Consider the following 288,358-nt stretch of genomic DNA (forward strand, 5'->3'; position numbering starts at 1 on the left):
GGAAGTGTAATTTATAGCGTCAATTTATCTGAGAATTATGAGAGTATATATAAAAAAAATTGTATATATACATATATAAACCACTATATTTATTTGAATTAATTTTACAATTAAATAAAATGAAGTAAATAGCAACGATAACTCATATATTTAGTAAAATTAACTTACTTAGTGGGTTTAAAATTTAACTAAGAATAAATAAATAAAATATTACTGGTGTAGACAAACAATGCCATTTTTAGATTTTATCCTGGACTAGCTTTTGCACGCGTCTTCGCTCGCATCTTCGCTCGCGTTAATTTATCCCCTTAGGGGTGGAATTTATCAAAATCCTTTCTTAGGGGATGCCTACGTCATAGTAGCTTTATGCATGCAAAGTGTCAGTCCGATAGGTTTAAAATTGACAAAGTTTCATCCCCTATTTTATCCCCTTGGGGGTAGAATTAATCAAAATCCTTTCTTAGCGGATGCCTACGTCATAACATGTACCTGCATGCCAAATTTCAGCCCGATCCGTCCAGTAGTTTGGGCTGTTCGTTGATAGATCACTATGTCAGTCACCTTTGAGTTTTATATATTTAGATAGTGTCTAGCAGAATATATCGTGTTTTAAGATTATTAAGATATCTAAATCTTGTTATTTCAAGAAATAGAAATAATCTTTATTCAAATAAACTCAATACAAGCACTTTTGAATAGTCATATTTTTTATTCTACCACTCATTCGGAACGCAGATTCATCACAAGAAGTATGAGCAAGAAACTTGTGTGTTGCTCTTTTGAATAAATGTTTTTTTTTTAATATAAATAATTACATAATAACAAGTAAATGGCATGCGATAATGAACACAGAAACTGCTACGCACTCATTCTTTAAGCAATCAGATATTATTGTCAGCACTATGAATTTTAACAAAAACATTAAGAATAGAAAATCATTTATTCAAATAAACTTACATTGAAGCACTTTTGAATAGTCATTACATAAAAGAACGAAGAACGAGCAAGAAACTTGCGTGTTGCTCTTTTAATCATCTTTCAATCATTATTATCGTTAACGAATTCTTCAATTTTGTAATATGATTTTTTACAAAGGTATTGCTTTATATGACATTTAAATCTTTTTTCAGGCAGTTTAGAACAGACTCTGGTTGTTTATTGTAAAACCTTACGCAATTACCATAAAACGAATTACTTTATATAATATGATGTTCAACGGCATATATTGACCTTGTAATTTTCGTGGTCAATCCGTGATGAATCGCCTTGACAAATGGTATGTCATCAGATTTCTTACACATGTATTCATCTACAAGCCCCTTAAACCACACCACTGTCGCAAGATTAATGTCAACCAAAAACACTAAGTTACATAACGAAGGGAAATTACCCAGTTATTCATACCCGTTGAGCGGATATGAAATCCTTGTTTACATGTAACTCGACACTGACAAGTCCACTTTCTCCGGCGCCGCGTGCGTTGAGTGCCCGGCGTACCACCCACCGGTACACTCGGCCGCAGCCGCGTTTGAACCGACAATCTTGCGCAAGCGCAGCATTAGGCTACTCGCTCATTTACAACTATATTTATTTTTTTGTAATAGCACGGATATGACTATAAATTAAGTTTAGTAACTATCAAAGCAAAGTTAGTAAAATTACGGAAATTACTTTCCGAGATCCATAATGGATTTTAACATATTTATTGATTTACTTATAAATAGATTTATATGTGATTGAAAACATTGTTATGTGTTTTAAACATTTTAACAACCACGAACAATTCCAATGATACAAATGACGCCCTCTATCGGTTTTATGGAATGGTGCCTCACGAGTAATAAATAAAACTGAAAACTGAAAAATGTTTTACTTCTTAAAAGGCCCACAACGCACTTACAATTCTCCTGATGTTGAGGGTGCTCAGATGCAGAGTGACCGACATAGCCCGAAGAATTGCGACTTTGAAGTGGCAATGGGCAGGACACATAGCTCGTAGGACAGATGGCCGTTGGGGCAGTAAAGTCCTCGAGTGGCGACCACGGACCGGAAGACGCAGCGTGGGAAGGGCTCCAGCAAGGTGGACCGACGATCTGGTCAAGATCGCTGGAAGGCATTGGATGCGAGCAGCGCAGGACCGATCGTCGTGGAGATCTTTGTGGAAGGCCTTTGTTCAGCAGTGGACGTCTTCCGGGCTGCGATGATGATGATGATGATGATGAGGGTGCTCATGGGCGGCGGTAATCACTTACTATCATGTGAACTGCATGCTAGTGTCCCCTATGCTATAAAAAAAATTAATTACAAAAATGGTTAATCAACACAGCCCTCAGTTGCTAAGTCTAAGGGCTATGCCTCAGACTAAAGTCGTATCCGCCAAGCGGGAGTTAGCCTTTAGCCGCTCTATAAGTTCTTCCGCAAGTTTGGAGCGCCGGCGCTGTCTGCACTCGCACCCTATCGTCCGGTTGCGGCTAACAGCATTAGAGTAATCCGGAAAAAAAAATCAGTTGCTAAGTGTGTGTGGAGCCTGCCGGGGTCAATGGTGCATGACGTCACCGCCCGTTGACTGCGACGTAACTCACGTAACATCAGCACCCGAGTCGAATACTGATGACTCAGGTGTTTTGAAACATTTCACTATAACTAGGTCCGCTCCGATCGATCCCCCGTCCAATTCAAACGGGGATCGAAATTACGACGGCCTGAGCTGAGGTTCTAACCCCTAGCTTTGCTCTTAGACTAAAGTCATATCCGTCAGGCGGGAGCTGACCTTCAGCCGCTCCATAAGTCATTTCGCGGGTTTGCAGTGCCATCTGCAGTCCCCTCCTATCGCCCAGTGAAGCTGTAAAGGCCAGCTGCGGCCAACATTAGAGTAGTCCGGAAAAAAATCAGTTGCTAAGTGTGCGTGGAGCCTGCCGGCGGTCAATGGTGCATGACGTCACCGCCCGTTGACCTGCGACGTAACTCGCGTAATATCGGCACCCGAGTCGAATACTGATGACTCAGCTGTTTTGAAACATTAACTGTAAGTAGGCAACTAAGTACACCGAGCAGGATCTACGATACTACTCTATCTACGTAAGAGTCGACACGTGGCACGCATAAGAATGTCACTCGTTGTATAGAAAGTTTGTTACATAATTATGGTATAAAACTATGATATGGAGTTCTTTACCAAATTTAAATAGTTTACGATGTGTACATAATGATCCTCGTTGTATTGTTTATTGTGTATGGGCCTAGTCTAAATATATATACCTAACTCAAAGGTGTCTGACATAGTGATCTATCAATGCACAGCCCAAACCACTGGACGGATCGGGCTGAAATTTGGCATGAGGTAGATGTTATGACGTAGGCATCCGCTAAGAAAGGATTTTGATTAATTCTACCCCCAAAGGGATAAAGCAGGGGGATGATGCAGGATGTAAATGTATTAGTTTGAACCTATCAGTACCTAATGGAACGAATAAATTAAGACGAACAAAATAACGTTTAGTTCTTTAGGCTACTTTTATTTTAGAGAAATAAAGTTAAATTCCACGCGGACGAAGTCGCGGGAACAGCTAGTGTGCCTATATATAACGGTTGGTAACAATTTGCTGAATAATTCCCAGTTAGGTAGTATCAAAAATACATTTTTTTTTATAACACGGGACAAACGAGCATGCGGCTCACCTGATGGTAAGTGATTCAGCCGCCCATGAGCACCCGCAATACCAGGGGAATTGCAAGTACGTTGTCGGCCTTTTAAAAAGGAATAAGCTCTTTTCTTGAAGGTTTCAATATCGTATTAAAACCTATATACGACGAAAAACTATATATGTATGTGTATATAAGTGAAGGTTACGTCCTTTTATCTAGTCGGCCAATAGCTTGCTTGCCATATTACATCAACAAACTCCAAAATCATTATTCTGTCATCCAATTTTGTTTTGCGGAAAATTGGAAGTCTCGTATTATCTGTGGTATTATGTTGTTAATAGATATACAAAGTTATATATTATAGTGTAAAATAATTAAGAATGAAGGGCATAACAAATTAGTATGTCTGCAGAAGAAGTCTTTTTTATTTTCCCGCGCAAGCGTAATGCACCACAGATACATTATATTGCACGGCGCGCAGCCATTGTTGCAGCGCAAGTTCATTAATCTATTTCTATTAATATTCCAGATGAATCAAGTATTCTACATAACACTTGCCCTGTTGGTCCTCGGGCATGCCAACACTGAGGACACGTCAGCAGACACGTGTGAGGCAGCATCAGGACCGTGGGGCATTCTGCTTGAGGAATGGGCTACTCAGCCAACCAGTGATGTTTCTTCGAGACACGGTGAGTTCGTTACACCTATTGACAAATAATTTTAAACTGCATTTGTTCTAAATTCAAAATAAGTGTTATATTCTGTTTGACAGACTTGGTGGTTTAGTGATTTCGCAGACCGCCTTATTTCTGTACGTTGCGGGTTCGATTTCTCGCTCGATATTAATATTTGTATTCATGATTATGATTGTTTGTATTAGTCTGGGTGTATTCTATGTAGATATATTTTATCTCTCTCTTTTCCTCTCTATTTAACTTATCCTCTGCCTCATACATGGGTAATTTTCCTGCATCTAAATATCTAATGCAAGCATGTACATATATGTGTATATATATATATATCCAATATTATGTCTTATTGTTAAGTTACTACGTAAGTGTTTGTATTATAATGCGTCACTTACCAACTTCTCAGTTTGCCTTATGGCTGACTGGTAGAGAACGCCCTTACGTGTTAAGTTCGCCATATGTACATTTATATATTGTATTTGTGTATTAAAGTTTAAATAAATCAATAGAATAGTAAATCATTTATTCAAGCACTTAATTTAAGCACTTTTGAATAGTGCTAACATTTTTTTTATCTACCGCTCGTTCGGAATAGCTGTCTCATCACAAGACTATTTTCTATTCTATCTAATAAATATATTATGTATGTATTTAAAAATATATTCACGTAGATATTTCTATCAATTGTGTTGTACCCATAATATAAGCTCTGCCTAGGCTGGGACTAGATGGCGCTGTGTGAATTGTCCAGCTACAAACATTTATACACATCAATGTTTATTAGTACTTTGAACCTTATCGCCAAGCTCCTACTTCGTTTTAGCAGAGCAGAATAGACATGAACTGGTATATATTATTGTTAAAGAAACTTATAACTTCCACAGGTCGAGTAATGTCTCTACCATCCACAAAAGGCTACTACGTGATAGACCGCATCGACAACCAGCTGATACCTCCTCCACCCCCACCGCAGCCCCACCACAAGTACCACCCCGGGGCACCACAACCGTCCTCGCCGCAGTACTATGAAGAGTGGCAGGCCACCCCGCCGCCGTCGCCCGCCGGTGGAAAAATACTGAACCGACCACCGAACCCTCATAAGGACATGTTCAAGCCTAGTTATGAGTATGTGAGTACATTAACATCTTTTCTGTTCTGTTCTATGAACACTCTTCATTATTAGTTGACTTTACACCAGCGATGTTATGGATATGTAATTTCGGATACGGATAGGTTTCGTATATAGGAATGATTATTATACCGGATACGAATACGCATGCAGATATAAGATTATTTCGGATTAACCGTTAGTTTCGGATAATGTCGATTACGATTTTAAATTTTTTAAGGAATGTCAAAAGTAAAATACAAATATTTAATAAAATGGTTACATATCGTGTCTCAATTAGGCTCCGCTCCTACCCGATATTATCCAAAACTTTTATTTCGGATTCGGTTACGGTTACGAATATTTTTTTATATCGGATATCCGATAGTGTCGGTTACGGTTACGGATCTCCCTAACATCCCTGCTTTACACGACACGTTGATCCTCGGAACGGAGAGGTCGCTCCGTGAAGCCTGGGAAATTTCTTCGCTTTTGGGAGAAGCTTGGCTGGCTACTCTAGTAGTCTCGGCTCTACACACACAACGGCACAGATGTGAGGCTGATTGCAGAAAATGGAGTCCAATTTACATTTACACGACACGTTCTATTACGAAGAAGAAGAGAAGCTCCTTCTCTTCGTCCGAGATTTAGCGCGGGAAAACCAGAGCGCGGAATCGAGACTGATTGTTTTTATTCACTTTTTGTCTTCTCTCTTTCATGCGCGATTTCTTGTTTCATTTAATTTCGTTTACTTTTAAAATCTAATTTCTTTTTGCCATACATTTTTTCGAAAGACTATTTTTTTTTAGTCAGGTGTCCGCCATTTTGCAATACTATTTGATTATTACAAAAAGGCGCGAAAGCACGCACGTTTGACGGCAATGAAATTCTTTCTTGTTCTCTTTATCTGACTTTACTAATGCACACTCTTTCTAGCGTGAAAGCCGAATTTGAAGATGTGCATGACGTCAGGTCAGTTAGCCTACAATTTAGGCTAATTCGCCAAGAATTTATCATGATGTTTTCCAGAGGAAAGCGGAGGTCAACCTGCTAGCAATGTAATGTACCATCGTACCGTATCGTAATTGCCAGCATTGGGGTATTTAGGGAGCTGTGAGTAATGTGGACTAGTTTATTCACAATCCCCTTCTCCCTGATGATCCCCCTCCTGATTAGTAGATCAGGTTACTACAATATTGTAATTGATCATTACACAGCCGCCACCGTCCATCAACCAGCCGATTCCAGTCCACCCCCAGCAGCATCCGCAGGCGCCGTCCCGACCGCACCGTCCGGCCGCTGACCGACTGGACGAGCAGCCGTCACAACCTCACAAGCACGTCACGGAGACGGACCTGTACCTACTGACAGCTATAGAGAAATTGGTATTCCGAGTAGATATCATGGAGAAGAGGCTCAGGAAGATGGAGGAGACGATGCATTATATGGTCGCGGGGAAGGACACAATACCAGGTACCAATTTCATGTAGAGAAGTATGAAGTAATTTGAATTAAAATATAAATTAACACAAATTTTAGACCTGATTTTCACTCATCGTGAGTTGGAAGAGTTGGGATCGGTATAGAATAAAGTAGAGTAGACTAATTCATTAGAGTTAAAATATGAAATACACAATCAACAGGTTAAGTAACTAAACTAATTCTAAGACGCAGAATTGGAGCAGACTCTACAAGAACGTTCACGTGTATAACGGATGCTATAAAAAGGCTATACACTCTTATAAGTTGGTCCCATCCGATCGATCTCCCGTCCAATTCAAGCGGGGATTGAAAGACGACGGCCTGAACCAAGGTTCCAACCCCTAGCGGTGTCCTCAAACTAAAGTCGTATCCGTCAGGCGGGAGTTGGCCTTCAGCCGCTCCATAAGTCCTTCCTTTGTTTGGAGTGCCATCTGCACTCGCCGTCTATCGTCCTGTGAAGCTGTAAAGGCCAGCTGCAGGTAAAAGTATTAGAGTAATCCGTAAAAAAATATGTGTAGTATATGCATACTATATTTTCCAGAACCGTGTAAGGCGAATTTCACACGAGTGGGCGGAACGTGTTACTATTTCTCATCGGACGCCGCAGACTGGAAGAGAGCCAAGTTGCACTGCGGGAAACTGCGCGGCAACCTGCTGGAGTTCGACACCGACGCTGAACGAAAGCAGCTGCTGTCCGCTATGTTATCTGATAAGCGGCTCAGAGGTATCAACTTCTTTCATATAATTTAATTGGAATGTGATTTGCCAGCTCCGCTCATGTCATGTATATAGGATAGCAGAGATCACAATTTTTAAACTATTGCATAGCTTTTATCGCGTGCTTTGAATGTGGCGACCGAATCAAGAAATTCTGTAACGAAAATAAACCTAACACTCTGAAATCGGACGAATACGTAAGCAGCTGTTTGTAAGAAAGTATATTATTTTATTACCGTATAATAAATTGTTTTCTTATCGGTCACCACGCGCAAAAAGTGTAACTTGAATTAATATTAAAGAAAAATATGTAAAAATACTGCTTAAATAAATAATTATAATTGCATAAGTTGATAAAAAATGCTATGCAATAGCTTTACCGCGGCAGTCCCCGAGTGCCACTTATTTTTTTTTTATGATGTGGTTGCATATACGACGGCCATAAGATGGTAAACGGTTACGGTAGCCTATGAACGCCTGAAGCACCATGGGTGTCACGTGCTTGTGGCCAATCCTTAACCTAACCTTTGAGCGTTGAAACCTTAATACCTTATGCCCTTTTAGAAAAATCCCATACTGTAGTCTCTAGAGAAAATCTCGGCAAGTAGTTCATTCAGAAATCTAAGTGGACCTCTCACGCAGGAGGAAGCACCTTTGAAACCGCACTGTCCGAGACCACTGTTGTTTGTATCGAGGAACCGACGTTACCCTTCTATCCAGAACACAGTTTACAAAGCATATAGCTTGCAGCAAATATTGAGGAGAGGTCAGAAACGACTTTATTCAGTCTCCCTCTAGCCTGATCAATTGATTTCCGCAGGTGACGACTGGTGGACCGGTGGCCTCAACCCTGGCCTTCTCTGGATCTGGTCGCACTCTGTACAAGGAGTCCTTGGCAATATTACCACTACCACCAACTCTTCCCAAACACCCACCATAGTAGGCGACGGTCGGTGTCTGGCGCTGACTTACGACCCTGCAGCCGTCACCTACAAGTACAGGGGACTCGACTGCGCGGAGAGACGTAGATTCGTGTGCGAGAGAGAAGAGGACAAGGAAAGACTTAGCAATGAGATAGAGAGAGTCGCCAGACAGTTGAAGTTTACTGCCCACGGGCTGCGGAAAGCGAGGACTTCGTGGAACGATAATGGTGGAAGTGATTAATTTAGATAAAAACTATATTTATGAAGTATTGATTACATTAGACGACCTCGGTGGTCTAGCGGTCGAGCACACCTCTTTACGACCGATGATCGCGGGTTCGATTCCTCGCAAACATTTGTATTTATGAGTATGATTGTTAGTATCGATCTGGGTGTTTTCTATGTATAATATGTATGTATTTACAAAAAGAAATCTATGTATTTGTATCAGTTATGTAGTACCCATAACACAAGCTTTAGCTAGCTTAACTTGGGTCTAGATGACGCTGTGTGAATTGTCCTGAGATTATTATTATTATGATGATTATATTATATTAGTATTTTTTCAATGGATGATAATGGTATGGTGCACCCGCTTGCGGTAACGGTAAACGCTGGCGGGGCACCAGTGGAGGATAAGATAAGTACGAGGTCAGGTCAGTTAGCACATCATGGCAAATTTACCAGAAATAAGGCGAGCCAAGTCAAATAGCCCATAGTGCCAAATGTAATAGGAATTTATCACGGTTTCCAGGGGGAACCAGCATGGTGGTCAACATGACATAGACATAGCAATGAGGTCATTAGTACCCATTATACAATACCTTTCCTCCACTTTACAAGTACATCACATTCCTACACATCACTTTAGAATGCCTATTGGAGAAATCTCTTGTGTATATATCTCTTATGATAATATTTGTATGGGAGAATGTTTGGAAAATTGTAAGGGTAATTATAGGATAAATAAATGAACGAATAAATCTATACATATAAATGAAATTGGGGTATCTGTACACACTACCAACAAGTTTTGTGGTAGTTTTTAATATCCTAAAAAGTGGTTATAATAAAAGAGTCACATTATAATAATATCTTATATTATACTACAATATTTACAGTTTTATGAATCACAACATAATAAATAACTTATTAAAAATAAACATTTATTATGACTGCAAGGCGCTTAATGCAATACGATGTAATTCGTTAACTACAGTTCAATTTAACTACTCCGATAGAAAACGTTCTTATATTACTACCAGTCGGTGAACAGCCACCATCATTTGCCACTATTACAATATAAAATAACTACAATATTATATTACACTAGCTTTTGCCCGCGGCTTCGCTCGCTTTAATTTATCCCCTTAGGGGATAGTAGCTTTATGCATGCAATTCTCAGACCGATAGGTCTAAAATTAACAAAGTTTCATACAAACTTTCATCCTCTATTTTACCCCCTTGGGGGTGGAATTAATCAAAATCCTTTCTTAGCGGATGCCTACGTCATAACATCTATCTGCATGCCAAATTTCAGCCCGATCCGTCCAGTGGTTTGGGCTGTGCGTTGATAGATCACTATGTCAGTCAGTCACCTTTGAGTTATATATATTTAGATTAATATTCTGCCAACATTGACAAATGATGTAACCGTCCAGCACATTAGCTAACAATTTACAAATGCTATTTCATACAGTTCATTCTATACTAAATTACATATATTATTATATTATTCTTATGTTCATTTTAAAAGTGGAAGCTTCTTATATATTATTATTAAAGCATTTTTAATAATATATTTAAATACATTAGTACAGAACAAACTATATTTAGCTTAAAGATCATAATTTGTTACATTTTCGTGATATTTACAGTCTGGCAACACTGACTGTACCTTTTTTAACTTTAGTAGAGTTTTATTGTTTTTAATTTTACGGCTCTGGATATAATACAATTCAGCCCAACTTAAACAGGTAAACTCTAAGTTTTACAATACAAATTATAAAAATTAAAAACAACAATAGTGTGTCGTGTCTGTTGTTTGTAAACAGAGAAATTGTTATCAATAATTAAACTTAATTTATTCACTTACGTTTCGAAAATTAAGTATTTATTTATTAATAAATTGTGTACACTGGACCCTGTGTTTTATTTTTATTACAGATAAGCATCAGAACTGAACAATTAGAATTTTAGTGACATTTTTCGATATTATTTTACAGAGACATCATTAATTGTTTACGTTATTTTACAAAATATATACAAGAAATTCGATGAAATATAATTAATCTATACATATAAATAAAATTGTAGTGTCTGTTTGTAATAATGAAATAACCGTTTTTTACTACATGCATATGAATGTAAATACGGTACATAAACCAAAATAACATTCTTTACAATTTTTGTCTGTCTGTCTGTGTGTTCCGGCTAATCTCTGAAATGGCTGGACCGATTTTGACGGGATTTTTTGGCAGATAGCTGCTGTAATTAGGAGTAACTTAGGCTACATTTATTTTAGAAAAATAAAGTTAAATTCCACGCAGACGATGTCGCGGGAAAAGCTAGTTGATTATAAAAATAGCGACCATTCATTTGTGCTTTGTAATAATATTTATTCACCAGCTAAGTAACTGCATAGCTGTATTTTTTTTATATTTGACTTTTTAATTTTTTAAAAAATGACAAGATCTTAGTTCATTTTATTTTTATCGAGTTCCCAATATTTCGGCAGTTTTCAACCGCCATGATCACGGATAAACTAAAAGCAGTGGGTAGATGGTAAACAAAAAATCTTTTTTATGTTATAGGTATTTAAAATCTTCATTACATAGTATAAAACAAACTTGCTGTCGCTGTGTGTCCGTCCCTATGTATGCTTAAATCTTTAAAACTACGCGACGGATTTTGAAGCGGTTTTTTAAGAGATAGAGTGATTCAAGAGGAAGGTTGATATGTAAAAAGCCGGGGTGGGTAGCTAGTATATAATGAAAGTGGTAAGATCCCGTTATTTTTAATAATTATAATAGGTACATACAAGTATTGTGTTTCAAATGCAGTTTGTACTTTTGTTATTATTGAAACGCATTATTTTTTCTTTCTTTCTTTTTCTTTCTTTCATTACTCCCTTTATTCATAACATCCAGAAATCCATAACTATTGGAGTTCTACCACTTATTGAACTTTCAACTGTTAGCTGTCAAAATTACATTAACGCAGACCCGTTACAGGACTTTTCACAAATGGTACTGAAGACAACGGCTGTATGGGCTTAGACTCTTTGCCTTTCATATAATATAAAAAAAAAACAAAAAAAAATAGGGCTATAATGTCCGAGTCCAATAATTGGATCCCTCCCAGACGAGAGGTTAATAAAAAAAATGCTTTAAAGTAAACAACTTCACTTCAATAGTTAAAATGATTTCATTGGATGTTTCGACATTTTTATGTGAAAGGAGTATATTTAGGTTAGTAACAAACAATCCATTTTCAAATTGATATGAAAACAAGCATAAATATTAGAGATGAAACGGATAGCATTTTGGCCGGATACTGGACACCGGATATTCGGCCAACCATGTGACCGAATAGCCGGATATCCGGCGGAACTAACTAACTAATAAATTAATTTTCTTTATATAACAGTCATTTACTATTGAGTGATTAAAAATTTAAAACTAAATAAAGCAAATAATTACTAATACTTAAAAAAAAAAAATTTTACCCAGTTTTTTTCGGCCGGATGCCTATCCGGTTGAATAGTAGTTATCCGGTATTCGGCCGGATAGGCCGGATACCGGATAGTTACCGGATATCCGTTTCATCTCTAATAAATATAATAATCCAATCGAGTATTTAAATTGATAGTTACGAGTTGTATTAGTAACAGAATCACAATTTAGGGCATGCATCCTAGTTTTATAGATACTCATCGCCATAAAAATGTTATTTTATTAATATATATAATATAGACTGCGACTAGCTAGCAACGAATTAAGAAAAATATATTTAGAATACTAAATCAGAATTAGTTCGTTTTCACTACCTGTACTGGAATACATCATTAACTGCCTTTACACTTTTCCTCGCGATTCGGTTCGCGCGCGATTCAGCGCGGGAAAGACAGCGAGCGCAATCGTGAGTGATTGTATTTGACTATTTTCTGTGTTCTTTCGCGTGTGATAGCGCGCGCGTTTCATGTTATTTCACTTAATTTTAAAATGTATTTTATACTAGCCTTTACCCGCGGCTGTGCTCGCATTGAAAGATTATTTTTAGAAGAACGAGAGTCCTATGTTCATTGTAATAACTCCAAGTCAATGTGAACAAAATTCATGATGATCGCTTCAGTAGTTTTTGCGTTGAAGCGTAACAAACATAGCTACTTTCACATTTATAATATTAGTACGGATACCACAGATATTTTCTAATACGTTTTTATCAGTAACTCTATAATTGTCTTTGCTCTATAGTCAGATAATTAATTATTACAAAAAGTCGCTAAAGCAATCCCCATTATTGTTCGAAGGGATGCGCTCACTGTTTACACGCGCCCCTCGTTCTCTTTCTCTACATTTACATACACATTGTATCCTGCGTGAAAGCCGAATCGCGCGCGAAAGAGCAAACATACAAAGGCAACTAACTATAATCAGAACTGTTTGTATGACTGACCACTACAAGAATCACTCAAATTAAACAAATTCAAATTCAGCAGTCAACCTTATTCATAGAACCTCAATAAATTACAATCTTTAGAATCATTCTAGCAACATAAAGGATAATATAGCGTGATAGCTAGTATAGTTTTATTAGACGTTTGACATTTTTATGAATAAGGCTAAACTTCCTTTATAAACGTTTGATTTAATAAAAATATAGCCCGCGAGCCAGGAATATATCAAGGTACCCAATTTGGAATCGTGTATCAAGAATTAAAGAGCATGATGGAAGATCACGGAAAGTGGCAAGAGCTCCACTGACAAGAGCGTAGCTCTTAAATTATGAAGTCATTCAGACCGCATTTTAACCCAGTCCAAAACTTCTAAGATTATTTTCTATATTTGCTGCAATAAAGGGTATAAATAAAAATGGACTTTAAAGTTAGGAAACATAAGTGTTTCTATTATATATGGAAATTGTAATTATTATAATTCAATCCCTTCAGCTGATGATCAAGTTGATGGCTCGCGGCACTTAATATTACATATTTACTGGCATTAAATATTTACATAGTAATACAACATACAATATGTCAATCACAGAAATAGCCAATTTCATATTGGCGATGTTGGGAGTACATCTTTTTGCTGTCATTGTTATATGTTCATATGAAACAGGCAACACTGGCCATGTATGGTCCAAATTTGATACTGCCCTCAGAGCAACAAAAAGAGGGACACTAGGTACTTATTACAATAACATTTCAACTATAAAAATGTTAAAAAAACATTCATAATAACTCAGAACAATTCACACAGCGTCATCTAGTCCCTAGCTTAGTAAAGCTTGTTTTATGGGTACTAGACAACTGATACAAATACATAGATACATAATATATACAGAAAACACACAGACCGATACAAACAATCATACTCATGAATACAAAATGTTTGTACTGTGAGAGGAGGAGTCGAACTCGTGACCATCGGAAATAAAGTGTGCTAAACCGCTAGCCGAGCCCGTCAAATTATGTGATATATGATTTTTAATTCACCAAACATCAAACCTTTAGCAATACACCATTTATATATAAACATCAATTCAAAAGAGCAACACTCAAGTTTCTTGCTCATTCTTCTTGTGATGAATCTGCATTCCGAATGAGTGGTAGAATCAAAATATGACTATTCAAAAGTGCTTGTAATGAGTTTATTTGAATAAAGATTATTTCTATTTCTATAGCTTTACTGTATCATCAAATATTATTTAAATTTCTTTATGTTAGCACCAAATTTTGTCGCTCCGAGGTATATTCATATAATATAGACTTATTGTTGAAATTACTTATTATAACGAAATTAATAAATTAATTACAACTATTTGGTGGACAGAGTAATATAAATATGATTTTGTTTATGACGCAGCAAACACGAGTTTAGACCAGAGACAAAAAACTGTTTAAAAAATTCATAACTCATATACTTATTTATCGAGATAAAAAAAATAATGACATTTATTTCGTACAGTATGTATGTAAAATAAAAAATATCAGGAATTCATATGTTTTGTCCTTATTTGTAAACCTATTTTCTTGATACGAAAGAAAGGGACAAAACATTGTAATACATTTCAATGTGTACAATAAAATGTTTTGTCCTTTTTTTTTAAACTTATTTTCTTGATACGAAAGAAAGGGACAAAACATTGAAATACATTTCAATGTGGACAATATTTTTTTTTGTCCTTATTTGTAAACCTATTTTCTTGATACGAAAGAAAGGGACAAAATATTGTAATATATGTCAATGTGTACAATAAAATTATTCAGAAATAAAATGTTTTGCCCTTATTTATAAACCTATTTTCTTGATATGAAGGAAAGGGACAAAACATTGTTACTTAAATGAGTATGTTGGAAAATATTATGATTAGGGGGAAACACAAAATTCAGATATTGGTCTGTTTTTCCCTTATTATAAACCAATTTTCTTGATATAAAAGAAAGGGACAAAACATTGTTATATATTTTGAATGAGTTTGTTAGAGATTTTAATTTTTATCTATTTATGTATAGTGTTAATTAGTTGTTATAAAAATTGAGGTATTCGCGTCATCTATCTGTATATATGTCTATCCATTTGTAACGACGAAACTCAGCTCTACCGAGTGTCTCGTAATGGGTACTCACAAGCAAAGCCACGTGATAATATTCGTAAAACTAAATACTTCATTCGAAGCACAGGCGAAACGTGAATCAAAATGTGTGTTTTTCTATAACAGTGTTTTTCAATCTTTGATTTCGCGACCCCTTTACAGGTTATAATATTCTGGCGACCCCCTTGGGTCATAGAAAATCAAAGAAATAATTTAATTAAATGCCTACATACGTTAGTTGGGTAAACATCTGTTTTTATTTTGGTACATTTATGTATTATTTATAGGGTAATATATAATAATCTTATATATAAAATTCTCGTGTCACAGTTTTCGTTCCCATACTCCTCCGAAACGGCTTGACCGATTCTCATGAAATTTTGTGAGCGTGTTGAGTAGGTCTGAGAATCGGCCAACATCTATTTTTCATCCACTTAATGTTAGGGGTAGTCCATCCCTAAATTTTTTTTTTTATTTTAAGGCAAAATAACGTTTGCCGGGACAGCTAGTAATGTATAATAATATATACAGTGTATGATATGAATGTGGATGGATGTAAAGGGAGGGGACGCCCTAAGAAAAGATGTATGGATTGTGTGACAGATGATATGAATAAAAGAAGAGTATGCTCAGATATGACGACCGATAGAGAGCAGTGGAAGAGAATGACATACTGCGCCGACCACAACTTATGGGATAAAAGCAAGGCAATGATATGTATTATTTACACGGGCCACACTGTGTCAGCATTATTGACGTTGCCACACGGCGTTGTCGTTGCGTCTACAGTAAAATATCACCAAAATTGGATAAACTTTTAAAAAATATTGTTTATTTTTCAAAAGTTTATCCATCCATCAGTATATTATCCTAAGTTATAAGAAGAAATGATATTTTATAGTAATAAATACATTTCAGGACACCATTCCTTCCCACTAAATTCTGTTTTTGTTGTCAACAATCAAGGCATATATCCTCGGCTATCATTTCACATTTATGTTTTTTATAAACATATCCTCCCACAAAATTCTGTTTTTGTTATACTGTAACTTTTCACCCGACGACCCCCCGAATAAGGTTCGTGATCCCCTTAGGGGTCGTGACCCACAGATTGAAAAACACTGTCCTATAATAAGGGGCCTTCCGACTCCCTGAACGGCGTATTTTCGTTTTGGCACAAAGACATGTATAATAGTCAATCTAGTAGAATTAACGAAAAATTTCTATTGAAAGTATTGCTATCCCGCTTGTGTGAGAGGAGACGCAAGGTCTCTGAATAGAGAGAGACCGAATATCCAACAATATCTAAATTGTAATTATATTATGTGAACACACTCCTCTCAAATAGATGCAACTGAATGGTATGTACAAGCTCATTTGAAAAGAATACGAGCTGAATTTCTTGTCAGTTCTTTTCATCTCGAAATCATTCCGAACTGACGGTAGATTTGACATATCATAACAGTCTGTATTAGACTTACATGAATAAAGATATTGTGATTTGATTTATGGATGAAAAATTTTAAAATTACCTTTACATTTCGGCTATGCTATTTTGGGTAAGTTTAGTTTCTTGAATACTATCGGGCTTTCTTTTTCTTACTAGATATTCCATTACCACTAATCCTTGAACATCTTACTTAGGAGTTGTACATTAATCACGAGATTTTTTTTCTTTTTATATTTTTTAATTCCTTTTACCTCCCAAGAGGTGGGGCTCTTGGGAGGTTTAAGACTAATTTCTTCGCAAATCACGTGTATTTTTGTAACTACAAGGAATCTGAAATAATAACTTAATAATAATAACCCTGGACAATAAACACAGCGCCATCTAGTCCCAAGTTAAGCTTGTGTTATTGGTACTAGGCAACTGATAAAAATACATAGATTTTATTTTAAATACATACATAGAAAACACCCAGAACGATACAATCAATCATATTTGTGAATATAGATGTTTGTATCGTGCGAGGAATCGTACCTGCGACCATTTGAAGTAAAGCGATGTACTAAATGCCTAGAAGACCGTGGGCTTTTGGTTTGAGGCATCTTTGAATATAGGTATAAAGTATAATCTAATTTTATTCTAGAAAAGTGGCACTACACGCCACTTATAGAAAATGCTTGTGTTTGACAGGAAATTTAATACACATATCTTACTTGACTCCCTCTCCTTTTTTCAAATATTTCGTGTCTTTAACCGAACCTTAAAAGGCCTTTTCGTGCCTCACGTGATTAATGTACGAGCTCATCGACCGTGGTAAGGCATGGTGCCGGCAGCGCAGGTCGCCTTAGGTCGTCTAGTTGAAGTGGAACTTGAACTGGAAGGGGCTCCCGTGCTGGAAGTGGTGGAACGGGTTGTGGAAGGGTCCCTGTCCGCCGCGCTGCGACTCAGGGTCCAACGGGTCCGACCCGGCGTCGAACTGGGCGCGCTTCTCGGGGTCCGTCAACACCTGCACAGCAAACATCATCACCATCATCATCATCGCATAGTATAAAATAATGTCGCTGTCGCTGTCTGTCTGTCTCTATGTATGCTTAAATCTTTAGGACTACTGTAGCTGTAGGAATTTTGCAACATTACTATTTTTTTATATGGGAAAACAATGTTAGCTATAGTATTTTATAATCTACACATATAAATAAAATTGGAGTGTCTGTTTGTAATATTGAAATAAAAGTTTTTTACTTCATGTTTATTAATATAATACATACCCTATGTATACCAAAATAACATTTTTTTTTAATTTTTGTCTGTCTGTCTGTTTGTTACGGCTAATCTCTGAAATGACTGGACCGATTTTGATGGGATTTTTTTGGCAACTAGCTGATGTAATAAAGAATAACTTAGGCTACTTTTATTCTAGAAAAATAATGTTAAATTCCACAAGGACGAAGTCGCGGGAACAGCTAGTACATTGTAAAAATATAAAAATAAGTTGTCTGAAATTCCTACCTCTTTAGCGGCGGCGATGTCAATGAACTTCTTCTCCGCCAGCTTCTTCTCATCGCCCTGGAAGTTGTCGGGGTGCCACTTCTGCGCGGCCTTCCGGTACGCCTTTATTATCTCCTGCTTACTCGCCGTTCTGTATAGCAAACCACATGTCAGGACATAGGTTCAAATTCGTTCGTTACACTCGTAAGCCCTAATATCGGGCTACTCGAACAAATACTCCTATAGACTACTGCTATTGAGTAAAAACAACATATGAATGATTACTAGGGCCTTCGCAGTACACTGCAAATTAAACAAGCATATGGCAAAACTAGGCCTATGCACAACAAAAATCTGCAGATTTTACCAAACTGAAGAGGAAACGCCATTACACATCCTATGTGGTTGTAGCCCACTCATGCATAAACGATATATCTCCTTTGGAAAGTTTACACTCTTTCCCGAGGAGATAAAAACCATCGCTCCTAAGAATATCCTTCAATTCTTGTCCCTGACGGGTCTAGGTAGCGAACTTTGAAAAAGGGCAAGCACAATAGATCTATGTAGGTCGCAGTGCTACAGGTGCTACAGGCACTTGACAATAACCCTAACAACCCAATAAAAAAAATACACTCGTGAACTGATGCTGCTTGTAGAGACTGTACTATGGTCTCCTCTAGTAACTATGACTGATTTATTTTGTTGTAACATCTGTTAAATCATATTTACTGAGCAAAGTCTATTACTCACTAAACGATTACTTGAATGACGAGCGCGCATGGCAATAGTTGTTCATGCACGGGATTTTCATTTAATGTTAGACATAGACACCTATATACATATACATTGTAAATAAACTGGCTTTAAAAAAAACTAATTCAATCGAGTTTCTAGCCAGTTTGTCTTAATTGGATATATACCGAACTGGACGGTAGGGAAAAAAATAATTAAATGTAAAGTGACGTTCATAAGCGGCTAAAATGTCCTACATGAATAAATGATTTTTGAATTTGAATTTGAATTATGTATTCGCACAAAATTCCTAATAATGTAATTTTGACCAACGTGTATTTAACACAATGAAGACCACATTGAAAAATCTTATTCCTCACATAGCGACCGGCATTTGGTTTATTATTTTTACATATGTTTTTAGTGTACAATTTGAGGTAGACATTATTTAACCCCTAGATTTACTTCAATTAAGTGCCCACGGGTAATCATCCTGTCCCAACGTGTAAATTTACTTTCGTTGCGTTAGTGACCCACCGGTGGGCATGCAGTCTTTAACGTGTTAAAAGAGCAACACGCAAGTTTCTTGCTCGTTCTTCTTGTGATAAGTCTGTGTTCCGAATAAGTGGTAGAATAAAATAATATGATTTTTTTATAAAAAAATATTTAAGTTTATTTTAATCAATATTATTTCTGTTGTATTTGCACTGGCAATACTAATTCTATGATATATTATGGCAACAATAACTACACCCCTTTGACATTGGTCTACAGTTCCATCTACTACTCGTTCTGTACAATTAATTAATATTTACATAAATAAATTGTTTAGTTCTATGTTCAGTGTGAAGTAATCGTTCCTGACATTAGAAGGCATCCAAAATATAATAATTTCTATTTCTAAACCGAGTCACTACAGTAGCAATAATGCAGTAAACTATATAGTAAATGTAGGTAGCAAAAATTGTTTTTGTTACCTAAAACTTCCTTAACTGTTTTGGTATAAAGGTTTAATGTGTACATACCTTTTAACTCCTAATATCTTATAGTAGTCCCTCTGTTCAGACTGTTTCTGCATCTTCTGTGCTCTGCTCAGTCCATCCTTGGCTCGCTGCAGACCTTCTTCTAACTCTAGAGCTTCTTTGAACGACTGGATTGCTGTGTAAAAAGAACAAATCAAATTAAATTCTGGGCTACAACGTATAACACGAGTGCTGCTTGTAGAGACTGGTCTGCTCTTATCACTACGACTGATTTAATCTTACTGTATATTTTATAAATTCGTTGGTAGTTTGTATTCACACGTTTCGACTTGTAAATGTAAACTTACAAGAATTATTTAAAAGAGCAACACACAAGTTCTTGCTCGTTCTTCTTGTGAAGAGACAGCTTTCCGAAGGAGCGGTATATAAAAAAAAATTGTCTATTCAAAAGTGCTTAAATTAAGTTTATTTGAATAAATGATTTTCTATTCTATTCTATTCTAACAGATGTTTTGTACTAATATGTAACTTTACAAATAATTAAATTAGAGTGGTTCAGTTTACTCAGTTAAGATTTCACTTGTAACTAGGATATATTCTAATAGAGGGATTTCTGCTAGTCAGTTTTGATGAGCATAAACAATCATATACTTCTGTAGTCCTTCGAGCCGGATTTGAACAACTGATTTGTGATAAAATAAAACATGTTGTATGTCAAAATCGGTTTGCAGATCAGCAGTTTATAGTGCGGGATCGAGGAATAGGGGAGGTTTTATTCTCCTAAGAAAGCGAAGGTTGGAGCCAGTTCCTTTGCACCGTCATCAACTCCAGGGCAAAAATCCCCGGGAACTATGTTAAAAGCCTCTTAAAGTGGATTATTTCAGACTAACTTTGTAATTATAGGAATGGGGGGTGGTATGGGGGTGGGGGTTGTATGGAGGGGTGGTGTGTACTGACCGTCGTCGAACATGTCAAGTCCGAGCAGCGCGTCTCCCCGATCGCACAGAATGCGAGCATCTCTCTGCAGCTGCAGCGCCGACCCGCAAGCTGCCACAGCTTCCGAGTACACCTCCTCCTGCAACAAACATCGATCAATCAATCAAATCTTTATTCTTTGTCTATTACAGACTCATATGATATGTCAAATCTACCATCAGTAATGACTGCTAATAAAAGAACTGATAAGTCACTCAGAACTTATTCTTTTCAAAATGTGCTTGTACATGTTTATAAACAACACCACCACTTCACGTCACCTGTATAACTATATAACTCTGTATAACTGTGCCTTTATATGACACGTTCTTTGACGCACGATCACGAGTGCATGCGCAATCGTAACTGATTGCATTTTAATATTTTCGAGACCACTATTTTGCCCCTGACAGTGGATATGATTAAAAAAATAAATTTAAAAAATGAAATATCACTTTTTTTTTAATTTAATTATTTATTCCACAGATTTTATTGTTAAGACATTTTAAAATTTATAAATTATCAATAACTCTGAATTATGTTTTTGCTTTATATATATATACAGATGTTCACCATTTTTCTTGTAAATACATACATATTATACATAGAAGACACCCAGACCAATGCAAACAATCACATACATGAATATAAATATTTGTACTATGCAAGGAATCGAACTCATAACCATCGGAGTAAGGCGGTGTGCCAAACCGCTAGACCATTGAGGCCGTCAAATTATAAATATGTACAGAGCCTATATATATGTACAAAGACACCCAACAAACCTTGACGGAACAGCTACAAAGCCACTTCCTGGCCTCGAAGACGACCAGCGTGACCTCATCTTCCACCTTGAGCACCTTATTAGCGCTGGCAAGGCAGCCGGTGAAGTCTCGAGCCTCACTCAGCTCCTCGCACTCCAGGAGCAGCTTGTCCACTTTCTTGACTTTCTTGTAGAACGGGAAACATTTCTTGTGCTCTGGGTCTAGTTTTAGACACTCTCGAATTTCCTACAAGCAACATACCATTGGTTAACCATAACACTAAATTGCAGGATAGAAAGAAAGAAAATAAATTTATTTTCAGTTATTAACATATCAAGTATTATAAAAGATCAACCATCCATACTCACAAACGCGAAAGTTTGTGAGTATGGATGGAATGTTTGTTACTCTTTCACGCAAAAAGTAATCAACGGATGTTGATGAAACTTTACAGTAATACAGTTTATACATCAGATTAATATATAGGCCGATAGCATTAGAGTAGTCCGAAAAAAAATCCAGAGGTCAGAAGCGAGCGAATACTCGTGTAGGACTTGTCTATGTTCCTTGTGCCAATTACGCTCGGAGTTAATATTAAATTATTATTATTGTAATATAACATTTGATTAAATCGATTTCCATTACAAAGATTATTTGTCGATTACATTTGTATAATTATTGTGATTATATTGTAGTACTAATAGTACTAAAGGTGTATTAATAATACATTCATCCACTGGATAGTAAACAGGACAATGCGACATATGTACCTTGAGTGCGTCGCTGACGTGTCCGAGCTGGTAGAGCAGCGTGGCGAGCCGGTAGTACCCGTCCGTGGAGTCCTGCTGCAGCCGGTTCACCGACCGGATGTCCGACACGGCAGAGAACAGGTCGTTCTGTTGAATGTACATTACACACATATATCTACAGTTAGTTATTTATTTATATAACTTCAATCCAGCAGCCGCGACGCGTAGTGTGTCGAGTGGGGGGTCGGGGGGTCGGGGGGTCGGGGGGTCGGGGGGTCGAGTACCTACCAGTGCGATGTAGGCCTCCGCCCTCAGCTGCCGCACGTGCGCGGCCCACGGTAGTGTGTGTCGTGTGGGGGTCGGGGGGTCGGGGGGTCGGGGGGTCGAGTACCTACCAGTGCGATGTAGGCCTCCGCCCTCAGCTGCCGCACGTGCGCGGCCCACGGTAGTGTGTGTCGTGTCGGGGGGTCGGGGGGTCGGGGGGTCGAGTACCTACCAGTGCGATGTAGGCCTCCGCCCTCAGCTGCCGCACGTGCGCGGCCCACGGTAGTGTGTGTCGAGGGGGGGTCGGGGGGTCGGGGGGTCGGGGGGTCGGGGGGTCGGGGGGTCGAGTACCTACCAGTGCGATGTAGGCCTCCGCCCTCAGCTGCCGCACGTGCGCGGCCCACGGTAGTGTGTGTCGTGTGGGGGGTCGGGGGTCGGGGGTCGGGGGTCGAGTACCTACCAGTGCGATGTAGGCCTCCGCCCTCAGCTGCCGCACGTGCGCGGCCCACGGTAGAGACTGACGAGTGGGGCGTCGCGGGGTCGGGGGGGCACGGGTACAGAGTACCTACCAGTGCGATGTAGGCCTCCGCCCTCAGCTGCCGCACGTGCGCGGCCCACGGTAGTGTGTGTCGTGTGGGGGGTCGGGGGGTCGGGGGGTCGGGGGGTCGAGTACCTACCAGTGCGATGTAGGCCTCCGCCCTCAGCTGGCGCACGTGCGCGGCCCACGGGGACACCTCCAGCAGCCGCGACGCCAGCTCGGCGGCCGCGCGGTGGTCGGCCCCGCGGAAGTACGCCTCCGCTAACCGGAGATCGTCTATGTACTCGTCGATCTTGTGGTACTGCGCCACAGCCTCCTCGTTGTACGGGTCTTCCTGGCTCTGTAATTCAAATTCAAATTCAAATTCAAAATATCTTTACTCATGTAGGTTTATTACAGACTCTTATGATATGTCAAATCTACCGTCAGTTATGATTTCGAGATGAGAAGAACAGACGAGAAACTCAGCTCGTATTTTTTTAAATAAATGTTATAGATATTTACAATAATACGGATTCATTTAAATTCAAATTTGGGAGAATAGAGTGACCACCAGCATATGCTATTGCAAAAAACAAATAATCTAATCAGTGTTTGCAACCTGAACAGACCAGTCCACACAAGCAGCACCCGTTCACGAGTATCACGGATGAGCCAGCCATCATTGCACTCAACCATATTAGAGGGAGCACATCGACCCGTAATACCGTATAGAGAAATATTCTTAATTCAATTACTATACTATTTTTATACTCAATTGTTTTTAATTCTGTTCTGAACAACTGTCAACAGATCCAACAGGTGTTATTTTTTCAATTCAAATCTACATATATAAATAAAATTGTAGTGTCTGTTTGTAATATTGAAATAACCGTTTTTTACTACATGCATACGAATATCAATACGGTACATACACCAAAATGACATTTTTTACAATTTCTGTTTGTCTGTCTGTTTGTTCCGGCTGATCTCTGAAATGGCTGGACCGATTTTAACGGGACCTTTTTTGGCAGTTAGCTGATGTAATAAGGAGTAACTTAGACTACTTTTATTTTACAAAAATAAAGTTAAATTCCATGCGGACGAAGTCGTGGTGCTGCTAGTTTGTTTATAAAAAATCAACAGCCTAAAAAATAAGTTTCAAACTTTCATCTTTAAAAATGACGATACCTCCATAGAACCTTTCGTCCCCCCTTTCAACCTCTAACAACCCTTTATTCGCATTAAAAAGTAACCTAAATCCTTTCTCAGGGTCTAGACTACACAGGGCACCAAATTTCATTTAAATCGGCTCTTGTTTCGCATTAAAAATAGCCCAAGTCCTTTCTCAGGGTCTAGAACCAGGGAATCGGCTCTTATTTCTCATTAAAAATAGCCCAAGTCCTTTCTCAGGGTCTAGAACCAAGGTATCGGCTCTTGTTTCGCATTAAAAATAGCCCAAATCCTTTCTCAGGGTCTAGAACCAGGGTAGGCGAACCAATGGCACGCGACACAATATTTTGTGCACGTCGTCGATCATAAAACTGCTCGAAGAAGCTGGCTCATGCTATTTTAACAATATTTTCACCTACCTATGCCTGCGAGTCATTATTTTCAGAGATGAATAACATTAAAAACTCGGTTAGAAAACGTTTGACAGATGAATTCAGTTCAGCATGCATTTTGCTAAAAGTAACATCGTACAAGCCTGACATAAATTATTTGTCATCTAACCTGCAGCAACAGAAGTCACACTAATTTTACAGTAATTTAATTTATGCGTGTAATGAAAACAATCCAAAATGTACATCTTTTGTTTACTTTATTTCATAGAGAGTTTTGATGGTATTTATTATTATTATTTTCCAAATAATCAGAAAGTCAAAATTATTTGATGGCACGTCAATGAACGCATTAAACATTTTTTGGAAAAAATGGCACGTTGATGCATAAAAGTTCTCCTACCCTGGTCTAGACTATCTGTGTACCAAATTTCATTTAAATCGGTTCAGTAGTTGTGCTGTAAAAGCGTGTCAGACACACAGAGTTATTTTCGCATTTATAATAGTATAAGAATGGCGAGTGAGCGCTTTGATTTGATTTATGTTTAATTTTCTGACAAATTACCGTAACTGTATTTTATAGTGTTATCAGATTTGTGAAGTGAATAAAAAAATTATAATATTAAAGTATGAAACTATAAATTTACGATATTTACTCAGTGTATAATACAATAGATAGTGATCACACAATCAGCCGTTTATAACAGCTGATAATCTATCTACATTGTAATATGTATGACGAATCTTACATACAAATAACTAACTATTGTAAATTATATATCTATAGAAATGGCGCGTTGTTTGGATAAGCTTTATTGTATACAATTATACACATAACTAGCTGTTCATGCGACTTCGTCCGCGTGGAATTTAACTTTATTTTTCTAAAATAAAAGTTACCTAAGTTACTTCTTATTATATCGGCTACCTGCCAATAAAAGTCCCGTCAAAATCCGTCCAGGCATTTCAGAAATTAAACGGAACAAACAGACAGACAGACAAAAATTATAAAAAATGTTATTTTGGTGTATGTACCGTATTTATATTCATATGTATGTAATAAAAAACGACTATTTCAATATTAAAAACAGACACTCCAATTTTATGTATATGTATAGATGTACAGATTTCAACATACATACATAGGTATCTCATAACATTCCTTCACTCAATGTTAACTACTTTCTGATAGAGATATTGAGTGGATTACATATATAGCAGTAAATATAATTTACTTTCGTTCCGATCGCAGTTGCACGTTACATACAAACTGTTACTTAGCAACAACACTTATTTTAAATGTGATGGATTATATTTTTTCTACTTAAAACAATGTGCCTAATATTTTCAACCATATAATATGATTAGTCACGTGTTAGCTTTTGATAAGACCATAGAAATATATTAACTGGTAACTTTTTTTTTTATAACACAGGGGACAAACGAGCATGCGGCTCACCTGATGGTAAGTGATTACCGCCGCCCATGAGCACCCGCAACACCAGGGGAATTGCAAGTACGTTGTCGGCCTTTTAAAAAGGAATAAGCTCTAAGTAACTAATAAGTTTTTACGCAAGCAATATAGAATGTATAATCTATGCTCAAACGTCGAATTAAAAGAGTTTAGCCTTCAACACGTTTGCATAATCTCTGGCTAAATACCGCACACAATCTATACATATAAACAAAATTGGAGTGTCTGTCTGTAATATTGAAATACCCGTTTTTTACTAACATAAACAATGAGACAGCTTTCCAAACGAGCGGTAGATAAAAAAAATTGTTATGACTATTCAAAAGTGCTTAATTTAAGTTTATTTGAATAAATGATTTTCTATTCTATTATAATAAAACTTTATTACTTTGGTAGATAACTGTATATAGGAATAAAAATATACATATATTTATTCTTTCTGTATTCATTATGCTATAGGTACTGAGTGAAATTCAATTATCTATACATATAAATGAAATTGGAGTGTCTGTTTGTAATATTAAAATAACCGTTTTTTACTACATGCATGTGAATATAAATACGGTACATACAACAAAATAACATTTTTTACAATTTTAGTCTGCCTGTGTGTCTGTCTGTTTGTTCCGGCTAATCTCTAAAATGGCTGGACCGATTTTGACGGGACTTTTTTGGCAGGTAGCTGATGTAATAAGGAGTAATTTAGGCTACTTTTATTTTAGAAAAATAAAGTTATATTCCACGCGGTCGAAGTCGCGGGAACAGCTAGTACAAACTAAAGTAACTGTTTAGTTCACATTAATGTAATAACAAAAAAACATTTCTTAAGGAATTCATATTATTTTGCAATTTATTTTGCTTGTGGGGACTGGTCTGTTCGGGTTACAAACACTGATTAGACTATTTGCTTTTGCAACAGCATATGCTGGTGGTCACCCTATTCTCCCAAATTTGAATTTAAATGAATCTGTATTATTGTAAACATATACAACATTTATTTGAAAAGAATACGAGCCGAGTTTCTGGTCAGTTCTCATCTCGAAATCATTTAGAACTGACGGTAGATTTGACATACCATAAGATAATAGACCTATATGAATAAAGATATTTTCAATTTTGTTACATTCCGCTAAAATTAGCATGTGTGAGACTACAAATACTCAGTGGGGAAACTGACAACCTGACTTCCAATGGTCGCGGGTTCGATTCCTCGGAAAATGCAATAATAATAATAATAATCTCAGGACAATTCACACAGCGCCATCTAGACCCAATGTTATGGGTCCTAGACAACTGATACAAATACATAGATAATTTTATTTTTTCCTAAATACATACATATTATACATAGAAAATACCCAGACCGATACAAACAATCATACTCATGAATACAAATGTTTGTGCCGTGCGAGGAATCGAACCCGCGACCATCGGACGTAAAGCGGTATACTAGACCGCTAGACCACCGAGGTCGTCATGCAAGCATTTGTATTTATAAGTATGACTGTTTGTATTAGTCTGAGTGTCTTAATATAATCTTGGATAATTCCTAGAGCGCCACCTAGTCACAAGCTAAGTGGAACTAGACAACTGATATAAATATTTAAATACATACATACATAATACACATAGAAAACATGCAGACCGATACAAACAATCACAAATATATAAAATACAAATATTTGCACCGTGTGGAGAATCGAAGCCGCAGCTATCAGGAAAGTGAAGTTAAACTGCTAGACCACCGAGTCTCTCAAAAAAATAAAACTGTCTTATATTATACTTAAGGATGAGTGAACATACATGTTGTCCCAATTTTTTTTATTTTATACTGCTATAGCAGCAAACAAGCATAGGGCTCATCTGATGCTAAATTGTTACCATAGTCTATGGACGCCTGAAACACCAGGGGTGTCACATGCGTCGACCTTTAAAAAACCTTAATATACCCTTCTTGAAAAACCCCATGCTGCAGTCGAGAAAACCTCGGCAGATAGTTCATTCCACAATCTAAGTGTACGCGGGAGGACTTTCTTTTTTTTTTTTTCGGACTACTCTAAGGCAGTTGGCCGCAGCTGGCCTTTACAGCTTCACCGGACGATAGGGGGCGAGTGCAGATAGCACTTCAAACCAAGGAAGGACTTATAGAGCGGCTGAAGGCCAACTCCTGAGGGCACCACTAGGGGGTTCGAACCTCGGCTCAGGCCGTCGTAATTTCGATCCCCGTTTGAATTGGACGAGGGATCGATCGGAGGGGAGAAGGAAGCTCCTCTGAAACCGCACTGTCCGAGACCACTTAGGTCCCAGCGTGTGGGGATGAATTTCAAGTCCCCTCGACGTGTATGTTTCAGAAACATATTGGAACATGTTGTAACATGTTTACATGTAGTTTATGTAATATTGTACTCACAACTTGTAAATAATCCTCCTTGGCTTCTCTGTACTGGGCCAGTTTGAGGTAGACATTGGCTCTCTGCAGCCTCGCTGATGTAAAGTCAGCTTTTAGCTCCAACACCTATAAAACAACAATAATCATTGTCTATACATATAAATAAAATTGGAGTGTCTGTTTGTAATATTGAAATAACCGTTTCTTACTACATGCATATGAATATATATACAGTGTATACCAAAACATTTTTTTTTATATATTTTGTCTGTCTGTCTGTCGGTCTGTTTGTTCCGGCTAATCTCTAAAATGGCTTGAACGATTTTATCTATACATATAAATAAAATTGGAGTGTCTGTTTGTAATATTGAAATAACCGTTTTTTACTACATGCATGTGAAATATACAGTACATACCAAAATATATTTTTTTATATTTTTTGTCTGTCTGTCTGTTTGTTCCGGCTAATCTCTGAAATGGCTGGACCGATTTTAATGGGACTTTTTTGGCAGGTAGCTGATGTAATAAAGAGGAACTTAGGCTACTTTTATTTTAGAAAAATAAACTTAAATTCCACGCGGACGAAGTCGCGGAAACAGCTACTTTAATCATATAAATTAATATCACTATTAAAAAATAGGGGTTGATAATAGAATGGCGAAAATTATTGAAAATTACTACATCTCTGGATATGTATGTTCGAACAAAAACAAAACTTTTCTGCTTTGTTTAATAATAATAATAACATTTATTTATTCCATTCCATTATAAGTGTTCACAAAATTGTTTTAATAATAAACATCCTGTAAATATAACAGTATAAGAGAATGGAATGGAATTTGTGCTAGGAAAACCTGTTACAGAATTCCGCCCTAGCACTCAGCTCATGAGTAATCAGACAGTACATCTTTTGAGTACAATATCTAAATATATATAACTCAAAGGTGACTGACATAGTGATCTATCAACGCACAGCCCAAACCACTGATTTAGCATGCAGGTAGATGTTATGACGTAGGCATCCGCTAAGAAAGCATTTTGATTAATTCTACCCCCAAGTGGATAAAATAGGGGACGAAACTTTGTACGAAATTTTGTCAATATTAAACCGATCGGGCTGAGACTTTGCATGCATAAAGCTACTATGACGTAGGCATCTCTTAAGAACGGATTTTGATAAATTCCACCTCTAAGGGGATAAATTAACGCGAGTGAAGCCGCGGGCAAAAGCTAGTATACCATATAAAGATTTCTGAAATTAAACTAATGAAGGCATTACCTGTACAATAGGTACATACCTTTGTGAAGTCCTGTAGGGCAAACTTGGCTTTACCAAGTGCATAGTACACTGTACCCCGCTTGAAGTATGTGAGGTAATTGTGTGGGTCCCCCTCTGTTGACAAATAACACAATATAGGTACTAAATATACAGCCTCAGTGGTCTAGCAGTTCACAGATTGCCTTGTTTCCGAAGTTCGCAGGTTCGATTCCTGGCACAAACATTGTATTCATGAGTATGATTGTTTGTATTGGTCTGGGTGTTTTCTATGTAAATAAATATACATAGAAAATTTATAAATATTATAATATATTATATTTATTTATAAATACATTCTTAAAAAAAATATTTAAGAATGTATTGTATGTATAGCCGGAAAGGTGATAGCTGATAGAAAAAAAAATGTATGTATTTGTATCAGTAGTCCAGTCTAGAGATGAAACGGATAGCAGTTTGACTTGGTGTTTTGGATATCGGACAAATTTTTTTTTGTACTCTTTCTATTCTGTTTATGTGTACTTTGTAGGTAGGAGACCAAACCATGCTCATTTAAATTAAACCATGCATTATAAAACCATGTGACCGATAGAAAAAAAAAATATTTGTATCAGTAGTCACATATCTAACTAATAAATTCATTTTCATTCTATAACAGTCATTTACTATTGACTGATTAAAAATTTTAAACTAAAACTAATTTTATTCCTTAAGTAATACTAAGACTAACTAAATAAAGCAAATAATTACTTCAATTTTTTTTTTTTATCATCAGTTTTTATTTTTATTTGCCCGGATAGTATTAAGGCCGCTGGATAGGCCGGATACTGGATAGTTATAGGATATCTGTTTCATCTCCAGTCTAGTCCATAATACAAGCTCTGCTTTAGAACTGTGCTGTGTGAATAGTGTAACCAAATTCTAATTATAATCTATGTATGGACATTTAAAAAAAAAGGAATAATTTAAGTCATAATTATACTTTAGACATTTACAATTTTTTTTATTAAAAAGTTTGATTATTATATATAGTTAATTTTGGGTGTAACAACAAATAATGTCAGAGCAGAAGTAATAGGTTAAATGATCCCAATGGTATCGGTCAGTTGCTTGGAAAACTTTCAATCATTGCACGTAGATATAGAATTGAAAACAAATATCATACGGTGATCATATTTGAAGCTATATCAGAAAGTTCCTTGTCAATTATAAATTGTAACTATTTTTTTTAATTATAAATTATCTATGTAAGAGTAAAATCTTATCCTTCTATAGAATAAGGTCTAAAACAAACAGCTAATACAAGGACAATTCAAGTTTTTCAGGATTCGTGCAGCTTCTGCATTGATCTATTTACCTTGACACCCTGAGAGACATTTTACGGTCTATTTCCGACGGATTACAAATGTTTATACGCACCGACAGCCGCATGATAATGCGTCAAAGCGTCTGATAGTTGACCCCGTGCTAAGAAATCTCGACCAAGCTCCAGGTGCTTGTTAACTTCCGCAGGAGTCGCGCAGTCTGAAACTGTACCACCACAAATATTAATATTATTAATGTATACAAAAATTAATAGAACAAAACAGTATAAAACTGATAAGAAAATAAACTCACATTCTAATACTATTTCTAGCACTAATAAGACAAGGCATGGTGTGATTTTGTTCCAGTTGATATTCACTAGGTAGTCCATTATTAATTAATAATTATATTACAGCAGTCTATTACACATTAAAGATATTCAATTCCAATATAAACTAATTATTTGACATAGCCACAGTACATTTTTCGTTCGTCTCTTTTCGTGGTCTGTTTTGATTGGTCCAAATCAGGCAAAATGTGTAATGAGTACAGATAATTAAAACATCATGACAGTTCCAAAAGCCGAAGATGTCAGACAATAATATAAAATCCAGTTCTCACTGCAACTTTGCACAGTACAGTCTCAGATTTTATTACCATATTGCAGTGTTTAACAAAGTTAAAGAAAACTTTACATTGCACACAGATAACATAATATTAATTGAAGTGTTAATTAGTCAATTATAAGCAGATTAATTAGTTAAGTTAATTAATTTCAAATGCCAAATTGCTTCAAATGCACCAATCGTTTATTACAGAAAAAAAATAATACTGTATAGAATCAATGATGATAAATTGGCATTTACTTTTTATACTTTAGAGGAACAAATGTGAAGGGAGATTTATGAAGGTTTTAATAGCATTCTTCAAAGGAAAGAGGAATTTTTGATTCTACATTAAATATTAATACAGCAAAATTTGATAATATTGTTTTGTATTTAAATAATTGATATATTAGGTTTTATGGTTACAAATATATAATATATGTACCATATTTTTCTTAAACTAAACGTAACTAATAACCACAGCTAAAAACTATTCACATTGTGTCATTCAGTTGTCAATGTCAAATGAAAATATATTAAGTTTTGGCAACACTGGACCAATTCTTTCATTTCCAAAAACTAAACAACGTTCGGTTAGTTTTATCAATTTTACTAAATTTTAATTAAAAATCTTATAAATATTTCTGTTTTCGTTAAGACCTAATGTATTCAAATACATTAGTTCATAACATATCGTAGGATTAACAATTGCCGTATAGATATATTCAGATTACTTTGAGGTTGGATGTCAACATAACCTCTCAGCCGTGTTCTAATTGATGCTGTTATTTTAGGAATGGCTGACGCGCCATCAACAGCACCTAAGGCGAAAGCGCCTAAGACAAAGGCTCCTAAGGAAAAGGCGGCGAAGGCTGCACCGGCAGCACCTGCCGAGCCCCCGAAGGTGGTACGCAAAGTATCATCCAAACCTCGTCACGGCAGACTGTACGCGAAGGCTGTGTTCACAGGTTACAAGCGAGGTCTACGTAACCAACACGAAAACACTGCTCTTCTCAAGGTTCGTTTAAAATATACACAACTTATTTACATATTTTATGGAAGAATATTTTAGAACTTACCCGTTTCCTATAGTTTCATTGTAGTTGTAGATATTTAAAATATAGTAACCCTATATGTGCCTTACCTGCCTAACCTTAAAAATAATATACATTATGCCATATTAATATAAAAAAGTTACTTTTGTATGATTCTATTTTCATGACAAACACTTATGCAGAGAGATTCACTGCCATGAAATTGTCTTTATAATCCCATACAAACAACTTACTGCCTTTATTTTCATAACTTGTCTGATGTTAATATCGAAAAAGAACATTTTTTATAAAGGAGTAAGCTTGAACGGATTTATTTTTAAAATACAGATAATAATTTTTAACTATAATAATAATAAACTCAGGACAATTCACACAGTGCCATCTAGACCCAAGTTAAGCTAGCTAAAGCTTGTGTTATGGGTACTAGATAACTGATACAAATACATAGATATTTTTTTTCATAAATACATATTATACATAGAAAGCACCCAGACAGTCATACTCATGAATACAAATGTTTGTGCCGTGCTAGGAATTGAACCCGCAACCATCATACGTAAAGCGGTATGCTAGACCGCTGGACCATCGAGGTTGTCATTATGATTAGTTACTAAGATATTGTAATTTAAGATAATTAGTATATTATAGTTTGTTGTAATTCTGAACTATATAGTTATTGTTTTTCAAAGTTAAATCTAATAAACTTAACTTAAACAATTGTTTAAATTATGTTTTTGTTTATCTTATAGAATTAATTGTATTTAGGAATATTCTTGATACACTACTTGTAGCTATTTATGGTTTGATGCAAGATGAGTATTTCTCTTGTCTTTAATTGTGAACACAATTTTACAGAAATAGAAATCCCATCAAAAACATAAATGTGAAATGATATAAGTTTAATATTATGATATATGGCTTGATTGTTGACTTCTACGACAAAAGAGATGAGATCTAAATGGGTGCCAAGTTCAATGGTCTGTCCTGAAATGTATTTATAACAATATAAAATATCATTTCTTCTTATAACTTAGGATAATATACTGTAGCCTAAGGTTTAACTTGGCCAGTTCTCATATACCAATTATTACTTTCGATTGCTAGTTACTACTAATAATAAAATAGGAACCGACAAGTAACATGTTTAGAACTTGCGAAGGCTACAGTATATTTCATATATGAAAACTAGCCAAGTTAGACCTTAGGCTACAGTATATTATCCTAAGTTATAAGAAGAAATGATATTTTATATTGTTATAAATACATTTCAGGACAGACCATTGAACTTGGCACCCATTTAGATCTCATCTCTTTTGTCGTAGAAGTCAACAATCAAGCCATATATCATAATATTAAACTCAGCTATCATTTCACATTTATGTTTTTGATGGGATATCATTACTTTTTGTACATAAATTATACGAGGTACTTATTTATAACTAAATTAATACCAAATTATTTTTGATAAATTACTGTATTTTCGTATATTTACGGGGTATAATTGTCTTTTTTTGTGTTATTTTCTATATTTTCTTGTAACTTTTAAAAGTTCAAGTGCAATGCCAATTCAGTATCAGGAATTTTTGGGCAAATCGGGGCGGTATAACGTCCACAGATGGTTGTACTCTACAATAGAGCTCTCGTGACTTGGATCTAAATTGTTAAGACGTACTCCATCTAAGGTTTTAACTCTGAAGAGTCCAACGTAAACCTGCCCTTTATTAAATATAGAGGAGGCTATGTTGAGAAGAGGACTGCCAAAACTAAGGCCTTGTGATTTGTGGATAGTAATAGCATATGTTAAGCAAATACGGAATTGTTCTCTATCAACATATACATTATTTAATGTCTGAAACTTCGTATTGACACGTTATAGTTCGTAAAGACGATTATGTAACAAATTGACTGTTATCTATTGAATTCTCAAGAAAACAATTTGTTACCAATAAGTTCTCATTCTCGAGTTAACTGTACATTCCTACTTATAACTATACTAAAATTGTTATTAATTTTTGGTTTAAACTATTGTCTATACCATACGTATTTACTAAAATAATGTAATAATAATATAATCACAAATATACATATAAGTATAATTTAAGAAAGCTATAAATTTCGTAGCATAAATCGCAACCTTATAGGTTAGATATCCAGAAACAAAACATTGAGTTTTATCGCACCGCTCCCACACGGCGCCACCGCGGCGCCCTATACCGAAATGCCTATTATTTAATAATTATTTATAAAAATAATGATTTTACACTATCGATGTGCGCTAAATATTGAAACAATAATTAATACCAAATCTCAGTTAATAACATAATAAATACGAAATTCGACTATACTCCTAGTTATAAGTACGAGTATATTTTAGACAGAATCTAAATTATAGCAACTAGTGTTTACCGCTCAATGCAATATTTGAAGTTTGCTAGTTATCGACACTGATGTGAAGGGGTCAACGTAAATTGGTATTGATCGACGTTTTCATACAATATTAGTTTCCGTCCAGTACAAGATGAGATATTTCACCAGGGATCAATGTCAATTGGTGGCTATCGACGTTTTCATAGAATTTTAGTATTCGTCCAGTATAAGTTGAAATAGAATCAATTAAAGTGAAAAATTGTAGTAAAATGATAACAATTTACCAGTTTCAGATTTTTTCCTTTATATTCACCTAATTACCTATCTGCATACCAAATTTGAACTTCCTAGGTCATCTGGAAGTGGGTTATAATTTTGATCTATAGTTGATCAGTGATAAAAATGACGATTTTTGGACATTAATATCTAAATAACCGTTTGAGATATGTTTATGAAATTTGGAACACATATTTATCTCGCAAGTCTCAATATATGAACCAAATTTGACAGGTTTGTGTGAAAGAGTTTTTGAGTTATAAGGGGGTCAAAAGTGGCTCCAAATGGTTCGTGTAAATATACACACGGTGCTGCAAGCCAGTTTACTTGAAACTCGGCTTGACACGCTGCCGCGTGTCTATAGAAATAGAAATAATCTTTATCCAAATAAACTTAATAAAATATTTTACACTTTGATTTTTTTTTTTCTGTCAAATTGAGTACAGACTGGGAGTTTGTTGTGCAATTTCCATAAAACGAGTTACTGACTTTCGTCAAACGGCACTTAGGTAAAACTAGTTTGTTGACATTACGTGTAATCACCTACTTTTTTAACACAGATGCTAAAAATAATAATAATAATAATCTCAGGACAATTCACACAGTGCCATCTAGACCCAAGTTAAGCTAGCTAAAGCAAGTGTTATGGGTACTAGATAACTGATACAAATACATAGTTAATTTTTATTTCGTAAATACATATTATACTTAGAAAACACCCAGAATGACACAAACAATTATAAATATGATTACAAATGTTTGTGCCGTGCAGAGGAATCGAGTAAGGTGCTGCTATAAATATGTTCATTATATTTTAAAATGATGCCTAGACATTTGAAACCTGAATTTCATGTGGACAATTATTTATACTGATCAACTAACCTCGGTAATTTCAAAATATGTCTCATAATCATGATACTAATATATAGATGTAACTTTATTTCCAGGTTGAAGGTGCACGAGACCGCACCGATGCGATATTCTACGCTGGCAAGCAATGCGTATTTGTATACAGAGCTAAGAAGAGGACACCCATCGCTGGTGGCCCCAAGGGTAAGAAGACTAAGCTACGCGCAATCTGGGGCAAGGTGACGCGCCCACATGGAAACTCCGGCAGTGTCCGTGCTCGCTTCAAGTCCAACTTGCCTGCACACGCCATGGGGCACAGGATACGAGTGGTAACTATCTAGACTGAATAAATTTTATTGCATTATATGTACAACTTAAAAACCATAGCCAGAGCTCCTTGGTTTATAAAAAACATTGAAGTACATACATATCTAGAAATTCCAACTGTAAAAGAAGAGATACAGAAAGCCTGTGGATGATATAAACACAGATTAGCCAGTCATAAGAACCAGTTAGCTTCAAAACTACTGGATATAAATAACTGTCCATCTAGATTAAAAAGGGCTCGCCTTGCCAACATCTAAAGAAAGTAAATGAGATGGCACCTTACTGGAGGTGCCTCATCTCAAAAAGCCAATAACTTCAAAAAATCTCATTATAGCCGGAAGGGCTGATAGCAGAAAAAAAATATACAACTTTATACTTCACTTTATAAATTTATCATATTTTGTTTAATTCTACTACCATTAGAAATATTCAATGCTTCTGCACTGAATGTTTAATAATAATAATCTCAGGACAATTCACACAGCGCCATCTAGACCCAAGTTAAGCTAGATAAAGCTTGTGTTATGGGTACTAGATTACTGATACAAATACATAATATTTTCGTAAATACATACATATACATAGGAAACACCCAGACTGACATAAACAATAATACTTATGAATACAAATAAATACTTTTAAGCAATGTTTCATTTGCTTGAAAATTGTAGTATATGTGTTATTCAAATTTCTAAGCTATATTACTGAAAAGTTTAATCAAAATCTGTTCAGTAGTTTTGTGTGAAAGAGTAACAAATATCCATCCATAGGTACAAACTTTCGTGTTTATGATATTAATAAGACTAGCTGTGACCACGGTTTCGGCCACAAAAAAAATTACAGCCTATGTGTTATTTAGATGTATGAGGTATATTTCTGTAAAGTTTCATCAAAATCTGTTCTGTACCTTTTGCAAAAAACAGAAGCAAATATTCATTCATTCATCTGTCCATTTATTCATACTCACAAAGTTTTGCATTTATAATATTTATTTATTTATACCTTTTATACTGATAGTTAAGTTAATGTTGTTTATGTTCATTGTTATTTCACAGCCTCGGTTATTTGGCTTGTCCTAAGAGTCCTCCTCAAATAGACTTCATGTTCCTCTGTCTAATGCTTTCCTTCTCCATGTTGGTTCTACCACTGCCCTTTTTTTCGTATAGTTACCTACTATGCAAAGAATGGAACCCTTTTTATTCACGAATATGATAGTTTGTATTGGTCGTGGTTTTTCTATATATTTGTTAAGTATGTATTTAAAAAAAGAAAAATTAAGTATTTATATCAGTCGTCTAGTATCCATAACACAAGCTCTGCTTATCTTGGGACTATCATCCTCCAACATCTTTTTCTGTCGCCCTCGTCCATCCTTGGTCCATTTTCCTTTCTTCTTATTGCATGTCCTGTCCACTTCCATTTCAGTTTCTTGGTTGTTCTGACTGCATCTAGTTTTTTCTCTAATATTAGTAGTTTTAAAATGATGCTTATGACATTTGAAACCTGAATTAAATGTGGTCAATATGTTACTGATAAATTATTTCATTAATTAGGATTGCTCCTATTGTGTATAGACATAAATTATAAACTGATTTATCTTCTCTTTCAGATGCTGTATCCATCCAGGATCTAAGAACCTGACCAGTAATATAAGTCTAAATAAAAACCCAAAAAAATTCAACATTGTTTCTTTTTTCTTTATTTTTTTTTACTATCTACACCAAAAATTGTGTCAGGGATGGGTAAAAAAATACTGACACGGATCTTCTGTAACCTTACAGGGAATGAAGGTTGGGCTCGCGAGCCCTTTTGCTCCGGCATCATCTTCAGGTTGAAAGTCTCTTGGGATGGGTTCCTGAAATATGTAATATAATCTTATTTGTGCTAAAACTATCAGTATAAAATTCATATAAGCAAGTATTTTATACATAAAAATGCCTACAGGAAAAACTGCTCTGTAGAGGTCGCTTTTAGATATGTCCATTTTTGTTTATATTGTTTCTAATCAACAATTACAAACTATTATGTTATAAAAACAGACGAAAAAATCATCGCCGTTATTAATATATTTAAACAGGTCTTAAAACGAATAATCTTATGGTAAATAAAGATAGCTTAGTGAAGGTACCTCTTGACGTTTCAACTGGGTTGCGAGGTCACGAGCTGGCACCTTATGGTATATAACTAAAAACTTACCTTTCGGCGTTTAGGCTAGGTTGCACTAGCTGTGATCACGATTGACATCTTATTTACCATATAATTTTTCGTGTTGAAATACGTTCTCACACGTTCTCATTAATGTAAAAAAAAATAGAAATTACACATGTACAGCGCAAAATCCGTAATTTTTTTTTTTATATATGAATAAAAAAAATACAAATCACATCTGCCCTATGTCTATATCTGTAATATGTATTTTTTATAGAATTGTAATGACAAACTAATGGTAAACAGTAACATTTGCAATCGTGAAACGACTTCGTCCGCGTGGAATTAAGTTTTATTTTAAATCTAATATGAGTAGGCTAAGTTACTCCTTATAACATTAGTTATGTACAAGTGTAAGGCATGACAGAATCGGTCCAGGTGTTTCAGAGATCAACAAGAAAAAACAATGTATTTAAATACATTTTAATGGATCTTTAATTGGGAATTACTAAGAGACGCTTCAATTGTATTTATTTATATAGATATTTAATTGATAACGTAGAATTTTTTTATTAATGATAATGGAATGTTGCACCCGCCTGCGCTAACAGTTTACGCTAGCGGGGCACCAGTGGAAGATGATGAGTACGAGGTCAGGTCAGTTGCCATCATGACAAATTCACCAGGAATTTGTCATGATGGTTTCCTGGGGATACCACGTGGAGTTCAACCTGACATGGTACATTGTTAGCAATGGAGTCTTCAGGCCATAGTACTAACAATGCCCTTTCCCTCCCGATAATGTAGTTTTGTGGATTGAACTGCAACTTGATATGTCCAGTAAACCGCTGGTAATGATACCTACTGCGGATAGTACAATTGTAATAAGTGGCTTTACACGTGAATTGAAAATAATATCCTGGTAGATATGTTTTTTCATACTAGAGTAGTAGTAGGCCAGAAGTCTTAACCACTGTTATAAATATCAATTTCAAACTTCCTTGCCATTCCTGTAAAAAAATAGTTTATGCCAGAACCTTCATTTGCACAAATAATAAATAAATAAACGAACTTTACTGTGATATTCGATTATTATTATATTATGAAGTGCTTCGTTCGAAGATATAATAACCATGTAGTTTCTTCAAGTCAACGAACGTAATTTTAGAGCTAGATTCCAAAGCCTAAAATAAAAAACATTTCTGTCTTCGCTTCTCATACTGTAACTGTACAGATTACAGACTGTCATTTGTCATTCTTTTAGAGACTTAAAGGGACAAAAAGCTGTATATTATTACTGTATTTGCTGTGGGTGAGTTTCACGCCAGTTCTCGATTCAATTTGGATACCGAACTGGACTGTAAGAATATAAAAAAATAATAAATTCATAAGTGAACAGATCCTGATGACCAATTTCCTCTTGTATGAAAACTGAACTGGTTGAAACATTACAAAACCTTAGTTTGACACAGCGACATCTAGTGAGCATCATACAAAGTACACATATCCGTCAAATTGACAACACTGCCAACCCACAGAAAGTATTTACGGGAATTCCGAAGGTATCACTTTCGAATTTCTCTCAACTGAGTTGCCATGATAAAATGTTGCAACCTGTCATATTTATTTTGAAAGTGGAAGAAATTTTAAAAAGTTCAGTATGATCGAGATTTTCTGGTAAGGATTCGAGGGCCCCCTCAGCTTGAGGGCCCCGGGGCACTGCCCCGCCTAGCCCTGCTATCTATATGTTACTGTACATTTTTTTTTTATTTTATCGAATTAAATATTATTTTACGAAAGTCCATTTCATTACTTCGTCATCATTTAAATTAAATATTAATTAATATTTAATTTTGTATAAGTTTATGCTTTTAGTTCTCATGTTCACTTAACATGAGAATTATTTGTAATTCTTAATGAGAATAAATATCTAATAAAATAATATCTAAAACCTAATTTATGTATTTTGTTTATATACTCTTTATTGCATCAGATATATACACCGGCACCCCGGGCACCCCTTCGATCGATCCCCCGTCCAATTCAAACGGGGAGCGGAATTAGCCGAGGTTCGAACCCCTAGTGGTGCCCTCAGACTAAAGTCGTATCCGTCAGGCAGGAGTTGGCCTTCAGCCGCTCCATAAGTCCTTCCTTGGTTTGGAGTGCCATCTGCACTCGCCCCCTATCGTCCGGTGAAGCTGTAAAGGCCAACTGCGGCCAACAGCATTAGAGTAGTCCGAAAAAACTCTTGATGGTGGTTGTGGTTTTCATGATGGTATATGATATCTTCGTTGTCTTCCTTGATAACAATTGCAATTTGCCTCCATCTGGTACAGTTTTTGACTACTTACGATTGGATACGTTTGGGTACGGGCCAACAGCATTACAGTAGTCCGAAAAAAAAACCAGATAAATTACTTGAACAATTAACAAAGTAATAGGGTACAATAAGTGGTCTTATTGCTTACGCAATCTCTTCCAGATAACGTTTGCTTAAAGGAGAAATAACATCATCACCAAAATACAGAGGTGGTATCACCATGGTCATTGGCCCACTGCAGTCTACTACCAGACATATGAGCATGAGCAGCAGCGGATTGTTATGGGTGTTTTGCTGCTGACGTGATGAGATGGTGATATTTTAAATAAAATCCAAAATGTGTTCACAGCACTGTATTGTCTCCGATGTAGCGGCGAGAAGAAGGGAAGAATGTTGCCATATTACATAAAATATAAATTTTATTTTAGTGTTGCAATATAAAAAGTTGCAACAACATAGACCTCCCTCTAGCCATCATTACTTGATAGAGTCACATTATTTTGTTTAATTCAGCCACCATTAGCATGTGTGAGACCACAAATATTCAGTGCGGAAACCTGACCACCGCTACTAGAAGCGTTAACTTCTATTGGTGATCAAATTCCGACCGTTACTGCGATCTACATATTCCCATAACTGCTTCGCATCTAAATAAGGTATCATCAAGTAATAAATAGAGTTTGGATATATTTTGCTCAGTGGCCTAAATATTTATTTATTTATAAACCTTTTTTTTAATGGATGACAACGGAATAATGCATCGGCCTACGCTAATGGTTTACTCTGGCGAGGCACCAGTGTAGATAGGATGAACATGAGGACAGGTTACCTCATCGTAACAAATTCACCAAAAAATTATCACGATGGTTTCCAGAAGGAACCGCGTGGAGTTCAACCCAGTTTAATGCACATTACTAAAAATCACCTTCCCGCCAAAAAAAGTATATATTCTATATTCGCTCCACTGCTTATTATGACATAAAAATAGCCCTTTGTCTGTCTGTGTATAAATAGAGATCTTAGTAGGGCATGTAGGTCGCCTGCTGGGGGACAATAGCCATCAAATGGGTTTACATCGACAGCCCGCAAACAATGCTTGTTACCAGCCTACTTTAGTTATTATAGGGCGACACAGTATATAGTATACAGGTACACTGGGTGCACTTGTTATATTTGCCGACTTCAAAACAAGGATGTTCTCAATTTGATGTTTTTTTTTAGTTTGTTACTACAGCACTATAAACATATCTTACCTTTTTTTTATTAGGAAAGATTTATTTGTGCTTTCTGGTTCTTTCTGGCCCTATAGAATAGAATAGCATATCATCCATACCTATCAGTTCAATATTTTGGTTTTTAATACAATAATTATAACATAGAACGTTAAGTAACAAAAAAAAACAGTGTTTGAGAAACATCTCGATTATATCAGATTTAAAAAAGGAGCTACGATCGTAGATTTAGAAAGAAGTCAACATTTAACACCCTGTTTTTCCTTAGTTAAAAATATTAAAAACTGCTGCTTGTAGATATAATTGATGATATTTTTAATTGCAGTCGTTTACGAGTATGACAAATGACTGGTATAAATTGCACTCAAGATTGATGACAATTATCCACGACATTATATAAACATAAATGCTCTTAAGTACGTAAATTCGTTTAACAAGACCGCAAAGACCAGCAGTGGTCACTCTGCAACGAAATTGAAATAAATCTAGGGGTTAAATAATGTCCACCTCAAATGATTGTACACCAAAAACATATTTAAAATTATTTTTTATATACGTAATCATTAGATAGTATAAAACAAAGTCGCTGTCGCTGTCTGTCCGTCCTTGTGTATGCTTAAATCTTTAAAACTAAGCAACGGATTTTGAAGCGGTTTTTTTTAATGAATAGAGTGATTCAAGACGAAGGTTTATATATATATATATAATACATGTACACCCGTGTGTAGCCGGGGCGAGTAGCTAGTTAACAATAAAAAACGCCGGTCTAAAAGTGCTCGTTCTAAGAAATAAGATTCAACGTGTTAACTTTCTGCATTCACGGCCGTGTGGAAGTTTCCTACGTTTGACATATCTGTCGTTTGACATATAATTTACATAATTTTCTATAATACCTATTACGTGTTTGTAAACAATGGAATGTAATAACATAGTTGTCTTGTTGGTAGTTTGGTCTTTCATGTCGTAAAATGCAACGTTGAGTTGCATAAACGATTTCAAAACCGGAACTCTTTATAAATTACACGGTGTAAATACAATATCGTTAATTTGACGTGTAAAAGTAATATGTATGTATTTTTATTACTATTACTTGGTTGTTATGTGATAAGTACTTATATAGACGGCTGCCTCGATAGTCTAGTGGTTTAGCACACAGCTTTACTTCCGATGGTCGCGGGTTCCATTCGTACGATGCAAAGTTTTGTATCCATGAGTATGATCGTTTGTATCAGCTGGGTGGTATGAATTTACAAAAAAAATATCGATGTATTTATATAACTTGTCTAGTACCCATAACATAAGCTCTGCTTACTGTGGGACTAGATGGCGCTGTTAATTGTCTAGGGTTATTTATTTATACCTACATACAGACACATGTTAACTTTCAACATTTCTTAAAACAATATTTATACGAGATTCTTTGATTTGTATAATATTTATTATAATAATGTGTAAGTAAACATAATGTGTTAAGATCCATTCTGAAGATATCTATTTTATGTAACAATCAGTAAACATGCGTAATCCTAAACATTGTTTAAAAAAACCGCAGAGGAATGTAAACAACATACATTTAAAACAATACATTCGAATTTTGCGAACTGAATATCTTCAACTATTCCTATAAAACGTACAGTAAGCTCTTCAGTCAACGGCGGATCCAGTTTTGGCGCCAATAGGGGGTCACATAGTCGTGGTCAAGTAAAGAACTTATAATTTAATTTTGATAATAGATACAAGTAAATAGGTATTTTATTAATGTACGTAATTAGTGTAATTAAAAATATTTATTCTTTATTGTACACTTGAAAAACTTAACACTTATACATTTATATATATTTATAACTTGTACATATAACCGTAGATACATATTGTCATCTTGTCTTGATGTCATCCACAGAAGCACTATTTAAATATTGAAGGTATGTAGTTACATAAAATCTGTATGGTGACAAAATATACAAATAAAATCATTATGTTCAATTAGTGGTCCACCTAAGTATTAAGAACTGGGCTGTTGTTAAGGAAATTTTCATTGACCGTTTTAATAAAACTAATAAGTGGGCCCCACTGTTCAGCAGTGATCCCCATTTTTTGATTTCCCCAGCGCCCTTGGTTATCTAACTACCCCACCGATAGATAAGTAGGCAACCGTTTACCATCAGATGGACTGTATATTCCTTAGCCATCTGAACGGACAACTACACATGCCTGCTTACTGTGCAATACACAATTGCCGACATATGCAATTTCACCTCATTACATTTCCTTTAGCAATAAAATCAATGTTCGAGAAGCATTCAACCAAGACGGTTTTATTTAGCAAAAGCCCCTTATCAATCAATCAAACTTTTCAATCAAAGTTAGGGCATGCGTCAGTCCTTGACGCGAAGGCCATTGTCCATTCAATCTTTGGGTTGCGGTCGTGTATTTGGAGTTGTCTATAGCCGGACGGCAAAAAAACTCGCAGTTTCAAAAACTGAACTGTCAAAACTGGCGGTGTTGCCACCCCACCACCATCTCCACAGAGAATCAAATATGCAACTGTCAAAACTGACGGTGTTGCCACAAATCAATCAATAGGCGTAGTATTAAAAAAATATAATTCCCTGTCGTCTCTGAAAGTTGCTGTGATGTAACAGCTGGACGGTTCTATATTAAATAATTCATATGTTACCGTCAACAGCAACTGTTCGCCAGCATACAGAGCTAAAGCAGTTTTCTGTGACTACAACGCCGCAAACAGCATTAGAGTAGTCCGAAAAAAAAAACATATAAGTAAAGGAAGAAGTTCATAGTCTTCGTGTATCGTGTTGTCGACACCCTGTAATCTAAATACATATATATAACTCAAAGGTGACTGACATAGTGATCTATCAACGCATAGCCCAAACCACTGTATGGATCGGGCTGAAATTTGGCATACAGATAGATGTTATGACGTATACATCCGCTAAGAAAGGATTTTCATTAATTCTACCCCCAAGCGGATAAAATAGATGAAAGTTTGTCAATTTTAAACCGATCGGGCTGAGATTTTGCATGCATAAAGCTACTATGACGTAGGCATCCCCTACGAAAGGATATTCATAAATTCCACCCCTAAGGGGATAAATTAACGCGAACAAAACCGCGGGCAAAAGCTAGTACATAATACAATGCACCGTTTACAATACCTTCGGAGTGCAGTATGTACATAATGGCATCTACGATCACCTTCGACAATCGGTGAATGTTTCATGTGGTACATGATCGATAGCATAACTGGGTATCCGTGTCACGGCTGCCGCCCCATTTCTCCATATAAGTTACTATAAAAACAGAATGTCGTATAATTTATTCAACAATTCTCAACAAGCACTTGTGGACGATGCCGTGATATATTTGTAAACTCTTCGACAATTGAGTTTTTTAAGTATTGCCTCAGAAGTTCTAACTTTATTACATGATAATTCCTATTTTGGAAAGAGAAGTAAAACATGAATGTACAAAAATATTACTTAATTTTATACAAAATCCATGTCTTGTGTCCTCAACATTATCCAAAAAATATTCATTCATTCAAAATCAATGTACTTTTCTCAATGTATATATATATACAAAGAAACTGACGTTCGTTTTTATAATATCAGGCTGGCAACAGATTATAGGATTATTATTGATTTGACGACCTCGGTGGTCTAGCGGTCCAGTCTACCGCTTTACGACCGATGGTCGCGGGTTCGATTCCTCGCACGGCACAAACATTTGTATTCATGAGTATGATTGTTTATATCGGTCTGGGTGTTTTCTATGTATAATATGTATGTATTTACGAAAAAAAAATATCTATGTATTTGTATCAGTTGTCTAGTACCCATAACACAAGCTTTAGCTAGCTTAATTTGAGTCTAGATGGCGCTGTGTGAATTGTCCTGGGATTATTATTATTATTATTATATTAAAATTGCAACACTATTGCAGTAAAACCAAATCTATAGTATAAGTATGTATTATCAATACGTAGTATAAAATAAAGTCACTGTCGCTGTCTGTCCGTCCCTATGTATGCTTAAATCTTTAAAACTACGCAACGGATTTTGAAGCGTGTTTTTTTTAACAGATAAAGTGATGAGAGGAAGTTTTATATAGATAACTAGCTGTCCCGGGAAAAGTTGTTTTGCCTTAAAATAAAAAAAAAATTAGGGGTAGACTACCCTTAACATTTAGGGGGATGAAAAATAGATGTTGGCCGATTCTCAAACCTACTCAATACGCTCACAAAATTTCATGAGAATCGGTCAAGCCGTTTCGGAGGAGTATGGGAACGAAAAGTGTGACACGAGAATTTTATATATAAGATATATGTACACCCGTGCGAAGCAGGGGCGAGTAAGCTATCACTGTATAAATCATATAATGTACATACAAGCAGCAAATATATAAAATAATCTGGAAATTATAACAATTCCAGATATGTGTTATATTGTTATTATGTGTATTCCATTTGTTATCTCTATTTGTCCATCCCCTCCATTTCTTCCTCCCAGATTGCCTGGGAGACTCCGGTAATAACGGTTAGCCTACAATTCTCTGTATGCAATACTTTCTCAGATTTAAAAAAAAAAACTTACATCTGTCTTTCGCCACGAGCGCGTACTCGCTTTGCGGTCATAACACCGTCGCTCCGCATAATGTAAAAACTTTTCTGACAAATATTAGATGTTGCTCGAAAAAAAACATAAATTAAATGTTAAATAATGATTTTACTTTAATAATAATAACTTGATAAAATGATTAAATATAAAATTCTCCCTAGTTGGTCCTTTCGAGAGTTGGCAACCCTACGCATTCCCCAACTCCAAATATCTATTTATTTATTTTTATTATATTTTTTTAATGTGACGCATATATATATAATATACTCCAATATATAAAATATATTTATAGGTGGTTTTAGGTACCTACCTACGTATGATCGGATTGCTTCATCCACAGATTTTTTTTTTTTGTATGTGATAATGGAATGGTGCATCCGCCTGCGCTAACGGTTTACGCTGGCGGGGCACCAGTGGAGGGTGATAATATGAGCATGAGGTCAGGTCAGTTAGCCCATCGTGACAAATTCACCAGGAATTTAACACGATGGTTTCCAGGGGGAACCGCGTGGAGGTCAACCTGATATGGTACATTGCTAGTAATGGGTTCATTAGTCCACATTACTAACAATCCCATTTCCCCCTTCATCCACAGATTATACGTCTACGCAGTTACGTTTTAGGTGTACATAATCTGTGGTATATTAACGTTTAACTACACTAAATAGGTACTTAGCAGTTTATTCTTAGATCACGGTATTAACTATAAATACATTAATGATGTAAATTATTCATTTTAGAATCGCACACACAGTTCGAACATGTGATGTGCTGATGTTACACGTGATACAGTCACGTCATCATTGTCATACACGCGAGTACCGTGACATTGGGCATATATAATAGAGTATATGCATACTGGGTAATATTTAAAGATGTAGTTATAGATAATATTTATTATTTTAGGTGTTCATATTGTTAACTATCGTGTGACGCACCATTAATTAAAAATGGTAAAGTCAATAATCATGTAACCTGAAACGGAACGTCAGAGGCCAGAGCCAAAGTAATCTGTGTGACATTGACATGTGGATGACGGATGATTGAACGTAGGCAGCGGGAGTTTTGGAGCGAAAAAGTTGGAGTGTTTATATTATTATAAAAACAAATAAGAGATAGGTGATTGGGAATATTGTAGGCATTGAGGTGTTTCTCTCCCTGACCAACCGGCATTACGCCTAAGTATAAGATACTAGTGATTTTAAAAATATGAATGTGGATGGTTATAAAGGCAGAGGAAGGCCGGAAAAGAGATGGATGATATCAATAAGTCTTCTATGGGTCCCATAAAAGACCTATTGACTTTTTCTAAACAATACTTTACTCCAGATCTTACTATATCATATGTCACACAGTCTATCCATCTCTTTTTTGGCCTTCCTAAAACGTGTATAAAAATTTACAATAAGATACCAAAGGATATATCCTTTATATAACATGATTTAACAGATGTTTTGAATTTATTTAAGGATAATTCCAATATATTGTAATTACCCTTAAATAAATTCAAAACATCTGTTAAATCATATTTACTGAGCGAAGTCTATTACTCACTAAACGATTACTTGAATGACGAGTGTGCATGGCAATAGTTGTTCATGCACTGGATTTTCATTTAATGTTAGACTATATAAATAGATTGTAAATAAACTGGCTTTTAAAAAAAAAAAGTAATTCAATTGAGTTTCTTGCCAGTTCTTCTCAATTGGATCTATATACCGAACTGATCGGAAAAAAATAAAATTATATTGTAAATACTTGACGTTCATAAGCGGCTAAAATGTCCTACATGAATAAATGATTTTTGAATTTGAATTTGAAGTAACGAGATGACTACGAACTGGGATGAATGGAAGAGAAAAACATATTACGACGGTCGATAAATGGAATATGGAGAAAGGAGACGAATATGCGTACTGGGTAGTTAGTTATCAAATCAAATCAAATCAAGAAATCTTTATTCATGTAGGTCTCTTACAGACTTTTATGATATGTCAAAACTAACGTCAGTTCGGAGTGCTACCGAGTCAAGAAGAACTGAATAGAAACTTAGCCACTATAGAATAGAATAGAAAATCATTTATATAAGTAAACTTAATTTAAGTTCTTTTGAATAGTCATACCTAATCTATACATATAAATAAAATTTGAGTGTCTGTTTGTAATATTGAAATTACCGTTTTTTATTACATGCATATGAATATAAATACGGTACATACACCAAAATAACATATTTTACCATATTTGTATGTCTGTCTGTTTGTTCCGGCTTATCTCTGAAATAGCTGGACGGACTTTAACGGGACTTTTATTGGCAGGTAGCTGATGTAATAAGGCGTAACTTAGTCTACTTTTATTTATATTTAATAGAATTAGTTAGTATTCACACACTTAAACTTAAAAATGTAAAGTAATAATAAAATTATTTAAAAGAGCAACCCGCAAGTTTCTTGCTCGTTCTTCTTGTGATGAGACAGCTTTCCGAACGAGCGGTAGATTAAAAAATGTAATGACTATTCAAAAGTGCTTCAATGTAAGTTTATTTGAATAAATGTACTATTCTTTTAGAAAAATATATAATTTGAGATATAAGTGAACGTATATAATCAGAGTAGAAAAATCTAAATCAGAGTAAAATCTACATATTTCACGTCCCACATAAAGCCGTTCCACAAGTTAATTAAACGAAACAATTAGATCGGTCGCGCCTTGTTTCGCCAGTATTTAGTGACAGAACAGAACATAAAGTTTATACCTCGATAATTGGATTTCACGAGTACCTATAACATAATTAATACAAAAAAATCAATGATCAATGCCACAGTTCATAGACAAAATGCATATTTTTCCATATTCATATACTATCTACTTGTCATGCAACTGCATTTGATGATATGTACTGTGTTTATGGCTTTTTTATGGCTGCAAAATAACTCTTTGTGCATTTCTACATATTTTAAAAGGGGACTGAGCTGTCCCGTCTAACGTTGTTTTGCCTTAAAATAAAAATAAAATTTGGGGTGGACTACCCCTAACATTTAGGGGGATGAAAAATAGATGTTGGCCGATTCTCAGACCTCAATACGCTCAGAAAATTTCATGAGAATCGGTCAAGCCGTTTCGGAGGAGTATGGGAACGAAAACTGTGACACGAGAATATTATATATAAGATAAGCGTCAGAGAAATAAAAAAAAAATACTATGTCGTAACCTGTAAGTATCGAGCAGACAGTGCAGCGGTACAGTGGTGTCATCGAGTACGTGTCCGAAGGTCGCCCTACGGTATGATGCAATTGCACTGCGCAGTACCAACTCCCCTCTGGAACGTTGATGATATAATGGCTCTGGAACTTCATGGGGATTACTACTATACTGTAACTACATCTACATATACACCTAATTATGATTCAATTGTCTGTTTCTGTTGTTTCAATGGATTTTTTTTATACTACTATGATGGCAAACAAGCATACGGCCCATCTGATGGTAAATGGTTACCGTAGCCCAGGGTAGGCGGACCCATGGCACTGTGCCATTGACGACACGGGACACAATATTTTGGGACGTCGTCGATATACTAGCCTCCAACTTCGTCTATGTAGAATAGCGACCATGACCAAATATATCACAAATATTTTGTGATATATACACCCAAAAATGACAAATAAAACAGTTTCATCGGTCCAGTTTAAAAAATGACGAATTTCTATAAAAACTCATCCCTCATTCAAATTTGTATTTATGGGGGAGGGGCGAAGGCTATAAATTTCATGGGGATGAAGCCGTGTGCACAGCTAGTTACATTGTAATTGTGTTACAGTATACCTTCAAACTGTTATGTTGTTGTTCTGAGGCGGAGTTCTGAACTGATACAAATATATAGATATTTTTTTTTTGTAATTATATACATATTATCGCAAGATACAAACAATCAGCTAGTTATATAGTATATAAAAGCGGAACCTAGTTGGATAGATATTATAGTAGTCCCAGGTGTACACTCAAATCAAATGTAAGTACAGAAAATAGTCCACTTTGCATTCCAATAGTTCCCTGTATGATTCTGATCTGACTTGATTGGCAATTAAATAGTTCTAGATCTACACTTACAGTAGTCCAAATGTGGGACTAAATCTATATATTTACATTGCATTATTATACTGCAACCTATTGGTATTGCAAGCTTATTAGCTTGTATAGTTATTATAATAGTCCAGGCTCTATACTCACAATAGTTCCAATATGAGGCTTAACATGTTGAGGACCACATTGAAAAATAGAAAAATAGAGTCTTTGTTTTAGACTGATGTAGCACAATACTATATATTATCTGTGGCAATACTAAGCATATATATAATAACAGCTATATAATAAGAAAGAAAGAAAGAAAGAAAGAAAAATATTTTATTCAGTGCAATGTAAAAAATACAAACGAAAAAAAAAGAGCAAATAAAATGTACATATAATTAAACTTAATTTACCATAATTAAAAATAAACATAAAATAATCATTTTTTTACATCCAAAAAGGCACTGAAATGGCTCCACTCAGCTTTAATGTATGTCCTAGGTGAACATACAGCTGGTTTTCAGTGGCACCAAAAATATATATATAAAAGAGGGGGAGAGAGAGGGCACTATTTAAAATATTAATGATAATAATTAAAACAAAATTACAACTAATAAATACAAACCAATTACATATACTAGAAAGAACAAAATAGAATAAAATTATATGGAAGATGGTAAGATGAGCATGAGGTCAGGTCGGTTAGCCCATCGTGGTAAATTCACCAAGAATTTATCACGTTGGTTTCCAAAGGGAACCGCGTGGAGGTTAACCTGACATGGTTATATATAATATATGTATGTATGTAGCAAGTATATAACTATCACTCTGGGGTGAAGGGGATTGTTTTTTTTTTATACCACTTATGTGGCAGACAAGCATACGGCCCATCTGATGGTAAACGGTTACCGTAGCCTATGGACGCCTGAAACACCAGGGGTGTCACATACGCGTTGCCGACCCTTGAGAAACCTTAATATACCCTTCTTGAAAAACCCCCTTATTAGTAATGTGGAGTGCTGACCCCATTACTAGTAACGTACCATGTCAGGTTGACCTCCACGCGGTTCCGTTTGGAAACCATTGTAGTAAATTGTGAGTGAATTTATCACGATGGGCTAACTGACCTTACCTCATGCTCATCTTACCATCTTCCACTGGTGCCCCGTCAGCGTAAACCGTTACCGCAGGCGGGTGAACGATGCCAGTATCATCAATTAAGAAAAAATAATGTAACCAAAAAATGTCAAGTCAAAAAAACTTCAAAAATGACTTTCCATCCAAACTTTCATCTCCTATTCAAATACCAAATCCGGGGCTGGGTCCCGACCACAAATATAACAATGATGTCCTTTTATTAGGAATGTTGTTGTACCTCCAAATTGGATAATGTGTCCTAACAATAGACGTCGTAGGCCAAATTACTTGGATCCTGTACTTACGTTATTTCTGACGTTTTCAGATATACTCGCGTGGGATAGATCTATTCCTGGATCAGATGATCTAGGCCATTGTGCTGGTCCAACAGTGAATTCCAATTGTAAGTAGTTTTGACGTAGTCTGGAGTTTTGAGTAGTCATGCTCACTAAAATGTCCAGACTTGTGGCGGCGTGGTGGGCTGGGTCATTGGGCTCCCTAAAATATGATCGAGCGCAGTGATAGCTGGCTCATCCGTCATACTCGTGAACGGGTGCTGCTTGTAGGGACTGGTCTGCTCTAATCACTATGACTGATTTCCTCTTATTAATTGTTTGACCAGTTGGTTATATATTCAATATTTTTTCTATGTGAGTATTTAATTGAATTAGTGCTAATTGGTGGTTTGTATTCACACAGTTAAACTTAAAAATGTAAAGTAATAATAAAATTATTTAAAAGTGCAACACGCAAGTTTCTTACTCGTTCTTCTTGTGATGAGACAGCTTTCCGAACGAGCGGTAGAAATAAAAATGTAATGACTATTCAAAAGTGCTTCAATGTAAGTTTATTTGAATAAATGATTTTCTATTCTATTCTATTCTATTCTAAATGGGTCGTTATTTATTAATACCAGCTAAATTTTAAAATGTCATGTCCAATTTAATTTTTAATACAAGATAGTATAATAATCTGTACATACATATAATCTGTCTGTTTGTAATATTAAAATAACCATTTGTTATTACCTGCATATGAATATAAATACGGTACATATATCAAAATAACATTTTGTCTGTCTTGTCTGTCTGTTTGTACCGGCTAATCTCTGAAATGGCTGGACCGATTTTGACGGAACTTTTTTTGGCAGGTAGCTGATGCAATTAGGAGTAACTTTTATTTTAGATTTTTTTCTAATTAACTTTTTTTTGTTAAATTCTACGCGGACGAAGTCGCGAGTAATGCTAGTAATAATATAATATCCTTATACAATATACACAGCGCCATCTACTCTCAAGTTAAGCTGAACTTGTGTTATGAGTACTACATAACTGATACAAATACATTTTTTTCGTAAATACATACATATACATGCACTATCTTCTTCTTCTCCTTGCAGAATTTCTGTATGCTGTTCTAAGAGAAGAAATAGATCAGAGAACCCAGAAGAATGGGGTTAGAAATTACGAGATATTTTTTTGGTCCAGTTTTTCTGCTCCAGAAAAATTGCCATAATACAAGCTCTGCTTACCATAGGACTAGATGGCGCTGTGTTAGTTGTCCAGGGTTATTTATTATTTATAAAAACACCTACCGAATTTGCTAACAACATACGTCGCTTGGGAACGGAACTGATCAATTGACAATTTCAATAACAAAAGGGGCTAATAGACAAAGAATTGCATCACAATTCAACCGTATAGGAGCGTATACGACTGAATTCGAGACGCTATTGAGCTATCTACGCAATATATACAATACTAGCGATGCACCCCGGCTTTATACGAGTGTACATTATATTTTTTTCGGACTTCTCTAATGCTGTTGGACGCAGCTGGCCTTTACAGCTTCACCGGACGATAGGGGGCGAGTGCAGATGGCACTCCAAACCAAGGAAGGACTTATGGAGCGGCTGAAGGCTAACTCCCGCCTGACGGATACGACTTTAGTCTGAGGGCACCGCTAGGGGTACGGACGTCGACTCAGGCCGTCGTAATTTCGACGAACGATCTTCGTTTGAATTGAATGGGGGATCGATCGGACGGGCGATCGGGGGCACCGGTGTGGTTGAGGTCGTCGTCTTCGCCGCCGAGGACGGTGTCGTGTGAATGTGAAAGCGTGGTAGGGACGGAATGGATGGCCCCGAAGAAGATTAACTGCTGTAATGGGGTCATCGGTATCAATAAGAACGAGCCTGTACTGTGTGCACACTATATGTGACCTTAGTTTAGTTCATATCATTCGATGGTTTGTATTAAAACTGAAATTTCGTATAGTTCCACAATCATCGTCCTTGTGTTGGTTTGTCGGTATGAAGTCTATTTGATTTTTATATTTCGTGCCAAATTTACCAGCATTTAACATGATGTGTTTCCAGGTGGAACCGCGTAGACATCAACCTGATTTGGTACATTGCTAGCAATATCCACATCTAATGGCCCATATTATATATAACTTATAGACTAACATACATATGCAATAATAATAAAAATAAATCGTCTCTATGGTCACGGCGTTGACGACGTAAATCTGCCACGATAGCGCCGGTACACCACACCCTTCGGCCAGTAGTCTTCCTTCATGAAGGTGGATAGGTAGATCGGCCGGGCCAAAAACACTTTGAGGAGCTAAATGCCAGCAAACTGGGCAGTACCTGAACTACTGGGTCCCTTAGGCCAGTCACCTTTATTAAGGTGGACAGAACGTTGGTCGGCCGGGCCACAAACGCTTCGAGGAGCTAAGTAGCAACAAAACCGGTGGTGTCAATTAGTTCTTTACACTGTTAGAGAAGATATGTAGTAATCATAACATTGCACGTATAAGCACTTGAAGGAAGTGGACAATTTCTGTAACCACATACTCGTTAGAGGCGTGACACACGCGTTGCGCAAACAACATATACCTACATTTAGTAATCAGACACAAAAAAATATATACGTCTTGTTTTTTTTCTATATTTTGGCAACAGGGGAAGGGGGAGGCCTTTGTCAGGAGTGGAAGTTTTCCGAGCTAAAATGATGATGATGATGATGTTGAATATAGAGAAATGTAGCCCACTCAATGGTGACTGGTAGAGAACGTATTTCATGTTATTATGTGCATTAAAGATTAATGTAGGACAGAGTAGCTCAAGAAAGAGGAGAATGGAAACGTATGGAGGCCTTTGCCGATTAGCAAACAGATGAAATTATTTTGCTTTTAAGTTTTTAAAGTTTAAAACTGTATAATTTAAGTTAATCTGAATAAGAGCTATAATAATATGTATTAAAGCGTAAACAACAATTCATACAGCATCTGACTTAAGCACCTAAAATAGATTTTGAACAAAAGGATTGATAATTTACTAATATATATTTAAATAATACAATATATATTTTAATGAGAAGGAAAGTGTTAATTACTGGATGACGTCTAAACACATTATAGTTATTGTAATAGAAATAGAAAATCATTTATTCAAGTAAACTTACATTGAAGCACTTTTGAATTGTCATCACATTTTGATTTAATCTACCGCTCATTCAGAAAGATGTCTCATCACAAGAAGAACGAGCAAGAAACTTTCTTAAAAGTTTCTTTCTTTCTTAAAAGAAAAAAAGTTTCTTACTCGTTCTTCTTCTTTTAAATAATTTTATTGTTATTTTATATTTTTAAGTTGAAGTATGTGAATACTAACTATAAATTAGCACTAATTAAATTAAAATCTTAAATATAGAAAATATTAAATATACAACCAACTGCTTGAGTAACTAAGTAAGAGTAAATCAGTCGTAGTGATTAGAGCAGACCAGTCGCTACTAGCAGCACTCGTTCACGAGTATGACTGATGAGCCAGCCATCATTGCGCTCGACCATATTTTAGGAGCCCAATAACCCACCACGCCGCCACACGTCTGGCCATTTTAGTGAGCATAGCTACTCAAGACACTTTATCATGCCATACCTGATACTAGTTACGATCACATATTTAGTCTTTGGCATTTGTTCAGATTTACTCAAACACTACTCGTGATACGAACTTCGTTCAAAACTTTCTCTCGGTTCTGTGCTCTTCAAAAAGGGAATTGCTTTTTGGTCGGCAAAGTGTGATGCCTCGGGCGTTACAAGCGATCATATAGGTTAGTTCGAATTCATCCATTCGATCCCTTTAGAACGTTTTCCAATTAGACGCGTTCACTTTAGTGGTTTAAAACAAAAGAGAGTTTTGGCCAACACATAAAAATGTATACACTTTTGTTTCTTAAATTATGGATTGCTGATAGCTGCCGCGCTTTGTCAGCATGTAATGCAGAATTTGGATAGGATTTTTAATTATGGCAATTATTTTACAAATAAGATACATACGTATGTAAGATTAAGTAATGTAACGGGGCACCAGCAGCAACGTGAGTCTGTTAATTTCTTATATCACTTATTTTTATCGCGTTTAAACCGAACTGGTCTGTGCACACTTTTTTTTCAGACTACTGTAATGCTGTTGGCCGTAGCTGGCCTTTACAGCTTCACCGGACGATAGGGGGCGAGTTCTGGTTAACTTGGGATTAGATGACGCTGTGTGAATTTTCCAGGGGTTTATTATTATTACTGTTGTCTTATTTTCACAGCTTTTGCTAGTTGTTTATGCTTTATGGCATATACTACACTAACGTGGCGAACCCAACTAAGTGCAGTATGTGTGTGTGTGTGTATGTGAGGGTGTGTATGTGAATGTGTGTGTACTTATTACTATAAGTAATAATGAATAAATAATCTCAGTCCTATTCACACAGCGCCATCTAGACCCAAGTTAAGCTAGTTAAAACTTGTGTTATGGGTACTAGATAACTGATATAAATACGTCGCCATCTAGACTCAGCTAGCTAAACATTGTTTTATGGGGGGAGAGAGAGGGGGAAGGGGCGGCGGCAGAGGGGGTGTAGATACGTGGGAGGGGGGGGGGGAGGGGGGGGAGGAGGAGGATTGTTATATGTACGCATGATCTCATTGCTAGCAAAGTACCATGTCAGGTTGACCTCCACACGGTTCCCCCTGGAAACCATCGAGATAAATTCTTGGTGAATTTATCACAATGGGCTAACTGACCTGACCTCATACTCATCTTGTCATCCTCCATTGGTGCCCCGCCCGCGTAAACCGTTAGTGCAGGCGAGTGCACCATTCCATTATCATCTATAAAAAAAAACCTTGTTTTATGGGTACTACATAACTAATACAAATACATAGATATCTTTTTCGTAAATACATATATATTATACATAGAAAACACCCAAACCGATACAAACAATCATACTCATGAATACAAATGCTTGTATCGTGCCAGGTATCGAACCCGCGACCATTGCTAGTAAGGCGGTGCCGCGGTGTGTTAAACCGCTCGAGGCCGTCAATTTAAACGAACAATGTTATATGTGGAACTAGTTAATTATTTATGTTATTATTATTATTATAAATACAAGATCCACAAGTAACATTGTTAGTTTCCTGTCTTACAATAACAGGATAAATAACATGACTGTACACGTGGGAGGTGGTGATATTGTTCCTAGAATATATTAGAAGTCACAGACGGGATGACGGTCGAGTAATGAATGCGTATTTTAGCATTTTTATTACTTCGTCTAATCAAACCAATGTTATGTCTAAAAAGAACATAAATGAAGTCATTTTCCTGCAAAATTATGTCTTCGTATTGGTGGCTATTTGGCTGTTTGTGTGAATACACACACACGTTGCGACTTGTAAATGTAAACTTACAAGGATTATTTAAAAGAGTAACACACAAGTTTCTTGCTCGTTCTTCTTGTGATGAGACAGCTTTCCAAATGATTGGTAGTTAAAAAAATGTTATGACTATTCAAACCCGCAACCAACAGAAGAAAAACTGTGTGCTATACCGCTAGACCACCGAGGCTGTCATATCTATACATATAAATAAAATTGGAGTGTCTGTTTGCAATATTGAAATAACCGTTTTTAACGGTACATACACCAAAATAAGATTTATTGTTACAATTCTTGTCTGTCTGTCTTAAGTTTAATGTAATTAAGTTTATTTTCTATTACCCTTTTTTATTTATTTATTTATTTCAGGCTACTAGGCCCATATTATAAATACGAGTACATTATAGACTAACATACATATGAAATAGTATAAAATTAAGATATTGAAATTGTCTGTGTGATCACGGCACTGATGGTGGCAATCTGCCACTGTAGCGCCGGTGCACCACACCCTTCGGCCAGTAGTCCTCCTTCATGAAGGTGGGCAGCATGTTGGTGGGGCGGGCCATGGCCGCCCTGAGGCTCGACTCCAGCTGCGTCACCCTCAATGTCAGGTTACTCTTGGTACGGATATAATCGACAATATCCTGTTCCTTAGTGGCGTAATGTAGACGAGACAGGTACAATGACGTGGTCGGTGTAGCAGCACGCAGCAGGAAGTCGGGTCCAGTGAGTGCAGTGCCGCAATAGTTCCTATTGACCCTGTTTGTGGGCCTCTTCTTTTGTATCACGACGAAGTAGTGGTTGGTAGTTGGAAGTTTTATGTATGAAGATTAAAGAAATGGTTATAGAAACACGATCAAATGTATAATTACTAAATTATATTTCTCTTCTCTAGTACACTCTAGATACCGCCTCCGATTGATCCCGCGTCCAATTCAAAACGGGGATCGAAATTACGACGGCCTGAGCCGAGGTTCGAAACCTAGCGGTGCCCTCAGACTAAAGTCGTATCCGTCAGGCGAGAGTTGGCCTTCAGCCGCTCCATAAGTCCTTCCTTGGTTTGGAGTGCCATCTGCACTCGCCCCCTAACGTCCGGTGAAGCTGTAAAGGCCAACTGCGGCCAACAACATTAGAGTAGTCCGAAAAAACTCTTGATGGTGGTTGTGGTTTTCATGATGGTATATGATATCTTCGTTGTCTTCCTTGATAACAATTGCAATTTGACTCCATCCGGTACAGTTTTTGACTACTTACGATTGGGTACGTTTGGGTACGGTCCGAGAAAATTACGTCTAGTGATTAATAAACATAAAATATTATATTTTTTTATGTAATTGGTAAACAAGCTGGAGATCTACCTGAGTAACTAAATTAACAGATTCTACTAAAATATACGTGATAACGTGATGGATATCACGTTATTACGTATGTTTTTAATTAACTCATAATCATAAATTGATTACTTAAATACTTCTTAAAAAAGAGTCTCAATATTTACATATATAATATGTTATATATAATTTGTTTTGTTATATATTTTATAAATGATTGAATTATGGATATTCCCCTTCATTTGTTCAACAAACTACAGTCTATTTCTGCGCAATTACTAATAGGTTGAAACGTTCAATTTATGTAACCAAACTGCGTCTGTCAGTATATCTCAGTCAAATATTTACATATATTACAAATGTATTTTATAATACGTTATGTATAATTTGTTTTGTTATATATTTTACTAGCTTTTCCCCGCGGCTTCGCTCGTGTTAATTTATCCCCTTAGGGGTGGAATTTAACAAAATCCTTTCTTAGGGAATGCCCATGTCATAGTAGCTTTATGCAAAGTCTCAGCCCGATCGGTTTGAAATTGACAAAGTTTCATACAATCTTTCATCCCCTATTTTATCGCCTTGGGGGTAGAATTAATCAAAATCCTTTCTTAGCAGATGCCTACGTCATAACATCTACCTGCTTGCTAAATTTCAGTCCGATCAGTCCAGTGGTTTGGGCTGTGCGTTGATAGATCACTACGTCAGTCACCTTTCAGTTATATATCTTATATATAAAATTCTCGTGTCACAGTTTTCGTTCCCATACTCCTCCGAAACGGCTTGACCGATTCTCATGAAATTTTGTGAGCGTATTGAGTAGGTCTAAGAATCGGCCAACATCTATTTTTCATCCACCTAAATGTTAGGGGTAGTCCACCCCTAAATTTTTGTTATTATTTTAAGGCAAAACAACGTTTGCCGGGACAGCAAGAATAGATATATGTATAGATAAATGATAAAATTTTAATAGTTTATTTTAAAAGAATAGAATAGAATAGAAAATCATACAGTCACATAATTTTCCATTGAAGCACTTTTGTCATCAATGTAAGTTTATTTATAGTCAACACATTTATTTTTTAATCTACCGCACATTCGGAAAGCTGTCTCATCACAAAAGACAAAAGGAGTACTTAAATTATGGATAAAACAAACAAACTCCAGTCTCTGTCCCTGCGCAAACCTTTTCCATTTATATATGTAATATTATATTATCAGTGATATTACTAAAATATAAATACATTTATATATCCAGCTAATCCTGCATACCACAAACGGAGACCTATACCTAGTCTAAATTCGCAGATACGCGTATATGCGATGACGGCAAAATCCCTCAGTCGTGTGTACTGACCACTAACAGTACATGATACCCACTCATATATACTTACATTTAACCAGTCACATGGGTGAGTGCACGTGATCTCTCGCTGTCCCATATCAGGTGTAACTGCGGTCGTCAGCCACGTGATTCCATGTAACATTTAGTTGAAACAGCATTAAAACAAGGTAGTTACATATTTAGAAGCAAAATTTGTAGATCCAGCAATAGCGCCTGTAGCTACACCACGTATTTATTATTTAGAATCCCACACGTCATTTCGCAGATGGGGGACGGTCTTTTAAAGATTTATATATATACCATACGAAGAAAAAGGAAGTTTTTTTTTCAGAAACCGACTTTTTTTTTATTTGAGCGATCAACAAGAGAGACACTATGAGGTTACAGTTATTATAACTTGCAAAACGTTCAGGTATATAGTATTGACTTAATAACTGGTTGTCACGGCATGTGTAAACGTTTTCAGAAGTTTATATATGTACTAGCTGTCCCGGCAATATGCTTATTATTATTATTTTAATTATTATATAAATATTAAAATTTTCATTTTAATTTTAACTGTGTTAATGAAACAGGTTTGACTTTTGTTTCAATATGTGATTTGAATGCTTGACTTGAATTTGGAGAAACTAGAAACACGTCAATATCCGAACTCATTGCTACAATATTATAGTTAGAAAATAACTCTACTACTACTACTATAGTCTACTTATGCTAGTGAAGTGTCCCAAATTGCTTCTGAATTGCTGTTTTGCAAATAAAGAATACTTTTTACTGCGAGGTAATTTATAAGGTGCGTATATAGTTATTTCTATTACTAAGTAGTGCTTAGCTGTGTTACAGTTTAAAGTTATTAGTCACTTTTACGCACTCCAGGATTACATATATGTGTATGTGTGCATTGAAATTTGATGAAATACCATCCTGATCATCTGGATGAATGGCGGTCCTCCACAGTGCGGTTTTCTCAATACTTTGTGCCACGTACAACCACATTGTGGAATCACCTTCCAGCAATGGTATTGCCGAACCGATACGATATTGAAACCTTCAATAAAAGAGCTTATTCCTTTTTAAAAGACCGGAATATACTTGCAATTCGCCTGGTGTTGCGGGTGCTCATAGGCGGCGGTAATCACTTTCCATCAGGTGAGCCGCATGCTCGTTTGTCCCCGTGTCTCGTGTGTTATAAAAAAAAATCCTTTATGAATATATCTATATTTTTTCTTTCTTTTTCCATCAACCCGAGTTTCATTAATATTCATACTACTCGACTGTGTTCTAAAAAAATTGTTTAGATTTCTGATCTTCAAATAATTATTGTAATATAATTATATGTAGTTATAATAATATAATTGCGGTGTCCTCTACAGGGTACTACATGTCTTATTATCTTTTTTTATTAATAACATCTATAATGTACCATGTGCGAAGCTGTGTCTGTTTGTAATATTGAAATAACTATTATTACTATTATATGTGTCTGTCTGTCGGTCAGTTTGTTCCGGCTAATCTCTGTAATGGCTGGACCGATTTTGACAGGACTTTTTTTGGCAGGTAGCTGATGTAATAGAATAGAATAGAATAGAAAATCATTTATTCAAATAAACTTACATTGAAGCACTTTTGAATAGTCATAACATTTTTTTTTTTAATTTTAATTTAAAATTTTCACGAGAATGACGGATGAGCCAGCCACCACTGCGCTCGACCATATTTTAGGGAGCCCAATGACCCGGCCCACCACGCTGCCACAAGTCTGGACATTTTAGTGAGCATGACTACTCAAAACACCAGACCACGTCATAGCTACTCACAATTGCCATCTGATGTTTATAGTATTCACATTTCACATAAGAATGCATGCGGCAATTAATACAAAACCCGCTACGCTTTCATATTTCTAAATATATAATTAATAAGGTGTAACTTAGGCTTGAGAAACGCGCATGAAGTCGCGGGAACAGCTAGTGATATAATAAGGTAGAACTTTATATCCGTTTTGCTTTTTATCCAGCTGCGGAAAATCTGTATAAATATAAGTCTCCAAGTTACAATCTGGTTAAGACTTCTCGAAAGGTTAATCCGTAGACTATCAATTGTGTCTTTTCAAGGGGACAATGTATTTATAGAAGATCGTTGAGACTTTGAGACATCGGTAACAGATAAAAGTGCACGACCTTCTGCAATATTTAATCGTTGTATACAAGAACATAAACTTGTCAATAAAATTATAGCATCTTTTAAAAAGATCGCTCTTCATGAAATGTCAGCGTACTATGAAATTTTCTTCCTACGTGTATAGAAATATATATAACTCAATGGTGACTGACGTAGTGATCTATCAACGCACAGCCCAAACCACTGGACGGATCGGGCTGAAATTTGGCATGCAAGTAGATGTTATGATGTAGGCATCCGCTAAGAAAGGATTTTGGTTAATTCTACCCCTTAAGGGATAAAATAGGGGACGAAAGTTTATATGAAATTTCGTCAATTTTAAACTGATCTGACTGAGACTTTGCATGCATAAAGCTACTATGACGTAGGCATCCCCTAAGAAAGGATATTGATAAATTCCACCTCTAAGGGGATAAATTAACGCGAGCGAAGCCGCGGGTAAATGCTAGTCCACTTATAATTCAGAGGCTCTTAAACTACATATGCATCATATTTGCTAAGTTAGATGGCTTAAGTTGCCATGTATTCGAACTCTATTTGAATGTCGTACCTTTCCCTTACATTTCAACTACAGCTTTATAATAATAATAATAATAATAATAATAACTTTATTGTGCAAAAAAACAAATACAAAAGGGACTTAACTAAGGTTATATATCTATATTTATACATATATATAATAGTTCTTAACTATTTAATATCAAGTCCAGTGCAGTAGTGTCTAAACTAGGCCTAGCCTGTATCTCAGACACCATTGCCCACCTAAAGATAACGTGCTATACGATTCTTTAGAGGTGAACGAAAAAATAAGACAAATGTAGGGTATACTTAAAAATAAAATAAATCGAATGCGTCACATCGTATGGTCCAACTACAATCGGTGCATAGATACTTGCAAGTGCGACCACTAAATGTAGAAACTTATCTTATAATAAAACATGTTTTTTACAAAAAAAAAAAACGGTTATACATATATTTGAATAGATACATAGCTTTGACAGTCGTATCTCACGGTTACCTTTCAACTAAGCATAGTTTAAAAAGACTGCTTGGTAGCTGAAGTAGATGAGATAGAGATCACACTGTTAAGTTTAGTGTCATCATTGCTTTGCCTTTATCCCATTATTTGTGGTCGGCGCAGTATGTCATTCTCTTCCACTGCTCTCTATCGGTCGTCATATCTAAGCATACTCTTCTTTTATTCATATTATCTTTCACACAATCCATCCAGGTTTTCTTAGGGCGTCCCTTTACATCCATCCATATTCATATAATGATGGTATAGTGATTCTATCCTCATGAATGGCAGTGAAACATGACCCGACAAGAAGAATATACCATCCAAGTTACTGAAATGAAGATGCGTAGGTTTATGTGCGGTATAACCAAACTTGATAAGTATAATTTCAATATGTACATATTGAAATTATGATCAAATTGTTATTTTCCATATTTAACATGTTATTTTCAACACTTAACTAGTTAATTATAAATTATGCGACGTAATAAAATTCAATGTACCTAATAATTCAACACAAATTATTCAAAGCAAATTGTTATTAATAAATTAAGTTAAATTAATGCAATAAAATACGCAACGAGTGCGTACAGGGAAGTGTGGCTGTTTAATATTGCCGAAGATATGCAGGAATGTAGACTATGATTCAATAATTTGGCGCTGCAGCTTTTAGCAGACAGAGACAGACCAAGGAAGGTGTGGAAAGTTGTAATTTTTATTTATTCATTTAATTCAGACTACGTGGCCTATATTATACATATCTTACAGACTAACATACATAAGAAATAATAGCAAAATGTAAATAAAATTGTCACTATGCCTAGGACACTGATGAAGAATTTCTGCCATGGTAGCCTTTCTACCAGTAGTCTTCCTTCATGATTATGGGCAGCATATTTATTTATTCATTTATTTCAGGCAGCTAGGCCCATATTATAAATACCTTATAGACTAACATACATATAATATAATATTTAAAAACTAATACAATGATATTGTCTGTGTGATCACGGCACTGAAGACGGCAATACACCACACGCCGATACACCACACCTTTCGGCCAGTAGTCCTCTTTCATGAAGGTGGGCAGCAAGTCGGTAGGGACCAGGGCTACAAACGCTTTGAAACTCGCGTTGTGACTCGACTTCAGCTGCGTTACCCTCAATGTCAGGTTACTCTTGGTACGAATATAATCGACAATGTCCTGCTCTTTAGTGGCGTAATGTATACGGGACAGGTACATTGTCGTGGTCGGTGTAGCAGCATATTGGTGGGGACCCGGCCACGAACGGTTTGAAGCTCGCGTTGTGACTCCATTCCAGCTGCCATCAATGTCAGGTTACTTTTGGTCTGGATATAGTCGACAATGTCCTGTTTCGTGGTACAGGTACCTTACCGTGGTCGGTGTTGCGGCACGCAACAAGAAGTTACTGTGCTACAATTTTCCTGTCGGTACTGTGCTACAATGTTTCCTGGCATACATAATATTTTCGTAGATGTATTGAGAAGCAACGGTGAGGATATTTGATTCTTTAAAACATTCACGCAAAGACTCCCTGGAACCCATACCGTAAATGGAGCGGATGGCCCTCTTTTGCAAAACAAATACTGTATTTATATCAGCTGCTTTGCCCTATAATAAAATACCGTATGATATAATGCTATGAAAATAGCTAAAGTACACAAGTTTAGCCAATAATTGGATTGTTTTACAGCAATAAGTAATGTTTGAGGAATTCCTATTAAATACATGCGAACAAATGGAGATATCAACATCAATGAAGTACTACTACACACTTTCCTAGCAATATGTATAGAATTTTTTAGTTTTATCCAACTAAAGAATCAAAACAGTAAATGAAGAGAAAGAAAGAAATATTGAAGGAAAGAATGTATGTTTACACATATTACAGACAAACGGACTCCAATAATTTGGAGTATTTATATACAGTATAGAAAGGTTCTAGCAACAAGACGCGTTGGACCTAAAGGCCTGTGTTTAAATTTGTATAGTAAACTTATACTAACTTTTTCAGAAATTTAAAATCATTAGGCCTGCGAGCCTAGTGTAGAACTACAGTAAATTAAAATGTAAATGTGTATCATGAATAATATTATTTATTTATTTAAAACTTTATTGATTTAGTACAACAGGCGGGCTTGATGCTAATAGCATTCTCTACCAGCCAACCTTAGGGAGTGCAGAGATACTCGATTATTATTATTGTTCTTTTTATTTTTTATTATTATACGGGCCGAAACCAAGTAAGTGCAGTGTATGTGTGTGTGTGTGTGTGTACGTGTACTTATTGTATGCCTGGTGTGACTGGTGTTATATCCTTTTCATCTATTTCGATTATTATTATTATTTCTTATTTCTTATTGGGTAGACGACTACTTTTGTATTTGTTTTATTAATAAATATTTTGTTTGACTAACTACATACATAAGAATAGAATAATGCAAAGATTAAATTTTTTTATTTGTGTTTCAGATATTGGAAAGTTATTTGGTTGTTTTAAAAATTCTTTCTCCTATATAGCTATATTATCATTGTATAGAAGAGGCCTTATTCCAAACGGGCAACGCGGTGGAACATACCTAGTGTAATATAAAATGTATAACGTAATATTTCAGGAAATTTTCCGTATTAGATATTGATTCTATAAACAATGGCTAGGATCACATTTGTGAGTAAAAACCCTTATTTCAACCGCTGTCAAATTCAATACAAACTCAATATAACATCTTAAATCAGACTTCGGCTAAAGTATTAATCTTGTCCCTAATTAATCAACCCACTCGTTACGATGAAATTGCAAATTGAGACATTTTGTACAAAATTTTGTCAAGGAAGACAGGTCATGTATCAATTTTTTTTATAACACAGGAGACAAACGAGCATGCGGCTCACCTGATGGTAAGTGATTACCGCCGCCCATGAGCACCCGCAACACCAGGCGAATTGCAAGTACGTTGTCGGCCTTTTAAAAAGGAATAAGCACTTTTCTTGAAGGTTTCAATATCTTATTTATTTATTTAACTTTAATGCACACAATATAGTATATAGTATAGTACATTTGGCGGACTTAACACCATGCGGCATTTTCTACCAGTCAATCATAGGTGGTGCAGAGAATAATTGTTGGCGGTGCAAAATTATAAATGTAAACAAAATACAACAAAATATAAAACAGAACAAAAAAATATATACAATAAATACTTAAGAGATACAATAATATTTAACATAAATATATAAATATATACGTAGGACAGAATACGCAGAGCAAGGTGGACCGACGATCTGGTCAAGATCGCGGGAAGGCATTGGATATATACACATGGAAATATATACAAATATGATACCTATATACACATAAATATATACATATATATGCAATAAACTTAAATATATATCAAATAGTCTGACAGTCACAGAACTAAAGAGAGTTAAATGGAAAAAAATATCGTATCGGTTCGGTAATACCATTGCTGGAAGGTGATTTCACAATGTGGTTGTGCATAGCAAAAAGTTTCTAGAAAACCGTACTGGGGAGGACCGCCATTCATCCAGATGATCAGGATGGTATTTCAGTTTCTGGCGGGTGGTACGGTGGTGATACTACAGTTGGTATTAATCCGAAGAATCCCTCACAAGTTGTTAGATGAACTACATCCGTGATGACGTTTATCTATGAATCAGACCATTTCGCGTCTCATTGTCTCTGACTACACTAATGGGAAACAGGGAAGTTTCAAATTCAAAATATCTTTATTCATGTAGATCTATTACAGACTCTTATGATATGTCGAATCTACCGTCAGTTCGGAATGATATCGAGATGAGAAGAACTGACAAGAAACTCAGCTCGTATTTTTTTCAAATAATAGTGGAACATGTTTATAATAATACACAGTCATTAAAATTCAAAATTGGGAGAATAGAGTGACCACCAGCATATGCTATCGCAAAGAACAAAAAATTTAATCAGTGTTCACAACCTGAACAGTTGATACGTAAGTATGTATTTTAGGTTCATACCTAGACAGTTAGCTGTCACGGCAAATGCTGCGTGGCAGCCATTTTGCCAACCATTGTATATAAAATATATATATATATATATATAATTATAGATGTTTTTTGTAATTGTTCTACGTGTGTATGTATACATATACGTATCTATGTATGTGTGTGTATCTGTGCATACATATCTTCTTCTTCTTCTTTGTCGGTTCCTCAAGACTGATACATATATACATATAAAATGTTAAGTGGACCGCCGACTGTATATTTTGTTTGACTGCTTCTCGTACAGGACCAGTCCAACGTGCAGGTGCCCTGCCTCTGCGCCTTCTACTGTCCGTGGCCTAACATTATATTTTTTTCCAAATTATCTGGTTTTCGGCGGGCCACGTGGCCGAAAAAAGTTAGCAGTGCATACATATATACACATAAAATGTGTAAATGTATAATAATAATAATAATCTCAGGACAATTCACACAGCGCTAGACCCAAGTTAAGCTAGCTAAAGCTTGTGTTATGGGTACTAGATAACTGATACATATACATAGATGTTTTTCTTGTAAATACATACATATTATACATAGAAAACACCTAGATCGATACAAACAATTATACTCATGAATACAAATGTTTGTGCCGTGCGAGGAATCGAACCCGCGACCGTCGGTCGTAAAGCGGTGTGCTAGACCGCTAGACCACCGAGGTTGTCGATAATGGTGATAATATCAATAATGGTTATCAATGTTTTCTTTCTTTCTTTCTTTAATATTCTTTCGTTTTCTTTTTATCTATCTATAAATAAAATTGGAGTTTCTTTCTTTCTTGAAATTTCTTTTTGCTCTTTCATATGAATATAAATGCGATACATCGAAAATAACTTTTTTCAATTTTTTCTTTCTTTCTTTCTGTTTTTCTAATTCTGAAATCTGGACCGATTTTTCTTTCTTTTTTTTTGGCTTTCTTGTCTTTCTTAGATTTCTTTCTTTCATACCAGACGTAAACATGTACGTGTATAGGCGTTTCTTTTAGCTATGTTCTGGCGTAAACAATGATCTGCTGCTTGTATGCTGCAAACAATACACTGAGGTGCTTCCTTTTTGCTATGCACATATATAGGCTATGCACATATTGCGTTACTCACACCGTTTTTTACTTTTTATTATTGCACCTGTATTGTATTTTGTTGACTGACTGCAATTGTGTATCTAGTTTTAATTTTTGTCGCTAATATTACTGTGCCTTGTGCCTTTTATCTATACATATAAATAAAATTGGAGTGTCTGTTTGTAATATTGAAATAACCGGTTTTTGCTACATGCATATGAATATAAATACGATACATACACGAAAATAACTTTTTTTACAATTTTTGTCTGTCTGTCTGTCGGTCTGTTTGTTCCGACTAATCTCTGAAATGGCTGGACCGATTTTGACGGGACTTTTTTTGGCAGGTAGCTGATGTAATAAGGAGTAACTTAGATTACTTTTATTTGTCTGTCTGTCTGCCGGTCTGTTTATTCTGGCTAATCTCTGAGATGGCTGGACCGATTTTGACGGGACTTTTTTTGGCACGTAGCTGATTTAATAATCAGTAACTTAGATTAGAAAAATAAAGTTAAATTCCACGCGGATGAAGTCGCAGGTACAGCTAGTATGAAATACATATATTCCGAGTTATTTGTCAGCCGTAGCCTGTGACACTGGATGCGTTTTGAGTTCGAAGTAATTCGTTTTTCCATCATAAGGCTGTGAAGGGCTTGCGGAACGGGAACACCGCCACTAGAGGCCCGGCCCGTTCAAATATGTACTTCAGCCCAATCTATATAAAGAAAACAAACCGAAATGTCTGTTTGTAAATTCAAATTCAACAGGTTTTCAATAAATGCATGTGAAAATCAACCAAATATATATTATTATTATTAATTTCAAGACAGTTCACACAGCGCCATCTAGACTCAAGTTAAGCAAGCTAAAGCTTGTGTTATGGGTACTAGACAACTGATACAAATACATAGATATATTTTTTTTCGTAAATACATACATATTATACATAGAAAACACCCAGACCGACACAAACAATCATACTCATGAATACAAATGTTTGTGCCGTGCGAGGAATCGAACCCGCGACCTTCGGACGTAAAGCGGTGTACTACACCGCTGGACCACCGAGGTCGTCAAAACCAATACTTACCTTTTACTATATATATGTATAAATTAATACTTTACTGTTAAAATATATTGTTTGTTTGTAGGGTGTATCTATAAGATTCTATGTTACATACCTGTATATCTACTTATTTGGTAATTAAATTGATCCCACCGCTCGTGCGTAGATTGCGACCCCTATGCTGTTATCAGTTCCCTCGCACCGCACGCGAACGCGTCCACCATCCTCACGCTGTATATGCGCAAGCGACACGGACAGCTGTAAACTTCAATCATTGTTTCATTCCTAAGTATTTCACCACTCCACGCTTAACTGTATCGGCTTCAACTCTATCTATTAAATAAAACCGCTTCAAAATTTGCGTAGTTTTAAAGATTTAAGCATACATAGGGACGGACAGTGACAGCGACTTTGTTTTATACTGTGTAATGATAAAGTTAAATTCCACGCGGACGAAGTGGCGGTTCGTGGCTATCTTATTAATATAATAAACGCGAAAGTTTGTGAGTATGGATTAATGTTTGTTATTCTTTCACGCAGCAACTACTGAACTAATTGTGATGAAACTTTACAGTAATATAGCTTATACATCAGAACATATAGGCTATATATTTTAGGCGAGTGTACCCACGGTGTACAGCTGGTCTGTATATATATACATATATAACTCAAAAGTGATCTCTCAACGCACAGCCCAAACCACTGTACTGAAATTTGGCATGCAGGTAGATGTTATAACGTAGGCATCCGCTAAGAAAGGATTTTGATTAATTCTACCCCCAAGGGGATAAAATAGGGAATGAAAGTTTGTATGAAACTATGTCAATTTTAAACCGATCGGGCTGAGACTTTGCATGCATAAAGCTACTATGACGTAGGCATCCCATAAGAAAGGATTTTGATAAATTCGACCCCTAAGGGGATAAATTATTGCGAGCGAAGCCGCGGGCAGAGCTAGTATTATATAAATTGGATTCATTTTTCAATACCCTCCGGTTTCAAAGCGAAACGATAAATTGTTAAATCGACCCATTTTAGGGTTCTGCAATCATATTGCGTAAAATTGAACCCGTTGAGCAGAACTCTTATCTTTCCCTTTTATATCTTTTGTTATTATATAAACTAGTGGACGAGCAGTTCAAATTTAAATTCAAAAACCCGTTGAGCGGAACACTTATCTTTCCCTTTTATATCTTTTGTTATTATATAAACTAGTGGTCGAGCAGTTCAAATTTAAATTCAAAATACCCGTTGAGCGGAACTCTTATCTTTCCCTTTTATATCTTTTGTTATTATATAAACTAGTGGTCGAGCAGTTCAAATTCAAATTCAAAATATCTTAATTCATGTAGGTCTATTACAGACTCTTATGATATATCAAATCTACCGTCAGTTTGAAATGATTTCGAGATGAGAAGAACTGACAAAAAACTCTAGTCTCCCTTTGAATTTAAAAATGAATCTGTATTATTGTAAGCATGTACAACCAAATTTGAAAAGGATACGAGCTGAGTTTCTTGTCAGTTCTCATCTCGAAATCATTCCGAACTGACGGTAGATTTGACATATCATAAGAATCTGTAATGGACCTACATGAATAAACATATTTTTATTTGATTTGATTTGTAAGAAGTCCCTACGTGTGTCATGAAAACAGATAGTAAGGTCGTTGAATATCATTATCATTACATAGTATAAAACAAAGTTGCTGTCGCTATCTATCCGTCCCTATGTATGCTTAAATCTTTAAAACTACACAATGAATTTTGAAGCAGTTTTTTTAATAGATAGAGTGATTTAAGAGAAAGGTTTATATGTTTATATTCAAATTCAAATTCAAATTCTAAAATCATTTATTCATGTAGGATATTTTAGCCGCTTCAAATTTTTACATTATATTTTTTTTTCCCTACTGTCCAGTTCGGTATATAGATCCAATTGAGAAGAACTGACAAGAAACTCAATGGATTTTTTTTAAAAGTCAGTTTATTAACAAAGGAATTTACATTAGAGTAATATACATAAATCTACTTAACACTGTCCTTTATACTTATATATACATACATGCCAGTAAAAAAATCACCGAGTGTTTTATTATAATGAGGTAGAAATCTCATTAATAATGAAATACAAAAAGCTCGGAGCGAAGCTTTCTAGTATCCGTGGCTTGAAAGCTTCAGTTGACGGGCGGGCGCGCGCCAGCCTGAACGCTAGGCGGCAGCTCCCGGCACGTCTACGCGCGTTTCGACCGAGTTACGAATACAAACACCTTAACCGACTTTTATGTAAGTATATATGCATATTTTTTGTTATTTTTCAATTAATATATATAACATATTAAATAAAACTAAATTTGAACACTTCACAATATTTTATATTTAAAAAAAAGCCCTCTTTAACAGTTATTTATATGTTTTGTCGATAAATTTTTATAACTTTTTTATGCTAGACAATATTAATTGTATGAGAAATTTGAGTCTAACTTTTTAACCATACAATTAAAATCATAATATAGTATCATCATTCAATTTTGTCATCACAGAATTATACAATGATTGTAAGTAATATTGTATGAATAGAATACAACAAAAGTTACTTGTATTATGTAATATTATATTATCTGTGCTTGTATTAAACGAAACTTTATTTAACACTTCTCATCATTACATAGTATAAAATAAAGTCGCTGTCGCTGTCCTTATGTATGTTTAAATCTTTAAAACTACCCTAAATTTGGAAGCGGCATTTTTTAAGATAGAGTGATTCAAGAGGTTAGATATAGAGAAGAGAGTTAGAGATATATATAGATTAGAGATTAAAGGAGAGAGTTAGGTATAGAGAGGATAGTAGGATAGGAGAGTAGACTAGATAGAGTGATTCAAGAGGTTGGTTTAATATATATAATACATGTACACCCGTACGAAGCCGGGGCGAGTAGTTAGTTATTTTATATTTTGAAAAACGGCCATTTTACAATATTAATTTTTATTTGTCTTGCCGACTAAAGTTTTGTAACAATTTTAGAGGAAAAATGTATGAGTTTTACTATTACTTTTTGACAGCCTTTTCAACAGTAATTTTTATATGCCATATATTATACAATAACAATATATTATATGCAAATTTTTGTGACTATTTTAGGGAAGAAAATGAATTTGAAATTTTTTGCTTTCTGCTATATTTTTTTCATTTCATTCTTCGGTTTGTAAATCTCACTTTGTGCCTTTTAGACAACTTTTCTACAACAGGTTAATTTTGTTAATTTTGAATAGTAATTAATGAATTATGTACATATTATAGAAAAGAAGTCGACCGCCGCGTCTGTCTGTATGTTAGAGATAATATTGAAAACTATTGAACAGATATTTCTTATTTTATATCTTTATCTTTATATGTAGAGTTCTATTACACATATTATACACCGGGGTGTGTCTTTAGTGAATAATACATTTGAACTAGAGATGAAACGGATATCCGGTAACTATCTGGTATTAGGCCTATCCGGCGACCTTAATACTATCCGGCCAAAATCCGGATAACTACTATTTAGCCGGATAGGCAACTGGCTGAATTAAAAAAAATATCTGGGTAAAAAACATATTTTTTTTAAAGTAATTATTTGCTTTATTTAGTTAGTCTTTGTATTACTTAAGGAATAAAATTAGTTTTAGTTTTACATTTTTAATCACTCAATAATAAATGACTGTTATAGAAAGAAAAGTGTTTCTAAGTTTTTCTATTCTATTCTATTCTAAAATGAATTTATTATTTAGATAAGTTCCGCCGGATATCCAGCGGCCGAATATCCGATATCCGGTCAAACTGCTATCCGTTTCATCTCTAATTTGAACTATACAATTTATAACACATAACTTTACCTAACTTATCAGGTATTATATATATATATATATACCGGTATATACTGGTCGAAATTCGATCCTAATAAATTTAACATTCTGTAATACTATAGACTTTGTCCGCGTGGAATTTAACATTATTTTTCTAAAATAAAAGTAGCCTAAGTTACTCAGCCGTCCCGAGTCAAAATCGGTCCACCCATTTCAGAGCAAGCCGGTACAAACAGTCTGTCTGTTTTGACAGGTAGCTGATGTAAAGAGGAGTAACTTAGGCTACATTTATTTATTAAAAGTCTTTTATTTTAGAAAAATAAATTTAAATTCCACGCGGACAAAGTCGCGGGAACAGCTAGTATTATATATAAATATACAATAATTATCATTTGAAATTGTGTTAAAATTACACTAAAGAATCCTACAGTAATTGGTTATAGTTTTAAAACATTACACTTTATTTCGGTTTGGTAACCATTTTCAACTACACAAGTACATATAATAATAATAATAATAATCTCAGGACAATTCACACAGCGCCATCTAGACCCAAGTTAAGCTAGCTAAAGCTTGTGTTATGGGTACTAGATAACTGATACAAATACATAGACATATATTTTATTCGTAAATACATACATATTATATATAGAAAACACCCAGACCGATACAAACAATCATACTCATGAATATCAATGTTTGTGCCGTGCGAGGAATAGAACCCGCGACCATCGGACGTAAAGCGGTGTGCTAAACCGCTAGACCACCGAGGTCGTCAATATTAGATATATAGTTTAAACATATAAAGATATATTGTTCAAACACATTGTGTACACACCGCCCCTCTTATTATTGTCAGCGCGAGATATGTTACAAACGGACCTACAAATCGCTGTTGTATATATATAGTAGCTACGCGTTGTATAGAGTTGTACTAGTATTGTGTAGTGATATATCCGCTCCCCGACAATGACACCAAATGACATTGTTCTTGATGAAGGCTGATGTTAGGACTTGTATACAACGCTTGGTGAATAATTAACAGCCTCAGAGTTTACGTTTGTTGAGTATCTTAAGGCTGCATATACGTTACTACTTATTAAATAATTTTATTCAATAAGTAACTGTACACGCCACTTAATTTAGAATTTAACTTTATTTTTCTAAATTAAAAGTAGCCTAAGTTACTCCTTATTACATCAGTTATCTGTCAAAAAAGTTCGGTCAAAATCGGTCCAGCCATTTCAGAGGTTAGCCGGAAAAAACAGGCAAACAGACAAAAATTGTAAAAAATGTTATTTTGGTGTATGTACCATATTTATATTCATATGAAAAAAAAATATTTCAATATAACAAACAGACGCTCCAATTTTATTTACATATATGTATAGATATTGATGGCCTCGGTGGTCTAGCGGTTAAGCATACCGCTTTACGTCCGATGGTCGCGGGTTCGACTCCTCGCATGGTGCAAACATTACATCCTAGCAGTTGAAATCAGTTTATGGGTCTTTTCGTATCGAGCTGCTCAGCTGTTGGAATAATCTCTCTTTGCAGGTTCAAAAAACTCCCTCTATTGATTCTTTTAAGAAAAAGTTAAATTCTTACTACCTTTCTACTGCTATGTCAGTAGAAAGGTAGTTTGTAGTATATATTATTTACTTCAGTATATATTTATGTTATTTATTATATATTTATTATAAATATATCTTTGTTTAGGTATACAAGAGTATAGTAGGTATATATATATGTATATGTGCCCGCGACTTCGTTCGCAAGGAATAGAGGACGAGTGAGAAATTTCCATTTCATCCCCTATTTTATTTTACCCCCTTAAGTGTAAAATTCGTACAAACTTTGAATGTCATATTGATAGACAAAAACTTAAAAAAATAAGTTTCAAGTTTCTAGTTTTAAAAATGACGATACTAACATAGAACGTTTCATCAATCAAGAAATCATTCAAGAAAGGGTTGTAACGGGTTGAAAGGGGAGCTTTCAACCCGTTACAACCCTTTCTTCGCATTAAAAAGTAGCCTAAGTCCTTTCTCAGGATTTAGACCAGTGATTCCCAAAGTGGACCTCCTATATCGACCCCCAGGGGTCTATGACAAACCGCAAGGGGTCTACGACAGCAGACATCATGTTGTTTTTACTTTATGTTTTTAACATTAAACTTCACTGCAGTTAGAAATTAACTAAAAATCAATACCAGGTAAGAATGGGAGGTTTACCCAAAACCGAAAAATATGGCAAGGGGTCTACGAAACAAAAAGTTTGGGAACCTCTGATCTAGACTATCTGTATACCAAATTTTATTTAAATCGGTTCAGTAGATTTGGCGCGAAAGCGAGACAGACAGACAGAGTTACTATCGCATTTATATTTTTTTTTTTTTCCACAGACATATTCGTCCGTGCCTTTTTTAATTTACTTTAATATTATAATATTTATTTAATTTCCATTTTTGTACAACTCCAGCCGAGATGTTACAATTTGCCTAACAGTGACACCGAGGCAGACCTTATCCGTCTGGCCCAGAGCCACCGCTGGCCGGCCGGGTGAGTTGACAGCATGCAGTGTCACCCATCTTTATTTGGAGGATTAGATTTATCAATATGCATATACAATTATATAAATCGCATCGCATTTATATTAGTAACGATATATTTTCCAGCACTTGTTATTAGCTTAATTATTTCTTCTTCTTAATCGTTCCCTCACTGCTGAGGATCGTGACTCTATACTATCTTGTCGACGAGCCGGCGCCATCTGCTGCGCTCAGATGCAAGATGTATTGCGGCGCTGACAGTAATGTTCAGTTGACGTGGTATTTGATCTGACCATCGGATGGGACTTCGGCCTCGAGGTCTTTTACCTTCTATTTACCCTGTTACCATCAGTCTCTCCATATTGTCTACATCCCTCGCCATGTGTCCGAAGTATCGCATAATGCGCTGCAGGCAAGTAGAAGACAGCCGCTGTGAATCTTCCAATTTAAATTAATTATATACTAATTAGAATATGTATGTATATAATATTTGTTATACAAACATATAGAAGCGTTGTATGATGTGATTACAGATTATCCGCCTTAATGAATTTAACTGGGGCGATATTGATGTTGTTTGCGGACCACTGGACAGGAAACATGTGTCTGTACTCGTGTTTGTTTACATACAATAAGCGATAATAAGAATAACTTTATTGTTAGAAATATTAATAATAGTTAATAATTAATAATTAATAATTTCAGGACAATTCACGCAGAGCCATCTAGACCCAAGTTAAGTTAGCTAGAGCTTGTGTTATGGGTACTAGATAACTGATACATATACATAGATATTTTTTTTTGTAAATACATACATATTATACATAGAAAACACCCAGACCGATACAAACAATCATACTCATGAATACAAATGTTTGTACCGTGCGAGGAATCGAACCCGCGACCATCGGTCGTAAAGCGGTGTGCTTGACCGCCAAACCACCGAGGTCGTCAACATAACACAACATGTCTTCTATAAAAATTAAACATTAATAAATAATTAATGCAAATTTAATACGATCACTTCTATTACTACAATTAATAAGGCACTTACAACATCCTATGTTGTTCGTAAAGAAGATCCTTTTTTTTTCGGACTACTCTAATGCTGTTGGCCTTAGCTGGCCTTTACAGCTTCATCGGACGATAGGTGAGTGCAGATGGCACTCCAAACCCGCGGATGGACTTATAGAGCGGCTGAAGGCCAACTCCTGCTTGACGGATACGACTTTAACCTGAGGGCACCGCTAGGGTTTCGAGCCTCGGCTCAGGCCGTCGTAATTTCGATCCCCGTTTGAATTGGACGGGGGATCGATCGGAGGGGGAAGTGCCGCGTTTCACATCTATAAGCATTTTAATATTTACTTATGTAGGCCGCGGTCTTTCGGACTTTCGCAAGCATTTCCTGGGCATCCAAAAAAAAATTAACAAACATATATGTCACAACCGTACCCAACGTACACTTTCGAAAACTAAAAATCGCCATGACTCGGCCAAATAATCTACATAAAAACTAATCACTCGTAATTAACCACTAATATTCAACTTATAACAAAAAAATATATCTAAATATATATATAACTCAAAGGTGACTGACATAGTGATCTATCAACGCACAGCCCAAACTACTGGACGGATCGGGCTGAAAATTGGCATGCAGGTAGATGTTATGACGTAGGCATCCACTGAGAAAGGATTTTGATTAATTCTACCCACAAGGGGATAAAACAGGGGATGAAAGTTTATATGAAACTTTGTCAATTTTAAACCGATTGTGCTGAGACTTTGCATGCATAAAGCTACTATGACGTAGGCATCCTGAAAGAAAGGATTTTGATAAATTCCATCCCTAAGGGGATAAAATAGGGGATGAAAGTTTGTATAAATCCAGCCATTTCAGAGTACTCTGAAATGGCTGGACCGATTTTGACGGCACTTTATTTGACAAGTAGTTTATGTAATATGGATTAACTTAGTCTACTTTTATTCTAGAAAATAAAGTTAAATTCCACGCGGACGAAGTCGCGGGTACAGCTAGTAAACTACAAATTTCAAGTGTGTGAAAATTGTAAAATAATAAATATGGTAACTAAATATTACAAGCAGTGTGAACTCAGTACTGCATTCACGTGCAGTTACTGTCCACATGACAATGAGCCGTGTGTCAGCATTCTCATGGTCAATGGCACAGTTCATAGACAAAATGCATATTTTCCATACTTATATACTACCTACTTGTCATGCAACTGCATTTTATGATATGTATATTGTTTATGGCTTTTTTATGGCTGCAAAATAACTCCTAGTGTGTTTATTGTATAAGGAGATATGTATCGTAACTAGATATTTTAATGATAATAATGTTAGAGTTCACATCAATATTGTAGTAAATGTCATTTCTCGCATAGTACTTGTATTCATGAGTATGATTGTTTGTTTTAATCTATACCATATTGTGTATGTATTTATAAAGAATATAAAAGTACTTATAACATTTCTCTAGTACCAATAATTAAAATTCTGCTTAGTTTAAAACTCGATGGCGCTCTATGATCTGTCTATGACTATTATTATTGTAACAAGCACTTGTTATCATGACGACTTAGGCTTTGAAGCCGGCTACCGCAAGGGAAACCCCAAGTAGCGCCCGTGACTTGTGACACGGGTGTAGGTTTAAAAGGTCCCTTTAGAATGCATTAACACTCACCTTCACTGCTTGCAGCTTCCGCCCAGGCCCAACTAAGACCGAGATAAACCAATTTCTAATACAATTCACTTTAGTATCCAAAACACAACCAGTACGCTCTACGCTCGTCGACTAAATGCGAGCAGCGGCTCACTTAATGAAAAAAGCATTATTCAACTACCGACCTCCGTATTTATAGACCGAAGTCAGTGTAGTAGGTCGGTCTATAAATATTAGATGGCGCTATTTACAATATTTATATATAAAAAAAACATATATTAAAAAGAGCAACACACAAGTTTCTTGCTCATTCTTGTGATGAATCTGCATTCCGAATGAGTGGTAGAATCAAAATATGACTATTCAAAAGTGCTTGTAATGAGTTTATTTGAATAAAGATTATTTCTAGTTCTCTTATGGATTTGTTTCGTTATCGATGTTTCCATCAAAGGAAAGTAAGTCATCTGATAGAAACGAGCACAACTACATTTGCAATAAACTAACAGAGTCGTATTAACAACGTAAAAAGCAAACATTTCCTCATTTCTGCAAGCGTATATTTCTGCAATCTGTCGGACGGTAGCCAGTAGCAAATAAAAAATATGACGGTGAGAACTTTATAATAAGAGCATGAACTGACCCAGTTAAAGCACTAGCAGAGTTGTGGACGTTTAAATTCATATATCCAAACTTACAACAAACATTTATTCATGTAGGACATTTTATGTATAGAAATAGAATAAGAAATAATCTTCATTCAAATAAACTCATTACAAGCACTTTTGAATAGTCTTATTTTGATTCTACACTCATTCGGAATGCAGATTCATCACAAGAAGAATGAGCAAGAAACTTGTGTGTTGGTCTTTTAAATAAATATTGATTTACTATGTATATAAACGTTCAGTGTGTATAGGGCTACGGTAACCATTTACCATCAGATGTGCCGTACGCTTGTTTGCCATTATAGTAGTATAAAAAACAAAAAAAAGGCAATTATTTCATTAGTGAGGTTATGGAGTAATTTATAATAATAATAATAATAAAATTAAAATTACTAAGTATACTGATCTAGCAATAGAATTAAAACTGCAATGGCAGGTAGTAACAGTAATAACTCTCCCAATTATTATCTCGTCCACAGGTGTCATTCCAGCATCCTTACACACTAGCCTCAATATATTACAGCTTCACCCACTTACTTCCATCTTCTCCAAAAAGCTGTAATTCTAAACACCTGTAGAATAGTCCGTAATTCTTTGTAATCGTAATCATTTATTTTATAATTGTCATTGTTTGGTGATAGTCACCCGCAATGACAAGTTTAACACCCCATCAAAATAATATATATATATAAAAATAATAATAATCTCAGGACAATTCACACAGCGCCATCTAGACCCAACCTATATAGATATTTGTTTTTTGTAAATATATACATATTATACATAGAAAACACCCAGACCGATACAAACAATCATATTCATATAAATGTTTGTGCCGTGCGAGGAATCGAACCCGCCACCATTGGTTGTAAAGGGGTGTGCTAGACCGCTAGACCACCGAGGTCATCACTTAGTTTTAGGATACAATATGACTGGCATGTACTTTACAATTCTACAAAAAAGTCCCTAATTTAAAAATAAATAAAATAAAAGTATGTAAATGTCAGTATTTATTTTAACTCCACCGTTCAGTCCATAAAATAAAATTAACCTTTATTCAGCTTGCTTGCTTTATTGTGTTCTAGCTGCGACGACTTCGTCCGCGTGGAATTTATACTTATTTTTCTAAAATAAAAGTAGCCTAAGTTACTCTTTATTACGTCAAAAAAAGTCCCGTCAAAATCGATCCACCCATTTCAGAGATTAGCCCGAACAAACAGATAGACTGACAAAAATTGTAAAAATGTTATTTTGGTGTATGTACCGTATTTACATTCATATGCATGTAGTAAAAAACGGTTATTTCAATATTACAAACAGACGCTACAATTTTATTTATATGTATAGATAAGCTCGTCGTGTCGTATCAAGTGCCCCAAACATTTTCCTCGCCTATTCTCAATAATATTTATGATAATAATAATAATAATAATCTCAGGACAATTCACACACCGCCATCTAGACCCAAGTTAAGCTAGCTAAAGCTTGTGTTATGGGTACTAGACAACTGATACAAATACATAGATAATTTTTTTTTCGTAAATACATACATATTATACATAGAAAATACCCAGACCGATACAAACAATCATACTCATGAATACAAATGTTTGTGCCGTGCGAGGAATCGAACCCGCGACCATCGGTCGTAAAGCGGTGTGCTAGACCGCTAGACCACCGAGGTCGTCAAATATGATATATCTTTACTTTAACCCTTTGCAGTACTTCAGGGAACGTTCACGTGTGTTTTAATAAACGTTATCTCAATGTTACATCAAGTTCGATTCCCGCAGGAGTAATCCAATAGATTCCGATAGCACGTAACTTTTCTTCGCACAGCCAAAAGTTTTTATAATAAATTCCCTTAGCGACACTTGGCACCTGTATTTCACTACTGTGGTAACATTCAAGTTAACCAACTTGGTATAGTCAAAGTTACTTTAAACTAATCTCAAGTTCTAAGTTCAATCTGTGTTAGGTACGGAAATCCTTTTGCTTTTATATTTACTTAAGTAATATATTGTGGAAATGAGATTTTATATTATATATATATTATTGACTAACATTCATATGATTTATATTATACTATTAATATAAAAAGTATCGTTTAGTAAAAGTCAATAGGTCTTAAAAAATTACAATAAGATACCAAAGGATATATTGGAATTACCCTTAAATAAATTCAAAACATCTATTAAATCATATTTACTGAGCAAAGCCTATTACTCACTAAACGATTACTTGAATGACGAGCGTGCATGGCAATAGTTGTTCATGCACGGGATTTTCATTTAATATTAGACATAGACACCTCTATAAATATACATTGTAAATAAACTGACTTTTTAAAAAAGTAATTCTATTTAGTTTCTTGCCAGTTCTTCTCAATTGGATCTATACACCGAACTGGATGGTATGAAAAAAAATTATAATGTAAAAACTTGACGTTCATTAGCGGCTGTAATATCCTACATGAATAAATGATTTTTGAATTTGAATTTGAAAAAGTCTGTATGGTCAAGGTACTGACGACGATAATCTGCCACGGTAGCGCCGATACACCACACCTTCGGCCAGTAGTCCTCCTTCATGAAGGTGGGCAGCATGTTGTGGGGGGACCCGGGCCTCAAACGCGTTGAAAATCACCTTAAAATTTTGTATTGTTCTAGAAAATAAAATCATAACTGTTATCTCATAGGGAGTAGGTACAGGCATTGTGGACTGTCGACGTCTCGAACACACTTTTGTTACCGATAATACCATCACCGGAGACTTCGTTAGAAATATTAATTGCCGCACAAATGTGTTAGTTCGATTTAAATTAAATTTGAAACTATTTGGTATTTAAACTTTTATTAATGGATGTAACAAACGACTACTCAGTAAATGATTACTCTCAAATTATTGTTAAAACATTGAAACATACAAATCACGTTTATATCAGTAAATAGATTGTAGTAAGAAACTTCTCGTCGTAGATACAAAAGTAAATAAATGCGAGTACCCTTGTAAAAATGATAACAAATCTCGTAACCTTGAGACGGATCAGTAAGTTAGATAAAAGTAACCCAATAAATTCTGCAACCTCGCCCTTCTTTCACTACAACTTTGAGAAATTAGTCACAACACAGTCTACCGCTAAAACAACGGTGAATTTAGGTTAAATCTGATACCCATCTATACAATAAAATAAACAATAGAATGTATTACATTTGACGACCTTGGTGGTCTAGTGATTTAGCATAGTGCTTTACATCGTAGGGGTTCGATTGCTCACATGATGGAAACATTTGTACTCATATGTTGTATGGGTTTGTATTTTGTAAATTCCTCTCCGATCGATCCCCCGTACAATTCAAATGGGGATCGATATTACGACGGCCTGAGCTGAGGTTCGAACCCCTAGTGGTATCCTCAGACTAAAGTCGTATACGTCAGGCAGAAGTTGGCCTTCAGCCGCTCCATAAGTCCTTCTTTTGGTTTGGAGTGCCATCTGCACTCGCCCCCTATCGTCCGGTGAAGCTGTAAAGGCCATCTGCGGCCAACAGCAGTAGAGAAGTCCGAAAAGGGTTTGTATAATATCTAACACATAAAATTCCTGTAATATTACCAAACTCCTCCAAAACCGATTTACAGATTTTTATGACATTTCACATGCATATTCAGTAGGTCTCAGAATCGATTACTATTTCTCATACCTCTCAATGATAAGTGACCCATCCCTAATTTCTTTTTTATTTTATTTATTTATTAACACTTTATTGTACCAGAAAGACAAACAATTAAACAAGGAACAAAACAAGAGAAGTTTAGTTGGAGAGATAGTAACATTTAACAGAGTTCCTGGAAACGGACAGTGATGGTGCGCTATAGTTCTGGGGGGGGGGGGGGGGGGGGGGGGGGGATAAGAGAACCCATTACAATGTTATAAAAAAAATTAAGTTTTCAATGAACATCCTGAAAGGAAAATAATTACTTATCATTTATTTAGGATTGTATGTATTTTTGTATGTTGTATCATAAAAAAATAGAAACTAAAAATTTTGTCTAAAAAATAAAAATAAAATTTAGGGATGGACTACCCCTAACATTTAGGGGAATGAAAAATAGATGTTGTCCGATTCTCAGACCTACTCAATACGCTCACAAAATTTCATGAGAATCGGTCAAGCCGTTTCGTAGGAGTATGGGAACGAAAACTGTGACACGAGAATTTTATATATAAGATATGTTACTTTATTATCTATATTAGACTACCTTTTACCATAGTACCGCTCGCCATCGACAGGGAATTCATCACCACACGCTGGAACCTAAGCGATCTCTGTACAATGTGGTTTCAGAGGAGTTTCATCCCGTGTGCACTTTGATTGCGAAATGAACTACCTGCCGAGATATAGATATATATAGATAGATAGTCTTTCTCGAGGGGACTACAGCATGGGGTTGTTCATGAAGGGTTTTTAAGCGTACTCAGCGCGCGTTACTCCCGTGGTACGCATGAGAAGACTCAAGAAGAATTTATTATGGTTTCCTAAGGGTCAGCAATGCGTACGTATCACCAGTACCATAGTAGACGACCTCGGTGGTCTAGCGGTCTAGCACACCGCTTTACGTCCGATGGTCGCGGGTTCGATTCCTCGCACGGTACAAATATTTGTATTCATGAGTATAATTGTTTGTATCGGTCTGGGTATTTTCTATGTATAATATGTATGTATTTACGAAAAAAATATATCTATGTATTTGTATCAGTAATCTAGTACCCATAACACAAGCTTTACCTAGCTTAACTTGGGTCTAGATGGCGCTGTGTGAATTGTCCTGAGATTATTATTATTATAGTGTTTCAGGCGTCTATAGGATACGGTAACCGTTTATCGTATGAACCGTATGTTTATTTGTAACCTACAGCGTATAAAAAAATGTCCTAGTAGAGCCTTATTAATATTCTATGTAAAACTTGTAGACTTTTTTTTTCTTTATAACACAGGGGACAAACGAGCATGCGGCTCACCCGATGGTAAGTGATTACCGCCGCCCATGAGCACCCGCAACACCAGGGGAATTGCAAGTACGTTGTCGGCCTTTTAAAAAGGAATAAGCTCTTTTCTTGAAGGTTTCAATATCGTATCGGTTCGGAAATACTATTCCTGGAAGGTGATTCCACAAGGTGGTTGTGCGAGGCAAAAAGACTACTGAGACTGTTGGGTTTGTGTATTAATGCTCCAAATACTGTTACTGTGTGTTCACAGCGAGTAGATACTGGTGTATAACTAGATAAAGTTGCCTCTCAATGCAATGAGCACACTACCTCTGTCGACCTAGTTCCGGGCATAACGTTGTATCGATTTAACTGCATTCACTGTTGTGACCGAAATTTACCTCTAGACCAGCTTCAGCAGTGTTCCACTACTAAATAGTTTGTAATCTGTAATATTAATAATACTTTAGTACATATATTCACCTCAAAATATAACATTGCTATCTACTTGGCTTAGGTCCGTAAATACGAAAATTACCGGCGACAGCCGAGAAAAAAATTAATAAAAAAATTCTTTTAAACTTATAAAGGAAGAGAACGAAAGAGAAAAGACAATAATAATAATAATAATGAGGGCGTCTGTCTGGCATGTCGCCATCCCGGAGAGTCACTCAGACATGTGCTTTCGAGTTGTTCAGCTCTTGCCAACACTGAGTACTTGTACAGACACAACCAGGTAGCCAAAATACTCCATCAAGAGCTAGCTCTGAAGTATGGCCTCGGAGAGGTTGCTAGTACGGCAACCTCTCATACGCGAGGCCGTACTTAATATAAGTACGAGCCCCAGCCGGTCCTCGAAAGCGACAGCATCAGGCTCCACTGGGACCGATCCATCATCACGGACAGGACCGTTCTTGCGAACAAACCTGATATCGTGGTGATGGATCGGGCACTCTCGAAGGTGTTTTTGGTGGACATCACCATAGCGCATGACGGCTGTGCTTCTGCCGGGGGTAAGTTGCCATCTCTCCTTATGCCCCTCATAAGGATGTAGTAGATGAGAATTTTTGCAAAATAATAATAATAATAGTAGCAAATAAATAAAATATAAAGTGTCCGTTTGAAATTCAATTTAACAGTTTTTCATTATGGATTTACCATATGAAACTAGTCTGGCCATAAATACTGTTACATAAAAACTGTTCCTTTTTTTCAACCTTTTAATAATTTTGAATTTGGAACGTGTTCCAAATTCAAATTGATTTGATTATTTTAAAAACTTCTTTCGATTTTGCGCCATTTCACATATTGTTTCGTGTTCATTATCAAATTACAATATGGTATAGAGTGCTAAAGAAAATAGGATTGCAGTGATCGCTTTGCACAAAGTGGGAAGATATTTACAGTAACACTTCGTCTGTCGAAGACCAGAAAAGGTCGGGGCGGCCACATTAGAATTACAAAGGCCGTTAATGCTGTTGAAGTTAGAATACGTTGAAATCCCATTTGGACGTAAAAAATTTAACGCGAGAAATGAAGATTAAGACTCTGTCGCATATTATAAAACAAGACAAAGGAAATTTTGATAAATTCCACCCCTAAGGGGATAAAATAGGGGATGAAACTTTGTCAATTTTAAACCGATCGGGCTGAGACTTTGCATGCATAAAGATGTAGACGTATCCACTAAGAAAGGAAACAAAAGAAAGCCGTAAAAACTATACCTAATTAAAATAATACTTCTATAGCGAGCGAAGCCGCGGGCAAAAGTTAGTTGTTATCATAAAATGCAAACTTTTTCCATATGCATATAGGAGGCTGTCTACGAGCGTGTTTCAGAGAGAAAGCCTAGAGGTTTTTTCTGAATACAGTGCGAAGTAAAAAGTTTCTAATACGTAAAGTTTTACTTATAAACCCTACTAGAGTTTATAATTTAGTTTCTATCTACAGATTTTTAATATATAAGATAAAACAAGACAACTTTTAAAAAGCCATTTGTTTTGGTATTACAATCGCCCAGTATCTCAGTAGCTAGCTTGGCTTGATGTGATTAGGTTGAAAGTTGAAAAAAGGAAAAAAAAAAAAAGAATTTTTGGAAAAAAAAAATGATATTACAGGATAGGCTTTATGTTAAGGTAAGATAAGATAAGACTGAACTTACAAGATATCTTATAAATCTTCTTTTTCCTGAATAACAACGCATGGGAGGAATCTCGTACGTTATATAATAATACTAGCTACTCGCCCCGGCTTCGCACGGGTGTACATGTATTATATACATAAACCTTCCTTTTGAATCACTCTATCTATTAAAAAAACCGCTTCAAAATCCGTAGTTTTAAAGATTTTTAGGATACATAGAGACGGACAGACAGCGACAGTGACTTTGTTTTATACTATGTAACTACTACTCGCCCCTACTTCGCACGGGTGTACTTTTATTATATATATATATATATAAACCTTCCTCTTGAATCACTCTATCTATTAAAAAAATCGCTTCAAAATCCGTTGCGTAGTTTTAAAGATTTAAGCATACATAGGGACGGACAGACAGCGATTTTTTTTATACTATGTAACTACTATTCGCCCCGGCTTCGCACGGGTGTACATGTATTATACATATACACCTTCCTCTTGAATCACTCTATCTATTAAAAAAATCGCTTCAAAATCCGTTGCGTAGTTTTAAAGATTTAAGCACACAGAGGGACAGACAGCGACAGCGACTTTGTTTTATACTATGCAGTGATGAGGATCTCCGTTACCCTCTTTATGTATACTAGGAAGATGAGAACAACTTGTCCGTTCCGTTCGCGAGCTGCTCGTATAATGCCATTTTTGTCTGAGTTCTGTTCATAGGCCGCCATCTTGTGCCCCACTATTCTACCTGAAGTGTTAACATATATTTTATATATCATCGTCATATTCGACGACCTCGGTGGTCTAGCGGTCTAGCACACCGCTTTACGACCGATGGTCGCGGATTCGAATTCTCGCACAGCACAAACATTTATATTCATGAGTATGATTGTTTGTATCGGTCTGGGTGTTTTCTATGTATAATATGTATGTATTTACAAAAAAAAAATCTATGTATATGTATCAGTTATTTAGTACCCATAACACAAGCTTTAGTTAGCTTAACTTGGGTCTAGATGGCGCTGTGTGAATTGTCCTGAGATTATTATTATTATTATTATTATATATAGCATAAATATATGGCGACGGTTGACCCCTCCGATCGATCCCTCGTCCAATTCAAACGGGGATCGAAATTACGACGGCCTGAGTCGAGGTTCGAACTCCTAGCGGTGCCCTCAGACTAAAGTCGTATCCGTCAGGCGAGAGTTGGCCTTCAGCCGCTCCATAAGTCCTTCCTTTGGTTTGGAGCGCCATCTGCACACGCCTCCTATCGTCCGGTGAAGCTGTAAAGGCCAGCTGCGGCCAACAGCAGTAGAGTAGTCCGAAAAAAACGATGTTTGCCACTTACCATCAGGTGGGTCGTCAGTTTGTTTGCCATTTTTTGTTATTTAACAATAAATATATAATAATAATTTTGGACAATTAACATAGTCCCAAGTTAAGCTGAGCATTGATTAAGTAATCACTAATCAGGTGATCCGCAAGCTCGTTTGTCCCCTATACTATAAAAATACATAAATTTGTCCATTAGGCAATTATGCAAAAACTTGTCCCCTGTGTTCAGTAACATCGTTACAGAGATATAACGTTTGTTTGCTGACAACGGAGCTATGTAATCTATACATATAAATAAAATTGGAGTGTCTGTTTGTAATATTGAAATAACCGTTTTTTAATACATGCATATGAATATAAATACACAACGGTGCATACACCAAAATAACATTTTTTACTATTTTTGTCTGTCTGTCTGTTTGTTCTGGCTAATCTCTGAAATGGCTGGACCGATTTTGACCGAACTTTTTTGACAGGTAGCTGATGTAATAAGGAGTAACTCAGGTTAGGAGTGACTAAGTTTGACGCGGTCATTATTTATACGTATAAATAGTAAATCACGGGATGTTACCACGGGTAAACTTTACCGGTTTTCCCGTGATCATGGTGGTTGAAACACTTCCGAAATATCGGGAACTCAATAAAACTAAAACGTGGTCAAATCCCGTGATTTTCTAATTATAATTACTTCATTGCAATGGCAGGTAATAAGGAGTAACTTAGGCTACTTTTATTTTAGAAAAATTCTCTAATTAACTTTTTTGTTAATATCCACGCGGACGAAGTCGCGGGTACAGCTAGTCTATACATATAAATAAAATTGGAGTGTCTGTTTGTAATATTGAAATAATATTTTTTTGTAATGAATATAAATACAGTACATACACCAAAATAACATTTTTTACTATTTTTCTCTGTCTATCTATCTGTTTGTTTGTTCCGGCTAATCTCTGAAATGGCTGGACCGATTTTGACGGAACTTTTATTGGCAGGTAGCTGATGTAATAAGGAGTAACTTGGCTAGTTTTATTTTAGAAAATTCTCTAATTAACTTTTTCTTAATTCCACGCGGGCGAAGTCGCTGGCACAGCTAGTCTAATAATTGTAACTCAATAGCGAGGGCGTACAAATGTTTTCAGAAGTTATTAGTTCCATGATTGATGGCGACGGGGGACCCATATTGAGTGCCGTTTGTTTTGCGGTGCCCTCGTGATAGTATACATATGTTTACTCACTTGTATATATATATTGACGGTCTCGGTGGTCTAGCGGTTTAGCACACCGCCTTACTTCCGATGGTCGCGGGTTCGATTCCTCGCACGGCACAAATATTTGTATTCATGAGTGTGATTGTTTGTATCGGTCCGGGTGTTTTCTATGTATTTACGAAAAAAAAAATCTATGTATTTGTATCAGTTATCTAGTACCCATAACACAACCTTTAGCTAGCTTAACTTGGGTCTAGATGGCGCTGTGTGAATTGTCCTGAGATTATTATTATAGACTAGCCGTACCCGCGAGTTAGTCCGCGTGGAATTTAACTTTATAATTATTTTAAAATAAAGGATTGTTTTTAAATAAAAGTTGCCTAAGCTACTCCTTATTACATCAGCTACCTGCCAATAAAAGTCCCGTCAAAATCGGTCCAGCCATTTCAGAGATCAGCCGGAATAAGCTGATAGACAGACAAAAATTGTAAAAAATGTTATATTAGTGTGTACCGTATTTATATTCATATGCATGTAGTAAAAAACAGTTATTTCAATATTACAAACAGACACTCCAATTTTATTTACATGTATAAATTATTATGTATTTACTACGTGATCATAACTTGGGTTTTTTTTAGTGAATGATAATGGAATGATGCACTCGCCTGCGCTATCGGTTTACGCTGGCGGGGCACCAGTGGAGGATGATAAGATGAACATGAAGTCAGATCAGTTAGCCCATCGTGATAAATTCACCGGGAATTTATCACGATGGTTTCCAGGGGGAACCGCGTGGAGGTCAACCTGACATGATACATTGTTAGCAATAGGATCATCAGTCCACATTCCTAACAATCCCCTCCTAAAAATAACCCAAGTCATGAGGGGCATGACTTGGGTTATTTTTATGAATATTATCTGATTGCTAATATAGATCAGTTCAGCTCATCACTAGATCCCCTCGAGGCGATTGCCCCGGAGGGTTAAATAGAAACAGATACAACACCTAATAGAAAAATCAATAGTGAGGCAGCAGCGTATAAATAACCACTACACGAGGGAACTTAACCGGACCAACAGAGCGTCCTTCCGCAAACGTAATCCTGACGGAGCGGCAACGAATACACATAAAATAACTATCCACTGACCTAAAATTCAATTTATTATTAAAGAACAATACACCGGGTCATGGAAAAGAAGAAAAAAAAAAGAAAAAGAAAAAAAGAGTTACTCAGTTGACTATCCACTCACCTAAAAGTCAATTTATTATTAAACACACCGGGAACAATACACCGGGTCCAGGTAGAAGAGGAAAAATAAGTAATTCAATTGACTTTCTTGCCAGTTCTTCTCAATTGGATCTATGTACTGAACTGGACGGTAATAAATAAAACGTGAAATCTTTTACATTATGTAAAAAATTTGACGTTCATAAGCGGCTAAAATGAAGCGGCGTGAGTTTGAAGTTATAGAAATAGAAATAGAAATAATCTTTATTCAAATAAACTCATTACAAGCACTTCTGAATAGTCATATTTTGATTCTACCACTCATTCGGAATGCAGATTCATCACAAGAAGAATAAGCAAGAAACTTGTGTGTTGCTTTTTTTGGTGTTTATAATGGTGGTTACGCCATATATATACGTACATTTTTATTTAGATAATTATATATATTGTTATTTCGCTGGTCTGTTATATTTGCAGCCAAGGTTTGTATATTTGTAATTTAGCGGGTAAGTATGTACCTGTAAAGTGACGCCTCTGTCGCGTCACTGCGAGTGCAATTGTGCCTCTATACACTTCTATAAAGTAAAAACTGTCTGATTTGTGCAATCAACCAATTGTGCACTCTGCATCTAATCATCTTAATCTTGAATTTCGACAATAATTTTGTGTTTAGTTTATTATATCATTGTGATCTGTGCGCACCCGTTGAGAGGTGGTCTCCAGGAGTACGAGCCCAATATATTGCAGGTAACAAGCCTCGGATGTTTTAATCAGCCGGCGAATTAACATCATATTTCTGAACCAGCGACCGCGCCCTACCGCATGGTGGTGAAATCTTATTTTCTATATTTTTCCGCAATTTCCCACCAAATGGTGTTGGAATCATTTTTGTTTCATTATCCTTAACAGATTTTGGAATCTGTTAAGGATAATGAAACAAAAATGATGTGTGGAAGATAAATTAAATTCTAAGTAGTCTAACCGAACGCGTTCCCGTAGAAATTAACACTATTGTATTTGTCGCAGCTGATCCTCGAAACTTGGTACACAGATCTACTAGATCTTAGGAAAGGATATAGGCTACAAATTAATACGAAAACGGGTTGTAAGGGGTTGAAAGAGGAGATGAATGGTTACATTGTTGTATCGTCATTTTTAAAACTAGAAACTAGAAACGTATTCTTAGATTGTCGATTGAATATAAAGCATTGTAAGGGGTTTTTTTGTATGTGATAATGAAATGGTGCACCCGCCTGCGCTGACGGTTTACGCTGGCGGGGCACCAGTGGAGGATGATAACATGAGCATGAGGTCAGGTCAGTTAGCCCATCGTGACAAATTCATTGCATTATAAGGGGTTGAAAGTGGAGATGAAAGTTTGTATGGAAATTTGTCATTTTTAAAGCTAGAACGATGAAATTTTTTTCTTTCATTTTTTGGGTTAGTTACATTTTGAGTCTGAGGGCATCCTCAGACTAAAGTCGTATCTGTTAGGCGGGAGTTGGCCTTCAGCTGCTCCATAAGTCCTTCCTTTGGTTTGGAGTGCCATCTGCACTCGCCCCCTATCATCCGGTGAAGCTGTAAAGGCCATCTGCGGCCAACAAATATTAAATTCTGAAGGGATTTTTTTTGTAATAGTAAAAATGTTTCAGTTTTTTTTATTTAGTGTATGTTTTATTGATATTAATTTCTTTGTAATTATGAGTGTATTGTGTTTGAATGCCTACCGAATAAGTACCATTTCTTTTCATTTAATTTCACTTCCCGGATGTCCGGCCCGTACCAGCATCACAGTGAGTGCTGGAGGCTGTGTCGTGACCGTAGTTTTGAGAGGGCCACGCCTGGTTTAAATATAGACAGGCCCTTGTCTCACGTTTATTGCCACGTCATGTGTGGAGGTCAGGCGAATATATGCAATTATAGCTCACTAGTTGACATGTCCCGGGTTCGCACGCATTAATAGTAGCTATAGGTAACTTTATAAATAGTTTTTAATTGGTTTGTTAACTTATTAGATATGATGGCCTCGATGTTCTTAAATAAATTCCACCCCTAAGGGGATATATTAACGCGAGCGAAGCCGCGGGCAAAAGCTAGTTTTAGTAGCAGGATTAGAAAGGGTATAGAAACGCTTGGTGTTAGTTCTGGGGTTATTTGGCAGTTTTTTATTTATATTATATGTTGTACTACAATTGCATTTTTTTATATCAATATAAATGAATGGCCAAACGGACAACCTGCCTAATCTATACTAATGTTATAAAACTGAAGAGTTTATTTGTTTTGTTATAATTACTAAGGAAGTGTATGTCAACCATAACTTTGTTTATAATCTGTGGCAATGTAGCATATAATTACTCTGTGCAGGCTACAGATATGTATTACTTTCTCTTTCTTGTTCTCTGTCTCTTGTGTAAAATCCTTGTAGTGTGTGACATGTTTTATTTCGATGATCTACTAAATAAATTCTGTAAGTGAATTACATATATAAAACTGCGTATCTTTTTAACTGCTAACACCAACATGTTTGTTTGAACGCGCTAATCTCAGGAGCTACTGGTTCGAATTGAGAAATTATTTTTGTGTTGGATAGTCCATTTGTCGAAGAAGGCTTTAAGCTAGATAACATTGACGGCCCACCTGACGGTAAATGGTAACAGTCACCTGTACTGTACTGTATACATGAACACCACCACCAGATCCGTAACTTGTAATTTTAATGCAAAAACGAATTTGTTTTTTACAAATCCACGGCTTAACTAGTTGTTTGAAATACGAGTATATCGGACAATTGAAAGGGACATATAAAAATGGTCACTAAACAACTGATGGATATACTTAGATACATAGAATACACCCAGACCGATACAAACAACCATACTCATGAATACAAACATGGTGATGTCCACCAAAAACAACCTCGATAATGCCCGATCCATCACCACGATATCAGGTTTGTTCGCAAGAACGGTCCTGTCCGTGATGATGGATCGGTCCCAGTAGAGCCTGATGCTGTCGCTTTCGAGGACCGGCTGGGGCTTGAACTTAAAGTACGGCAATCTCTCATTCACGAGGCCGTACTTCAGAGCTAGTTCATGATGGAGTATTTTGGCTACCTGGTTGTGTCTGTGCAAGTACTCAGTGTTGGCAAGAGCTGAACAACCCGAAAGCACATGTCTGAGTGACTCGGGATGGCGACATGCTCGACAGATGTCCTCAGTGCCATTAAAATAATGTGTGGGATAATAACGGTCCACTGTCCCTTATGCCCAATTTACACTCAGCCCGAGTGGGCATGGAAGTGAGCAGCGCGAGAGTGTAAACACGAGTGGAAACACTTCTCATGCCATTGGCGCTGCCACTTACGCTGCCCGGCGCTCTCTGGATTGTCGGATTTTCGTGCGCGAGTCAAAGGACTGGCAGCGCGAGTAGCAGCGTGTTTTTACATTCAGCACCCTCGCTCAGTTGTCGCCCGGCAATATTTCCGGCAGCGCGAGTGGCAGGGGAAGCGGCTGAATGTAAACGTAGCATTAAACAAACAGTTGTACACAATCGGTGCTACAGACAGTGCCCTTTGTTGGGGCTGATTTGAAGCTGAATAAACGGCCGATCACGTAATCCTGGAGTGCTTGCAGTGGCCACACAACGAACACAAATCCTCGGAACGGTGAGGTCGCTCCGCGAAGCCTGTGAGGACGGCAGGAGTCTTCTGCGCTTCTGGGAGGAGCTTGGCTGGCTACGTTAGTAGTCTCGGCTCACGCACAACGATCCAAATGATAGGCTAATTGCGGCAAATAGAGTCCACATTACATCACAGAGAAATCGCTCAAATTGACGATTTTCTATACAAACTTTCAACTCCTATTTCATTTTACCCCCTTAAGAGTAAAATTTTTACAAACTCTGAATGTCATATTTATTTATAGTTAATCAACAGCCAACAATATAAGTTTCAAGCTTCTAGCATTAATAACGATATTTCCATACGAACTTTCACCTCCCCTCTCACACTTATATCGCGTTAAAAAGTAGCCTATCCTTCCTCCACGTTTGGACTATCTGTGTACCAAATTTCATTTAAATCGGTCTAGTAGTTTTGGCGTGAAAGCGAGACAGACAGACAGAGGTACTTTCGCATTTATAATATTAGTAAAAATATGTAATCAAGTTAACCACTGGAACTTGTCGCGTTCCATTGACAACGGATTCTTAATTTTAGTATTTGAAATGTGTGTTTCTGATAAATACACTACATGCTTCAGTACTCACTAGTACGCCCTATGAAAGTCGGGAAGTCGGTTTTCTTCAATGGAAAATATTAAACGACGCGTGTGCGAGAAGTAGAGTTCACGGACTGTGCTCAGTCCATGGAACGATGACCAGCAAGTGATCAGCTCATAATACATATGTCATGTTAGTTCGAGCTTGGTGGTCTAGCGTTTTAGCACACCGCCATAATTCCCATGATCGCGAGTTTGATTCCTCGCACGGTACATTTTTTTTGTAATAATCTCAGGACAATTCACACAGCGCCATCTAGACCCAAGTTAAGCTAGCTAAAGCTTGTGTTATGGGTACTAGATAAGTGATACATAAACATCGATATTTATTTTTGTAAATACATACATATTATGACGACCTTGGTGGTATAGCGGTCCAGCACACCGCTTTATGTCCAATGGTCGCGGGTTCGATTCCTCGCACGGCACAAACATTTGCTTTCACGAGTATGATTGTTTGTATCGGTCTGGGTATTTTTTATGTATAATATGTATGTATTTACGAAAAAATAAATATCTATGTATTTGTATCAGTTATCTAGTACCCATAACACAAGCTTTAGCTAGCTTAACTTGGGACTAGATGGCGCTGTGTGAATTGTCCTGAGATTATTATTATTATTATTATATTATACATAGAAAACACCCAGACCGATACAAAGAATACAAATGTATGTGCCGTGCGAGGAATCGAACCCGCGACCATCGGTCGTAAAGCGGTGTGCTAGACCGCGCTATTGGGGTCACCATGAAACTTTCGCACCCTATCTAGAGACTCCACCATCATTTTCATCTCGGTAGTATTGTGTAAGTGTCTCCTTTATTGGCCAACATTCTGCTCCATACATAGCCGGCCTCACCACCGTCTATAGACTTTACCATTCGCTAAGGTATGCGAGGGTCTAAACATATATATGTACATATGTACCATCCTGATCATCTGGATGAATGGCGGTCTTCCACAGTACGGTTTTCTAGAAACTTTTTGCCTCGCACAACCACATTGTAGAATCACCTTCCAGCAATGGTATTTCCGAACCGATACGATATTGAAACCTTCAAGAAAAGAGCTTATTCCTTTTTAAAAGGCCGACAGCGTACTTGCAATTCCCCTGGTGTTGCGGGTGCTCATGGGCGGCGGTAATCACTTACCATCAGGTGAGGCGCATGCTCGTTTGTCCCCTGTGTGATAAATAAAAAAAGATATATATCTAAGTATTTACATCAGTTGTCTAGTACCCATAACACAAGGTCAGCTTAGCTTGGGACTAGATGGCGCTGTGTGAATTGTCCTAATATATTATTATTATTATACTGTACACAAACAATAGGTTATAGTCAAGTAAAAGTAATGCGTACTCGTAAAGCTTATTTTTACAATAATGAGAGGTTAAGGTGCCTAAGACAAATGGACGAAAGCTTTTAAGCTTATGTTTCTACCATTAAATTGCTGTAATAAACAGAAAAATAAAAAATAAGTTCATGTATTATAACTTTCATATATTCGTATACTAGCTACTCGCCCCGGCTTCGCACGGGTATACATGTACTATATACATACAGTGCGAATACTGTAACTACCATATAGTAATTTTAAGTAGCTGTGACGTGGTCGAGTGGAATGAGTAGTCATGCTCGCTAAAATGTCCAGACATGTGGCGGCGTGGTGGGCCGGTTCATTGGGCGCCCTAAAATATGGTCGAGCAGTGATGGCTGGCTCATCCGTCATACTCGTGAACGAATGCTGCTTGTAGGGACTGGTCTGCTCTTATCACTACGACCAAAAAAAATTAGTGCTGGTTGGTAGTTTGTATTCACACGTTTCGACTTGTAAATGTAAACTTACAAGGATTATTTAAAAGAGCAACACACAAGTTTCTTGCTTGTTCTTCTTGTGATGAGACAGCTTTCCGAACGAGCGGTAGATAAAAAAATGTTATGACTATTCGAAAGTGCTTAAATTAAGTTTATTTGAATAAATGATTTTCTATTCTATTCTATTCTATATAAACCTACCTTTTGAATATACTCTATTAAAAAAGTCGCTTCAAAAGCCGTTGCGTAGTTTTAAAGATTTAAGCATACATAGGGACGGACAGACAGCGACAGCGACCTTGTTTTAAACTGTGTAATGAAGTAGAGAGTACATTTATTAACATCTGTATATGTTATGTTATCTATGCACGTATCATATTTTGACGACCTCGGTGGTCTAGCGGTCTAGCAAACCGCTTTACGACCGATGGTCGCGGGTTCGATTCCTCGCACGGCACAAACATTTGTATTCATGAGTATGATTGTTTGTCTCGGTCTGGGTGTTTTCTATGTATAATAGGTATGTATTTACAAAAAAAAAAAACTTTTGATTAATTCTACTCCCAAGGGGATAAAATAGGGGATGAAAGTTTGTATGAAACTTTGTCAATTTTAAACCGATCGGGCTGAAACTTTGCATGCATAAAGCTACTATGACGTAAGCATCCCTTAAGAAATGATTTTGATAAATACCACTACCTAAGGCGATAAATTAACCGGGCAACAGCTAGTATAACATAAGAATCTTTCATGCATTTTTGACAACTTAACAACACCAAGCGTTCAAAACCTCGGGCAAAGACTAGTCAATAATAAAACTAATCAATATTCAATTGTACTTGTATTGTAAGGAAATAGATTGTTAGACAACATGTCGTGCATCCAAGTCGTAACAGTGTTAGAGTATATGTACATCAGGGGAGGCCAACCTGCGGCTCGCGCGCCAAATGGTCTTTGAAAAATTAATCATTCCGAACTGACGGTAGATTTGACATATCATAAGAGTCTGTAATACCTATATGAATAAAGATATTTTGAATTATTTGTGGTCTCGTAAATGTATTCAACCCTTTTTATTTTTGTGATATTATATAAAAAAAAATGTATTCTCGTTCCATATGTTTTAAAATCTCTTTGAAATTACTGACGACAAATATGAAAGATTAGCTGTATCCGCGACTTCGTCTGCGTGGATTTTAAAATTAACTTTCTAAAATAAAAGATTTTTTCTAAAATAAAAATAGCCTAAGTTACTCGTTATTACATCAGCTATCTGCCAATAAAAGTCCCGTCAAAATCGGTCCAGCTATTTCAGAGATTAGCCGGAACAGACAGACAGACAGACAGACAAAAATTGTAAAAAAAATATTTTGGTGTATGTACCGTATTTATATTCATACGCATGTAGTAAAAAACGATTATTTCAATATTACAAACAGACACTCCAATTTTATTTTATTTTAGAAGAAATAACGAAAAGGTTAGTCGACATCACAGAAGACCGAAGAGCTGGCAGCTACCTCGGACAAAGAATTAGTCTAGCTATTCAAAGAGGGGACGCTGCCAGTATCTTCGGAAGGTTGTCTAAAGGGACCCCTTTTAATAATATATTTTAGTCATCGTATTATATTTTTTTAAGCTTTTTAATTTTATTTATATGTATAGATAAATGTATAAATTTTCTGCAACGTTGTAACTAATTTGTTTTCCTTCCAAATTAGGAATAATATGTCCTACTGAAAACTGAACTCAAATGAAAAGCTATAGTGGCGTAATCGGCCGTAATAAATATTTTTTTAATACCTTGTTTATACTTTACATATCTTTTAAATAAATATTTAATTGTGGCATGCGACATTCAGGGTTTTGCAGCGTACATGCAAACGTTATACTCACAGCATCACCTGAGTCAGCCCCCTTTGCTCAGAATATAAAGTGTGAGGTTTTACTGTTTTTGATAATTTATATGTAGTTTAAGAGGCTCATTTCTTTTTTTATTTTTAAGTAAACAGTTTATGCATTCAAGTATCTTTTATCTGGAAATAAATATTATTATTATTTTTAAAATTATTTCAAATTTTGAAAACTGTTCGGAATATCTAGGAGCTTGATAACCCCTGGTATAGATCATTAGGGACATACGGAGGGCACTTTCACATAGATTGATCTATACACTTAGCGATACGTTTTGTATGAACCCCCACAACCTTACGTCGATATAATATGGGCTACATTATATATACACATATATATATATATTGACGTACTTCAATTATATTAAAAGTTTCTGGATGCTACCAATAGAAGTTTATTGCGTAAAAACAACGTGATTGTCCGACAAATAAAATCTTTGACTTGTTTTAGTTGGATTAGTGTTCCTTTAGGTCCTGTAAATCCTTTAGGCGCAATAGCCATCATTTCCTATTTAGTCTACTTTTTATTATATAACCTTATCTAATTATCTAGCGTATATTGAATGCGTCTATATAATTTAGCTCTTACGCGTACATAGTGTTGGATTACAATCCAGTTTTGTACCGAACTACACGATCCTAATTATATTATTATATTGACTGTAATCTGTTTTGTATGCTAATAAATAAATAAATAAATAAATAAATAAATATGTGCTGGACTATTATTTTGTTTTCATAATTTTGATTAAAGAATACAAGAAAAATTTAAATATATTAATATCATTTTTCATTTTTTTTCAAGAGTTTCTCGACATATTCTCCCGTAATCAAAACATATATATATAACAAAATACAACGTAACAAAAACAACAGTATCAAATTATAAAGTAGCAAGAATAGAATAGAATAGAAAATCATTTATTCAAATAAACTTACATTGAAGCATTTTTGAATAGTCGTCACATTTTTTTTAATCTACCGCTCATTCGGGAAGCTGTCGCATCACAAGAAGAACGAGCAAGAAACTTGTGTGTTGCTCTTTTCAATAATCGTAAGTTCAGATTTTCAAGTCGAAACGTGTGAATACAAACTACCAACTAGCACTAATTTATTAGGGTCAAATATAAATACATAATAAGATTAAATCAGTCGTAGTGATAAGAGCAGACCAGTCCCTACAAGCAGCACTCGTACTTAATTATAACTAGCAGTACCCACTGCTTCGTCCGTGTGGAAAAAATAGTTTTCTGTTCTATTCTATACTTTGATTACCATCAATTTATGAAGCATATTAAGTGGATAGACTGAGAAATTTCCAAACAACATAATAATTTAATACCCCACTCCTACAAACAAGAAACAACACAAACGGATAAAATAAACAGATGTTCATTTTCTACTATATTTACTGGTAAACAACAATATAATAGTTTCAGTTTAAATGCCAGTTTATATTGATAATAGGTCACATCTTCATATCTTTCAGGGATTTTTCCTATTATTTGACGACCTCGGTGGTCTAGCGGTTTAGCACACCGCTTTACGACCGATGGTTGCGGGTTCGATTCCTCGCACGGCTCAAACATTTGTATTCCTGAGTATGATTGTTTGTATCGGTCTGGGTATTTTCTATTTTAATATGTATGCATGTATTTACAAAAAAAATATCTATGTATTTGCATCAGTTATCTAGTTTCAATAAGACAAGCTTTAGCTAGCTTAACTTGGGACTAGATGGCGCTGTGTGAACTATTCTGAGATTATTATTATTATTGTACAAACTTTACAAAAATTCTATTATTATTATTATCTTTATGATTACCTCAAACAAACAAACATACAAACCACCTCTTTCTAATATTAGTATAGACTAGCTAAAAGTCCCGTCAAAATCGGTCAAGCCATTTCAGAGATTATCCGGAATAAAGAGAAAGGCATACAAACATTTTAAAAAGAGTTATGTTGTTGTGGGTACCGTATTTATATTCATATGCATGTAGTAAAAAACGGTCATTTTAATATTACAAACAGACACTACAATTTTATTTATATGTATAGAGTTTAGATGTATAAAAGGGTCGGATATTAAAGGGTACCTGGATTTATTAAGTTAGTAACTTTGGGCTTGGTACAGAGTTTTAAATCAATTACTTTGCCTGTAAGAGATTGCTTAGCGATAAGGCCGCCTTTTGTACTCGTCATTGTTATACATATTTTTATAGTAATTAATATTTTCTGTAACTGGTGCAAAAAAGTGTAAAAATAAATAAAATAAAATAATACTTTCCCTGGTGGATTAGGTGTTGTTGCCTCCTATACAACAAACAGGTGATCACATATTGCATTCCTAAGCAGCACACGGTTTATCTAAATATATATAACTCAAAGGTACAGCCCAAACCACTGGACGGATCGGACTGAAATTTGGCATGCAGGTAGATGTTATGACGTAGCATCCGAAAAGAAAGGATTTTGATTAATTCTATCCCCAAGGGGATAAAATAGGGGATGAAAGTTTTGCATGAAACTTTGTCAATTTTAAACCGGACTGAGACTTTGCATGCATAAAGTTACTATGACGTAGGTATCCCCTGAGAAAGGATTTTAATAAATTCCACCCTTAAGGGGATAAATTAATGCGAGCGAAGCCGCGAGCAAAAGCTAGTTCTCAGATATACGTTTAATATTACAAGAAGGTAAAATTCGCGGTACACACGTACATTTAAGCACCAAATACTCTATATTCCAAATCTGTCCGTCTGTTCGCACTGTATCCGTACATTGTATTTGTATCCGGTATCCAAACGATTGCTACCTCTAATAAATTATTTACTATCTCTAGGGAAAGGAACAATTCGCTCAGCAACTACTTTTTAAGGTTTCATATTGTTGTACGTTAGTCACATAATTCACAACTCCAACATAATAATAAAAACTCCAAGAAACATCTAGACCCAAGTTAAGTAGAGTATGTGTTATTGGTACTAGATAACTGATATGAATACTTCACTATTTTCTTGTAAATACATACATAATATACATAGAACAGACAGACCGAAACCAACAATCACACTCACGTTTGTACTGTGCGAGGAATTGAACCCGCGAGTGTCAGATGGTAAGCCACACCTGTAGGTCAGCGAGGCCGTGTATATGTTTAAAATTTTTATAGAAATTTTACATATATCATATCTACATTTAACAAAATCGTCTGCGTGAGAACCTCTGTCTCACCTATTACTACAGTTAAGCAGTGAACTTAAATTCACAGTAATTGAATAACATAAAAAGCAATAACATTTCACAGATGAAAATATTACATACTAGTTGACTCCCGCATTATCTGCATCACACTTACTTGACATTTATCTTTATATTTGTTGTAACTGGCTCATCAGATATGTATTTTATATTCTAAATTTGTATGTGAATTTATAGGTCTTTTATATTACATTCTTGTTTTTGATACTTCAATTCCTTTTTTCTATTCTATTATGTCAGTAGTCTATATTAATATATATTTTTCTCCGTTTACCTAGTCTTTTTTCTTATTACTACATGAATAAACTACAACAATATTTCGCCCAATATACATAATATTTTTTTAAATTATAGCCTATATGTTATTCTGATGTATAAGTTATATTATTGTAGTCTCATCACTATCCGTTCAGTAGTTTTCCGTGAAAGAGCAAAACACCATCTAACTATCTATCTATACATACTTACAAAACTAGCTCGTTTATAATATTAGTAACATGTATTAAGAAATAAACTATAGTTAATAATGTGCAAACTGGTAGTATTAATCAAGTAGTGTGAATCTTATATTAGCGATGGTTAGACGCGAGGCGACGCCGCAGCATTTAATATTCCCATCACGGAATGTTGAATGCGGCACTCGCGAGCATTGTGTAATCTGATGCGCACGCGCATTGTGTCCTCAATACACATACATACAGATAGACGACGTAACTAGCTCAATTTTAAGCCAAACAATAAGCTAATAAAGCGCCGTTGGTCTATTTACGCAAATAATAATATCAGGACAATTCATATAGCGCCATCTAGACCCAAGTTAAGCTAGTTAAAGCTTGTGTTATGGTTACTAGATAACTGATGCAAATACAAAGATATTATACATAGAAAACATCTACACAAACAATCATACTCAGGAATATAAATGTTTGTGTCGTACGAGAAATCGAACCCGCGACCATAGCAAGTTAAGACGGTGTGTTAAATTGCGGGACTACCGAGGCCATCATGATGAATGACAAGCAAGCTGGTGACCCACCTGATGGTAAGTGGTCTCGCCTATATACATACATGATTGGCACTATGGACACGTTATCATGTGACACCCGTTGTACTACTCATGGGTTACCATTCTAAAGGACTTAGACATCATGCCTCTTGCTTCCTATAATGTGCTTGTAAAATCCTTGCTCAGAAACCATTTTTATTTACTAGCTAGTTATAGTCGTCTGTTAAAAGGGACCAAATTTAGAACCCTGAAGTACGACAAAGTACAAAATTTGAAGGCCGTGTATTGATATTGTACTAATAACTATTAATAGTAATATAATAGTAGACCGTGAGAATACAATAGTAATAATAATGGACAATTACAATAATATTAAAGTAACATTAGTCATATCTAAAATAGGTGTGAGTATCGCTTTGACAGGCGGGTGGATAAGTGAGTCAGTTGCATCGTTAAGTTCACAACCATACAATATTATTGTTTTCATGACTTAATTTTCGACAAAATAAATTTTAATGCTGAGACTTTACTTTTGTCAATCCTGCTATTGGAAGAATGTATTCACACAAAATTTTAAGAGTAATATATTATATTTAAATATGGCAATACCTGTAAACTTAATTAATCTACTAAATGACATTTGAAACTGACAAGTTTGACATTGATTTCCAAATTTGAATTTTTAATTTAATAATTTATTTACGTAACTTAATTGTACAAATAAGAACCTAAAATCTTAAGTATGTAATGCTGAACAGCATTCATTTAAAAGAGCAACACGCTTTCTTGCTTTTTCTTCTTCGGATGCTTTCCATATTAGTGTTAGAATAAAAAAATATGACAATGTAAATAAACTGGCTTAAAAAAAGAAATTCAGTTGTGTTACTTGCCAGTTCTTCTAAATTCAATCTATGTACTAAACTGAACGGTAGGGAAAAAATATTAATACAATAATTTTACGTTCATCGGCGGCCAAAATGTCCTACTTGAATAAATTATTTAAAATTTGGCGTTCATAAGCGGCTAAAATATACCTACTTGAATAAATTATTCTAGATTTGATTTGATTAATCCAAATGAGTTTTTCTTTATATTCAAACCACAGCGTGACTATGCAACGCAGTGAGGGCGCACATTTCATTTGCGTATGTATGTAAATATGTTTTACATAAATAAATATCAAATTATATTATAAAATTACTTGAGTTATTAACTAATTATATCATTTACATACAACTACAACCTAAAATTAAAAAGCTTAAAAAATATAATACAATAACTAAAATATATTATTAAAAGGGGTCCCTTTAGGCAACGTTCCGAAGATACTGGCAGCGTCCCCTCTTTGAATAGCTAGACTAATTTTTTTTCCGAGGTAGCTGCCAGCTCTTCGGTCTTCTGTGATGTCGACTAACCTTTTCGTTATTTCTTTGAAAAGTCTTATAGCGCTAGGATCCCACGGACCAAGAGCCTCGACACCGAATGAGACAAAATCATATTCGGATCCTAGACCCCTGTATTTATATGCTTTGGCTTTTTCAGCCGCTTCACATGCCGCACCAGCTCTGTTGTTGGTTCCATGTAGATGGGATGGGGCCAGCGTGTCTGAACAGGTTGCATCCCATACCAGCACTCGGCCCATCTTCCATGGAATCAAATTATTTATTCATGAACAATGTACATTGTATTTGAATGTTGATATGATGGTTGATAAAATTAATAAATTTACATGTTATCATTTTACAGAAAGTCATTAATAACAAAAAAAAAACATCAATAATCGTCAATTGAGTACAGGCATATATTAGTAGTGACTTCAATTTTTTTTATAAAGCAACGCAAATGATTCACCTCCATTTTCATACGATTTATACTCAATACTATAAGGACGCTATAGATGTAATTAATAGTTGATTTGTATTTGTAGAATGTAATTGTTTGGCTGAAAGGTGATTTCCAGGGCCGTAAAATACTTAATAAAAAAAAATCAATAGCTTAAGCTCCTTCGGTACCACCGTAAGTATCACCGCTTGATTTCTTGGGCAGTGTGTTACTACGTTTAGTGTAGGAATTATTACTATTATTATATATACATAGTTATTATTATAGAGTCGCCGAGTAAATATTCACAATGACGTACTCGAGTAGTTTATAACCAGTTTCCTTATAACACAGCTTGACATGTACCTATACATATCTATGAATTATTGAATTATAATTATATTATTTAACTAACTGTACCTGCGACTTCGTCCGCGTGGAATTTAACTTTATTTTTTTAATTAAAGTAGCCTAAATTACTTCTTATTATATCAGCTACCTGCCAATAAAAGTCCCGTCAAAATCGGTCCAGCCATTTCAGAGATTAGCCGGAACAAACAGACAGACAAAAATTGTAAAAAATGTTATTTTGTTGTATGTGCCGTATTTATATTCATATGAATGTAGTTAAAATCGGTAATTTCAATATTACAAACAGACACTCCAATTTTATTTATATGTATAGATTCCGCTGTATAGTCACGCGTGAGGCTGCTAATATTCGGTGTAGACTGACCAGCATCAGAGGCTCAATGATCTTCCGTATTAACTAATCTCAGAATGTCTACATCAATATCGACAAGTATTCACCTAACTTAAAATTCACAGCACTGACAATGTCATCTGATTGAACAAAGATTAAGTGCGTAACGGTTTCTATGTTGATTGTCGCATGTCTAATCCTTGTTAATGTAAATCTAATTAAAACAACATTTATTTAAAAGAGCAACAAAATTTCTTGCTCATTCTTCTTGTGATGTGACTATTCAAAAGTGCTTATATTAAGTTTATTTGAATCAAGATTATTTCTATTTCTCATTTTTGTAATATCACGTGGGTGGCAAACAAGCATACGTTAACACCGTGGGACTAGATGGCGCTGTGTTAATTGTCCAGGGTTATTTATTTATTTATTATTATTTATAATAGTAGAACTTGTGTTATGGGTACTAGATAACTGATACAAATACATAGATTTTTTTTCTAAATTCAGATATAATGTCGATTTCTAAATAATAATTTAATGTCGTAAGGTAAAGTAAGGAGTAAGTTAAACTACTTTTATATTAGAAAAATTATTTATTAAAAAAAAAAATCCACGCGTACGAATTCGCGGGTAATAACTAGTGTTGAATAAAAAAATAGACGTGTTACGTACACTGACGAGATTCAAACCTCGTTACAGTTCTGTTGTGTATAACAAACACAACTGACAACTATATGAAATTTGTGTAGTCGGCGTGTAAAAACGGGCCTCTGTCATAATGACCTCTGTTAATTCTTCTCTAAAAACAAAAACAACTTCCTCGTTTTTGTTGTTCGGTTATGCACCAAAACGATCTCCTTGACATAGATTCTGACCTTTTAATGCGTAAAATTAACTTTTTTACTTATGTACAATTAAGATGAGAAAAAAAATATTATTTTTTTCTCATCTTCTAAATAAACAGAAAAATTTTGAATGACTAAATTCAATATATTGAATTAAAAATATAATGGAGCTATATTAATAAATAATCACATGATCACATGATCACAAACCGAGGCGGCTGCGAAACGGAGATACGTCGACTAATCGCCGTGGCTAAGACAGCAATGACCCAATTGAGCAAAGTATGGAGAAACAGAAACATCACCAACAAAACCAAAATACACCTGATACGATCACTGGTTTTCTCCATCGCGCTATATGGTGCAGAGACATGAACGCTCAAAGCCGCTGATAGGCAAAGAGTTGATGCCTTTGAAATATGGTGCTGGCGTCGACTATTGAGGATACCGTGGACAGCCCACCGTACAAACGTCTCTATACTAAAAAAGCTCAAATTGGAAGAGTCACGGCGTAAAATTACTAAATAAATTATTTCCCACAAATTTAACTCTAAATATCTTTATTCACGTAGGTCTATTACACACTCTTACGATATGTCAATCTACCGTCAGTTCGGAGTGCTTTCGAGATTAGAAGAACTGACAAGAAATTCATCTCCGATTATATTTTAGCTTGTATAATTACAAAAATAATTTTATTCTATTAAGGATAATGTAGTGACCACCAGCATATGCTAGTGCATTTCTGTCAAAAGAATGAATCTGATCAGGAGCCGTAATCCGAACATACCAGTTTTCACAAACAGCACCCTCGAGATTAGAAGAACTGACAAGAAACTTAGTTCAAATGTGCTTGTATAAGTACAAAAATACAGATTCTATTCTATTAAGGACAATGTAGCGACTACTATCATATGCTATTGCATTTTAGTCAAAGTATCTAATCTGTAGCCGTAACCCGAAGAGGCACAAGTATGATGGCTGAGTCAGCCATCACTGCAACCATATTAGCGGGAGCACCCTGTCCTGCCCCACCATGCTTCAAGCTACATACATTGATTACAGATTTGTGAATTTATTTTTATATAATAGTGAATGACGTAAAGTTATTAATTATGCTGAAGACCACGAGCCGTGGTCGTGGCACGTACATAAACATTCATAATGTTACTGTATTGTTTGATTGTTACCTACATCCGTATCCTTACATACTAATACATATAACAAACATACATGTATGTTCGTTACTTTATTTGTATAGAAATTTGGTGTAGATGTACTTATTGTAGAATGCGAAACATCTGTTAAATCTATTTTAGGCATTGATCCTATTTCATCCTTTACAACAATTTTCGTAATTTGGAACAAATTGGCAAAACATTCAAAGGAGTCATTGACTGTACTAGGTTTTTTTCTTATGGATGATAATGGAATGGTGCACCCGCCTGCGCTAACGGTTTACGCTGGCGGGGCACCAGTGGAGGATGACTATACGAGGTTCTTTTTCTTATGGATGATAATGGAATGGTGCACCCGCCTGCGCTAACGGTTTACGCTGGCGGGGCACCAGTGGAGGATGACTATACGAGGTTCTTTTTCTTATGGATGATAATGGAATGGTGCACCCGCTTGCGCTAACGGGTTATGGCGAGGTACCAGTGGAGGATAATAAAATAGTGATGAAGACAGATCAGTTAGCCCATCGTGATAAACTCACCAGGACTTTATCACGATGGTTTCCATGGGGAAACACGTAGAGGTCATATGACATGGTACATTGCTAGCAATGGGGTTATCAGGTTACAGGAAGAAAGGGGATTGTTAGTAATGTGGACTACATTACTAACAATCCCCTTTCTTCCTGTACTAGCGATTTAGTTTAGCAGTGTCCTGAGATTAAAGTCGTATCCATCAGGAGTTGGCCTTCAGCCGCTCCATAAGTCTTTCAGTGGAGTGCCATCTGCACTCGCCCCCTATCGTCCGGTGAAGCTGTAAAGGCCAGCTGCGGCCAACAGCATTAGAGTACTCCGAAAAAAACAGATCGTACAGTACATTTTCTCAAAACTGAGTCGCACGTGTCACGCATTGCATTCCGGCATCAATATTGACGTAACAAATATTTGTCTCGAGTGGTTGTCTAAAATGGATTGTGAAATATTAGGTGGATTTTCCAGTTATAAGTGGGATTATATTACGTTTTAACGTAATATTTATATTACAGCTTATTTTATACATATAGGTTGTATAAAATAGATATATTCATAACTAGCCTTTGCTCGCGGCTTCGCTCGCGTTAATTTATCCCCTTAAGGGTGGAACTTATCAAAATCCTTTCTTAGGGGATGCCTACATCATAGTAGCTTTATGCATGCAAAGTCTCAGCACGATCGGTTTAAAATTGATAAAGTTTCATATAAACTTTCATCCCCTATTTTATCCCCTTGTGGGTAGAATTAATCAAAATCCTTTCTTAACGGATGCCTACGTCATAACATCTACGTGCATGCCAAATTTCAGCCCGATCCGTCCAGTGGTTTGAGCTGTGCGTTGATAGATCACTATGTCAGTCACCTTTGAGTTATATATATTTAGATTAACATCTGAAAATATGAGTACTTAATCAGTCCGGTTTTTTTATACATCTTGTTTTATCTGTTGTATAAGACCATTCTTTGAAATTCTTTTCTCTGCTACAAAAGTTAATCATGTAACGAGAACTGTTGCGGGTTAATGAATACTATATTGTTGGTTGAGACGATGCATATTAGACAGATGATATTTTACTGACAAAATGTACATAAACATATTGATCTTATATACTAAATGACAATAGGAAAATGTAACGTGGAGTGACACAGTTTAGACACAGCAGTGCTTAGTACACAATATTGGATTTGTGATTAGAGATTAGAAATAATCTTTATTCAAATAAACTCATTACAAGCACTTTTGAATAGTCATATTTTGATTCTACCACTCATTTGGAATGCATTCATCACAAGAAGAATGAGCAAGAAACTAGTTTGTTGCTCTTTTTAATAGATGTTTTTTTATATAAATAATTACAATATAACAAGTAAGAGGCATGCGGTAATCAACATAGAAATCGCTTTGTCTTACTAGACATTATTAAATGCAATTATTATTTTGATGTATGTTATGGGACACAGTTACTAGGTAACTGTGTCCCATAAGAACCATTGAAATGATGTCAAAATTATAAAAAATTAAATACATATTTTCAAATTCAAATTCAAAATATCTTTATTCGTGTAGGTCTATTACAGACTCTTATGATATGTCAAATCTACCGTCAGTTCGGAATGATAATAATATTGAGATGAGAAGAACTGAGAAGAAACTCAGCTCGTATTCCATACATATACTTATTATTAACAAATAGTTATACGTATAAAGATATACAAAAAATATATACTTTAATAATAATAAACTAACAAGTAGATACAAAAAAGTAACTGTAATTTACTAACACTATGACTTTGTATTAAAGCAACAAATAAAAAGTCAAGTTAAGTGCAGATAACGCCGCGTTTAAAGTTAATATAACAATATATAATAAAACGACTGGTTGTGTAACAACTTTAATTGTTCTATTCATTGTTTAAATGATATAACTTAAATGCTCTATTATATCATCTAGGTGTACACGGACTTTGTGCTTTAAGGTCACAATCTCGTGAATCATTGCCTGGATACAGATGTATACAGATGTGTACAACGCGTGTTAAGGATAATATATCATATTTTTCCTTATTTTCCAATATACCTGTTCGAGTACATTCGATAAGGTAAAACAAATGAGGTTAATACACCACGGTTGGTTTCCTGTAGCATCACAATTCAAGGTGCAATAAATTTAAAATTGCGCCTCCAAATGCCAGAGGTCTACATGTTCCTCTTTAGGCATGTCATGTAGAACCGGTCGAGATTAATGCTTTCGAAGAAAATAACCTTATTGATTGGTTTATGGATTTTTGTAGTTCGAGCGTGCATCAGTCCTTAGCGAAAGACCCTGTGCCTTACACTTTTGGGTTGAGGTCGTAGATTTTCCAGTTCGATCGATCCCCCGTCCAATTCAAACGGGGATCGATCGTCACGCGGGAGTTGGCTTTCAGCCGCACCATAAGTCCTTGCGCGGGTTTGGAGTGCCATCTGCACTCCCCCCTAACGTCCGGTGAATCTGTAAAGGCCAGATGCGGCCAACAGCATTAGAGTAGTCCGAAAAAAAACTCGTAGTTTTTGAGACGTCAGTAGCCGGCCGGCAGAAGACTCGCAGTTTTGTTCAATATATATTTATAATAATAATTAGTAGTTCTTATAATATTATAGTTAGTAAGCACTTTTATACCTGCCCTGAAACTCCTTGACCAGCATAATTTTTGTCACCGGTCTTTTCGCGGGAACCGCCTGAACTGTCAAAACTGGCGGTATTTCCACAGATTAATAATTAACTTTGAAGATCAGGTCTTCAACTCAAACTTCTCGACCAACATAACTTTTTGTCAACGACCTTTTCGCGGGAACCGACTGATCTGTCAAAACTGGCGGTATTTCTACAGATTAATAATTAACTTTGAAGATCAGGTCTTCAACTCAAACTCCTCGACTAACATAACTTTTTGTCACCGGTCTTTTCGCGGGAACCGCCTGAACTGTCAAAACTGGCGGTCTTTCCACACATTAATAATTAACTTTGAAGATCGGGTCTTCAACCGGATTCCTGCATAGTGGAGAATATTCTTAAACGCTGTTCTTTTAACAACACTTTTTTGTCGTTCGATGAATATGGAATAGTGCATTACCGAGGAACTTTTTATAAACACTTTATTTTAGATGAAGCTTATCATAATAGTGAAAACCGTATACAAAACGGTTAAGTAATTTCTCAGTTACGTTGATAAAATGAGAATAATTATATCTCAGGCCAATTCGTACAGCGCCATCTAGATCCGAGCTAAGCAGAGCTTGTGTTATGGGTACTAGATTAGAAAATTGACCTATAATATTATTTCTCAGATATATTGTTCATAACAATTTTACTACTATATTTTAAAATCCTAAATCCAATAGTATTGTCAATGTGTTAATTATCCTATGCACGCTATAATAATACTTTTTTTTTTTAATAATAAATATAAAGTTTCTCACTAGTTCTCGCTTCAAACAACTTCCTGAACTGGACAAAAAGTAATGAAACAAAAAATCAAGAATCATAATTAACTACATTAATTGATAGAGTTACGATCTGTACGATATTTTTGTTTAAGATCATCCTATTTATATCTGTGCAAATTGTCCTGATTTATTTAAAATAATATTACATATCCATTTCTATTTTAAAAATATTATTCTTACGGTATTTTATTTACATTTATACATTTTACAAAAGGATAAGAAGAATAACTTCTTATCCTGAATCTTTCAAATCGTTACTGCTTATTTACTCTTACATTGTTTACGGTTTACTGCTATATTGTGTTATCTGTGCTGCTACTCATTAAATTATATCTACTATAATGTTGGTAGTACTGTAGTAGTTGTCACTACGTTCTTCCTAATTTAAAAAACGAATCTGTATTTTTGTAATCATATACTCATTTGAAAAGAATAAGAGTTGACTCTCTGGTCAGTTCTTAGATCGAATGCACTCCGAACTGACGGTAGATTTGACATATCATAAGAGTCTGTAATAGACCGACATGAATAAAGACATTTTGAGTAGAGTCAAATATAATCAAAATATCTTTATTCATGGAGTATCAGACTCCATTTTAAAGATTAAATAAAAATGAAGCACAAATTTATAAAGCGACTAATGATGTAAACAGGTTTATAATTAAATATGTTTTTCTAGATTCTAAAATGTGTTACAAATGCGATTCGCTTGTTTCAGTATAAACCGGCTACCGCTGACACCGAGTATTAACGCAATACAAGTTGGATCATTATAATCAAAGCTGGGAACAAGTGAAGTGACCGCCTGCGCCCGCGCAGCCGCGCCGCGCACTCCAACCGCCATTCCGCTGCCGTGAGCCTACCTGGAAGCACGCGTCGCGAATGTTTCTGTCATATCTTTCGAAATAGTGACTTATTTGTTATGGTGTAATTCCAACCTGTTTACCACAATTCAGTTATCGTGAATAAATTCGAATATATGTTCGTATGTGTTAAAGTGAACAATTTATGCGTTAACGAACAAGTGCATTGAGTAAGTGTAGAGAAGGCTACATTCCAAACCGGTGTCGTTCTTTAATGGACGAGGTGTATACTCTGTGTGTGTTTTATTACTTAGCGAGGGAAGTGACTGTGTTCCGCAGCCGCTCTGCGAACTGGACCGAGCTCCTGCTGTCTAATATTTCTCAATCGTCGTTGCAGAATGTAAAAATATAGACTAAATTAAGCCAAAACAAAAGAAAAATGGCTCGTGGTACACTCAGTGAAAATGAACGCCAGTGCTTGGACGGCGAGGCAAAAAACCAATCAGAGCGTCTGTTAGAAACTGAAAAAACACTAAGTGGTGATTGCAAACCGAACGGATTGCGAGTCCGCTTCCTAGATGAGGAAGGAAAGACCGAGAGAACGGTCAGCGCCGACGAGGTCGATTACTCAGTGTCCAAAGTGAAAAAGATACACATACTAAAAAATAGGAGTTCAAGCGAGACAAGTATACTTCTGAGGAATCCATCGCTGATGAAGAGATATTCGAGTGCTGAGCGTCGGTTCAGCGATGGCAACACCGACAACCTCAACAACAATTCAATGAGCGAGAATCTCAATGGAAGAATATCTATTTTGAAAAATTCCAATTCTGATACTGTAGATAAGACTGAGAATGATACAGACCAAACCAAAGACGCAAATGGGCTGAGCTTTAAGAAAAATTGTAACGTTTATAGCGTAAACCAGGCGAAAACTTTGACGCCGGAGCGCAAGAAGTCGATACCACTTACAATGCCTAGATTGATCGGGCATAAACTACAAGAGAATGGTCAGTGTAAATCTATTCTGCCAGCTGAGGTATGCCTTGCTGATGGTGCTTCTGGGAAAGATTTTACCTCGCGAGCTATCGGTCGGCTTTCTAGAGGTTTGGGGAAACTTCTTCGACGCACTAATAGTGTGCGAATCAGCGAGCCTGACCCAGTATACAAGGTGGCGTATCTTGGCAATGTTCTCACCGGCTGGGCAAGAGGTAAGTCAGTTTTAATTGAAACTCATTTGTACTCTATCTGATTTAATACCTTTCCATAAACAATAATATGTGGCATCCAGAACATTAAATTACAGTCTTGCAGCGTTAGAATTATCATTTATAATAATAGAACCTGAATCATTTTTAAATTCATCGAAACATTTCTGATGGAATTAGTACCATTGACAATTTTCTAATTATTTTCCTATTTGTTTTTGGAGATTGTAAATAACTCTACGACAGCTACTGTTTTAATTCTATTAAGTATTTAATATCTAATACTAATAAAAAAGTGCTTGTTGGTGGTTTGTATTCGTACGTTTCGAAATGGAAATGTAAAGTTACAATGATTGTTTAAAAGAGCAACACGCGAGTTTCTTGCTCGTTCTTGTGATGCGACAGCTTTCCGAATAAGCGGTAGATTAAAAGATTGATAACTATGACTATTCAAAAGTGCTTAAATTAAGTTTATTTGATATATTTCTATTATATTCTCTATTGTTAACAAAACTATAGATTACCAGACTCAGTACACTAATACCAAATGTTTAAATCTATACGCTTTAGGCTCTATAATTAATTCGAAAATGTAACAAAACTCTTTGATTAACATATAAATAACTAAAAACATACTAATTTTTTTTTGTATATCATAATGAAATGGTGCACCCGCCTGCGATAACGGTTTACGCTGGCAGGTCACCAGTGGAGGATGATAAGATGAGCATGAGATCAGGTCAGTTAGCCCATCGTGATAAATTCACCTGGAATTTATCACGATGGTTTCCAGGGGCAACCGCGTGGAGGTCAACCTGACATGGTACATTGTTACCAATAGGGTCAAGAGTCCACATTAATAACAATCTCTTTCCCCCTAAACTTACCAACTAGATGTTTATTTATCTAATTACCGACTCAAATTTCATATACAAACACATTTATCGATCAAATTGTCATAGTAAACAATTCAGAACTGATGTAATACTTACATAGCTGTTTGCTTATATTACTCGCAATACATAAAATAGCAGTTATGCAAAAATATATATGAAACTTTGTAGCATGTTTAAGATTTGAAATTAAAATTTGAATTACATTTCAAAGTTTCTAGCATGTTTAAGATTTGAAATTAAAATTTGAATTACATTTCAAAGTTTCTAGCATGTTTAAGATTTGAAATTAAAATTTGAATTACATTTCAAAGTTTCTAGCATGTTTAAGATTTGAAATTAAAATTTGAATTACATTTCAAAGTTTCTAGCATGTTTAAGATTTGAAATTAAAATTTGAATTAGATTTCAAAGTTGCTTAAACGGTCCAAGGTGGAATCAATGGAAACAATGTATATATCGATGATAAAATTCTATTAGTCAGTCTATAATAGCCTCGAGCATGAATTATATAGAACTAGCTGTGCACGCGACTTCGTTCGCGTAGAATTTAACTTTATTTCTAAAACAAAAGTAGCCTAAGTTACTCGTTATTACATCAGCTACCTGCCAAAAGGAGTCCCGTCAAAATCGGTCCAGCCATTTCAGAGATTAGCCACAAAAATTGTAAAAACTGTTATTTTGGTGTATGTACCGTATTTATATTGATATGCATATAGTAAAAACGGTTATTTCAATATTACAAACAGACACTGGAATTTTATTTATATGTATGTTAGATAGTACCTATCTTTTGTAGAGCAGCGTGAATTTACTCGAAATTTGCGTTCTCTATGCGAGTATGGAAGACAAATTTGTAATATTTAGATTCATATGCATGTAGTAAAAACGGTTATTTCAATATTACAAACAGACACTCCAGTTTTATTTATATGTATAGATAACATCAAATGACATAGTATAATTTGCATAGTAATTACCATTTAAATTGCTTGTAATGACATTATCGTTTACAGTTTATTTTTTACTAGCTGTGACCGCGACTTCGTCCGCGTTATATGACCTTGACCAAATGAACATAAAGAAATAATGTAACCCAAAGAAAAATTTCAAAAATAACAAACTTTCTATCATCCTCTGTTTTATTAGAATAGAAAATCATTTATTTAAATAAACTTACATTGAAGCACTTTTGAATAGTCATAACATTTTTTTTTTAATCTACCGCTCATTCGGAATGCTGTCTCATCACAAGAAGAACAAGCAAGAAACTTGTGTGTTGCTCTTTTAAATAATTTATTCTTACTTACAATTTAAGTTTAAGTGTGTGAATACAAACCACCGATTAGCACTAATTCAATGAAATAATAAAATAGAAAAAACATTCAATATACAATAACTGGTTAAACAATTAATAAGAGAAAATAAGTCATAGTGATTAGAGCAGACCAGTCCACACAAGCAGCACCCGTTCATGAGTATGACGGATGAGCCAGCCACCACTGCGCTCGACCATATTTTAGGGAGCCCAACTGATATTGCTATTTATTATTATATTATATTTATTATTACAAAGATATTGTACCCACTTAGGGGGACCATTTTAACAGACTGTGAATGTCATACAAACTTCATCACCAAAAATAAGTTTACAACTTCTAGCTTTAAAAGTAATGATATTTCCATACATCCTTTCATCTCCGTTTTCAACCCTTTACTACCCTTTTTTCGGATTAAAAAGTTAACTTCATGTACCTGCTTGTTAATAACAGGTATTTCATTAGTTATTATTTTGCTATCGTAGTATAAATGAAACGTGAATTTAATGACAATTTTTTCTGTTATTAGTTTAATATTGAAGTCTTAGGGTTCTTTTGCAGTATCGGCAATAAATATTATACAATAACTATAGATATCATAAACGATCAAGGAAAACATATCAGGAAATGATTGTAGCGTTTTAAAATTTCACTTTAAGTTTTTACTCATACTTATTACATTTATATATTACTAGCTTTTGCCCGCGGCTTCGCTCGCGTTAATTTATCCTCTTAGGGGTGGAATTAATCAAAACACTTTCTTAGCGGATGCCTACGTCATAACATCTACCTGCATGCCAAATTTCAGCCCGATCCGTTCAGTGGTTTGGGCTGTCCATTGATAGATCACTATGTCAGTCACCTTTGAGTTATATATACCTATATATAGGTATAGCTGTATCCGCGACTTCGTCCATATGGAAATTACCTTCTTTTTTCTAAAATAAAAATACTTTAGTTTACTCCTTATTCCTTAAAGTCCCGTCAAAATCGGTCCACCCATTTTAGAGATTTGCCGGGAAAAACACCTCCGGAGAGACAGACAAAAATTGAAAAAAGCGTATTTATATTAATATGCATGAACTTATAGTAAAAATTACGAACAGACACTCCAATTTTATTTATATGTATAGATTTAACGTGGTAATTTTCGAGGTAGGAATAACAACTTGTTTAACATTTATTATTTATCCGAAACTTTCATTTATATACCCGAATACGTACTTTATTATATCTAATTGTAAGGAATGCACGTAATTTCTCTTTACACAGTTGTTCAGAGTGTTTCAAACATTATTACAATGTAGATGATTATTTTTTTTATAGTTACATTTGTATGTAAACAAATAATAAGATAATGGCTCATGAACTGTACGAGTGTCTGTTTAATTTATGTATTAGTCATTACATAGTATAAACAAAGTCGCTGTCGCTGTTTGTCGCTATGTATGCTTAAATCTTTAAAACTACGCAACGGATTTTGAAGTGGTTTTTTTAATAAATAGAGTGATTCAAGAGGAAGCTTTATATATATAATACATGTACACCCGTGCGAAACCGGGGCGAGTAGATAGTTAATAATTAATATATTGTTTTATAATTGCTATTAGTAAACATTACACGCACTTAAATACGTGCAAACACGTGTGTCAAGACGAACCTCCCGTGATTTTGGATCAAGTAAAAGTGGCTCGAGAGAACATCAGGGTACCGTCACGGCAGATGCAGATCTCACTTTCACTGTAGCAAAGGCACGTCTGACCTCAGCTCATGACATCAATTGAAAATAAATTGCCTCAACCTTTGTAATAGAAATAGAGGGCGAAATCTTTGTATCTTTATAATTTCATTTTTACCTTAAGCGGTACCTTTTGATTAGTCTGGTAATATTTGAAGGAAGTAGGAAGAATTACAATTTACCATCAGACGGGCCGTATGCATGTTTTTTATTGCTGTAGGACAAAGCATACATAGGGACGGACAGACAGCGACAGCGACTTTGTTTTATACTACGTTGTAATGATAATAATCTAAGGACAATTCACACAGCGCCATCTAGTCCCAAGTTAAGCTAGTTAAAGCTTGTGTTATGGGTACTAGATAACTGATACAAATACATAGATATATATTTTTTGTGAATACATACATATTATATGTAGAAAACACCCAGACTGATACAAAAAATCATACTCATGAATACAAATGTTTTTGCCGTGTGTGGAATCGAACCCACGATAGGAAGTAACGGAGTACTAAACCGCTAGACCAAGGTTGTCGATAAATATGTCATAACGCATGTGAAATACGTTTTAATATTTTTATACAAATTGTTAGAATGAGTACAAATTTCTTTGGTTGTAAAATCTACTTCACTTAAAAGAGCAACACACAAGTTTCTTGCTCGTTCTTCTTGTGATGAGACAACTTTTCGATTAAAAAAAAATATGACTATTCAAAACTGCTTAAATGAAATTTATTTGAATATAGAATATTCTATTTTATTCTATTCTATTCTACGGAATTTGCTTTGTCTGTTGGGAGGTTGCATAAACTTCGTTATTTCATAGAGACGTTGTGCTCTACCTACCGAAACAATGTGTCACAATTGTTTTTTATTGCTATATATATATATACGCTATTATGTATGCCGAATGGCGTGAAATATGTTAAGTTGAATGGATGAGATGTTATTTATTTTTTACTAGCTGTACCCACAATTTCGTCCGCGTGGGAATTTTATTTTATTTTTCTAAAATAAAAGTAGCCTAAGTTACTCCTTACTATATTTGCTACCTGCTAATAAAAGTCTCGTCAAAATCGGTCCAGCCATTTCAGAAATTAGCCGGAACAAACATACAGACAGACACAAAAATTGTAAATAATGTTATTTTAGTGTATCTACCGTATTTACATTCATATGCATGTAGTAAAATACGGTTATTTCAATATTACAAACAGACACTCCAATTTTATTTATATGTATAGATTTATCTTTATATATTTGTCATTTCTCATTTATATTAGTGCACCGCCAACAATCTTTCTCCGCATCACTCATGGTTGCCTGGTAGATAACGCCGCAAGGTGTTAAGTCCGACAAATGTACACATTGGTTTTCTGCATTGAAGTTAAATAAATAAAAGTATTACGGATATGTATTTGACTTAACTGCCTAAAATCACCCACCAAATTTACTATATCGCTTTGTGATCGTTAAATTTATTGACTCTAATTGTGTTACTTTACGGCTCCATTCTAATTATGACACAATTGTCTTTTTTTTTCGGACCACTCTAATGATTAATAGCCGCAGCTGGCCTTTACAGCTTCACCGGACGTTAGAGGGCGAGTGCAGATGGCTCTCCAAACCAAGGAAGGACTTCTGGAGCGGCTGAAGGCCAACTCCTGCCTGACGGATACGACTTTAGTCTGAGGGCACCACTAGGGGTTCGAACCTCGGTTCAAACCGTTGTAATTTCGATCCCCGTTTGAATTGGACGGGGGATCGATCGGGGGGGCGCCCGGGAGCGTCGGTGTGCGCACAGGCGCCCGGTTGAATGTGCGATATTGTGTGTTTGAGGTCGTCGTCTTCGCCGGCGAGGACGGTGTCGGGGTGGATAACGGACACGGTTGTCGACGATAAGAAAAAAAAACTTTAAATTCCATAAAAAATAATAACTTTTAATGTTCGACCAATCATGGAAAAAACCGTCCATAATTTTTGTAATATCCCAATTACGGATTAACTAAATACAAAATTTTATGACTTAGGATTTTTTTCAGTAATCCAATAATCTGAGTGGTTTATGATAATCTTTAACTGCATACACGATAATCCTTGAACTTAACTTTGTAACGTTCTGCGCAATACTGCGCTTGTGTGTTTAACTGCGCGTAGACATTTCGTCTTATCTTGTTTAACTGACTGCCTGTTAAAAATAACTGAAAACACATTGTCATGTGACTGCTTTACGGTCTCTATTATGTGATGGCCTTGGTGGTGTAGCGGTTTAGCACAGCGTGCTAAGGATGGTCGCGGGTTCGATTCCTCGCAGGGTAAAACATTTGTATTTGTGAGTATGATTGTTTGTGTCGGTCTGGGTGTTTTCGATATGTAGCATACATACTATGCTGTGTGAATTGTTCAGGGATATTATCTTTACTAATATTATAGATGCGAAAGTAACTCTGTCTGTCTGTCTCGCTTTCACGCCAAAATTACTGAACCGATCGAAATGAAATTTGGTACACAGGTAGTCTAGACCCTGAGAAAGGAGAAAGGACAAAGGCTAATGTTTAAAAGGGTTGTAAGGGGTTGAAAGGGGAGATGAAAGTTTTTATGGAAGAATCGTCGTTAAAGCTAGAAGATTGAAATTGTATGGAAATTTGTCATTTTTGAAGTTCTAGCTTGATATATGACGAAACATACATACATAATGAAACTTTCTTAAGATTAGATTATTTAATATTTTTTCTTTACTTAACTATAATATGTTATATATACCAGCTATCGCCCGCGGCTTCGCTCGCATTAATTTATCCCCTTAGGGGTGGAATTAATCAAAATCCTTTCTTAGGGGGTGCTTACATCATAGTAGCTTTATGCAATGCAAGTCTTAGCCCGATCGGTTTAAAATTGACAAAGTTTCATACAAACTTTCATCCCCTATTTTATCTCCTTGGGGGTAGAATTAATCAAAATCCTTTCTTAGCGGATGCCTACGTCATAACATCTACCTGCATGCCAAATTTCAGTCCGATCCGTCCAGTGGTTTGGGCTGTGCGTTAATAGATCACTACGTCAGTCACCTTTGAGTTATTTATATTTAGATATATATATTGAGGTACTTGAACACTTTCTTTCCTTTACTTAATACTACAGCTCCCTGATCTGAGACCCTACAACTGACAGCGGAAGCACGCTCGTTGATCAAGATCTCTCATCTCTCTCTATCTTGCTGTCTCACTCGCACATTTTTTTCTACATTCCAATCTTCATTGTTTGTGCCCGCAGTCGCCCGCTCCCACAGACACGCTCCGTGCCTCAGAGTCCCGATATCATCTATCCTGATATCCACTTTATTACCAACTTAAACAGTTCATATTACAATGTCACGATGGATTATATTACTAAATTCTAGTTTGTACAATTATTTCTTATTCAGAACGTGCGACGTGACATTTTCAATCGAATTTCAATGGATGTCCATTGAAATTTGCTTAAAGGAACATACTAGGTTTTTCAATCGATCAATTTGAGTGGATATTTCATTTGTTTTTTTTTAATAGTAATAATACCACAGGACAGGGGGGGAGGGGATTGTTAATAATGGGGACTCATGGCCCCATTGCTATCAATGTACCATGTCAGGTTGACCTCCACGCGGCTCCCCCTGGAAACTATCGTGATATCTTCATCTTCTTCAAGATGGGAGTCGTGTCGTATCAAGAATTAAAGAGCATTATGAAACATCACGGAAAGTGGCAAGAGCTCCACCGACAAGAACATCGCTCTTAAATTATGAATGTATGAATGAGCTAATGTAATGAGGAGTGACTTAGGCTACTTTTATTTTAGAAAAACAAAGTTAAATTCCACACGGACGAAGTCGCGAGAACAGCTAGTTACATATATATAAAAAAAAAAATGTAAATCTTTTCTTTATAATACCGGTTGATATTCATCGTGACAGCTTCATTGACTGAATTCATTCAATAATTCAGTTGCGAGCGAAGACGTTCCTTTAATTGATTCTATCAGCCAGTCCTGGCAATATATTCAGCCGAAAATTGACAATAAACTCGATTTACAAACAAATTTGCATTTAAATAATCTTCATAGATTTTATATAGATTGTGTTTTGTTTTTTAATTATTTAAAGCTTCTCACATGGTACATTATAGCTGTTTTATTAATAAAAAGTTCATAAGACATGTGATACCCCGTATGGGCACTGCAATTACATTATAACTATATAAATAGCTGTCCCGGCAAACGTTGTTTTGCATTAAAATAAAAAAAAAATTGCGGTAGACTACCCCTAACATTTAGGGGGATGAAAAATAGATGTTGGCCGATTCTCAGACCTACTCAATACGCTCACAAAATTTCATGAGAATCGGTCAGGCCGTTTCGGAGGAGTATGGGAACGAAAACTGTGACACGAGAATTTTATATATAAGATTAGTAAATGTAACTGGCTTCTAGGAAAAAAAGACTACATAAGGGCGCCAAATTCAAATCATGAATGTCAATGAATTTTATTTACATACATATAAACCTTCTTTTGAATCACTCTATCTATTAAAAAAAAAGCCGCTTCAAAATCCGTTGCGTAGTTTTTAAGATTTAAGCATACATAGGAACGGACAGACAGCGACAGCGACTTTGTTTTATACTATGTAATGGTTGTGATTTAGAGATACGCGTAAACTATATGTATGTATATATAAAAATAAATAGAAAACAACTAGATCGATACAAACAATCATACTCATGGATACAAATGTTTGTACTGTCCGAGGAATCGAACCCGCGACCATCGGAAGTAAGGCGGTGTACTAAACCGCTAGACCATCGAGGCCGTCACATATACTAGCCGTGCTCGCAGTTTCACCTTTGTAAAATTTATAGCCTACGACTAATGTTTGTGTACTACGAGGAATTGAACCCGCGATCTCATGTATCGGTGTACCAAACCGCCATACCATCGGGGTCGGGATAATAATAAATAGATAGATGAATGACGTGTTTAAAAATGTATCAAAAGAAAGTAAATCTGTATAATCTGTGTACATTTCTAATTTCAAGATAGCTATGACTCAACACAAGATACAGAATCTGTGGCGACACGCGTCGCTGCACCTGGAAAGTGTGGCGTGAAGGTTGCAACAGGGCTGCCAACATCATATAAAAAACTAACTCTTAACCTGTCTATCCTACGCTATCCTATGTTTTTGTAGCCCACTTATGCATAAACGAAATATCTCCTTTGGAAAGTATACACTCCATCCTGAGGAGATAACAACCATCGCTCCTAAGAATATCCTTCAATTCTTGTCCCTGACGGGTCAAAGCAGCGAATTTTGATAAAAACGCCATTTTTTCAAAGTTCACTACCTAGATCCCTAGATAGTGTATCTGCAGACCCCTAAATAGTAGTACACTTATGCATAAACGAAATATCTCCTTTGGAAAGTATACACTATCCTGAGGAGATAACAACCATCGCTCCTAAGAATATCCTTCAATTCTTGTCCCTGACGGGTAGGTAGCGAACTTTGGAAAAGGGCGAGCACAATAGATCTATGCAGGTCGCAGTGCTGTAGGTCTTAGCAATTGATAATAGCCCAAAACCCAAAACCTTTAGGTACACAAAAACTATTTACATCTTTTTCATTACATTAAGTTTACTTACGAGTTTTTAAGAGTACTTTGTATGTACTTTTTTTTGTATGATAATGGAATAATGCACACGCCTGCGCTAGCGGTTTACACTGGGCTCCAGTGGAGGATGATAAGATGAGCATGAGGTCAGGTTAGCTCATCGTGACAAATTCACCAAGAATTTATCGCGATGGTTTCCAGGGGGAACCGTGTGGAGGTCAACCTGACATGGTATTTACGTATCTTACTATCAACACAGATAACATAATATTAGATAGATAGATAGATAATATTTTTTATTTGTATCTTAGTACACACATATAGGCTTAATTATAACATCAAATGACAAGTACCTACAATATAATAATTCAATAAGGGTAAACCTGCAAGTGTGTGCTACAGCAATACAAAACTGGTACACAGCTCAGTGTGGAGAATCACTCAAGGAGCAAAACACTGATTTTCAGCTATGTCCTCGAAGGTAATAAAAAAATAAATAAATTAATAAAAAAATAAAATAAACAAAATAAATAATAAAAAAAATAAAAATAAATTAATGTACCTTGTATATTTTTTTTTAATAAACATAAATGAACTGAACGAAATAATGTGAAATAAATAAGTAATAAAAGAACTTGGAAAGTACGAATTACAGTTAGAGTACCAGAACTTTATAAATACCTAGATACCACAATTTAATTTGATATATAACTATGACCTGGAATACTATGAACAGGAATATAATAAACGTGTAAAAAACAAAAAAATAATTATAGCGATGAAGGAGTGAAAAATGTCTTAATGGAATGAAAAACAATTAGAATGTTACTGCGCTCTGTCACCAGAACAACTTAGTTTTTTGTTGCTGTAATAGGTGTGTTTTTATATGTTTTTTAAATGTATATTGAGATATTACATAATTTTTGGTTCAATCTTAATGGTTCCGATGGACCTTGGTCCAGACTAATGTTCTCAGTTGATTACCACGACATTTCCTACGCGTATAAGAACAAAATTTCGGGTTCATAGTTTCTCACAGCGGTTAAAAATCTCGTATTGTCTCAGCGTAATTGAGCTAGAAGAGATTAACGTTTAGAAAATCCTCTTGCTATCAATCACCTTTCCTATGAGGAAAACAAAGTATTTTCCTTTCAGTTCATAATACTGAATTATTCAAATTCAATGTGCTTAGAAAAGATGGGAATATTTTTTGTGTAATAAAAAAAAACAGGAACCGTTGACAACCATAATCGTCCGGCACAATTATATTTACTTACCAGATAAGCTAAAACCGACTTAATATTTACTGTGTAAGATTTGTTTTGCATTGATACAAGAGCAGTAGTACCATGCAATATCACATTATTCGTAACACGCAAATAAAAGAATGGTCTTGCAAAATTCATCAAGAATGTAATGACATTAGCGGATTTTATACATTGCAATTTATTTGACGGCCCCGGTGGTACAGCGGTTAAGCATAGCGCCTTACTTCCGATGGTCCCGGGTTCGATTCCTCGCACGGCACAAACATTTGTATTCATGAGTATGATTGTTTGTATCGGTCTGGGTATTTTCTATTTATAATATGTATGTATTTGCCAAAATTATCTATGTATTTGTATCAGTTATCTAGTACCCATAACACAAGCTTTAGCTAGCTTAACTCGGGTCTAGATGGCGCTGTGTGAATTGTTCTGAGATTATTATTTGTTGTTTACATTATATTTAACTAGCTATAGCCCCGGCTTCGCATATGTGTATATTATACATATAAACCTTCCTCTGAAATCACTCTATATATTGCTGAAAACTGCATTAAAATCCGTTGAGTAATTAAAAAATAAATAAATAACCCTGTACAATTAACACAACACTATCTAGTCCCACGGTAAGCAGAGCTTGTGTTATGGGTACTAGACAACTGATATAAATATTAGATGATTTTTTTGTAAATACATACATATTATAAACAGAAAATACCCAGATCGATAAAATGTCAGCGGTTTCACAAATCGAAGTCCTACGTTCGAGGTACGCCAACCGGAGCGGATTGCGCCAATTATATTTTTTTTTACTTAAACGGTACCTAATTATAGTTTCGATACATGGTATTACGAAACTACATGTGTTTCGAAATTACATGCAACGGGAAGCAGCAATGTACTTATTACAATATAACAGCATCGCGTTTCGATTTCGAGCGGGTTGAATAATCTTATAAGTATTATAATCGCGAAAGTTTATGAGAGTGTGATTCACGTATAGGCTGAATTCTTATTAAATATGACACATCATATACTCACGCAACTTCGTCTGCATTTCATTTCCCGACCTTTTGCAATATTTTTCATTGCAGCTCCGCTCCTATTGGTCGTAGCGTAATGATATATAGCTTAAAGCATCCTTCGACAAATGGACTATCCAACACAAACAGAATTTTTCAATTCGAACCATTAGTTCCTGAGATTAGCGCGTTCAAACACACAAACAAACAAATTCTTCAGCTTTATAATCCCATTGGTCGTAGCGTAATGTTATATAGCTTCCTCGATAAATGAACTATCCAATACAAAAATATTTTTTCAATTCGAACCAGTAGTTCCTGAGATCAGCGCGTTCAAACACACAAACAAACAAATTCTTCAGCTTTATAATCCCATTGGTCGTAGCGTAATGTTATATAGCTTCCTCGATAAATGAACTATCCAATACAAAAATAATTTTTCAATTCGAATCAGTAGTTCCTGAGATTAGCGCGTTCAAACACACAAACAAAAAAATCCTTTAGTAATAAATAATCCTACTATGGTCTTAGCGTAATGTTATGTAGCTTAAAGCATCCTTCGACAAATGGACTATCCAACACAAATAGAATTTTTCAATTCGAACCATTAGTTCCTGAGATTAGCACGTTCAAACAAACAAACAAACTCTTCAGCTTTATAATATTATTATTATTAGTATAGATTGACACACATAATACTTATTAACCGGATTCAAGCAGACAGTGCCGTGGGAAACAGCTATGTACAAAAAAACAGCACTACAATTGTTTTATAAAAATATACAATGCCAGATATTATTAACTATTAGCTGTACCCGCGATTTCGTCCGCATGGAATTTAACAAAAAAGTTAATTAGAGAATATTTCTAAAATAAAAGTAGTCTAAGTTACTCCTTATTACATCAGCTACCTGCCACTAAAAGTCCCGTCAGAAACGGTCCTGCCATTTCAGACATTATCCGGAACAGACAGACAGAGAAAAATTGAAAAAAATGTTAATTTTGTGTATGTACCGTATTTATATACATATGCATATAGTAAAAAACGGTTATTTCAATATAACAAACAGACACACCAATTTCATTTATATGTTTACTTGGATTACAGATCAGTAAGTAAAGTAGATTTGATATATTATAAAAGTCTGCAAAAGACCTACACGAATGAAGTGGTAAAAATATCTTAATTTGATATATATAACTAACACTTTAATTGAAACAAACCGCTATGACTAATACATAGAGAAACGAAATCGTACCTTGAGCATTTACTTTACTCTTTGGTCAGAACCAAATACAGTGGACCCCCGGTAGTCCGACAATCATTTTGCAGGGCAGTGTCGGACTATCGAATTTGTCGGATTATAGAGTACTGCCTAAGACCCCTTATAGTCCGAATTTTTTTTACAAAAGAGTACCTTGTAATCCGACAAATTATAGATCCAATGATGATTCTTTGTATTATATACATATACAGTGGACCCCCGGTTATCCGACAAACGTTTTGCAGGGCAGTGTCGGACCATCGTATTTGTCGGATTATAGAGTGCTGTTTAAGGGTCCTCTGCTTATAGTCCGGAATTTTTTACAAAAGAGTATCTTGTAATCCGACAAATTACAGATCCAGTGATAAGATTCTATGTTATATATGTATGTATGTATATGCACTCTGAAGTATATAGTCAAAGTATATTCAATAACAAATAATAGACAATGTCGGATTACAAGGGGGGCCGGATTAGACAGGGGCCGGATTACCGCGGGTCCACTGTATCAGTTTTTACTTGCCTACGGAACAAAATGGAGGTAAACCTTTACCTGCTAATTGCTGTCCAATGTCACGGTAGAGCTGGGGTCATAGACATTCCACAGAGACAAATATAACGATACCCTCGTCAATTAGTCTGTGGTTTACAGAGATGTCGACCGCGTCCGCTGGCTGGGATGACCGCTAGAGAAATCCTAAACAAAAAGAGACTAAATGTATGAATTATATAAAGTATTTACTTTACTTTTAACTATAATAACTCAGAAATCTAAATATCTACACATTAATACGTGAATCAATAACTTTGTACCAGTGTAGTTTGACGAGCTCGGTGGTCGAGCGGTCTAGCACATCGCTTTACGACCGATGGTCGCGGGTTCGATTCCTCGCACGGCACAAACATTTGTATTCATGAGTATGATTGTTTGTATCGGTCTGGGTGTTTTCGATGTATAAAATGTATGTATTTACAAATAAAGAAAATATCTATGTATTTGTATCAGTTATCTAGTACCCGTAATACAAGCTTTAGCTAGCTTAACTTGGGTCTAGATGGCGCTGTGTGAACTGTCCTGAGATTATTATTATTACTGTTTACGAAAATTGCGCAAATGGAGAAGTATGACATTTGGCATACTTATAGTTTATATAGAGAAGGGGTTCTTTTTTTTTAAATTATGCATTAAATTCACTTTTCGAACTTATAATTTAAACTTTGTTGTATAGTGGCGTACATTTGTGGAAGTCTTCGAGATAGCAAAATTTTTGAACGACTACTATCGATTGGTACAGGTAGCAGTGCTACAGGTCTAATGAACCTGACAATAGCCCGTCACTAAAAAAATAGCAAGTTTAGTTTTTGGATCTTTTTAGGCGAGCCAATAGATTTACACAGATTTATTGCGCGACCAAAAACTTTCAAAGAGCTATATAGGTCGCAGTGCTATTGGTCTAAAGCACCTGACAATAGCCCTAACCCGTCAATATAAAAATAGCAAGACTAAAGCAGAAAAAATTAGGTTATCGTCAATTGAGTCAATTACACTTTTGGTTTGGTGATCGTATCCGCCACGTCCACCTCGGACCGTCTACACCTGTTCTATTATACAAATCATAATCGTGGCCTGCATCTGCAGAAGTCTCAGAGTTAGCACAATTTTTAGGCGAATACAATAGATCTATTGCGCTCGCCCAAAAACCTACACAGGTAGCAGGGCTACCGGTCTAAAGAACTTGACAATAGCCCGTCAATAAAAAAATAGCTATTTTACAGCAGAAAAAATAATTTGGATATTTTTGCCCAAAAATTTCCAAAAGGCTACATAGGTAGCAGTGCCAGAGGTCTAAAGCACCTGACAATAGCCCTAATCCGTCAATAAAAAAATAGCAAGATTAAAGCAGAAAAAATTAGGTTATCGTCAATTGAGTCAATTACGCTTTTGGTTTGGTGATCGTATCCGCCGCGTCCACCTCGGACCGTCTACACCTGTTCTATTATACAAATCATTATCGTGGCATACGCAGAAGTCTTCGAGTTAGCACAATTTTTAGGCGAGTACAATAGATCTATTGCGCTTTCCCAAAAACCTACACAGGTAGCAGTACTACAGGTCTAAAGAACTTGACAATATCCTGTCAATAAAAAAATAGCAAGTTTAGTTTTTGGATCTTTTTAGGCGAGCCAATAGATTTATATAGATCAATTACGCTCGCCCAAAAACTTCCAAAGACCTATATAAGTTGCAGTGCTATTGGTCTAAAGCACCTGACAATATCCCTAACCCGTCAATAAAAAAAATAGCAAGACTAAAGCAGAAAAAATTAGGTTATCGTCAATTGAGTCAATTACACTTTTGGTTTGGTGATCGTATCCGCCGCGTCCACCTCGGACCGTCTACACCTGTTCTATTATGCAAGTCATAACTTTCTAAAACAACTGCGCGTTTGGTATTTATTTTGGGTAATTCAGTGGAACGCCATAACATTTGTTATACTCAATTTGATTTCAATGTTTTCGTGGAGACTTCCATAGTTGGCTTGAGTTTTCGTAACAATTTATTATCATTTTTTATGTAATACATATAGCAAACTATTATAGGGAACGCCCATTAATTACGTGATGATTTTTTACATTAAAACCCCTATTACCCCTTTACTGATATGTGGTGAGGTTTAAGACTAACCTCCGATCACGTGTATTTTTTAGTATCTACAAAGAATCTTAAATTTTTAAGAGTGTCATCTTTAAATACAGGTATAAAATATAATCTAATTTTATTCTAGAAAAGTCAACGTCATATTACACGTCGCTTTTCGGTTTAGAAATCTTGCGTTTGACGAAAAAATACATACATATGATATCCAACTACACCTTTGTGATATTCTGTAAATTTTTGCCGAACTCTCTTATCACCTTTCAAAACAGGAACACAACTTGCAAAGCAAAGATTTAAGATTGCTGGAAAGAAGTAAGTCAAACAAAATTATCCAAATATCATACAAAGTCACTCTCTGATCTTTACCATGTCTTTCTTTGCTTTGACTGTCTAAATTATGAATCGATGTTATGTCTCACATCGGTGCATTTTTGTTTTGGTTAGGGTTCTTCTGTGTGTACTTCGAATTTGGACTATATGTTCTGCTATTTATGGTCCAAATCCAAGAAGAGATGTCGTTAGTATGCCAATAAAACAGCGCACCGGCGACTGCTCCAGTTCACCAAACCAGATTTTATTACAAGAAATGCAAATTAAAGATATCGCCAAAACTATTATATTTAATGACCTCAGTATGTTTTTTGGGGCGTTACATTATCAAATATATTGGATCAAAGATTTGATCCAGTTGAACTATCGATGAATTTTTGATATATTTACATTTACCTTTATAAATTCAAAAGTGCTTAAATTAGGTCTATTTGAGGAAATGATTTTCGTTATTTAAATTATTAACCGGGTCTTAACACGAATAATTTTATGGCAAATAAAGGTATTTACCTCTCTCGACGTTTCGACTAGGTTGCACTATCCGCGGTCACGAGCTGACTACCGCTTGAGTCAGTACGGTTAATAATTTAAATAATGTATATTAAACACGAAAGTTTAAAAATAACTAAATAATTTTCTATTCTATTCTATTATAACTGATTTAGTATGAGCTGTATATCATTTAATTCTATCTTTTATGAATATACCCATATTCTTTCTTTCTTCTTCAATCAACCCGAGTTTCATTAATATTCATACATACTCGATAGTTCTGAGGACTTAGATCTCCGCCGTTAAACAGCACCATTAATCTGATGGTAGGACCGTCTTTAGCGAAGAAAGCATTTCGTATGAAATAGTGAACAGAATAGAATGTGTGATACAGATAGGCAATCCACTAAAGATGGCTCTGAATACCTCGCAGAGAGGATCGTCGCTACAGCAACCTAGGATACAAAAGTACTTCCAGGAGAATTCTGGCTTTGTGTACCGAGGGTTTTTCAAGAAGGGTATATTAAGGTTTCTTAAGGGTCGGCAACGCACACGTGACACCCCTGGTGCTACAGACGACCATAGGCTACGGTAACCATTTACCATCAGATGGGCCGTATCCTTGTTTGCCACCATAGTAGTATAAAAAAAGAACTAGTGAGTTTTTACCGTGTATGAATCTGAATATCCCATCCATTTCCCTTGGACGGATGGTCTAATCTATAAAGACTTTCTCCATGTTAAAAAAAGGACTATCTTTAGAGGATTGCATATGTGTATCACTTATTCTATTCTCACTTTTACCTGAGATCCTTTCCTCATGCCCGGACGAAGGTGTTCAGCGTGATGCAGTTACAAAGTCAAGATTAATAATAATAATAATAATAACAGGACAATTCACACAGCGCCATCCAGACCCAAGTTAAGCTAGCTAAAGCTTGTGTTATGGGTACTAGATAACTATACATATATACATACATTTTTTTTAAATGCATACTTATTATACTTAGAAAACACCCAGACCGATACAAACATACTCATGAATACAAACGTTTGTGACAACCAAAATCAAAACCGCGATTATCGGTCGTAAAGCGGTGTGCTAGACCGCTAGACCACTGAGGTCGTCTAAGATTAATGTAACTACATTAAATTTTGTTATTCTTTTCTCTGTACGCTTCCAAAATGTAGATACAATCCAGTATATGATAATGTAATACCCACCTTTCGTAGAATAAAAGAAAAAAATAAGAGATCTGAGGATAAACAGATAAACTGACCTGTCCAAACAGGTTGGACCACAAAATATTTACCTTTTACACGTATCTCTAAACAGAATTAAATGAAACCACTCGTCGGCGTCTGTCTGTGTTTTTGCTTAGTTTTTATTTATTTCTTTGCAGAATATAATGTTACAAGTAGGTCTTACAATATGAATATTCGTTCAATGTATTCAGCCTGTTAACAGACGTGCAAAATTTATATACATTATTACTTTTGTAAATTGAATTAATTTTTAAAATATTTCTAATAATTAAATTAAATTGTTTATATATTAAAATATGTCAAAACAGACAATATTTTACATGTCAAAAAAATCCTTAATACTATAAAAACAATTGTCTAATAACCAATTGTAAAGTCTAGATTTATATAGTGTAAAATTTTGCATTTTTATGTCAGTTGGTAATTGATTGTAAATTTTAATCATCATATTGTAAGTATTTTTTTTATAATATTGATATTGATTTAGAATTGGTTATCGGTTTCGTTAGAACTCATGACCTTTGAAATATGAGTATAGGTGTTAAGCTACTGGGTCACAACACGACTTTTAGTCTAATTGGAATTTCAACAAGTCTGCACCTGACGGTAAACGGTAACTGTGGCCTATTGGGAACGGCACTACGGATAATACAATATACACTCATGTGTTACCATTCCGTGGTAAAGAGGTCAAGTCTCTAAATCCTATAATATTTACATTATTTCATCTTTAAACAGAGACTAAGCTTACTATAAAATTGAAGAATTCGTTAACGATAATAATGTTTTTATAGTTAAACTTAAAATCCATAGCAATGACAATATTATCTGATTACACTAATAATGAGTGCGTAGCGATTTCTATGTTGATTATCGCATGCCTCTTACTTGTTATACTGTAATTATTTATAGAAAAAAACATCTATTCAAAATAGCAACACACATGTTTCTTTGTCATTCTTCTCGTGATGAATCTGCGTTCCGAATGAGTGGTAGAATCAAAATAAGATGAGTTTATTTGAATAAAGATTATTTCTATCCCTATCCCTATCCCTATCCCTATCCTTATCCCTATCCCTATTCCTATTCCTATTTTTATTTCTATTTCGTATCTTTTACCGTTCTATATAAGTATGTATTAGTTCATTTCTTAGTAGGGAAATTAAGTCGAAGTTTGAACCCCTATCGCTGCCCTCAGACAAAAGTCGTATGAGGCAGTAGTTGGTCTTCAGCTATGCCATAGGTCTATTCGCGGGTTTGATGTGCCTATTGCACTGATTCCCGTTTTCATATACTGATAATGTAAAATGCCTCTTACTTGTTATACTGTAATTATTATATAAAAAAAACATCTATTCAAAAGAGCAACAAACAAGTTACTTTGTCATTCTTCTCGTGATGAATCTGCGTTCCGAATGAGTGGTAGAATCAAAATATGACTATTCAAAAGTGCTTGTAATGAGTTTATTTGAATAAAGATTATTTCTATTTCTATTTCTAAAAGACACATCTTACAAGTTATTTGACTGAGGTGAGACTGAGGTACTTACAGAAATGACTCTACCTCGGTAAACTTCAGTTTCAAGAGGAGAATAAAAGGTTTTTAAATCCTAAAAGGACAAGAGATAATCTGCTTTATATACTGTTTTAAATTTTACGTGGTCATTATTTATACGTATAACAAAACGCACTCGCAACTTTGTCCGCGTGGAATTTAACTTTATTTTTCAAAAATAAAAGTAGCCTAAGCTACTCCTTATTACATCACCTACCTGCCAATAAAAGTCCCATCAAAATCGGTCCAGCCATTTCTGAGATTAGCCGGAACAAACAGACAGACAAAATTGTAAAAAATGTTATTTTGGTGTATGTACCGTATTTATATTCATATGCACGTAGTAAAAATCGGTTCTTTCAAGCTGTTCCCGCGACACGTCCGCTTGAAATTTAACTATATTTTTCTAAATTAAAGGGTATTCTAAAATAAAAGTAGCCTAAGTTACTCCTTATTACATCACCTACCTGCCAATAAAAGTCCCATCAAAATCGGTCCAGCCATTTCTGAGATTAGCCATAATAAACAGACACAGACAAAAATTGTAAAAAATGTTAAATTGGTGTATGTACCGTATTTATATTCATATGCATGTAGTAAAGAACGGTTATTTCAATGTTACAAACAGACACTCCAATTTTATTTATATGTATAGATTAGAAATATCACGGGATCGTAAACACTGCCGAAATATCGGGAACTCAATCAAAATAAAACGTGGTAAGATCCCGTGATTTCTTCTTAATTATATGTACATCCGCTTTATTTGTATTTAGCTTTGTTTGTTTGCATTACATTGTAAATAAACTGGTTTAAAAACAGTACCAACAGTGTGCTGAAGGCAATTGCTTGTAAAGTAGACTAGACTGTCCCATTCTAAGACACTGGGTGGGACAGGAAATATGTTAATTATTTTATTACTAACATAGGATAAGTTATGTCATTACTAACAAAATGGATCATGTGGAAATAGAATTATTATTATTATTAATATTATTAAAAAAAAAAAGTAATTCAATTGAGTTTCCTGCCAGTTCTTCTCAATTGGATCTATATAGGTACTGAACTGGACGGTAGGGGAAAAAAATAAAAATATAATGTAAAAAAAGTTACATTCATAAAAATGTCCTACATGAATAAATGAGTTTTGAATTTGAATTTATCCATTTTGTATGGCACAAGCTGAATACGCGTAGTGAGTACTATTACTCGTATATACTAGTATTTACGCCTCCAGCGTTTCATTTCAAAGTAAGTTTATATGTAGTAAAGTGCAGGAGAGCTATTCTGTATGCATCACTTACAAATTCGAAAGCGCGGAATCCACGGTGTGATAGATTTTACATTACTATTCTGTAACACTCGTCAGCGACTGCAGCGCCACCCGCTCGAGGGAGGGATGGAAGTAAAATAGGGACTTACAATATATATAACTCAAATGTGACTGACATAGTGATCTATCAACGCACAGCCCAAACCAATGGACGGATCGGGCTGAAATTTGGCATGCAGGTAGATGTTATAACGTAGGCTTCCGAAAAGAAAGGATTTTGATTAATTCAACCCCCAAGGGAATATAATAGGGGACGAAAGTTTATATGAAACTTCGTCAATTTTAAACTGATCGGGGTGAGACTTTGCTTGCATAAAGCTACTGTGACGTAGCCATCCCCTAAGAAAGGATTTTGATAAATTCCACCCTTAAAGGGATAAATTAACGCGAGCGAAGCCGCGAGCAAAAGCTAGTGAGTTGATAAAACGCTTACAGAATACCGATACTGTACTTGAATCGTGCTTATCTCTACAAAATGGCGGAGTTTGGGTGTACAACCGCTATATTATGAATTTACTACTTAAACTGGAACGCGTATCGAATTTAATGTCTTCGGTTACACCACAGAAAGTGTGGACTTGCGACAAATTGTTTTAATATAATATGAATTTCAACGATATACAGTTTAGTGAAAGGAATAATTAATAACGATTTTAATTAAAAAAACCGAAAAAAAACTCAAAAAACACAAAAAATAATGAAAAGATATGATTTTTTATTATTTTTCTTCTCAAAATTCTTTATTTTGAGAAGAAAAATAAATTCTTTATCGCTAACCTCAACATTTATATAGGTACACTATTAATATATAAATATGTATAAACATCCAACATTAACAAAGAAAAGAGGCAACAATAAAAATTAAAATAAACTTTGTATTATGCACATAGAAGAAATACAGTAGACAAATTATAACAAAAGGCGGTATCGCTAAAAGCAATATCTTACAGACAACCTGGAATATAGGACTAACGTACACAGAACAGGTAGATTGCACACACAAGACACTATATATATACTATGACGGAGTTATGAAATAAAAAAAAAATTGAAACCATCTTCTTTTATGAAATCGGTGTAAAGTATAGTAAATGACAATTAATATATACTATATATTTCAGAAACATTTATCAATTTTTATGTTAGTAACGATGACGCGAGTTACATTGATCATATTGCTATAGGGAAAGTCACACTATGTTATTTTTAATATATGCGTGTATGTATTACATTAATAACATCATATTTACTTTGACGACCTCGGTGGTCTAGCGGTCTAACACACCGCTTTACGTCCGATGGTCGCGGGTTCGATTCCTCGCACGGCACAAACATTTGTATTCATGAGTATGATTGTTTTGTGTCGGTCTGGGTGTTTTCTATGTTTATTAAGTATGTATTTATGAAAAAAAAAATATCTATGTATTTGTATCAGTTATCTAGTAACCATAACACAAGCTTTAGCTAGCTTAACTTGGGTCTAGATGGTGCTGTGTGAATTGTCCTGAGATTATTATTATTATTATTTACTGTACCAACATTTCGCATGTAAATGATTTCATTTTCATTTTTTTAAAAACTACCTTTGTCCGCGATTTCATACGCAATTTTAAATTTATAGCCTATATGTTATTTTGATGTATAAGCTATAGAATTGTAAAGTTTCATCAAAATCCGTTCAGTGCTTTTTGCGTCTAAGAGTCACAAATATTTGTCCATCTATTCATCCATACACACAAACTTTCGCGTTTATAATATCACTAAGATTCAGATATTGTGTTACAAGTTGCGAAAAATAACTATTTTTAAAATGTTTTTCTAAAAGTATACCATTTATAGAGTTCTCATTTAAAAGATGGGATGATGATATTAGGAAAATAGCCGCTCTGATATGGATTCATAAAGCAGAGGACGGGATCGGATGAAAATTTTTAAATGTGGCCTATGTGGGAAGACAAGCTGTACCGTTTATTATATCACACTTAGTATGGCAAAGAAGGTTTTTTTATATTATTTTTATTTAATTTATTAATTTAGAAGTCACTTTAACCTAACTTTATGCATGTACCACAATGAACTACAGATATAAATAAGTAAAGTTTTTAGTTTTTTGCAAGCGGTCGATGGCTTAACATATTATTTCACCTTGTAATGATTAAAGTCACTGTGAATTTAAATAAACATCATCTATACGTATAAATAAAATTGGGGTGTCTGTTTGTAATATTGAAATAACCGTTTTTACTACATGCATATGAATATAAATACGGTACATACACCAAAATAACATTTTTTACAATTTTTGTCTGTCTGTCTGTTTGTTCCGCCTAATCTCTGAAATGGCTGGACCGATTTTGACAGGACTCTTTTTGGCAGGTAGCTGATATAATAAGGAGTAACATAGGCTACTTTTATTAAAGTTAAAATCCACGCAAACGAAGACGCGGGAACATCGAGTTTATATATAAATATATACTTTTCTATGCATTGTAACATATTACAAAGGTACACAAGTTTTGTAATATGTAGATGTTTAAGTGTGATTTATTCAATATATCTTATTGAATAAATCACAACAAAGAAAGAAAATATATATTTATACAATACTGTTTGTTCTGATATATTTCTGAAAACAATAAAAAAAATTGTATTTTCGTTGTGTAATTGAAGTAGTACACTAGTTATTCCAATTATTACGGTTACAAGTTACCATTAGATGGGTTTTTTTTATGGGTGATAATGGAATGGAGCACCCGCCTGCGCTAACGGTTTATGCTGGCGGGGCACCAGTGGAGGATGATAAGATGAGCATGAGGTCAGTCCACTTAGCCCATCGTGACAAATTCACCAAGAATTTATCACGATGGTTTCCAGGGGGAACCGCGTGGAGGTCAACCTAACATGGTGCATTGCTAGCAATGGGATCATTAGTCCAACGGTTTACGCTGGCGGGGCACCAATGGAGGATGATAAGATGAGCATGAGGTCAGGCCAGTTAGCCCATCGTGACAAATTCACCAAGAATTTATCACGATCTTTTCCAGGGGGAACCGCGTGGAGGTCAACCTAACATGGTGCATTGCTAGCAATGGGATCATTAGTCCAACGGTTTACGCTGGCGGGGCACCAAAGGAGGATGATAAGATGAGCATGAGGTCAGGCCAGTTAGCCCATCGTAACAAATTCACCAAGAATTTATCACGATGGTTTCCAAGGGAAACCGCGTGGAGGTCAACCTAACATGGTGCATTGCAACAATCCCCTCCCCCCACCCCCCATTAGATGGGTTAGCTGATGGTGAGCGGTAGCCTATATAGGATATCACGTTATCATGTGACGCCCGTGATATCAATCATGCCAGTGGACTAAGATGTTACATTTATTATCTTATTCTGTAATCTCACAGTCTGATCTACCATCGACACAGCTTACGAAGCAAGCTGATTAGCGGCTGAAATAGGTGAGACTGAGGCACCCACACCGACGACTTTTTACAAAGTCTACTCCAGTAAGGTATAAATAGAATAGAATAAAAAATCATTTATTCAAAAAACTTACATTGAAGCACTTTTGAATAGTCATCACATTTTTTTAATCTACCGCTCATTCGGAAAGCTGCTCATCACAAGAAGATCGAGCAAGAAACTTGTGTGTTGCTCTTTTAAATAATTTATTCTTACTTTACAATTTAAGTTTAAGTGTGTGAATACACACTACCGATTAGCACTAATTCAATTAAATAATCAAATAGAAAAAATATTGAATACACAACAACTGGTTAAACAATTAATAAGAGGAAATCAGTTACAGTGATTAGAAAAATCTTTATTCAAGTAAACTTACATTTAAGCACTTTTGAATAGTCATTACTTACTTTTTTAATCTACCGCTCATTCGGGAAGCTGTCTCATCACAAGATGTACGTGCAAGAAACTTGCCTGTTGCTAATTTAAGTAATTTAGTTGCAACTTTACATTTTTAAGCTAAAACGAGTAAATACAAACTACCAACTGTCGCTAATTCATTGCAATCAAAATAATAAATACACAACCAACTGGTTGAGTATAAATACACAACCAACTGGTTAACTAGTTACGGAGTAACTAAATAAGAGTAAACCAGTCGTAGTGATTAGAGCCGACCAGTCCTTATAAGCAGCACTCGTTCACAAGTATGACGGAGGAATACGTAAATTGTCTTAGGTTTGTAGTTTGCTAGGTCAATACGAGTGTCCTTGCGATAGCAGTGGGCGCACATGCCAGACCCCAATCCGCTCCAATATACCAAATAATATGCAACTACTAACACTCGTGTAGGATTTGTAGTGTTTACTTATATTCTGTTTTTTTTTTCAATTTAGACAATTTTTTTTAGCAAAACCATGGGTATAAATTTGTTCTTATGATAATTCAAAACACCTTATTGGACCTAAATATATTTAATGTATAATAAAAACTATATATTATGTACAAGTTCTCCATTTTTACTTTAAATATTATATGTAACTAGCTACTTGCCCCGGTTTTGTACGGTAGTACATTTATTATATATGCAAACCTTCCTCTTGAATCACTCTATCTATTAGAATAAGACCACTTTAAAATCTGTTGCGTCGTTTTAAAGATTTAAGCATACATAGGGACGGCCAGATAGAGACTGTTTTATACTATGTAATGAAGTAAATGTGGAAAAAAAAATTATATAAGGATCCTGGACCATTCACACAGCGACATCTCGAGCTAAGCAGAGCTTGTGTTATGGGTACTAGACAACTGATATATAACTTCAACACATTTTTTTTATAAATACACTCATAATATACATAAAAACTCCCAGACTGATACAAACAATCATACTCATGAATACAATGTTTACATCGTGAAATCGTATCCATGACCATCGTAATTAAAGCGGTGTGCTAAACCGCTAGACCACCAAGGTCATCCAGATATAGATGTAACAAATAGCAACCCTGTTGAATCGTTATTTCCACTTGAAACGAATCTAAAGCATCAGATAATATTCTTGAGGCTCGGCATATTGCCTTCACAGCAACAGGAAGTTAATGAATAAAACATAGTGCATTCAGTACAACTCCATTTTGGTTTCCGTATACACTTCGAAGATGCCTTGAACTAGTTAATTAGTCTGATAATAGTTTTTAGACGATTCAAAATGGTGAATTAACTAATAATCTGCCTGATCGAAGGTATAGTAATTATTAAAATGATGAATTAGCTAATAATCTGCCTGATAGAAGGTATAATAATTATTAAAATGGTGAATTAGCTAATAATCTACCTGATAGAAGGTATAATAATTATTAAAATGGTGAATTAGCTAATAATCTGCCTGATAGAAGGTATAATAATTATTAAAATGATGAATTAGCTAATAATCTGCCTGATAGAAGGTATAATAATTATTAAAATGATGAATTAGCTAATAATCTGCCTGATAGAAGGTATAGTAATTATTAAAATGATGAATTAGCTAATAATCTGCCTGATAGAAGGTATAGTAATTATTAAAATGGTGAATTAGCTAATAATCTGCCTGATCGAAGGTATAATAATTATTAAAATGATGAATTAGCTAATAATATGCCTGATCGAAGGTATAATAATTATTAAAATGATGAATTAGCTAATAATCTGCCTGATAGAAGGTATAATAATTATTAAAATGATGAATTGGGTAATAATATGCCTGATCGAAGGTATAGTAATTATTAAAATTGTGAATTAGCTAATAATCTGCCTGATGGAAGGTATACTGACTGTTTACAAGAAGGAAGATAAATATTTGAGTTTAACAATCTTTAATTAGTATTAAAATAATGCAATTTAATTTAGTTTCCTGCCAATTCTTCTCAATTGGAAATATCATTTCATAGTACAAAACAAAGTTGCTGTCGCTGTCTGTCCGTCTATATGTATGCTTAAAACTACGCAACGGATTTTGAAGCGGTTTTTTTTAATAGATAGTGAGTGATTCAAGAGGAAAGTTTATATACATAATAAATGTACTACCGTACGAAACCGGAGCATACATGTACACCCCCCTGCGAAGCCGGAAATAGCTAGTATATAATATAAATCTGCCTGAAAAAAGCTGTTGGAAGGTATAGTAACTATTTAAAAGAAATAATATAAATAATAGGGTTTAACAATCTAGTTTCTTGCCAGTTCTTCTCAATTGGAAATATATATATTATATAATCTGCCTGTAAAAGATTTAAATGTAGTATAAAACACTTTCTTTGTATAAAATCATACAATTGAAGAGTTCGTTAACTATAATAATGTTTTTGTAGAATAACCTAAAATCCATAGCGCTGACAATATTATCTGATTGCACTAAGAATGAGTGCGTAGCGGTTTCTATATTGACTATCGCATGCTATAAAAAAAAAACATATATTCAAAAGAATAACACAAGTTTCTTGCTCATTCTTCTTGTGATGAATCTGCGTTCCTAATGTGTGGTAGAATTAAAAATATGACTATTCAAAAGTGCTTAGTGCTCAGTTTATTTGAATAAAGATTATTTCTATTTCTATCGGATCTATATATTGAACGGAAAATTATAATATAATAATTTGACTTTATTGAATAGAATTAATAACTAATAAAATTATTTTTCTGTTTCAGGTAAGCTTAACTAGAATACTGTTGGTTTTTACAAGGGTAAGATTTTCTTTTCCCTTTTTATGATTATTTTTTTCTTCATTATGACTACTATTATTAATATTTTTTTCATTACATTTATTCGCAATATATAATAGGAACTTTTTGTTACCCTTATGATTATTTTTTCTGTCTGTTCTTTCATTATGTCTACTAGTATTAATTTTTTTCTTTACATTCATTCGCAATATATAATAGGAACTGTTTGTTACCCGCGATTGAAAAGGGTTCGCTTAGCCCAAATCTCTCAATAAGAAATAGATTTCCGCGACTTTTGTCTGCGGAAAACATTTGCGGAGATTATTTTTTTAAATAAAAGATAAACTACGTCCCTCCTGCAATATCAACTTAAGATCTATTAATCCATTTAGTGGTGAATGGATATCAAATAACATACATACAGAGAGAGATAAACAGTCATACATTAGATAGATAGATACACTTTCGTCTAACTTTAGTATATATATATATATATATATATATATATATATATATATATATATATATATATATATATATATATATATATATATATATAATACGTCGTTTTTATTTGTTTGTTGTTTAATATTATTTGAAAAAAATACTATCGACCCATCTCGGCTCGCATGGATGCATCTAAGCGAACAGACAGCAAATGTATAACCGAAATATCTCCTTTGGAAAGTTACTCTTTCCTGAGGAGATAAAACCATCGCTCCTAAGAAAATTCTTGTCCCTGACGGGTCTAGGTAGCGAACTTTGAAAAGGGCGAGCACAATAGATCTATGTAGGTCGCAGTACTACAGGTCCATTCACCTGACAATAGCCCAAACAACCAACCCAATAAAATTATGATGTTTCTTAAATAACTTTTTGCCACGCACAACCACATTGTGGAATCACCTTCCAGCAATGGTATTTCCGAACCGATACGATATTGAAACCTTCAAGAAAAGAGCTTATTCCTTTTTAAAAGGCCGACAACGTACTTGCAATTCCCCTGGTGTTGCGGGTGCTCATGGGCGGCGGTAATCACTTACCATCAGGTGAGCCGCATGCTCGTTTGTCCCCTTTGTTATAAAAAATAAGATGTAACTAACATTAGTATTTCATATACACGTTACCAATACGTCATTTACGCAATCATCAATATTAGCCTCTATCTGAATTTCTATGTCAATTTGTACGTGGTATGTGACCACACTTTAATGGTTATAATAAACATTACATAATATTGAATCTTTGCACAGTTGTGTCAGTCTGTCCCAATTTTTTTACACAACCTGTTGCGTTAAAGAAAATTATTTCAACTTAAAAATGTAAAGTTAAACTGCCTCGGTGGTCTAGCGGTTTAGCACACCGCTTTACTACCGACGGTCGCGGGTTCGATTCCTCGCTTAGTAGAAACATTTGTATTCATAAGTATGATTTTTTTTATTGGTCTAAGTGTTTTCTATGTGTAATATGTATGTATTTACGAAAAAAATATCTATGTATATGTATCAGTTATCTAGTACCCATAACACAAGCTTTAGCTAGCTTAACTTGGGACTAGATGGCGCTGTGTGAATTGTCCTGAGATTATTATTATTGTTGTAATGTTCACTTTTGATTTGAGAACAAGAAATTCAGTGAAATCCATTTGTCTCTCCGGTGGACTGTTTGATCCGCATAGCACTATCAATGGGCATAACTGTTAGTATATGCTCTGTGTTTATGTGCTCTATATTTATTATTATTATTAAATTTAACTTCCAAACTCACAGCTCTATATGAGATATTCGAGGGCGTCCCCACGCTCAGTTAGAGAATCACTGCTGAGGAAAAGCTATAAACTAACTTTCGTATGATTTATATGGGATACAGTAAATAAAGGAACGAGTAAACAACTCCTTTTATCTTCGGATACAATTGCTATGTAAATTTATCTAATACACTTACCTCTTACTAGCTGACTCGTGCAACTTCGTCTGCGTTTTTTTCCCCACCTTTTGCAATATTTTTCATTGCAGCTCCGCTCCTATTGGTCGTAGCGTAATGTTATATAGCTTAAAGCATCCCTCGACAAATGGACTATCCAACTCAGATAGAATTTTTCAAATCGAACCAGTTGTTCCTGAGATTAGCGCGTTCAAACAAACAAACAGATTCTTCAGCTTTGTAATCCTATTGGTCGTAGTGTAATGTTATATAACTTAAAGCCTTCCTCGACAAATGGACTATCCAATACAAAAGTAATTTTTCAATTTGAATCAGTAGTTCCTGAGATTAGCGCGTTCAAACAAACAAACAAACAAATTCTTCAGCTTTATAACCCTATTGGTCGTAGCGTAATGTTATATAGCTTAAAGCATTCCTCGATAAATGGACTATCCAACTCAGAAAGAATTTTTCAAATCGAACCAGTGGTTATTGAGATTAGCGCGTTCAAACAAATAAACTAACTCTTCAGTTTTATAATGTTAGTATATATGTAATATTATGTTATCTGTGGTATAGATTAAACGTGTGAAACCGCAGGGCTCTGCTAGTTTCAATACACTTGTATAATATTGTATCTGTAATACACTTACCTGTTTTTCTCTCACAACACGGCCTTGCCCTACGAGTTATGTCATCAAACTCGCAGCGGGTAGCCTTGTCACTGTTTATGAGGTTGCAACATAATGTATCGATTACAAATCGATACACAATCGATTCAATGCGAATCGATATAAAAATAGACTCGAGTATAACCGAGAAGTAGAGAAGTGAAAGTTGGATTCTAGAGATACTCTGTTACTTAATGTGTTGGACAACGAATAAAAAACAGTAATCTGTAGAATGGTATTAGATGGCGATGCAATTAGGCATGCTAGCATAGTAATTGTGGGCCTCTACCAGCGCATAAAACCGCAATGTTTCAATTCCACACTGTTTACTTACTTATGTTTAACATTAAATACAATAGAATAGAAAATCATTAATTCAAATAAACTTAATTTAAGCACTTTTGAATAGTCATTCTTTTAATCTACCGCTCATTCGGAAAGCTGTCGCATCACAAGAACGAGCAAGAAACTCACGTGTTGCTCTTTAAAATCAATTCAAAATATATTTATTCATGTAGGTCTATTACAGACTCTTATGATATGTCAAATCTACCGTCAGTTCGGAATGATATCGAGATGAGTAGAACTGACAAGAAACTCAGCTCGTATTTTTTAATCGTAAAATTTAATAATCATTGTAAGTTTATATTTCCAATTTGAAACGTGCGAATACAAACCACCAACTAGCACTAATTTATTCGCTTCAGATGTTAATGTGATGTTACATTATAGGATTAAAACAGTCGTAGTGATTAGAGCAGACCAGTCCCTACAAGCAGCACTCGTTCACGAGTACACTATCCAATATATATAAATAAAAAAAAAATATCGCGTTCAAACAAACAGTGAAACTTTTTCAGGTTCACATATTAGCACAAGTATATGATTAGCTAATATATGTAGATTAGGTACCCAATATATAGAGCTATTCCGAAGCGGCTTATTTTCGTACAAAACTTATTAAGGTAAGTGACTATTACACAAATGATTAAATCTTTGTTTTATGTAATGGATGGATGTAATGTGTAATGGGTACTAACGACTTATGGCACAAAAATAATTACTTGATAACTAAATTAAGTACGTTTTTTTATATTATTAACCGGGTCTTAACACGAACTACATCAACTAAGTTTCGACTAGGTTGCACTAACCGTAGTCGCGAGCTGACTCAGTCAGCTCGTCGAGAGAGGTAAATACCTTTATTTGCCATAAAATTAATTCGTTTTAAGACCCGGTTAATAATATAAATAATGTATATTAAACACGAAAGTTTAAATGTAACTAAATTACATTTATATGCCGATTATTTCAATTGAGTAATGAGTATATTCTATGACTGATTATTATAAATATTACTGCATTAATTTCTTGTACATAAAATAAATAAAATCTTGTATTTACAATATTATATGACGACCTCGGTGGTCTAGTGGTCTAGCACACCGCTTTACGTCCGATGGTCGCGGGTTCGATTCCTCGCACGGCACAAACATTTGTATTCATGAGTATGATTGTTTGTGTCGGTCTGGGTGTTTTCTATGTATAATATGTATATATTTACGAAAAAAAAATATATCTATGTATTTGTATCAGTTGTCTAGTACCCATAACACAAGCTTCAGCTAGCTTAACTGGGTCTAGATGGCGCTGTGTGAATTGTCTTGAGATTATTATTATTATTATTATATATATGTATGTATATTAGCGTTAATTATAGGTTATATATAGGTTTCATTTTATTGACTACTAGTTGACCCGTGACTTCGTCTGCATCACACTAACTTGATATTTATTGTTATATTTCTCCCAATGTACATGATATCGTTTTAAAATATAGAATGTTAGTAAGATAGTACATTCTATTATACGAAAGTTGTAAAGCACAACTATTTTATGCAATTTTTTTTACCCTTTTATTACAAAAATTAAGTGGATTGAGGAGTATGAAATTGCACACTTATAGTTTATATAGAGAAGGAGAGCAGAATGCTAATATTTTCTTTTTGGGTGGATTGTTAGTAATGTGGATTGATAACCCCATTCCTAGCAATGTACTGTCAGGTTGACATGACCTCATGCTCATCTTATCATCCTCCACTGGTGCCCCGCCAGCGTAAACCGTTAGCGCAGGCGGGTACACCATTCCATTATCATCCACAAAAAAAAAAAAATATTATACATAAAAATACATTAAATCAATTTAAAAAAAAAACCTCATTCACCATGTATTTAAAACACACACGCATCTTTGACAATAAAACCTTAACCTTAACTTGACATACACACCAATAGAACCTTAACAATGTTCAAATTTATAATGTAAAGTAATTATGAAAGAAAGATAGAAAGAAAGAAAATTGTTCATTTGGTACTCCGAAAATAATTTTTAAATTTTAATTTACATTTTTATGTTAATAATTTATATATATTTTATTTATATTTATAATTATGGTCAAATTTCTACAATTGGCGGCCATGTCGATTTTATTGAAAAGTTGTTAATTCGAAATTACTGTCTATTTAATGCATTTTGGTTGAGTTAAGTTACTATAACTTTGAATTCAATTCGCATAGCGCTACATTTGATTTAACTCGCAGTCTTCATTGTATAGCACATTTCCTAGTGTACCTACATCACATAGGTACTCTAGGAGTGCCGGTATTCGATCCCGTTACCGTAACGGGCTGTTGCACGCCTACCTATTAACCACTTAATCGTAGCGCAGTTGCTAGGAATGCGTATCACTTTAAAGCTGTATCAAGTAGTTATAATACTGAACTAGGATCTTGTTATTCAAATTCAAAATATCTTTATTCATGTACGTCTATTATTTATATTAGTTTTTGCACAGATAATACAAAGATATTATAATTTAGAGATAATGTGAGCAAAGGTGGACTTACCCCTAGAAAAGATCTCTTCCAGTCAACCTAAAATCTATAACAGACTATTACGATATGTCAAATCTACCGTCAGTCAAAAACAAAATATCTTTATTCATGTAGGTCTATTACAGACTCTTATGATATGTCAAATCTACCAGCAGTCATATTCATATTCTTAATATTTTAATTCATGTAGGTCTATTACAGACTCTTATGATATGTTAAATCTACCGTCAGTTCGGAATGATTTCGATATAATAATATGTACCTTTACGACTGTAACCACGGATGGGGTAGTTAGAGGTATTTGCAAGTGTTATTGTGCATGCACATATTTCGAAGGAATAAGTGCCTAATCACATTATTTAAGATGATTTTTATGTTTATCATATCTTTTATTATCTATACAAATAAATAAAAGTGTCGGTTTGTAATTTCAAATAAAAACTTTATACGACAGAGTATACCTACGACACTTACAAAAAAAATTGTTCGTCTACATTTCTGTTCTTGTTAATGTCTGAAACGGTATGATAGATTTTGATCACTCGCAGATAGCTAATGTATAAGGAGAAACTTAAGCTACTTTAAATTTAGAAATATTATTTTAATAAAAATAAAAGTTAATTAAATACGGACGAAGTTGAGGGTAACAGCTAGTATTTTTGTATATATATACATATAGTTTACGCGTATCTCTAAATCACAACCATTACATAGTATAAAACAAAGTCGCTGTCGCTGTCTGTCCATCCTATGTATGCTTAAATCTTTAAAACTACGCAACGGATTTTGAAGCGGCTTTTTTTTAATAGATAGAGTGCTTCAAAAGAAGGTTTATATGTATGTAAATGAAATTCATTGCCATTCATGATTTGAATTTTTCGCGCTTATGTAGTCTTTTTTTTCCTAGGAGCCAGTTACATTTAGTAATCTTATATATAAAATTCTCGTGTCACAGTTTTCGTTCCCATACTACTCCGAAACGGCTTGACCGATCCTCATGAAATTTTGTGAGCGTATTGAGTAGGTCTGAGAATCGGTCAACATCTATTTTTCATCCCCCTAAATGTTAGGGGTAGTCCACCCCTAATTTTTTTTTTATTTTAGGGCAAAACAACGTTTGCCGGGACAGCTAGTATATATATATATAGCCAGTTACAAATACTAGACTAATTTCACAGTTTACTAGTTTAGTTTACATTACATTGTGTTGTATTGTTACATTATGAATTCTTAAATTGCATATACAATTATATGAAATCTTATTTTAAAACTATTTTCAAATTTCACTATTTGTCACTGTCGTAATTCGGGTTTTTGTTGCATTTATTTTGCATTTTTGTAGTTGAATTTAATTTAAACGTCAGAATGAAGTACGTCATTTGTCGAGGAAGTTTCTAGATGTTTCTAACAGTTTTGCTGAATACGTGTATAATTGTTTATAATATGAGTTGATAATTTTGTGAAGTAATAGCGTAAAATGTAGTTCCTCTTTTCAGGTGAGTTGTTTAAAATTGATACTACGGGGCGAGTGGCGAGTAATAATTATAAAAAAAGGCGTAACTCGGTGTGCAATATCGATCCATACATTATAGATTATCGAATCAAATCAATACTTTGTTCCTGTAGGTATATCATAAGAAAATCTTGTAACGTTTTATATTTAAAACGTTTTGTAAAGGTAATTATTCTCTGAAACTGTTTGTAATCAAACTATCGTGCTTCCAGGGTCGTAAAAATTCCTTTGAAGACTAACAAACACTGAACAAACGGTCTCGCAAATACAATAAACGAATATGGAAAGTGCAATCGGTGTTGCCAGATGTTAATGTTTGGCAGCGGTTCAATTTTATCTTCAAGGCCGTTACGATTCATAACAAACACGGCTAGCGACAGATTAACAATTTTATTACTGTAACACTTGCTCGGATTTACCCGGGTTAATCCGGGCAAGTGTTTTTAAAATTAAACTCATAGAGTTCTTATACCATGCCGCATATCCATATGATAAGTGGGGTTTTACGGGAAGGAACTAGAAATAGAAATAATCTTTAGTCAAACTTAATATAAGTACTGGTGCCATTGAATTTTTTTTTTTTACTTTTTTACTCAACTTTAATAGTAATAATAATAATAATATCTCAGGGCACAGGTAATATCATTTATTTAAAAAAACTTAATATAAGCACTTTTGAATAGACATATTTTTTTATTCTACCACTCATTCGGAAAGGAGACTCATCACAAGAAGAATTAGCAAGAAACTTGCGTGTAGCTCTTTTAGATTAACGTTGAGAATATTGTGTGAATATTCAGAATTTCATTTTTGAAAGTTATTTAAAAAAAAACGTTTAAAAAGTGTTTATTTCTTATAATTCCAAAAATACTAATAAATTAATACTACTTATTTCCATACTATTGTAATCATATAACATATGCTATTTCCTAGTTTTGTCTTTCTACGTATCTGACTCATTCGAAGCCGAGGTACATTAGTCTAAATATATATAACTCAAAGGTGACTGACATAGTGATCTATCAACGCGCAGCCCAAACCACTGGACGGATCGGGCTGAAATTTGGCATGCAGTTAGATGTTAGGACGTAGGCATCCGCTAAGAAAGGATTTTGATTAATTCTACCCCCAAGGGGATAAAATAGGATACAAAAGTTTTTATGAAACTTTGTCAATTTTAAACCGATCGGGCTGAGACTTTGCATTCATAACACTACTATGACGTAGGCATTCCCTAAGAAAGGATTTTGATCAATTCCACCCCTAAGGGGATAAATTAAAGAGAGTGAAGCCGCGGGCAAAAGCTAGTAGCTGTATAAATTTATAACGTTTGCCGGTAAGCTAGTATATATATATATATGTATATATAATTAAATTAAATATATTCAAGCCAGTTACAAATCAATTGACACGGTTTCCTAATGATGTATTGATTACCAAATCATTCTAGTACGTCAATCACTTTAATGTTTATTCATATATATAATATAATATATTAAATGTATTTAAATATATTCATAGGAACTGTGATAATATTGTTGTAATAATTAATTTTATTATCAGGATAAATTAGTATGTACTGGTATATAATACCTATTTGACTGAATTTAGACAAAAACATGTTAAGTAGGAAATAAGTGACTCAATGCTTGTTGCTAAGTCGAAGTTGTTTATAGTTTAGTACTTAACCTAATATTGTTTAATGGATTATAAATTTAATAAGTTATCTAAATATATATAACTCAAAGTTGACTGAAATAGTGATTTATCAACGCACAGCCTAAACCACGGGACGGATAGGGCTGAAATTTGGCATGCAGGTAGATGTTATGACGTAGGCATCTGCTAAGAAGGATTTTGATTAATTCTGCCCCCAAGGGGATAAAATAGGTGATGAAAGTTTGTATGAAACTTTGTCAATTTTAAACCGATCGGGCTGAGACTTTGCATGCATAAAGCTACTATGACGTAGGCATCCCCATGGAATGGATTTTGATAAATTCCACCCCTAAGAGGATAAATTAACGCGAGCGAAAAAGCTAGCCCGTTTGGATTGGACCCGGAATCGATCGAAGGGGTGTTTCTATTTATGATGATGTATTTACAAAAACAATATTTCATTGTTTCTCTCACTTATCAAGTACTCATAACACAAGGTTTACTTAGATCGGCACTACATGGTGTTGTGTAAATGGTCCATGTTTTTTTTGCATGCGGCCCGACTGATGGTAAACGGTTACGGTAACCAATGTATGCCTTAGATATAGTGGGAGTATCATGGGAATGGTACACGTATTTGCCGGTTCTTTTTAGTGGAACTATATAACGAACTGGACGGTAGGGAAAAAAATATAATTATAATGTAAAACTTGACGTTCATAAGCGGCTAAAATGTCCTACATGAATAAATGATTTTTGAATTTGAATTGTATTTTACATTATTATGTATTAAAATCAAAGATTGTTGTCTGTTGATATATATGAGTATTATTCAATAGTTTTATAATGTTTTCTAAATATGTATATATATACAAGAAAAGGTTATAAACACTACGTAAGTCCGCATAAAATATTCTAGTGTCGTTTTAGTAGTAGTTTTAGTAATTAGTGACAAAGTACTTCTTCAATCAATCAGTCACTCACCCGATTGAGAGCGTGTGTAATCAGGTAAACCAAGTACGAACACCTGTTCGTCGTGTTTACAGTTCAGGCACGAATAGGGTTGCCTGTGGTGAAAATGTACATACACTTGTATGATAAGTACTAGTGGTCACCCAGTGGTTGAAATTAGACTATAATTATTGTTCAACACATTGACACACAATAGGTTTAAGTAAGTTTTCTGCTTAAATAAACTCAATTATGACACAACACTATTAAAAAAGTTAAAAAAAAAAACAATAATTTGACATAATTCCAGAAAAAGCACGATCGTGCTACTCCCTCTGCATCAAATAATAATAAACCTAAGGACAATTAACACAGCGCCATCTAGACCCAAGTTAAACTAGCTAAAGCTTGTGTTATGGGTACTAGATAACTGATACAAATACATAGATTTTTTTTCGTAAATACATACATGTTATACATAGAAAACACCCAGACCGATACAAACAATCATATTCATGAATACAAATGTTTGTGCCGTGCGAGGAATCGAACCCGCGACCATCGGACGTAAAGCGGTGTGCTAGACCGCTAGACCACCGAGGTCGTCAAGAAAAACAATATTAATCTATTCTGAATTTTGACCACAGACTTTAACAATAAACAAAAGAGTATATATACGCATGTACGTGACAGATACGCAAATTAATATGTGTGGAATATTTTATATTAGTATTTTGTATGCTTTGTTAAAAATATATGTATAAAATTTAAATTTTTTTGTAAATACTCACATCACATTATATATATAGAAAACATCAAATTCAAATTCAAATTCAACAATCATTTATTTATGTAGGACATTTTAGCCGCTTATGAACGTCAAGTTTTTACATTAGAATTTTTTTCCCTACCGTCCAGTTCGGTATATAGATCCAATTGAGAAGAACTGGCAAGAAACTCAATTGAATTACTTTTTTTTTAATCCAGTTTATTTACAATGCATAGGTATTTATATAGGTGTCTATGTCTAACATTAAATGAAAATCCCGAACATGAAAACTATTGCCATGCACGCTCGTCATTCAAGTAATCGTTTAGTGAGTCCAATCCAATATAAACAATCATACTCTTGAATACAAATGTTTGCACCGCGCGTGGAATCGAACCCGCGACCGAGGCACCGAGGAAATCAGTAGGAGAAATATTCTTTGTAAATAATAAATTTCAGTTGCAAAAAAGTTATCCTACAACGGAATATAAATATTTGTATACATCGTTCTAGTTTAAAAAAGGACGAATTTCCATACAAAGTTCCATCCCCACTTTTAACCCCTAACTATACTTTTTTCGCATTAAAAAGTAGCCTATATCTTTTCTGAGAGTCTAGGCTATCTGTGTACTGTTCAGTAGTTTTGGCGTAAAAGTGACAGACAGACAGATTTACTTACATATTTACAATATTAGTATATTACTAATATTCGTTTATGTCATAAACTACATTCTGAACTGATGATAGTACTACTAACTAACTGACTAAAGAATGTTATATACTTATCATTACATAGTATAAACAAAGTCGCTGTCGCTGTGTGTCCGTCCCTATGTATGCTTAAATCTTTAGAACTACGCAACGGATTTTGAAGCGGTTTGAGTGTCAAGCAAGCTGCTTGGTGTGATAGAATAGAATAGAATAGAATAGAAAATCATTTATTCAAATAAACTTAATTTAAGCACTTTTGAATAGTCATAACAATTTGTTTTTTATCTACCACTCGTTCGGAAAGCTGTCTCATCACAAGAAGAACGAGCAAGAAACTTGTGTGTTGCTCTTTTAAATAATCCTTGTAAGTTTACATTTACAAGTCGAAACGTGTGAATACAAACTACCAACAAGCACTAATTTTTGGGTCAAATATAAATATGCAATAAGATTAAATCAGTCGTAGTGATAAGAGCAGACCAGTCCCTACAAGCAGCACTCGTTCACGAGTATGACGGATGAGCCAGCCATCACTGCGCTCGACCATATTTTAGGGAGCCCATTGACCCGGCCCACCACGCCGCCACATGTCTGGACATTTTAGTGAGCATGACTACTCATTCCACACGACCACGTCACAGCTATAAAAATTACTATATGGTAGTTACAGTATTCGCACTTTACATAAGGATGCATGCGGCAATCAATACAAAAGCCGCTACGCTATCATATATCAAGAAAGCAGTATGAAAATTAAAATTATAATGTTGTCCGCAAATAAACTTATTCTTGCTATATATTGCTATCATCTATAAATTCATCTATCTTATAATAGGCTTTTTTACATAACATTTGTTTAATATAAGATTTGAATTGCCTCTCTGTAAGATTTAGCGTAGACTCTGGCAGTTTATTATAGAATCTTACGCAATTACCATAAAATGAATTACTAACTTTGTGTAGACGGCATTTAGGTAAAATTAGCTTATTTTTATTGCGTAAGTTTCTACTTGTACAGTCTTTAAGTTTCTTGAAACTATCTAAGTTTTTCCTTGTATACATAATATTTTCATAAATGTACTGTGAGGCAACGGTGAGGATATTTGATTGTTTAAAGCATTGACGTAATGACTCTCTAGAACCCATACCATAAATAGAACGTATGGCTCTCTTTTGTAAAATAAATATAGTATTTATATCGGCAGCTTTACCCCATAGCAGTATGCCATATGACATAATGCTATGGAAATAACTAAAATATACAAGTTTTGCCGTCGCCACGTCTGTTAATTGCCTTATCCTTCTAATTGCATAAGCAGCAGAACTAAGTCTACTGGCTAATTTTGAAATATGGGGCCCCCATTGTAACTTCGAGTCCACTGTTATTCCTAAAAAAAGTGTATCATTAACAAAATTTACTATTTCATCATTAAGCAATAGCTGCGTATTTACTTGTTTTACATTAGGCAGCGTGAATTTAATGCACTTAGTTTTGTTGGAGTTCAATAATAGATTATTACATGTGAACCAATTTAGTATAGCAGAGATAGCATAATTTACATCGTCTAATTGATTACATTGGCGACCAATTTTAAACACTAACGAAGTATCATCCGCAAATAACACTATATCTGCAACTTTCTCTACCATGTAGGGAAGGTCATTTATATAAATTAAAAAGAGAAACGGGCCTAATATTGAACCTTGAGGAACGCCCATTTTTATATTAGTTCCCTTAGACTTTACACCATCAATATCTACAGTTTGCACCCTATCCTCTAGATAAGTTTTCATTAGACTTAGGTCATTATCTCTAATACCATAATGTTTGAGCTTGTACAAAAGTGTTTCATGATCTACGCAATCAAACGCCTTCGACAAGTCACAAAAAACGCCGAGAGCATCCTGTGAGTTTTCCCATGATTCGAATATATGTGTAATAAGCGCTACGCCTGCATCAGTAGTAGACTTGCCGGCAGTGAAACCATATTGCTGACTGTGAAGCAGTCCGTTATCCCTGAAGTATTTTAACATTTGGTTAAACATAATCTTTTCAAATACTTTACTTAGAACTGGCAAAATAGAAATTGGTCTATAGTTGCCTAGCTCAAATCTATCTCCAGATTTAAAGAGTGGAATTAATTTGCTAAATTTCATTAATTGAGGAAACACGCCATTATCAACACATTTATTGAAAATAGTAGCTAGATAAGGAGCAACAATATCTATGAATGTACTAACTACTTTAACTGACATGTCCCAGAGATCTTCCGTATTTTTTAAATTTAACTGTTTGAATATTTTTATGACATGAAAAGGGCTGACATGTGAAAATTTAAATGTTAAAGAGCAAGGGCTGACATTAGCCTCCAATAATGTTTTTGCTCGAATTGGAGATGAGTCTAGAGAAGATGTAATATCAATCGGAATATTAGCAAAAAAATCTTGAAAAATATGAACTATATCTTTTGTTGCTGTTATTAACTTATTGTCATAATTTAATGAGAATTGATTGCAGGCTTTTTCAGACCGTCCAGTTTTATTTATTTATTTATCCTTTATTGCACTATTTAAAATAATGTACAATTGGCGAGCTTAATGCCATATGGCATTCTCTACCAGCTAACCATTGGGTAGAAACAGAAAGCGGTTGAAGGGCAGTATTGGGAAAAGGCATACTATTTGTATTTACCTAACTTAGGTATATATATCGATAGTAATAAGCTTACTTACCTATGAATATATATATACAAAAACACAAAAATATATAAATAATAATAATAATAATAAATAAATATATAAATATATATACAAGAAATTACTACTATATATTTTATATGACAACGGAATGCAGTTAACACTCATCTTGTTGCTTCAACATATAATTGTAAAGTTTCCTTTTGAATGTTGCCTTACATTGTGTTTTACGCAGGTCCACAGGCATTCTGTTCCAAAGACCAATAGCGGTGACAGTAAAGGAATTGGATAAAAAACCTGAGTGATGTGAAGGAGTTGTGAGAAGAAGGGATTGGGACGAACGAAGATTAAGGGAATGGGTGTCGGAGATGAACTGAAACCTGTTTTTAAGATATGAAGGAGAGGATGGGTCATTAATGATAGTGAAAAGAGTACATAAGATACGCCAGTTTCTGCGACTACGAATATTTAACCAGTTTAATTGTGAACGAAATTTGGACACGTGGTCATACTTACGCAATCCAAAGATGAACCGGATGCAGTTATTGAGTAAGCGATCTAACTTATTCAACTGTTCCTGGGTAAGATTGGTGAGACACACGTCAGCATAGTCGATATGCGGAAGTATTAGAGACCGTACAAGAAGTAATTTAGTGGAAGAAGGGAGAAAGAATTTAAATCGATAAAGAGCACGCAGAATGCCTGTAACCCTGCGACAAACCTCAGCCATATGGAAATGCCAATTAAGTGTTGAATCAATTGACAGGCCCAGATCCTTAACGCTAGAGCTAAATGGGATGATGCTATTCTCACATTGCAGATGCAAATTATTTGTGTTTAATTTAACAAGCAGTCTTGAGCTGCCTATTATAATAGCCTGACATTTATTAGGATTGATCGAAATACCAAAGCGACGTGACCACTTAGATATACTCTCAAGGTCCGTATTGAGTTTATCTATTGCACTAGAGATCTCATTTGGTTCAGACTGAACATATAGCTGTAAATCATCGGCGTAAAGGTGATAAGAGCATTGAAGATGGCAGATGATAAGGTTAATAAAGAGAGAAAAAAGAAGTGGTGAAAGAATACCGCCTTGCGGAACACCAGTGTTCACATCAAGCCAATCGGACAGATCTTGTCCAACACGAATTGCTTGCTGGCGTCCGCGAAGATATGAAGAAAACCAGTCCAGTACCGACGGAGAGAAGTTAAGATGGGAGAGCAATGTTAAGAGTAAGTCATGGTCAACACAGTTAAATGCATTGGAGAAATCGATCAACACCACAAGGGTGAGACGAGCGTTCTCCATGCCACTACGGCAGTCCTCAGTTATTTTTAGTAATGCCGTAGTGGTACTGTGTCCTGGACGAAAACCAGACTGAAGAGGGCTAATGAAGTTACATTTAGAGATAAAAACGGATACTTGTTGATGAATAATATTCTCGAGAACTTTTGAGAGAAAGGGCAAGATTGAGATGGGTCTGAAGTGACTAGGGAGTGTTGGATTATTTGTTTTGGCAAGTGGAATGACAAATGCTTTAAGCCACAATTTAGGGTAACATCCATTAGATAATGAAAAATTTACAATATGAGTTACTACTGGAAGAATTATGTTTAATAAGAGGGTAATCATTGCTCTGCTCAAACCGTCGTAGCCTGTAGCATTTGATTTGATAGACAGGATAGCTTTGCGAACATTCTCGTCAGTCACTGGAGAAAATATAAAGGCATTAGTAGTATAAGAGGGCATGGATTTAATTTCCTGTAAAGTAGATATTTTAACAGAGGCGTCAAGAGGTTTTGCAGAGGTAAAGTGCTTATTAAGTTCATCCAGTGGGATGTTTGTGTGAGAGGAGGCTGACACTTTACCAAAACCAAGAGAGTTCAGGAATTTCCATATATTAGCCGAAGGAGTATTTAAGACATTTTCGTGAATATGTCGGCGTTTAGCAGCTCTTACCACCTGATTACAACGATTTCTAGCTCGTTTGAAAAGCTGAAAGTTAACTGCACTTCTCTCTTTTCTGTATACGCAAAAAGCCCGATCTCGCTTCGTCATGGCTTTTCTAACGTCTTCTGTAATCCACGGAGCAGGTGGACGTCGCAACTTGATTACGCGAATTGGAGCATGTTTATTAAATAAGTCAATAATCTGCGTATTGAACAGTAAAATTTTATTGTCAACATTGGTGGTTTCCAGTACCGGGTTCCAGTCTATAAGTGCAGCATCACGATGCAGTGAATTGACATCAATTCGGTTAAAGTTACGTACGGAGGCAACGATTGGCTTTGGCTTCTGTGGTTTTACTTTATAAGACAAGAGTAGAAGGTCATGCCGTGAGAAAGCAGGTGCAGGTAACTGATCGTGATCGATAACATAGTCGGTCGAAGATGTACAGATTATGTCTAACCAGGAGTCCTCGGTATCAATATTGTGGTGAGTAGGCTTTAAGGGCAGAATAGACAAATCTGCCGAGTTCAGGATATTTTTCAGTTTACGCGTATGTATCGAATCATTCATGAGATTAGTGTTAAAATCCCCCATTATAATAATTTCATTAAAAGAAGTACTTACTTGATCTAAGACAGCATCAAAATCAGTGAAATAATTTACCTGAGGTGGGCAGTAGACAACTCCAATGGCTATCCTAGAACCCTTAAAGCCAACCTCAATAAAAAGAAACTCTGCAGTGCCCCGATATTCAGGTGCAGAGGACGTAATGACTTTATAAGGAATCTGGCTACGCAAATAAATTGCAACGCCTCCACCACCCTTATTCGTACGATCGTTCCTGATTAGGATAAAACCAGGAAGAGAATATGTTGTAGACGAGAGTGCAGGTTTTAACCACGATTCTGAAACAAGCACTGCGTGGACGTTAGGTTTTGTGAACGTGTCGACTAAATCGGTGTAATGTGCTGGAATGCTTTGTGCATTTATGTGGCATACATTAAAAAATTTGGAGCTTTTTACTCTTTCATACAATAAACATCCAATGTTGTCTTCACAAATTGATGAGTTGGCGGAATAGAATATAGAACTACTACTACTACTTGATATATCAAATGAGTCATCGTCTGCTAGCATTATGTTGTCTTAATAATGTAAATAAAATATATAATACAATATAATAAAAATAGATATAATAAATATAAAAATAATATTAATAATAATTATAGTATAAACAAAACGATCGCTTTATGTTTTAATACCTGCCGGCGCGCCGTAACAAACACATTTAACAAAACAATGAAATAACACTACATGACTACCATCCATAAATACGTCAAACGGAACGTAGCTTAATTGTTACATACAACAGTAGTAAATAAATAAGTGTCATCCATTTACATATATACAAAAAAAAAAAAAAATAGAACTTTAAACTCTGCTGTCAATGTCACGTCAGATGATTAAAACGTCATTGTCAATCTTCGAAAAAATATTGTAAATACATTGACATAACAAGACCAATATTTTAATTCTAAATATTTTATACGGTACATAAATAAAAGTAAATGGTTCTACTTCGACGGTATTTAAATATTTGTTACTAGATATCAATTGCTACAAGAATGACTTATAAAACTACAATGGATGAGACACTATTATGAGTAAATGTGATTTCAAGCAAGTTTGAAGCAAAGTAAACATGGTATTAAATCACTTCTTGGCCAACCTTGAGGAGCGTAGCTTAACAGAACCTGTAGCTGACCGACCGCTAGAGACCACCGAGGGCGCCGTCACAGTGGCCGGAACCGTAGGTGTATTGGATGGTTTATGCAGGTCCATCAGTTTTTCCAGCTCCTCTAAAGTGAAAATCTTGACTCGTGAACCATCAGTCAATTTTACGTTTATGACACCATCTAAAGTCCAGACATTACGGATTCCAAAGTGTCTTCTGGCTTCAAGGAACAGGGATTGTCGCAAGCGTGTCAGATATTCAGACAACAAATAAGGGCTATCTTTAAAAAGAGTCTTCTTGCTCCATATTACCTTGCGAAGAGATGGGTCATTAAACCTTATTAGGATGGGACGACAACGGCCAACTGTAGGGGAACCAAGGCGATGACACACTAGCAGTTTATTCAATGTACAGTCTTGTATACCGAGGTGTTTAACAATGATAGAAACTGTTGCTTCACGAGTATCCTCATCTGACTTCTCTGGTATTCCCCCCAATAGTAGAAACTTTTTACGATGACGGGTTTCTGCAGCATCCATGCCAACAATAAGATGGTTAATTTGTTTCCACATTAGATCTAATGAAGAGGAGACTTGTTCACGAAGGCACTGAAACTGTTCACTCAAGTGTTTTAAAGTTACTTCACCTTTTGGTGATTCCTTAAGTTGTGCTTCCAACATATTAAGGCGTTCATTGAGACTCTTCTCCATTGTGGCTTGTGTTTTCAAAACTTCTAGGATGGTTGCCATTTTGTATGTGTAACACAGTGAAACAGTGAGAGATGTGGTGGCAGCTTCAGGCAGGTATTTAATTAATTATTATTATAGCATAAGTTACTGTTTTAACATAAATGCACTTTCACAATGCAAACAGTTTCTTTGTTTATAATTCCCCAGATGGTCTTAATTTTGTCAGAGGACTGATTAATTTGTTTATTTATAAAATTAGATTTAGCTGCAATACAAACTTGTTTGAAAATTTTAGAGTAATTTCTCACATAAGTTGTAAATTTGTCATCAAATCTATATTTTTTTTGATCATATAAATCAAATAAAATGTTTCTACTTTTAAGTATTCCTACTGTTGCCCATTCTGTAAATTTAGATTTAACACAATATTCTCTTTTCTTGAAAATATTCTGGTATTCTTTTGACAAAAGACTAATTAACTTGGTGTAAAGAATATCAGGATTATTAAGACTGACAGATTGTAACTCTAAGTCTAATTTATATTTAACCGTGCTTTTGTATTTATTAATATTGTAAGCATTTATTTGTCTTTTTGATCTTTTATTATTGGTATTTTTTTTAGTCTGATTACTAAACTTAACAACTTGACCACAGTGATCCGAAGGAAGTTTATTTATTATTAATTTTTCAATATACTCACAGTTACAAAAAACATTGTCAAGACAAGTAGCAGTCGTAGCGGTTACACGAGTGGGTTCCTGAAAGACATTACTCAAATTAAAAGACTGAAATAAACTAATAATTTTTGTACATGTGGGTGTATCACAAAGAATATCAACGTTAAAATCACCACACACAATGATTTTTTTACTGCTATTAAATACTTTTTTTAATATATCCTCCATCACCTCTTCAAATACATTATAATCACTATTAGGAGGCCTATAAACACATATAAGTATATAATTATCTAGTTCTATACATGAGATTTCTGTACAACACTCAATAGAAAGTCTAACAATGTCAGCACGTTCCTTTACTTTAATATTATTTCTTGCAATTATCATAGACCCACCTCTGTTAACTGACTTTCTATTGAAGCAGCTGACAACATTATAATTATTTAAACTGAACATCATATTGCTTTCTTTAAGCCAATGTTCAGTGAAACAGATAATGTCAATATTGTATTTTTCCAAAAATAATTGTATAATTAATTCACTGCCGGGAAAACTTTGTATGTTCTGATGAACAATTACCAATTCTAATTGCTTTCCCTTTGTCTTTGTTAGCAGTTTAAATCTGCAGTCAAATTACTTATATCACTATTTAAACAAAAATTAATAGAATCCTTTGTTATGTCACAATTTTTATATTGAAGTTTACCATGTAAACTGTTCATGAAGTCAATATTATAAGCCACTAAAGTGGCTATTTTATTCTTAGAAGATTTAGAAAGATACATTGTATCTTTTGTCAAATAAAAATCACTAATAAAACTATTAGTGTCAAAAAATGTAAAAACGTCACTATGACGACATGTCAATGTATGTAATAAATTATTAAGGTAATGTACCTTATTGTTAATTTTTTTATGATAATGGCTACTTGTATAAGGAAGAGCGCACAATACAATCTTATATACATTCAATTGTAACAAATATTGAATACCTTTAATTATATCCTGTCTATTTAATTTAATACTATTACCTAAAAATAACACAACAGTGGTCATTTTATTCATTTTAGTAGATTTAATTTTGTTAATAATTTGTGCAAATGATGCCCCTGGCATACAGTAATTTAATACATCACCCTTAAGATGATACTTCAATATAGACCCAAAATTACAGCCTATTCTGTCAGAAAACACCATTGTGCTACTTTTAGGAGTATAGTCACTGACACAAATCCCCTGAACTTCATTTATCTGCACAGTTGAAACTGAATTATTATTTGGCAAAGTTGAATGATCACATGTACAATGTTTAGTTAATGACTCAAAACGGTCAGCATTGTATTTACTGACATCAATCAAATCATCCATTGCTAAAATATGCTCCTGGATTTGTTTTTGTGAGATAGTGTACTTGTTATTTAAATCATGAAGCGATGATTCTAAACTCTTTATTTTTGAAGTTAGGTAACTTGTATCCATGTCATATAACTTTTGGCTTTCCACTAGTTTATTATTATACTTATTAATATAATCATGCAATTTTAAATTGTTTAAACTAGTTTTTTTTTAGCAACTGACCATTTTTGGAACGTTTATATAATATACTCCGAGTCTTAGTTATAAACTTTTTTAATTTTAAATATTTTTTTAATTTATTATGACTCAACATACATATGTTATTATTATAGTTGCCCTGTGATGTGTCGCTAGTAAGGTCAATCACAACTGGCTGGCTGCATGGAACTGAAGTAGAAGGAGGCATACAGTCGACACTAATAAGCTCATCATATAAATTACTAATCTCATTACTTTGTTGAGATTCAAATTTTGTGTCAAGATCATTAATTTTAAGATATGCCTGCTTTAACTCAAGCTCCAACTCAGTGATACGCCTCAAGGCTTGCTCATGTGTATCACTACATTGGTGAAAGCTACTTAATAGTTCTTGAAGCTGATCCCGCTGCTCAATAACTTCCTGATGACTATTATAAAGTTCTGACAATTCAGATTTTAATTGTGTATTTTTATTTATAATTTTTAAAATCTCATCTTCACTCTCTTCTCTCTCCCTGATCAACTTGTCACTGAGATCTTTGGATGCCTGAAGTTCTTGTAGGGCCACTTTAAGCTTCATCTCTGTTTGCCGCGCAGTTGTGGAACGGGTAGATAGTGACATTATTAAGAATATAAATAGTTACTAGGGAGAGTGAAGTGAGCTATTTCTAAAAGAAGCTAAGTATTACAACGAGAACAGCAGCTGAACCTTACTATACAGTTTAAGTGTTAAAATTGTGAATAAATTCTCCTAGGTATATTATATACAAGTTATATTTGATAAATTGATAATCTAAATAAACGTTTTAACTGAATAACGAAATAAATGTAGATAAATTGTGCTCTTTCCCTTTAAATTATAACAATACAAAGTATAAAAAGACTTACAATTAAATTAGTGGGTATTTTTTTCCTTCGACGTATGCAACAACCGATCTTCAATATAATTATTATTAATTTAACTTAATATGAATATTTTATGTAAAACTTGCAATGATTATGAGTTTCTTGGGATAAATCCAACAAACAATTGCAAAATAAGTTTGAATAAAACTTAGTTGTTCACGAACAGTTTGACAGATGGCCGGTACACTATTTGTAATGTCGATTTTTGCAAGTAATACACCACTAAACTGTACACAAACAACAATCGACACTAATTACACTATTAGATCACTAATAACAATATTGAAATTATAATATTTGTATGATAAACAATTAAAATTTATTTATTATTACGGCCAGCTGAAAATGACAATTGTCGTCGGTGTTGCCAGTCGAAGAAAAGATAGATAGAGATACTCCCATGCATCCTGAGTCCTGACTTCCAATGTGATAAACCCAAAGCTGTACATGGAACTGGTAACTTTATTAGTTACCAGTTCTACCTCGAGGTAGCATCGTAACTACTTTTATGTAGAGATTAACGTTACTGCAAACTAACTGCGGGGACGTAAACCAGAGATTTAATACGGTTCACTTTATATTCTGTCATAACACAGGTAGTGTTCACTACATAGTATAAAACAAAGTCGCTGTCGCTGTCCGTCCCTATGTATGCTTAAATCTTTTTAAAACTACGCAACGGATTTTGAAGCGGCTTTTTTAATATATAGAGCGATTCAAGAGGAAGGTTTTTAGAATAGAATAGAATAGAAAATCATTCAAATAAACTTAATTTAAGCACTTTTGAATAGTCATAACAATTTGTTTTTTATCTACCACTCGTTCGGATTGCTGTCTCATCACAAGAAGAACGAGTTTATATATATAATACATGTTCACCCGTGCGAGGCCGGGGTGGTAGCTAGTAAACTATAAGTGTGTTGTTAAATGACATTTATACTCTAAAATATTTGGTAATCAGATTAATATTGTTAATAAAAAAAAATAGTTTTTAAGTTGCCATTGGCACCCCTATTACTAGTTACATAGACTCATTCATTAATTATAACCAGTTCATAGTTCTATAACACGTTAAATACTTGCTAATTATATTACAACCCTATTCCTAATATAGCTTAAGGGTTCATTTACTTCAACACGTATTTACCACAGATTAATTACGGCACAACTTCCAAACAGACGGAATGGGTTTGTTAATATAATAATAATAATCTCAGGACAATTCACACAGCGCCATCTAGACCCAAGTTAAGATTGCTAAAGCTTGTGTTATGGGTACTAGATAACTGATACAAATACATGGATTTTTTTTTCGTAAATACATACATATTATACATAGAAAACTCCCAGACCGATACAAACAATCATATTCATGAATACAAATGTTTGTGCCGTGCGAAGAATCGAACCCGCGACCATCGGATGTAAAGCGGTGTGCTAGACCGCTAGACCACCGAGGTCGTCAAGACAAACAATATTAATCTATTCTGAATTTTGACCACAGAATTTTACAATAAACAAAAGAGTATATATACGCGTGTACGGACGAACCAGAACGAAAAAAGTAATCATACTCATGAATGTTAAATAATAAAATATTTTTTAGTAATGTGGACTAATAAACCTATTACTAGCAATGTACCATGTCTGTTTAACCACTTGGAAACCATCACGGTAATTCCTGGTGAATTTATCACGATAGGTTAACTGACCTGACCTCATGCTCACTGCATCCTCCACTGGTGCCCCGCCAGCGTAAACCGTTAACAAAAGACCAAAGAGTTCAATGTACAGTTGTACGTAAGTTGAGCCCCTTAATCTTACACCAGGTCAGTTAGCCCAACGTAACAAATTCACCGGAAATGTATCACGATGGTTTCCAGGGGGAACCGCGTGAAGGTCGATCTGACATGGTACATTGCTAGTAATGGGATCATCAGTCCACATTACTAACAATCTCTCCTGAGCCCCTTAATCTTACACCAGGGTCACAAGTCCCGGGAACTGCTCGGAGTTCTCTGCCACACGATGGACCTGTCACCCGCACGAGGAAACTTCGGAATGCTGGGGGGTAGGGTATTGGTAGTAATGTGGATTGATAACCCCATTGCTAGCAATGTACCATGTCAGGTTGACCTCCACGCGGTTCTCCTGGAAACCATCGTGTTAAATTCCTGGTGAATTTGCACGATGGGCTAACTGACCTGACCTCATGCTCATCTTATCATCCTCCACTGGTGCCCCGCCAGCGTAAACCGTTAGCGCAGGCGGGTGCACCATTCCATTATCAACCCTCAAAAAAAAACCTCGGAATGCTAAGAAGCCTGTCAAACTCTTCCTTTGATTCTATTGTATTATTACCTCAACAACAATAGGCCACGTGCGTTACATCAACAGACATAATCACACGTATTGAATGATAATTTAAATGGCCGTAGGTAGTAGAAACAACAATATTTATTATCTACTAGCTGTTCTCGCGACTTCATCTGCGTGGAATAATTTTACTTTTCTAAAATAAAAGTAGCCTAAGTTACTCCTTATTACATCAGTTACCTGCCAAACAAATCCCGTCAAAATCGGTCCAGCCATTTCAGAGATTAAACGGAACAAACAGACAGATAGACAAAAATTGTAAAAAATGTTATTTTGATATATACTCATGAATACAAATGTTTGTGCCGTGCGAGGAATCTAACCCGCGACCATCTCAGGTAAAGCTTAACCGCTAGACCACCGAGGCCGTCCCGCTAGACCACCGAGGCCGTCCCGCTAGACCACCGAGGCCGTCCCGCTAGACCACCGAGGCCGTCAGAATGTTTATTCATAATTAGGTCACCCCTTTATTAATTTTGTTTCAAAAGTGACTGTCAACATTCTCCATAGAATAGAATAGAATAGAAAATCATTTATTCAAATAAACTTAATTTAAGTACTTTTGAATAGTCATAATAATTTGTTTTTTATCTACCACTCGATCGGAAAGCTGTCTCATCACAAGAAGAACGAGCAAGAAACTTGTGTGTTGCTCTTTTAAATAATCATTGTAAGCTTACATTTACAAGTCGAAACGTGTGAATACAAACTACCAACCAGCCCTAATTTTTTGGGTCAAATATAAATATGCAATAAGATTAAATCAGTCGTAGTGATAAGAGCAGACCAGTCCCTACAAGCAGCACTCGTTCACGAATATGACGGATGAGTCAGCCATCACTGCGCTCGACCATATTTTAGGGAGCCCAATGACCCGGCCCACCACGCCGCCACATGTCTGGACATTTTAGTGAGCATGTGAGAGTCGAGAACATTTGAGAGACCACGTCACAGCTACAAAAATTACTATATGGTAGTTACAGTATTCGCACTTTACATGATGAGGATTACTCTTAAATAAATTCAAAACATCTGTTAAATCATATTTACTGAGCAAAGCCTATTACTCACTAAACGATTACTTGAATAACGAGCGTGCATGGCAATAGTTGTTCATGCACTGAATTTTCATTTAATGTTAGACATAGACACCTATATAAAAATACATTGTAAATAAACTGGCTTAAAAAAAAAAAAGTAATTCAATTGAGTTTCTTGCCAGTTCTTCTCAATTGGATCTATATACCGAACTGGACGGTAGGGAAAAAATAAAATTATAATGTAAAAATTTGACGTTCATAAGCGAATGAATAAATGATTTTTGAATTTGAATTTTGAATTTGAATTTTAAATTTGAATTTGATGCATGCGGTAATGAATACAAAAGCCGCTACGCTACCATTCTTACTCACCACAAAAACCCATTTCAAATCCTCACCATACCAGTCGGGAAATGACTTTACATTAGCGCAACCCCAACCTTAGAAATACCAAATAGTTTAGAAACACCGAAAATATTTTCCTTATCTCGTAAACTTCTAAATGTTATGTGTTTTTTTTACATAACAAAATACAACATGAACATGTATTACTTTATTTAAACACAGTTTTTTTATGAAAGGCGTATTGTTTACTTAAGTTACAATAGTAATGGTTGTGCTTAAGTATTTTATTTAACACTAGCTACTCGCCCCGACTTCGCACGGGTGTACATGTATTATGTATATAAACCTTGCTCTTGAATCACTCTATCTATTAAAAAAACTATTCAAAATCCGGATAGTTTTAAAGATTTAAGCATACATAGACGGACAGACAGCGACAGCGACTTTGTTTTATACTATGTAATGATTCTTATATTTATCCCTCCGATCGATCCCTCGTCGAATTCAAACGGGGATACAAATTACGACAGCCTGAGCCGAGGTTCGAACTCCTACTGGTGCCCTCAGACTAAAGTCGTATCCGTCAGGCGGGAGTTGGCCTTCAGCCGCTCTATAAGTCCTTCCTTGGATTGGAGTGCCATCTGCACTCGCCCCCTAACGTCCGGTGAAGCTGTAAAGGCCAGCTGCGGCCAACAACATTAGAGTAGTCTGACAAAAAAATAGTGATGGATAGCAACCAGAATTTGGAGAAATAGTACCACCAATAAAGATTCGTAAATTGCAATATTCTTTGAGATAAATAGATTTTAATAGGAATTAAATGGACTTGAAAAAAATGGGTAATTTTTTTAGAACGATTTGACAGGACTGTTTTACTTTTCAAAGTTTGAAGTTTACTATTTACATCATTACTAGCTGTGCCCGCGACTTCGTCCGCGTAATATCGTGACCTTTGATAGCATAAAATATTTACTAATCTAATCCAAAACACCCAAACAAAAATTTTAATCGCGCTGGCCATAAAAATGTCGATTTTCCATACAAACTTTCATGCCCTATTTTATTATAACCTCTCATGGCAAATTTTTTAGAAATTGCAATGTCATATTTATTTATACTTAATCAACAGCCTAAAAAGTAAGTTTCAAGCTTCTAGCTTTAAAAATGACGACTCTTCCATACAGCCTTTCTGTAACGAACTCCTTGATAAGATTTTATATTATTTTTTAATTTTATAATCATATTTTTTTATTTATTTATTTAATTCAGGCTACATGGCCCATATTATAAATACCTTATAGACTAACATACATAAGAAATAATAATAAAATATGAAAAATAAAATTGTCTATATGGTCACGGCACTGACGGCGGCAATCTGCCACTGTAGCGCCGATAGACCACCCCCTTCGGCCAGTAGTCCCCCTTCATGAAGGTGGGCAGCATGTTGGTGGGGACCAGGGCCACGAACGCTTTGAAGCTCGCGTTGTGGCTCGATTCCAACTGCGTCACCCTCAATGTCAGGTTGCTTTTAGTCCGGATGTAGTCAACAATGTCCTGTTCCTTGGTAGCGTAGTGTAGGTGTAGTGTATATTTTTACATATTCTTTTTGTTACTTTCTATTATATATCGCTGTCATAATAGTCGCATTTTATTTTATCTCCGTATTTTCCTCATTAAAACCCTCAGCACCTCTCCCTCATCAGGCACATTAGATACTGCTTTACTTTGATCTCCCCTTCCAACCCTTTTTTCGCATTAAAAAGTAGCCTACATCCTTTTTCAGGGTCTTAAACTATCTAAATCGGTTCAGTAGTTTTGGCGCGAAAGCGACACAGACAGACAGAGTTACTTTCGCATTTATAATGTTATTAAAAATTAAAAATTCCATATCAACACGTACTTATATATTTATTAGGGTTACCTCAATTGACAAACATGTTTATGCGTGGACGATCTCATCTCCAACCAGTTTACATTCAGGTTGCAGTAATAATAAACCTATCACTTTATTCTATTGGAATTTCTAAGTTCTACTAATGTAAACACTAGAATATCTGGTGAATTTCGCACTGCCAATAACTTTACTAGCTGTGTATTCAATTTTTTGTCTTTTTGTGATTTAATTTGAATAGCCTATATGTTATTCTGATGTTTAAGCTATATTACTGTACAGTTTCATCAAAATCCGTTCAGTAGTTTTTGTGGGAAAGAGTAACAAACATCCATCCATACTCAGAAACTTTTGCGTTTATAATATTCGTAAGATTTCATTATTTCGAACTAACTACTCGCCCTGGCCTCGCACGGTGTACATGTATTATATATAAACCTTCCTCTTGAATCACTCTATCTATTAAAAAAAATCGCTTCTAAATAAATTCTGTAGTTTTAAAGATTTAAACATACCTACATAGGGACAGACGGCGTTTATAATATTTTACTTTGTTTTATACTATACTAGATACTCGCCCCAGCTTCGCACGAGTGTACATGTATTATACATATAAACCTTCCTCTTGAATCACTCTATCTGTTAAAATAAACCAAAATCCGTTGCATAGTTTTAAAGATTTAAGCATACGTAGGACAGACAGCGACAGCGACTTTGTTTTATACTATACTAGCTACTGGCCCTAGCTTCGCACGGGTGTACATGTATTATACATATAAACCTTCCTCTTGAATCACTATCTATTAAAAAAACCGCTTCAAAATCCGTTGCGTAGTTAAAGATTTAAGCATACATAGGGACAGACAGCGACAGCGACTATGTTTTATACTATGTAATGATGTTAATAACAAGTAATTCCAATTAGTGATTCATGTACAAAATTGCGTTAAGTTTTTGTTAACATTTCAGCGGAACATTTGGGTTTTTCTTACTTTTGTTCTTAACACACCTGTATTGTAGTGAACAAAACATAACATAAACCGGTCAAGTATTTCTTAAGTTTCAGCGTAACAAATGAACAGCAATTGTATGTATACATAATTATAAATTTAAAAAAAATAACGTATTTTTTTTATTGGATTGTTTGGGCTATTGTCAGATGTGTAGCACCTGTAGCACTGCGACCTACATAGATCTATTGTGCTCGCCGTTTTTCAAAGCTACCTACCCGTCAGGGACAAGAATTGAAGGATATTCTTAGGAGCGATGGTTTTTATCTCCTCGGGAAAGAGTGTAAACTTTCCAAAGGAGATATTTCGTTTGTGCATGAGTGGGCTACAACCACATAGGATGTGAAGCGGCGTTTCCTCTTCAGTAAAAATAATATAACGTTATATATTTTTTTAATTGACGACCACGGTGGTCTAGAGGTTTAGCACACCGCTTTACGACCGATGGTCGCGGGTTCGATTCCTCGCACGGCACAAACTTTTGTATTCTTTTCAAATAAATGTATTATTTGAAAAGAATACGAGTGAGTGTGAGTTTCTTGTCAGTTCTTCTCATCTCGAAATCATTCCGAACTGACGGTAGATCTGACATATCATAAGAGTTTGTAATAGACCTACATGAATAAAGATATATTGAATTATGTTTTTTTTAATATAGACACCTAATTATTCGAATTTTAATATGGTCAATTACACAACCATCCCGCGTTGGTACACGTTTAGGTATTTTATGAAATCCCTTAATGAGATGTCGCCATGATTCCCACTGAAGCTGTTTTATTACCAAATACTGATTACCTTCTATTTAATTTGGTTATTGAAGGTCTCGTGTCTGTTGAGTAATTTTAAACTCAATCGCGTCGTATAAATACAGCCCTTTAAAAACTGTGTAAATATTATTAACTTTTTTCTGTCTCCTGAAAAAAAAATGAATTAGGCATTTGTACTCATGACTATGGTTGCTTGCATTAGCGGGTTCGATTCCTCGCAATACAATATTTGTATTCTTGAGTATGATTGTTTGTATCGTTCTAGGTGTTTTCTATGTATAATATGTACAAATAAGTGTCTATATATTTATGTAAGTTGTCTAGTATCCATAACATAAGTCCTACTTTGTTTGGGTCTAGATGGCGCTGTGTGATTGGCCTGAGATATTATTATTATTATTTCTCATAATAGAGTATCTAAAAGTATATTACAGATCTAACAATCAGAATATTCACACGTAAACCATAAACTTTAATAAGTAGGAGTTCAAAAAATTTTATTTATAACTAATTACTCGCCCCGGTTTTGCGCGGGTGTACATATATTATACGTATAAAACTTCGTCTTGAATCACTCTATCTATTAAAAATAACCGCATCAAAATCCGTTGCGTAGTTTTAAAGATTTAAGCATACATAGGGACGGACAGCGACAGCGACTTTGTTTTATACTACATAACGGTACTACTTAAAAATTACATTAAATTAATAACAATACCATATTTTTACACAAACATATATTCATTGACATTTAGTCGTTGAATTTGAAGTAATAGAAAATTAATAATCTAACTTAAAATTGAATAGAATTAAAGTCGAATTTTGATTATCTCGTAACCTCCAATTGGATTAATTTTAAATTGTCACTTTCAACTATTTTTTTTTAATAAAACATCTGTCACCTGCACCATGAAAGCAGAATTGATGTTTTGTTGGTCTGTCTACATACTATAACTAGAAATATTAATAACCGTAAACTTAATTAAAAAGTACCGGAAACTCGTATACCGGATTTTCTGTTTATTTATCTATGAGCAAACATACTAATGTCGTTTGAATGGCATATTGAGCAAAACAAACGATCTTGTTGGTCCATTGGTCTGTTTGTGTTGCCGCAAAAACTGTTTGTCCTGAGCCGAAATATTACTAGGTAATGTTATGTTTGCTTTTTATAATCGCTTCACTTCAGTTCGTCGCGGGTTCGATTCCTCTGGCCAGTGGCTTGGCCAGTGATGGCTGGCTCATTCGTCATACTCGTGAACGGTTGCTGCTTGTGGTGGTCTGCTCTAATCACTATGACTGAATTCCTCTTCGATTATTTAATTGAATTAGTGCTAATCGGTAGTTTGTATTCTCACACTTCAACTTAAATTGTTATGTAAGAATAAAATTATTTAAAAGAGCAACACACAAGTTTCTTGCTCGTTCTTCTTGTGATGAGACAGCTTTCAGAATGCGCGGTAGATTAAAAAAAATGTGATGACTATTCAAAAGTGCTTAAATGTAAGTTTATTTGAATAAATGATTTTCTATTCTATTCTATTCAATTCCTCGCACGGCACAAACATTTGTATTCATGAGTATGATTGTTTGTATCGGTCTGGGTGTTTTCTATGTATAATATGTATGTATTTACAAAAAAAAATCGATGTATATGTATATATTTCTAGTACTAGTGTATGTATTTCTAGTACCCATAACACAAGCTTTAGCTAGCTTAACTTGGTTATAGATGGCGCTGTGAAAATTGTCCTGAGATTATTATTATTATTATATATTAAAAAAAAACTATCCAATTTCATTGGATTTAAAGAAAACTAATTTTATTAATAAAATACGTTATTTAAACCTTGGCATTTTGATACGACTGCGTTGGTTTAAACTAGTTTTTAAATTAAATTAACTTGATATGTCAGAATATGAGCATAATCTAATATTTTAAACAGTCAAGAATTATAAAATTTATCAAATAGCTAACTTTTTTATGCAATCATACTGACGGTCCATTTAATATATCTTTTCCCCTCCGATCGATCCTCCGTCCCCCTCCGATCGATTCTCCTTCCAATTCGGGGATCGAAATTACGAACCCCTTGTGGTGCCCTCAGACTAAAATATCCGTCAAGCGGGAGTTGGGGTTCAGCCGCTCCATAAGTCCTTCCGCGGGTCATGTTTTTTCAGCCATTTAATCATGAGAACAAACAGATAGACATAGTTTCATATCTAAATATATGTAACTCAAAGGTGACTGACGTAGTGATCTATCAACGCACAGCCCAAACCACTGGACGTATCGGGCTGAAGTTTGGCATGAGGTAGATGATATGACGTAGGCATCCGTTTAGAAAAGATTTTGATGAATTCTGCCCCCAAGGGGATGTAAGTTTGTATGAAACTTTGTCAATTTTAAACCGATCGGACTGAGACTTTGCATGCATAAAGCTACTATTCGTCATAGTAAGAAAGGATTTTGATAAATTCCACTCCTAAGGGGATAAAATAGGGAATGAAAGTTTGTATAAATCTTCTTAGGTTTTCGACTGATTGAACTGAAATTAAAGATTGGAGCTACTATGATGAAGACGTTCGCTTAAATAGGATTTTGATCAATTCAACCCCTATAGGGATAAAATAAGGGATGATGCAGGATGTAAATGTATTAGTTTGAACCTATCAGTACCTAATGGAACGAATAATTTAAGACGAACAAAATAATTTTTAGTTCTTTAGGCTACTTTTATTTTAGAAAAATAAAGTTAAATTCCGGACGAAGTCGCGAAAACAGCTAGTTTATTATATGAATATTAGTATACATTTGACGTTATTATAAATACATATAAGTATTTATGTACTGTTGAAATGTTTGACAACAACGCATCAGTTATGGGTTTTTTTTGAATACTCGGTAACATACTGCGATTTTAGACGTAAATAATAAAAAACTAGTCAGTCAACATGTTTTTTAGAGAAAAGAATCACGTTTCTCGAGGATTTCGTTATACGTATACAACGAAATACCGACTGTTAGTAATTTTTTCTAAATACCAAGATATCTAATAAGATTTGTGACTTGCCTTGTATATAGATTTAGACGTTATTAAATTCATAATAATTAACATACTCGTATATGTATATCAATTCAACAGTTTTACAATCTCTTACAATTGCTTATAAACTTTTAAAAAGTTTAAAATATCATTATCTAAATTGCTTTATATATATTGTATGTATTTGTATATGTATGTTCATATGTACTTACGTTTAGTAAATATATATTATTTATGACATAGGTATTATTTCTCTTATACGTATAGTTTCTCTGCACAACCTGTGGTTGACTGGTAGAAAATGCCGTAAGGCGTTAAGTCCGCCATATGTACTTTTACCTTGGTATTTTGTACATTGAAGTTATATAAATAAATAAATAAATAAATTGTATTAGATAGACAGAGACAGCCCTTGGATAGCGGCGACAAATCTCGACGTAAAATGTGATTTTTTTGTGTAGATACACATGCATTGCATGCATGTCACGTGTGTATCCGCATGGATATTATTATTATTTATGTATTAATTTGTTAAATTTTTATTTCATTATGTTGTGGTATGGTTATCTAGCACGTGTGATTAGGTACGCCTGCGTAGGTACAAACTGAAAACCAGCGCTGGACGCCCATCAGTCCAGCAATAGCTGAGTTTGTACCTATTGCCAATCATATTAAATATGTATAAATGTGTAACTATATAACTATACTGATATTGGCAATAAATGGATTTATTATTATTATTATTATTTATCATTATAATTAAATAATAATTATATCTCAGGACAATTCATACAGCGCCATCTAGTCCCAAGCTAAACAGAGCTTGTGTTATGGGTACTAGACTACTATATAAATACATTTTTTTTCAAACTACTCTAACATTGCAGATGTCCCTTACAGCTTCACCTCACGATTGGAGGCGAGTGCAGATGGCACTCCAAACCCGCGGAAGGACTTATGGAGCGGCTGAAGGCCAACTCCCGCCTGACGGATACGACTTTAGTCTGAGGGCACCGCTAGGGGTTAGAACCTCGGCTCAGGCCGTCGTAATTTCGATCCCCGTTTGAATTGGACGGGGATCGATCGGAGGGGTTTATTAGTAGTTTCTCCTTAGGCGCCATGAGTATCTTCTTGTCACACAGTATCTAGAACATTGTCTTTTCAAAAGTGTACACATCTTTCTACTTAGTAAACACGCCGTGTATCATTTAGGAGCACGTTTTCTATACATCTATCACACAAATGAAAGTCCTGGCCTGTCGCATTTTTGCGATGTAAATAGTCTTGGGATCGGTGATTTTACAAAAATTTTGTAGATTTTTTTTTAACCTTTCGAATGCCTGTCGTTTGTCGCAGCGACCGAAAGTGAAGAGGCGGTATGCGCGCGCCAGCTGTATTGATTCAAATGCGTTTCAATCTTATTTCGTTTGAAATAAGGTCTAAATTGGTTAAAAAGAAGTCACAGTTTTGCGGGCACAGATCTGTGACAAGACGGTAATACGGTTTAAGAGGGGTGCACAGATCTGTGTCAAAACGTTCGTAGGGTTAAACCGGTCAGTTGGGGTTTTCGTTTTAAATAAAGACTAAATTTGTTAAAAAGAATTCGCGGTTTTGCGAGCACAGATCTGTGGCAAGACGGTACAGATCTGTGTCAAAACGTTCGTAGAGTTAAACCGGTCAGTTGGGGTTTTCGTTTTAAATAAGGACTAAATTGGTTAAAAAGAATTGCGAGCACAGATCTGTGACAAGACGGTACAGATCTGTGTCAAAACGTTCGTAGAGTTAAACCGGTCAGTTGGGGTTTTCGTTTTAAATAAGGACTAAATTGGTTAAAAGGAATTGCGAGCACAGATCTGTGGCAAGACGGTACAGATCTGTGTCAAAACGTTCGTAGAGTTAAACCGGTCAGTTGGGGTTTTCGTTTTAAATAAGGACTAAATTGGTTAAAAAGAATTGCGAGCACAGATCTGTGACAAGACGGTACAGATCTGTGTCAAACCGTTCGTAGGGTTAAACCGGTCAGTTGGGGTAGGCGCTGAGGGTGTTAATAATGGTAACCTACACGTTCTTGATCCGGCGCTTGACCATCTACGGAGCCCTTAAGAAATCGTGACATACAGCGCGTGCCGGAAACGCGTCGGCGCCATTTCGTTCGCACGTGACTTCCTCGGCCTTTCATGAGCTAAGAAATAATAATTAATTGTTAATACCTCAATAAAATGTCCACTATTCCGCTGTTATATATTGAAATATTTATAATTAATGTCAATGATAAATACATGGCCTAGTTATAGGTTCTGTCTTACGCAGAGCCATCTAGTACCGAGTTAGGCAGAGCTTGTGTTATGGGTACTAGACAACTGATACAAATACATAGATATTTTTTTCTTTTTCGTAAATACATAATATATACAGAAAACACTCAGATCGATACAAACAATCATAGTCATGAATACAAATGTTTGTGCCGTGCGAGGATTCGAACCCGCGACCATCGGACGTAAAGCGGAGTGATAGACCGCTAGACCACTGAGTTGAAGAAATGTTTTTATAGTAATTTTAGATGTGTAATTTTTGAGAGATGTTCTGAAACTACCTTCTAAAATTGCTATAAAAAACTGACAAATGTAATCACTGAACAAATATTGTTTTTATATTACACTAGCTACTGGCCTCAGCTTCGCACGGGTGTACATGTATCACACATATAAACCTTCCTCTTGAATCATTCTATTAAAAAAACCGCTTCAAAATCCGTTGCGTAGTTTTAAAGATTTAAGCATACATAGGGACAGACAGCGACAGCGACTTTGTTTTATACTATATAGTGATCACAACGATTTTGCAATATAAAAGTACTCGTTGGTTTCGTTTCTACGAAAGAGGTCGGAATAATCGATATGTCGTAACGTCATAATCGGTGAGAAATGTCGGCCGCTAGAAAGTGCGGATTTGGGCCACTTGACCAACGCGGCGCGGCGCGTACGCATCGCAAACACACAAGCTGATGGTAACAGTAGCTCGAGTCAGTTAAAAACATTTATTGACAACTAGCTCTTCCCGCGACTTCGTCCGCGTGGAATTTAACTTTATTTTTCTAAAATAAAAGTAGCCTAAGTTACTCCTTATTACATCAGCTACCTGCCAATAAAAGTCCCGTCAAAATCGGTCTAGCCATTTCAGAGATCAGCCGGAACAAACAGACAGACAAAAAATTATGAAAAAAATGTTATTTTGGTGTATGTACCATATTTATATTCATATACATGTAGTAAAAAACGGTTATTTCAATATTACAAACAGACATTCCAATTTTATTTATATGTATAGATAATAACTGGTAATAATAATTTAAAAAAAAAGAAATTCAGTTGAGTGTCTTGTCTGTTTGTCTCAATTGAGTCTGTATACTGAACTGGACGGCAGGTAAATAATAAGTGGCTAAAATGAAAAATGAATATGTAATTTTTTATTTAACTTGATATAAACCATCAAAAAGTAGCCTGTTTCAATAAATTGGTCTTATTTTTAATTTACAATTGGAGTAGAGTTTGGTCTTCCGTGGTACAGCTATCTTACGTAATTAGTTTATCTTTTATACACATAAACAATATATATAGAAAGCAATTCAATTCATGAATCAATTTCATGAATATATACAAAGAAAACGTGATTTATTCATGAATATCTACAAATTACAAATGCTTGTATTGTGCACGAATCAAACCTGAAATCATCGTAAAATGAGGTTAAGATTTTACGGTTATATACCTCCAACATATATATATATTGATATGCATTTTTTTAATAATACTTTTAACAGGAAATTGCAATTTTTACTGTTGTATAAATTGCAATTTCCTTTGCATTTCTGTATATACATGTGTTTAATTATTATTTGAGTTCAGCCTATTATGTTTTTGTTCTGTGCCAGTATTGGAAAAAAAGTATTTTTTTTTAATCTGTCAAAAATTTATACGTGATGTTGTGTTAACAATACACTTAGATAACCAAAGATTGAGATTTTTGATTTAAACAATTTATTTTTAAACAACATGTATGTATAAACTATATACATGTATATATAGATACGCATATTTTGATACTTGTAGCAGGATATTGCATTAATTACTTTATCTACTGCTTTCTACATTTTTACCTGCAGTCGACTGTTAGCGTGATAGACATGTTACATGCAGATATGTGAAAAATTGTTAAAATTGTTCATTTGTATGTAGCGGCCTCTCTTAATATTATTTAAGTGCCGATAACAGTACGCTAGTCCGTTATGATACACCATAACTAAAATGTTATATCAAGAAAATTTTGATTTATACCATGATGCGACCAGTTTTGGCCCAATTTATAAAAATAAATTCGCATATACATGAATAATAATCTTCAGAAAGAAATTTTCGTTTAAGTCAATGGGAAAGGATGAAAGAATTAAAAAAAGGGCTGTAAAACTCAATTTTTTCAATATAACTCGATAACGATAAGAAATACGACAAAATGTTTCAAATAAAAGTTGTAGAGGAGAAAAATCTGCATAAAAAAGGTCCTTTTCATTTTTTCATTATCTGTCTGTTTAGTACAGTAAACTTTATATTAAAACATGACGTGAATAGTTTTGTCGCAATATATAAAAATACTCGGCTCGGTTTCGCACGGGTGTACATATATTCTATATATAAACCTTCATCTAGAATCACTCTATCTATTAAAAAAATCGCTTCAAAATCCGTTGCGTAATTTTAAAGATTTAATCATACATAGGGACAGACAGCGACAGCGACTTTGTTTTGTACTATGTAATGATAAGGAAGTCCGGAAATAAGTGAATAATAATCTAATTTTCTTGGATTATGTGGTGTTTTTGTTGACTCAACTGTTTTTAAGGATCGCACCATAAATTTCGTTTCTACCCAACAAAAGCTAGTTTAATGGCGATAACGTATTAGACCAAGACTTGTTAAACTAACTATACATATTGGTATAGTTTAAAAAAAATATCAAAATGAAATGCTGCTCCATTTTCTAAGTTGGTTCGAAAGATAAAGTATGTGTATGCTCTATTGTACTCGCTATTTTGTTTTATTTGTTTATTTATAGTATTATCTGCCGCTTCCTTTGTGGCGACATCCTTTTGGTATATTTTTAGTTTTTTTTTTAGTTACGTAAACTTTTATTAGTGTAATCACTAACTCTTTTGAAATTGTCTACATTCTTCCTGGCTTACATGATATTTTTATAAATGTATTGAGAAGCAACGGTGATGTTATTTTATTCCTTAAAGCACTCTCGTAAAGACTCCCTGGAACCCATACTATAAGCGAATGGCCCTCTTATGAGACGCAATGCATGTTTTATTTTATTTATCCAACTTGGAAAATATTCATAGTTTGAACCGAGTATTTTACCATTGCTTTTTATTATATTAATTAAAACTGTGTGGGACTGTGTATAGGGGTCGGTGCAGCCAACGATGGTGGTAATTAAAAATGCAATATGTAAAAGAATAGTATATTATAAAAATATATGTCGTAACAAACTATATGAAAGAAAGAGCAATACAAGGAATAGTAAAAAGGAATATATAACAAAACCATAGCAACCGATATAAAATATAAATATTTAAAAATAAGGAATAGTCGTGCCAGCCAGCGGCCCAAATGTAAGGAGTCCTGTACAAAAACTATTAAAATACATTACAACAACTGACATCTGACAACCTCGGTGGTCTAGCGGTTGAGCACACCGCTTTACGACCGATGGTCGCGGGTTCGATCGTGCAAACATTTATATTCACGAGTATGATTGTTTGTGCCAGTCTGGATATTTTCTATGTATTTAAAAAAAAACTAAGTATTTATACCAGTTGTCTAGTACCCATAACACAAGCTCTGCTTACCGTGGGACTAGATGGCGCTGCGTCAATTGTCCAGGATTATTTATTTATTACTGTTTTGTTTATTTGCGAAACGGTTACTTGTTGTTAGAATTCTGTATGGTTTTACTACCTACAGTTGTTTGTGAAATAATGATACCTAATATGTACATAATGGATGGAAAATATTTTCTCGTCATACTCGTAAATGGCCATAATTTACGACGTACGTGCATGACCTTCATGCGCGCATCGATCATTATATTCAGCTATTACATTCCTGAAGCGATTACTCGATTTGTATATCAGCTGTGGAATACAGGCCACTTCTTTAGTCTATGATCCATTTTATAAGCTTTATATTTCAAACTAGCTTTTGCTCGCGGCTTCGCTCGCGTTAAGAAGTATTATTATTAATTAGGTATAGTTTTTGCGGCTTTACTTTTGTTTCCTTTCTTAGGGGATGCCTACGTCATAGTAGCTTTATGCATGCAAAATCTCAGCCCTATCGGTTTTAAATTGACAAAGATTCATACAAACTTTCATCCCCTATTTTATCCCCTTAGGGGTGGAATTTATCAAAATCCTTTCTTAGGGGATGCCTACGTCATAGTAGCTTTATGCATGCAAAGTCTCAGCCTGATCCGTCTAGTGGTTTGGGCTGTGCGTTGGTAGATCACTACGTCAGTCACCTTTGATTTATATATATTTAGATGTGGTGTTGTAGAAGGAAAGAAAAAGAAAGAATTAGCTGGAAAGATAAAATAAGGAATGAAGAAGTGTTTGAAAGGGTTAAACAAAAGAGACAGATCATAGATATTATTGAGAATAAGCGGGAAAATGTTGGGGCACTTGATACGACACGACGAACTAATTAATAACATTATTGAAGGAAAAATAGATGGAAAGAGAGGAAGGGGAAGACCGAGACACAGCTATATCAAGCAAGTTAAAGAAAAAGTTGGAGTCGTGTCGTATCAACAGCTAAAAGGACTGATAAAAGATCTTGGAAGGTGGCGAGAGCTCCACCGATAAGAGAACAGCTCTTAAATTATGAAATAATATTTCAAATACCATATTCTATTACATATATATTCTAAATTGTCACTACTTTCTATGGTTCCCTTGCGGTTTCCCTTCCTGGCCCTAGTTAGTAGTGTTTCTTTGTATAATATATTATGATATACAAACATATTACGACAATTCCCTGATTTCCTACATAATAATATAGATAATACCCATATACAAACAATGTTACGAATCCAATTTGGTAATAATAATACATAAGCACAGTGCCATCTAGTCCCAGTAGTGTGTACTAGACAACTGATATAAATACTCATAAATATATATTGTAAATACATACATAATGTACAAAGAAAACACCCAGACAAACAATCATACTCATGAATACAAATGTTTGCACCGTGCGACGAATCGAACCCGCGACCATCGGACGTAAAGCGGTGCTAGACCGTTGGAAGGCTTGCTGAACGACGCAATTTGTTTTTGTTTATAAAATTCTATGAGATAAGGTTACAGTCTAATGAAAAATCGATCAAGAGCGTAACGGATACGCATAATTAGGTTTATTGTTCCGATAGCTATGTTGTATGTTTATAACTTAGCTATTCATACATACTTCTCCAATTTATTCATACCATTCATAATTTTTTTTCCAAAAGAAAATTATAGAACATCTGTTAATATCTACCGCAGTCTTATCACCAATGACAGAATCGTATAATCGAATATATATTAGATCCGTTGGTTTCTATTTACTACGTTGTTTACTAGGACAGTGGCAATCAATCTTACGGTCCATCATCGATGACCTCGGTGGTATAGCGGTCTAGCACACCGCTTTACATCCGATGGTCGCGGGCTCGATTCCTCGCACGGCACAAACATTTGTATTCTTGAGTTCTATATGAGTATGATTGTTTGTATCGGTCTGGGTGTTTTCTATGTATAATATGTATGTATTTACGAAATAAATATCTATGTATATGTCTCAGTTATCTAGTACCCATAACACAAGCTTTAAGCTTAACTTGGCTCTAGATGGCGATGTGTGAATTGTCCTGAGATTATTATTATTATTATCTAAAACTATATGTAGAACTAAAACTCATGATGTCTAGTCTCTCGATAAAACCTCGGCAGGCAGTTCATTCCATAATCTACGGGTACGCGGGAGGAAGCTCATTTGAAACCGCATCGGAAACCACTCCTACATGTAGGGATGAATTCTCTATCGATGGCGAGCGATGGTAAAAGGTAGCTGTAGGCATCATATCGAACCTTAACATTCCCTTCTTCAAAACCCCATGCTGTAATCTCTCGTAAAAGCCTCAGAGGTTCAGTCCAGAAGCGTGAAGTTCTGTAATTAAGTTGTATTTACAATAGCTTTAGTTACTTCTTCTTTTTAGTCATACACTCTTGATAGAGTGGTCGTGGCTTTCTCCTGAAGGACATACTCGATCTCTTCGTTGTCCTCTTTTGGGACACAGCTCCCCGCAATTTGTCTCCTCCTCCTAGTACGGTTTTTGGTACGATTTGTACAAAACTCTCGTACAGTTTTCATGATATTTCATTATTGTCCTCCTTAGCGATAGCTCCTCGCAATTTGCCTCCATCTAGTAAAGTTTTTGGTTGCGATTTGCATAACCGTCTTGTGCAACAACATTTGTAAGCAAGACATTATTAATACACGTCTATATCTGCACCACTATTCTATTAGTTAGGCTAATCAATAAATTAAAATGTATTCTTCAGTTCAAACCCGTAACTTCTTAATACAGTTCGCGTTAGGCAACCCGTTGTGTTCAACTCTTTTATTCATTTGTCGTGACTTTGACGCATCTCACGCTTCACTATTATACTAGTGACATGGTTTAGCAATATGCTCTGATTAACAGCCCTACGCTAAAACAGTTAGATTGTTCTTTTCGATATTATCATTTGTAACCATTTAATGTATTGTCACAGCAATTCCTTTCTTTGTACTAATACAGACTATTTCTCATTAAAATCTCTTTTTATATTAAATTTTATATACTTATGTAAAGGTTCTGGACATTCTTCTACTTTTGCGTCAGACATTATTTGGACTGATCAGACTCCATCAATTGAGGTTTCTGCCAGTGCAACTATACTTAATATTTCGCATCGTATATTCGTTTCTTTAGCCATTTCAAGATTATTAATTATAGTAGTTTCTATCGAAGAAAAACTATTCGATTCAGTTTTGTTAGGATTTCTTTTAATAACCTCGCTAAAGGGCCTTAAATCTACACCCGGGTAACAATTTCCGGGAACTGCTCTAAATTTCCCTTCACACGTTGGACCTGGCACCTTCTTGGTAAAACCATGGAATGCTAAGAAGTTAGTCTCTCTGCTTTAATCTCCCCCTCCGAGCGATCCCCCGTCCAGTTCAAACGGGGATCGATATTACGCCGGCCTGAGCCGAGGTTCGAACCCCTAACGGTGACCTTAGACTAAAGTAGTATCCGTCAGGCAGAAGTCGGCTCAGTCGCTCCATAAGTCCTTCCTTTAGTTTGGAGTGCCATCTGCACTCGTCCCTTATCGTCCGGTGAAGCTGTAAAGGCCAGCTGCGACCAACAGCATTGGAGTAGTTAGAAAAAAATGCTGTAGTCTTCTACGCACCGTGAATCCGATTGACCTTTTCATTAATCCTTATTGTGCAAATTGTTGCTTGTTAATTAGTTACAACTGGTTACAAGGAGTCAGGTCAAGTGAATCATTACTTGCTCGTACCATATAGGACCGAGTAATATCATTATTTCATATTGCGACTCCATTGCCTGATTGGTTTCGTAAATTCGCAATTGTCGACTGACTTTTTGTTTAATCTATACATATAAATAAAATTGGAGTCTGTTTGTAATATTGAAATACCCGTTTTTTATTGTCTGTAAATACGATACAGACAGCAATCCGTCTGTCTGTCTGTTTGTTCCGGCTAATCTCTGAAATGGCTGGACCGATTTTTTTGGCAAGTAGCTGATGTAATAGGGAGTAGCTTAGGCTACTTTTACTTTTAGAAAAATAAAGTTAATAAATGATTTTCTATTCTATTCTATTCTATGGACGAAAATATTTTTTTTTTTACTTTTGACTGCGTTATAAATGAGCAATAAATCTATTTTGCCAAATTGTTTAGAAAAATAGGATTTTATAATTATCCAACGTTTTGAACACTGGGTTTACAAAATATTTTTTTAGTAACCTCGGACTAAAGTCCTCTAATAACCATTGTAGCTAAGAACTAACTCAGTCATATCAGATTTCAATCATAAAGACTGTCTTTGATAACTCCAATACCACAGACAGACACACAAATCCTCCATTCATCAAACTAAATGTTAAAAAAGCTGGTACAAATAGTTATGACTTTTAAGAATCAAAGTTTTATAATGTTAGTGCTAAGTCAGTTTTAAGTTAATTTCTTGAGATAATGTTAACATTATCTCAAGCTAAATGAAGTGTTTATAGAGATAATTTTATTATCACATGCCGTGGCTGGGCTGCATATCACATTGTCGTGGCACGTTCCCACGCTATCACAGTTATCACAACGACAATATCAATTCATTCAACACGAGCAGGGTTGTCAACTTTTATTGACAAAAAAAAACTTATGCAATACAATAGCATATGCTGGTGGTCACTCTATTCTCCCAAATTTGAATTTAAATGAATCTGTATTATTGTAAACATGTACAAAATTTATTTGAAAAGAATGCGAGCTGAGTTTCATGTCAGTTCATCTCATCTGGTAATCATTCAGAACTGACGGTAGATTTGACATATCATAAGAGTAATAGACCTACATGTATAATCATAATTTGAATTTGAATTTTAATTAGATTTATTTTAAAATTTGAATTTGTTGTATAAGCTGGTTTGGATAGGAAAAAATAAAGAATTATTCAATTTTTATGTTTTTATTGCTTTCAAAAACGTGTTTTTGTGTGCTTTTAGCACATGCTAACAATTTTTTGTTATCTTTAAATGTTGCAAAGCTTGTTTGACAATCAACATTGAAATTTAAATAAATAAACAATTCGTTTTTAATTTTCAATTATAAACAAAACCAGCGGATCAATTTTGTACAATTTCGTCGATAGTGAGAGACAACTGTGAGCTGTGACAAATGTCACAACTCACAGCTGACATCTAACACTTCGTTCAGTAATTATAAATCGTTGAGTACCCATAATGAGTATTTTGTTTTGCGCATAAAGGTTGAAAATAAGATATTTTTGCATACTTTATCTTATATATAAAATTCTCGTGTCACAATGTTAGTTACCATACTCCTCCCAAACGGCTTGATCGATTTTTATAAAATTTTATATGCATATTCAGTAGGTCTGAGAATCGGCTACTATCTATTTTTCATACACCTAAGTGGTAAGGGATATTCACCCTTACATATATATTTTTTCGACATATTTTATTTTCATTTTACTATTATTATGTAATATTATGTTATATGTGCTATTATGTAGGATTGAAAAATACATACAACCCTAAATTTTCACCCTCATCAGCGTCAACCCCTATTTTTTAATAGCGATTTTAATTTATATGGCAAAACAACGTTTGCTAGTTTGTATGTAAAAGTGTAAAGTATAATTACCAAAAATAAAGTATGAAACTTTTTATAAGGTAAGGTTGACAACCCTAAACACGAGACAAATGTTTGTGAATTATCTTTTTGCTCTTATACGAACAATAATGAATACAAATCAATTGTATCAGCTGTCAGTGCTGTCACAGATATATCCAAATGTACAAGTACAGATTAAAAAACACTATTCTCTAGAGTAATATACGAGATCAGAATAAAAAGAAAACACTATTCTGTAGCTTAATATTATTTTGTTTTAGAAAATACTAGCTTTATCCGCAGCTTCATCTGCATGAAACTTATAGCCTATAGTTGTCTAGTTGTCCCGGCAAACGTTGTTAGGCCTTAATATAAAAAAAAATTAACGGTGGACTACCCCTATCATTTAGGGGGATGAAAAATAGATGTTAGCCGATTCTCAGACCTACTCAATACGCTCACAAAACTTCATGAGAATGGGTCAAGCCGTTTCGGAGGAGTATGGGAACGAAAACTGTGACACGAGAATTTTATATATAAGATAATCTGATGAAGCTATAAAGATGAAAAGTTTTATCAAAATCCAATTAGTAGTTTTTGCGAGTAAGAGTAACAAACATCCATACTCACAAACTTTCACGTTTATAATAATTTTAGTTAGATTATAATGAAAATTTGGTGTAGATGTACTTATTCTGGAATGCGAAACATCTGTTAAATCTATTTTAGGCATTGATCCTATTTCATCCTTTACAACAGTTTTCGTAATTTGCAACAAATTGATAAAACATTCAAAGGAGTCATTGACTGGTAGGTTTTTTTCTTATGGATGATAATGGAATGGTGCACCCGCCTGCGCTAACGGTTTACGCTGGCGGGGCACCAGTGGAGGATGATAAGATGAGCATGAGGTCAGGTCAGTTACACCATCGTGACAAATTTACTAATAATTATTCAGGATGATTTCCAGGTGGCACCGCGCGGAGGTCAACCTGATGGTACATTGTTAGCATTGGTTTATAATATTAGTAAGATTATCATTTCAGTTGTCCAGTACCCATAACACAAGCTTTAGGTAGCCTAATTTGGGTCTAGATGGCACTGTGTGAATTGTCCTGAGATTATTTATTTATTTATTTCTGATACTTACACGTGACATTTAAGGAATCTATTAAACTGTGTACAAAGAATATAAAAACGAAAAAGGGGCAAAGGAACTTCACTATTGTTCTTTGAAGATGGAATTTATTTTTTTAATGCAATGCAAAAACTAAGGGCAAGCAACTAAGTGTTTTGGATGCGTTGACATTATAACATAATCTGCATCAGTGAGGTTCTTAATTTAATGAGAAAATGGATGCTGTAGGCGGCGGGTCAACGAACGGATGGCGCCAAGTTTTTGTTTGACGGGCATTCTATTGTCTCTGGTTAATATTTCACTCTTATTTTGATAATGTACGGGTAGCTTTATTTCATGATATTGTTATGCCTGTTTTACTAGACTAGCTGCACTCGCGACTTCGTCCGCGTGGAGTTTAACTTTATTTTTCTAAAATAAAAGTAGACTAAGTTACTCCTTATTGCATCAACTACAAGTCAATAAAAGTTCTGTCAAAATCCGTCCAGCCATTTCAGAGATTGGACGGCACAAACAGACAGACAGACAAACATTGTAAAAAATGTTATATGCATGTAGTAAAAAACTCATTTTCAGTATTACATACAGACACTCCATTTTTATTTATATGTATACCTGACAATAAAAGTCACTTCATAGCCGGACCAGCCATTTCAGAGATTAGACGGAACAAACAGACAGATAGACAAAAATTGTAAAAAATATTATTTTGGTGTTACCGTATTTATATTCATATGCATGTAGTAAAATACGATTATTTCAATATTACAAACAGACACTCCAATTTTATTTACATATATAGATTGATACATAATGGATGACTTTTATTTTACTGTATTATTTTGGGCGTAATGCCAATAAAAGTTGATATTAAAGTTTTAAGTCGTCTTGTATGTTAATTCGATATCTTAAGTAATAATATGAAAGGTCGTCAGTCTGTCTGTCCGTTTCAATACTTTGTTGAATTTGAATCTAATTTGTTTTTTATGTTATTAGAATGGTAAATGAGCTGACCGTCACTTAGATGCTTTTTTAATTAGCTTTATAAATTTAAAACTAGTGACTAAGTAGTTAATTGTAATAATATTTCAATTTAAATAAAAAAAGTCTAACTTAAGACATATTTGTATTCCCTTTCATTTAGAAAAATGACGACCTTTCAATTTCTGTTACGTCAGTTCAATGTCAGTCTATCCGTCAATCTACGTCAATCCGTCAGTCTCATGTTTTTTTTTTCAATATGATTCATCCGCTTAGCTGACGGTTTACTGGCGGGGCACCAGTGGGGATGATAAGATGAACATGAGATCATGTTTTTTTTCTTTTTTATGGATGATAATGGAATGGACCGTCCGCCTGTGCTAACGGTATACGCTGGAGCACCAGTGGAAGATGATAAGACGAGCATGAGGTCAGGTCAGTTAGCACATCGTGACAAATTCACCAGGAATTTATCACGATAGTTTCCAGGGGAACCGCGTGGAGGTCAACCTGACATGGTACATTGCTAGCAATGGGGTCATGAGTCCACATTACTAACAATCTCCTTTCCCCCTCATGAGGTCAGGTCAGTTAGCCCATCTTGGCAAATGGCAACTTACCACGATGGTTTTTAGAGGGAACCGTGTGGAGGTTAACTAGCTAGCAATGTGATTAGTACACACTAATTGCCTTTCCACCTAAAGGTGTTGCCATCTTAAATTTTGACTGCTCTTATCACTACGACAGATTTAATCTTATTGTGGACGGTAGGGGAAAAAAAATTATGTAAAAGCGCCTAAAATGTCCTACATGAATAAATGATTTTTGAATTTTAATTTAAATTTGTGTTTTTATATTTGAGCCTAAATAAATTAGTGCTGGTTGGTAGTTTATATTCACACGTTTCGATTTGCAAAATGTGAACTTACAAGGATTGTTTAAAAGAGCAACAAGCAAGTTTCTTGTTTATTCTTCTTGTGATGAGACAGCTTTCCGAATAAGCGGTAGATTTAAAAAAAAATGTTGACTATTCAAAAGTGCTGAAATTAAGTTTATTTGAATAAATTTCTATTCTATTGTATTGCCAGACGCACAATATTTAACATAAAACAAAATCTAACACTACTGCTTTGCCTTTTTTAATAAACTGGCATTCCTATTAGAAATAATCTTTATTCAAATAAACTCATTACAAGCACTTTTGAATAGTCATATTTTGATTCTACCACTCATTCGGAATACAGATTTATCACAAGAAGAATGAAACAAGAAACTTGTGTGTTGCTCTTTTTAATAGATGTTTTTTTTATATAAATAATTACAGTGTAACAAGTAAGAGGCATGCGACAATCAACATAGAAATCGCTACGCACTCATTATTAGTGTAATCAGAAAATATTGTCAGTGCTATGTATTTAAAATTTTGCTACAAAAACATTATTATCGTTAACGAATTCTTCAATTTTATAGTAAGCTTTTTTTGCAAAGGAAGTGTTGCATTATATTATATTATATTAAATTGTTTGTCGCCAGCTTATTAAAAAAATACACTATTTCATCACCATCCACTTACCACCTGGTTTCAAGATAGTATTCAATAGCAATAGTCGCACTGTGTGGTTCATGAGTATCAACTCGACTCTTAATATACAAATAACGATAACCGCCCGTTGAGAACACGTGTCCATTTTAATGTAATAATGCCCCCCTCACAGTTACGACGAGTGATACCAGATTGGGGATAATTCCCCTCAATTTAGGAAGTTTTTCTGTCCATCAGAAATTTGGGAGAACAAACAGATCCGGCCGCATATTCAAATTCAAATCTTTAGTCATGTAGGTCTGTTACAGACTGTTATGATATGTCAAATCTACCGTCAGTTCGGAATGATTTCGAGAGGGGAAGAACTGAAAAGAAACTCAGCTCGTATTCTTTTCAAATTAATATTAAACATGTTTTACAATAATACAGAATGGAATACTGTTCTCATCTCTAGGCATCACATTACCAGTTACTTCCATTTGACCGCATTCAGAACCGAGCAGCCAGAATCATTGGTAATATACGTCTTTGTGACAGACTCGACCCATTGGCTTTGCGGCGAGATATTGCATCTCTGTGCATTTTCTACAGCATATATCACGGGCAGTGTTCTGAGGAATTGTTCATACATATATAAAAAAACATATATTAAAAAGAGCAACACACAAGTTTCTTCCTCATTCTTCTTGTGATGAATCTGCATTCCGAATGAGTGGTAGAATCAAAATATGACTATTCAAAAGTGCTTGTAATGAGTTTATTTGAATAAAGATTATTTCGATTTCTATTTCATAAATGACTATCTTACCAAGTGTATCTCGAATATCTCCCTCTCCCTCAACACGAGCTAAATTTAGGGGAAAACTAAACTGTCCGTTGGCAACACTGGCAACACAGTATCGTGTCTAAATATCTTTGAGAGCGAATAACAGACGGTTTGTTAGACGATTGATAATATTACATATGTCAATATTGTTACACACTAGCTGTACCTGCGACTTCGTTCGCGAGGAGTTTAACTTTATTTTCTTAAAACTAAGTATTTATCATAAAAATGTTCGGTGCAGCTATTCAGAGATTATCCGGAACAAACAGATAGACAGACAAAAATTGTAAAAAATATTATTTTGGTGTATGTACCGTATTTATATTCATATGCGTGTGGTTAAAAACGGTTATTTCAATATTACGAACAGACACTCCAACATTATTTATATGTATAGATTACTATTTAAACCTATTCCGGTGTACATCTGTACACTTAATTTTAATTTAATTATTTATTACTTGTGTTTAATTAGACTTCACACACCACACTATCAAGCATCCAACAAACAATGGTGTGACTGGACGACAGTGCCATCTGTCAGAACTCACAACGAGAACACATTATTATTAATGATTCTTAGAACAGAGGAGAATATATTATATATATATGTTTATATAAAACAAAAGTAGCCTATATATACCAGTATATTACATCGGCTAACTAGGTTTTATATATTTTTAAAATCAGCTGATCAACCATCATGCAACTTTAGTGTAAACAGGTGTACCATTAGATTCCGACAGCACAAAACTACCAGTGGTTTTATTTTACAGACGTTTCTATTTTAATGATTTATCGAATTTCGAGGTTAAAAATATATAAAACCTAGTTAGATGTATACATATACTGGTATATATAGGTATTAATGAGTTGTCTGTAGATATAAACATGTATATATATATACCTATATATTCGTCAGCTGTCTGTTCTAAGAATCATGTGGTCTCGTTGTGAGTTCTGACAGATGGCACTGTCGTCTAGTCACACCATTGTCTGTTGGATGCTTGTGGTGTGTGAAGTCTAATTAAACACAAGTAATAAATAAATAAATTGTACAGATGTACACTGGAATATGTTTAAATAGTAATCTATAAATATAAATAAAATTGGAGTGTCTGTTTGTAATATTGAAATAACCGTTTTTTACTACATGCATACGAATATAAATACGGTACATACACCAAAATAACATTTTATACAATTTTTCTCTCTCTGTCTGTCGGTCTGATTGTAACAAAATCCGACATAATCTCTGAAATGATATATTACCGATTTTGATTCGGAATTTTCGAAGGTCAGTCAGAAATTTAGAAACAACAATATCAATTTGCATATAATTTTAGTTATCGATCTTGAATATCGGCCTCTATTATATTACAATATAGCCAAAAACATGTCAATGACTTCTACTTGTGAGGAAACTTGATATGACTTTATTTGAACACTGTCATTGCTCTGTTACTTTATTATGAGAAAAACTCATATATTCGTTTAGGATATTTATAGCCACGTGTATACGCGTACTGTTAGTCCGAAGAGTAGAGTAGTCTTTATAAAAAAATATATTTTACATGCTAAAAATAAAAATTTATATTAAAATTCAAAAATACAATATTTCTTTCTTCATATAGGTCTATTACAGACTCCTATGATATGTCAAATCTACCGTCAGTTCAGAATGATTTCGAGATGAGAAGAAATGACAAGAAACTCAGCTCGTATTCTTTTCAAATAAATAGAACAAATAAAATTTTCCTCTCTTAGGTTACATCTTCCTATGTGACGGCCTGTTTTTTAGGGATATTCTACACTACGACCAGTAAATATTTAGAGATTCAAGTTTTTTATCATTTATTAAATATAAATACAGTAAAAATAAAATTGTGTAAAAATATTCAGTCAAACTAAGTTAAAGATCTGAACACCCCCTCGCGACGCCTCGAAAAAAAGAGTCTCCGTTCTCCACGATTCCGGGTCTGATCGCTTATCTGAAAAAAAAAACGGCATTTGTATTCATGACCTATAATCAAATGAATATAAAAAAAATGATTTTTGTTTGTAAAAGGTCAAATTAGGCGTTTTTTTTTTGTATTTTCTACATAAAAAAAATATGTTGAAAATTTTCGAAAAAAATTCCATGCGTTTACATATATTGAGTGTTTGTAAATTTCAGTAATTAGGTCCAGCCGTTTCTGAGATACAATGGAGGAAATGAAAAACACAGTTTTGAGAAAAACGCGTTTAAAGTTTCAAGTCCGTTAAAAACTATTGGGTCTAGATGACGCTGTGGTCCATAGAATTCTTCTCGTGAGATTTTAAAGCAGATTGTTCAGCTCCGAGTCAATCCTGGCTTGTTTAACGACATCACTTACGCGCCGCTCTGAGCGTAAGATTCGCTTTTCAGTTTCTCAACATACGCTTTTCACGACCAACAGGGCATCCCATTAATCGACAAAATTTTAAAATACCTTGAAACCTTCTATTATATTAAAGATAATAACTGCTAAAAAGCAATTTCAACAACTTTGGGACCAGAATGAAGATGTTTAGGAGCGAAAGTCCAAATCAAAGAATTCAAAGACGTTATTGTTTTGTGTCTCTGCTCTGAATTAATAATTCGTCTTTCGATAAATCTTCGAAAACCGGTTTGATATATTGCGGAATTAGAGGTGGTTTATCGTGATGAAATTGGTCCAGTTCATTATTAGCTTCAGCCTTACGCCATTTACACCAACTGTCTTCTCCTTCTGGACAAAATTGATGCTGAGGGTTTTCATAGAAGAACAATATATTTTACGTTGCCCAAACTTCCTTTCTCATATCTTCAAGCGAATCTAGATTCGAATTGCAAAAATAGAATATTTCTTGGATAACTTTATCAGTAAGTTTACCTGCTCCTTTTCCTCCTATTCCTTTATTGGTTTTATCCTTTTTAAGTCTGTAGAAACGTGTCTAAACTTGTATAAACAAATATATTAATAAAAGGGAGGCCAGGTATAAAGCCGAGAAGAAATGACAACTGCCAACTCACCGCTCCGAACCGCTCTTTCTTTTACCTGCAAATCTTTAAAACGATCGAATTTTCTAAAATCGCTTTAACCGTATTCTAGACATGTTCAATTTATGAAAAAAAAAAATCGATTTTTTCAACCCATCACATAGGAAGACCCCCTTAACTAAATACCTTTATCTATAAATATAAATAAAATTGGAGTGTCTGTTTGTAATACTGAAATAACCGTTTTATACTAAATGCATATGAATATAAATACGGTACATACACCAAAATAACATTTTTTACCATTTTTGTCTGTCTCTCTGTTTGTTCCGGCTAATCTCTGAAATTGCTGGACCGATTTTCACGGGACTTTTATTGGCAGGTAGCTGATGTAACAAAGAGTAAATTAGGTTACCTTTATTTTAGAAATTCCACGTGGATGAAGTCGCGGGTACAGCTAGTTGTATATAAACTCTAACAATACGTTTATGATTTCGATTCACAACTTCACGACATCGTATATGATTTTTTACGACTCCACCGAGATTAAGTAATAAAATAAAATTGAGAAACAGAATTGGAGTTATGATACATTAACGAGAAGACATAACGAAGTCAAAGAACCGGACTGTTAAATTTCTTTTTGACCGTTTACCAACGCTTTTTTTATTATGTCTGTATGTCTATAAAGTCCTCCCACGACGGTCTAAGAACGTCCTCAATTATACATCTACTAGCTACCCACCCCGACTTCGCCCGGGTGTACATGTATTATACATATAAACCTTCCTCTTGAATCACTATATCTATTAAAAAAGACCGCTTCAAAATCCGTTGCGTAGTTTTAAAGATTTGAGCATACATAGGGACGGACAGCGACAGCGACTTTGTTTTATACTATGTACTGATAATAATAATAATTAACCCTGAACAATTGACACAGCGCCGTCTAGTCCCACGGTACGTTTGACCGTGCGAGGAATCGAACTCGCGACCATTGGAAGAAAAGCGGTTATTATTACTTAGTTATTTTTTTATTGGCGGGTTTGGGATAATGTAAGGCGCTAAAATCTGTAACACTGAGACCTTGGGGGGGGAGGGGATGTTAGTAATATGGGCTCATGACCCCATTACTACCGATGTACCATGTCAGGTTGACCTCCACGCGGTTCCCCCTGGAAACCATCGTGATGAATTGCTGGTGAATTTGTCACGATGAGCTATTTGACCTCATGTACATCTTATCATCCTCCACTGGTGCCCCGCCTGCGTAAACCGTTAGCGCAGTTGCACCATTCCATTATCATCCATAAAAAAAACACTGCGACCTGTACTTAATAACCTAGTATTTTCAATATCTTTAAGTAGTGTTATTGTTTTTTGTAGTCTGTAAGTGCGTAGCGGTTTCTATGTTGATTGTCGCATGCCTAATCCTTGTTGTCAATTAAATATAACTAAATCAATATTTATTTAAAAGAGCAACACACAAGTTTCTTACTCATTCTTCTTGTGATGAGTCTGCATTCCGAATGAGCGGTAGAATAAAAAAACTTGACTATTCAAAAGTGCTTATATTAAGTTTATTTGAATAAAGATTATTTCTATTTCTATATCTTTATTCATGTAGGTCTATTACAGACTCTTATGTTATGTCAAATCTACCGTCAGTTCGGAATGATATCGAGATGAGAAGTACTGACAAGAAACTCAGCTCGTATATTTAAGTAACTTTATATTCGAGTCCATAGAATAGAATAGAATAGAATAGAATAGAAAATCATTTATTCAAATAAACTTAATTTAAGCACTTTTGAATAGACATAACAATTTGTTTTTTATCTACCACTCGTTCGGAAAGCTGTCTCATCACAAGAAGAACGAGCAAGAAACTTGTGTGTTGCTCTTTTAAATAATCCTTGTAAGTTTACATTTACAAGTCGAAACGTGTGAATACAAACTACCAACAAGCACTAATTTTTGGGTCAAATATAAATATGCAATAAGATTAAATCAGTCGTAGTGATAAGAGCAGACCAGTCCCTACAAGTAGCACTCGTTCACGAGTATGACGGATGAGCCAGCCATCACTGCGCTCGACCATATTTTAGGGACCCGGCCCACCACGCCGCCACATGTCTGGACATTTTAGTGAGCATGACTACTCATTCCACACGACCACGTCACAGCTACAAAAATTACTATATGGTAGTTACAGTATTCTCACTTTACATAAGGATGCGGCAATCAATACAAAAGCCACTACGCTATCATATATCAAGAAAGCAGTATGAAAATTAAAATTATAACGTTGTCCGCAAATAAACTTATTCTTGCTATATTTTTCATCTATAAATTCATCTATCTTATATTCCTATTCATAAGCTTGTATTCCACGCGGATATCGGCGCAGAACAAAAACAGCTTATTTACGAACTACAAATCAAATAGCGTGGGACTATTATATGGATGGATCTGTACAAGGCAGCTGTTATGTTTTGAGATGCAAGGTTTAACTACTAAGTTTTGATTTTGTATTCAAGTTCTTATAGTTGATCAACCTTGTAGCGGGTAGGAAGTTCGATTTTGGATGTCAAATTATATTAGACCGATTTTTTTACTTTCTGAGCAATGTCTAGTTTACACAGACAGATAGACAAATAAACTTAGTTAATGTGAAAATTAAGCGTGTCTCTATTAGTTGATCAACCTTGTAGCGGGTAGGAAGTTCGGTTTTGGATGTCAAATTATATTAGACCGATTTTTTTACTTTCTGAGCAATGTCTTATTTACACAGACAGATAGACAAATAAACTTAGTTAATGTGAAAATTAAGCGAGTCTCTATTAGTTGATCAACCTTGTAGCGGGTAGGAAGTTCGATTTTGGATGTCCAATTATATTACACCGATTTTTTTACTTTCTGAGCAATGTCTAGTTCACACAGACAGATAGATAAATAAACTTAGTTAATGTGAAAATTAAGCGTGTCTCTATTAAACTCGATGTTTGATATCACAAAAGTTATTTATACATCTATACATATAAATAAAATAGGAGTGTCCATTTCATCTGCGGCACATAAATCACCTACATTTCTTTGATTAATTCATATATTTTTCTGTATCTCATGTATGGTATGGGTCTGTAATTGGTAAATAGAGAACTAATCAAAAATAATAAATACTATTTAGTTTCAAGTTAAGCAGAGTCTGTACTACTTGGCAGCCTGTACTACTACCTTTACTTCATTTTTTTATATGCCTATGTAATGGATCAGTGGACTTATGTGTATTTAAATAATACTCATATATAATATGATAGTAAAATATATTTAAATACATTTGCGAACTGAAAGGACAATGAGAGAATAATACAATAAAATGAAGTATATCAAATAACATGACATATAAAAAAGAACACAAAAATATAAATTTAAAAATAATAAAAATATCAAAAGAGTTCGGCGGTCGGTCGCCAACAACCTATATATAATAATATACATAGAAAACACCCATCGAAAAACAATCATACTCGTGAATACAAATTTTTGTACCGTGCGAGGAATCGAACCCGCGACCATCCGAAATAAAACGGTCCACTAAACCGCTAGACCCCGAGGCCGGTCTGAGTATCAATACTTTATTAGTACTTAGTAAACATGTTATATCCTTTTAGATAGATAGATAGATAGATATATATACTATACAAACGCTCTGCATACACGATGACATTCAGTCCAAGGTAATTAAATTTGCACATGTATAATACATATACAGTATGACATGACGACCTCGGTGGTCTAGTGGTTTAGCACACCGCTTTACGTCCGATGGTCGCGGGTTCGATTCCTCGCACGGCACAAACATTTGTATTCATGAGTATGATTGTTTGTGTCGGTCTGGGTGTTTTCTATGTATAATATGTATGTATTTACGAAAAAAAAATAAAAAATATATCTATGTATTTGTATCAGTTGTCTAGTACCCATAACACAAGCTTTAGCTAGCTTAACTTGGGTCTAGATGGCGCTGTGTGAATTGTCTTGAGATTATTGAGATTGAGATTATACAGTATAAAATAAAATCGCCGTCTGTCTGTCTTCTCCTGTTACTACCTTGGATTCTGTGTCTTCATTGAATTAGTGCTAGTTTGTATTCACACACTTAAACTTAAATTGTAAGTAAGAATAAATTATTTAAAAGAGCAACACACAAGTTTCTTGCTCGTTCTTCTTGTGATGAGACAGCATTCCGAATGAGCGGTAGATTAAAAAAAAAATGTTATGACTATTCAAAAGTGCTTCAATGTAAGTTTATTTGAATATATGATTTTCTATTCTATTCTATTCTATTCAGCCTGCGGTTGGTGCCCCGCCAACGTAAAACTATAGTACTTTTATTTTCATCAGTTATCGGTTCGCATAATTTTCGGTTACGATTATAAAAACCGATTTTGTACACATATAGCTCAGTACTATGGATCGTAAAGTATGTACGTGTGTAAATACATTAAATATATTGCTCGGGAAGTGTAGCCGGAGGTAATAATTAACGTAGCCCGGTAATTAAGTGTTACCAAATGTCGATTTACATTCGATTGGTAAATTAGTGTTGTTAATTTATACATTGTTTCAAATTAAAACCCATTGGTCTAGTAGTTATTACCTTGTAGAATCCAGTGGTCATGAGTTCGTATCTGGCTGTTGAAAATCTTTGTATGTCGTATTTTCTGGTGATGGAAACACAGATAACAAATTTAATTAATTCGACAGTCGTAATACTATTGCCTCTCGTTCAGGGCATGTTTTTTTTTTGATGTAGGACCCGCCTGTTTACCGGCGGCACCAGTGGAGGATGATAAGATGAACATGAGTCGAGGTCATGCAAATTCACCAGGAATTTAACAGCGGTGCCCTCTGACATGGTACACTAAAGTCGTATCCGTCATGGTAGGATGAGTTGGCCTAATTCGGGGATTGATATTACCGCTCCACCCCTAGCGGTAAGTCCTTCCTTGGCTTCAGCCGCTGCCATAAGTCCTTCCTCGCCCTGCTCTCGCATCGTCCGGTGAAGCTGTAAAGGCCAGCTGCGACCAACAGCATTGGAGTACTCCGAAAAAAAAATATTACCTTAACTTTTGCCTCTGAATAGTCATTTTAATTGATTAATGTGTTGTTTTTTTTTTACAATAAATAAAGTTTAATTTAGTTTGTATGAATAGAATTCTAGAAAAGTCTAATGAGACGTATGGAAAATAAGTTTTTGTTTACGCATATTGCAGTTGAACGAAAAAATAATAATTATATTCTTTCTTTTCAGGTAAGCAATAGCCGTCAATGTTTTATTGTTGGTAAGACAAATCTTTGTATTACAATATTTATTTATAACATTTATTTATATTCAACAACGACCTCGGTGGTCTAGCGGTCTAGTACACCGCTTTACGACCGAATGTCGCGGGTTCGATTCCTCACAGCACAAACAATTGTATTCATGAGTATGATTGTTGGTATCGGTCTGGGTGTTTTCTATGTATAATATGTATGTATTTACGAAAAAAAATCTATGTATTTGTATCAGTTGTCTAGTACCATTACACAAGCTTTAGCTAGATTAACTTGGGTGTAGATGGCGCTGTGTGAATTGTCCTGAGATTATTATTATTACTTTTTTCCAAAAATTTCCAAAAATTCTAATGCAACATACCCCCGGCAGAAGCACAGTCGGCCGGGGTTCAGGGTTCAGAGAGAAACCGGCGTACAATACGGGCAGAATCTAAGAGCACCGCTTTCTGCATCTTTCCCGGGTGTGAGCCGCCCCGGAATCCCAACCGTCTGAGATGTTGTTCCAGACTGGTTGGGATAAGACCGTTCACCGACATAACGATTGGAATGATTTCGGTGGACATCACCCCCACATTTCGGTCACCTCGTGAGCCAGGTCGAGATATTTTCTCTTTTTATTATTATTATTATTATATTTATTGCACCAGGTAAATTACTTTAATTAAAATTAACATAGTAATAGCATATGTTATCTGTGGTAATAGGGTACAAACAGCGGTCTGATCGCCTCCAATCTCTTCCAGACAATCATATTACTAGTTATCTTATTTGCATGTACAAAAGAACCTAAAATTATTATTGTATTACATAAACGTGCATGGCAATAGTTGTTCATGCACTGGATTTTCATTTAATGTTAGACATAGACACTTATATAATTATACATTGTAAATAAACTGGCTTTAAAAAAATCAATTGAGTTTCTAGTCAGTTATTCTCAATTGGATCTATATACTGAACTGAACGGTAATTATCTTATATATAAAATTCTCGTGTCACAGTTTTCGTTCCCATACTCCTCCGAAACGCTTGACCGATTCTCATGAAATTTTGTGAGCGTAGGTATTGAGTAGGTCTGAGAATCGGCCAACATCTATTTTTCATCCCCCTAAATGTTAGGAGTAGTCCACCCCTAAATTTTATTTTTTATTATAAGGCAAAACAACGTTTGCCTGGACAGCTAGTAGTATAAAATATTTGACGTTCATACGTGTCCTACATGAATAAATGAATTTTGAATTTGAATTTGAATTAGGTTTATTATTAATATAGTATATTATCTCTGTAAGCTACATTGTAAATAAAAAAAATGTATATATGAACTGGACGGTATGGAAGAAATTATCTTATATATAAAATTCGTGTCACAGTTTTCGTTCATAAAAACGGCTTGACCGATTATGAAATATGAAAAATTTTCATGAATAATCGGGACTAGACCCAAAACAGTTTCTGGACCGTAATATAAAATATTTGGTTATATACATGAATATATGAATTTTGAGTTTGAATTTTAAAGTTTATAATTATTATTAATTAATATACATACGAAATTTTTCTAAATAAATAAAACTGAATGAATAATTGTTATATAAAAAATCATCAGACATTGTTATACTACTCGCCCCGCCTTCGCACGGGTGTACATGTATAATATTATATATATAAACCTTCCTCTTGAAACACTCTATCTATTAAAAAACCGCTTCACAATCCGTTGCGTAGTTTTAAATATTTAAGCATAGGACGGACAGACAGCGACAGTGACTTTGTTTTATACTATGTAATAGTAATGATAATTTCCTAAATATAACAAAAAAAAATTACAGCAATCGATACTCGGTTTTGTGTTGATTATATATTCTTATCAGATGAATCTGAATAAGTTCATAAGAATCATATACCGCTTATATTACATATGATCTACCCCCGCATCGAATCATCGACCCTGCAAGCTTAACCTTTGATTCTCTAAGCCGTTGACCTCTTATGAATAAGTATAACTCGTATTTTTAAGTTATCAAAACATATTTATGTACAAAACATGTTTATATATTTATTTATGTACTAGTTGTACCCGTGACTTCGATCGCGTGAAGTATAACTTTATTTTTCTAAAATAAAAGTAGCCGAAGTTACTCTTTATAACATCAGCTACCTGCCAATAAAGTCTCATCAAAATCAGTCCAGCCATATCAGAGATTAGCCGGAACAATCAGACAGACAGACAAATTGTTGCAAATTAATAATGTTGTTCTCTTTATTTTGAACGGGGTCAATGTTTCTTACATTACAACAATAAAAATAATATGTTTCGACAGTTATATGCGTTCTTATTTTACTATATTAAAAGTTTCAATATGGATATCTACCATATATAAAAGTAACTTTAAAATCCGGTAATTAAATTTAAACTCTACTACTTACGTGACAAAGTTAAAAATCCTTTAACCATATAAGTGTTACAGCTACAAAACTACTGAATAAATCTAAACCTTAACGTTATAATTTTAGAGTTTAATAATGTTTGTTTATTGCACGTGGGTGTTTTTATACACCAGTATTACTGTAAATGGAGCGAACGAGTTCGAGTCTCGTTTTGTCATTATTATTGAGAGTTTCAATTACATAATCTTATTGCGTAAAAATAATTAAGTGTAACATTATATAAGAAAGATTTATTTGTCTTATATTCACGATCTCGGTGTCCCCTTCCGATGGATCCCCCGTTCAATTCAAACGGGGATCGAAATTACGACGGCCTGAGCTGAGGTCCGAACCCCTAGCGGTGCCCTCAGACTAAAGTCGTATCCGTCAGGCGGGAGTTGGCCTTCAGCCGCTCTATAAGTAGTTCCGCCGGGATTGGAGTGCCATCTGCACGTCTATCTATCGTGCTTAGTTTGCCTTAAATTAAATTAATACTATTACATTACTCGTCTTGACTTTTGACCTTTACCTATAACTTGTGATCGTGTTTAATATCGTAAATTAAAAGTACTATTTGGGTATATAAATCTAGTATTTTGTTGAGTAGGTGTTTATTACTAATTAATACACATTTAATAAAAGTTATAAATGTATCATTGCATATTAGCTGTACTGTGAAGCTGTTGAAGGTCTAAAGGCCTAAATCTGCGGCCTTAGAGTAGTCCGAAAAAAGTGATCTAGCAGTTTACGACAGTGCTTGACTTTCGATGGTTGCGGGTTCGATTTTTCAGTACAAACTACTAGTTCTATTCCTCGCACGGCACAAACAATTGTATTCATAAGTATGATTGTTTGTATCGGTCTGGGTGGTTTCTATGTATAATATATGTGTATTTAAAAAAAAATATATATATGTATATGTATCAGTTGTCTAGTACCCATAACACAAGCTTTAGCTAGCTTAACTTGGGTCTAGATGGCGCTGTGTGAATTGTCAAAAAAAAACTTTTTGTATTCATAAGTATGACAATATATTGATTGTATCAGTCTGGGTGTTTCCTATGTATTTAAATATTCTATCAGTTGTCTAGTACCTATATCATAAGATCTGCTTAGCTTGGGACTAGATGGCTCTTTGTGAATTGTCCAGAGTTATTATCTATATATATAAATAAAATTGTAGTGTCTGTAATATTAAAATAACCGTTTTTTACTACATGCATATCAATATAAATACGGTACATACATGAAAATAACATTTTTACAATTTTTCGTCTGTCCGTTTGTTCAGGCTAATCTCTGAAATGCCTGAACCGATTTGGACGAGACTTTTTTTGGCAGGTAGCTAATGTAACAAGGAGTAACATAGGCTACTTTTATTTTAGAAAAATAAAGTTAAATTCCACGCGGACGAAGTCGCGTGTAGCTGGTCATCCATGGAAAAGTAACTTAGTATCATCACTGACGACTGACGATTTTGCGGTTGTAGCTATAAATAAATATTATTGTTGAGTAAGTTGTTTCAGTTAGCTAATCACATTCAGGTAACCTGTATGTATATAAATGTAAATAGTGCAATATGTTGCAAGTAAAAACTTTACACACACCGTCGAGTCGTGTCGTAAGACAACTACCATCCGCTGTCTACGTTGCAAATAGTTTGTCAGTTGTTCGACGGCCTCGATGGTCCAGCGGTATAGGACACCGCTTTTCCTCCGATGGTCGCGGGTTCGATTCCTCGCACGGTAAAAACTTTTATATACATGAGTATTGTTTTTATCGGTCTCAGTGTTTTCTATGTATATTATGTATGTATTTTAAAAAAATCTAAGTAAATACTTAGATTTTTTTCAGTTATATTGCAAACCGATACAAACATTCATACTTATGAATACAATTGTTTGTGCCGTGCGAGGAATCGAACCCGCGAACGTCGGTCGTAAAGCGGTGTACTAGACCGCTAGCCCACCGAGGTCGTTTGTACTGAAAAATACTTAAATAATTGATATATATATATATCAATTGTCGACGACCTCGGTGGTCTAGTGGTACATCCGATGGTTCGATTCCTCCCACGGCACAAATTTTGTATAATTTGTATTCCAGAGTATGATTGTTTGTATCGGTCTCGGTGTTTTCTATGTATAATATGTATGTATTTACGAAAAAAAATGTTAGATACATTTTTTTTCGTAAATACATACATAATAAAACATATTAAATACCCATAACACTGCTTACCTTGGGACTAGATGGCGTTGTGTTAATTGTCCAGGTTTTAGTTAACAGAGCAGATAAATTGATATAACCACTAAAATCTAGTGAACTTCCGGTAACATTTATTTGCTTTTAATCGTTTTACAAGAGAAGTTAACTAATTGTTTTTCCAAACACCAAATTAATATAATAATAATAATAATAATGTATGTATTATCAGGCTTAATTGCCCACTTTGTTAGTATTACCACAGATAACATAATATTACATAGTATTACAGATTTCTTATAATTAATGTTAGTACGTACAGACTACAGACACAAAATACACACACAAAAATAATAATAATACAAATAATATCAAAAATTAATATTAAATTAAGTTAAATATAATAACTTATATTATAATAATATAATAACTATATATAACTAATTAATAATATAATAACTAATTAACAATTTTGTCCGGCATCATTTGTTTACGAGAATTCGATATATAATTATTGCCTTGTCTTTATCCCATTATTTGTGGTCGGCGCAGTATGTCATTCTCTTCCACTGCTCTCTATCGGTCGTCATATCTGAGCATACTCTTCTTTTATTCATATCATCTTTCACACAATCCATCCATCTTTTTCTTCCATCTTTTCTTAGGGCGTCCCCTCCCTTTACATCCATCCACATTCATACCTATATATATTATATAAACATATATACAACCAAACTGTTGATTCAGTAGTTTTCCTTTGTTTGTTAACTTATTAACTGGTTCTAGTTAATGAACACTAAACGGAACTTTGTTTTAATTATAATAATATTTAAAATAATCTATACATATAAATAAAATTGGAATGTCTGTTTGTAATACTGAAATAACCGTTTTTTACTACATGCATATGAATATAAATACAGTACATACACCAAAATAACTATTTTTACAATTTTTATATGTCTGTCTCTTTGTTCCGGATAATCTCTGAAACGGCTGGACCGATTTTGACAGGACTTTTTTTGGCAGGTAGCTGATGTAATAAGGCGTAACTTAGGCTACTTTTAAATTATAAAAATAAAGTTAAATTTCACGCGAACGTGTCGCGGGAACTAGTAAATTTATAAAATTAATAGTAACCGCAGGATGGTCCACATTGAGTCAACTAGTCCCAAGCAGAGCATATATTATAGAGATTAAGCAACTCTTATTTTTGATCTCACATATGCTAGTGTCATCGGGATTAAACAAAATAGCATAAATCCATTAAGAAACTAGATAATTAGTAAGTATGCAAGTAATCTGAAAACGTTTTTAACTACACTCGCCGCAACATCTATAAACCTATCAAGACCAGTAAATTGGTCTCAGATTTAATTGATAACCAATTAACAACAAACTACATCAACAGCAATTAATTAAATCTAAAAGGTTGCTATACAATGACTGACATTGTTTAATTGTACCACACATTCTATTAAATCAAACGATTCAATATGTTTTATTATAAACCAATATATTATATTTTATACCAATATGTTATATTATGTGTACCATATGTACCGTATATATATTCATTTTGACGGCCTCGGTAGTCTAGCGGTTTAGCACACCGCTTTACTACCGATGGTCGCGGGTTCGATTCCTCGCACGGCACAAACATTTGTATTCAAGAGTATGATTGTTTGTATCGGTCTGGGTGTTTTCTATGTATAATATGTATGTATTTAAGAAAAAATGTATTTGTATCAGTTGTCTAGTACCCATAACACAAGCTTTAGCTAGCTTAACTTGGGTTTAGATGGCGCTGTGAGAATTGTCATGAGGTTATTATTATTATTATTATTTGCATGTAGTAAAAACGGTTATTTCAATATTACAAACAGACACTCCAATTTTATTATATATAATATATACATAAAAAAGTAGTAACAAGTAAACGTAATGAATACTTGGCGTACAATCTAATTATGCAGAACAATAGCCGTCATGGTGAACGGTCTCAGTTCACCGTCCGTTCAGAGACCTTTGTCCGGAAAAATGGTCAGATTACATCGTCTATGTTTTATACTTCGAGTCACAAATCACATAGCTTACGCAAAAAGGTACACAATTGCAGGAAACGCTCTCCATGATATTGTCACGTTAAGTTTACGCAACCTCGCCACTCGTCATCGGGTAGTCATAACAATCGGAAAGTAAACGAAAGGATTCAATAATAATATAATAATAGAAGCTGTAATGTTTTACATTAATAAATTCGATCGATCTCTCGTCCAGTTCACACGGGGATTGATATTACGACGGCCCGAGCGGAGGTTCTAACCCCTAGCGGTGCATTCAGACTAAAGTCGTATCTGTCAGGCGGAGGTTGGCCTTCAGCCGCTCCATAAGTCCTTCCGCGGGTTTGGAGTGCCTTCTGCACTCGCCCCGCGGAAGGACTTATGGAGCCACAAGTTTTAAAGCAAGGTTTTTTTTTTTGTGTATGATAAAGGAATGGTGTACCCGCCTGCGCTAACGGTTTACGCTGGCGGGGCACCAGTGGAGGATGCCAAGATGAGCATGAGGTCAGGTCAGTTAGCCCATCCTGACAAATTCACCAAGAATTCATCACGATGGTTTCCAGGAGGAACCACGTGGAGGTCGACCTAACATGGATAAAGCAAGGTTTAGCTAGCTGGGTCTAGATGGCTACGTATTTATATCAGTTATCTAGTACACACACACACACACACACTGGACTTAACTTGGGTCTAGATGGCGCTGTGTGAATATGGACTGAGATTATTTATTCATTATTACTTATAGTAATAAGTACACACACATTCACATACACATCAATACACACACACACACATACTGGACTTAGTTGGGTTCGCCACGTTAGTGTAGTATATGCCACAAAGCATAAAAAACTAGCAAAAGCTGTGAAAATAAGACAACAGTAATAATAATAAATTAGAGTAGTCTGAAAAAAAAAACTACTAATATTTTACGACATTTTATAACTCAAATGTCGAACTCATGACCCATCTAATGGAAAGCAGTACCGTGGAGACTATACCAAATAACGCGCTTAAGTGTTGCTATCCATTAGGGCTAACATGTCATATATGTAATCCTGAACAACATTTAACATAAGCACTTTTGAATAGTCATGTTTTATTTAATTGTACGCTGTATAGCAAAGCCTATTACTCACTAAACGATTACTTGAATGACGAGCGTACATGGCAATAGTTGTTCATGCACGGGATTTTCATTTAATGTTAGACATAGACACCTATATAAATACCTATACATTGTAAAAAAACTGGCTTTAAAAAAAAAGTAATTCAACTGAGTTTCTTGCCAGTTCTTCTCAATTGGATCTATAATATGTACCGAACTGGTAGTAGGGAAAAAAATTATAATGTAAAAACTTAACGTTCATAAGCGGCTAAAATGTCCTACATGAATTTGTTTGAATTTTTATATTTTATATTGACCTCAACTTTTTAAGAAAAGAGGCCAATGATACTCGTATTTCCCTGCCTACCCTGTCACGATTCTAGCCTGAAAGCAGGTTGTGTAAGAATCTTACTACATAATCATTGTTGCTACTTCTAAAATTATTGATAAGTGTTGACATTTTTGTACACAGACAGATGTACACATTGTAAGTATCCGTAACCTATACTTCCGTATATTTTGTGAAGTAAATGTCAAAACTAGTCTGGTTGTTTGTTACCTCTTGTCGATTGATTGCAATTATCTCTCGTTCACGAGTTGATGACAGACACAATAGCAATTAATATATATAAAATTTTACATAATCATACCGCAAAGTATATACTGGAATCGGGCTGAAATAATAAAAATAGATGTTAAGATCAGGCATCCGCTAAGAAAGGATTTTGATTAATTCTACTCACTAAAATGAAGGATTGAAAATTTGTCAATTTTAACCGATCGGGCTGAGACTTTGCATGCATAAAGCTACTATGACATAGGCATCCCCTAAGAAAGGATTTTGATAAGTTCGGCCCCTAAGGGGATAAATTAACGCGAGCGAAGCCGCGGGCAAAAGCTAGTTTAGGATAAATGTTATATACTTTAGTTATTATTAGAAATCATATTTTATTTATTTTATTATTAACAAATTGCAATTGTGCAGTAAATACTAAATTTTCCATCGCCATATATGTAAAATTCAATTTACAATCGTATGTAAAAAGTTAGTGCTAAGTTGATACATTTATTCATGTCCTAAAAACATCATAACAAACCACACCATATGAAATGAAGCAATTAACATCTAGTTGCAGGGCACGTGTCTTACCCCTGTAAGAAAATGTGAGTTAGATAGATGTATAAGTAATTTTTTTTAATCTTACATGTTTAATATACATTATCTATAATGTTTTACACTCGTAAGACACGGCCTGCAACGGTGTACATGTTAATATTATATATATATGGTGTTTATATATTATGATGTTTTAGGACATGAATAAATGTTAAGTTGATAAACTTAGCAAAATCCGTTGCGTAGTTTTAAAGATTGTAAGCATTTACGGAGAGATATGGCGATGGAAAATTTATATTTATACTATGTAATTTGTTAATAAGATATAAATTTCATATTTTCTGTAATAATAGTGCTAAAGTATATATCATAATTTTATAACGACTTAAAAATGTCTTTTGCCTGGCCTTGCTTCTATTTATTTAGGGTCAGCCCGTCTGGTCAGTCTTCGCCAGGACGTTCTGTCCTGTGTCGTCTGGGATGTTATTTTGGCGCTTTTTATATCCCTCTCAATAACAGACATCCATGTGAGACGGGTCTGCACGTCTTCTGGGCTGGGTACTTATGTCAAGCACTGTTCTTGTCATGTGGTCTGATGGTCGCCGTATGACATGACCGTACCATCTTAGGCGGCTCTCTAAAATCTTCTCCTGTATGGGAGTCATCCTAAAACTACCTCGAACATACGACCTAAAAATGTAAAGTTCAATAATTATTTAAAAGAGCAACACGGTTGAGAAACTCTTTTGATATTAATATATTTAAAGTTTTCTTGTATTGTTTAATTAAAGTTATAAAAACAAAATAATATATTATGTCACTTCACTCTCTACCATCTTACCATTAAATACATTTTTCCAGTCACAAATAGTTTTACTACATATTTCTACAACAAACACGCAGGTTTTTGCCCGTTCTTCTTGTGGTGTAATCTCCGTGTGAGCGGTAGATTAAAAAAAATAGGTATGACTATTCAGAAGTGACTAAATTTAAGTCTATTTGAATAAAAGATTTTCTATATCACCCAATTACAGTCAGAGGTATCTGTCAACTGTCATACACGCGTGTTATTGTATAGAACAACCTAGAAATTTAAATATTTGTAATGCATCCGTGCGAAGTCGGGACGGTTCGCTAGTTGTGCAATATTTAAACTAATATGAAATACAAAATATACTAAACAAATACAACGCTATGCAGAGGTCATTTAGGTTTGTATTTGTTTGACAATAGGATTTCGTAAATCAGGAACACTTTGTTCGACCCGGGTAACGAATTTATGACAGTTACTAATGAAACCTAGAGGTATATTTACATAATAAAATTATATTAATGAGATATATTTCTTATGCATATATGTCAATGAATTTGAAATGTGTTTATTGTAGACTAGCTGTTCCCGCGATTTCGTCCGCGTGGAATTTAACATTATTTTTCTAAAATAAATGTAACTTAAGTTACTCTTTATTACATCAGCTACCTGCCAAAAAAATTCCCGTCTAAATCTGTCCAGCCATTTCAGAGATGTAAAAAATATTTTGGTGTATGTACTGTATTTATATTCATATGCATATAGTAAAAAACGCTAAAATGTCCTACATTAATAAATAATTTTTGAATTTGAATTTGAAGCCGCGTGTAATAATTAGTACTAATATACTGTTAGGTTGACAGCCAACCCTGATTACTACTAAGCAACCACGTAACATTTGTCCAATTGTATACGCTGTATCTAAATGAAAGTATTTTATGCAACGCCTCCGTACAAACTACATAGATTATAATCATCTGTTACAATAATTAGTGTGTAATTTTTTTACACTCTATTGTTGTAATTCTCACGGATAAATATCTTTTTAAATTTTAATTTTAACTTTATTACGGCCTCTTTGATAGGCCTCTTAAGACTTTCTGGGACAGTCAGAACAGTTGAATAAAGACTTACTACAAATACTATGTTTAGAACAATATATTTTATTAGACGGCCATGGTTTGGCACACGGTCGTGGGTTCGATTCCTCGCACGGTACTTTTTTTGGCAGGTAGCTGATGTGTTATTTTAGAAAAATAAAGTTATATTCCACGCGGGCGAAGTTGCAGGTACAGCTAGTAGACTATATAAACCGAACACTTCAGTTGTATATATATATGGTTTTTGGTCGTTTTCAAATACAGGTACACTTAGGTGGATAGAACCGTACAACATTCTTGAACATTCTATGATTAATAATTTTTTTTTCTGAATACTCTAATGCTGTTGGCTGCAGCTGGCCTTTATAGCTCCACCGGACGATAGGGGGCGAGTGCAGATGGCACTCCAAACCAAGGAAGGACTTATGGAGCGGCTGAAGGCCAACTCCCGCCTGACGGATACGACTTTAGTCTGAAGGCACCACTAGGGGTTCGAACCTCGACTCAGGCCGTCGTAATATCGATCCCCGTTTGAATTGGACGGGGGATCGATCGGAGGGGATTAATACAGAACATGACAACACCCCAACTGATTTTGCACAAAACGAAACGTTAGCGAGTTTTACTTTTATAACAGCGCCATCTAGTAACATTTGTGAGAATTAAATTTGCCATATATTTCTAACAATTGCCTATTGTTTCTAATATTGTATTAACAAAATAAACACAATAATAATTATTATTTATATCTATTATTACATTATTATTGTTATATATGTACGTATTTAATTACATATTATTTAATTATTATCTTGCAATATATAATTATATAGCTGAATTACGTAGGATATAAAATCTTAAAATTAAGTCACCACATTGTTCCATAAATCTCGAATTCCAGTATGTTTTTCAAGTGATATCATTACAAAATATGGTCAAATATATAATGTAATAAATTAATTCAATACTAAATATATCATAATACTTCCTCTTTGTAACTAAAATGTAATTTGTATAATTTATTAAAAGTATCATTGGGAAATAAGGCTTCAAGGAAAACAATAGAGTCGTAAAGATGGCGGCTGAGTTAGTAGTGTTGCCAGCAGTGAATAAGCCCCTCTTAAAATGCCATCAAATTTTACAATCTATATTATTGGTCGAACGCAGTGATGGCGGGCTCATCCGTCATACTCGTGAACAAGTGCTGCTTGTAGCGACTGGTCTGCTCTTATCACTACGACTGATTTTATCTTATTGTGTATTTATATTTGACCTAAATAAATTAGTGCTGGTTGGTAGTTTGTATTCACCCGTTTCGACTTGTACATGTGAACTTACAAGTATTATTTAAAAGAGCAACACACAATTTTCTTGCTCGTTCTTCCTGTGATGAGACAGCTTTCCGAGTGAGCGGTAGATTAAAAAAAATTGTTATGACTATTCAGAAGTGCTTAAATTATTATTTATTTGAATAAATGATTTTCTATTCTATTCTATTGAGAGTACTAAAACAACCACTATAAAAAAGTACTGTAAAAACATACTTAATTTTAAAGTGTGCCAAAGTTAATTCAATTCAATAATTAGTTAATTGATTATTAAAAGAATACTGCTTTGATTTTAATAATATAGAAACTTATTCTGTTGTAATAATTACCTAATTATTTTCAATAATGTTTTCAAAATAGCTGTATAACTACAAAATTGTTTAATATGATAATTTATCTAGTGAAATATTCTAATTTCTAATCATCATTTTGTTTTTAAAAATCCACTAGCCATCTGTAAGAATTGGCAAAAAAATACCAATTAATGTAATTCAACCATTTAATAAAACCGTTTATTTTATGTACTACTAGCTGTACCCGCGACTTCGCACGCGTGGAATTCAACTTTATTCTTCTAAAAAACAAGTAGCCTAAGTTACTCCTTATTACATTAGCTACCTGCCAATAAAACTCCCGTCAAAATCAGTCCAGCCATTTCAGATATTTGCCAAAACAAAGTAGACAGACAAAAATTATAAAAAATGTCATTTTGGTGTATGTACCGTATTTATATTCATAGGCATGTAGTAAAAAAGGGATATTTCAATATTACAAACAGACACTCCAATTTTATTTATTTTCTAGAATAAGGAAATTTACAATTTCAAGGATTTTTATGACAATATATAATTGTTGACTGAAGTAATCCTATTTTACTATTATTATTATAATTTATAGTATAGATTATTTTATATAAATGTTTATTGTTAGTAAAACCATTACGATGGCAACACTGGACGCTAATATGCCGACCAGCCGAACCGTCACGTCATAAAAAGTTTGCGGGAACGAAAACAAGTTTGCATTTCCCATAAATATACAATGTCAATACTAATGTTGTATTGTACTGTGCGAATATTTCCGCGAACACATATATTTGACGCTCGAAACTATGTCCACCTGATACATTGCTGCATTTGAAGCATATTTTGTGATACTATTTTGAAATAAGTGGCAATGTATTACGTATTCAGTAAGTGGTTGTTCTAATCGGTTTAATAAAGTCTTCTAGTCACGATTCGATTCGGCGCCCGGTCGGGTATGACAAATTGACACATCCGAAGGTCAGTTGGGTCAGTCAAAGTCAATCACATTTTATTTGTATGGAATATTTTTAGTCTGTTTAGATACTTATTGATACTGATAGATATGTATAGATACGAAACCGCCTTCGAGTATCTCTGCACTCCCTAAGGTTGGCTGGTAGAGAATGCTATTAGCATTAAGCCCGCCTATTGTACAAATCAATAAAGTTTTAAATAAATAAATACTTAGTATAATTCAGCTGAGTAAAGAAGTGGCAAGAAATTAAACTGCTAGTTTATACTTATATGTTTATTTTTTTGTATAATATTATAATTTATTTGTTGTCTAACTCATTTAACATTAGCCACGACCTCGTCTGTTTTTGATAAACAATATCTTCACATCAAATTTCATATGTTCAGCCGTTTAGGTATAAAAATGTAACAGATAAAAGTGTGGAATAGGTTAGAAAATTCTTTAATTTAAGCTTAATTAAGCTTTTGAATAGCTGAGTTTTTATTTATAACATTAGATATAAAAATAATACATGTACATGTGTACATATTAATTTTAATAATTATTTAAAATTATAGGTATGTCTCACTTTGAACTTATTTCTCCGAAGATAAGAATCCTAAAAAAAGATCCATCGACCCTTGTCCAGTTCAAACATTCAAACCCCTAACGGTGCCCTCAGGCGAAACTCGTATTCGTCAAGCTGGATTTGGCCGCCTCAGCCGCTCCATAAGTCCTTCCTTTGGTTTGAAGTGCCAACTGCACTCGCCCCCTATCGTCCGAAGCTGTAAAGGCCATCTGCGACCAACAGCATTAGATGACCATTCATAATTTAGGACCTGAGCTCTTGTCGGTGGAGCTCCCGCCACCTTCCACGATCTATCAATATTTTTAGCTATTGATACGACACGACTCCAACTTTTTCCCTAACCTGCTTGATATAGCTGTGTCTTAGTCTTCCCTTTCCTCTCTTTCCATCTATTTTTCCTTCGATAACATTATTAATAAGTTCGTCGTGTTTTATTAATTGCCCCAACATTTTTCCCTGATTATTCTCAGTATGATCTTTCTCTTTTTTTAACCCTTTCAAGGACTTCCTCCTCATTCATTCCTTATTTTATCTTTCCAGCTAAGTCTTTCCATCCTTCTCCAACACGAGAATATGTATACATAATTAAAAAAAAATTGTTCGACTCTACAGTTCTAAGCCGCGACAAAATCGTAACGTCTATAGACGCTTTAGTAAAGGTCGTTGATTTGCTATTGTTCCAAAATATGTGCTATTAACATTTGTTATTGTTTCAACTGGCTATTATTTTGCGCCCTGTATTGCGACTAATTTTGGCAACTTCCTGTAATTTGCATTATTTTCTCTCTTTCCAATTATAGTGCGTGTCTATCGATCTATCTCGCTCTAAATTATGGCAAAATGTAATTGTCAGTTTGGTTTTTTGTATGAATATAGTCACGAAGATGTACAGACAGATAGTGGAGCAAATCGTGAAAGTACGGTTAGTAGCTCTCTCGGTGCTATTGTTTTATTCACGGCATTCTTACCTATTGCCTCTTTGTTTCATTTAATACTAGCTGTACCCGCGACTTCGTCCGCGTGGAATTTAACGTTATTTTTCTAAAATAGAAGTAGCCTAAGTTACTCCTTATTACATCAGCTACCTGGCAATAAAAGTCCAGTCAAAATCGGTCCAGCCATTTCAGAGATTAGCCGGAACATACAGACAGACAGACAGACAAAAATTGTAAAAAATGTGGTTTTGTACCGTATTTATATTCATATGCATGTAGTAAAAAACGGTTATTTCAGATTACAAACAGACACTCCAATTTTATTTAAATAAGATGTATCTAAGTATATATCAATTGTCGACGACCTCGGTGGTCTAGAGGTTTAGCATACCGCCTTACTTCCGATGGTCGCGGGTTCGATTCCTAGTAAGCCACAGACATTTGTATTCCTGATTATGATTATTTGTGTGATTATGATTATGATATGATTGGTCTGGGTATTTTCTATGTCTAATATGTATGTATTTACGAAAAAATAATCTATGTATTTGTATCAGTTATCTAGTACCCATAACACAAGCTTTAGCTAGCTTAACTTGGGTCTAGATGGCGCTGTGTGAATTGTCCTGAGATTATTATTATTATTGTCTAGTAATAAAACACAACCTACTTAACTTGGGTCTAGATGGCACTATGTTAATTGCCCAGGATTATTATTATTTTAACTCCAAAGTCACATAGACATTAGCAACCTTTTGTCTATGACATAGGTTAGCAACATAGATTTTTTTTTATTATAGTTACTATTTTATAATATACATAGATTTTAATTACTTCTATTCTAAATTCTAAAATATAAGGAAGAAGTTAAAAGTTAAAGAAGAGACAGATCATAGATATTATTGAGAATAGGCGGGAAAATGTTGGGGCACTTGATACGACACGACGAACTAATTAATAACATTATTGAAGGAAAAATAGATGGAAAGAGAGGAAGGGGAAGACCGAGACACAGCTATATCAAGCAAGTTAAAGAAAAAGTTGGAGTCGTGTCGTATCAACAGCTAAAACGACTGATAGAAGATCGTGGAAGGTGGCGGGAGCTCCGACAAGAGCACAGCTCTTAAATTATGAATGAACGATAAATTCTGTGTATATAATAAAATGTTTACTATAATAAAAAAAAAATACGCGGCTATTTCCTACACACTATTAAAATAAATATTAAGTATAAGTACGTTGAGTATTATGCCAACACCTTGAAAAGAAATAAACAAAAAAGGACTTGTATCCAGAGCCGTAAAATATTAAATAAAAAAAAAAACAATGTCAAGTTTGTAAAACAATTACCGCACCTACAGCGAAACGTTTCAAAACACGTGTTTCATTAATAACACTTGCGAAATGCACAAAAGGAATTTTTAGTTGTGCAATAATGTGCACACTGTGCTATAAAAAAATATTTCAGATATTAAATTTCAACGTTATTATTACGAACTCGCTGTTGACCGCGGCTTCGTCTGCGCAATTGAAATAAATGAATACGAGTAGTCTAAGCTACTCCTTATAAAATTGGCTATTTGCGAGTGAAAGTCCGGTCAAAATCGGTCCAGTTCACGCGTGATGCTATGACCAGGAAAATAGGGATTCATTTTTTATCCTACGAATATTATAATAGCGAAAGTTTTCGAGTACCGACGCATAGTTGCATGGATGGACGTTTGTAACTCTTTCACGCATAAACTACTGAAAGGAATTTGATTAAACTTTACAGTAAGATAGCTCATACGTCAGATTATTACATAGACATTGAGAATGAATAACAAAATATTATTTTAGACTAGCTGATCCCGCGACATCGTCCGCGTATTTAACTTTATTTTTCTAAAATAAAAGTAGCCTAAATTACTCCTTATTATATCAGCTACCTGCCAAAAAAGACCCGTCAAAATCGGTCCAGCCATTTCAGAGATTAGCCGGAACAAACAGACAGACAGACCAATATGGTAAAAAAACGTTATTTTGGTGTATGCACCATATTTATATTCATATGCATGTAGTAAAAAACAGTTATTTCAAAATTACAAATTATAAAATTGGAGTGTCTGCAATTTTATTTTACAAATAAATTTGACTAGCTGTACCCGCGACTTCGTCTATATAATATTTGTACAGAAGTTTATTTTGAACTAACCTTAATTCACCTTACGTCCTTGGAGTCAATGCCCTCTTTCAACTATGTATGTATAATTTACACTATAGCGAAACTTGTCACGTATATTTCTACCTCGCCTATTGAATTTGAGAGCTTGTAATGGTTCTCCAATAAACTTATTACAGCCTTAGATTTTTACATAAATACATCTTCACTATTAGGCTTCAACAAATAAGTAATATTGACGGCCTCGATGGTATAGCTGTTTAGCACATCGTTTCACTTTCGATGGTCGTAGGTTCGCTTCCTCGAACAATTAAAAAAAACAGTTGATTTTCTTGCCAATTCTTTTCAATTGAACCTGTATACTGAACTACACGGTAGGGTAAAAATATTAAAATAAAAAAAATTATGTTCATAAGCGGCTAAAATGTCGTCCATGAATAAATGATTTATGAATTTGAATTTAAATAGTTATTTAATTGATTTACCTTTTAATTTTTTTACCATTTAATGCATGACCAACTACTGCCATGCACGCTCGTCATTCAAGTAATCGTTTAGTGAGTAATAGGCTTTGCTCAGTGAATGTAATTTAATAGTTGTTTTGAATTTATTTAAAAGTAATTCCAATATACTCTTTGGTAAATTTTTATATCTATTCCAATAAAAGACCTATTGAATTTTCTAAACGATACTTAGGGACAGCAAGTTTGTATTTAAATCTAGTATTAATATTAGAAATATTTAATGTTTTGTATGAGAAAGATTCTTGAATAACAGATCACCGTAAGCATTCTGGCCCATTAACTACTAACTCATGCATGGGCCAGTCATCCAACTATGGAACTCCAATTATGACATTCCACTTCGAAGCAGGTTTGAACCAAGACACAGACCGGTTTCGTGTACAATGGGTCGCCGGTTCCACTAAAAACAAAAATGAATTTTGCTCCAAAAAACTTGTATATGTTTTTGTTATATTATTAATATGTAGTTATTCAACCAGTTGATTGTATATTTAATATTTTCTCTATTTGAGTATTTAATTGAATTAGTGCTCATTGGTAGTCAAAACTACTGAACCGATTTAAATGAAATTTGGTACACAGATAGTCTAGACCCTGAGAAAGGATATAGGCTACGTTTTAATGCGAAAAAACTGTTGTAAAGGGTAGAAAGGGGGGATGAAAGATTGTATGGAAGAATCAGAACAGTCATTTTTGAAGATAGAAGCTTGAAACTTATTTTTGAGGCTGTTGATTAAATATGATTTTCAAAGTCCAATCAGTATTGGTAGCTATTCAACCAGTTAATTGTATATGTGCTAGTTGGTAGTTTGTATTCACACACTTCAAATTAAAAATGTAAAGTAACAATAAAGTTATTTAAAAGAGCAACACGCAAGTTTCTTGCTCGTTCTTCTTGCGATGAGACAGCTTTCCGAATGAGCGGTAGATTAAAACAATGTGATGACTATTTAAAAGTGTTTCAGTGTAAGTTTATATATATACATGATTTTCTATTCTATTCTATTCTTTTGACTGAATAATCTATATATATAACTCAAAGGTGACTGACGTAGTGATGTATCAACGCACAGCCCAAACCACTGGACGGATCGGGCTGAAATTTGGCATGCAGATAGATGTTATGACGTAGGCATCCACTAAGAAAGGATTTCTATTAATTCTACCCCCAAGGGTATAAATTGGGGATGAAAGTTTGTATGAAACTTTGTCAATTTTAAACCGAGCGGGCTGAGACTTTGCATGCATAAATCTACTATGACGTAGGCATTCCCTAAGAAAGGATTTTGATAAATTCCACCCCTAAGGGGATAAATTAACGCGAGCGAAGCCGCGGGCAAAGGCAAGTTTTATCTACAATACTTTATGGTGTACTGTATATATTTGTATAATAATCATTTCACATTATTACCTCTTTTCATGACAACTGTCCGCTTATAGTCAAGACAGATGCATTCCATAGTTCACCTACAAAATATTGTCACGTCACTCGCCTCATACAGCTCTGTTCTATATATACATTTTCTTGTAAATCTTATATTCTAATATAGTAATTATTTGTTGAGGGTCTATTTTACAAAACAATTATTACCGACCCCACAACTTATGGTATAAAAAGTTAAAGAGTGTATGTTTGTTTGTTCGCGGTAATCTCCGGTTCTGCGGATCCGATTGCAAAAATTCTTTCACTGTTAAAAAGGTATATTATCTTCGAATGCTATAGGCTATATAACAGCACGCTATGGTCAACAGGAGCGGAGCAGAAATGAAAAATGTGCACATCTTATCATCCTCCACTAGTGATCTGCCAGCGTAAACTTTTAGCATTAAACTTTGTCATCGATTTAAAAAAAATCATATATAATGAAAGAAAGAAAGAAAGAAAGAAAGAAAGAAAGAAAGAAAGAAAGAAAAAATATTTAATCAGTGCTTTTCAACGATGTCACAATATAAATATATATCTATTTATAGTCGTAACTTAGGTTCTTAGGGATCGAACCTACGACTGTCAGAAGGTGTCGTGAAATTTACACTGGCGCCGGATTATCATCACCAGTGAAGGAAGAAAAATGTTCATTTTATCATCCTTCACTGGTGATAAGCCGGCGCCAGCGTATACTGTTAGATTTATTCCTTATCATCGATTTAAAAAAAACATGTACTTTAAGAAAGAAAGAAACAAACAAACAAACAAAAAATATTTAATTAGTGCTTTTCAACGATGTTACAATATAAATATATATCTATTTATTAATAATTTATTTAATATTAATTATTATATATAATCGTAACTTAGGCTCTTAGGAATCGAACCTGCGACCATTAGAAGGCGCCAAGGAACGGTTGGTAATATTTAATACGAAAGTACATACATGGCGAAAGTTGTCTTGAGCGCTATTTGCAGAATCTTGAAGAGAAAGTTCCTTTACACTTGTCCGTTGCCTACTTACGATCAGATCAGCCCTTTACAAACGGACAGATCAACAGATCAATACCTTCACAGTAATTCTAATTATTTAAAACTTAAATAATAATAATTGACGACCTCGGTGGTCTAGCGGTCTAGCACACCGCTTTACATCCGATGGTCGCGGGTTCGATTCCTCGCACGGCACAAACATTTGTATTCATGAATATGATTGTTTGTATCGGTCGGGGTGTTTTCTATGTATAATTAGTATGTATTTACAAAAAAATATCTATGTATTTGTATCAGTTGTCTAGTACCCGTAACACGAGCTTTAGCTAGCTTAACTTGGCTCTAGATGGCGCTGTGTGAATTGTCCTGAGATTATTATTAATAATAATATAAATAAATAACCTTGAACAATCAACACAGCGCCATCTAGTCCCACGGTAAGCCTACCTACCTATACTATATACTAGCTGGAGAACAGCCCAGACTCTGACTGACTCAGAAAGTAAATGAAATTTCTAAAATAAATGTACTATATTATACTCCTTATAACTTTAGCTATCTGCGAGTGAAAGTCTCGTCAAAATCGGCCCAGCCGTTTCAGAGATTAGCAAGAGACAGAGAGACAGCCAAAAATGTATATATACAATAATTGTTAGGGTGGGCAACGCACATGTGACACCCCTAGTGTTTCAGGCGTCGATAGGCTACAGTAACAGTTTACCATCAGGTGGGCCGTATGCTTGTTTGCCACCTATGTGATATAAAAAAAATATAATTACCGTATTTACTTTCAAAGGAAAGGCATACTTATTTTTTTTATCTATCGCTCATTCGGAAAGTTGTCTCATCACAAGAAGAACGAGCATGAATCTTGCGTGTTGCTCTTTTAAATCTTATATATAAAATTCTCGTGTCACAGTTTTCGTTCCCATACTCCTCCGAAACGGCTTGACCGATTCTCATGAAATTTTGTGAGCGTATTCAGTAGGACTGAGAATCAGCCAACATCTATTTTTCATCCCCCTAAATGTTAGGGGCAGTCCACCCCTAATTTTTTTTTTATTTTAAGGCAAAACAACGTTTGCCGGGACAGCTAGTAATTGTATATATGTATAAATATTGCTACATATAATTCAGTTATGGCAACTTTTAAAGAATAACTAATTATTAAAATTAAAACGCACGTATTTCATTGTATTTCCTCTATACGTCAATGTATATAAAAATAAATTTAATATTTTAGTTGATTACATCATGTAAATTCATTAAAATTCATTAAGTTTGACTTAATTACGTATCACGCAAGTGTATTTAAACAAAGACTATAACTAGCAATTACATGGGACTTTGTCCGCGTCGATTTTATTTATTTCTATTTTTTTTTTAATAAAAGTAGCCTAAGTTACTCTGTGACTTCGTCTGCGTGAATTTTATTTATTACATAATCATTATATAGTATAAAACAAAGTCGCTGTCGCTGTCTATCCGTCCCTATGTATGCTTAAATCTTTAAAACTACGCAACGGATTTTGAAGCGTTTTTTTTTAATAGACAGAGTGATTCAAGAGGAAGGTTTATATATATAATACATGTACACCCGGGCGAAGCCGGGGCGAGTAGCTAGTATACTATAAATTAACTAAGTTAGTTTTTATAACATTAGTCAAAATCGGTCCAGCAGATTCAGAGATTAGTAAGAACAATGAGACAGATCTTTGAAATTATAACGGTGTCACGTGTGCATTGCTGACCCTCAAAGAACCTCAATATATTATTCTTGAAAAACCCCAGTAATCTAAAGAAAACATCACCAATGGTCTTTTCTAGTGACTACAGAGGTTTGCTTTCCGACTTTAACACACCCTTCTTGAAAACCCCATGCTGTATTCTCTATAGAAAACCTTAGCAGTTCATTTCCAGCGGTAAAGAACACCGCTTTTCCGATGGTCGCGGGTTCGATTTCTCGCACGGCACAAACATTTGTATTCATTGTTTGTGTCGGTCTGGATGTTCTATGTATAGTATGTATATATTTACAAAATATATATATATGTATTTGTATCAGTTATTTAGTACCCATAACTCTTTACTTTAACTTGGGTCTAGATGGCGCTGTGTGAATTGTTCAGGGTTATTTATTGTAAGTGTATGCGGGAGGAAGCACCTCTGAAACCGCACTGTCCGAGACCACTTAGGTTCTAGCGTGTGGGGATGAATTCCCTGTCGATGGCGAGCGGTGCTATGGTAAAAGGTAGTCCATAGTCGAATAATTCTTTACCTACTCGAATATTAACAGATAATTGACGACCTCGGTGGTCTAGCGGTCTAGCATACCGCTTTACAACCGATGGTCGCGGGTTCGATTCCTCGCACGGCACAAACAAATGTATTCATGAGTATGATTGTTTGTATCGGTCTGGGTGTTTTCTATGTATAATATGTATGTATTTACAAAAAAAATATATGTATTTGTATCAGTTATGTAGTACCCATAACACAAGCTTTAGCTAGCTTAACTTGGGTCTAGATGGCGCTGTGTGAATTGTCCTGAGATTATTATTATTATTATTATTTTTATCCAAAAATTCTCATCTCTCCTCTCCCCTATTATTATTATTATTATAATTGAGGTGTAGCGTTCGGAAACGCTTTTAACTGAGCAGTTAGCACTGAGCTGTTAATTCTCAACACTTAGCGAGAGAGTGCAATGAAATCCGACCTACATGCTAGTGTCGTATTCACTTGGCTGCCATTCAATGATTCTTGACATTCTGCCACACGTTTCCGGATATCACTGTATCTAAGTTTGAATAAAGATTAGGAATAGGAATTAACAAGTCGCTGCAAGTAGAATACCTAATGGATACAGGTTTGAGTGAGAGAGAGAGATTTCATATATATATATAAAACTCAAAGGTGACTGACTGACATAGTGATCTATCAACGCACAGCCCAAACCACTAGACGGATCGGGCTGAAATTTGGCATGCAGTCTACCTACATGTTATGACGTGGGCACCCGCTAAGAAAGGATTTTGATTAATTCTACCCCCAAGGGGATAAAATAGGGGATGAAAGTTTGTCAATTTTAAAACCGATCGGGCTGAGACTTTGCATGCATAAAGCTACTACGACGTAGGCATCCCCTAAGAAAAGATTTTGATAAATTCCACCCCTAAAGGGGTAAATTAACGCGAGCAAAGCCGCGGGCAAGCTAGTTTTATATATACATGTAACAGATATGTCTTTCAGTATTTCACACCCACACCTTACTTCTTACTTCTGTAAGTATTTGCATTCCTGAGTATGATTGTTTGTCACTCTGTGTGTTTTCTACGTATATTATGTATGTATTTAAAAAAAAAAATTTAAATGTTAGTACTTATAACAGAAGCTTTGCTGGCCTAAGTAGAGGTTCAAAGATCTAACGGTGCCGTCACATTAAAATCATATCCCTCAGGCGGGAGTTGGATTTCGGCCGCTCTATAAGTCCATAGTAAAATGTATATATGTATTCATACAGTTGTCTAATACCGATAAGCCATACCTTATTTAGATTTCACTTGGCAGATGTATAAATTTGACCCCAGAGCGTATCCGACTACTTCGTTCAGGAAATTATAAAAACTCGTTCGCCAATTGGCGAGTGTACAGGAAATCTGAACAACTTGTAACTGGAGGTCAATTTTAATTCTGAGCTGTCACGATGGCTTGTAAGGAAGAAACCTGATTACAAACGATGATATTATACGAGAATTTAATATGTTAGTAATTTTATTTGTTAGTAAGTTTTTTTTTTTATTTATTTATTTATTTGAGCAACCAACAAGATTTACATTATGAGGTTACAATTATTATCACTTCAAAAAGTTCAGGTATATAGTATTGACTTAATTACTGATTGCCACGGCATGTGTAAATGTTTACAGAAGTTTATCTGTATTTTACTTTATTTATATATACTTTTTTAATTTTTATTTATTAAGTATAAATATTACAATTTTAATTTTTTAATCTTAACAGTATTAATGAAGCGAATTGAAGATTATGTTTCTTTAATGTAATACATAATATGAAATAAAATTACGCAACGGATTTTGAATGTTTATATGTATAATACATGTACACCCGGGCAAAGGCGGGGCGAGTAGCTAGTACTATACATACCCAGACTGATACAAACAATCATACTCGTGAATACAAATATTTTCACAGTGTAAGGAATTGAACCCGCGACCATCGGAAGTGAAGCGGTGTGCTAAACAGCTATACCATCGAAGCTGTCAAATATAAGTATCGAACCGTATATTTGAATACGTCTATGTTATGATATATCCTTGGGGAAATTCGCAGGAAATTTCTCGGCCTGGTGTAATATTACAAGGTATCAGTATGGAGGAGCAGGAAGGGGCACTGAACTGTATATTCCCTAGAGACTCATTTTTCAAAACTGACGCAGTTTACTCAGTTTGCTCGTTATAATAATAATCCTTACTAATATATATGCTACAAGTATCTCTGTCTGTCTGTCGCGTAAATACTATGGAACCCATTCAATGTCTGACGAACTTTCAGACCAAAACTACAGAACCGATTCAAATTAAATTTGGTATACGGATAGTGTAGACCCTGAGAAAGGACGTAGGCTACTTTATAATGCGAAGAAAGGGTTGTGACGGGTTGAAAGCGGAGATGAAAAAAAAAGGTTGTATAGAAGTATCGTTATTTTTAAAGCTAGAAGCTAGAAACTGATTTTTTTAGGCTATTGATTAAATATTAATAAATAAGACATTCAAAGTTTATAAACATTTTAATTCCTTAAGATAAAATGAATTAGGGGATGAAAGTTAAGTTTGTACGAAAATTCGTCATTTTTTAAGCTAGAACTATGAAATTTTTTTCTGTAGATTTTTATAAATAGCCTAAATAATTAAAAATTACACTATTTTAGGCGTTCGAAGTCGCGGGCACAGCTATCAATTACTATTATCACATAGTAATTAAAACCTAACGTTTGCCGGTTTGCTATTTTTGGGACTACGACGCGTTGTTGCCGAAAAAAAACGGTAATTGTTTACTTAGGTGGTTTCATAATGATTATCAATCTATCAACCTATCAATCTGTCATGTGTCTACAAACTGCGCATTATCAGATAATTCTATTTGAATAATAAAATACTCGTCAGTGTTTACTACTAAGATCCTCACTTGGTTTAAGGAAAGATGTATAATTTTAATATATAGAATTAATTTATAATAATAATAACATAATCTAAATATATATAACTCAAAGGTGACTGACTGACATAGTGATCTATCAACGCACAGCCCAAACCACTGGACCGATCGGGCTGAAATTTGGCATGCAGGTAGATGTTATGACGTAGGCTAAGAAAGCATTTTGATTAATTAGGTAGAATTCAAGGGGATAAAATAGGGAATGAAAGTTTGTATGAAACTTTGTCAATTTTAAACCGATCGGGCTGAGACTTCGCATGCATAAAGATACTATGACATAGGCATCCCCTAGGCCCTAATTTTTTACACACGCTAAACAAAAGTAAAGCCACAAAAACTATACCTAATTAATAATAATACTTCTTAACGCGAGTGAAGCCGCGGTCAAAAGCTAGTAATAACATAACATTACACGATAAAATCAACATAAAAGTATATCTTGTAGATATAGCGATATCAAATACACTCTGAACAGGACTGAACCGCTGGCTGGCACTACAATTCCTTATTTTTAAACATTTATAATTTTAGATTTTCCGCGGTGTCTCAAGACGAAGGTTTACGACCAATGTGTGTTGCCAGTGACGTGGTCGCTAACTATGGGCCCCATCAACAAGCTCAGAGTCACTCAGAGGACAATGGAGAGGGCTATGCTCGGAGTTACTCTGCGTGATCGAATCAGAAATGAGGAGATCCGCAGAAGAACCAGAGTGACCGACATAGCCCGAAGAATTGCAAAACTGAAGTGTCAAAAGGCAGGCACATAGATCGTAGGACAGATGGCCGTTGGGGCAGTAAAGTCCTCGAGTGGCGACCACGGACCGGAAGACGCAGCGTGGGAAGGCCTCCAGCAAGGTGGACCGACGATCTGGTCAAGATCGCTAGAAGGCATTGGATGCGAGCAGCGCAGAACCGATCGTCGTGGAGATCTTTGGGGGAGGCCTATGTCCAGCAGTGGACGTCTTCCGGGCTGCGATGATGATGATGATGATGATAATTTTATATGAATACTAGCTTTTGCCCGCGGCTTCGCTCGCGTTAAATTAACCCCTTAGGGGTGGAATTTATCAAACTCCTTTCTTACGCCCACCCTGGACTAGACCATCGAGGCCGTCGTCGAACTGCGAACATTTTATAATTTGATTAATTTGTTTATTGATTTCAATTCAAGGTTTACTTTCGATTGCGTGTCCGATAGGATTAGTAATCTTGTTCTTAATATAAGATTTACATAAAAAGTAGTATTGTATCGGATGTTATTTTGTTTCCTGTTCTTTGTTCGGTTTATTATAAGTTTTAGATTGCATAGTGGGTGAATAAATCGCGGATTTTTTTTTAATATTAACACAAGCATATTGGTTTAGACAAAGAAATACATTTGAAGTGTCGGTTTGTGATTTCATATTGACAGATTTTTACTAAATGCGTAAAAGTAAAAGGGATGTAAGGGAGCGCGAACACCAGCCCAGTGCTCTAAGTCAACCTCACCTGCTCGCGGCACATCCTGCTAAATAACAGACGAGGCTCTGACGACCGACAAATGGCGGTATAACCATTCTATCTACACAGTTTCAAATCCCACAGACTGATGATGGGCAGCAGCGTCATCGGTGCGAGAAACTGTGTACTGCGATCGCTGAAGTGGCAGTGGGCTGGTCATATCTGTCGCAGAACCGATGCTCGCTGGAGTAGGCGTGTTCTAGAGTGGAGACCGCGAATTGGCAAACGTAGTGTAGGACGCCCCGCAGCTAGGTGGAGCGACGACTTACGTAGGGTTGCGGGTAGTAACTGGATGAGAAGGGCTGAAGATCGTGCCCAGTGGCGTGCCTTGGGAGAGGCTTATGTCCAGCAGTGGACTGCAGTGGGCTGATGATGATGAAAAGTAAATACAATACTTATATATATTTAACTAGCTACTCGCCCCGGCTTCGCACTGGTATACATGTATTATATGTATAAATGGAAGATTTATACATAAATACATATATTTCTGGAATCACTCTATCTATTAAAAAAAACCGCTTCGAAATACGTTGCGTAGTTTTAAAGATTTAAGCATAGGGACAGACAAACAGCGACTATACTATGTAATGATATTGTACCAATTTTTTTTTATTTAAATAATAAAATTCTGTTAACATAATGATTCATAGCATTATCTAGAGTATATTGAATCTTATATATAAAATTCTCGTGTCACAGTTTTCGTTCCCATACTCCTCCGAAACGGCTTGACCGATTCTCATGAAATTTTGTGAGCGTATTGAGTCTCGGCCTGAGAATCGGCTAACATCTATTTTTCATCCCCCTAAATGTTAGGGGTAGTCCAACCCTAAATTTTGTTTTTATTTTAAGGCAAAACAACGTTTGCCGGGACAGCTAGTGTGTCTATATAATTTATCTTTTAGTCATACATAGTGTTGGATTACAATCCAGTTTTGTACCGAACTACACGCTCCTAATCAAATTGTAATCTGTTTTGTGTGCTAATAAATAATGTGGTGCTGGACCTATTTTGTGTGCTAATAAATAATGTGGTGCTGGACCTATTTTGATGGGACTTTCACTACACAATAGGTAATGTCACAAAACGGAACCTAAGCTACTTTTATTTAAAATTTTTATTTAGTTTATCAATAAGAAATGAAATATCATGCGGACGAAGTTGCAGTTGACTGTTTTTTTATGTTTATATTTACCATGACAATGTTATTTCTTTGCTCTAAACAAGTTTAGTTAGAATGTGTATATAGGGAGTCTGTATTTTTATATAGTGACTGATAAAGATTTTCAGAAAATCATAAAATCATTTATTTACTCATTAACTTAAATATTAATTAGTATAATATAGAGTAATTTTAACGTCGAAATACCAATCAGATATGCACCGCGTATATCGTAAAGGTTATTGCACAATGCACAGGTGTCGTTGGCGCTAAACAGTGTGATGTAAGTGTTTGCTTAACCTAACAAGACGGTAATCACTTTATGTAACATCAGTTAGTTCCACGTGTGACATGTTTTGAAGAATAGAAATATTTACAATAGTCAAACTTGTGGCGTGGTCTTTTTTTTTTATAGATGATAATGGAATGGTGCACCCGCCTGCGCTAACGGTTTACGCTGGCGGGGCACCAGTGGAGGATGATAAGATGAGCATGAGGTCAGGTCAGGTAGCCCATCGTGACAAATTCAAGAATTTATCACGATGGTTTTTCAGGGGAAACCGCGTGGAGGTCAACCTGACATGGTACATTCAGCAATAAGATCATCAGTCCACATTACAATCCCCTTTCCCCCAGGCTCCACCTCCTCTAATATGGTTGAGTGCAATGATGGCTGGCTCATCCGTCATACTCGTGAACGGGTGCTGATTGTGGGGACTGGTCTGTTCGGGTTACGAACACTGATTAGACTTTTTGCTTTTGCAATAACATATGCTGGTGGTCACTCTATTCTTCCAAATTTGAATTTAAAAATGAATCTGTATTATTATAAACATGTATTTTGAAAAGAATACGAGCTGAGTTTCTTGTCAGTTCTTCTCATCTCGAAATCATTCCTGACTGGTGATGAAATGATTTCGGTACTGGTAGAATTGACATATCATAAGAGTCTGTAATAGACCTACATGTTAATTCCTCTGTCTAATTCAAATTCAAAAATCATTTATTCATGTAGGACATTTTAGCCGCTTATGAACGTCAAGTTTTTACATTAGAATTGTTTTTCCCTACCATCCAGTTCGGTATATAGATCCAATTGAGAAGAACTGGCAAGAAACTCAATTGAATTACTTTTTTTTTTTAAATCCAGTTTATTTACAATGCATAGGTATTTATATAGGTGTCTATGTCTAACATTAAATGAAAATCCCGAACATGAAAACTATTGCCATGCACGCTCGTCATTTAAGTAATCGTTTAGTGACTAATAGGCCTTGCTCAGTAAATATGATTTAACAGATGTTTTGAATTTATTTAAGGGTAATTTCAATATATCCTTTGGTATCTTATTGTAAAATTTTATACCTATTCCCATAAAAGACCTATTGACTTTTTCTAAACGATACTTGGGGACAGCAAGTTTGTCTTTAAATCTAGTATTAATATTATGATGTCAATAAGATTTTCCCGAATTACCGCCTACATTGTTTTATGTGTAACTCTATCTACTGTATGGTGTTGAATATGACTTATCGGCCAAGCAAAGGATTGCTCTATCTACTCCAAGGCGTACATTGTCGCCATGTTTAAGCAATGTCCGAGCCACTTGATTATCAATACAGGGTCATTCCACTCTAGTACAGTCGTGCGTTTACTACAAAACTCTGATCGAAATACTTATTTGGGATTTACTAGTTAATTTCCATCACAATTTGAATATATTCTTTCCTACTATACTAACGAGTATGTTGTGTATCTGAAATGTATTTTTAGGTATCACATTAGATTCCAAGTTGCAATGGGGTGCTCATATTGCTAAATTGGCGAGTCGACTTAGTTCTGCCGCTTATGCGGTAAGAAGAATTAGACAATTAACAGACGTGGCAACGGCTAAACTTGTCTATTTTAGCTATTTCCATAGCATTATGTCGTATGGTATTTTGTTATGGGGCAAAGCAGCTGATATAAATACAATATTTACTTTACAAAAGAGGGCCTGTCGCTCCATTTATGGTATGGGTTCATTATTTGTATAAAAAAAATCTATTAAAAAGAGCAACACACAAGTTTCTTGCTCGTTCTTCTTGTGATGAATCTGCATTCCGAATGAGTGGTAGAATCAAAATATGACTATTCAAAAGTGCTTGTAATGATATTATTTGATTTCTATTTCTATTTCTATGAGAGGTAAATTTATGACTACCTCGGTAGCATAGCGGTGTAGCCGATGGTCGCGGGTTCGGTTTGATTGTTTGTATCGGTCTGGGTGTTTTCTATGTATAATATGTATGTATTTACGAAATATATATATATCAGTTACCTAGTACCCATAACACAAGCTTAATCTAGCTTAACTTGAGTCTAGATGGCGCTGTGTGCTGAAAGATCAGCTGCGGCCAACAGCATTAGAGTAGTCCGAAAAAAAACTTATATACTAATAGTACAGTGGTCTAGCCTATTGCCGCGGGTTCGATTCCTCGCTCGGTACAAACTTGAATTCAAAACTACGATTGTTTGTATCGGTCTGGGTGTTTTCTATGTATGATATGTATGTATTTACGAAAAAATAATCTATGTATTTGTATCAGTTATCTAGTACCCATAACACAATCTTTAGCTAGCTTAACTTGGGTCTAGATGGCGCTGTGTGAATTGTCCTGAGATTATTATATATGTAACTGTAGTCAATATGATTTTGTAAGTACGGACAGTGGAAGTTTTTAATTATATATTGGAAGTGAATTGATTATCTGTACGGATGTCGATTATCAGATATAAGCCATTAGTAGGTTGTAAACATAACAATATTTACGTATAATTACGGGACGTGTATAAAATAGCCGGACGTATAGGTATGTAGGTATGTTATTAAAATATGTATATAATTGTAAATGTCTTTATTAATGACTAGCTACTCGCCCCGGCTTCGCACGGGTGTACATGTATTATACATATAAACCTCCCTCTTGAATCACTCTATCTGTTAAAAAAAACCGCTTCAAAATCCGTTGCGTAGTTTTAAACATATAAGCATACATAGGGACAGACAGCGACAGCGACTTTGTTTATACTATGTAATGATAAGTATATAACATTTGTTAGTCAGTTAGATAGTAGTACCAGTGGCACTCAATGAGGAAATAGCCATTATTATTGCTAAAAGTTGCATATAGATGGCGTGATTGGTATCGATGGAATTCTTCATAGTTTTGCAAACGTTTTAAAAAACAAAACTGTGTTTTCAAAATAGTTTAATCCATTTTTAAAAAAATATATATACATGTTAAAATGAAATAATGCGTTTAGAAAAGTAATTTTCATATATTTACTCATTTTGTTATTTTCCAGTACTTAATTACACTTTAATCAGTGCTAATACGGGGCTCAATGTTTTCAAAATGCTTTCATAGATGGCATTGTTGTCATTTGTATCGGCCTAATTAAATGTCTTTTTTATATTTTCCAATAATAAGCACTTAATATATTATTATTGTAAATTAAACATATAAAAAAAGTTTAAGTAAATTAAAAATAGCCGAACAAGCAAATAATACTATTTCCAATAATACTTATGTATGAAGTGTTGTCATATTAAAAATAAATACATGTATTATCGATTTTTTTTAATAATCGATAACAGGATTTTATTACAGCGCATTATTCGATGATGCTTTTAATGAGTCGTTGTGAACAGTAAATTTTCATTATTTTGTATTAAGTATAGCAGTATTCCGTTTCAAAGAACGGAATATAGTAGTACATTATTAGTGTCGTTGGTTATTTACATTTGTACTGAAAAATCGATTACATAATAATTTAAAATATCGAGTACGAATCGTAGCTGTCTTCGAATACTGGAAACTGGTAAGATTAAAATAGTTTAAAAAAAAAGAGAGAAATCGACCCTAACTCGAATACCATAAAGTTTATTTTCCTTTCTCATTAATATCATAGCAGTTTGTTTTTAACTTGCGTATGACTCTGTGGTATGATGTTTAACGTGTATTGTTATTGTACGGTGCATACATTTCAAAAATTATATTTTAATGTAGGTACAAACATTTCTTTCATACATTTCATACATGTCAAAAATTATCTTTTAATGTAGGTACATACATTTCTTTCATACATTTCATACATGTCAAAAATATCTTTTAATGTAGGTACATACATTTATTTCATACATTTCATACATTTCAAAAATGAACTTTTTATGTAGGTACATACATTGTTTTCATACATCTCATACATTTCAAAAATTATATTTTAATGTACATACATTTCTTTCATACATTTCATACATTTCAAAAATGAACTTTTTATGTAGGTACATACATTTCTTTCATACATCTCATACATTTCAAAAATTATATTTTAATGTAGGTACATACATTACTTTCATACATTTCAAAAATTATATTTTAATGTAGGTACATACATTTCTTTCATACATTTCATACATGTCAAAAATTATCTTTTAATGTAGGTACATACATTTCTTTCATACATTTCATACATGTCAAAAATTATCTTTTAATGTAGTTACATACATTTCTTTCATACATTTCATACATTTCAAAAATGAACTTTTTATGTAGGTACATACATTGTTTTCATACATCTCATACATTTCAAAAATTATATTTTAATGTAGGTACATACATTTCTTTCATACATTTCATACATTTCAAAAATGAACTTTTTATGTAGGTACATACATTTCTTTCATACATTTCATACATGTCAAAAATTATCTTTTAATGTAGGTCCTTACATTTCATACATTTCAAAAATTTCATACAATACATTTCTTTCATACATTTCAAAAATTATCTTTTAATGTAGGTGCATACATTTCACACATTTCAAAAATTTCATACAATACGTTTCTTTCATACATTTCAAAAAGTATTTTTTAATGTAGGTACATAACACCCCATGTCAGACCCCTTATATTTGGAAGAAACTTAAAAATAATGCCAAAAATATTAGATGAATATATTTTTAATACGAATATTGTTTTATTTTTGTTCATCAACTTTATCCCTCACTAACAATACTAGTAGTAGTACATAACCTGGTTTATACCGCTAAAGATATTGAAAGATATACGAGTAATTCAGAATGTTATCAAGTTCAAAATAAGCACACATTACTTGCTTAGATAACAGAGTAATATTACTAGTAATAAAAACATTTGTAATACCCATATGTATACTACGTATGTATAGTAAGTACTTACCCTGCGGCGCCGTGAGACTCGTCTAAGTACTTCATCTACTCATCTACGCGCGGTAACCGCGCCGACCGACCAATAGGATAGCGCCTCTCGTGTTTCCAGAAAGTTCGCTCCTAACGGACGATATAGTAGTAAGGCAATGAGTGTCCCAGTGATATCATTATAATATTTTCTCGTTAAATTTTATTGTAATATACACAATTTCGCACTAAATAACGTGTTACCCCGTTACACATTTCTAATAATGAAAAACCTAGACCGACCCTGTTCACTTAATCTTACAAGATCTGACTTTAAAAATTACGATATCCTCATATAGCCTTTCATTTCCCCTTTCAATACTTTTTCGCATTAAAAAGTAGCCTTTCTCAGGGTCTACATTATCTGTCTACCAAATTTCAATTAAATCAGTTCAGTAGTTTTGGCGTGAAAGCGAGACAAACAGACAGACTGAGTTACTTTAGCATTTATAATATTTGTAAGAATATCGCTATTAAAAATAGGGGTTGGTGAAAGACGGGTGAAAATTTAGGCGTGTATGTATTTTCAATGTAACATTATAAATAAATAAAAAATTGTCCATAATACAAAAAAATTTTTTTTCGGGGTAGGCCACCCCTATGACTTAGGGGTATAAAAAATAGATAACAACCCTACCTCAGACCTGGGAAGTATACATATCAAATTTCATCAAAATGTGGGAGAAATATGGCAACTAACACTGTGATACAAAATTTATATATAAGATATAGCGGAATTCTCATTAGGTAAAAGAGGGGTACATCGTAGAATACATGAGGTATATACCAGTAAATTAATTGTAGCTAAAATCAGTCTCATACATATAACGATTGAAATAAAAAATCGTATAGCCCGATTTTGATACGTACGAGTATAAATGTATCAAAATCAGGCTATACGTATAGCGCAGACGCGTTACAACATATCAAAAAAAATAGGCATGGAATGTAAAATAAACCATAACACAATAGGTATATACATTGGCACATAAGCCATATCTGCAGAGTGTCGGCTAACGATATTATACCTACACATTTACATTGAATCTTGAATCGTCCCTAAGGTACACGATACAGTTACCTACATATCTATTATATACATATCTTTGCAAAACAGATGTCATGTAGACTGAATTCACTGCCATCTATTTTCATGCTTTGTTACTAAGCACCCACTAGTAATCCGAACTGCTTCAGATCTAGCGACATCTAGCGGCTACGGTGGCGAAATAAAATAGCCCGAAGAATAGCCCGAGTTAGGAAGGAACCATTTTCTTGTATGGGATGGGGTATCTGTATGTAATATTATGTTATCTGTGGTAGTACTATCATCAGTTAGGAATGTAGTTTATGACATAAACGAATATATTACTAATATTGTAAATATGTAAGTAAATCTGTCTGTCTGTCACTTTTACGCCAAAACTACTGAACCGGTACACAGATAGCCTAGACTCTCAGAAAAGATATAGGCTACTTTTAAATGCGAAAAAAGTATAGTTAGGGGTTAAAAGTGGGGATGGAACTTTGTATGGATATTCGTCCTTTTTTAAACTAGAACGATTTACACAAATATTTATATTCCGTTGTAGGATAACTCATGCGGTATTTTTATGGATGATAATGTAATGGTGCACCCGCCTGCGCTAACGGTTTACGTTGACGGGGCACCAGTGGAGGATGATAAGATGAACACTCATGTTCATCTTATCATCCTCTTGCTCATCCTCGGCATCCATTTGTCACGATGGGCTAACTGACCGGACTGAGGTCCGGTCAGTTAGCCCATCGTGACAAATTCACTAAGAATTTATTCAAATTCAAATTCAAAAATCATTTATTCTTGTAGGACATTTTAGCCCCTTATGAACGTAATTTTTTTACATTGCGTAGCGGTTTCTATGTTGATTGTCGCATGCCTAATCCTTGTTGTTAATTAAATATAAGTAAATCAATATTTATTTAAAAGAGCAACACACAAGTTTCTTGCTTATTCTCCTTGTGATGAATCTGCATTCCGAATAAGTGGTAGAATAAAAAAACTTGACTATTCAAAAGTGCTTATATTAAGTTTATTTGAATAAAGATTATTTCTATTTCTATTACTATTTTTACATTAAATTTTAATTTTTCCCTACTGTCCAGTTCAGTATATACTCGTAAATCCAATTGAGAGGAACTGGCAAGAAACTCAATTGAATCACTTTTTTTTAAAAGCCAGTTTATTTACAATATATATTTATATAGGTGTCTATGTCTAAAATTAAATGAAAATCCCGTACATGAACAACTATTGGCATGCACGCTCGTCATTCAAGTAATCGTTTAGTGAGTAATTGGGTTTGCTCAGTAAATATATATCACGATATTTTCCAGGAGACACCGCGTGGAGGGCAACCTGACAAGGTACATTGTTAGCAATAAGATCATCTGTCCATTACTAACAATCCCTTATCCCCCCTACCTACTACTCATCCCATATTATATAACAAATGGCAGATGTATTATGTTTATGATCATTTTTATCGCCAGCATCAGCCATTTTATGGGCAATCCGTCGCAGTAATAATCACGTGTGCGAAAACGGGCGCCATACTGACTGATTTTATTGGTATATTTATCATTGTTGTTTATACTAGTTAAGAATTACATTACAGTAGTTCGTAATTCCTTATAGTTAAACTAGCTACTTGCCACGGCTTCGCACGGGTGTACATGTATATGTAAACCTTCCTCTCGAATCACTCTATCTATTAAAGAAAACCGCTTCAAAATCCGTTGCGTAGTTTTAAAGATTCAAGCATACTTAGGGACAGACAGCGACAGCGACTTTGTTTTATACTATGTAGTGAAGTAAACAAACAATGATATAACATTTTACATAGTATTGAAAAGAAAAAAACATATTTATAAATTTGTCACCAACACTGTTTATCACAATATATGTTTTTTTTTATTTAAGATACTTGTCTGTAAGTTGTTAACAAGTACTTGTTTAAAAGGAAACTATTAATAATAACTACTGTTTATTCTTGTTATGCGGAGGAATGAGGACCATGTCTTATGGAAAGTGTATAATATGAATGTGGATGGATGTAAAGGGAGGGGACGCCCTAAGAAAAGATGGATGGATTGTGTGAAAGATGATATGAATAAAAGAAGAGTATGTTTAGATATGACGACTGATAGAGATCAGTGGAAGAGAATGACATACTGCGCCGACCACAAATAATGAGATAAAGGCAAGGCAATGATACGTAGGCAGCGTATTTGAATATAATATATATTCAATATATATATAATATCAAATCAAATCAAATATAGCTTTATTCATGTAGGTCCATCACAGACACTTATGACAAGTCAAATTAATCTACAGTATGATACTTAGTGTAAATTACACTATTTATTGGATACTCTAACATGACAGCTAAGTAACTTCAGTAACAATTTTTAAGACTACAGATATAAAAAATCTAAATATATATAACTCAAAGGTGACTGACATAGTGATCTATCAACGCACAGCCCAAACCACTTTAGTGTGAGTTTAGAGTGATTTAATAGGAAGATTTATATAAATATATAATAAATGTACACCCGTGAGAAGCCAGGGCGAGTAGCTAGTAAATAAATAAAATGAACAATTATGTCAATGTACTGAAATAAATTTAAAAAATATTTTTTACCTTATGTATGTATACTTTATAAAATAGTTTCATTTTTGATACGCAGAACCTCAAGTACTTAGTTAAGGAAAGCTGAAATTTGGAATATGTTTATTTGGAACCGAATTACAAAAACTTGAATATAAGGATCTTTCCTATCAATTACAGGCTACTATCTATTTAACAAACACTTGTACACAATGGGCAGTACAGATCTCTTTGTTGTGACTGCTTTGAGGCCGGAGAAACGGCCGCTCACGTAATCCTGAAGTGCATAGTAGTGGATTTATCCTTAGAATTGTGAGGTTGCTCCAATAAAATAATGGTAATTTATTAAATTTTTAGTATATGGTAGGTTCAATATAAAAAGATAGTTTTTCATCATATTCTGCTGTTTCCAGCGTACAAATATTATGTTGTAATACAGATTTAAAAATATATATTTATTTATTTATATAAAAGAGCAACACACAAGTTTCTTGCTTATTCTTTTTGTGATGAATCTGCATTCCGAATAAGTGGTAGATTAGCGGCTTATATTAAGTTTACTTGAATAAAGATTATTTCTATTTCTATTTCTATTAAAAATTCCAAACATTAAATAATCATTACTATATAAAGTTAGTATAACTTCTTACTTTAGGAATATTATGAAATGTAAGAGAACGTTATTGTTAATTCTAAACTATAAATTTGATACCTTTTTGAAATACGTCACAATCATGTTATTGTTAAACGTTATTGTTAATTCTAAACTATAAATTTGATACCATTTTGAAATACGTCACAATCATGTTACCAGCATTCAAGAGGTCTACAAAGATAGTAATAAGTTTCCTACACTTAGGTTAGGGTAGGATTAGGTTTTTCTTGAGTTAGGTTACTTTAGGAGCTTCTAATCTTTATACACATCCTTATGTGTATTATAACAATCCTCCCATAAGTGCAGATGCTATGTCATAAATTGTAAAGTGCAAGTTTTGTATTGGACAAGAACTAAAATACGAAGCAAGGTGCGGGAAAAGATTATCACTTTACAAATTTTAAAATAGCATCTGCACTTCTGGGAGGATTAGGCTTCTTCTGCTTTTGAGAAAGTCTACTTTAGTAGTCCTTAATCTCTACAAAAATAAGGGTCCACATGATTAGCTAAGTAACTTAAAGGATTTCAACTGTACGATATTGGACAAGGGTTAAAATTCGAAGCTAGGTGTGGAAAAAAATTCCACTTTACAAATTTTAACATACACTAGTTTCGTAGTCCTAGATCTCTACCCAAATAAGAGGTTAAGTAAGGCAAAGATTTTCACTTTACAATTCTTAATATCGCTAAGAAAATATTTTTAATATTTAAACTTGACAAGATCATGCGTACAAAGTTGGCAACAGCTGATGTAATACAAAACAAGTTTGGAGTTGCAAAATTTTAATCAAACACCAGAGCGCTGGCATTGAAATATAATTTTACTCTCAAGTAGCCAAATCCGTTTCGATTAAACGCCTATCAGATCATATTCATATCAGAGGTTTATTAAATTGAAACAGTATTTATAAATACACGCCTGACTAATTTCGATTTAATATTTCTAAGAATATGGAATTATTATCTAGATTATTCGTTGATACATCTATACATAATAATTTTGTTATGATAATAACTACAATTGTTGATTACCATAAAAAAAATCCCAAATTGTCAAAAATTCAAACAACGTTGGTATTCTCGAGAAATAATGTTGATTTTTCCTCTTTCCAGGTGAGAGCTGCATAGAGAAGCCGCTTTCGACTCTCTGGCGAAACTACCAACAGTCGACCAAACCTGATGTGGTGATGAAACTCTCAGTCACCAACTCCGGCCTGAAGGGCTTCACCAAAGAGCACGGCCTCACCGAGTACTGGTCCCACCGCATTACATACTGTGCCAGTCCACCCCACTATCCCAAACTCTTCTGCTGGGTATACAGACACGAGGGCAAGAAGCTCAAACATGAACTCCGATGCCATGCTGTTCTCTGCACCAAAGAAACTATATCAAAGAAGATCACCGAGGAACTCCAAATTAAACTAAAGCAAGCCTTAGTCGAATTTAAGAAGGACAGAATCTCCAAACAGAACGCGAGGCTCAGCCTTGCTAATAGTGTTTACGACAATCCAAGTATGCCACGCAGAAAAATACTTCTCAGCGTAGGTGCAACAAATTATAGGCCGCCTTTAGAGAGATCCAAGTCTGCCCCAAAACTCGGTGCCATTGAAGAACTTTGCTCTGAAGAAGATGAAGAAGAAGCAGAGATGAATGCAAAACAGAACATAGGTACCTGGAGAAAGACTAATGAAAACATGATACTTGATGAATTCTACACCTCACACACTCTTGACAGGCGAAGGCCGGAGATGAAATCTCCGCGTAAATTATCCTGTCCAGAAATGGGTAGAACCCGCACAGATTCTGAAGACAGTTCAGAAGCCACTTCAGAGAAACTGATTGATCTTCTGGTTGAAGAAAGTAACAAAGTAGATATAAAACATAACGATAACGAAACTAGTCAAAGCGATGAGAATTTGGAATCTAGATTGCACACGTTGGAGTCTATTGCAGAATCTAACGAACTGATTGATATCGCAAGGAACAATGAATGCAAGAATCTGCAACTGTTATCTCAAAGTAACTTCCTCGTCACGGATAGCGACGATGGATCCGTTTCTTCAGGCTGCGAAACTGCCAGCACGGTGACGTCTGACACAGAACCATCATCGCTTCCCTCCAACTTCCCGCAGGAAGAAATACAGAAGAAGCAATTAGAAAATGATGACGACATCGCAGTCTTTGACGATATACAACGTTTTGAGCGTTCACCGGTGAGAGCGAGCAGTAAGAGCTGCTCAAATTCGACTCACATGATAAATACAGATAACAACATTCCCAACATGGTATCTCCTGAGGAAGTAAATCACATACCGATTGGAGAAAAGAATACTTTCCGTCGAAGATCCACGTACCCACCTCTGGGTGTCGATTCCAGTATTCTCAACAATTTTGAGGGCAGTTTCGAACCTCTTATTGACCTGACAGACGTAGATAGCCTGACTTCGAGCACTGAAACAGAGGTATTCAAAGGCACAGGCGATAACGACAGCGCATGCAGCGACGAATCTGGTTATTCGGAACTTATAGATAACGGTAAAGATAGCATCATTGGTAATACTATAATGGTATAGAATATAGATGAATATAATGCAACTGTAGATACATTTGAGAATAATATAATATATACAAGGCACAATTTGTAGCTTAATTTTTATGAATTACTCGTAATTGTAGCGAACGTTGTGTTTTTATTAGTTTTTTGTAAATAAACAGGGTACGACTGTACTTGAGATCCAGTTAACGATTCTATCGTTAATTGTTTGTAAATATCATAATGTATTGTCACTTAAAGTGTAACATGAACTTTATTAGATTTTATTGTTTTTCTTGTATATTTCGTTGGACGCGTCCTCAAGCATTCTTGTTTCATACATATTTATTGTTATATTATATTAAATGTCCATATATTATGTATGACACAATCAAAACCGTAGGTACTTACACATTCCATTATACCTTTGTTTGAGGTAATTCATTGATGTCTGTAGTAAGGATCAATTGAAAGAAATAAAAGTCTAAAAATTAATTCATCGTTTTATTTGCTAACTGCACCTAGGGTACTGTATGTTTGTTTGTGTTTCGTGAGACTTTTTAAGTGAATCAGACAGGCTTTAGTCGGTACAAATTCTTGCATAACATCTTAGTTCTTAGTAATGACAAAGACGGAAAGGAAATATACAGAAATGATTGTATAGAAATGATTCTGTATAAATATTTCCATTCTGGAAACAAAAAGGCCGGAGAAAACGTGACGCAAGTGATATAGGTGTTGCCATTACTAAGAACTAAGATGTTATACTTCCAAACCCAGTAATTTTATATCTTCACAAACTGGAATATAAAGATACGCTGCTTGGCAGCAGATGAGACAGAAAATTAATAATAATAATAATAACACTAGATAGGCGATCTAGTCCCAAGCTAAGCAAAGCTTGTGTTATTGAAATTCAAAAATCATTTATTCATGTAGGACATTTCAGCCGCTTATGAACATCAAGTTTTTACATCATAATTTTTTTCCCTACCGTCCATTTCGGTATATAGATCCAATTGAGAAGAACTGGCAAGAAACTCAATTGAATTACTTTTTTTTTTTTAGGACTAGCAACTATAAATATTTAGATACATTTTTTTGTAAATACATTGACGATATACATCGAAAACACCCAGACCAATACAAACAAGTATAGCAATGAATATAAAATAAAAAATATGATCGCCTATGTTGATATATTAATTTTTAGTTGGAGTTTGTTGTTTGTTACACAAGAGTGGCCAGTAACGGAAACACCGTCTGTCCCTTAGTTCACGAGGCGTGACGACACCGCACCTGAGGTACTGTAGTCAGTGGGTTTCTCGACCATCTAAATATATATAACTCAAAGGTGACTGACTGACATAGTGATCTATCAACGCACAGCCCAAACTACTAAACGGATCGGGCTGAAATTTGGCATGCAGGTAGATGTTATGCCGTAGGCATCCGCTAAGAAAGGATTTTGATTAATTCTACACCCAAGGGGATAAAATAGCGGATGAAAGTTTTTATGAAACTTTGTCAATTTTAAACCGATCAGGCTGATACTTTGCATGCATAAAGCTACTATGACGTAGGCATCCCCTAAGCAAGGATTTTGATAAATTCCACCCCAAAGGGGATAAATTAACGCGAGCGAAGCCGCGGGCAAAAGCTAGTCATCGTATAAATTTCTTATGTACAGTCTTATTTCTTAACACCAAGCTTGGAAGATATATCTTTATTCTTTATTTATTCTAGAATCGAAAACGAACTGGTATTTAATTCATTATTATTGTTTACTAGCTGCACCCGCGAATTCGTCCGCGTGGAATTTAAGTTAATTTTTCTAAAATAAAACTAGCCTAAGTTACTCCCTATTATATCAGCTGCCAATAAAAGTCCAATCAAAATCGGTCCAGCCATTTCAGAGATTAGCCGGAACAAAGTAAGCAGTCAAAAAATGTTATTTGGTGTATGTATATACCGTATTTATATTCATGACGTGCATGTAGTAAAAAACGGTTATTTCAATATTACAAACAGACACTCCAATTGTATTTATATGTATAGATAACATATACAGATTATATCGCAAGTCAGTTATATATGACAGGTTATAGTTAAATTATTACCACACCAATTAACCGTCCGTTAAATCAATAGAAATGTCGTTAACCTCCTTTTGTTTTGATTAGTTAAAGCTAATACGTCAGTTGAAATGGTTAAAACATATTGTTATTTACAATATTCATTGTTATGTCAGTTTTGTTATATGGCAATAACATTGATCTTGTAAATACAATTTTAGATGAGCGAATCCTAGCTAATCACCTATATTAGGGATGTTATGGATATGAAATTTCGGATACGGATAGGTTTCGGATATAGGAACGATTATTATACCGGATACGGATACGGATGCGGATATGAAATTATTTCGGATTATCCGTTAGTTTCGGATAATTTTGGTTACGGATATTTTTTTTAAGGAATTTCAAAACAAAGATACAAATAGCTAATAAAATGGTTACATAACGTGTATCAATTACGCTCCGCCTCTATCCGGAACTATCTATATCCGAAACTTTTATTTCGGATTCGGTTACGGTTACGGATATTTTTTTATATCGGATATCCGATGGTTACGGAGCTCCCTAACATCCCTTATCTATATAAATAAAATTGGAGTGTTTGTTTGTAATATTGAAATAATCGATTTTTAGTACATGCATATGAAAATAAATACGGTACATACACCAAAATAGCATTTATTACAATTTTTGTCTGTCGGTCTGTTTGTTTCGGCTAATCTCTGAAATGGCTGGACCGATTTTGACGGGACTTGGAGACGGGGCGAGTAACTAGTAACTAATATTTTATACTCGATAAAAACTGAATAGTTTCTATCGAGTATAAAATATTAGTATGTCATGGGTGTCTGCACTGGATGTTGTGACTATTGTTGCCATGGAGACGACCTGGTTTGGTATTCCCGACCAAGGGGAATCCTGGGTATTAAACGAATTTCTGATGTGGTTAACACGATGGAACAACCTTGAGTGTTTGGATTAGTATCTACTACACTTTTATGGCAATTGCGTAAGGTTTTACAATAAAATACCAGAGTCTGTTATAAATCTGCCAGAAAAAAGATTTAAATGTCAAATAAAACAGTTCCTTTGCAAAAAAGCTTACTATAAAATTGAAGAATTCGTTAACGATAATAATGTTTTTATAGAAAAACTTTAAATCTATAGCACTGACAATATTATCTGATTACATAATAATGAGTGCGTAGCGACTTCTATGTTGATTATCGCATGCCTCTTACTTGTTATACTGTAATTATTTATATAAATAAAAACATCTATTAAAAAGAGCAACACACAAGTTTCTTGCTCATTCTTCTTGTGATGAATCTGCATTCCGAATGAGTGGTAGAATCAAAATATGACTATTCAAAAGTGCTTGTAATGAGTTTATTTAAATAAAGATTATTTCTATTCTATTTCTACATAAGAGAATAAACAGCAGATCTAGAAAATTGTTAAATTGCTAATACCTACAGCTATTAAAGAGTAAGGTTTGATGGTGTGTGCTAGTTCACATAATATCTTTTTAAACGAAAGCCTAAGTGTTATTCTGATATATAAGCTATATTACTGTAAAGTTTCATCAAAATCCGTTCAGTAATTTTTGCGTGAAAAAGTAACAAACATACATCCATACTCACAAGCTTTCACATTTATAATATTGGGTATTATAGTGTTTGGTCTATTACACAGTGTTAAAAGGACCTATGTACTGCGACATACATAGATCTATTGTGCTCCTTATTTAATGTTCACTGCCTAGACCCATCAGGGACAATAGGACAATATTCTTAGGACATAGAAGAATATTCTTAGAAACGACGGTTTTTTATTTCCTTAGGAGCGATGTCATCAGGATAGAATGTGTACATACTAAAGGAGATATTTCGTTTATGCATAAGTGAGCTACAATCACATAGGATGTGTAGTGCCGATTCCTATTCCATTTGGCAAAATCTACTAATTTTTGTTAAGCACAGATCTAAGTTTACCATGTACTGTTAAAATATCACATAGCTATCACTTATCATCAAGTAAGTTACCTTGCCATGTACTGTTAATATATCACAGCTATCACTTATCATCAGGTAAGTTACCTTGCCATGTACTGTTAATATATCACAGCTATCACTTATCATCAGGTAAGTTGCCTTGCCATGTACTGTTAATATATCACAGCTATCACTTATCATCAGGTAAGTTACCTTGCCATGTACTGTTAATATATCACAGCTATCACTTATCATCAGGTAAGTTACCTTGCCATGTACTGTTAATATATCACATAGCTATCACTTATCATCAGGTAAGTTACCTTGCCATGTACTGTTAATATATCACAGCTATCACTTATCATCAGGTAAGTTACCAGTAGTAGGCACTTATCCGTAGGTTTAATATAATGCTGTACAAACATATAACTTGACCTGATTATCAAACTTCCAGCAGTATTACGACATCGCGTTAATGTACGTGTCGGTTTGGTTCGTTGATTTCGTTTCCGAATACATAAGCCGCAGCCTACATTATCACAACATATACATATATATATCGGCCTCGGTGGTATAGCGGTTATAGCTCTACGCCTTAATTCTGATAGTCGCGGGTTCGACTCCTCGGACAGCATAAACATTTATATTCATGAGTATGATTGTTTGTAGGACGAAGATACTTATTTTTAAACTTTCGAATTTAGTACACATTGTTAGTATAGTTAAACGGGTTGTAATACGAATAATTTTATGGTTAACTAGCTGTACTCGCGACTTGGTCCGTGTGGAATTAAACTTTATTTTTATTTAAATAAAAATAGCCTAAGTTACTCCTTATTACATCAGCTACCTGCCAAAAAAAGTCCCGGCAAACAGAGAGAGATTAGCCGGAACAAACAGACATACAGACAGACAAAAATTTTGGTGTATGTACTGTATTTATTTTTATAAACATATAGTAAAAAATGTTATTTTAATATTACAAACAGACACTCACACACAGAATTTTATTTATATGTTTTTTTGTTATGGATGACAATGGAATGATGCACCCTCCTGCGCTGACGGTTTACGCTGGCGGGGCACCAGTGAAGAATAAGATGAACATGAGGTCAGGTCAGTTAGTACATAGTAACAAATTCACCAGGAATTTATCACGATCCCTGTGTAAACCACACAGGGAACCGCTGGAGGATGTCAGGGTCGTCACCCTTCCCCCCCTCCTCCTCCAAATACCCCCATTGCTTAGCCATGTCAGGTTAACCTAACGTGGTTCCCCCTGAAAACCATCGTGATAAATTCATACTGAATTTACCACGATGTGCTAACTGACGTGACCTCATGTTCATCTTACCATCCTCTGGTGCCCCGCCAGCGTAAACCATCAACTCAGGCACCCGCCTGAGTTGATGGTTTACGCTGGCATGTTCCTCATGTGACCTCATGTTCATCTTACCATCAAGGATGGTAAGATGAACATGAGGTCACGTCAGGCCATCATTCCATTATCAACCGTAAGAAAAAGATTGACAACCCCGGCACTCCGCCATTTTGGTTTAATTATGGGCTCTATTCAAATATTGCTTCCGGGCCTTATCATCTATTATTAATTACTTAGTTGAGAGTATCTGCTCTTAATAATATAGTATTACACTGTAACATGTGTCGAAACGAAATTACGACGGCCTGAGCTGTCGGTTGCAGATTTTGCCGCAAGCAGATTTGGCACTATGTGATAATGTGAGAGAAATTGGTACATTCACTCTCATTATGTCCCCTCCCATCGAGCCCCCGGCCTAGTCTAATTCAAACAGCAATCAAAATTACGGCCGAGGTTCGAACCCTTCGGTGCTCTCAGACTAAAGTCGTATCCGTCAGGCATGACCTGGCCTTCAGTCGCTCCATAAGTCTTTCCGCGGGTTTGCAGTGCCATCTACTCTCATCTAAATTCCTCAAACGTATCATCCTCCACTGGTACCTTGCCAGCGTAAACCGTTAGCGCAGGCGAGTACACCATTCCATTATCCATCATCCATAAAAAAAAACCCTTCCCCGCCTATTGACATTTTTTAGCAGTCTACATGCTCATCCTATCATCCTCCACTGGTGCCCTGCCGACGTATACCATTAGCCTAAGTGTCACACCATTACATTATTATCTATTAAGAAAAAATCCTCAGGTATGTATAGAAATACAGAACTCCTAAAAACACGCTGCCACTCGCGCTGCCAGTCCTTTGCACGAAAATCCGTCAATCGAGGGAGCATCGGGCAGCGCGAGTGGCAGCGCCAATGGCATGGGAAGTGTTTCCACTCTTGTTACATTCTCGCGCAGATCACTTCCGTGCTCACTTCCCTGCCAACTCGGGCTGAGTGTAAATTAGGCAAAACTGTTTAGCACCTCACTTCCGATGGTCGCGAGTTCGATTCCTCTCATGGAGAATGTATTCATAAGTATTATTGTGTGTGTCGTTCTGGGCGTTTTCTGTGTATATTATTTTTATATATCTAAATGTATTTCAGTTTTTGTATTGGTTATCTAGTATTCGTAATACATGATCTGCTTAGGCTCCAGATTTCTCACAAATTATATTTTTGATTTTTATTGTTGGCATTTATACCTATAATAAAACTGGAATTATGTAATTTGTGGAGATGAAGTAACATTTATTTATTTATTTATTGCTTAGCTTGGGATTAGTTGGCTAGTTGTTGTTGTGTAATTGGGATTAGCTGTGTGAGTTCCTGGGTTATTACTTAATGCAGTAAAATTTAATATTTGTATTTGTTTTATTGAAACTAAAAAGCATTGAATAAATATTTTTTCTTTCTTCTTTCTTTCTAATCCATCGATGTATGATGTCAATACTCATTGTCTCTAAATAATATTTTTAGCAACGGATTCACGCTATATGCTAAATGTACAATAAAATTATCAACTCGAATCTATTTGTACACTAGCCAACTGTGTTTGAAGGAAATATGAAATCAGAGATTTGTTAAACTACGTCGTTGCTATAGTGTTATCACAGATAATATAATATTATACTTTGACCGGAATTAAACTTAAAGATTTTTTATTCCTATCGAGGATTTTTTCCTATACAAGCAGCAGGGTTTTGTCTTATTTTTTTAATATGGTCGATTAAACAAAAAAAAGACATTTTTCAAATTTAGAAGCTATTGTATAATTGCCTTCTTTTATATAAGTCAACTAGCTTTTGCCCGCGGCTTTGCTCGCGTTAATTTATACCCTTAGAGGTGGAATTTATCAAAATCCTTTCTTAGGGTCTCAAAGTCTCAGCCCGATCGGTTTAAAATTAACAAAGTTTCATATAAACTTTCATCCCCTATTTTATCCCTTTGGGGGTGGAATTAATCAAAATCCTTTCTTAGCGGATGCCTATGTCATAACATCTACCTGCATGCCAAATTTCAGCCCGATCCGTCCAGTGGTTTGGGCTGTGCGTTGATAGATCACTACGTCAGTCGCCTTTGAGTTATATATATTTAGATTAAATTAACCACACCATCTTAATAATCATTTTAAAATAATATATAATACTTCTGTGTAAATTCAAAAACTTTAAAGGAATAAATAATTTAAATAAATTTAAAAACTTAAAATGCTTGTCTTGTTATAAATATACATTTTAAATACTGCCATTTTTCTATTTAACCGACAATATGTATGATTGTATCCTTAATAAATAATTAAATAAATTTAACTTCACTGTTAAATTAGAACGAGAAAAGTAACATTTTTACTCTCGCTTTTATACAATCTCTGGAAGTAGTTCCCTGTAAAAGGATGCAAGTACTAATGGACTTGAAGACAGTCAGGGAAGCATACGCTCCTCCTCCGGGCATTCAAACGGAACTGAACCAAGGCTCGAATAACTGGCGCTAAATGAATAATCTTAAAATTCATTATATAAATAATAATAATAATTCGCTTCATATTTGGTCTGCGCAAATATAATCACATCTCCCAGTATCGTACTCAACTCAAGTGGCTCCCTATCCGTCTTCGTCGCAACTTACACATCCTATCACTCCATTACAGCATTCTTTTTAACCCAGTTACTCCTTATTACCTAAAAGACTGTTTCACATTTCTCAGTGAGAACAACAGCCACTCCTCGCGTAATGTTAACTATCTCCGTCTAAGATTTCACTCTCATTCCACTTCCTTCTATTCTAAATCCTTTTATGTCCAGGCCGTTAGGTTGTGGAAATCACTGCCCTCTAGCATTCGGAGCATTCAATCGCTTGCCAGCTTTAAAGCCTCTGTCAAATCCCATTTTATATCTCTTTAATTAATTTCTTATTATTCTCCTTATCTCTTCTCTCCAAATGTATGTGTGTCTCTTATATATCTCTTCTTTCCGAATGTATGTGCACTATTAAGTATATGTATGTGTATGTATATATGTATTAATCTGTGTGTATGTTTATATTTATGTATATTTGAGTCATATATATTTATTTTTGTTTATTACGTGCGCCACCTACCCTGTTCTTATTTTTATTTCTCTATCCACCCAAAGGTAGTCTGGAAGAGATTGCTTAGCGATAAGACCGCCTTTTGTATCAGTGTATATTTTCCATTTTAATTGTTTTTTTTTTTTTTTTGTTCTGTAATTGGTGCAATAAAGAGTATAAATAAAATAAATAAAAAAATAATAATAATAAAAAATACTGTACTCTCATAGTTTGCTTTCACATCAGCGACATCTATTGAAAATTATGCACAATATTAAACTGTCAAGCGCAACCAGTATTTTGTAGTTTCACTGTGTTTCACTAGATGTCGCTGAATGACATTTCAATGTAATAACTTGGTTTATACTTTCATTTTACGAAACTTTGTAGACAGTTATCTTTTTAATCTATATAATAAATATAATACATCCTGATACATACATACAGTACCGTGAAATATTATAATATATGAAGTTGTGCATATTCCTAAACGCATAATTGTTTGCGATAAACGGTGCGTGAAAACTTCGGAGCAGTTAGTTCAGATATATGATAACAGATGTCGCTGAAGAGTGTATTGCAATATGTAATGTTATCTTATATGTGATCGCAATAAAAATATAGGCTATTTAGTGAATAGTACAAAATACTATTAATATGCATTTAAATCAAATAACGTAATCTGTTATGTATCTTTTATAATTTATTACGGACCACAGGCGTTTAAGTACCTATATAATATTATTATCATATATATCTATCTATAATATATAAAGCTGCATTACGGTGACTCACTCACTGATTGACATAGTTGTTCTCCCAGAAGGAGTGCCGGGGGGTCGTGACGATGTATGGGGGAAATGTTCCTTTGGCTAGGGTGACCACGAGAAAATTCCGAAATTTGGGAAAATCCAAGATGGCGGACAAAGATGGCGGCTAACTTTTACAGTTTCGCTCGGATCGATTCCGTTCAAAGAGTGATTTGGCACGTCTCGGCGGGACCCAGAATGTGGCGTAAAAACAAAAAATTAAAATCCAAGATGGCCGCGAAAAAATTGCCAAAAACTGGTTGAAAATTTTCTAGGGTTTCAAAAACCGAAATTCCCAGGGTAGTTGCGGGGGTACTGGCGACACCGGTTGTGGAGCATAGGAAACTCGAAGGACTCGACTTCTAGGGAAAATTATGAAATTTCGAAAATCCAAGATGGCCGCCGAGTTGGGGGCGTGTGAAATTGGTCCTAAAAATCCGGATTATTTTCAAAGTCATTTTTTAGGTACAGGGCAACCCCGCAGCGAGTCGGCTTCTATGGGGCGATGATGGGTCTCGGTATAAAGTATTGCCAGCGCTAAAAAGAATTCCCGAATTTGGGGTAATTTGGGAGAAATGGTCCAAAAAGTGGGAAAAAATTTTTTCGACATTTTTGACAAAAGAAGCATCAAGGCCTATCGAGAAACATCCCCTAAAGGGTTTTAGGTGGGTTTTGTTGGAATTTGCTGGCAACACCCATACATGGTATGACCAAAATAGAAATTGGGGTGTCTCTCCAAAAACTGAAATTCCTAGGGTACTTGCGGGGATGCTACCGATCCCTATTGTAGGGCATTGGGAGGCTGAAAGACTCGGCCACTAGGGAAAATTATGAAATTTCAGAAATCCAAGATGGCGGCCAAGCTATGGGAGATTTAGTTTTTGGAAAAATTTTGGGATATTTTCAATCGCGTTTTTGCTGCACATGGCAACCCCGTAGCTAAACGCCACCTACTGACATGGGTAAGTCCCAGTAAGAAGATTTGCCAGGGCTAAAAATTTTCCCCGATTTTGGGTTAAATTTGGAGAAAAGTCCCATAAAGTGGGAAAAATTTTTTTCGACATTTTAAATGAAAAAGTCTTGTTGGTCTACCAAAAATCGTCCCCTGAAGGGGTTTAGGTGGATTTTGTCAGAATTTGCTGGCAACACCCATACATCATGGGACAAATTTTGAAATTGAGGTATAGCTTTAAAAACTGAAATTGATAGGGTACCTACGAGTGTGCTAGCTCAACGCACTGTGCGGCGTCGGATAGCCGAAGGACCCGGCCCCTAGGGAAAATTATGAAATTTTAGAAATCCAAGATGGCGGCAGAGATAGGGGAGTTTTGCTTTTCGGAGAAAATTTGGGATATTTTTAAATGTAGTTTCAGGACACTTGGCAACCCCGCAGCGAGTCGACTTCTATGGAGAGATGATGTGTCTCCACACAAAGTATTACCTGGTATAAAAATTTTCCCCGATTTTAGGGTAATTTTTGAGATAGGTCCTAAAAAGTGGGAAATTTTTTTTTCGACTTTTCAAACAAGAGAATGATGAAAATCTGTCAAAAGTCATCCCCTTAAGGATTTTTGGTGGTTTTTGTCAAAATTATCTGGCAACACCTCAGATCAGTTTTCTTAGGGAATAGTACAGGAAGAAGTCACCGAGGCTCTACATAATGTATGGACGAAATGTTTCTGTTACTAGGGTGAATACGTCAAAAGTATTAAGAAGTAAAAATCCAAAATGGCGGCAGAGATAAGGGAGTTTTGCTTTTCGGAGAAAATTTGGGATATTTTTAAATGTAGTTTTAGGACACTTGGCAACCCCACAGCCAGTCGACTTCTATGGAGATATGATGTGTCTCAACACAAAGTATTACCTGGTATAAAAATTTTCCCCGATTTTAGGGTAATTTTTGAGATATGTCCTAAAAAGTGGGAAAATATTTTTTGGACATTTCAAACAAAAGTACGATGAAAATCTGTCAAAAACAATCCCTCTATTGATTTTAGGTGGTTTTTGTCAGAATTATCTGGCAACATCGTACATCAGTTTTCTTAGAAGGAGTCACCGAGGCTCTATACAATGTATGAACGAAATGTTTCTGTCACTAAGGTGAATACGTCAAAAGTATTAAAAAGTAAAAATCTAAGATGGCGGCCGAGTTAGGGTACTTAATTTATGTTGACAATTTTAGGGACTTTTTAAAATTCAATTTTGGGGTACAATTAAACCCTGCAGCGAGTTGACTTCTATAGAGCAATGGAAACTCTCGGTGGAAAATTTTACCTGGTCTAAAAATTTTCCCCGATTTTGGGGTAATTTCAGAGAAAAGTAAAAAAACTAGGGAATTTTTTTTTTCGTTAATTTGAACAAAACAGTGATGAGCATTGGTTCAAAATCATCCCCCAAAGGATCCTAGGTGGTTTTTGTCAAAATCATCTGGCAGCACCATACATCGATTTTCATAGTAAACCGTACTAAGGAACTAGAGGTGTAACCTGGGCTCTGTACAATGTATGTATGAAGTGTTTCTGTCACCAAAATGTATGTGTTAAAAGTATTTAAAAAGGAAAAATCCAAGATGGCGGCCGAATTAGGATACTTTATTTATTATGACAATTTTAAGGTCTTTTTAGTAAATTCAGTTTTGTGGCACCTATCAACCCTGCAAATTGAACAAGCATATGGCTAAGCTAGGCCTATGCACGACAAGTATCTGCAGATTCTGCCAAACTGAAGAGGAAACGCCGCTTCACATCCTATGTGGTTGTAGCCCACTCATGCATAAACGAAATATCTCCTTTGGAAAGTTTACACTCTTTCCCGAGGAGATAAAAACGATCGCTCCTAAGAATATCCTTCAATTCTTGTCCCTGACGGGTCTAGGTAGCGAACTCTGAAAAGGGCGAGCACAATAGATCTATGTAGGTCGCAGTGCTACAGGTGCTACACATCTGACAATAGCCCAAAAAACCCCAATAAAAAAAAAAAAAAAAATCAACCCTGCAGCGAACTGACTTCTATTGAGGAATGGAAACTCTCGGTGCGAAGTACTAACTAATTTTCATAGTAAACAGTACTAAGAAAGTACTAGAAGGAGTCACCTTACATCTGTACAATGTATGGACAAAATGTTTCTGTCACCAAAGTGGATAAGTTAAAAGTATTTAAAAAAGGAAAAATCCAAGGTGGCGGCCGAGTTTGAGTATTTTTTCTCTGATGATAAATTTACCTGGCTTCCCTGCAGCGAGTCGACGTTTATTGAGCCGTGGTAGATTTCGGTTCGAAATATTACCTAGGTTACAAATGTTCCCCGTTTTTTGGGTAATTTTGCAAACCCAAAATGTGGGATTTTTTTTTCGACAAACTATATATAAGAGCAACGGAGATCTATAATAAATATCATCTTAATAGTTATATGCGATTTTTTGTAAAATTAGGTGGCAACACCATGCATCGATTTTCGTAAAAAGTAATATTTACTAAGGACCCACTAGAAGGACCGTGTCTCTGTACAATATATGGACGAAAAAGGAAAAATGGTATGAAAATTTTCCCCGATTTTGGGTAATTTAGAAGACAAGTCCAAAATGTGGGATTTTTTTTTCGATATTTCAAACAAAATAATGATGGATATCTGTCAAAAATCATCCCCTTATTGGTTTTTCGTGGTTTTTGTCAGAATTATTTGGCAACATCTTAGATCAGTTTTCTTAGGGAATAGTACAAGAAGAAGTCATCGAGACTCTACATAATGTATGGACGAAATGTTTCTGTTATTAGGGTGAATACGTCAAAAGTATTAAGAAGTAAAAATCCATGGCGGCCGAGTTAGGGTACTTTATTTAATTCAGTTTTCATGTACCCATCGTCACTGCAGCGAGTTGACTTTTATGGAGCAGTGGAAACTCTCGGTACGAAGCACTACCTGGTCTAAAAATTTTCCCCGATTTTAGGGTAATATCGGAGAGAAGTAAAAAACGTGGGATTTTTTGTTTCATCATTTTAGACCAAACAATGATGACGATCTGTCAAAAATAATCCCCAAGGGGTCTTAGGCGGTTTTTGTCAAAATGTGCTGGCAACACCACACATCGATCGATTTCCATTGTAAACAGTACTTAGGAACAACTAGAAGGAGTTACCTTGGCTCTGTACAATGTATGGACGAAATGTTTCTCACCAAGGTGTATATGTTAAAACTATTTAAAAAGCAATCATTCAAGATAGCGGCCGAGTTAGGGTACTTTATTCCCGATGACAAGTTTAGGGACGTTATCAAACTCATTTTTGGGGTACTATTTTATTCCTTACAGCATGTTGACTTCTACGGAGCAAAGATAAGAAGAATTATATAGGCTACAAATTTTCCCCGATTTTCGGGTAATTTAGCAAACCCAAAATGTGGGAAAATTTTTTCGACATTTTTTTAAAAATAAAAGTGACGGGTATCTATTATAAATCTCATCTTAATAGTTTTATGCGATTTTTTGTAAAATTAGTTGGCAACACCATGCATAGATTTTCGTAGAAAGTAATATTTACTAAGGACCCACTAAAAGGACCGTGTCTCTGTACAATATATGGACGAAAAAGGATATATGGTATGAAAATTTCCCCGATTTTGGGGTAATTTAGAAGACAAGTCCAAAAAAGTGTGATTTTTTTTTTTGATATTTCAAACAAAATAATGATGAATATCTGTCAAAAATCATCCCCTTATGGGTTTTTAGTGGTTTTTGTCAGAATTATTTGGCAACACCTTAGATCAGTTTTCAAAGGGAATAGTACAAGAAGAAGTCACCGAGGCTTTACATAGTGTATGGACGAAATGTTTCTGTTACTAGGGTGAATACGTCAAAAGTATTAAGAAGTAAAAATCCAAGATGATGGCCGAGTTAGGGTACTTTTTTAAATTCAGTTTTCAGGTACCCATTGTCACTGCAGCGAGTTGACTTTTATGGAGCAGTGGAAACTCGGTACGAAGCACTACCTGGTCTAAAAATTTTCCCCGATTTTAGGGTAATATCGGAGAGAAGTAAAAAACCGTGGGATTTTTTTGTTTCATCATTTTAGACCAAACAATGATGCCGATCTGTCAAAAATAATCCCCAAGAGGTCTTAGGTGGCTTTTGTCAAAATGAGCTGGCAACACCATACATCGATTTCCATTGTAAACAGTACTTAGGAACTACTAGAAGGAGTTACCTTGGCTCTGTACAATGTATGGACGAAATGTTTCTCACCTGAAGATGTATACGTTAAAACTATTTAAAAAGGAATCATTCAATATGGCGGCCGAGTTAGGGTACTTTATTCCCGATGACAAGTTTAGGGACGTTTTAAAACTCATTTTTGGGGTACTATTTTATTCCTTACAGCAAGTTGACTTCTATGGAGCAAAGACGTGAAGTATTATATAGGCTACAAATTTTCCCCGATTTTTGGGTAATTTTGCAAACCCAATATGTGGGATTTTTTTTTTCGACATTTAAACATAAAAGTGACGGGTATCTATAATAAATCTCATCTAAATAGTTTTATGCATTTTTTTGTAAAATTAGGTGGCAACACCATGCATAGGTTTTCGTAGAAAGTAATATTTACTAAGGATAAATATATCTGTCGTCATGTAATATATATGTCAAAAGTATCAAAATGGAAAAATCCAAGATGGCCGCCGAGGTTGACTTTGAACAAAATTTGGAAGATTTTTTTATTTTGGTACATGTTTTTTATATTATTTTTTTATTTTTTGATTTTAATATTTATTTATTTTATTTTTCGATTTTAATATTTATGATATTTTAATTAAAAGAGTGATAAGTGGTTATTATTTATCATAGGTCCTTTACCTACGATAAATAATAACCCTAAGGCTTTTATCAAAATTATTTGGAAAACTCCACCGTGGATATGACTATACATTTCTTTCATTGTATGATATCCACTGTTTATTACCAGCTAAGGAGACTATCTTGGAATTCATTCCTGCTTTGGTGACTATTCTAAATGATAATCGTTCGTGTAAAAAATACAGTTATGTTTTATATGTCCTTTACACTAGAAATTTTGGTCACAGATCTATTCTATAAGGTATAAAGGTTGGTTAGGTTAGGTTCAGTTTTATGACCTCTACATTAGAAATAGCGACCCCATACTACTATAGTATATAGAAAGTAGGGTTCGGTAGGATTTTGTATTTCGTATTCGGTTAGGCAGTAATATAATGGCCAATTATAATACAAATTATAGCCACAGATCAATACGGTATGCAGAAGTGAATTAGGTTAGATTTCATATTCTGTTCTCTACATTATAAACTATGATCACAGACTAATATATTGTAAAGAAATGTAGGTTAGGTTTTGTATTGGGACCATTACAATACAAAGTGGCGCCATAAGTCAATACGGTATACAAACAATGAGTTAGGTTTTTTTTTCACTCTTACAATAGGAATTGACATTTGTGGTATAGTTTCGTATCAAAACATGTTTCTGCCAACCAAGATCGAAAAGAAAACCTTCACCATAAAAAAATCAGCTAAAACGACGAAACGTTTTGTTTTTCTTTATTTCCTTTATAATAGAAATTATGGTCAAAGATATATAGAGAGGTAGGTTAGGTTAGATTTTGTATTGCTACTCAGTAGTAATTATTGCTTCAGACTATTAGTATACTGAAAAGTAAGATGAGGTTAGGTCTATAGACAGGAGAATATGGAAATTGTGGTCACAGACCAATAAGGTACACAGAAATGTGGGTTAGGTTAGGTTTCGTATTATGATCTCTGCATCAGAAACTGTGAACCGAAATTGATGTAGTATACAGAAAGGTAGGTAATGTGAGGTTTTGTAATGTGGCCAATGCAATAAAAATTAAAGCCACAGGTCGAAATGGTATACAGAAAGGTAGGTTAAGTTAGGTTTTGTATTGCGACTCTTACAGTAGAAATTATGGCCTCAGAATAATATAGTAAATAAAAAGGTAGGTTAGGTTAGGTTTCGTATTATGATCTCTACATTAAAAACTTTGACCCCAGACTAATATAGTATACAGAAAGGTAGGTTAGGTTAGGTTTTGTATTGTGAACATTACAACACAAAGTTTTGCCACACTGTTACAATTGGAAGTCACCTGAATGATTTCGTATCAAAACAGACAACTCTACTTGCCAACCAAGTCTATTCGAAAAGAAAACCGTCTTCACAAAAAAAATCAACGACAACGCCTCGCGGGCCTCTTGAGGCCCGCGCACACACGCACCCTCTAGTCTAAATATATATAACTCAAAGGTAACTGACGTAGGGATCTATCAACGCACAGCCTGATCCACTGGACGGATCGAGCTGAAATTTGGCATGCAGGTAGATGTTATATATTATGATGTAAATATATATATATCACAGAAATCGTATAAGACATGAGGAACAAAAATACAAACAAACCATATAGCAATATATAATACAGTTGAGAAGTTCATGTCCAGTTGCTGTCAGTGGACTTACTTAAACTATGAAACGCCTGCTTATAACGTAATAGCAAAATCGTGTCATAGTGTAATACTTAACATGATATTGTAGTTTAGAATATAATGGAATCAAAAGAATCTTTATTTAAACAAATTTAAATGTAACATTTCTATAGCTACATTTTTAATGTACTGATATTTCATACACGATAGACCCTACACCAATCTATGGAATGCTAAGAAGTTCACCTCAAGAGAGTTGTCTACCAGTAAATAGATCAACAGTGACTAAATTTAAAATAATTAATATTATGTATAATAGAACGTACCTAACCGAAAAACTATGTATATATAAAAAAATTTTGAACGTTTTGTCTCAAACTCCGCTCGGAAGCTGTATCTCCTATACAAAAACACAATTACAAATTCAACAATTGTGAACTCGAAACATCCAATTTACTTCAGCTACATTGCTTCTAAGAAGTCCAAAAGGTAAGGTGCTACTGTGTCGGCGAATTGTATTGTACAATACGATCATAAATATGACATCGAACAAGTGCATCGACAGAAGAATGCAAGTTCTGTTCAGTAGCTGTTTGAAGGTAAATATTTTGGTTGCATTGCATTGAAGTATTGTGAAGCACGACGGGGCGTTTACTATATCGAGGTGTAGCGTAACTAATTGGTGTTTAAAGTGAAGCTTATTGATTTTCAGGTAAAAAGGTATGTATGCAATTGACTTCTTAAAGGAACGTTCACAATACAACTGGATTGAAATATCGTTATACATTCGATAAATTCAAATACAAGTATCATTTATTCATGTACGACATTTTAGCCGCTTATGAATGTATTTTTTTTATATTATAATTTTTTCCCTACCGTCCTGTTTATTATATAGATTTGAGAGGAACTGGCAATAAACTCAATTGAATTACTTTTTTTAAAGACAGTATATTTACAATGTATATAGGTGTCTATGTCTAACATTAAATGAAAATCCAGTGCATGAACAACTATTTCCATTCACGCTCGTCATTCAAGTAATCGTTTAGTGAGTAATAGGCTTCGCTCAGTAAATATGATTTACCATATCTTATATATAAAATTCTCGTGTCACAGTTTTCGTTCCCATACTCCTCCGAAACGGCTTGACCGATTCTCATGAAATTTTGTGAGCATATTGAGTAGGTCTGAGAATCGGCCAACATCTATTTTTCATCCCCCTAAATGTTAGGGGTAGTCCACCCCTAATTTTTTTTTTATTTTAAGGCAAAACAACGTTTGCCGGGACAGCTAGTATTTTTATAGAGTTTACTTCCATTATAAAGGAGTTCGCGTTGGTGTCGCTTGGGTTTTGTAATACAAAATATATTTTAATAATTACGTATTTGCTTCAATAATGCTGTACACATTTTCTTGATGGTTTTTTTGTCAATATTATGGCTGTTTAACGATTGGTTATTATGTTTTTATTGCTGGCAACTTAATATTAAACAATATTAGACTATAATATATATAGAGTGGTAGATAAAAAACAAATTGTTATGACTATTCAAAAGTGCTTAAATTAAGTAATATACAAAAAAAATATATGCACGTGTCCGGGACATACAAAGCTATATCTTCACGCTTTATCATCTGCTTCTTCCTTATCCCATTTATTTGTGGTCGGCGTAATATGTTTTTCTCTTCCATTCATCCCTGTTCGCAGTCATCTCGTTATTTACTTCCTTTCTTACCACATCATCTTTCACACAGTCCATCCATCTCTTTTTCGGCTCCCTCTGCCTTTATAACCATCTATTCGTATGTAACACTTTTCTTATAAACTACATCTTCACGCTTCACTGTTTAAAAGCTACTGACTGTTATAAAAACTGCTTTGTCTGCCCATTTAAAGAAACCTTGTACAATCCATACATACAATACAAGGTGGGCGGTCACTTAGACACACCTGATGGAGTTGTATGCCATTTGATACCAATTGTCGACTTTTTGTATGGGAATTTTTGTATTTATGACATCTACTAGTATTTTTGTAGTCAAGTAGCTTTGTCAGTTATGTTCCGGTTTGCTGTGTGAAATATGGTTGTCAAATTAATTATTTAACAGTTAATTTTTTTTTAATCATGGAGGTGACTGTCAGGCATACGGCCCGTCTTATGGTAAACGGTTACTATAGCCTATGGACGCTTAAAACATCAGGAGTGCACCTTGCTGATGGCTTATGAAACCTTAATATACCCTTCTTGAATACCCCATGCTGTTCTTGAGATAACCTCGGCAGATAGTTCATTCCACAATCTAAGTGTACGCGGGAGGAAGCTCCTCTGAAACCACACTGTCCGAGACCACTTAGGTTCCAGCGTGTGGGGGTGAATTACCTGTTGATGGCGAGAGGTGCGATGGTAAAAGGTAGCCATAGGCATCATGTAGAACAATTCTTCAGAACGCAGTCCGTTGTATATTCAGTAGAGCATACAATATACACACGGACGGTAGGGAAAAAATTAAAATTATAATGTAAAAAATTTGATGTTTATAAGCGGCTAAAATGTTCTACATGATAAATGATTTTTTAATTTGAATTTAAAATTGAATCTCTTAATTTTTTTTATACATTTATTTTTTCATGGTTGATAATGGAATGCTGCACCCGCTTGCGCTAACGGTTTACACTGGCGGGGCACCAGTGGAGTTATAAGATGAGCAAGGTCAGGTCAGTTGGCCCATCGTGACAAATTCACTACGAATTTATCACGATGGTTTCCAGGAGGAACCGCGTGGAGGTCGTCCTAACATGGTACGTTCTTAGCAATGGGGTTATAAGTTCCATTACTAACAATCTCTTTCCCTCTTTTTTTATACTACGATGGTAAACAAGCTTGTTAATTTATACAGTGAAGAACATAAAAAAACCGTAAATTAGAGATCGTGTCAATTTCTACGTGCAATACTAAAATACCCATATATCATTGCCCATCCTTAGAAGCACTTAGCTTGATGACATCCGGTACACTTTGTCACCATTCGATGACCGTGGCACACATCTTTCTAGGTCAGAAAAAAAATAGTCATAAGAATTTAATCAGGTGCTGTTAATATAAAAAAAAGTATATATTTGTTAAAAACAACAGCGCCGACACTGTTTTATATAGATGCGATTTTCTTTATATATATGTACAAACTAGCTAGCTCATGAATACAAATGTTTGTGCCGTGCCAGGAATCGAACCCACGACCATCGGTCGTAAAGCGGTATGCTAGACCGCTAGACCACCGACGTCAAACTTAATAGTAATTATTATTATTATCCAGTTTTTTTTTCGGACTACTCTAATGCTGTTGGCCGTAGCTGGCCTTTACAGCTTCACCGGACGTTATGGGGCGAGTGCAGATGGCACTCCAAACCAAGGAAGGACTTATGGAGCGGCTGAAGGCCAACTCCTGCCCGACGGATACGACTTTAGTCTGAGGGCACCACTAGGGGTTCGAACCTCGGCTCAGGCGGTCGTAATTTCGATCCCCGTTTGAATTGGACGGGGGATCGATCGGAGGGGTATTATCCAGTCTGTTTCAATATTTACATACTGAGGGGAGGCGATTGTTAGTAATGTACCATGTCAGGTTGACCTCCACGCGGTTCCCCCTGGAAACCATCGTGATAATTCTTGAACTTGTCACGATGGGCTAACTGCCCTGACCCTATCCTATTCTCCACTGGTGCCCCGCCATAAACCGTTAGCGCAGGCGGGTGCACCATTCCATCATCATCATCATCTGCTTCTTCCTTATCCCATTTATTTGGGGTCGGCGTAATATGTTTTTCTCTTCTATTCATCGCGTTATTTACTTCCTTTCTTACCATATCATCTTTCAAACAGTCCATCCATCTCTTTTTCGGCCTACCCTTATAACAATCCACATTCATATGTAACACCTTTCTTAAAATATTATCCTCGTTCCTACGCATTACATGTCCATACCATGCGGGTACACCATTTCATAATCCATTAAAATAAAAATTAATGGATAATGGAATGTATGGGGAAGCTAAGATACTTACTGTACGACAACTATATATACTTCACACAAAAACAACTACCCATTCCACTTTATCGCAGAATAGAGCAAAAACCACTTCCAATACTAGAAGGTATCACCAAATATGTGAGCACTTAAATGTTACAACTGCATTTGCACAGCGATTTTACTTATTTCAAAGTAGATTCCTATATAACAGAATAAACAAATTATTGTATATATCCCGAAGTAATTTGGGGGAATGTAAATATAGTTACAAAATGGCTTTTAAAACAAAATTACGATGTAACGGAAAATATATGCAGTGTAATAAAACTATAATATACATAAGTTAAATACACACATGTGAATATAAGTTTATATATAAATTTTACTTAGATCACCCACTCACTCACATACACACACATTCGCACACACTCACACATATGCTCAATACACTCCACGTTTAAGCTTAAAACTAGATGTAAAACTAATTTATATAAAGGGAAGACCTGGTGTCTAAGATACACGCTGTGGCTTAGTTTGGGCTCCAGATTTCCGACAAATTATATTTGTTAGCATTTACATATACAAAAATGTTGGGGCACTTGATACGACACGACGAACTAATTAACAACATTATAGAAGGAAAAATAGATGGAAAGAGAGGAAGGGGAAGACACAGCTATATCAAGCAAGTTAAAGAAAAAGTTGGAGTCGTGTCGTATCAACAGCTAAAGGGACTGATAGAAGATCGTGGAAGGTGGCGGGAGCTCCACCGACAAGAGCACAGCTCTTAAACTATGAATGAATGAAGCATTTACATAATAAAACTGAAATTATGTAATTTGTGGAGATTACAAAAAATATATATTATATACTTATATGTACCTATTTTAAACCGATTGAAAAGTACATTCGTGTCGGTTCATTTCACATTTCGAGTAGGAAATAAAGAACTAAGAAAAGACACCTAAACAGCTAATTTTGACGTTATACTTCAATTCAAGAATTACAGGATATCTTTAACGTAGTGGAGTGGCAGACCGGCAAACTGTCGACACGGTTCGTTAGTACTCGGCTTGTATTAACCGGCACAAAGTGAACTGATTCTGAGGGAACTATGGCGCGCGCTCCACTTGCATTTTGGGTTAGAACCAACCACTCTTGTATTGTGATTTTTAATATTATTACTAGCTACTTTTTATGCAGCTATATTTATATTATTATTACATTGTAATTGTATGTTTAATTTTTATATTTCTACACACTTTGGTTGTCTAAAAGAATCAAATATCCTCACCGTTGCTTCTCAATACATCTACGAAAACATCATGTATGCCAGGAAGAAAATTGACAGTTTCAAAAAAGTAGGTGATTACACTAATAAAAGCTTACGTAATATTCACAAACTAGTTTTACCTAAGTGCCGTTTGACGAAAGTTAGTAATTCGTTTTATGGACATTGCGTAAGGTTTTACAACAAACTGCCAGAGTCTGTACTCAACTTGCCAGAAAAAAAAAATCAAATGTGTTATAAATAATCTTTATAAAAAAGCTTATTATAAAATTGAAGAATTTATAAATGATAATAATGTTTTTGTAGAAAATATCTAACTTAAAATTCATAGCGCTGACAATGTTATCTGATTGAACAGAGATTAAGTGCGTAGCGGTTTCTATGTTGATTGTCGCATGCCTAATCTTTGTTAATGTGAATATAATTAAAACAATATTTATTTAAAAGAGCAACACACAAGTTTCTTGTTCATTCTTCTTGTGATGATTCAAAAGTGCTTATATTAAGTTTATTTGAATAAAGATTATTTCTATTCTATTTCTCATCTCGAAATCATTCCGAACTGACGGTAGATTTGACATATCATAAGAGGCTGTAATAGAACTACGTGAAAGAAGAACTGACAAGAAACTCAACTAGTATATTTTTAAATAAATATTGTGAATATTTACAATAATACAGATTCATGTAAATTCAAATTTGGAGAGTACAGTGACCACCAGCATATGACCAGTCCCCACAAACAGCACACGTTCACGAATATGACGGATGAGCTAGTCATCATTGCACTCAACCATATTAGAGGGAGCACATCGATCCAGCCCACCACGCCGCTACAAGTTTGAACTTTATGCTAAGCTAGCTAAAGCCTGTGTTATGGGTACTAGATAACTGATACAAATACATAGATATATTTTTTTCGTAAATACATACATATTATACATAGAAAACACCCAGACCGATACAAACAATCATACTAATGAATACAAATATGTGTGCCGTGTGAGGAATCGAACCCGCGACCATTGGAAATAAAATGGTGTGCTAAACCGCTAGACCACCGAGGCCGTGTAATGGTTTTTATCTTCTTAGAATAGAGTGTGTACTTTCCAAAGGAATTTTTTTATGCATGAATGTAGTACAGAAGTAGTTTATTAATATTCTCATAAATTAAAAATAAATACCTAATAACGAAATATAGAACACACTTTTTTCATTAACAATATAGTTAAACGTTTTTTTTAATATTTGCTCCTGTTTTCGATCGGTGTATAATTTATTATGATTGCTTTTTTACAACATTAACTGGTCCAAAACCATATTTTACGTCTAAAATATCCGTGTCACATCACTCAACACTCGTAGTGCTGTGCTCTACGGATATTTGCATTAATTAATCGACAGCGCTGTCAAATTAATCTGATTAATAAATTAAACTTATCAAAATATACAACTTTGACGCAAATGAAATACAGGTTTTCTATTTTATTATTATTAATCCTTTTGCCAAATAATATAACTGTTTAAAAGTTTTATTGACATGCGAAAGTAGAAGGATGCTGGTATCACAGATCAGATAATACTGGTATCGAGAGAGGCTCAACGGACTGTAGTCTTCCGTTTGAGGATCACGATATCTTAAAATATAATATTATATGTATGTTATATATTTTTATTTACTAGCTGTTCCCGATTTTAATTGTCTAAAATAAAAGTAGACTAAGTCACTCCTTATTACATCAGCCAGCTGCCAAAAAAAGTCCCGTCAAAATCGGTCCAGCCATTTCAGAAATTAGCCGGAACAAACAGACAGATAGACAAAAATTGTAAAAATGTTATTTTGGTGTCTGTACCGTATTTATATTGATATGCATGTAGTAAAAAACGGTAATTTCAATATTACAAACAGACACTCCAATGTATAGATAATCTATGTAGAACCGTACGTATAACTTAGATAAGTTAGATAGACTGAAGTTGATAATCTCTTTTTTTTAGTTTCGGTTGATTATTTCTATCACTGCCTCCACGCTGGCTCTCGAACACGTGCGCACATTAACAAACAAATGTTTTACAAAACCATTATTATAACAAAACACGTAAACACGTGCGAATTTGAGCGTGAACATAGTAAAGAATAAGTGTTTTGTACAACTAATTATTGTTTACAAAAGATAATTATCTTTTTGTATAAAAGAAAGGATACTAAAGGAAAGCATGAAATGAAATGAAATGAAATGAAATGAAATGAAATGAAATGAAATGAAATGAAATGTATTTATTTGCATGAAATATGGTATAAATATTAAAAGAATGTCAGTATTAATAAAATTGTCCACATATTTCGCCATTGTTTTGGCATGCAAAAATTTTAGTAATATACAAATTATACAATAGAATTAATAAATTTACGTTTAGAAATTGTATTATATGTCAAATATAGATAGATACGTGACATTTATTTTAGTTAGGTGTCAATCAATATTATACAAATATATCAAACAATACTACTAATTTTGTTATCTAATAATTCTAAATATAACTCCTAGCTTTTAGCGAAAAATTCATTTATAGTATAAAAACAATTGTCAATTAGCCAATTTCGGAATTGGTATTTAAAAGAATTTATGGTCAGTTCTTTAAAGTGACAAGGGATTTTATTATATATTTTTATGGCCATTAAATAGCAACTTTTTTGATGAAGAGAAGTTTTACAAGCAGGGATAACTAATTTTGTTGGATCCCGTCTATCAAATCTGGAGAATGCTGTAATCTTTTGGAACAAAAGTGGATGTTTTTTAACGAATACACCGATCTCCATGATATACAGAGAAGTCACTGTGAGAATTTTATTGTTCCGGAAATACTGCCTGCAAGACATCCTAGGTTGTATACCATAGATTGCACGTAAACATTTTTTTTGTGCAATTAATGCTTTGTTAACAAATGTTGAATTACCCCACAATAATATACCATATCTAAGTAAAGATCCGACATAACCGTGGTACGCGGTGAGGGCAGTGTTTACATTTGCAGTATTTCTTAATCGTTTAAGTGCATATATAAATTTATTTATTTTGGTACATAGATTATTGATATGATCTTTCCAATTGCAGTGCATGTCCAATGTAAGTCCTAAAAATTTTATTGAGTCAACTTCTTCGATTAATTGGTCGTTATACTTGACTGGTATTGTTTCAATTAATGTTTTATAATTAGCAAATTGAATAAATTTTGTTTTTGATATATTTATATTTAGGCTATTTATTTCTAGCCAATCACCTACTTCTTTAAGGCAGGAATTAATTTGGTCTTCGTAATTGAAATTTTTATTATGATGAGGGATTATTAGTGATACATCATCAGCAAATAATACACATTGTTCTTTTATACAATTAGGAAGATCATTAATGTATAAAAGAAAAAGAAGTGGCCCCAAAATGCTTCCCTGGGGGACCCCTGTATCTTTATGTTTAAACGATGAACTATATGATACAGAAGTATGGTTTTTGTCGGTACTGTTTATTACGACACATTGATATCTATTAGCTAAATAACTTTCAATCCATTTTAGTGCTGGCCCTCTTATACCATACATTTCACACTTTCTAATTAATGTTACATGATTAACCAAATCGAATGCCTTACTCATGTCTAAAAAAATTACAGTTATAGGATTTCTATTATCAATATTATTTGTAATTGTCTTAATTAAAGAGAATGCAGCAAGAGTTGTTGATTTATTCTTTTGGAACCCGTTTTGTTCTTCTCTGATTATTTCAAATTTTTGCATGAAATCGGTCAAACGAACTAACATAGATTTTTCTAAAATTTTGGAAAAATTTGAAGGTAATGTAATGGGTCTGTAATTGTTTATCTCAAGAGGATCATTTTTTTTTAATAAAGGCTTTACAATGCTAGTTTTTAGTATATCAGGAAAGACACCTTGGTCAAACGAGAGGTTGATAATATGCGACAAAGGATGAGCAACCAAATCAGCACATGACTTTAATATATTGGTTGAAATCATATCAAACCCTACCGATTTGGCATTCTTTAATGACATTATATGTTTACGTATTTTAACTGGATCACAAGGCTTAAGAAATATACTAGAACCGATACAATTTTTTATGTTAGAACGGGAATGTACTGTGTCACAAATTTGTGTTTTTCCCGATAGTTACAAAAAACTCATTGAATATATTAGCTATTTCATTGGGTTCTGTAATAATAGAACCGTTATGCCTTACGGAAGTAACACCTTGATAGTTTTGAATTTTATCTACTTTATCTTTGATAATATCCCACGATGCCTTACATTTATTTCTAGAGTTAGTAAGATATTTATAATTATCAATTTTTTTCGAAGCTATTATGCATTTCTTGAATATTCTATTATATCTTTTAAAGTTTAAGACGTTATTATTTGTTTTATTAGTGTATAAAACATGTCTGAGTTTTCTTTTTTTTAAGCAGGATATTTTAATGCCTTTACTGAACCATTTTGGTGACGAAACGTTGGCATTTACCTTAATTTTAATTGAAGGGAAGCATAAATTATAGAATAATGTAAAAGTATCGTGAAATAATGAGAAAGCTTTGTTGATATCATTTTCAACAAATATTTCAGACCATGACAAACTTGATAAACAGTCTTTAAATTTATTTAAATTTTCCTTGCAATAATTTCTTTTAGTGATGTACCAATATTGTACTCGTTTCAATCTATTACCCGGAAAGGAAAGTATCTGCCCTGTATTATGATCAGATAGGAAAAGCTGATATACTTTGCCAGATGTATTTTCGAGGTTACTGAATATTTGATCAATGCAAGTTTTATTTCTAGTAGGGGTATTAATATGTGGTCTAAAGTTATAGTTAAAAATCAAATTTTTGAATTGTGTGGTTATAGAATTGTTCTTTAAAATATCGATGTTAATATCACCCGCAAATATAATACGTGTTTTTTTTTTAGTCAATCTTTGTAATATTAATTCTAATTTAATAAAAAATATACTAATGTCGGAATTAGGAGTCCTATACATACAAATTACGATACAATCTAAAGAAGGAATCTCCACACCACAACATTCAAACACTTTCTCTTCAGATAATTCGAGACATAAATCGATAACTGTGCTCCTTATCGAGCGCCTCAACAATATACAAACACCACCGCGTTTAGTATTTTTTCTCGAAAATGACGTCGCAAGATAAAAATCTTTTAATTTGACATTATATTCGTCGCCGTCCCTAATGAAAGTTTCAGACAAACATATGATATCTAAAGACATTTTATTTTCTAAAAAATCGTTTATACATAATTCGAGTGCATTAGTTTTATTCAATAATCCCGCAATGTTTTGGTGGAACAAATATATCATGTGAGAACCGATATTTAGTTTATTCTCGAAAAAAGTGGGTAGATTGTTCAGTCTCGCTAGATAGTTGTTTATCGAGTACCTGCATAGAACTGTGACAAGGCTTATTTATTTTAGAGAAGTAGTAGGGAATAGTTCCTTTCAGAGTAATGTCAGACTTCTTGTTGTATTGACTTGTCGTATCACGATAAATATTTCGATTACTATGAGAGCAAAAATAGTACGGGATCGTACCTTTTTTATATAATTTATGGTTTTGTGTATTTTTTTTAGATGCAATCATTTTCTGTGGTAATAAATATTTATTATAATCATTATAATCAATCATGAAGTTTAATCTGTTGCATATCTGAGAATGAAAATTATTAGTTTGATAGTATTGTGACATATCAAGGAAACTACAGTTCTTTATATATTTACAAGTGCTCTGTAACATATTATTTAATTTTAATTCATTTAGATACTTATTTTGATTGACACTTAACAAAATAATGTTTACATTTTGTAGTTTAGACAGTGAGGTAGTTAAATCTATTTGTAATTTAGTGGGGTCGGTGTCAGTTTCACCAACACACAATATGAGATAATTTTTTTCAGAATCTATTATGTTATGAGTAAACGAGTTTAGGATTTTTTGTGATGGTGCGAAAGGCTGAGTGAAAGATGAAACAGTATATTTAATATATGGTGTACTACGTCTGGAGTCTATTAATCGTGATGCTAGACCGACGCATTGTTGTCCTCCAATTATCATTATTTGTTGATTATCGTTGTGAGTGTTTTTATCGTTGCACTTACTTGGTACATTATTAATATATCTATGACTGTCACTCACATAGGTCTGACGATATGGAAACGTAGTTAGGGAGGTGTCAGTATCTTGAATATCATGTGAAGTGGCAGAATTCGATTTATTTTTATAGGGCTTTAATGTCATACATTTTTTTTGCATCAAAGTACCGTCTTGGGATCTGTTACTTGTTTCTTCTGTAATTGGTGATGGGGTCTCTTGTGTGATATTTATGTTACTGCTGCTTAAAGTGTTCTTATTTTTTCTTTGTATTGGTGTTTTAGTTTTTGGTATTTGAGATGTTGAGCTTGTACATATCATTTTTAGGTTGGTTATTATATTTTGCTGTTCTTCTGTCTGTTTTTTTAAAAGATTATTTTCCAACATTAATGAATCTATTTTGTGATGTGCACTTTCTAAACTACATTTTAAGTGTTCTAAGTGTTCGCATGATTGGTTTTCATTGGTTACAATCGCATTCTCCAATGCGCAATGTTATGAACATGTGGCAATTTTGTTTTTAAGTCAAAACCATGAAATGTAATGAGAATTGTCGTTGTTTGTTGAGTCTCAGTGGTGCAGCGGATTGCCACAGTCGTAAATATTCTCGAGTTTGATTTCATTACTTTGCATTTTGCATCATGAATATGATAGTTTGTATTAGTTTTTTTTTCGACGACTCTACTGCTGTTAGCCACAGCTGGTCTTTACAGCTTCACTGGACGATACGCTGGCTCATACGTCATACTCGTGAACGGGTGCTGCTTGTGGGGACTGGTCTGTTCAGGTTGTGAACACTGATTAAATTTTTTGTTCTTTGCGATAGCATATGCTGGTGGTCACTCTATTCTCCCAAATTTGAATTTTAATAACTGTATTTATCATAAACATGTTCCACTATTATTTGAAAAAAATACGAGCTGAGTTTCTTGTCAGTTCTTCTCATCTCGATATCATTTCGAACTGACGGTAGATTTGACATATCATAAGAGTCTGTAATAGACCTACATGAATAAAGATATTTTGAATTTGAATTTGAATTTGATAGGCCGTGAGTGCAGATGACACTCAAAACCCGCGGAAGGACTTATGGAGCGGCTGAAGGCCAACTCCCGCCTGACGGATACGACTTTAGTCTGAGGGTACTGATAGAGGTTCGAACCTCGGCTCAGGCCGTCGTAATTTCAATCCCTGTTTGAATTCGACGGGGAATCGACAGGATGGCTTTAAAAATGTTTGTCTATCTGTCTCTTTGTTCTTGGTAATCTTTCAAACCGATGTATCGATTTTGACGGGACTTTCACTTGCAGATAGCTAATGTACTTTCATTATAAAAGCATTTGGCTGTATAAAAGCATGTCGCAGTGATGGCTGACTCATCCGTCATACTCGTGAACGAGTGCTGCTTGTAGGAACTGGTCTGCTCTTATCACTACGACTGATTTAATCTTATTGCATATTTATATTTGACCCAAAAAATTAGTGCTTGTATTCACACGTTTCGACTTGTAAATGTAAACTTACAAGGATTATTTAAAAGAGCAACACACAAGTTTCTTGCTCGTTCTTCTTGTGATGAGACAGCTTTCCGAACGAGTAGATAAAAAACAAATTGTTATGACTATTCAAAAGTGCTTAAATTAAGTTTATTTGACTTTGAATGATTTTCTATTTCTTTTAATAAAAAAAAGTTTGACTCTTCAAGAATAAAGTCGAGCGTGAAAGCTTGTCTATTTATATCCATGGAGTTATTAATATAGAAATATGTGTGTAAAAATGTGTGTATGTTGTAGAAACATGGATATTATTCAAACTATCTGAGATGAAAAACAAGCGATCTAGAATATTGCTTATATCTGGTGTGTTCACGCTTGGCCGCCCATGAGGTATGTTGTTTAATAACCTCAACATATGCATCTACATTGCTACTGCACTCTTATAAATAGGATGTAAAGCAGTAGAATAATAGATCCGACATACGCGACAACGTCGCCCGAGGCACGTTCTCATTGATCCCGACGACCCCATAACGGCAGGTAACCTCCCCACGGGCCTACCCGTTCCACCCCGACCACACTTCCACCGCCGGCGAGGACACAGGTGTTACACACGCACACGACACCGTCCTCTCCGGCGAAGACGACGACCTCAAACACACAATATCGCGCATTCAACCGGGCGCCCGGGTGCTCCACACTTCCAATTCAAACGGGGATAGAAATTACGACGGCCTGAGCCGAGGTTCGAACCCCTAGTGGTGCCCTCAGAGTAAAGTCGTATCCGTCAGGGAGGAGTTGGCCTTCAGCCGCTCTATAAGCCCTTCCGCGCGTTTGGAGTGCCATCTGCACTCGCACTGCTATCGACCGGATTAATAGAAATTAGTCGGAACAAAAACAAACTACTAATAAACAAATTTGATCGATCTGAACGGATCTCAAAATACAGATACAGCTACCAAGATTAATTTGTCCTGTCTTAAATATAGTCGTGTTTTTTTATGTAAATATTTGCTTCGTAGAATCGAAACCGCGACGTTGGATGTGTGACGGTGTTACCGCTATACCATAGTAACCGAAATATGAATTATTTTATCAATATTCTTTTCGAAACCAACAAAAATCTTGAATTGAAATATTTGCTTCGTAGAATCGAAACCGCGGTCTTTGGAGGTACAGTGGTGTGTTACCGCTAAACCACACTGACCGAAATATAGACTATCGTATCAATCTTCTTTTCGCAACCAACAAAAAGTCAATCGGTTTATCTAACTGTATATATAGGGTCCGTCCGCAGTTGATTGTCTCGTCGGTCACGGCTAGGGTTGCCAACTTTATTTGACAAAAAAAACGTATAACTGATTTGGATAGGAAAAAATAAAGCAAATATATAAATTAATTAGGAAAATAAATATTTCTAATTTTAGGAATAGAATAGAATAGAATAGAAAATCATTTATTCAAATAAACTTACATTGAAGCACTTTTGAATAGTCATAACATTTTTTTTTTAATCTACCGCTCATTCGGAATGCTGTCTCATCACAAGAAGAACGAGCAAGAAACTTGTGTGTTGCTCTTTTAAATAATTTATTCTTACTTACAATTTAGGTTTAAGTGTGTGAATACAAACCACCCATTAGCACTAATTCTATGAAATAATAAAGTAGAAAAAAACATTCAATACACAACATCTGGTTAAACAATTTAATAAGAGAAAATAAGTCATAGTGATTAGAGTAGACCAGTCCACTGACCTGAAGGAAAAGGAAGTATTAAGAAATAATATATATATTTCATCAAAAACGTATTTTTGTTCACTAGAGCTGTGGCAAGTGTCACAACTCACAGCTGCCATCTAACATTTCGTTCAGTAATTATAAATCATTAAGTACCCATAATGAGTATTTTGTTTTACGCATCACAGTAAAGGTTGAAAATAAAGTATTTTTGCATACTTTAACTTTAATAAAGTAGGATGCGTTATTATAAAGTATGGTTGGCAACCCCAGTCACGGCTCACAAGTTGTCAATAAACAAATAAACAACGCTATTTAGCCAGAGAAAGGTTCTCTCCATTGTTATTACGGTAAGAAAGTTGTAAACTCTACGGCATACCATTTGGGGCGGCTCGCTTTGATATTCATGGGGTTACTTAAACACTACCCAGTTAGTGCAATTTAAAAATGTTCAATAAAAATCGGTACAGTTTAATTTGGTGGATGTTTTTACAGTTGTATTATCTATGATACTTTGACAGCCCCGGTGGACTAGCGGTAAAGCACACTGCTTTACATCCGTTAGGCGTGGATTCGATTCCTCGCACGGTACAATTATTTGTATTTATGAGCTTAACATAAGCTTCAGCTAGCTTAACTTTGAGAGTTAAGCTAGCTAAAGCTTGAGTTATGGCTACTAGATAGCTGATACATATATATAGATATTTTTTTTGTAAATACATACATATTATACATAGAAAACACCCAGACTGATACAAACAATCATACTCATGAACATACAAATGTTTGTGCCGTGCGAGAAATCGAACCCGCGACCATCGGTCGTAAAGCGGTGTGCTAGACCGCTAGACAACCAAGGTCGTCATATACTTGTACCACTATATTAATCGACGTCGATTTAAAATTAAATGTGCAATTACATGGCGAGGTTGTGAGATGTGCATTGCTGCAATTTGTGCAGTAGTTATATACGCGGCCAGTCGGAAGCGGCAATCGACCTAGAAATCCTAATCCACTGTAATCAACTATACTGGAACTTTTTATAAATACCTAGGCAGAGTCGGGATGATTGGCAGTGTAACACGCTGGTTAGTGCTCGACCATTGTAGATTAAACTTGTTCAGGTGGATAGTTCTTAAATTAATTATACGATAGTTCTTAAATTTCGTCATACTCGTGAACGTATACTGCTTGTGAGGACTGGTCTGTATGATTGAAGGCCACACATTAGACTATTATATTTTAAAAAAAATGTATTCGTATATACTATTGGTCACGAAGTTCTCTCTAATTGAATTTGAAGAGAATAAGAGCAGAATTTCTTGTCATATCTTCTTAGTTTGAGAGCACTCCGAACTGATGGTATATTTAATATATCATAAGAGTCCGTAAAAGACCTACATGAATAGATATTTTGATTTGATTTGATTTGATTATATATCGCTTAATTAGAATTCCTATATCAAATTATTTAGTAGCGTAGTGTTCTTAAACGGAAATTTCAAAACTTTTCTTTTTCATTTTTCAGGATAATTTACACAACGCCATCTAGTCCCAAGTTAAGCTAGCTAAAGCTTGTGTTATGGGTTCTAGATAACTGATACGAAGACATAGATTTTTTTTTCGTAAATACATAATATACATAGAAAACACCCAAACAATCATACTCATGAATAAAAATGTTTGTGCCGTGCGGGGAATCGAAGCCGCGACCATCGGACGTAAAGCGGGGAGCTAGACCGCTAGACCACCGAGGTCGTCAATGTTACTTAGCTGTTGAATCCTCTAATAGTGAAGATGTATTTATGTAAAAATCTGTAATAAGTTTATTAGAGTACCATTAGGAGTTCTATATATACGTATATAGATAGTTATAGAATTATTAATAAACTAAAATGAACCCAGGACAGTTTACAGAGCGCCATCTAGTCCCAAACTAAGCAGACCTTACTATAAGCTCTACATAGTTTCTTTTTTTTTTTTCCGGTTTTTTTTTATCTGGTTTCCAGATGACATGTGATATGTTCATAAATTTAAAAATGACAATTCGGCAGTTAACTATAAATTCACCTTAATAACATGCCCCGTTTTTAATCATTAACTTAACCCGTTGCGGCAAATGATAATCATAAATTATATATATAATAACTGACTTAATTAATTAAATATAATATCAGCAAGATCTACGGTCGTAAATACAATCTAATTAAGGTTTTTATGATGTAGGTTTCGGGTGCTTGTTTTAGTCTAAACAATCTTAGATGGAAATATCGGTCAATAAAGTCATTAAACACTAGTCTATGTAAGTAGCTATGACGTGGTCTAGTGTTTTGAGTAGTCATGCTCACTAAAATGTCCAGACTTGTGGCGGCGTGGTGGGCCGGGTCATTGGGCTCCCTAAAATATGGTCGAGCGTGTGATGGCTGGCTCATCCGTCATACTCGTGAACGGGTGCTGCTTGTAGGGACTGGTCTGCTCTAATCACTATGACTGATTTCCTCTTATTAATTGTTTAACCAGTTGGTTATATATTGAATATTTTTTTCTATTTGAGTATTTAATTGAATTAGTACTAATTGGTGGTTTGTATTCACAAACTTAATCTTAAAAGTGTAAAGTAATAATAAAATTATTTAAAAGAACAACACGCAAGTTTTTGCTTGTTCTTCTTGTGATGAGACAGCTTTCCGAATGAGCGGTAGATTAAAAAAATGTAATGACTATTCAAAAGTGCTTCAATGTAAGTTTATTTGAATAAATGATTTTCTATTCTATTCTATTCTATGGTCCCGATAACTTTTTAGGGGAGGGGATAGTTAGTAATGGGGGTACCATGTCAGGTCGACCTGGTATCCTTGAAATCCGAGGTGGTCAATTCCGGATAAATTCACTACGTTGATCTGTTTCCAGGGGGAACCGCGTGGAGGTCAACCTGACATAGTACTTTGCTAGCAATATAATCAACAGGCTACATTTCTAACAATTTCCTTCCCCCGCCGTTTGTAATATTACAAGCTGTGCCCACGGTTTTACCGTATAATTCAAATATATATATGTTTCAATAAAAAAAATATAGTCTATATGTGATTCTAATACTAAGATGAAAAGCTGTACTGTAAAGTTTCATCAAAATTTGTTCAGTAGTTGTTGCGTCAAAGAGTAACAAACATCCATACTTACAAACTTTCGCGATTACAATATTACTAAGACATGTAATATTATATTATCTGTGCTAAGACTATATGTATTGATATAAGTTATACACACATTTAAGTGTGTAGATACATATATATGTTAAAACGTCCTTATACCTATACAGTGGACCCGCGGTAATCCGGCCCCTGTCTAATCCGGCCCCCCTTGTAATCCGACATTGTCTATTATTTGTTATTGAATATTACTTTGACAATATACTTCAGAGTGCATATACATACATACATATATAACATAGAATCTTATCACTGGATCTGTAATTTGTCGGATTACAAGATACTCTTTTGTAAAAAATTCTGGACCCTTAAGCAGCACTCTATAATCCGACAAATATGATGGTCCGACACAGCCCTGCAGAACGTTTGTCGGATAACCGGGGGTCCACTGTATATGTATATAATATAAAGAATCATCATTGGATCTATAATTTGTCGGATTACAAGGTACTCTTTTGTAAAAAAATTCGGACTATAAGGGGTCTTAGGCAGTACTCTATAATCCGACAAATTCGATAGTCCGACACTGCCCTGCAAAATGATTGTCGGACTAGCGGGGGTCCACTGTATTATAATTAGTTGATTTAAACTGCAACACAATTACAAGTTACAAGAGTCAACACGTACGTGACTCGTTGAAATCTTTACACGGGAGCGAAGTTCGCTCACCGATTCAACTAACATTCAGGCGATGAGGAGCACCTAAATACAATTTATATTAAACAAATATACTAAAATCAATTTATAATATAATTACTACTTGCCCCGGCTTCGCACGGTTGTACTTGTATTATGTATATAAACCTTCCTCTTGAATCACTTTATCTATTAAAAAAACCGCTTCAAAATCCGTTGCGTAGTTTTAAAGATTTGAGCATACATAGGGACGGATAGACAGCGACAGCGACTTTGTTTTATACTATGTAACGTTAAATTATAATCGACGGCCTCGATGGTCTAGCGGTTTAACATACCGTTTTACTTCCGATGGTCGCGGGTTCGATTCCTCGTACGGTGCAAATATTTGTATCGGTCTGCAGGTTTTCTATGTATTTTTTTTGTATGTATATATAAAAATTAAATTATATAAGTATTTATATAAGTTGTCTAGTACCCATAACACAAGTTCTGCTTACCGTGGGACTAAATGGCGCTGTGTTAATTGGCCAGGGTTATTTTTTATTAAATGAGAAGTAAAATAAAAAAATGTGACTATTCAAAAGTTTATTTGACCTTCAATTAAATCTAAATTCACAAACTAACTAAACTAAACATGTTTAAAGTAAAACGAATACGACTATACAAAAATGCTTATCTATATAAAGCTTATTTAAATAAATAAATATTATTTATATTTCTATAAACATTAATAAATTACCAATAATTAAATATAATCTAGATTAAACAACGCGATTTGTTTTTTATGTCTAACCGTTAAAAATGCTTAACAATTAAATCGACTAATAATGATTAAATCGGTTAATAATTATTATTAATCGTTCAATTAAACACGCTTCAAGTAAAACTATAGATCAATTTGTTAAGCAAAAAAATACCAAAGCGCAGATCAGCAAACATACGAGTACTTACAAGGGGAACGGCATTTCGCCGAAACCCCAGCATAATTTGGTATTCGCAAAAACTGTTTGTTACACCGTTATGTTGAGATCTACCCGCTCTGTACCCGCCGAGCGGCACTGTATAAAGACTTACTACCTTAAGATGAGCTACGGTTTTATTACAAAATCTTGCGCAATATTATTTATTTATTTATTTGCATTCCATAGTGTATTATATATTTATAGTGTATACATAGTGTAGTATATATTTACGTGATGAGTAACGACATTGCATGTATTTTTATTTTTTATTTTAGTTTTTGGAATTATATATACTAGGTGGAGGGCGTCGATATACGCAACACAGTTTTATACTTCTGTGAATATCATCGTTTCTTTAGTAAATTAGTACACATGTTTTCTGTATTAAGTAAATAAATAAATAATAAATAAATAAATATAAATTATGTTATTATTAAATTATGTTATTTGAAATATATATTTTTATTGTGTTGTTTAGGCTATTGTCAAGTGTTTGTAGCAATTGTAACACTCACTCTTTTCAGTATTGCTTCCAGGAAGGAGTTGGCCTTCAGCCGCTCCATAAGTCCTTCCTTTGGTTTGGAGTGCCATCTGCACTCGCCCATCGTCCGGTGAAGCTGTAAAGGCCAGCTGCGGCCAACAGCATTAGAGTAGTCCGAAAAAAAAACCTTTTTCAGAGTTCGCTACCTAAAAATTGAAGGATATTTTTAGGATTATATATATAACTAGCTACTCACCCTGACTTCGCACGGGTGTAAATGTATTATACATATAAACCTTCCTCTTGAATCAGTCTATCTACTAAAAAAAAACAGCTTTAAAATCCGTTGCGTAGTGTTAAAGATTTAAGCATACATAGGGACGAACAGACAGCGACAGCGACTTTGTTTAATACTATGTAGTGAAAAAAGTAATTAGATAGAAGTTCTAATATATTTTAAATTTTAAAATCAAAATATCTTTATACATGTAGGTCTATTACAGACTCGTATGATATGTCAAATCTACCGTCAGTTCGGAATGATTTCGAGATGAGAAGAACTGAGAATTTTTTTACCAATATCATAATATCATCTATACATATAAATAAAATTGGAGTGTACGTTTGTAATATTGAAATGATCGTTTTTTACTAAATGCATATGAATAAATACGGCACATACATTAAAATAACATTTTTTACAATTTTTGTCTGTCTGTCTGTTTGTTCCGTTTAATCTCTGAAACGGCTGGACCGATTTTGACGGGGCATTTTTTGGCAGGTAGCTGATGTAATAAGGAGTAACTTAGGCTACTTTTATTTTAGAAAAATAAAGTTTAACTCCAAGCGGCCGAAGTCGCGGATACAGCTAGTGTGAAATAAAACATGAATTTACTATGAAATGGAACATAGGAAGAGCGAGACAGAATGTTGTTGTAAATCAAAATTAATACAAATAATGACAGAGATACGTATATCAGAACTGTGTCAGTGTGCCGTGTCATTAGCGTAGTACCGAATAAAACAGGCTGTTATGGTACACGCTTATTGTTGAGCGGAGCGGGAGAGGAAGCGTTTTTTATATACTTTTTGTTGAACAGTTACAATAATATAATTGTCCATTGGCTGTTATATAATTCGATTTTAAAAATTATATATCATTGTTTAATACAGAAACATCGCCGTGAAATATTTAAATCGGTTTACAAAACAAACAAACAAGCAATACATCTGTTTAACTATATAAATAATAGCATATATAACGTGTAAGTACGTACGTACGTGAATAAAAAGAAATCGATATAAGTATATTTTTTTAAATCATTGAAGTGTATATGAAAATGACTCTTAATTTATGCAATATTATAATAATAATAATCATTTATTCAGCATAAAAAAGAGTACAGAGTAAAAAAGAAAACTTAAATACTAATAATCATCTATGCTGAAAAGGCTTCTACTCAGCTGGTGCCGCAGCGTGTCACTACAGCGCAGATTTTCAGTGGAGCCACTTGAAAAAAAAAGAAAAAAATAAATAGCATTCGTGATGAATTTGAATATATAAAATGAAGAATCAGTTAAATGGATGAATTATAAGTATGTGTGATAAATAGAAGAAAAATATATAAGGATAAATAAGTGTTGATAGAAAGACTTGTGTAATATAATATAGCTTGAATGTATTTATTTATTTAATCAATATATATGTATATATGACTACTGTATTTATATTTAATGAATTCAAACTGAACAATGAATTAAAATATTGCAGGACTGCGAACTCATTTATTTTGTTACTTTTACTTTCAATTTGTTGTTTGGTAGGTTGCATTGTTAACGCAAAATTACAGTTAAGGCCTACCCTAATTGCATTTTTTTATAGGACTACATTATTTAACTAAAAAAATGGTTGAAATAATTCAAAGATCGGGTTTTTTACCCATAAAATCAGTCAGTACTGTAGTGTATGTGGAAACACTAGCAGTTTATTATCTATCGTCTCGAGCCGAGCGTACACGGACCGCCGTGCGCAAGAGGGAAGGGATTCCCTGCGCAAGCGCCGCGGAGTAAAGACGTGGAGCTATGGCTAACGAGCCGATATTACGTCGATAACAACTTACATACAAGAAGACATAAATAACAAATAAGTGAACACTATAAGTATGGCGCCCGTTTTCGCACACGTGATTATTACTAAGACGGATTGCCCGTAAAATGGCTGATGCTGGCGACAAAAATGATCATAAACATAATATATCTGCCATTTGTTATATAATATGGGATGAGTAGTAGGTAGGGGAGATAAGGGATTGTTAGTAATGGACAGATGATCTTATTGCTAATAATGTACTTTGCCAGGTTGCCCTCCACGCGGTGTCTCCTGGAAACCATCGTGATATATATTTACTGAGCAAACCCAATTACTCACTAAACGATTACTTGAATGACGAGCGTGCATGGCAATAGTTGTTCATGCACTGGATTTTCATTTAATGTTAGACATAGATTGTAAATATACTGGCTTTTAAAAAAATAACTAATTCAATTGAGTTTCTTGCCAGTTCTTCTCAATTGGATCTATATACCGAATTGGACGGTAGGGAAATAATTATAATATAAAAAAGTTTACGTTCATAAGCGGCTAAAATGTCCTACATGAATAAATGATTTTTGAATTTGAATTTGAATTATATATATAAACCTTCCTCTTGAATCACTCGTATCTATTTAATCCGTTGCGTAGTTTTAAAGATTTAAGCATACATAGGGACAGACAGACAGCGACAGCGACTTTGTTTTATACTATGTAATGATGACTTCACTAAAAGCGCACCCTAAAACTTAATAATAAGGACTTGATTCGCGAGTCATCCATCTTTGTAATAATGGACTAGTACAAAGACGATGTACGAGACTAATATGACCACGAGTATGTATGAATAGAGTGGTTATGTTGTAAAATAGTACAGAATAGACTAAATAGAAACTAAAGTTATTAAATGATATGACGTTATCCATTACATTACATATATATGTGGTATCATGAAAAAAGCTGAATAATGTATGTATGTAATATTTTTGACCTAATTTAGGTACTATTTATTAAAAAACGTTAATAATTGTATATGTATAATTTCCAAAAGGGCTCAGAAAATTTTTAACAGTAACAAAACATAAAATCCAATAATGATGTTGGATAAACTGATTGCAATATATTGTTTTCAAGAGTTCTACTAAAGAAAAAGTCTGGTCTAATCTAAATACTATATATATAATCTAAATATATATAACTCAAAGGTGACTGACATAGTAATCTATCAACGCACAGCCCAAACCACTGGACGGATCGGGCTGAAATCTGGCATGCAGGTAGATGTTATGACGTAGGCATTCGCTAAAGAAAGGATTTTGATAAATTCTAACCCCAAAGGGATAAAATAGGGGTTGAAAGTTTGTATGAAACTTTGTCAATTTTAAACCGATCGAACTGAGATTTTGCTTGCATAAAGCTACTATGACGTAGGCATCTCCTAAGAAAGGATTTTGAGAAATTCCACCCCTAAGGGGATAAATTAACGCGAGCAAAGCCGCGGGCAAAAGCTAGTTAAAGGATAATTCTATAATAGAAAATGTAAGTATTTCCTAAAGAATTATAAAAAAAATACTGTAATTAGCCGTCATCAATTGTGTAAACACTAAAATTACAATAAAATTGAGAATTTCCCCTATTTTACTAATTGAAGTTTTAATAAATAATTTTAATTAGGATTCATCTTGAATTTGTATGTGTAGTAATAATTTAATAAAGAACTGATATTATTATGTCAGTTTAAGAACATTATAATCATATAATTGATTATTTAATATTTTATATTGTCATATCATTAATCTGTTCTGGAATTAAACATTAAATTACATGAAATAGAAATAGAAATAATCTTTATTCAAATAAACTTAATATAAGCACTTTTGAATAGTCAAGTTTTTTTATTCTACCGCTTATTCGGAATGCAGATTCATCACAAGAAGAATAAGCAAGAAACTTGTGTGTTGCTCTTTTAATTAAATATTAATTTGTTTATATTTAATTAACAACAAGGATTAGGCATGCGACAATCAACATAGAAACCGCTACGCATCTCTGTTCAATGATATTTTATATTATCATAACATTAGTCAGTTTTACTTGCTTGCAGATTTATGAAAATTAATTAAAAGGCAGCTCTATACGTCTACCACTGTGGACGCATCCAATAGAAAATGGACGTAGCATAATTACATGCGAATATGACCAGTATACCGACGTCACTGTATAAAACTATGCAGTGAGTCGAGTAGCGGTATTTGTTAGTATGCTGAATTGAATTCATATTAATAAGCGTTTTATTATATGAATGGACTATTTCTGGGTTGAATTTAATGAATTTATGTCTATTATGTTTGACGGCCACGGTGGTTTAGCGGTTTAGCACCGCCTTACGATGGTCGCGGGTTCGATTCCTCGCACGACACAAATATTTGTATGCATGATTGTTTGTATCGGTCTGGGTGTTTTTTGTATATAATATGTATATATTTACGAAAAATTATATATATGTCTGTATTTGTATCAGTTATCTAGTACCCATAACACAAGCTCTGCTGAACGTGGGTCTAGAAGGCGCTGTGTCCATTGTCCTGAGATAGAAAAATATAAATATTACATGCTTTTGTAAGTTTTATTTGACAGTTACTTTTTTTTTAAATCACGAAGTTGGCAGTTAAGCATACGGCCCATCTGAAAGTAAACGGTTACCGTAGCCTATGGACCCCTGAAACTCCCGGGGTGTCACGTATGCGTTGTTGAACATTAAGGAACCTTAATGTACCCTTCTAGAAAAACTCGACGCTCTAGTCTCTTGAGAAAACCTCGTCAGGTAGTTCATTCAACAATCTAAGTGTATTATGTTCTGTAATTAACAAACAAAAATAATATTTATTCCTGTGCAATTCCGACACTTAAAAAACCTTAATTTAGGGCTGCAATAGGCATCACAACCAGGCCCCCTTTTTTAGGGGATGATAATGAAATGATGCACCCGCCTGCGCTAACGGTTTACGCTGGCGGGCACCAGTGGAGGATGATAAGATGAGCATGAAGTCAGGTCAGTTAGCCCATCGTGATAAATTCACTAGAAATTTATAACGATGGTTTCCAGGGGGAACCGCGTGAAGGTCAACCTGACATGATACATTGTTAGCAATGAGATCATCAGTCCCCATTACTAACAATCCCCTTCCCCCCCATCCAGCCCCCTAGAGGTGCGCGCGTGTACCCACGCTCCTCCACGAGAAGGTAGGGTGCAAGTCATAACACCCTAACCAGAGAGGGGGCCTGTCCTACAACATCTACAGGGCAGGCCAAGCCGCCGAAGTCTGGGTTGAGTGCCAAGTGCGAACCCCGAACTTCAGCCCACGGCACCTCGAGGTATACCGTGTGGTTTTTTAGTGGGTACGATCTTCACACCACCTCGCCATCCCTCAGCGGGGTGACGGTCTTGTTGAAGATGTTTCCACACGTTAAAAAATAGGGGTGCAAGGAGATTGAGAGTAATGTGGACTATGTCAGATTAACTTTGCCTCTGGAAACCATCGGGTAAATTCCCATTTGCCAAGATGGGCTAACTGATCTTCATGTTCCTTTTTCATCCTTCTTTTTCCTTAAACATGATGCATCACTCCATTATCATGCATAAAGAAACTATAAAAAACCCTTCTTGAATGAAAGCGTGTTGTAGTCTCTAGAGAAAATCTCGACATACATATTGTAATTTAAATAATGTATATTAAATATTGTAATGGGTGAAAACTGTGATTGGTACAGTTTATGCTGTAAATAATATAAATGACGTGGTGGAGTAACTTGAAACGGTCATGCTCGCTATAAAGTTCAAACTTGTGGCGGCGTGGTGGGCCGGGTCGATGTTCTCCCTCTAATATGGTTGAGTGCAATGATGTCTGGCTCATCCGTCACACTCGTGAACGGGTGCTGCTTGTGGGGACTGGTCTGTTCAGGTTGCGAACACTGATTAGATTTTTTGATTTTTTGGATTTTTTTTATATAGCATATGCTGGTGGTCACTCTATTCTCCCAAATTTGAATTTAAATGAAATAGTATTATTGTAAATATGTACAACATTAAAAAAAAAAAAAAATACGAGCTGAGTTTCTTGTCAGTTCTTCTCATCTCGAAATCATTCCGAACTGACGGTATATTTGACATATCATAAGAGTCTATAATAGACCTACATGAATAAAGATATTTTGAATTTGAATTTGAATTTGAACATAAATGGTTGCGATGCGATACGATTACTATTTTGTTTAATTACTTGCGTAATTATGAATCCCTTATTACTAGAATATTAATTCTTAGAATTATAATATTACAAAAATGTCTGTAATAATGCATCTAAATATATAATTACCAATTACTTAATTGTATATTAAGTAATTAGTATAATATTCCACATAAAAACTTTACTAATCTGAGAGACTGCAGTAGGGTTTTTCTTTATTGACCCGTAAATCTATTTATTATTTGAATTTCTTGATTAGTCCTTACGGCTCAACCGATGGTAAGTGATTACCGCCGCCTATAAGCACCCGCAAAACTAAGAAAACTGCAAGTACATTGCCGGCCTTTTGACAAGAAGAAGTGATTCCACAATGTGATTGCGCGTTGCAAAAAGTTTCTAGAAAAACACACAGTGGAAGACCGCTATTCATCCAGATGATCAGGATGGTATTTTAGTGGTATAATGGTGAAATTTAGCAGCTGGTATTAATCCGAACAATTCCTCAGAACACTCACCGTGATATATGCGGTAGAAAATGGACAGAGCAATATCTCGTCGCGTTGATTACCAATGAATGATACTGGCTGCTCGGTTCTGAATGCGGTCAAATGGAAGTAGCTGGTATTGTGGTGCTCCCGCCTAGAGATGAAAACAGTATTCTATATTAGTATATAAACCTAAAGAGTTGGTTTTTTGTTGACCTGGCATGGTAACTTACATTGTTAGCAAACATCGACTAGTACTCATTACTATCAATCAAACACTCTACATTCCTGTGGTTCATTACAGACTCTTATATAAATCTATCGTCAGTTCGGAGTGTTTTCGAGCTAAGAAGAACTGACAAGAAACTCAGCTCTTATTTTTTTTAATTACCTTGTATGGTACATGAACCTCTCTCTATTCATGTAGGTCTATTACAGACTCTTATGATATGTCAAATCTACCGTCAGTTCGGAGCGCTTTCGAGGTGAGAAAAACTGACAAGAAACTCAGCTCTTATTCTTTTTTAATTACCTTGTATGGTACATGAACCTCTCTCTATTCATGTAGGTCTATTACAGACTCTTATAATATGTTAAATCTACCGTCAGTTCGGAATGCTTTCGAGCTAAGAAGAACTGACAAGAAACTCAGCTCTTATTCTTTTTAAATTACCTTGTATGGTACATGAACTCTCTCTCTCTATTACAGATTTTTATGATATGTTAAATCTACCGTCAGTTCGGAGTGCTTTCGAGCTAAGAAGAACTGACAAGAAACTCAGTTCTTATTTTTTTTAATTACCTTGTATGGTACATGAACCTCTCTCTATTCATGTAGGTCTATTACAGACTCTTATAATATGTTAAATCTACCGTCAGTACGGAGTGTTTTCGAGCTAAGAAGAACTGACAAGAAACTCAGCTCTTATTCTTTTTAAATTACCTTGTATGGTACATGAACCTCTCTCTATTCATGTAGGTCTATTACAGACTCTTATAATATGTTAAATCTACCGTCAGTTCGGAGTGCTTTCGAGCTAAGAAAAACTGACAAGAAACTCAGCTCTTATTTTTTTTAATTACCTTGTATGGTACATGAACCTCTCTCTATTCATGTAGGTCTATTACAGACTCTTATAATATGTTAAATCTACAGTTAGTATGGAGTGCTTTCGAGCTAAAAAGAACAGACAAGAAACTAAGTTTTTATTCGTTCCAAATGAGCTTGTACATGATTACAAAAATACAGATTCATTTATAAATTAAACTAGCTATTCCTGCGACTTAATCCGCGTGGAATTTTACTTTATTTTTCTAAAATAAAAGTAGCCTAAAGAACTAAAAATTATTTTCGTTCGTCTTAATTTATTCGTTCCATTTGGTACTGATAGGTTCAATCTAATACATTTACATCCTGCATCATCCCTTATTTTATCACCATGGGGGTTGAATTTATCAAAATCGTATTTAAGCGAACGTCTTCATCATAGTAGCTCCAAAAGAATGTAGTGATGTATAGTGATGTATAGGTAGTGCATTTTTGCAAATACCTAGTGTAATTAATCGTCATAACCCGAACAGACAAGTCCCAACAAGCTATAAACTTAAGACTAATTAATCATCTATACATATAAATATAATTGGAGTGTCTGTTTGTAATATTGAAATAACCGTTTTTTACTACATGCATATGAATATAAATACGGTACTTACACCAAAATAACATTTTTTACAATACTTGTCTGTTTGTTCCGGCTAATCTCTGAAATGGCTAGACCGATTTTGACGGGGCTTTTATTGGCAGGTAGCTGCTGTAATAAGGAGTAACTTATGCTACTTTTATTTTAGAAAAATCTCTAATTAACTTTTTTGTTAAATTCAACGCGGACCAAGTCGCACGTCGTCAGAACTAGTAAACTAATAAATTTCTTATATAAAAACTTTTCGCATGTCCAAAAACGGGGTCACAAGCCTAAATCTACTTATAAAAAGTCACACAAAAACATCTCGTATAACATGAATTTGAGTATAATTAGCACCTCGCTAATTAGGCACAGTATTACCATAACATGATACTGTTCCACGCTGGGTAGGATTGTGTGATAGCTGTTTTTTTTATGGATGATAGTGGAATGATGCACCCGCCTGTGTTAACGGTTTATGCTGGGGCATCAGCGGACGATGATAAAATGAGCATCATGTCAGGTTAGCCTAGATTTGCCAACCGTCCTGTTTTCCCAGGACATGCTAGTTTTTGAAGTGTCCTGGCAAGTCCTGATGAGTTATTTATCAGCGTCCTGGGTTTTTAAGACATGCGCATTTAATTACCGATTTTCAACTGTATAATTTTATCAAATACTTTTTTTTATTAAAAAATTGATTATATTAATTATTTGAATCTTACTACATATTAATATAACTATTGCAACACTATTACTGCGTTCTGTTATTAAACTGAATAGTCCTGGTCTTTCGAACTTTCTTCTTCTTTTGCCAGGGTTACGAGAATATTAATAGAACAGACATGATAAACTAAATTTTTTAGGCCCGTTAAAAAGTATAGTCACCCAAATAACACGAGAACAATGGGACGTTTTAGTAACAAACACACGTACATAATGAATATTGTACACAAAATCGACTAGTCGTGAACTCATCACCTTAAATATGCTAAAATGCTCTGAAACGGTACCTCGCAGCACGCGTCACGAGTGAAACAAAAATGTTTTTATTTATATGTAACTCTGTTACTATGGAACTGAAGAATTGTGTCAAATGTTTTATTTTATGTTAACGCTTCAAAATTAACTGGAATAATAGCATAGTGGTGCAGTGGTTTGATATATCGCCTCAACATCCTATGTCCCCTCCGATCGATCTCCCGTCCAATTCAAACGGGGACCGATGTTACGACGGCCTGAGCCGAGGTTCGAACCCCTAACGGTGCCCTCAGACTAAAGTCGTATCCGTCAGGCGGGAGTTGGCCTTCAGCCGCTCCATAAGTCCTTCCGCGGGTTTGGAGTGCCATCTGCACTCGCCCCCTATCGTCCGGTGAAGCTATAAAGGCCAACAGCGCATTTTGCAGCACCAATTGTACATTGATTATTGTTAAATTTCTGTAAAAATATGTTTTTATATGTATAGATGTATCTAGGTAGGTAAGTAAAGTAAAACTGAGCTGTATCTTTCCATCAAAGTTGGTTGGTGCAGTTTGGCGAGTCACGGTATAACAATAAATGCATCTAAATTTATTAAATGTAAAATAAAAAAAATATTTTTTTTGTAATTGGATTGGATAACAAGTTTAAAAGAATAAGAGCTGAGTTTCTTATCAGTTCTTCTCAGCTCGAAATCAATCCGAACTGACGGTATGAATTATATATGAAAATACAGGTATGATTTCGATGTAAGAAGAACTGACAAGAAACTCAGCTCTGTTTACAATAGTACAGATTCATTTTAAAATTCAAATTTAAGAGAGTTACCACTAGCATATGCAAAAGCGAATATTATCAGTGTTCGAACCCAAACAGACCAATCCTCACAAGCAGCACCCGTTCACGAGTATGACGGATATAGTATTAGAATAGTTCTAAAAAATCTTTAATATTTTTTAAACAACTCATTAAAGTTTCTTATAAAAGTAAGGTCACGTTAAACTTCTAAAGCAACAATACTAGTTTGCGTCCGCGTGTTCCTCTGTATGTAGGACAAGTGTACTCATTGTGCGTAATAAAGGCTGCGAGACAGCGTTTAGTTTAGCTTGGATGTCCTGAATTCTGTGCCAGATTGTGATATATTCAACCGGATATTATACACTGTCTTTAAGAAGTCGTGTTTGATGAACTGGAAAAATTATAATGTAAAAATTTTTTTTATCATAATGGACCTTGTTAGGGCACGCAAACATAACATTATTATTATTATAACTAACTATAACATGTAATTTAATATTATTCATACATTTATCTATTCTTCGCTCGGCTTCGCATGGATGTATATATAATATATATAAACCTTCCTCGTAAATCACTCTGTCTATTAAAAAAAACCGCATCAAAATCCGTTGCGTAGTTTTAAAGATTTAAGCATACATAGGAACGGACAGACAGCGATAGCGACTTTGTTTTATACTATGTAGTGATTAAAAAAACCAAAGTGTAACGTCGAGACCTCAAGGCTTAGTGCCAGAATCTGTAGGGTCATGTAACCATTTCTCCAATACTTCGAATGAATGGATTTGATTGTAGAAAAACAATAAAATTCTTTGACATTATTATCTAATTGCACATGTTCTACGTTAATTGTCGCATGCCTAATCCTTGTAAATGTGTATTTACTTAGATTAACATTTATTTAAAAGAGCAACACGCAAGTACCTCATTCTTGTGATAAGTCAGCGCTCCGAATGAGTGGTAGAATAAAAAAATATCACTATTCAACAGTGCTTATGTTAAGTTCATTTGAATAAAGATTATTTCTATTTCTATTGAATACCTAATAATACTATATACTGAGAGTTAACCTCATATTTATGAGCAGAGCCCTAAACGGAGGCCTTCTGAGGGCCACCGTAGGGACAATAAAGAAAATCATTGGATGACCCACTTACCACCTGACTGACTGAACGGAAAACACTCGCTGCCATGCAAATGTGAGTCTTAAAGCGAAAGGTTTAAAGTGGAGAGTGGGAGAAAGTTTTTTGTAGGTCTGTAGGCCTACGGGTACTTGGATGTGGGCGTGAGGCGCGTGTTTGTGAATGTGTGCGTATACGCACATAATGGAGATAGCTACGCCAGGGCCGGTCAACTAGAAGTGAAATGCTTCGTATTAACTTTTATCATACTATATTTTTTTTATGTTTTTTATTATATTACATTACATAAAACTACATTATAATAAAATGATGTGGTTTTTAAAATCTGACCGATTTATTTTTTGTCAATTATTAATGAATGTATCATATTATTAATTAATATTTAAGAAATTGTAACGAAGTAACGTAAAATATATCAAACCTAAAATCATTTAATCATGTAGGATATTTTAGTCGCTTAGGAACATTATTTTTTTTATATTAAAATTGTTTTATCTACTATTTTATCCTGTCCTATATTAATATATAAATAAGTTTAGTTACTAGACAACATCCACATATTATTTTCCCAATAAACCAGTCATCTTGACTACTAATTCCTTACGCCCAATTAACGAATATATTTCTCATTACAGTTGAACAGAATGGTTGAAAAAAAAATTCTCAGTACAGTAAAATATTACCTTTATTTTTTTTTTATTTAATAATATTTTAATAAAAAAGTAATATAATATGATTATTTTTTTAAATAAGTTAGTTCAAGTTCGTTGTAATAATTATTCAGCAGCTAATATTAATAAATTTTGAAACAAAATATTTTATGTAACATCTAATTAAAGATTGACTTTTCAGTATTATAAATACATGATGCATGAAGGGAATATATTGATAGCGGTACAAGCTACAGCTACGGTACACGTGTCTGAAGTGACTGAAGTGACTGCGGTAACGTCGTAGCGGGCCGCGTTGCGTCCTCCCTGCCCGTGCGGTGGTGGTAGAAAATTTTTGGTGGGAAGTGAGTGGGGTGCGCCCGCGCAACAGTCAGTCGTTGGAACGCGCGGCCCGTGCCCGCAACGGACGCAGTGAGTGCAGTGTTGTGAACCCTCAAACATACTCTACCCTGACGCAAACGAGATCAGTGACGCTGGAACACAAACAGTGTACGTTTACAAAAAAAAAAAAGGAAAAAAAAAACAAAACACGCTCGTGTTCCATTTTCAAAATTTTCTTTTCGTGAAAATCGGGACATAGTAGTGTTTTGGGAATAGTTTGTAATTGGCATTCGTAGTGACGTGACAGTGCCGGATTGTGCGGACACCAGTGGATAACCGTTTCGGACAGCAGTTTTTTTTTATCTATACTTTTTTTACGTATTAATTTTTTTCTATCCTCCTTGTGTAAATATTCGAGAGAATATTTCCGTAATCAATCTATTGTTTATGCCAATCACATCTTTCCCTTTTTTTTCTTTTTGCTCTCCCTTCGTTAACTAACAACTGTTTACTAACCGCATGACTGTCTATGTAGAGCGCTAGATTATTTTTAGTCGGATAAAAAACCGGTAGTACCGATATTTTTTATGGGCCCAATCGGAAAAGTGTGTCGTTTTTCCCCGCTGCGAGCGGGCGGCGCGACGCGGGCGCAATGCGGTCGCTTTTCGGATTCGATAAAGCCGAAGGTCGCTCGACAGGTTTTTTTACAGTTTTAACGGAGAGAACGATCGTAGCGACACCGATTATTCACATGCTTTTTGTTATTTTTTTATCGCTAATTATGTCACCATACGTTTAACGTTTCAATACAAAATAATTAATTTTAAAAATCGAATATAATTTAATCGATTATATTTTAAGTTTAGTTGTTTTATCTATATTTTTTAAAATACGTTATATGTTTTCAATGCTGCACAAATTTAATGCTGAATAATTCATGTTAAAATCTGACTAACTGTCTTAATAATAGAGTTTATATTTATTTAGGAATGTTACATAAATTAGGTCGCTGGAAATTTTCAATATATACATAAATTTATTAACATAATCATCATAATATCTATAGTCTAAATCAGAGGTGCCCAAACTTTCTTGTGTCGTAGACCCCTTGCCATATTTCTGTATAACAAATATTATATATATACCTACATGTTGTAATTAGTAAAGAATAAAGTTAATAACATGTACTTTAAAATATTTCCTTACTAATATTACAAATGCGAAAGTAACTCTGACTGTCTGTCTGCCTCGCATTCACGCCAAATCTACTGCACTGATTTAAATAAAATTTAGTATACAGATAGTCTAGATCAAAGGTTCCAAAACTTTTTGGGTCGTAGACCCCTTGGCATATTTTCCGTTTTTAGGTCGACCCCCATTCTTACCTGGTATTGATTTTTTGGAAATATCTAACTAGTAAAGTTTAGTGTTAAAAACATAAAGTAAAAACAACAAGATGACTGCTGTGTTAGACCCCTTGCTGTTTGTCATAGACCCCTGGGGGTCGATATAGACCACTTTGGGAATCACAAAATCATCTGCAGTCACAATTATAATTCTAAATTCAACAGAATATAACTCCAATGATATTTTAGAAATACATTTGTTTAATTAAACACTATTTATGCAAATTGGATCACTAAATATATATTAATTACATATATATATACAAAATAAATTACATATAATTAATTATAATAATTGCATAATAAGTTGCAATGTATTAGTCACAACTAACTCACACTTTTTTAATAAAGAAAGAAAAGAAAAGATCTTTTTTTATTTATTTAATGAAGATAAGTACTGT

At 34.8% G+C, this 288,358-nt stretch overlaps 4 protein-coding genes across 4 annotated transcripts; 3 read left to right on the forward strand and 1 right to left on the reverse strand.

Annotated features, from left to right (window-relative positions):
• The first annotated feature begins 3,002 nt into the window (after window positions 1–3,002).
• On the forward strand, window positions 3,003–8,868 carry LOC131849792 (uncharacterized). Its single transcript, XM_059199915.1, has 6 exons — window positions 3,003–3,025; window positions 4,175–4,334; window positions 5,219–5,463; window positions 6,660–6,915; window positions 7,466–7,648; window positions 8,462–8,868. Exons 2-6 carry the CDS (start codon window positions 4,175–4,177, stop codon window positions 8,803–8,805), a joined length of 1,188 nt encoding a protein of 395 aa, XP_059055898.1. The 5' UTR covers window positions 3,003–3,025; the 3' UTR covers window positions 8,806–8,868.
• An 8,690-nt stretch (window positions 8,869–17,558) lies between these two features.
• LOC131849854 (dnaJ homolog subfamily C member 3) lies at window positions 17,559–31,791 on the reverse strand. The gene is made up of 11 exons (XM_059199986.1): window positions 31,621–31,791; window positions 31,423–31,533; window positions 30,026–30,120; window positions 28,749–28,853; window positions 23,463–23,663; window positions 22,543–22,668; window positions 21,794–22,018; window positions 20,991–21,108; window positions 20,076–20,208; window positions 18,340–18,469; window positions 17,559–17,836 (listed from the first exon to the last, which is right to left on the reverse strand). Exons 1-11 carry the CDS (start codon window positions 31,697–31,699, stop codon window positions 17,684–17,686), a joined length of 1,476 nt encoding a protein of 491 aa, XP_059055969.1. The 5' UTR covers window positions 31,700–31,791; the 3' UTR covers window positions 17,559–17,683.
• Window positions 31,792–32,419: 628 nt separating this feature from the next.
• Window positions 32,420–38,468, forward strand: LOC131849836 (large ribosomal subunit protein eL33). The gene is made up of 4 exons (XM_059199964.1): window positions 32,420–32,506; window positions 32,708–32,931; window positions 36,559–36,789; window positions 38,397–38,468. The coding sequence occupies exons 2-4, from the start codon at window positions 32,710–32,712 to the stop codon at window positions 38,418–38,420; spliced, it is 477 nt and encodes a 158-aa protein (XP_059055947.1). The 5' UTR covers window positions 32,420–32,506; window positions 32,708–32,709; the 3' UTR covers window positions 38,421–38,468.
• A 73,970-nt stretch (window positions 38,469–112,438) lies between these two features.
• LOC131849782 (uncharacterized) lies at window positions 112,439–237,326 on the forward strand. The gene is made up of 2 exons (XM_059199904.1): window positions 112,439–113,634; window positions 235,865–237,326. The coding sequence occupies exons 1-2, from the start codon at window positions 112,863–112,865 to the stop codon at window positions 237,322–237,324; spliced, it is 2,232 nt and encodes a 743-aa protein (XP_059055887.1). The 5' UTR covers window positions 112,439–112,862; the 3' UTR covers window positions 237,325–237,326.
• Window positions 237,327–288,358: the final 51,032 nt, after the last annotated feature.

The sequence above is a fragment of the Achroia grisella genome, unplaced genomic scaffold (genome assembly GCF_030625045.1).
Source record: "Achroia grisella isolate CSIRO2021 unplaced genomic scaffold, CSIRO_AGI_Agris_v1 utg1112, whole genome shotgun sequence".
In the NCBI taxonomy this organism is placed as follows: domain Eukaryota; kingdom Metazoa; phylum Arthropoda; class Insecta; order Lepidoptera; family Pyralidae; genus Achroia; species Achroia grisella.

Bases quoted from the DNA above. Each gene is read 5' to 3' on its own strand.
- LOC131849792 (XM_059199915.1), top strand. From the start codon at position 4,175: ATGAATCAAGTATTCTACATAACACTTGCCCTGTTGGTCCTCGGGCAT. The intron at 5,464-6,659 runs GTGAGTACATTA...ATCATTACACAG, and splicing joins TCAAGCCTAGTTATGAGTAT to CCGCCACCGTCCATCAACCA. The intron at 6,916-7,465 runs GTACCAATTTCA...TATATTTTCCAG, and splicing joins GGGGAAGGACACAATACCAG to AACCGTGTAAGGCGAATTTC.
- LOC131849854 (XM_059199986.1), bottom strand. From the start codon at position 31,699: ATGGACTACCTAGTGAATATCAACTGGAACAAAATCACACCATGCCTT. The intron at 23,664-28,748 runs GTGAGTACAATA...TTTGAATTACAG, and splicing joins AGGAGGATTATTTACAAGTT to AGCCAGGAAGACCCGTACAA. The intron at 18,470-20,075 runs GTATGTACACAT...TTTGCTATACAG, and splicing joins AAGATATTAGGAGTTAAAAG to AACGGCGAGTAAGCAGGAGA.
- LOC131849836 (XM_059199964.1), top strand. From the start codon at position 32,710: ATGGCTGACGCGCCATCAACAGCACCTAAGGCGAAAGCGCCTAAGACA. The intron at 32,932-36,558 runs GTTCGTTTAAAA...CTTTATTTCCAG, and splicing joins AAAACACTGCTCTTCTCAAG to GTTGAAGGTGCACGAGACCG. The intron at 36,790-38,396 runs GTAACTATCTAG...CTTCTCTTTCAG, and splicing joins TGGGGCACAGGATACGAGTG to ATGCTGTATCCATCCAGGAT.
- LOC131849782 (XM_059199904.1), top strand. From the start codon at position 112,863: ATGGCTCGTGGTACACTCAGTGAAAATGAACGCCAGTGCTTGGACGGC. The intron at 113,635-235,864 runs GTAAGTCAGTTT...TCCTCTTTCCAG, and splicing joins TCTCACCGGCTGGGCAAGAG to GTGAGAGCTGCATAGAGAAG.